General features: G+C 33.3%; 11 protein-coding genes and 1 pseudogene across 17 annotated transcripts; 6 read left to right on the plus strand and 6 right to left on the minus strand.

The window, feature by feature from the left end:
* Positions 1-7422: 7422 nt before the first annotated feature.
* On the minus strand, positions 7423-25080 carry LOC124356855 (uncharacterized protein CG1161-like). The gene is made up of 5 exons (XM_046808121.1): positions 24850-25080; positions 21102-21202; positions 18173-18281; positions 12071-12196; positions 7423-7818 (listed from the first exon to the last, which is right to left on the minus strand). Exons 1-5 carry the CDS (start codon positions 24901-24903, stop codon positions 7663-7665), a joined length of 546 nt encoding a protein of 181 aa, XP_046664077.1. The 5' UTR covers positions 24904-25080; the 3' UTR covers positions 7423-7662.
* Positions 25081-36835: 11755 nt separating this feature from the next.
* On the minus strand, positions 36836-48995 carry LOC124356861 (serine/threonine-protein phosphatase PGAM5, mitochondrial). Of its 2 annotated transcripts, none has more exons than XM_046808139.1 (6): positions 48977-48995; positions 43758-44112; positions 43054-43184; positions 39630-39847; positions 38735-38868; positions 36836-37338 (listed from the first exon to the last, which is right to left on the minus strand). In XM_046808139.1, the coding sequence occupies exons 2-6, from the start codon at positions 43919-43921 to the stop codon at positions 37188-37190; spliced, it is 798 nt and encodes a 265-aa protein (XP_046664095.1). In that variant the 5' UTR covers positions 43922-44112; positions 48977-48995; the 3' UTR covers positions 36836-37187. The 2 variants fall into 2 exon arrangements, with proteins under 2 accessions (XP_046664095.1, XP_046664091.1); XM_046808135.1 differs by lacking the exon at positions 48977-48995 and adding an exon at positions 47297-47656.
* A 6517-nt stretch (positions 48996-55512) lies between these two features.
* LOC124356871 (insulin-like growth factor-binding protein complex acid labile subunit) lies at positions 55513-59397 on the plus strand. The gene is made up of 3 exons (XM_046808148.1): positions 55513-55758; positions 56548-56746; positions 57845-59397. Exons 1-3 carry the CDS (start codon positions 55615-55617, stop codon positions 57994-57996), a joined length of 495 nt encoding a protein of 164 aa, XP_046664104.1. The 5' UTR covers positions 55513-55614; the 3' UTR covers positions 57997-59397.
* A 9326-nt stretch (positions 59398-68723) lies between these two features.
* On the minus strand, positions 68724-112115 carry LOC124356881 (protein zer-1 homolog). Its single transcript, XM_046808157.1, has 10 exons — positions 110816-112115; positions 101416-101549; positions 100018-100160; positions 92224-92426; positions 90344-90515; positions 84051-84212; positions 81843-82004; positions 80231-80380; positions 72515-72767; positions 68724-69257 (listed from the first exon to the last, which is right to left on the minus strand). Exons 1-10 carry the CDS (start codon positions 111577-111579, stop codon positions 69067-69069), a joined length of 2334 nt encoding a protein of 777 aa, XP_046664113.1. The 5' UTR covers positions 111580-112115; the 3' UTR covers positions 68724-69066.
* Positions 112116-130687: 18572 nt separating this feature from the next.
* On the plus strand, positions 130688-163242 carry LOC124356888 (U1 small nuclear ribonucleoprotein 70 kDa-like). The gene is made up of 9 exons (XM_046808169.1): positions 130688-130984; positions 139910-140027; positions 140421-140485; positions 142786-142848; positions 146014-146095; positions 157631-157732; positions 158131-158371; positions 160276-160532; positions 162899-163242. The coding sequence occupies exons 1-9, from the start codon at positions 130841-130843 to the stop codon at positions 163090-163092; spliced, it is 1266 nt and encodes a 421-aa protein (XP_046664125.1). The 5' UTR covers positions 130688-130840; the 3' UTR covers positions 163093-163242.
* A 9812-nt stretch (positions 163243-173054) lies between these two features.
* On the minus strand, positions 173055-190726 carry LOC124356898 (GATA zinc finger domain-containing protein 14-like). The gene is made up of 4 exons (XM_046808182.1): positions 190705-190726; positions 183984-184123; positions 182748-182952; positions 173055-176680 (listed from the first exon to the last, which is right to left on the minus strand). Exon 4 carries the CDS (start codon positions 176531-176533, stop codon positions 174104-174106), a length of 2430 nt encoding a protein of 809 aa, XP_046664138.1. The 5' UTR covers positions 176534-176680; positions 182748-182952; positions 183984-184123; positions 190705-190726; the 3' UTR covers positions 173055-174103.
* Positions 190727-194885: 4159 nt separating this feature from the next.
* On the plus strand, positions 194886-196187 carry LOC124356902 (differentially expressed in FDCP 8 homolog). Its single transcript, XM_046808195.1, has 2 exons — positions 194886-195026; positions 195890-196187. The coding sequence occupies exons 1-2, from the start codon at positions 194943-194945 to the stop codon at positions 196085-196087; spliced, it is 282 nt and encodes a 93-aa protein (XP_046664151.1). The 5' UTR covers positions 194886-194942; the 3' UTR covers positions 196088-196187.
* A 352-nt stretch (positions 196188-196539) lies between these two features.
* On the minus strand, positions 196540-199501 carry LOC124356909 (uncharacterized protein C5orf49-like). Its single transcript, XM_046808208.1, has 3 exons — positions 199355-199501; positions 198247-198411; positions 196540-196776 (listed from the first exon to the last, which is right to left on the minus strand). The coding sequence occupies exons 1-3, from the start codon at positions 199445-199447 to the stop codon at positions 196588-196590; spliced, it is 447 nt and encodes a 148-aa protein (XP_046664164.1). The 5' UTR covers positions 199448-199501; the 3' UTR covers positions 196540-196587.
* Positions 199502-203582: 4081 nt separating this feature from the next.
* Positions 203583-204719, plus strand: LOC124367350 (annotated as a pseudogene).
* A 196-nt stretch (positions 204720-204915) lies between these two features.
* LOC124368052 (zinc finger BED domain-containing protein 5-like) lies at positions 204916-205251 on the plus strand. Its single transcript, XM_046825600.1, has one exon. The coding sequence runs from the start codon at positions 204916-204918 to the stop codon at positions 205249-205251; it is 336 nt and encodes a 111-aa protein (XP_046681556.1).
* A 642-nt stretch (positions 205252-205893) lies between these two features.
* On the minus strand, positions 205894-222183 carry LOC124356917 (ribosome-recycling factor, mitochondrial-like). 6 transcript variants are annotated; one of them, XM_046808245.1, is made up of 6 exons: positions 222029-222183; positions 216510-216815; positions 212928-213068; positions 211902-212112; positions 209765-209927; positions 205894-206046 (listed from the first exon to the last, which is right to left on the minus strand). In XM_046808245.1, the coding sequence occupies exons 2-6, from the start codon at positions 216760-216762 to the stop codon at positions 205963-205965; spliced, it is 852 nt and encodes a 283-aa protein (XP_046664201.1). In that variant the 5' UTR covers positions 216763-216815; positions 222029-222183; the 3' UTR covers positions 205894-205962. The 6 variants fall into 6 exon arrangements, with proteins under 6 accessions (XP_046664201.1, XP_046664193.1, XP_046664176.1 ...); XM_046808237.1 differs by having other exon boundaries at positions 221993-222170; XM_046808220.1 differs by lacking the exon at positions 222029-222183 and adding an exon at positions 221774-221986.
* Positions 222184-227309: 5126 nt separating this feature from the next.
* LOC124356947 (microcephalin-like) lies at positions 227310-254898 on the plus strand (the record flags this gene model as incomplete). Its single annotated transcript, XM_046808277.1, has 9 exons — positions 227310-229086; positions 242229-242338; positions 242616-242826; positions 244717-244827; positions 245893-245975; positions 246210-247079; positions 250402-250564; positions 251974-252051; positions 254680-254898. Coding segments are annotated over exons 3-9 (1704 nt in total), but the record flags the coding sequence as incomplete, so codon positions are not given.
* Positions 254899-287899: the final 33001 nt, after the last annotated feature.

Here is a 287899-nt window from a genome sequence, read left to right on the forward strand (position 1 = left end):
AACTTATTAAAACAACTATAAAAATTCATTGTTGTATGACAAGGTTGATCCAGGGACATTATTTTACTAACAAAAACGTAACTCACTACACTAGCTAATGCTCATTCTTAATATTGATTTTAACACGTTCGCTACCAACCGGCACATATATGTGCCGGTAGGTCCATCAAAATAGACTACCATTGTATGAGTTGGGCACTTCTCACAGACCAGCTAAAAGTAGTGTGGTCATTACCGTAGCCCAAGAGTACAACATTGTTCAAATCAATTTATATATCATTTTATAGCCTTAGGCAAACGTATAACTGGATTCCACATCCTTTTTTTACGTTGTATAAATTTTGGCTATTGGCACATATATGAGCCGGTCGGTCTGTAGCAAATAATTAGGCTTAGGCTTAACATCAAATATAACCATTTTCTAGTTGCAAATCAAGTAAAAATTGCCATAACTGTGTTAGGCTACATTGGAAAAATAATAAAAACGAGTGTTGACATGGTAGTTATGTGTATTGTACAAACTAAAACAAGATCTTTGGATAAACACTTTGGAAATAGCAGAATATGTTATAAAAAAATCACACAAATTTCTCTTATTTATAAACTTCATTTACGTAATGAGCTTCATTTTTATCTTTGACATAAAACGGTTAGGAACTAAAAATGTCTTAGTTAACACACATTTTTTTCTAGTTTTTCACTTGTGTCAACTGCACCAAGGAAGAAATTGTGAACATACCGAGAGACCAAGTGGCACAAATATGTGCCAGACATCCCTGTAGACTGATATGAAAGAATGAAGTCGAAAGAATAGACCGATCGTTACCACAGCCTTTTATTTAATAAGACTACACTGGCACAAATATGTGCCGTCGGTCCACTGGAACTGTACCGAGCTGCACAAATATGTGCCATCGGTCTATGAGAATGAACCAGCCGGTCCATATTAATGAACAAGTTTTTACATTTCGGTAGCGAACGTCTTAAACGTTTCTATCATGTTTTATAATGAAACTTATGAGTGGTGTAGACTACATTTCATAATCATCAAACAACACTAACAGTCTAGAAAACAATAAAGGTTTCAATCCTCTCAAAGGTTTTATTTTGTAACAAGTTGAATAGCATGCACCATTTTTTATTCCAGTTTGGAAGCTTCCAATGATTGCCAACCAGAAGTGCATCGCAGCACTCCTAAGGAAGGTGAACCCTCGTTATGTGTAGAAACTTCCAATGAAGACACAATGGATAACACTACTTGCAGGTTATGGATACTTCACGTCTATTTTTACATGTCATGATCTTTTTTCTGTCCATACCTTAAACTTTATTAATTTCTAATATCTATTAGATAGATTAACAATCTAAGTCCTATCTTGAATTAATACAAAATTGAAGAAAGGTGTTAGAGACGTTTCATTCATTTTGTACCTAATCCAGTACATAAACAAGGAAATGTGTGGGTTAACATTATGTAACAAAGAGTTAATAAAATTATGTTGGTTCGGTTGATAAAATTAGAATTATTTAACTTTTCTATGGTTTTTGTAACAATTCCTACCTTGCCCAGTTTTTTTCACGTATTCCAGATCAATAGACACCCTGACTTGACATGACTGGAATGATCAAGTTTCTGTCGGTTTTCAAATATTTCACTAAACCGCATTTCTAACAGCAATAAAATATACATTTTACTAATACGTTTTATAGCATAATCATATAAGGATGTTGTACCAAAGAGTAAGTACAGTTCAACACTGATTTAGCCCAATTCCACACTACATGTGGCCCGGGTGCGTTGTTACAAGCAGTACGTCACGACTGCATTTCCTTTCAGCAAATGTCTAAGATGCTCAGTAGTCCCGATACTGCAATTTCTGGCCTGTAGTACATTGCAGTCTAAAGAAATCTAAAACATGTACTGTAATAAAACGTGGAAGTGTCATGTAATGCTATTCACATCTAATATTTGAGGGAAATCATTCCCACAGTTTAATTTTCGTTTTAATATTTTATGTATCATGTTTTGCCAAAAATTATACAACAGTATTTTATATATTTTAAATGGTAGTTACCATGTGTATCTTTGTGTCCATTTACTGTAGTGTATAGGGACAGACCAATGTGAATAACAATTTTAATAAGCATAGAATGTAGCTCGGGTAAAGTAGCTGAAGAGTGAAAGACGTACTAGCCTTGGGTGCACCTGGCTCGGGTTCCCCGCTGCGCAAATGTCGGTGGCTCGGGAAGTTCCGATTCCTTCCACACCAACTACTTACTCATTGCCTTACCTACAACTGATTTGCCACCACTCTGTGGATTTTTGAATCATTGTACTGCGATTTCTGGCCTGGGGTAGAGCGCACTCTTAACACTACAATTTGGATATCTGCAGACTAAATTACGCTGCTCATTGTTATTCTTACAAAGCTTAGTTCTTTTAGTTCATAAACATGGTTTGTCTAATATCTATGACAATTTATAGTATAGTATTCCCCACCCCCCCCCCCCCCCACCCCCCCCCCCCCCCACCCCCCCCCCCCCCCACCCCCCCCCCCCCCCACCCCCCCCCCCCCCCACCCCCCCCCCCCCCCACAGAACACAAACATAGTTATTTACAGTAGCAAATCTGTATAACCCATAATGTGTAAATACTAGGGCTTTTCAAAAGTATCAGACCTTCTGTCCTCCTGCTTAAACGAATGAAGCGCTGGTAGCCAAGCTTAGTGGGGATGTGGAGAGGACTGTCATGAGTGCGCATGCACTGTTTCGTATCATTACAAAGCTTCAGTCAGCCTAGTAGACCTCTTTGTTTTGCTCAGCAGTTTTTATCAATTTATAAAATGACAGAAAAACTTGAGCAGTAACACTGCATTAAATTTTTGCCAAAACCTTAGCGATTCGGAAGTGGAACCAATTCACAAGATTCAACAGACTTAGGGAGTCTGCCATGAGCAGTACTTGAATAAAAAAGTGGGACAATCTATTCAAAAATGGTAAAATGTTAGTAGAAAATTAACGGCGTTCAGGCAGGCCATCGACAAGCCGGAATGAGAATGTTATTGAACAAGTATGAATTTAGTCACCAAGGACGTCGTCTTACAGTCCGAGAACTAGCAGAAGAAATTGGAGTCATTGTTGGGTTAGTACATTCGATTTTAACTGAGGATTTCAAAATGAGAAGTGTCCTCAAAATTTGTTCCAAAGTTGCTGACAATTGAGCGATAACCACTTCGCCTTAAAATGGCACAAGACAAGGTGGTCAGTGCAAACAGAAACCCTGACTTGCTGAATGATCAGTGATCACTTGTAACGAATCCTGGATTTATGGATACAACCCGGAAACTAAGATGCAATCATTGTAGTGGATACGCAACATCTCCAAGACCAAAAAAAGCACGGGAAGTTTGCAGCCAAGTCGAAGTCATGTTGACAGTCTTTTTTTGAATCCAGTGGAGTGGTGCATCATGAGTACACACCACACGGCCAAACAATCACAAAAGAATACCATCTTGAGGTTCTTCATCACCTATGTGATGCTGTGCGGCGAAAACTACTGAATCTGCGGGCAACAAAATCTTAGCAGCTCCATCACAACAATGCCCCTACACAACTATTACAAAGTTTTCTCGCCAAAAACAACACACTCTCTGGTACTTTTCCAACATGACTCCCAGCAACTTCTGGCTATTTCCTAAGCTGAGAATGCCCCAGAAAGAAACTGGATTTCAAGAAAGAGAAGACATTAAACAGAATACTACGGTTGAGCTTAACAGTGTTCCAAAAGATGTCTTCCAGAAATGTATTGAACAGTAAGAGAAGTGTGTGCATCACCAAGGAGACTACTTTGAAGTTTGTAGGTCTAGTTCAATAAATGCACTTTTAAGTAACAAAAGTCTGATACTTTTTGAACAGCCCTCATATACATATGCAGTTGGAATTCAGAAATCAAGTATTTCTAAGAGTGTGATATAGTCTCCTGCACTCAAAAGTTTAGGATTGATAACTGCAGTATAACCAATGAACTATTACTGTGTAATCCATTGAGTGTCAATATACCCAGTTGGAATTCAAAAATCAAGTATTTCTAAGAGTGTGATATAGTCTCCTGCACTCAAAAGTTTAGGATTGATAACTGCAGTATAACCAATGAACTATTACTGTGTAATCCATTGAGTGTCAATATACCCAGTTGGAATTCAAAAATCAAGTATTTCTAAGAGTGTGATATAGTCTCCTGCACTCAAAAGTATAGGATTGATAACTGCAGTATAACCAATGAACTATTACTGTGTAATCCATTGAGTGTCAATATACCCAGTTGGAATTCAAAAATCAAGTATTTCTAAGAGTGTGATATAGTTTCCTGCACTCAAAAGTATAGGATTGATAACTGCAGTATAACCAATGAACTATTACTGTGTAATCCATTGAGTGTCAATATACCCAGTTGGAATTCAGAAATCAAGTATTTCTAAGAGTGTGATATTATCTCCTGCACTCAGAATTTTAGGATTGATAACTGCAGTATAACCAATGAACTATTACTGTGTAATCCATTGAGTGTCAATATACCCAGTTGGAATTCAAAAATCAAGTATTTCTAAGAGTGTGATATAGTCTCCTGCACTCAAAAGTTTAGGATTGATAACTGCAGTATAACCAATGAACTATTACTGTGTAATCCATTGAGTGTCAATATACCCAGTTGGAATTCAAAAATCAAGTATTTCTAAGAGTGTGATATAGTTTCCTGCACTCAAAAGTATAGGATTGATAACTGCAGTATAACCAATGAACTATTACTGTGTAATCCATTGAGTGTCAATATACCCAGTTGGAATTCAAAAATCAAGTATTTCTAAGAGTGTGATATAGTTTCCTGCACTCAAAAGTATAGGATTGATAACTGCAGTATAACCAATGAACTATTACTGTGTAATCCATTGAGTGTCCATATACCCAGTTGGAATTCAGAAAATCAAGTATTTCTAAGAGAGTGTGACTATTTTCTCCTACACTCAAAAGTTTAGGATTGATAACTGCAGTAATAACCAATGAACTATTACTGTGTAATCCATTGAGTGTCCATATACCCAGTTGGAATTCAGAAATCAAGTATTTACTAAGAGTGTGATATTGTCTCCTGGACTCAAAAGTTTAGGATTGATAAACTGAGTATAACCAATGAAGTATTACTGTGTAATCCATGATAGTGTCAATATACCCAGTTGGAATTCAAAAAATCAAGTAATTTCTAAGAGTGTGATATTGTCTCCTGCACTCAAAAGTTTAGGATTGATAACTGGCAGTATAACCAATGAAGTATTACTGTGTAATCCATTGAGTGTCAATATACCCAGTTGGAATTCAACAAAAATCAAGTATTTCTAAGAGTGTTTTAGTCTGCACTCAAAAGTTTAGGATTATAACTGCAGTATAACCAATTCTTTTACTGTGTAATCATTGAGTGTCAATATACAGTTGGAAATTTAATCTGGTATGTATAATGGTGACAGTCTCCTCATTAATCTTAAATTTAATAAACTGAAATATTAATAGAAATGTAGTTGTATAACTTTTTGACTGCCAACAACACTTTTTTTAGTGTTTCTAAGCAGCAAAGATACCAGATTACTTACATGTGCAGCAATAACATTATTGGAGCAGCAGAGAACTCCAGAAAATAGCTGACATCTTGTAAAATTTATTGTCAGTTTGGGTTTATGTGGGTATAATATATAGTATAATGCTGAGAGATTCCATGTGGTTCTCGACCCAATGATGCGCAGTAGCCTACTGGTCATGAGGAGTGGAGAGGGAAATCGCGAGCTCGTCTTGAGCCGACTCCCCTTGCCAGTCGTGGTTCACCCTCATGTATCTAGAAACCACAATGTAAATCTCTCGGCTTGTAACCTTTGATAGTATTATTAACCCTCCGACTGATAATAAGACAAACTCAGAATAATACACTGATTTTTGTCTTGCTGCATATACACTTTTCTGATATTTTTTTTAAAATATGGTGCTAAATGCTAAGTGTTATATATCAATTTTTTTGTTTAGAAAGCAGAGGAAAAGTGTAAAATAACAGTACAAATTATGCATTTACTAAAGTATTGCTTTTTTTATTTATAAATACATTTTACAAATGTGTATTATAAGGTGTTTTTTTTGTTTCCCATGTTGCAATCTATGTAACTTTCACATGACTTGGGATAATAAGATACTGTAAATGTACAAAATATACACAGTTTTGTAGTGAACAGAAATATATAATATATATGCACTTATTTACAACACAAAACAGTTTTTTGATAAAAATGTTAGGTATGTACTACTTTTTTTTGGCAGTAGATGATCCATAATTGGTGTTTGAGTGGAATTTCTTTGAACAAGAAGCATATCAGATAGTGATGAATTGTTTTCACCGCCTCAATCAATTTTTCACAACCCAACTCACATTCTAACCGTTTATAACCATTAGACTACCTGACAACAAATCTGACAAAAGAAATATCATCATGGACTTTATTTGCTGATATACCACTTTCAATCATCAGAACTAATATTTTCATCATCCAATAGTTCACGTATATAATTTTGAACAATGAGGATCGCCCATTTCACCACATAACAGTCATTATAAACAACTAACCTACATAATAAACTAGCAACAGTAGCATCAAAGAACATCAAGGTCGTGTAGCATGTCACCAGCTTGTATGCCGTACGGCAATTTGGATCAATATCAGCTGACAACGAGTAATATTACAAATATAAAAACTATATAAAATTAATTAGTAATTTGTGAGTAGATGATTCAACTGGGTGCAAGTGATGTCTTTATAACTTAAACGGTTTTTCAATTAATAATTTCATAAAGTTCACTAGTGGTATTGATGAACAATACATATTGATGGAATCATTCATACAATATGTTGTGCTAAGTGTCCTCGAGGATTATTTAAGTTAGTTTGCAGTTCGGGTTGTGCCATGGAACTTCAATTGTTTACTGTTACAATATTTGTTTACCTTATCTCACTCCACACACGGCTGGCAAGCTGAACTGTCACTTTTGCTGTACCTAAATATGTAGCATTGGATGAGTTATCTCTCTGTAACTAAAACAATCAAAGGTCTATCACATAAATTCAGAGTTCCAAAATTGGGGCAGAACTGAACTTCAGAAAGTATCCGTCTTGTTGTCCTCTAGGTCTTAGGTTTATATGCATCAAAAAAGCCAGTATGCATTACTTATTAATAAACTAAAATAAAATGGTTTAAGAGATTTAAAGTATTAACTCATTTACTTCAGCACTTTTTCGAGTTAAAACTTTTCAAGAGGCAATTGGAGATAGCGGTAATAAATAAAATTGTATTTTCGATGTAGGGCGATACAGGAACCATAAACGATACACGTTTTCCAACTAGAATTATATTTAATAGAAATCGTCAATACTGATTTAACAACAAAAAATCACACATAACCTTTAAACATAGTATCTACAGAAATATAAAACTATAGGTAAAACTATATACTTACATTGAACCACTTTAACAAAAAAGTGTTTAATTAAAAGTGCAAAGGAATAAAATGCTATAATATTTAATATTATTAAAATCTTCTTACTTTAATAAACATGAGACAAATGTATTCAATTAATTAAGCATTGTGTGTCGGTCATAAATATTTTTCCGCTGTTCTCGGACTTGTTTCTTCCACTTGTCTTGTTGGTGCCCGACTCTGTTGAGAACATTGCCTCCTCTAACTCCCATCTGGTGAGAGGATCCAGCTGGGACACCACCGCTTTCATCCTATAAGGTTACCAAGTGATAAATTCATATTGTTTATACTACACAAATCAACTTTCGTCGTTCAAAGATGAGTCCTACTAACAGGTATGATACGGTACCACATGTTTTACATGGTACACATATAATTAATTTAACTAGCACAATACTTGCGTTAAAACCTATAATTCAATGTAACTCATTAATCTTTTCTTTTCCACAGCGAAGAATTATCAGTTCTGTGGATCAATTCCCATAATAGTGAACAATAGACCTGTTCATTAATCTCAAATTGTATTATAATCATACCATTCTTTTAAAACTGTAGAAAAATCATTTACATTTAATTATTTTTTGTAAATTGCACACCACTTTATTAATATTGGACACACTATACCAAAAGAAAACCTAAAACTATTAAAACTCGTTGACACACCTAGATATTTAAATGTATGGGAATCCTATTACATAAATCAAGCAAATACAGAATATTGATTAAATCAAGAAGATGGACCAATACAAAAATTCAATATTAATTTCACGAAGATTACAAAAATAACATTCAAAATTTTATATAATATAATTCCAGTAATGATTTTATTTTACTTTACACACTATGCCACACAGAACAAATTAATATTAAAATCACATATATCTAATTATTATTAAAAACAAATTTACTTTTGTGATGTGTCTGATGACGATAGCCTTGCTATCGAAAGGCCTCATAAATAAAAAGTTTTAAGTATTAGTGTGTATGTTCTAAATGTAGTGATTAAGTTACATGTCACTATATTTAAATATTAGAATAACAACGTAAGAATCTGCATATTGAATATTTAATGTACTTAATAATCAAAATATAATGTCTTAAAGAAAATCATTACATGCAAATCATACATATTCATTTTGACGGATGTGTTGCTACAATGATGGTTAAAGGACATGATTAGGAGAATGGGACAGGAATGAAAAAAATATGGTCAGATCACTCTTTACAATCGTGGAACTGAAGGTCAAACTGAATTGTGTTGCTGGAGGAAGAGGATGTTTTTTATAAACATCATGTGACTCACATTGCTCGGACAAGGTATGAGGTGTGTTCAAAAAGTATCACGAATTTTTAATTTTCACGGGTTACGTATATTCGAATTTCGATTTTTTTGTGGCGTTATGTTGGTACATATGTCTCTCACTTATGTTGACAATTTCAGCCATTTTGAATGTTCAGTTAATTGTTGACAGCTGCTTTGCTTGCATGTGTTTTGGTTCGTCTTTGATTTTTACCTATTCAAAAAAATGGAACAAAGAACCTGTATCAAATTTTGTGTGAAAAATGAAATTAAGTGCGCGGATGCATTGCGAATGTTGACTGTGGCATACGAAGAAGCTACTTTGGACAAAAGCAACGTTTATCGGTGGTACAAAATGTTTTCAGAAGGCCGAGAAGATGTGAACGACGAAGAGCGTGCCGGACGCCTGAGCACTTCAACAACAGATGAAAAAATTGATGAAGTGAAGAAAATGGTATTGGCCAATCGTAGAATCACCGTTAGAGAAATTGCCGAGGATCTGGGCATATCGATTGGCTCGTGCCATTCGATTTTAGTCGATATTTTGGGCATGAGACGAGTCGCCACAAAATTCGTACCAAAATTGCTCAATTTCGATCAAAAACAGCATTGCATGAACATTGCTAATGAGATGTTGGAATCTGTCCGCGACGACCCGTATTTCCTCCAGAGGGTCATAACTGGTGATGAATCGTGGGTTAATGGTTATGACGTGGAAACCAAAGCTCAATCATCTCAATGGAAGCTGCCGCACGAACCAAGACTGAAAAAAACATGCCAAGTTCAGTCGAATGTGAAAGTTTTGCTTACAGTTTTCTTCGATTGCAGGGGCGTGGTGCATCATGAGTTCTTGCCACAAGGTAGAACGGTGAATAAGGAATATTACCTGCAAGTTATGCGCAATTTGCGCGAAGCAATCCGCCAGAAACGCCCAAATTTGTGGAAAAACAAAAATTGGCTTTTGCACCACGATAACGCCCCTGCTCATACATCGCTGATTGTACGCAACTTCTTGGCCAAAAACAACACACTAATGATACCGTAGCCACCGTATTCCCCAGATCTGGCCCCCTGTGACTTTTTCTTGTTCCCGAAACTGAAGAGGAAGGACAACGCTACGCCACAATTGACGAGATAGAGACGGCATCAAAGGAGGAGTTGAACAAGATACAAAAAAAATGATTTTTTGAAGTGCTTCGAAGATTGGAAAAAAACGTTGGCACAAGTGTATAACATCCCAGGGGGATTACTGTGAAGGGGTCAAAATAGATATTTACAAATAAATAAATAATTTTTGAAAATATACAAAATTCATGATACTATTTGAACACATCTCGTACACAGCTTGTGAAGCCTTGTCAACAGCTAGTGAACCGACTTCAGTATACTGCTACTTCTATTTCTATACCACTTCAGTTGCCTCATCTACTTTCAGGAATTGTAGCTCTGAATAAATGTACAATGACGGTACAAAAATTAAATTATTCAAAACAACTTGATTTAATCACATTGTTTAACATTATACAGTACACCATAACAATGTCAGGGGACTAACATTATCCGCTTTCTACGGTAAGTATCACATTATGAGAATGTGGTTTGTACTACTTTCTTTTGTAATTTAATACACTAAAAGTGTTGTAACATTTTAATAAAGAACTTTACAGCCATTTTTGAGTACATTTATGTATGAAACTCTTATTGCGGAGTATAAGGGATGGATAGGAGAACAGAAGATACGTGTCATAACGATGGAGAATGTCTTGATCTCAGCCTTAGAAAGGAGAGGGAATGTATTATATATGCTTCTCCTTCAACACTAGGAGATACATATTTATTGAAACTTAGGAGCCGAGCGCAGACAATACTTCTTCTAGTTCTATATTAGCTCAACTGTACAATTCACGTGCAAACCAATCAAAAACAACCATTCCAGAGCTTCTAAAATATCAATGTATACAGGGTGACGCAAAAGTCACTGGACAGTTGGTTGAAAGAAGAAAAAAACAACAGCATAATCATTTGGCGTACTTGGACCATATTTTTTTGAAGGAACAGTGACAGGAGATAAATATTTGGATATGCTTCAGAATTACGCGGTACCCAGGACTCATGACGTTTGAAAACTTTCAAGAACTTTACTTTCAACACGATGGTGCTCAACCACATTATGCCACTGCCGTCCGCGATTATTAAAACGAACGTTTCCACAGAAAAGTTATTGGTCGAAGGGCAGATATTGACATGCCCCCACGTTCACCAGATATCACACCAATGGATTTTTTCCTATGGGGAGTAGTCAAGGACTCTGTTTATTCTCGAAAGCCTCATACTATTGACGAACTAAAAGACTACATACATGACGCATTTTATGATTTGGACAATGATCCCACACTATGCCGTAGAGTATGTAACAGTATTCCAGAAAGACTTCAAAGATGTATTAATGAAGACGGAAAACAATTTGAATATAAAAAATAATTGTAAGTATTGTTTGTAATAAAAAATAATTTCAAATAAATCTAGTCTTGTTTTAACCAACTGTCCAGTGACTTTTGCGCCACCCTGTGTATTAAGCCAATCTATACAGAATATTCAAGTTAGTTAATAAGTTTGGTAGTAATAAGCTTTAGACAGACAACTCATAAGGTGGGTAGTAACTGATCTATCTGTAGTAAAGTGACAATAATCCAGGTGAATTGGGCCCCAACCCTTTCCAGATTATTGAATTATACTTGTTTTTTAAATAAATCCATAAAAGGCAATTTTAATGTAATAATAATTGCTAATATTGGATGAAATTAGCTTAACAAAAGTGAGACTGATTCTAAATCATTGTTATTTTCAATGTTTTAAAAAGTGTGCTTTTTTCTTTATCTACAAAATGAATTGAAAGAATTTAACATTCCGCTTGACCAATATATTGTAATAATCACTTTGTACGTCCCAAGAAATTTATCAATATATTTTACCACTCACCTAAAATAAAATTTAAAAAAAAAAAAACATTAATTGAGTACCAAATGTTTAAATTCAACAGCTTCAACAAAACTGAACAAAAACAAAATGTTAAGAACTGAAAGCTTGAAATGCATTTACTAAGACTAAAACCGTATGCAAAATGTAACTGTTTAATTTATCTTCCCAAAAAGTGCATTAATAAGGAGTAGAAATCTTAATTTTAAAATAGTTTGTACACTTACATCCTCATTAGTATGCTCCACATAGCTGCTCTTAGCTCTCTTGTTCAGAAGTGGGTCCAGGCAGATCAAGAACAGCATGTAGATCACAAGCAAAGAGATGATCCAGATTACAATTATAACTACAACCTGTAAAACATACATTGTTTCATGTACATGTTAAAAATATAATTTATTGAATTTATTTGAAAGTACAACAACCAGTTTAACAAACACATTGGTTATTTATATAAACTTGGATACGACTCAATGGTCTACTTAAGTATTTATAGACATTAAATAAGAAGCTAAGAGACTATTAGCACTAATTTTATTTTGTAAAGTTAAAGATTTCAGCTATTCTACATGAAGGCACATCATATTGACAAATGATTGCCTCCACATAACTCCTCTAAGCTCTGTTGTCCAGTAGTAAATTCAGACAGATAAAGACCAGCATGTAGATCACAGGCACAGATTGTTCAGTTCAATTATAACTGTAGAAAAAACAGATTACTAATGATACTGAACAGACTAATACTTGAATATACAATAATCAGTTTAACAAAAATGTTTTTTATTTACACAAACTTTCATCCAAGTCAAACTCGGCACTAAATGGACTAGTTCTAGGATTCTGACACCTGCAAGATAAGTAAAACTTAAGACTTCTTTGAGTCATCTTCATACTTCAACGAGTCTACCTATTTTTTATCTCATGCAAAAACAGTTGAAAGTCATTACAAGCAAAATCAGTACTGTACAGAGAATGATCAAACGTCTATTATCCTAGAACTTTATAAACATTTAATATTGTCATTAGTAATAGGCTTTTGAGATCTATGTTTTGTCCCTTATATAACAGATTGGTAATAAAGTGATTACCTCTGTCTTGTATTGTCATTATTTTAGCAACATTTTGAAATTCTTTTGATCAACTGCCTTTATAACAATTAAAATATCTTGAAGAAAATCCTAAGGTCAATCAGGAATTGCCTAGGGGAACTATTTATTTACATAAGATGCAGTTGTTGGTACATATGTTTAGTTGATGTTGTCTTTGTTGATAATTTTCTATTTTGTGTTGTGTTGTTACGTGTATACATATCTTTGTTGAATAGAGATTTATTTATTTCCATTTTGAACCTGCAAAGCAATCTTTGAAGTTATTTTATTTTAACATTATTAAGCAATGAAAAAGTCCAGATCTGTACAACTATTCCAAAATAGGTGGCAACTTACCTGTATCTGAGGGATGCCTTTAACCATTATATGACTAATTAAAAAGTGCTAATTTCTTTATCTGGTTGTATTTAAATATTCAGTTAAAGTACAGTGTTGTAATTTTTAAACTAACACTTTTTAATTTTTTTTAAATAGGGTAATAAATTATTTTTATGATTAGACTTTAAATGTAGAGTAAAACAAGATATAAAACAATGGTTTTTGTTACACCATTATGGTTTTACTTTTTTTTAATGTAAACATTTTTTTAAGTGTTTATAAAACTAATAATATAAATAATTTGTGGTTCATAGACATTGTTCATAAATCGGTTTCAATATGGCAGCCACTTGCTGTTTTAAAAAGTTACATTTATACTTTGGCTAAAAAGCATTGTAGAGCAAAACTCAAGAGTGTTTTAGACTTTACGAGTAATTTGAAAAGCTTAAGTATTTCAATATCTCATAAGTTTCAAGATGGTGCAGCAAATGGTAGTATGCAGTGACTCACTGTAATACAAGTTTAAAAACACAAGAACTGAGAGCTAGTAAACAGAAACTGTACAAACAACAGCCACTGATACAAGTGGTGATAACATTAGTCCTGGTAACCTAACTATTTCTCATTGTTTTGTACCAAAAGATTAATTAAATGTATAATGTACTAAAACATAAATTTTAAAATTCCCTATCCTTGTATTACTATTTAATGTCATATTGAGTGTAAAAAAACTGAATTAAAAACACTGATCGGTACAGAATTCAACAACATTCTCGAAAGCATCCCAAAATAGATGTAAAAAAGTTTCTGAAACAGATAAGAAAAAAAAAATTTTCCAAAACTTGAAAAAAATTAGGCCCAAAAAATGTGATTTGCCTAAAGATGGCAAGGTGAATACGGATGCAAATAATAAAAATGTAATCAACCTCTCTTCAAAAATCCTCAATGAAGCGGAAATATCAGTCTTATCCAAGGGTTTAAACTTTTCTGTCGTACAAAAAATCGGTAAAAGGCACTGGAATTCGTAACTGGAATCGAGTCAGCTGTTTCACAGTTATCTGAGGAACAGGGGTGAACGGTTTCATTGTGAAGGCCAGTCTTCTACTCAGAAAAATTCCTCCCACAAAACCCAATTTGACAATAGAGGAGAAAAAGGCCATGTCGGTCCTTGGGAAAGACGACACGGTCAAAATCTTACCTGCCGACAAAGGCAAACGCTACTGTTGTACTTGACTCAGTAGCGTATAAAGGAAAAGATTGCGGAACACTTTAAAATACTGGCAAATACACAGTTTAAAATAAAGGACCCGACTGATTCATTTGAACGCAAAGTAGCAAACACCTTAAGAAAACATAAAGAATTTTTTTCAGATAAATTTAGATCTAAATTAACTCCTCACCACTCCAAAATCCCCCATATGTATGTCCTTCTCAAAATCCACAAACCATACCATCCCTCTCCGGCCCATCATTAGTTCTTGTGATTTACCTTGCAGGGAATTGTCTAAAGTCCTCTTGGACATCTTAACGCCATTGGTAGGAAAAACTGACTCTTTCATCAAAAAATTCCAGGGATTTTGTAGAGAAGTCAAAATCCCTAAAGTTGACTGAAACTGACAAACTGGTAAGTTTTGATGTCGAAAGTCTATTTACAAATGTACCAGTTCCAGAAAAACTCTCGGAATTATTAAATCAACGTCTCAAAGAAGACCAAACATTAAAGGATAGAACTAAATTTCCCGTGCCAGTAATTATGGAACTGTTAGAACTATGCACTCAATGCAATTATTTTGAGTTAGAGGGTAAAATTTACCGTCAAGATGAGGGGATGGCAATGGGTTCTCCACAGTCTCCTATTTTCGCCAATATCTTTATGGAGGAATTTGAGCAAAAAGCTTTGGCTTCAGCTCAGTTCAAACCGAAGATTTGGTGGAGGTATGTGGATGATACCTTTGTTATTTTTTCTCATGGTGACATTGAATTAAAAATAATTTTTTGAATCACATTAATAGTATTTCTCCTTCCATCCGCCTCACAATGGAAGTGGAAGTCCAAAACAAGCTTTCCCTTTTTGGATGTGTGTGTATTAAGAGATAGGGATGTCCTTGACAACTGTTTTTCGAAAGGTAACACACACAGAAAAATATTTAAATTATCAATCCAACCATCAAAAATCTGTCAAAGAAGGAGTAGCCTACTCGTTGTTTGATAGAGCAAAGAGCTTGTGCCTCAGATAAAGATGGATTAAAAGAAGAATTTAAGAAAGTTGAATCGGATCTCAGAAGCAATGGATTACCCTCAATTTAGTAATAAATAAGTGCAAAAGAACCAGAAGAATCATTCCTGAGTCAGAAAAACAGAATTGTGATAAATTTGCGTTTATGTCAAATCCCTTATGTGCCGGGATTATCGGAGGAAAATTAGAAGAGTAGGTAGAAAGTACAACATTAGAACCACGTTTAAAACACACAACACTCTTAGACAAAGTCTCGTAAAAACCAAACCAAAAAAATGGCACACAGGATTCCAAAAACTGTGTTTTCAGTATAAAAATGTAGTTGCAATAGGGAATACATAGGCGAGACAAAAAGACCACTAAACGTAAGGATAAAAGAGCACAAAGAAAACACAAGAAAGGGTCTTCTAACAGAAAAGTCAAAAATTGCACACCATTGTTGGTTCGAAGACCATCATATGAATTGGGATGAAGCCAACATAATACATCGGGAACCACATTTCTTCAAAAGGAAATTAATTGAGGCAACATACATTAAATTGGCAGACCAACCAATCAGTCAACCATTCAGTCGAGATTAGGCCGCTTTGGTTGCCAATTCTAAAAAATGAACTAAAGAGAAAACCAAAAGTATCAAACGGATCAGATATTTGTAATAAAAACCAATGCGGAGTCACAATATGGTTTTAATAAGTTCATCTCGCATGAACCAATAATAACGAAAGGGCCCATTCTTGTCCCCCTTCCTTTTTATTTCCGCCATCTTGTTTTAGTCTGCCGTCACGATTACCATTGGCTAGTCCCTTTGGTTAGTCGTAGGTGGTTAGTAGACGAATGAAGACGCATTGTGACCTGTATTCCGTAGTTCAGTTTTAATGATTAGTGTTTTGTATAGTTTTTTATTAAGTGCATGTTTATAGAGTTAGTGAAGTTGACAAAACAACATGTAGGTTGTGATTCCTGACTTAGGCGTGCCACAACGCTTTGGTAAGATTTGTTTATTTTAACCTAGTTTGTAATATTATGTATTAGGTTAGTTCTTTACCTGAAGAAGAGATCAGATTGCAGATCTCGAAACGTAGTGTTACTGATTTATTGTTTCACTGAACGATGGCAAATATCCGGAAAAAAATCCTGTTTCCTTCGCTATCCTATAGTCATATAGAAAACATGCACTGCCATTGCATTTTAAGAGCAAAATATGACATGTTTGGAAGACTTAAAACCTCATAACATAGACATTTATTTATTACTTTAAAAATTTTAAATTTTTTTTATTACAATTTATACACTTTTCTAATCAATGTGTTAACTATTTGTGTAGCTAAACAATATTTAGCCCTTTCCACACCATAGATAGATATATCAGAATGGTTGACTTGACCAAAACTCCAAACACGAGTATATTCTATATTACATACTGTGTCTCTTGGAGAGCTTTTTAGTTCACAAAAGACCTTCGAAATGGCAGGTGCATGCTCGACCTTCACTCCCTGGCAGGGGGAGGGGTTGCCCTTCCACCAACAGCACATCCACCTGTTTCTCTCTTCTGTGTGCCCTACAGAGCCATGACCTAATATATTCATTGTCTGCCCAGATGATAAGATAAGATGGTAGACATCTGTGAAACCTTAGATGAGGAAATGCTAAACTAGTAGTTTATATAATTTATTAGTTTGTACCAAGAATTTGAATTTAGATTAAATTCACAGTTGTATAGTAAATTGTTATATTTATATATTTTATATATTTATATATTTTTATCAATAAATATGCAAATTTTAAATAAAATTCCCTGTTCAATATTTGTTGCGTGCGAAGGGTTAACAGTTTATGTACACTAAAATAGTATAAATACAATGCTTGTACAGACTAGTGATGGTTACTAAATCATGAAACTATTACTTGTCACACAGTTAAGGAAAACCACAAGTAAATCTATTCATTCATTCTTTTTAACAGGTTCCGAACCAGAACCTACAGACAGTGTCTGACTTGTCCAAAATACAAAGTAATAGGTTCCAATTCTATATCTGGAAGTGGAGAGATAACCGAACCGTATGTATAACTGGCTAATCAATCAGTTATTTCTCGCGTTGTCTAATGAAAAACCGACTAATTCTTCTAATTCAAGCAAGATTGACTGGTTTAGTTTATGTTTAAATTGTTTGTACAATACAAAAAAAATAAATTAAAACTGGATATTTCGAATTTTGACACTTCAAAAATAGATAAGGAGTAATGAAATATTATAGTAAACAAAATCGGAAGTAATTTATAAATATAAAACCACTAATTGTCAAAAACAACATTAGGTTTTATACCTAAGTAAATTAACTGTCCATTATGTGATGGGCGATAAGACTAGGGTGTCCCAATCACAAGTTTGATGTAAACTACTTGTGTACAGAGGGATGGAGTGGGAAGATAACAATAACTAGCCTAATTCCTAAGCCTGTTGAGGCGGGAACATGCTTAGGCGATAACATAGTGTGTTGAGAGATTCAAATTGTGTTTGAAAACTTAAATTTGTTCCTATAAGGTAAAATTCAAGGAAGTTTTACTACAACCAGCTTTTAAGTATAAAGACCTATGTTATTAATAATGTCAGTCCATTTTGTCAAGTGATACTGAATTATAATTATTCATATCTGATCACTACTTACCTTGATTATGGTTGTATTTCTACTTTCGTACTTGCATTCACATCGAGGGCACAGCTCTTGGGTTTTGTTATCATTATCCACCACTGGAACGCTTACTCCGTCGCAATCGCTACAAAATATAAATATAAATCAAACTTCCTTAGTATTTATTTCATTCCCACCCTAAATCATTTTAAACATCACATGTAAACAGTATTATATTGTAAGGAAATGATAATATAATGTTTATACTTTTAAATGAGAGGACAATTGACTTAACTCTTGTGGGCTTATGTATAGATACGAGAGCTATCCAGAAAGTAATAGACGTTCTGACATAGCGCGACAATGGGCAGGACTAGTGCCACCATCTTGGCGTCAGTGTCCAACACTCATGCAATCTTAGTTTTAGATTTAATACAAAGAATGAGGCATGATTGATAAATTTAACAGGTCTCACATGAAACACATCTGGAAAGAACCAGTCCTCACACAATTGTAAGAATCTACATAAAACCTTATACTGGATACAAGGCTTACACAAATTAAATTTATTTATAATAAAATTAAGGATAGTTGTTCATCTATTAATTTGAGATTTTATCAATATTTATTTATTTTAAATTTATTAGACAACAGTTAATTTTAAAAGAAATCGGAAAATTGAAGAATGCTGTCTAAATAAATGCATTTTTCTTTTGATAATGCTTACTTTAGCCACATTACTTAAAACAATCTAAAACTATTTTTAGCAATAGTATTATTTCATTTTCAGGGGGAATATTTAGGCGGTTGCAAACTATATACTGCACAATAATAATTATTAAAGTGTTTTCATTTTAGTTTACATCTCAATTAGTCCATCAATCTTGAGTTTTTGGGAGATATCGCGGTTACTGGGTGGGGGGTGAAGTCAATATTCACATGTGATTCAGGGAGATTAGGTATACCAACTGCATTTAAATATAATTTAAGAATTTTTCTGTAATCTGCCCTGTTTATTGTCATTTTGACCACAGTTGAAGTTTATTTATCGTTTCTACCTCCATAGTGAAAATTATTTATTGTTTTTCCTTTGTATTTTGGCCCTGTTATTGCTACTGTGCAACTTCTTTGGGCATCTCGACATATTTTTTCTGATTGGTTGGATTTGGTTGTGTAAGATCCTCGAGAGGATTGTTCTATCTAGAATCCTTGAACACCTAAATATCAACAATCTTCTCACTGATAGACAACATGGTTTTGTAAAGGGTAGGTCCACTCTCACAGCCTTGGTGGATTTGTTTGAATTTATTGTAGATGGCATAGAAAATGGAGATAGTGTTGTGGGCATTTTTGTTGACATGAGCAAGGCCTTTGATTGTTTAAGCCATGATATGATTGTGACAAAATTACACCATCTTGGTATCCGAGATACGGCACTGTGTTGGTTTCGATCTTATCTTTCTAACAGAAACCAAGTGGTTGAAATAGCTCAATCCATCAAAGGCATCAGATCCACATCCAGATCAGACTCTCGGCCCATGGTGAGGGGGGTTCCTCAGGGCTCGGTCTTGGGCCCACTCTTGTTTGTGCTGTCCACCAATGACCTGCCTGCAGTGACGGAGCCTTATTGTAGGGCCATCATGTACGCGGACGACACCGTCCTACTCACTTCTCAGAAGTCTGTTGAAAGCCTCGAAATAAACGCGTACATTGGCCTGAATTTGGCGGTGGACTACTGTGCAAGGCATGATCTTGTGTTCAATGCTTCCAAGACCAGGCAGGTTACCTTTGGCACCAAGAGGGATGAAGTCTCAAACCTTCCCGACATCGATGCTGTCACTTCAATTAAACATCTTGGATTACACTTGGATGGAGATCTTAAGTGGAATGAGCACATAGATGTTCTCTGTCAAAGGCTATCCACAGCTGTCTTCGCCATTAAAAGAACATTATCTGTCAGCACAGAGGAGGCAGCTTTAACAGCCTACCATGCCCTTTTTGAGAGCCTCATGTACTATGGAGTTTCGGTATGGGGTGGAACCTCTGCACATAACTTACAACGAGTTCTAATTTTACAGAAGAGAGCCATCCGAACCATAAAAGGAATGAAAATACAAGATAGTTGCCGACCAGTCTTTAAACATCTGAAGTTGTTAACCGTTGTAAATATATATATCTTCCAGTCTACAACACTAGCTTGTCTCCTGGGAATAAATAAGCGACATCAGGATGTTCACACACACTGCACCAGACATGGAACTGACTTCAACCTGCCGGTCCATCGCTTGAAGCTCTTTGAATCAAAACCTTCTTACGCAGGTGCAAAAATTCTACAATGCCTTACCCGCATCCTTGAAGGTCTTGGAGCTGAAAGTTTTTAGGAGGAAATTAAAATCTTGGCTGGCAGATAGACCCTTCTACAGTGTCAATGAATTTTTAACCTGGAGAGAGTGACCATGGCAATTGGCAAGCAAATAGACTCTTTTCTATTTATAATGTAGCCTACATGACGCCTGTTTCTATCTTGATGATAGTAAATAAAGATTTCTGTTTCTGTTTCTGTTTCTGTAACCATAGAATAATATGGTTAGGGTGAGTTTGTAAGATGTTTAGCTCTCAAGCATTAGTGATTAGCCTATTGGAATTTTGTATTTACTGATCGGTACTATCAAGATAGCAAAATACAACAAAAAAAATTGGTATGATAGATAGTAGATGTTTTTTGTTCGGTGCTGCACCACACTCATGGCCGGAGGTATTACTGTCAGCCTGTTCAACTACTACTTTTTTATGAGATAAAAAATGTTGGTCTTTCCTAAATTTTAATTGTTATCTGTTGTTTTATAAATTTATTTTTTAACATTTTCCCTTGAAAAAATGTGAAGTAGGTAAAGTAAACATTTATAATTGTATAAGAAAATAAATATTTCTGATACAATTGGAGAAAATTTTGTATTTAACTTACTTGTTAGGAGGTACATTGGCAATATATAACTTCTTGTAAGTTTGAGTTCCGTTGACAACAGTACAAACACATTTACAGCGAGCATCTTCATAGGACTGAGCCTGAAACAAAATAAGTTGTTAACCCCTTAGATGCCAACATCCAGTAGAGTCATAATATGTATCTAAAAAACCAGAGTGTTAGATGATTACAAAACTTGTAACTTACGCCCATAACCTTTATACTCTGTGTCCTCATCATCAGCTGCTGCCAATAAATGCTGATTATGTTAAACCCACTCCCTGTCATGTTTCAGGTAACATATTTGTCTTGTTACATTACTCATTTGTTTGTTTGGTTATATCGTAATTCTTATATTTATTGTTATACTATAGAATTTTTATTTCGTGATAAGTAAGAAAAATTTTAGTGATCTACATCTAGTCAGCCGATTTGATTTTCTAAATTAGTCTAAATATTCTGTAGCAAACAATTATTCAATCAATCTTTTTTACAAGCATTTTGAAGCATAATGACAAGCAAAAATACAGAAAATATAGGTATTAATTTTTGTAAATTGTTAATTTGCACAATTTATCAAAGCTTTTAATTTTAGTGTGTTGGTAAATTGAGAAATATAAATAAATTCTGTGGAAATACAGTGATATTGGATTGAAATTTGGAAATAATATGCGCAAATAGTAAAAGAACAGATAACAAAACCACAAATGAAGTTAACAATAGATAGTAATAATGTTTTTTTTTTTCTCATAGTAAATCACAATTATTTGTTTTATTTAAATATTATTCCCTACAGTTAAAACACTTTCAACACTAAATATAACATCTCATTCTCATGAACCAGCCTTAAAGGATTGAAAGGACAGCAGGTTTTTGGATGTTATATCATTATATGTTACAAAAAGTATAATAACTATATTTTGAGGATTGAAATCTGCTCTCTTTTATAGTTTAATACATTAAAAAACTAAAAACTGGGCAATGGACTGCCACTCAAATGTAAATTAACGATTTTAGCATTGGCATCACTGTCTTTCTTTCATGATAATGTAAATCCACTTTATAAGCTTGAGTAGTATCTTCAGATACTTAAAATCACTTGGCATGAAGTTAATTTTTCTCTCGAATGGAAACACAAAGTGCAAAATGAGGACTGTATGGTGGGTGGGAAATCAATTGGACTTGAGGCTGCTAAGTGAAATCTACAGTTTGATACACCCTGACGGATGATGTACTGTTATAATAAAGCGGAATTACTCTTAAGAAAGTTCTTCATAGCCGTTCATCAATTTTGTTAAACACCTGATGTGAACAAGTATTGGTGGTGTACCGCTCAACAATAACAGTACGCTACTTTGTTACGAAAACAGTTGCAATCATTCACTTTCTAAAACCTTCAAGGCACTTCACTTTTATCTATAGAAGCCTAAGAAAAAATAAACACTAATAGCCTTAATAATTTGGTGTTTAGTTGTGGACATTCCTCTCTTTATCATTTTCTCAACAGTAATATTTTCTGTCAGAGCAACTGTGGTTTTCCACTGTGCTCTACATCCCAAAGAAAAAAAACATACCAAGTTTAAACTCCCAAAACAAACAAAAATATTTGGTTGTAAAAAAGGAGTAATATCCTCGAATTCTGCTGTACCATTTTATAAAAATAAATATTTTTTTACTTATTGTTAATATATTAATTTTTAAAATTCAAACCAGGAGATTATATTGTTATTTGAAATACCTATTACATAATTTAGTTTGACATTTTGTTTATAGTACTTTTAGATAGTCATGAATATGGATCATTTGATAATAATCATGGATTCAATTGTGGCGGTGGCCACTTATTATACTGCAGCCACATGTTGGCTGTGACAGACGCCGCCCTTGAAAGCTCACTGACTTATGAAAATAGCTATCATCACTTGTTATAAAGCTGCAGTAAAGGTATGGGCTACCATGTAGTAAGCGAACATCACCACAATCGAATCAGGGTACCAAATTATAGATTTGAAATACTTAAACTACGAAATAGGTATATACCAAAAAATATGTAATTACAGTTAATAACAATTAATTATTACCATATTTTAAATGTATTAAAAACAATTATTATTCAAAATTCATTCAAGGAAGTAATATCATTTATATAGCATTTGAGTAATGGCCACAAGCACAATAGCAATTATTTGTCACAAACTGTCAGACAAGTTTATTATTAAAAATAGTAAACAGCAACTAAATGTTACACTGCTTTGTTTGTTACATTTTATAAATTCACATAGCATTTATTCTTTAATTATCATTAAATAACTTTTTTTAGATATAAAAACAGCTGAACTATACTGTAATTGGGTAGGGTACGATAAGCGGACCCAGTTTTTTATATCGAAGAATGTAATCATCGATACCTGATATTCGCATCTCAAATCCTAGACTATCAATCGATATTTTAAAAGTATCTATAGTCCCCAATAACAAACATATGTTTTAAATTAAATTAAAATGTGAATTTAATATTAACAGTGATCAAACAAATTATTAGGCTATAACCAAAATTAGGGAAACCGAAGACGACCATATTTGCTCCTCTCACAGTTACATTTGTTTCTTTACCACAAATTTCACATAATGGGTTTTTTGGTACGAGTCCATGTTGAAGCCACGGAAAACATGTCTTATCATCTTTCAAAGCAATGTTGTGTAGTTTTCTAATATTGACTGTAATTTTTAATAATCAAATGTTAGGCTACTTATGTAAAATTGAAAAATTACCTTACGTGTATTATTTGAAAGTCTTTACAGCTGTTGATATAGATTATTCAAAATGATTAATTACTATCGATTGATTATATTGATGGTTATGATTAAGTAATATCAGTTGCCAATTTCGATATAAAAAACCGGGTCCGCTTATCGTACCCTACCCTTCAACATTTTCCGCTTTGATGGTTTAGATAATCATGAATATCAATTCAAATTCAAATTATGTTTATTGCCGTAGACTTATACAAGCATTGACAATGTCTATTTGCCACCAGATGGCCAAGTCAAATGTACATGTAACAATGTACTATTAACTAAACACTAAATAAAATAAAAATCATACAGAGGTCCAACAGTAGCCTTTACAGCAACATTGTATAAGCTTATTGGTTTGAAGCAGTATTTCTAGTACTTTTTTGTTTCTTTAAGCAGGCTGCATTAAAAATAGTTAGAACAAGCATTAACAATAAAATTGTTAAAAGCAACAAGATTGTAACCAAATGTGAACAATTTAAACAAAAGTCCCCAACAAACATAGAAATCAACATAGGTATAAAATTCTACAACAAATATAAAAATCAACAACAAATATAAAACTTAATAATCAATATATAAAATTTATACAATGTCAATGTCGATTGTAGTGTTGGCCACCTATTATACTGCAGCCAGGGTGTTAATTACACTGATACCAGTTGGGTAACTTGTACTTTTTAAAGGTGGATTTTATTTTTGTCATGAAAAGTGCAATACTACTATGCTACCTAATACTAAAGTGCTACCTATGAAAAAATTCTGGAATTGCAAAGGTTAACCCTCTGCCTTTGACTATTTCTGGGATTTTAAATACATCTATGGCAACTTTGACCTTAGTAGGGTCTATATAAAAATAATTTAGAACAGAGAAGGAAAATAATGACAACAATTTTTTGTAAGTCCATAATTTTTATAAAAAATATACAATACGATGATATTATTGACCTACCTTTACGTAACTCACTGCAAGGAAAAAGACAACATAATACAATAATTCTTTCATAATTACTATTACAAATTACACGATGATAAAGAATACAAGTATTTTTTAATGTAACAATTTAAGTCATCTCCTTAGAAGATACTCCTCTCGGTAAATAGTTTATTTTGACAAATTTCCTCCCCACAAACATACATCAGCAGAGCAGACACTGACTAGTGACTGACTGATGATAGCAGTAAAACTTTTTTTCTACTAAAAAAAATCCAAAGAAACCACAGTACGCTAACGACGACAAGAACTGAAAGCTTAGATTAACGAACAACATAAAACGGACAATAGAATAAGGAAAAACCAACGCAACCGACAACCGAACTATTGTAGAATTAAAAACTTGTAGTTTATGCACAATGAAGATTCAATTAGACTATTTAAAAAAAGAATAATTGTGAATAGTATTTGGTTAATTCCATTCATACTGTTTGTACATGACGTAAACTTGCAAAGAATTAATCATAGTGCTGTTTTGTGCACCAAATAAAAAACTTTAGGTCGCTGACAGTTCGCGGGGTGCTGCTGGGACCCGTCGGATCCACAACAGTTTTTTATAATTTTTGAAAATTTTAATTTAATTTCATTCGTTGAAAATGTTTTTATATGTCATTAATTTGCAACAAATTGAATATAGTGCTGTTTTGTGCGCCGAATAAAAAACTTTAGGTCGCTGACCGTTCGCGGGGTGCTGCTGGGACCCATCGGATCCAACAACTTGGCTGCCATCTTGGCAGTGACCAGATAACATCTGATGACTCCCAGTGTCATTAAATTTCCTGTATAACCAGGTCATATGGTAAGTTAATCCACACAAAAAATTAGCACCTAGGGTATGTTTCAAAATTTTTTCAGCAGTGAATGTGTTAAGATATGTATAAAAGTTCATTAAGACATGTATAAAAGTTCATTATATCAGACGTTTAAAACTGTAATATTACCGTTATGAATAATAAATTAGAGAATGCCAATCTCGTAATCTACGGAACGTAATTCCCGTTGGACCAAAGGCCCAAACTCCAAAATAGAGTAATGTTAAAGTAAAAACTAAAATGAAAAAGTTAAAATTTTACTTGCCTAAACCTACCTTCAAATAATAGAAAAGTTTGTCTTCTTAAAAACATCTCATTTGCCTAGTTTATTAGAACAGTTTGTTATTTTTATAATAGATACGCTTTAATACGAGCTTTTCTCTTTTAAAAAAACTGGCTGAATTTTATAGAAAGCTATCATTTGAGGACATCGAAAATTTTAATTTTTTTGTCTGTCCGGCCACATGATATCTCGTGAAAGGCATTTCATTTATTGTTCTCTACAGTTGTTACTGGCAATGGACATTATAAACTTTCTTTTCTGTTATGAAAGTTTTACTGGCAAGTTTTTTAAAGATGTTCTAAAAATTGAAATATTTATTTTAATCAGTAATTTTGTTGGGTTTTCGGTCTTTCTTCTGCACTTATTTATTTATTTGAGAGTCCTTCTATACCGTAGAATCATATATTCCTACAATGTTGTGTTAGTGTCACAATAGACTATGTTAGTGTGACCTGTAATATAATTTTAACAATAATTTGTACCTTCATATAATTTACTTAATATGATTAATACATCGTATCAATTAGTTTGTAAATAATGTATTGGTAATATGTACATATATTGGCTTCAATCACTTACTTATGTTAGTTCATAGTTAGTGTTCAGTGTGGTTAACTATAGTGTTGTGTGTACGAGTTACGATACTAAAGATGGTAACCACTACGCTCCTTGCGTCTCAACTTTTCACTTCGGATTTGCACAGTTTAGACTCGTAGCGGGCTCGCTATCTCGTCCTCTTGTTACCTTGCCCCAACATCTCAAGATATAGGGGCAACATATAAACTGATATTGTATTTCATTTATAGCACTGTTCTAATCTTAATCTATTTATTGTGTGGCCTGTATCTTGCTTGTATTGTGCCAAGGGAGTTCTATATTATAAAACCATGGCCTTGTAGGGCGGGCAAACTGAATAGCATGCTACCATCTGGCATTACATACTCACTGCTGTTTCAACCTAGAGTCTACGCACTCCAGTTTTTACATGGTTACTGAAATCATGTGGAATTTTCTAACCTCATTTCCTCTGATATTACCTCCTATGTAAGTACATCAACTTCCATGATCTTGGAGACAAAACTCTCTTTCAGATCTTGAGTTTTAATACCATTAAAAGTTTGGATTGCCACTTGAGATTCATAACATATCTCAAATATTAACCTTCTTCACTTAGAAATGACTGATAAGTTACCTTGCCTTTAATATCTCATATTGTTCAGCTGTATAGCTGGAAGTTAGTTTGTGGAATTTGTATCTAAATGAAACCTGAATGTATTGAGATATTACTGCTGCTCCAGCACCTTCATTATTTCTTGTTCCGTCAGTGTATATTACAATGTACTCTTAGAAATGTACGTTAATACGCCATTTATAAGTTCTGTAGGTGGAACTTTCTTATTCCATATAGAGTAGTCACTTATAGGTGAGATGCACATTATTTTAGAGTGTGTCATAGTAAAATGTTTGTCTAATGTAGGCGCTTAACAAGGTATTTTCTTTGATAAATCATTTGTGTAATATACTATCTACTTTATACACAATCTATAATAATTTATTCAATCTATAAAGGAATTTTCCCTTTACTCCAGACTCTGATAATTTGACATACAACTAGGTATCTAGTAGTTTTATTAAATTGAATGGGAAGGTTCACTGCACACTTTAAATATATTGTTCTGGGTCATCATCTGCCTTCGCAGGTGAAGGGATGGAAGTGCAATTTTCTCTCGAAGTACAATATTATAAGTTGGTTTAAATGCGCCTGGAATAATTCGAAGTTTTGGACATAGGCCAAGATTCTTTAAAGACGCTTTGGCAGGTGATTTAGCCGAACAATTTACAATCGATACATTTTACCATACACCTAGTAATTTTACCATTACTTATGATGAATCAAACTTACATCAACGTCGTGGTTTGTACTTCTGTAAAACCAGTCAAGTACAGTAAATTTGCAAATACATATTTCATATAGTATTTCATTGTCATTTGTCACTAATTAAGTTGGTTATTGGATGTTATAGCCAATCAGCTGATCCTAAGATGATTAGTGGATTAAGAATAATTGCCTGCAACACGTGTTTTAATAATTAGTTGCTTTTACTTAAACCAAAATTTCCTCATAGTGTAGTCTTGACATTTTGAAGCTCATGAGGACAAACCCCTATATTCGGTTGTATTTCAAATCTGTAAAACCGACAACTGAGTGTCGCTTTTGATTGATACAAAATATAGACATACAATAATAGTTTTAGATACTTAAAATCACTGTACAAAAAAACAAGATTTTCCCTTAATAACACAAATTCTGTTAGTTTATTAATGTGTTTATTCTACTCATTGCCAACATAGTCCATAAGACAAATCAACTTGACCATAAACTAGGTCACATTAACAGATGTTCCCAATTAACAGATGGTTATCTATGATCTTTTAAAAACCACAGCCAATGTACTGTTCCTCTAAGTCTACAAAATAGCTGAGAGCCGAGATCTCGGCTCCAAACAATTGGTTTCTAAAACAGCATTGGGCAGATATATTGAAACCCCTTATTTGACCACACTATTCCCTTATTTCAGTATTTTTAATTTATAATATAATATCAAACGAAATATGAAAATATACCCTTTCAGATTATTATAGTTACCAAAAACCTAACCTATAAAAATAAACCTTATAATTACCTTTTATACCGAATTTTTATGTTGATTTGCATGTTCAGTTGTGTTGTAGTATTCTTAAAAAATATTTCCTAAATGTTATTTCTGAAGGTAATCTGCTTATACGAGGTCCAATCAAAAAGTATCCGACCTCGTCGTGTATCGCGGCTTCTGCTGCCAATAATGAGATAAGATTTGTTGCGACAATAGTTCCTACTATGATAAGGAAAGGTACAAAGTCTTATCTTGATCCCCCGACTGGTTCGCCGGAGACGGGTCAGTATATACTGATAAGTCAAGTGCGCGTATCGGTTTTCTCTAACTGTGAAGATGACGGAAAAAGTGGAACAACGTTATTGCATTAAATTTTGCGTGAAACTCGGAGAAAAACAAAGTGAGACCATTCGGAAAATTCAGCTAGCATTCGAAAATGAGGCAATGAGTGTTACGCAGATTAAAGAGTGGTATAACCGTTTCAAAAGTGGTCGAACCTCGGCAGAAAGTGACGCGCGTTCGGGCCGACCAAAAACAAGTCGAACTCCGGAAATCATCGAGAAAGCAAAAGTTTTGATCTGTGAAAATTGTCGAATGGCTGTGGAGGAAGTAAGTACTGAGTTAGATGTCAGTTTCGGATCAGCTGAAGCAATTTTAACGGATGACTTGGGATTGCGCCGGGTAGCCGCAAAATTTGTGCCAAAATTGCTGACAGACGAGCAGAAGCAACGGCGATTGGATGTTGCCGAGGACATGCTGCAATGTTGTGAGGATGATGCGGACTTTTTGACATCGATAATAACTGGAGACGAAAGTTGGGTCTATGGATATGACCCTGAGACGAAATTTCAGTCATCACAATGGCAGTCTCCCCAGGATCCTCGGCCAAAAAAAGCAAGGCAAGTTCGAAGCAATGTCAAAGTGATGCTTACTGTTTTTTCGACCACCGTGGAGTTGTGCACCATGAATATGCCCCTGAGGGTCAAACTGTGAGTGCACAGTACTATTTAAGTGTCCAACGTCGTCTCCGAGATGCGATTCGCCGCAAAAGACCTCACTTGTGGGCGTCTCAAAATTGGCGGCTACACCACGACAATGCGCCAGCTCATTCTTCCCAGCTCATTCAAACTTTTTTGGCGAAACACGGCACTCCGTAAGTTCCTCAGCCTCCGTACTCTCCAGATATGGCTCCATGCGATTTTTGGCTCTTCCCCCACCTCAAAAAACCATTGAAAGGCACCAGAATTGAAAGTCGAGAAGCAATTATGAAAAAAACGACGGCTGATCTCATGGCGATGCCGAAAAGTGATTTTCAAGACTGCTTCCAGAAGTGGAAACTTCGCTGGAATCGTTGTGTTGCTTCTCAGGGTGCTTATTTTGAAGAAAATTAACGCCAGCTTTTTTCAGGTAACTTCAGTTTTACGTTGCACCAAAAGGTAGGATACTTTTTGATTGGACCTCGTATGTACATAACAGGGGTGTATCTAGACTTTCAATCTGGGGGGACAACGCTTGAATTTGCCACTTTCTTCCATGTCTCGCATATCAGTATAAATACCAAATATTAAAAAGAACATGATAAAAAATATAAAAAATGTTTATAATAAACATTGAATAGTTTTATAGTACCAACAAATAATATTTGTGAAAGAATTAATCTTTGTACATCCAGTTTACAGGTATATTTTACATTTCTTTGAAGCAGATTCTGATGTTTGTATTACTTCATAATAATTGATCAGAGAAGCACATTATAAAAGATACAGGATATAAAAGAAAGGTTGGGCTGGCTTTATATTTTCAAATTCTGTGTGATTCCAAGCTAAAAATGTAGAATATGAATGAAGGATATTTCTACTTTTCTTAGCCAATAGCCACCATTTTTTTTTTTTTTTTTTTTTTTTTTTTTTTTTTTTTTTTTAACAAACACTATTATCTCTAAAACTAGTAAAGCTAAAGAAATTTGGCACATAGAAAGTATATATATATATATATATATATATATATATATATATATATATATATATATATATATATATATATATATATATATTATAATAATAGGTAAGAGGAAAATAAAAAAATAATTGTGTTATTTTCTTTAATATTAATAAAATGGCATTTGTTGATAATTTTTAAAAAATAACAAAAAACCAGTATAGGTATAAAAAATGTACTAGACCCCCAACGATTTGGACAATTTTATTACACTCTATCAGTACGGTACTAATTTCAACAGAATCTGTCAAGGCATAAGTGATCACTTTAAAGGTACGCTTGCATAAGCTGTGAGCAGCAAACATTGTGTCTCTTGATAGGCATCAGCTGTTTTATAAAGGTTATACAAATTTTAAGAGATACAAACTATTGTGAAATATTATAACAATTCCTATGGTACTTTTTTCATCGAAATCCATCAATGCATAAGCAAGCAGGACTACTATAAAGATACACTTGCACAAGCCGGGAATGCCAAACATTTCATAGTTGAGAGTTATCAGTTGTTTGTTGCTCTTGGCTTCTAGAAGAGTATCTTTAAAATTGTGGAGCTCGTTTGTGCATTGATGAATTTCATTGAAATAAGTACTGTTGGAATTATAATAACATTGTCCAAATAGTTGGTATCTTGTAAATTTTTTATAACCGATGTAATATATTCACTGTATCGATACACTCCGTTTTGTTTTTGATGGATAAATATGGAGGGATGGAACTCGGGACACCTTTCTAGAAAATATAAGTGAACTTTTTAGTCAGTTCCAACTTTGGGTTTTTTTTTAGGGGGGGGGGGGAACGGCTCAAAATTTTTAAATATGAAAACCCATTAAGTGACACCTCATTTGAAAGGTGTCAACACGCTCATACACAGCCTCTTGCTGTGTAATGACATACAGCCAGTAATCAAGCCGATGTCGTTGCTTAGTATGTCTACCTGTCCTGACACTAAAACTCACTCACATGTGTATACATCTGTAAAAATGGTGGCCTGTTAAGTTTTGTTAAAAAGTTAAGTATTTTTTTTGTAAAATACGAGTGAATTAAAAAACAAAAAGAACTGTGTGTTTAGAATTGACTGTACCACGTGCTCTAGCGTGGAGTGGAGAGAGAACAGTAGCTTGTGCGCAGATGCTAGCCACAGTTTACGCAGGCTGGTTCGGTTCATCCAGTACTGGTACATGGTTTGGTGTTGTTTATTACCCTCTGGATTGTTAAAGTAATAATGATAAAAAAGTAACTTACTTACCTTAAAAATCCTTTTTTCCGTGTTTCATCCCTAAGACCAGTTTTGATGTCGAAATATAATCATCAGTCAGGTTTTAAAAAGATATAAATTATATCTCCTCTGCAGCATCATTTATCATGTTAAAATAAGACAAAAAGAAATATAAAATATAACAAAATTTAAAACTTTATACTTAATTGATTGGACAACCATAACTAACCTGCCTGTATACATCACATCAATGAGTTAACAGTCAGACAGAAGATAAATTTTGCTAGAATCCTCGGATAGTTAAACAGAATTTCGTGATAGTTCACATCATCCTTGAGATATATCAACCTAAATTATAGACTTTGCTGACGTTCAGCCAAACCTCATGTATGGGACGTGAACTATCCTTGAAATATATCTTGTCTCTTTAGAAATAATCTGATACAACAGAATATCAAAGGACCACGAAAGTCTTATCAACAAATCCACTAAATATCACTTGTTAAAATATCATATGAGTGCATATAAGTGTCTGTTTACAAATTTGTTTATTTTATGATATTCTCATTGATATCATTGCTATCCATGACTAATGTAAAAATGTTCACTAATGCTCAGCCAAATCCCATGGAGTGACATTCACTATCATCGAACTCACTGTTGCTCATACAGAAATAAAGCTTCATGTAAAATTCCAACTCTATAGGTCAGTTTTCAAAATGTCATGTAGACGATCAGACAGACAGACACAAGAGAAATTTTTCAATTCAAGGCTTTTCTATCACTCAGGTAATAAAATTTAACTTACATAAAATCTTACACCGTTTGTAGAACAAATTATTGACAAAAACCCAGGAAATTACACGTAACCTAAATACGACTTCAATAAATACCAGCACAGCCCTCCTTAGATGCTGGATGAAACAATTCCCACCCCCAATTATGTAATATCCCAGCTTTTTTAGTAGTCCAGTAAACCAACTAGTATGCAATAGTTTTCTTACTCAAACCAGGTTTCAGAAGAAATACGTGTTTAATACAAGGCAAATTGCACAAGTTAACACAAACCGGCCTCATTCCAAATACACTCCTAGTGGAACCATCGGTCTCAATTTCAGTCACAATGCAGAGAATCAGTATGTTTAATATCGATTACACAGAAGTCTTAACTGCAACTGTTAATGCAGATCTGTAGTAAGCAGACCCAACAGAGGAAAAGAGTTCTATTATTGCATTGTATAAATCTAACAACAATATCACCCACCAACTGGTAGTTACTTTATTCACCCCGCTGAGGATTTTCTATAGTACAGGTAGATTATTTAGATGTGAAATAATTCACGCATGGAAGGGTGAGGGATTTGAGGGGATGTGTGGGCTGGGTGGGATACCAGACGTAGCCATTCCATTAGACTACCAGCAACACTATTGCAGATATTGGTCTTAAAATCATATGTTACCGAGTACTCCTAAAATGGTACTGGAACATGTTGCATTTAGTGTTACTGGTAAATGAGTCCGAATACTTTATACCAGGAACAATGCAGTAAATGAGTAAATTATCATAAAAGTACCTATAACGTTAACCTTTATAGGTATAACGGGTACTTTCGGTTCACGGTTACTTATACTCTCGGGTCAGACGAGTACCCATTACAAAGTATCTTTTGCAGAAGTCCCAACGTGACCAGTTGTCACAGTAATGAGTGAGTTGTTGAGCTTTGAGGAGTTCTGTATTGTGTTAGTTTGTTGTCATACTGTGTTGAAACAAGCAGTTTCAGGATATAGTAAATTAACAAAACCTGTTCAATTTAATCTGTTAAAAATTAAACATTTTAAACAGTGTTTTACAAAATTACAGGCTCATGATACTGACTAAAAGTTACATATCGTGACCATACTGAATTTTGTTGACAACCCACTCAAGAATAAAAATTGAAATAGTAATTTAATAATAATTGTATTTTCATACTATTCTGAAATTCAAAAATTACATATTCAAGTACAGTATATAAGTATCTATCATGTATAAATATTTGGTCTAAATTTGGTCACAAGATTTTGAGCCATGAATTCTCAATGTTGCAAAGTGCTAAAAACCGGTATTTTTTGGTTGTTATCAATATAAAAAAATGAAAGCTATTGTTAGTATTCAGTTTTATATGTAGAAACACATAAATAAACAAGCTATATTTTAATATAACTCCCTCTAATGCAGCGCTATTACTTAGTTTATGACCAACTTTTAATTTTGGATGTCTATACTTTCTAATCCGAGTGTAGACATCAAGATTTAGCATGGTCTTGATTTAAACTTAATCATTTTCTTCAATATTTTGTTAAATTAAATACATATAAACTGTATTTATTGCAGATTTTATTTATCCCTGTATAAGCTTCCTGGTGATTGATAGTAGCTATTTTACTTTATAAACCCTGAACTGATCTTTGTACTCCTTTTATTAGTCCAGAAGTACTATAAAAACTATTTAATAACCTAATAAAAAAAAATTTTCCCCGTGGAGGGCCCCCAGACACCCGTACTGATTTGGGGGGGGGGTTCTCAAACCCACTAACTCCACAGTGTTCTGAACACCCCCCAGAGAAGATTTCTGGGTGCACCACTGTTAAAATCCATGTGTTTCACTTCAGAATCTTGGTGATTGTAGTGTCTCAATGGTAACAATGGTATTAGTAATAATTTTTAATACTAATAATTTATATTCAAAATAGTCTTATGGAAAAATCTTTACCAATAACATTTATGGATGACGCTGTGTTGTAAGATTTAACATTACATGTTTGCGTCATTTACTGCAGTTCTGTGGATTAACTCGAGAATGTTAAGCTAGGTAAAACTTTATCGTGTAATTCCAGACTTTTTTTACACTTTAATCTTCAATCAACCACATAATCCACCGTCTTATTGGGAAAGAATGTACACATATTTTATAATCTGTATATTTGTATAGTTTTATAAATGATACAAAACATTAATTAACCTATCACGTTGAAGAATACAATGCAGTACACATTCATGTTGCATGGACCTGCAGGCTTTCCATCACAGGCATTACCATATAATAATGGCTACAGACTTGGCTGTACACAAACTATAGAATAACAGTACTTTGGTATTATACCGAGGCCACTCTGTCCCCATCTACTACCTGTTATTACGTGATATAAGTAGGTAAATACGTACATACTATAAATAGAACAAGTTTAAATTTAACCTTTACCAGCACTCACGTGATCTGAGCTTGAATGTAAGTTATATCTTGAAGGATGTTTTTCTTCTTTCACCAAAATGCAAGGCCAAAGAAGCCCACACTGATGGCCAGGGACATTTCAGATCGGTACTTCAAGAATCAAGAAGTTTTTATTGTCTTTAAACACAAACAGTGTAATTGAAAAAGTCGTAGGGTTATAATTATTTTGTTCATATTTACTAACAATTACATTTATATATTGTTTAACATACAAAATAATCACAAATTAACAATAAAATGAGATTAAAAAACAACGATGGACTATTAAAATATATTATAAACTTTGTTCTACAGTTAACACATTTAGAAAAGACAACAAAGAGATTTTAGATTAAAATACTAATACTAAAATAAAATTTACAATAACAACAAAGACATACAAACAATAGCTATTAAAATGAGACAAACACATAATAAAAATTCAGATGTTAAAAACTTAATGTACTAATATCACAGCCAAAAATTTGTCAATGGAGTAAAAATATTCTCCTTCAACCATTTTCCGAAGTCAGAGTACCGCACTTGTGGCAAAAAAAAAAAAAACATCTATCAAGACAGTACCAAAATTCAAGCTCAGATTGCTCGTAACGGTTAAGTTTAAGTTTGGTACTAGTAGTATACATATTTATAATAATATAATTTAAACTTATTTATATCTGTAGTAACAAGTATTAGATAGAAACAGAGTGGCCTCCTTATAATATCAAAGTACTGGAATACTGAGATATATTAACCCTTTGAGTGCCACAATGTCAAAAATTTCCTTGGTATAAAACAAGCATGAAGTGCATCAACAAGCAACAATCATGTTGTTAAGTATTTTAAATATTTTGTTTTATTTTTCCTGTTTGTCATTTAAAGCGGTTTTGTATTTTCAAAATAGCATAAGACTGGAAAACCAATCACTATTTTATTAACACTTCTTTTTTACCACCTTATTATATTATTGTTCCACATTATTCCATTATTTAACTAAATCGCCATATTGTACAGGGTCCAAGTTTTCAATATATGGGAGTTTTTTTTTTTAGAGTTGCTGTGTTATTAACACGATATTCGCTCTGACAGCTGATATAGTAGTCAAACACAGAAAACAAAAAAAAAGGAATGTTGAAAATATGTTGGATAGTTGTTACGCAAATGCTTGAAAATTTACAGAGCATGGTTAGGCACTTTTGCTTATAACTTAGGATAATGGCTGTAGCATCAAAGGGTTAATTTCATCATCTACAGTTTAGATTAGAGTAAAGCAGTTGAAGGGTTGATTCAATGTGAATGTTAAATTTAGCACCCGTTCACATTCGTCTTAGTGCAGATATTCTGTAATTAAGGATCAGTGGCGTAGCAAAGGGGGGGTGGGCCGCACCGAGTGTCACCTTTTTGGGGTGACACCCACCCGGAATCACAACTTTAAGAACAATTTACAAACAAACAAAATATTTAAAAATCTCTAGCACAAAAATTTCTTTTTCGGGGGTTTCCTCCACTAGCACTAGCTCAGCTCTATGTATAATTCGGGGATTCCCGCAAAAGAGCCTGACGCTGTCGTGGGGGATTCCCCGTCCCATACTCGCGATCTTTGATGTTTCAGTTGCAACATTTCTCATTTGTTTCGTGAAGTGTGTTGTGTTTGGTTGGTGTGAATTGTTAAACGTGTATTATTCTATAGTGATAGATATAAAAAAGGAACAAAATATATTGTATCCATGACCTTTATCATATAAAATTTATTGCTTTTTACTTTCGATGGGGTGACACCACCAACTTCTGCACCGGGTTCCACCCAAGGTAACTACGCCTATAGATAAGGATATAGATAAGAGAATACCTCTTCACTTAGATTACACTATAGTTTTTAGTCTAGGTGCCTCTGATATTGAAACAATGTAAAGAGTTCATTTTAAGCTTCTTCGGCACCAACTGTTTTGGATCTCTTCAGACGAACATGACTTGAAATTCCAGGAGGCATGTGTGTGGCAGCGTCAGTATCCAGACACTGCACTACGAGGAAGATGTACAGGACATAACTGAACATTCACATTACACCAGCTTAACTACACATCAGACTGCAGTAACTAACTTAACAGGCAGATGGCCACTGTCATTGATTGTACTGAGAACTACCCTTCCATTGGGTAAGATAGCGATCCCTGTTATACTTGCATGGTGAATGCCTATCCTCATCCATGCATCGACAGGAACCTGAAGAGCTCTGTAAGAAAATGTTGCTTAATTAGAAATCACAGTAAATCAGCTGTTTTGCCATTGCAAAAGTTACTATAAAGATTATATATTTTATTTATTTATATATGGGAGTGCCGATGGCCGAGCGGTCTAAGTCGTTGGACTTTGGGTCTGAGTTAGAGATAGCGCAGGTTCAAATCCTGTCTGTGACCGTTGCACTTTTTATCAGTACAATCAACCTCATACTGTATCGACTCTCCCCCTAATTCTGTTTGATAAGATCCTCGCACAGGCCAGTGGCTCATGAGGACGGACAAAATAAAGCATAAAAGGGGATCAACCTCTCCTTTAAAAAAAATCAATCTCATTTTCCTGATTACCACTCCCCATTTAGCTAACTTTTTATCATCTTTCTATAATTTTTAAGAGATCACGGACAAACAATATCTACGAAATTGAATTAGTGTTATTAGTTGTAACTGCAATCCATTTTTTTAAATGAGAGCTTAGATCCTTTTAAAACTGCCTGATTCCTGTTGCAAGCATTGTATCCATCAGAATATGGGGATAGTCAGTACAATAAACAATCAACAATACTAATAAAAACTGCTATGGTCATAGACAGAATTTTAACCTGTACATTTCCAAGTCAGATCCAATTTTTCAACACTTTAGACCATGTTGGCCTACTCATCAGCAGCTTTCCCAGATATAAGATAATAGATCTGGAAAGTTTGTTTGACTGAAAAAAGTCCTTTGTTTATTTTGTGATGTATTTTATTTCTATTCTCTGCTTGGCATGTCTTGTGATAAACAAAAAAAATTAAATACATGAAATAAAGTTATTCTGAAAATAGTGTAGAAATAAATAAATAAATAGCACAGGTAGTTTAAACCAAAACTGTTGTAAATATTTACAGTAGATAAATGTCTAAAAGTATGTGAAAGAGCAAAAGTCATAAGAATAAATATAATATAATATTACAAATCTGAATCATGGATTCTTCATCTGCGATTGCATATCAATTACACTGGCAGCTATTGGACATTCCGCTTTTGAGTCATAAAGAACTATTTTTAAGCTATTTACGTGTTACATAATCACATTATTTCTCTGATTATTCACTCTTTACACAAAATTCTTCATCAAAATAACTTAGAATCATTCATGAAACAAACTATCTCAATGTCGACCCATTGTCAGCATTGACAACAACAAACATGTATCATCATTATAGTAGCGGAACATTGTATGATTGGTACAGATATCTCTTGAGTTTAAAGTGAACTATTAGAGACGTAGAAGTGTTTTGTCCAAGTATGGTGGCGCTCATGCAAAGAGCTGTGTAAAAACTGTGTGAAGTAGATGAATGGGTTAAAAGAAATTGACTTCAATGTAGTAAATTATCTTAAAAATAAATTACCTGCAGATAAAATAACGGATGACATTCCCATGGCACACAATTATTTCATATGAATCTCCCTTTTGTTCAGGATCAGCTCTATGTATATATCTCCTAAAAGCAGCCTCAATTCGAGCTCCATCTTCAAAATATTCCTGCCAACATTGATAGATAAAAAATGTTAATATTTGCTGTAATGAAATTTAATCAAAAGATTACAGACACAATATAAACTGGCTATGGTTCTAAATTTTTAAATATCTACAAGTTTTTTGAATGGGAGCTGTAGCTTATAATAGTGGTTTATTTATATTTGAAGATGTTGTATTGCCACATGTTGACTACGCCTTCTGCTTCAAAGTTCTGTTTATAATTAAAGAGATTGTTTAGTATCAAGTTGACTGCCCCATCTGTTACTATAGAACTTTGCACTTATAACATATTAAGACCAAAATGGATACATCATCTCTTGCTGTAAAGGTTGTCACCAATGCAATTATTAAATTCTGAAGCTGTTTTGAAAAACACTAATTCTAAAGTTTTACTTTAATACATTTCAAGATTAATGATGGTTTTAATTTTGAATGTTGTTTACAGTTGAAATGTCACTGTGTACTGATAAATAATGTTATACTGATATCAAAATATTGGACTGTTTTAATTCCTAAGCCTAGTAACAGTTCTAGCAGAGACATCTCTATATGCAATCCTACCATACAATATGAGTTCAATGACGGTTTTGTTTTAAGACGTGGTTGTCTGTTTGAGTTCACCAGTCCTTTGTTGCAAATTTACAGTAGGAAAATAAACTATTTCATTTTATTTCACACTGATCATGCAATATCGTATATTAATACAGTGATTTAGTATATTAAAAAAAATGATAACTCAAGAGATTTACAAAACATATACTTACACAGGGACTTGGGTTATAAAAATCAACTGGAGGTTCAGGGGGTATTGGGGCTCCTTCCTCCAGCAAGGGACAGTGAATGACCTTCAGGTTGTTGGGTAGTGACTCCTGTATAAGAGCTGCGGTCTCCTTGGCTCTGGTCATTGTTGACACGATCAGGTGTTTGTATTTGTGTGCAAACTCTTGCAATCGTTTTCCGGTAAGGAGCGCTTGTTCTCTGCCTGACCAGATATATTTCAAAATTAGCACCCATTCAAGAACCCCAGTAACCATGGCCTTTATGACATATGCATAATCTAATTACAATAAGTTATAAAGGGTGGAAAAAAATTTAATTTCTGTCTGTCTGCGTGGTATTTTAAAAACAAACTGACCTGATAGACTTGAAATTTAGCATGAAGCTTCATTTCTATATAAGCAACACTGAGTTCGATGATGGTGCATGTCACTCCATGGGATTTGGCTGAGAGTTAGCAATTATTTTTGAATTGGTCGTTTGGGTAACCATGATAGTAACAAGAAAATAGCAGAATAAGTACATTTGTAAATAAGCTAAGTACAATTATATGAGATTTTAACGAAGTGACATATTAACACGTGTAGATTATTCATACAGTAAAAAGAAAAATGTAATAGAGCGAAACTCAATAGTAAATGGTAACAACAAGATTTGATTTCAGCGTACTCCTGGAATACCTACAGTACCCTCCTTACCACACCTAAAATTATTATTTAAACACTATCCTGAACCTAACACAATGAACAAAAATGTGAATTATATCATGATTCAGATTCCTTTATTTGTCATTACACATTACGGAATGCAGGACAAGTGTCAATAACAATAAATTAATAAGTTACAACAATTAATAACAGTCAATAATTAAGAAAGTTTATGTCATAATACTCTTGAATGTTCCAATGATACTTTAGTAGAGACCAGCAAAGCCATAAAAATCTCTTCACAAATCTTGAACACTGTACAGACATTCATCCAATAAAATAAGCTTAATACTATTCTTAAATTTATTTACAGGCAGCACCTTAAGATGTTGTGGTAAACTATTGTACATTTTAATCCCTTGGTAGACAAAACTATTTTGAGTGAGAGTATAACAACACCTCTTTGTCACCAAATGTTGCCTGTATCTTGTGTTGTGTTCATGTACTGAGGTGTAATCCTCAAGAGTAGACAAATTGTTTCTTATATACATTAAAACAGACAATACATAAATAGATGGCAGGGAAAGAATTCTTGATTTTATGAAGAGAGGTTTACAATGTGTTCTAGCTGATACCCCACATATTAATCTGATTTTTTTGCAAACACAAAAAGTCTCTGAGCTCCATGATAATTTCCCCAGAGGGAAGTGTCATAGGACATTAGGCTGTGAATGTATGCATAATAAACACATAATAAGGTATCTGTGCCTACACTATCTTTCAGTATCCTAAGTACAAATATACCCTTGCTAACACGAGTAGATAAGATGTTTATGTGATTTTCCCATTTTAATCATGTGGCAAGATATATCGAGAAAGACCATGTGTATAATTTAAATTTTGCACGAAACAAAATTTCGACACAGATAAGAATGAGTTCTATGATGGTAATGTCCAAACATGGAATTTAGCTGATCGTCATTGAAGCGCATAGTAGGTTGACAACATTTTATTTTGTCCTACCAGGGAATGTACAAGTTTCTTTTTTGTATGGCCTGTGTCTGCCTACCACATTACTATAAATGAGAAAATAATTCATTGCTGCAAATGTGCCTTATTTGGTCCATACCAAAAAAACGTTATGTGCTAAACTCAACATTCACATTGAATCAATCCTTCCCACCATAGCTATGGCATGTATAGAAGACTCAGTTGTTCTACCATGCTTAGAGATCGTGTCTAAAACATCAGAGTCCACTCAATTGTGCATCTGATGAGACAGAAGAATATCGTTTCACCTAGATTATACTACATTTTGTAGAATAGGTGTCTGATGTATTGAGTTCATTTTGAGCTTCTTCATTGCCAGCTTATTTTGGATTTCTTCTGGCGAACATGACCCCAGATTCCAGGAGTCAAGTCTGTGACAGCATCAGATTCCAGATGCTGAGGTAAAGTAGTATGTCTGTTGTAAATTTAGAAAATCGGGTGATCCAGATGGCTGGTGTTTGTAAAAGCGAGCCTAAAGCTCGTATCAGTCAGTGATATGTGTTTGTCAGTAATGAAAGGATATCACATAGTAACAAATTTAATGTTGTCTGGCAGTGGTCATAAACATATCTAGTAAAATATTTTGGTGGAGTCCAGACAACTGATTTTTTTGTAATGGACAGAGAGTAAGACCCCATTTTGTTCCTTAAAAGGTTCTTGACCCGTTTCTTTGTTGAGAACGATCTTTCAGCAGTCAGTAATACTGAATTATTTAAGTAATAATATTTGTTTACTTAAAAAAGTAATTGAAAACATTTTTAATTTGGGGGTCCGGATCCCTTGGACCTCCTCATTGGCTACGTCCTTGCTGGTGGTGCTGCATTCTGTATTTAGTATAAAAACTATCACTTACTACTTACACCTATTGCTCCAGTATATTTCTTATTTACACCCTGATTGTTTAGTATCATCATGCATTTCTTCTACTGAATTAACAGCTGATAGCATATGAAATTCAATTCAGAGTATTTAAAATGTTTATCTTATAGACAAAAGAGCAGTTACAGTACTTGTTATAAAGTTACTGTAGTGGTTTTTTTTCATAAAAAGCTACAGGTATCCCACAAGTTTTGTGTTCGGGTCCAATTATATTTATTTAATTCATAGCTGACCTTGAAATGGTATTCCCTTTACTCATGCAGGCGATGCTCAGTTTCTTTGACATCTTCTCCTTTAGGCATAAATACAGCCATGCAATGTATTAATGCAGATAAAAACTGGTTGTATGGACAATGGCTTAGATTAAATGCAGAAAAATGTTCTATTTTGCATTTTTGCTTACCTTTTATTATTGAGGTAATGAATGCAGGTGGTCTCTGAATTGTTTTAAGTAAAAACTGTTTGGAGGTTAGGTAATTTATAAAAAGTCTTAGGAGTCACAATTGACACTGAGCTAAATTCTTTTAATCGAGTTGAAAATATTTATCCGCTTTCAATGAATAAATTAAGCATTTAGAATTAACGTAGAGTGTTTCCATTGTATTCAATGTTTTAGGAATTCTGACACACATGACTTAGGATAAGCCCTATCTAAAACTAATTCAATGTAAAAATTTATAAAAGAATAGAAAAGTTCTGATCACAAAAAGCCCTTATCGTATTACATATGCATACATCATTTTGCTACAAGAGTTCCTTTATGCAATAGACATAATCCAAATTTATTTACTAAAAACACCTTCATAAAATAAAGCAAATTATACAACAAACTCACCAAGTTTTGTTAGATTTCTATCTGTATCTCTTTCTCCATAATAGTTGTACTGTCCATGCCTAATAAGAAATATGTATCGTACAGCTGTCGGTGTTGCCTTTTGTAGCTCACTATTATTTGCTGGATCTCTTCTGCAATCATAGCAATTAGTTAAGGGAATCTATAAAATTAATACTAATAGCTATTAGTTCTTTGTTCAGTCCAAAATAGAGCTAATGTGTGGAGTGAGTCTTTATTTTCAGATGCAACGTTACAACTGTAATTAAAATTATCTAAAACAAGAGAGACTTTGTGGACTCTGTGTGAATTGGTGTTATTATTGCAGTATTCCAGCTAGGGAAAACCTTCTAACCAATAAACCCCATCTGAACAATGAAGCAATGATACCAAGTATAAATAATTTGTTTGAGTACTATATTTAATGCTTTCAATAAATCTATGTAACATTCATAGCTATGGAAATAAAGAACTGAAATAAAATTCAGATCAAGAAATAAAAATCAAGATCAGTCCTTGAAAATTCTGGCATTACCAAAAAAAATCAGTACATTTGTAGAAAGATTTTATCCAGAGCCCTGCTGCAGTCCTCAATTGCTTTTCTGGACTAAAGAAAACAGTGAAACCATGTGAGGGGGTTCTGAGGACATAAAGTATGCTAAATATAAATGGAAATGTCTAATACGGAAATGAAAATGTACACTCACCTGTCCCAATTGGAGTCCCATTTCGATATGTGGACATCATCGTTATTTAATCGAGAAGCATTGACTTTTAAAAGATTTGAATTGTAGCTGTGCACAGAATACACAATTACTCCACCCCCACAAATTGTTGATACTCCTGCTGTAATTAACTTGGCAAAATTCATTTTCTGTTTATTATTGATCTTGTTATTTTATATTGCCAAAGAAATGTTCACATCTGGGCTATTTTCAACAAGGTAATGTCACTCTGGATGAATTGCTATGCTTATTAAGCCAAGCAAATTGTCACTGACTGAACAGTAGGCACTCATCCAACTGATGAATGATGTCTTCAAACTTGGTTCTTTGTTAGTATCTGCAAAATTCATTCTAATTGCATTTTCCACATAAGACAGTTACTGCTTAAACTAACATTATTTAACTACTAAATTAAAAATTAAGCATGTCTATTAACTATTAAATTAAGTACATGACTAGAAACATGTAACCAAAATAATAAAGTTTTAAATAAATGTTTTATACAGCTCATTCTATACAGCAAAACATTTGAAACTGTACATGAATGCAAATCCATGTTTATTCCTTATCAAATTAATGAATCAATTTGAACTCTGTGTACATTCCTACCAGTATGCTATAAGAAGGAAGCAAAAAAAGAACATAACTTATTTCTTCAATCCAAGACATAATTAAAGTTATGGTTTCCTATCTCTATCTACATTATATATTATATTTAAAGCTACCAAAATATTCAATAAAAGTTATACAAAAAGTATTGAATGTAATTTGTATTGCTATAGAAACATTTCATTTGTGTATATTTCTTAACTACAAATTATTTAAATTAGGCTTTATAAATAACAAGGTAGGAGTAAACAACACCATGTCTTACGTAACAGGCTTCATTGAGGTTACATGCAAAATTTAAAGTCTATATATGAGCTCAACCTCAAAATGGCTTGAGGACAGACAGACGATGGTACAGAAAAGAAATTGTTAAAAATGAAGTTCCATGCAAGCTTTAAAATCTAAAGAATGAAATCTTTTCCCAGGAATCATTATGGATTGTTAGGCTACATGTGTTATCATGTCACATGATTGTACTCAGCTTGCTTACAAATTTATTTAGACAATAGATAATAATATGCTTTATTTACCAATACATGGAAAACTGTAACATAGCCATTAAACTAATAATAAAAATTAATATTTACAAAGCTCATATTGGTCTTCCATTTTTATAATAGTATAATTCTTCCAGTTACTCTTCATTAGTGTACAAGGGATTTTGTAACAGCTTCTTCTTTATTCTTATTTGTTCGTTGCCATCGTGGTTATCCACATGGCCTTATAATTAAATTTAAATGTGTTTTATAAGTATCAGTGAAAAAGTGGATGAACTGGTAAAAGAATCTTAGAATCCTACAGATGGCATATTCGATATTCAAAAAAAAAAAAAAAAAAAAAAAAAAAAAAAAAATTAAGAAAAACGTGTTTCACCCCTCGAATATTTGGTAATTATGCATTTTCATTACTAAAAAACAGCTTTTCCTTCTACAATCTGCAGATAGACTAAAGCAGGATTTTATTATATTTACGTTTTTAAAAATATAGCATCCATTTGTGGCCAAAAAAGATAAGATTGTAACTTACGACAAGTTTAACATACAAGGGGTAATGTTTTGAGGCCAATAATGGACACTGTCCATTGACTGGTTGTATTTATATACAACTTTAGGCTTGTTCACTTTTATATTACCTCTCTTTTAACAACACACCTCACAGTTTGTGTGCTACTGTCATACAAACTGCTTAATATTGTTACTTCATGGGAATCCTTTCTCTCAAGATTGTACTTGACGTATTTACAGAAGGCTTTCACCCTTCTTCAACTTTACTTGTGTAACTTTTTTTTTATTACTCCCCAGCCGCCCTTTTTTGGCCTAATTAGCTCAGAAAAGCCTATTCTGTTTCTCATAATTGTTCTAGTTATATGGATTTTTTTAATCCATACAGTGCCTGAGCCAAATCCAAACAGTGTAATACCTATCCGTAAACAAATGTAGGCCTTCAATGTTATTATAAGCTTCTTTAATCTTGTCAACTATATGTAGAACAACTCGACTGGTGACACCAAACTATTCTATCTGTAGTGCATTTTACAAAGTATGGTTCCCGAGCGCAAAATTAACCAGTCTTAGATTCATATAAAACACCTTTAAACCCAATGACTGGGTTTGTCTTTGTTATAAACTTTAAACAAAATTTTCCCCTTAAAGTCCACTGTACTTTCATCAATGCTGATTTTTTAATCTGGCAAGTAGTATTTAACGAATATTTCTAACGACACCATTTGAGTCCAAATGGTTGAAAACAATAATTATGTATTATATGCTTCTGATAATAATTCCCTGGTCAATAAAACAAAATACAAGCCTCATAACTAATTCTGGCCATAGACTTTTAAAACAATTTTTAAGAACTGTAAAGTTTGAAATTTAACTGAAATATACACCTTGTGAAATTTAACTGAAATGATATGTTGGTTCTGTGAAAATATAGAAACTGTGATTACAAAGTATACATTTGAACACACAACACACAACAATAGAAAAAATTTCTATTTTCCACATCATTGCCTTTAATTATTTGAAAGAGGTCCTCAGTAAATGGGAATAAAGAAATTTAACAAACTACCTATTTATTATAAATCCCTAACATTAAATGCATTTAAGATTAAACTGAAAGAAAACCTAATCATGAAGGCTAAATATTCTATTAAGGAACTTGTAGATACCCCTGTACTTTCTAATCTTTTAACACTAAAGGGTTTTATAAGGTGGACTGGGAGGGGGGAAGAGATGATATCTTCATTCTAATTATTTCATTTGGATGATATGATTCATGGGATGAATTCTTTTGACATGCAATTTATAGTTTTAAGTTCTCGAGATATCATGAGGACAGACAGACAGACAGAAATTTAAATTGTCCAGTCCCTGTAGTGATAGCCTCTGCTCAAATAGTTTGGATTGCTGTAATACAATTCTTTGGGGCCCCTGACCTCTACAAGGTAAATATCTAATTTACTAAAAACTAGATTGGTGCCAATTAGTTACATAATTATATTGTTAAAATATCGTTTTAGTAATGTGGCTCAAATAAACATTACCTACATTTTGATTTTTATCTTAAAAATCTGTTTATTTAATTACACTTAATTATAATAATCTTAATTTAATTCTGATTTTACACACACACACACAGAGTATATTTATACATACAAAAATAAATATTGGGTTTATTATATGTATTTCATAAATAATTTAGGGAGTCTGTATCAAAATCAGAATGATTTCAACTTTTACATTGCTAAAAGTACAAAACAGGCTTAACGAAAAGCGCTGGTTTAATGAACTAAACCACATCTTATCATAAAGTTTGTTTTGAAACTGACTATCCACAACTTAAGAATAATAAGAGCTTAGCCTATAATATGATTAAGTACAACTAATGTATAATATAGTAAACAGACTTACCAGTATCATTCAATATCATTAAAACATGCGTTTAACATTAATACTCTCTATAAAACCAAACAGCGAATTGGGACATAAAACAAATCAATAATACTGTTCATGAAATGGAAGCTAAACAAAAGGTTGGTAACCCCGTCATATCAGATTCAGACAGTGAAGTACAATACAATATGTTGCAAACGTAAACGATCACCGTACAGTCAGTCTACGGACAGCACAGATTAAGAGTCTGACCTTGAGACTGCAATAAGCGTCTGAACAACCGATATCACAGCCACAGCCGTCTATATAACACATCATCAATACACCCCCCCCCTGAGTCTTGTTGTGAAGCCATTAACCAAGCTGCCAACTCGCTCGACCGGTAGTGGGGATGCGGAGGGCTGTATCGCGACGAATCGAGGGGGCACTGGCTATCGCCCGACGCTCCCCCCTCCTGTATACACTAGTTACCATGCTATCGCATTATCGCATATCGCCGTTGCTTTTTTTCAACTCTAAAAAGCCAAGCATTTACTGTGAAGCTAGGATATTTCTATAAAATACGTCATGTGATTTATTAAAATATTATATGAACCTTTCGGAGTAGTTGAAAGAGAGGCAGATTTCATGTGCTGTTCTAAGCTATAAATACTTATAGGTTTTTTTCTGTTCTTTTTATATGAAATCCGCTATATTTAAAACAAAAGAAAATAGTTGATATAATCTGACCAGCATGTCTAGTTAGTTTTAAATCCCAACTTTTCTTTTATATATTTAACAGATTAGTTATTTTAAACGGAACCGTAGTATTTTTAGCCTTTTATCCCACAATCTAAATAAAGCCTTGGAAACAAAAATAAATTATATACCCTTTCCACAATATATCTTTATTTAATCAAATATATTATGCCATGCCCCATGTCAATAGATTAAATAGTGTGTTTGAATGTTTACTTTGACGTAAGCCAACACGTGTATATTTAAGCTTCGTGGCAGTAAGGAATCTTTGACTTAAAGCACAGAAATTGTTTCAAACATTTGTTTATAATTTTTCTCCATGTGTAAATATCACCCTAATACAAAGATTTTAAAAATTTAAAAGCCCATTAAATTATTAAATTAAAAATTAGGTAATCCATTTTTACAACTGAAACAATGTATGATTTGTACAAAACTTTAATACCATAAAATCGCCTTCGTATTGAAACGTAATTGAATGGGTGGTGACCTCAGACCTCAGGAGCGTAGCAACAGGGGGGGTGGCGAACGGTACCTGTCCCCCTCCCCAAAAAGTTTCAAAATACTCGTAATCGCCTAATAATCTATTTTCGACTAAAAATAACATTCATGTTGGAGCTTGTAAATCGATCATAATCAAATATATAAATTCAAATTTTAGAACTATTTAATTTGTGAAATACACTGCAATGCACGCAAAATTATTCAAATTGGTTCCAAATGCTAAATATGTTAATATTAACGTTACGCGATAACTACGGAAGTAAGTCACTAACTCTAAACATGCACTTAATAAAAAAGTATACACAACACTAATCATTAAAACTGAAGAAGATAGAGTTAATGAAGTTGACACATAACATTGTGGTTGTGATTACTGACTTAGACGTGCCACAACGCTTTGGTATGATTTGTTTATTTTAACCTAGTTTGTAATTATGTATTAGGTTAGTTATTTACCTGAAGAAGAGATCAGATTGCAGATCTCGAAACGTAGCGTTACTGATTCTTGTTTCACTGAACAATGGCAAATGTCCAGAAAAATCCTGTTTCCTTCACAAGCCTTCCATCGTCAAAAATAAACTTCAAACAAAGAATTGATTCTCGGAATGGTACTGTTCATGTTCCAGCTACTGTTAAGGGCCCCATACACCTGCGAGTCTGGCTCGCGAGCCTGGCTCGACTCGCCTAGAAATGGACCAAATCCGTCAGTGTATGGACAATAAAGAGCCGAGCCGAGTCAAATTCAGGCGAGCCGAGCCGGATCCGCCACTGCTTGCCGTGCGGCTCGGCTCGAGTATCAGTTCGCCAGTGTATGGCGCATTACGGATCGGACTCGTGCCCCCACCACCGAAAAATCTGTTCATTCCGTTTTCACTACTGTAGGCCAAACGTTACGCACCACTCGTTCGGCCAAGGGTAAGGTGTTTTGTTTGTTTTGAGTTAACATGGCTGACTCCAAGTTATTTATGAGCCCTGATTTTTTTAACAACATTTATTGAAGAGTATCGAAATTTGCCGATAGCATTTATTATGTAGACCGTCCGGTAGCCAGAAAACGGAGAGTAGCAGTGAGGCGTTCCTCTGGTGATATAGCGTTTCGCAGTATAGTGTCTTTTTTGTTATAAGCGGTTTAACCTTGTCCAATAACATGTCAAAACCTTTCAGCTGACATCCTTAAATAGTTCTGATAGTCCTTGGCGACTATCATTCCTAACAAAATTCAATAAATTCATGTGGCTAATTCTCTTTCTATTTAGTAACCAATTCTTTAGTGACCACATTACCCTTTTTCTTCCGTTTCTTCTTAAATACACCTAGCTCATCTAACACTATAACCGCAGCTGCAACATTCTTCGAAAAAAAACTCATGTTTGCAACTGGGCGCGAGCAAGATACGTAGGTGTATGGTGAATAATCAGCGGGTCCGGCTCGCGAGCTAGGCTCGGTGAGCCAGGCTCGCGAGCCCAGACTCGCAGGTGTATGGGGCCCTTTACTGCTAAACGAGTCCGATTACTTTGTACTAGGAATGGCAGTAAAGTTAAACGTGTAAAGTATCTGTATCGTAAAAGTACCTTTATCAGTAACCTGTACCGGGTACTTTCGGTTTGCGGCAACTTGTACCTATTCTCGGGGAAAAACGAACAAAGTATCTGTTATGGTAGTCCCTACTTGATCAGTTGTCAAAGTAGTGACTGAGTTTCTGAGCAATTCTGTACTGCGCTAGTTTGTTGTCATTCGTTGTCACCACGAGAAAAACACCGCCCTGGGCGCAATCTGGTGATTTGCTCGTTAAAACGATCAGTTACCGGTAAAATAACAAAACCTGCTCAGTTTACTATATGTTACAAATTAAACCTTTTAAATAGTGGTTTACAACATTACACGCTCAAGATAATTACTCTGAACTCCATAACGTGACCAGTGCAAAATTTTGTGAACCACCAGGTCAAGAATAAAACATAAGATGGCAATTTAGTAACAACTTTATTTTCATACTATTTTAAATTCTAAAATTACATTTTCGATTACAGAAGACGTGTATCTATATTATATAAACATTTAGTCTTAATCGGATCAGAAGCTGCCAAATTATGGATCTTCAAAGATGCAGTTTGGTTGAAAAGCACCAAAACCGGTATATTTTCGTTATTTATAGTGATCAGTTTTATATGTAGAAACGCAGATATAAACTAACCAAATTTCAATATAATTATTCCTGTTGTTGTAGCCTATCAGTAGATTGTAGTCAACTTTCAAACTCGGACATCTATACTTTTTGATCCGAGAGTAGACATAAAGATTTAGCTTGAGTCTTGATTTGTGATTTAAACTTGACTATTTTGTACAGTATTTTGTTAATATTATAATTGAATTTCGTTTTAGTTAAATGTACTTCATATAAACTGTATCTGTTTCAAAATGTATCAATTGTCCCTGTATAAATCTGGTGATTGTTGGTAGAGTAGTTTTGCAGTTCACAGTCGGACCTGATCTTTGTCCTACTTTTATTAGTTCAGAAGTACTATAAAATAACGATTCTAGTACCAAATATTTAAACATTTTCTCGGGGGAGGACCCCCGAACCCTCCGATTGATATTGGGGGTTTTCATGCTCCCGAACCCCCGGTGTTCAGGACACCCCCAGACAAGATTTCTGGGTGCGTTACTGCTACGAGGTAACACAGCGTCTGGCGATTTGCGCGATAAAACGAGGAGTTGGCGGTTACGATAAATTAACGAAACCTGATCAGTTTAATCTGTGTTTAAAATTAAACGTTTTAAATAGTGGTTTACAAAATTACGCGCCCAAGATAATGACTACGATCAACATAACTAATGTAGAACTTGAGTAATGTAGAATTTTGTAGCCTATACCACTCGATAAGGAATAACAGTGAAGATGGTAATTTAATAACAACTATATGTTCACACTATTATACAATTCTAAAATTCCATACTCGATTGTATACTTGTATCTATCTTGTATAAGTCTTTGGTCTAAATCGGATCACAAGTTTCCGAGCTATGGCTTTTCAAAGTTACAGTTTGGTCGAAAAGTAAGTTATTGTTAGTGAACATTTGTATATGTAGAAACGCAGAAATAAACAAGTTAGGTAATATAGCTTTGTTACTCAGTTTGAGGTCAACTTTCAAACTCATATTATCTTCACTTTATCCGACAGTACACATCAAGATTTAGCTTTGGTCTTCATTTGTGATTTAAACTTAACTATTTTGTTCATGTTATGATTAAATTTCATTTTAATTAAATACACTTCGTATAAACTGTATTTGTTGCAGAATATTTTAATTATCCTTGAATAAGCTTCCCGGTGATTGCTGATATAAAGCGATTTTACTGTAAACTTTCTACATTCTGACCTGATCTTTGCCACTTTTTATAGTTAAGAAGTACTATAAATAACTATTTAAAGTCGTAATATTTTAAACTTTTCCCGGCGGAGGGAATCCCCCCCAGACCCCCTGCTAATCAGGGTGGTTTTCCATACACTAGACCCCGTGGTGTTCCGGACACCCCAGAGAAGCTTTGTGGGTGCGCCACTGCTGATCTTCATCAGATATTCTAAACACAACCATCGTGGCATGTTTGGCTGGTATCTACTAAATAAGGTAGGTGTCCGTGCATACTAACTTGTATATTTTCAATGCTTTACAAGGCCTTCTCTCGCATTTAAGACTTACGAGATAAAGAACAATTATATGAACAAAAGCTGTTATGACTTGATAATTCTAAAACCTTCTCGAGTTTTCGTTACTACTATTAACAGCCGAGATATAACTATAACTATATCCTTATAACATCTTTAACAGCCTCTTGTAGTCTACAAAATATGAAAGTTGTTTTAATTAGTTGGAAAACGTTTATGATATGAACAAGTTTTTCTAATTGAAACAACGTTTCATTAAAATTCGTCTATGCATTTTGTTTGATTTCAGTATTCCTGATATAAAAAAGTTATTTGTAATACTTTCCAAAGGATATCAATATAATATAAATAGCCCTAAAAATACGTAGTATTCAATGGTTTTCAAAAAAATCCGGAATACATTTAAAGAATTAATACAGTTAAATCAATAATGTGCTTCATAAGTATAAAAATGCTAAATGCTATACCATAGGATAAGTAGTATTGTTTCATAAAAAGGAGGTTTTATAGTTGATTATCAGGATTTTGGAATTTTCGTCCGGCAGGTTAACTACATGAACGCCGACCGTATTCAGGTCTAAAATCGATTAGATTGCATTTTGATATAATTTCGCGCTCTGCAAAAATATACCGAGTGTTATTCTATGAATTAAATGATTATGATTTAAATTCTATGAAGAATTCCACATTTGTTTCGACAGCAGGTCACCAATAGAATGGGAAGTTATCTTCACTTTCCCTGTCCTCGATAACGTAGATACGCTGCTTCGCTACTCGTGGCAATATCAGCCAATTGGTATCATTTTCGAATTTAAGGACGTCAGATTTTTCTGTTGCCATAATCAGGTTCGTTTACTGATTCAGTTATGTATGATCAGTCTACCTGCCTTGTAGGTATAAGCTATAGAGTGTTTGTTCCAGCTGCAGATATACTGCGCATCGGAATGTGGCGGGTGGGTTGCGATGTTGGCAGGTTATTTAATGCTGGTGTACTTGGGTACAGCATGTTTCAAGAGGTCGTATTCTACATTCCGTCGACCCCACTCTGACGTGGTTCATGCTGCGTTCCAGAAATATATTGTTACTAGATTAACTAGAGCAGTCTGGCATGGAGCCTAAACACGAGATGGTGCATATTATAATTTCAATCTTTGGTAATTAACTTTCACCCCCCCCCCACCCCCCCCCCCCCCCACCCCCCCCCCCCCCCACCCCCCCCCCCCCCCACCCCCCCCCCCCCCCACCCCCCCCCCCCCCCACCCCCCCCCAAAAATTAGGTTTCTTCCTTGAATATTTTAAAATTCTTTATGGTTGCTTAATTTTATATGAGTAAATAGCCCAAAATTTACAGGTATTTACTGCTATTACACCATAGTACTTCTAGAATTTAAAAATTTCTGACTGTCATGTACTCTATAACAGTCAATTACAGAAGTTAATGGTCTTTGTTATTAATCTCAAATCTCAACAGCAGTTTCCATTTTAATTAGCATGCAGCCTGTAAAATGTAATGATATATATAAATACAGGTCTAATAATAAATGCTATACATAAAGATAGATATAAATAGTGCTCTATAAAGATCACTTCTGTGTATGATGACTAACAGAGTAGGATAACAGTTCTGATTGAAATGTACAAGCTACACTCTGCTATTTTATCTCAAATTTTTTTAAGAAAGCAATCCTATAGAATGTTTGTAAGAGAAAACCAACTGCATTTTTGTATAAAGATAAGAGATTTACGTATTATATGTTTTATGGGATACATCTAGATATCCCCCTGATATTTTTGTATATCATAAAGAGTAACGTATTGTATGAAGATTTAATTTCTTTCTCTCAGGTTTTAATGTAAAAAATGAAGTAAAAAGTAATTAATATTAGTATTTTTGTAATCTTGTATGTTGTATAATCCAATTAATACGACAAAATGAGGTGGTGAACAATCATAAACAAAGCTTATCCAGAAAGTAAGTACCACTTTGCTGTAATGGCGCTGCAGGTCTATAGTCGGCACTTTTTGCTTGCGCTCTTGTTTCCTTAGTTGCCAGTTCCACACAGTGCCATTATGGTTGATTATTCTAGCATTTTGTGTTTACTGTTAAAATGTTACATACAACTGATGAGTGTGAGATTCAGTCTGTTATTCAGTTTTCAAATGCAAGGATTGTCAAAGCACCTGAAATCAATCCTCAGAGATGAATGAGTGTTGGAGTGGTGCCAAAGTGGGTTAGGTGGTTCAATGAAGGATGGAAAATGGGCACAATTAAACAAAGTTGGTGGCCATCTGTTTTTAATTATTACTTAGATAGAAACGTTGAAAGAGAACAAACTATTCGGCACAATAACAATGCTTTCACATGATGTACAAGACTTTTGAGAAATGTTTGCATGAAATTATAATTGAATGCTCAGCTAGGTTAACAAGGAATGTATTTCAGCTGATTTGTCCTTATAGAATGTTTGGTTCTTTGTAGATAACTTAGATAAGCTGGTTACATGCTTGCACTGCCAGGACTTGAACCTGGACCCCTCACTTGCCGGGGGAATAAAAAAGACCTACGAAAACAAGTACTTTTTGTGTCTTTCAATCTTTATTCAAATTAAATCAGACACTCCTTCAATAAGATACGAGAACAACAATGAATGTCTGATGAACATAATATCAGACTATTCTACTTTGCCTCAAATGTCATTGATGTGGAACAGAAGAAAAATGAGAATACATATTTTAATTGTCATTAACTTGAATAAGGAACTGAACTATTGTACCATAAATAAGTGTCCATAGGAACTTTTAATACTGAGAAATTCAAACAATGTATTCTGCTATGTAAACATCGATACTCTGAACAGTTAGTGATCTAAAAACAGTTTTATTAAGTAATCAACAGGGGGATAACTTAGAGTGATACTAATTGTTGTCAGCAGTGGTGTAGCTAGAACTTGGTTTGGGGGAAAGGGGATGGAGATGGATTTGACTGAAGAGCACACTATACCAGGGGTTATGTAATAAATCTGAATAAATTTAATTGAAAGTAAAATATTGAACTTCTTTATTTCAAAAAAGTTGGATTCCAACCAACTTGCAATATAAATAAATAAATATTCTTGGTTATATAAATATTTTTTTTTATTTTCAGGAGGTGTTCCACCCCTCTAAACCCTCCCCCTTCCCTTGTAGTTACCTCAATGGTTGTCAGTATTGTGGCACTAGTGCTCTTCCTATAATTCTTTAAATATCTTATCTTTTCCTCATTGAATTCTGTTTACATTATTTGTAATTTGTAAAATCTATAAAACCAAAATTGGATTAAATATCTAATACTCACATGTGGTTTCCCAGAACCTGGTAGAGTTGGAGACCAGAGTGATAGAGCTCAGACTGCACCACAACAAACTAGAGGATCTCTCGGGAGCTCTGATGGGGCTGACAAGTCTGCAGAGGCTAAACTTGAGTCATAACATGTTAACCCACATTTCACCGGACGACTTCATCGGCTTGGACAACTTGAAGATTTTAGACATCTCACATAATATGCTTTCTACATTAGAAGAGACTTCAAAGGTGAGGTTCATTTTGCCTCTGTTAAATTCCAGAAGGTGTGGTCAACAGATATAAATACAAAACTTTTTTTGAAACCCTTGAACCATAAGATAAACAAGATAATTAGATTTACTGTGGTAAATGTTTGAACTTGAAAGTAAAAGTTCTGTTTTAATTTAAACTGCTATTGCGTTGTGTAAGAGCAAATATATATCTAAATACTGCCAAAGAATAAAATATACCGAGCAGACAAAGAACTTAGAAAAATTTAACAATCTGAAACAGAACTTTACATTTTATGAAAAAATATAATACTTCATTAATATTATTACTTTAAAAGTGTTTTTAACTACACTTTTCTGCAAAAACAATGCTTTTATGGTGATTATGACGTTTGTCTGCAGTAAGTTTTGAGACCTCATATTTTTGAAAATTTCCAGGAGAGGCTCCGGAACCCTTCTGAGAGGTGTTCCATACCTCCTAGACTCCTGGGAGATTACATTTTCACCACCTCCAGTTCTATAAATTGAGCATTGTGTATACTTATAAGGCAGTGTATGTGGTTTGATTTCATTAAAGACTATGACCACGTTTATGGTCACTGTATTGTACAATGTGGATTTTCTACCAAATGATGTACTCGTAATACCCTTGTCTTCACAAACACACATAAACAGGGAAGATCAAATATGCTTATGTACTTCATTAAAATTCACTTTGATGTTTAAATACCAGAAATAGAAACTGCAACATTCTTGTTGTATAATTTTTTTACATCACCAGTAATTCTTTTTCTACTGTTGGATTTAGACTTTCCTGCCTTCTCTGGAGGAATTGATGGCAACACACAACCAACTGACTGCTCTAGAACGGGATTTCCACGGTCTACCTGTACTCTGCTGGGCAGATCTATCGCACAACCACATCCGTCATATCAGCAAGGAACTTGTCGAGAAGACACAATGCCAGTTGTATGGTGTCAACAGAACACTGAACATTTACCTCAATGGTCAGTATGAAGATGACATTTTAGACGATGGAAAACTTTATGTAATACTTTAATGTAGGTTTATGGGTATCGTTCCCTAAAAAAGTATTAGGTCACAAGAACCTAACTAGATCGGACACGTACTGAAAATGGTAGCAAAATGTACGACAAGTGGGTTGTCATACATTGGGAGAAAACACATCCAACGGCACTAGTATCTTCCACAGCATCAGACACATAACCGTGAAGTCAATGTGTAAAGTTTATCTTTTGTGAGGCTCTGTAGAAAAATATTAACAGAGGGGTTCTACATTGCTCTGCATTTTGTCCGCTGTTGATCGAGATGACATGACAAACATAACTATTATGAGGAGTTAACCATCACAATTTTCATATTAACAATATACAGACATTATAATTTTACATATGATTGATAAGGAAGAATGTAGAAATATGAATACTGACTTTTCCACCGGACTAACTATAAACCGACTGAAAGACAAGAAAATAAAACTCAGCCATTAAACTAACTCAATACGTCAACTGTGAAGAAACATTTGTACCACAATGGTGTTTAACAGTATACATAATTTACAACTGTAAGTATAAAATAATATTAAATATATTGTTAAAAATTCATAGAAAAAGAAATCTTACCAAATTTTTCATTGATCGTATGAAAAGTTTTTTACGTTTAAATTTTTAAAACGAGACTTAGTGAAAATGAATAAGAAACCAGCACTTAATAAAACTTATTGGCACATAAAACCATGAAGTTATGGATCTAAAAAAGTATACATGGACAAAACCGGCTCGATGTTTTAACTTTTTTTATAGCACTTCTTGTTGTTTAGCTTCAGTATAAGATTTTAATATTATTAGTCGGACAGTAATTGTAGTCTGGGACAGATTTTAAGATATATCTGGATTTGATATATTTGGTCCCAAAATTTAGAACAATAACAAAAATTATTAATTGGGTTTTTTTCAAAGAAATGATGAATTTGTGGCTTTTCCTGTTGAGTTGGACAATCACTGTGATTAAAGTACATAATATCAGTGAGTAAGAACGAAAAACTGATTTTACGGATCCTTAACAGACTATAAATGCTTTTACAGAGAATCCAGTTCTTTGCGATGACGACATGATGGCTATAATAAAACTCATGGAAGAGAGGAACACGACAAAAGTGTACGGAGAAGTGGATTGCGTTGTGGAAGTGAACAATACTGTGCCTATGGCCATGCCCATGATGCCTCTGGCAGCATAAGCTCGTGTGATATTCATACCCGCTTCAATTACTTGTGGTCATACTTATATATATGAGCTTCTTACATTGCCCAGAGTCTGCAAGGGCTCGGATCACTAATTTCTGAGGTTACCATCGTATTTATGTAGTAGCAGCGTTTCAAATAGTATAAGCTTCACAGAAGTAAAATATTTTAGTTCATAATTTTGTATTAAACTCTTAGTTGTTTGTGTTATTATTGTCATGTATTAAAATATTGTAGACATTAAGTTGTATAATTTCTTAGTTGGCACTGTACATGTTTTATATTTGTATTAACCTTGTTATTATTGAATTGAAAATTAAGTAATTACTTAGAATTAGAGTAGATGTATATTCTAGTTATAAATGTATTTTAAATGACCGAAACCTACATTATTTTATTAATTCTTGTGTCTTCCATTTAAAAAACTTCTATTTTTGTTATTATACTCATTTTAAAGTCATTGTAGCGAATGTATTTCTTAATTATAACGTAATTAATGATAATCGTGTATTTTCATGTAATTCACTGTCCAATGTTTATGTACGCACAATTAATACATAATAATATATTACTGTAAATATTATGATGAAAAATTATGCAAATTTTATAATTTATTTCAAGTTATCAAAATTAATTATTGGAAAAGATGTCACTGTGGACAACGGCTGTGAACGATGTAATATTTTACAAACATTTTATATTTAAGTGAACAAGTACATTACATGAAAACTATTTTAACTATAGACTGTTACATGTTACGTGTAAAGGGTGTCTGGTGTTTCTGATGTGGTGAAATTCAATAGAAATAATTGAGAATCAATTTCAAGAGAAATATAGCAAATGTTAACAAGAAAAATATAAGAGAAGATACATTTTTCTTTGCAGCCATTTTTACAGCTAACATTCTAAGGTTAATTCCTCTACATAGTCTTAACGTTATGTATCAATTATTAAATATTGTTCTTTAATATAAACATAACCAAAATTTACTATAAGATCAGACTTTAAAAAAATTCTAGAACACTGAATTACGTTTTACTTTTGTAAAATGCCTGTGATTTTATATCAGAATTTAATTAAAGGGTAATCATTTACCTAGTGAATTATAAATGTAGAATTGATTACAACAAAATCATGTTTTATTTTTAAGTCAGGGTGTAGCTTTTAGACTGTACATAACTTATGCTGTAACATTTTATAAAGTTTTCACTAACAATATATATGTTTCTATATTTACAGTTGTATTGTAAAATAAAGAATAAAGTTTTTAAAATGAATTATATAAGTATATATTTATATATAGTACATTACTTTGACGACTATGCAACCTGACACAATAGAGTTGTTAAGCAAACAAAACCCTATGGAGTTATTAAACAATTTATTTACAAATAAAATTTGGACATTTCTCATACAACAACCTGGACTGTACCATAATTGATTTAAAGAATTATATGATGATAAGTTCAGGCTCAACGTTATGCAGGGTATGTAAAATGTTTAGAAATACCTTGATATATTTTAATCTTACCAGATAAAATCTAAAATTTTTGCACTATTTATGTAACTTTATTAACTACTTTTTTATGCAATAACAATAACACGAATACATTAGGAGGACAGTCCATGGGACTATCATGGTAACTATAAATGGAAGCTTCGGTCAATATGGACATCATTTTAAGAAAATAATGCCGCAAACCACACTTTATAAAATTTATTCATTACAAAGTGCTGACTTGAAATTAAACCTATATTGAACCAATAAAGAGCCACTACTTTCTATACAATTAACGTTTTAGGAACCACTCATAAAATTGGAATTAAAAAATTTAATTTTGTAAAAGTATTGAAACTTTGAATATCTAATTTTGGTCATTAAAATAGTATTTGGATGTTTCTATAACCACTCCAAAATATCCATTATCCAAAAATCTTGTTAAAGTTTCTGATACAACATATAGTTTGTTTCTTCGTTAGTTATACATAAATAAATATCTGTTTTACGATGATAACAAGGTCATCACAAGGATGTCAAGATACTACAATGCCATTCCGGCACTGGTTTTTAGAAAACAATCAATTCAAGTTCTGTCATAAGTGATTTACTTAGTGGAAAATTTGTTTTATTACTATACTGTAAGAATAAACAATACCATTTCAATTACACAAGTACTTTGTATAACAATAGAAAATATCACACAATGAATATCTTGTTTGAGCAACTATCTTTCCAGTTTAGTATGCCAAAACAACATCTTACAGGCTGTTACAAAAATACTTTGAAAATTACAAATACATCCAATATTTCCATAAAAACATTGTATATTCTACAATTCAATGAAATTATTAAACTTGTTTACAATTAATATTTTCTCCACAGACTACTTCACCAAAAAGTGTGCTCAGCATAATTTTATCTTAAATGAATTAAAAAATGCCTTTATTAAAGAGGCACAGTTATGCTGTTTGCCAAGCCCTCTATACCACTCAACCTCATATAAATATTAAAAAATTGATAATAACTGAAAACAGAAAAAGTAAAATTTAAAATACAATACTTTATATAGAGAATTATTTAATTTATTTAAAATTGACTTATGAACTTATTGAAATATAACAAATTCTTGATTTATTAATTAGAATTGATCATAAAGTGGCTCCCCTTCTTGTAAGCCCTGTATCTGCTTCTAATATTGAAGAAAAAATCTTGTGACCATATGTTTCTGACAAAAACACAGATTATAAAATTAGTTGTGAAAATGAATAGATCTTGTTGGTTAAACAAATGGTGAATCCCTACAATACTTACCATTGTATGTATTCTCCTTTGACTCTTATTCAACTCTGTGATTTTTTTGTTTGAATTTTCCACTATCATGAATGTGCTATCATGTTTCTATAACTAACTATTTTTTATTTTAAACTAATTTCCAAACAATTCAACATAGAATAAAGAATATATACCGCAGAGGGCAAACCATGTTAAAATTAATACAGAAATTATATTAGTGCACCTGGCAATCTTGTTATAAATAAATAAGAATTTGTTGTCATTGAGCTTTACATTCACGCAACAAAGTAAATCTGTTATATTAATAACTTTAGGACAAAGTCAGCATACAATAAAATCCAGAAAATCTAAAAACAACTACAGAATAAATAAATAAAGACCAACTATAGAAACAACCTAACAAAAAAAAAAAAAAAAAAAACACATTTTATGTGGTACTTTCCCTAGATCAGAGAAGCGTGGTATCTAGTTTCGGAAACAACACATCAATTTTAAATACATAAAATACTTTGTTGGTTATACCAAAAACTTAATTGTCCTGCTAATTATGAACTACAAACATTTAATCCTAATTATCGAATTATATTCAATTCCACTTCGGTTTATTATCACACAATATAAATTTTAGTTGCCCTACAAGTAAAAGGACTGAAGTACAAAATTGTATGTAATAAATATACATCATTGTGTATGCATAAAATATAAATAAGTAAAAAATGGCCATATGTCTAAACCAATTAATTAATCTTAAACCTATAAAACGACAGATATTTTATAAAAGATCTCAACAAAACTGATGTAAACCATACCATCGATATATACCTCAGTGTGGGGAACAGTACAAGAAAATTAAGCCCAAATTTAAAGGAGGTTATTAAGTTCAAAAGCGTTTTAGACCATGTTTAAGTTTTTGCACTGACCAAGTAATTTATCGTTGTTAAGAAGTGTTGCCACATTCAGGTCTTTTATTGCATTATAATGTGCATTGTTATAAAGACACATAATTATGTGATGCCATCTTAACAAAAGGGTTAAATATAGACACAAAAGTTGAGTAACAAAAATCCAATTGCGCAAGTATAAGTATGTTAGGCAACTCAAAAATCAAAACAGACATTCTACACAAAGCCTGTTCCTTTAGTTTGTAATGTGTTCACTGACATTGTTCATCTTCTGCCAAAAGTGAATGTCTCATTAAACACAAAATTTTAAGAGATGTGAACAAGCAGATGACAGATAAATTAAGATTATAAAAAACTCTAAAGGTTTAGTAGTGAATTTTATTATTTTGAACATGTTGCTAAAGAAGATAAAAGATGCTCAGAATGAAAACCCTCCTCTGAAAAGTACACCAGTCCACTAAAATTTGAGATTGCCGGTTAAAGTACGCTTACAACCGTCAATATTTTGAGGTTATGTTTATACCTTTTCACAACTGACAATTTGATTCATACAAAGGTGAGCATTGAATGCTTGGAATTTATGATGATAAGGGTTCTGGAAATAACAATTATCTATGAGCTGTGCCTAGAAAAAACAGGACTGAGGCTGAAAAAATGTTACTTACAAATATTTAAAAATCTGATACTATCTCCTTAAATGTACTAACCTCCTCGGTGCCTACTGAATTTCCCACTGTGCATGAAAATGCTGCAAATCATTGTGCACAAACCTGTGCATGACTGCCATCATGCTTTATATACTTTTCTCAAACTTATTCCTTTCAAAGCTGATTTGACCTTAAGGTATATAAAAATCACAGAAAGCTAAGTCAGTTGAGGTGGTTGGATTGTCGAAGACAGAGATCTTGTGCTTGGCTAAAAATGTCTTGACTGACAAAGCAATGTAAGCTGGGGTATTGTCCTGGTAGAGCATCCATGACTTGCTTTACCACACATCGTTCTACTTTCTCAGTACATGCTCTTGTCTATTCATTCCCTCTGGTAATCAATATGCATAATCCTTTTGATATAAAAAAAATCATCATTGCCTTGGATTTTTATATTGTCATTCGTGTCCCTTTTACCAAGGAAATTTCCAATGCACCGATTGAGGTTTTGTTTTAGGATCGTAAGAAAATAATTTTGAACCCAAAAGCAAAAACATTTTTTAAGAAGGTTGTATCACTTTTGATGTTTTTTAGGATGTCAGAATAAATCGTTCTTTGGCATTTTTTCTGTTCAGGTGTAAGACATTTTGAAAACATTTTTGAACACACTTTGCTCATGTTGAAAACATGGCGTTATCCATCACTGACATTTGCATTGAATAATGTATTGCAATTTTTTTATTTTATCCATATAATAGATCAAATAAACGTGTCATAATATTGTTTTTACCACGTTTTGCATTGATTCTGAAGCAAGGGAGATAAAAAAGTTATAACAGTCAACTGTGAAAGCTTTATTTTTAAAACTATAATTAAAATCCAAAATTACATCAACATTAAGGTTAGACTACATAAATAAATACTACAAATAAAACATTCATTACCAAACCTTTTTGTTTTTAATTGAACACAAAAAGGCTCATTTCTAAACTAAACAAAGACAAAATAGTATCAGTTTGGTAAAAGCAATGTGTTCATAATTCTTTACACATAAAGATCAAACTATAACAATAAATAACAAAAATCACTGTGGTATCGAAATAAAAATTTGTTTACATGGTGATAAATTGATAAGCTAAATCACTGACATTTATTAAAACCAACTTCATAAATTGACCAAACAAATAGATCCAACTAACTTTTACTCATGTTTATTTGAACTGCCAAAGTCGAATTGTAATCTCAAACTACTTCTTTAACTTTCACCACCTTTATTAATAGACCTTTGTTGGATGATTTTAGGATTTTAAAATTAATTTTGGTTATGTTATTATACTTTTTAATTTTAGAGACATAATCTTTTATGAATACTTCCTTAAGGATAGAACAAATTGGAAAATGGAATTATAGATGTTAAAGTAGGAATTTTGGACAATCTTTTTAAGCAAGCCCAAATAAAAATGGCTGAAGACAAATATGTGAACTTTTTACATTATGTATAAGAAATATAACATTGAAGAATTACATGTTTTTAATAACAGATTATTCAGGAAATTCACTTTTTACAAATAAAATTACCATTCCACCTAGACATCTTTCATTTTCATACAGTGCAAAAATCCATACCTTTATCTTTCACCATTTTTATCTGGGCCTGATTATAAAATGCTCTTAAATATTCTCTTGAACGGCTTAGTTGTGGAGATATTTTGAATATTTTAATTCCTTTTTCTTTAATGTTCAGAAGAAATCTAGAAGATTTTATGTGGCACTCATTCTGCTTAGAGTATTTCTCAACTCAGATAAAAAGTTCTCAAAAGAATTGTGATGATCACTTATAAACTTTATAGCCAGTTAACATCTAGGCACTTTACACTTGCATATCTTAATTCTTTGTTAGGAAGCTTACCAATACAACCAGTGAGATCTCCACTACATCGCAAATTCTTCTCAAATTTGGCACATACGTGTTTTAAAGTTGTGAGTCGAACATCACACTTGAAAACTCATTTGATTGTTCAATCCAGAACATTATTTAACAATGAGTTAAAAGTTACATAATTACGTAAACTGAAGAGGTTACCAGTATATTCATCCTATATTGTTTAAGTCACAAACTGTTGAAGTAGCAATGCAAAAAGGCTTTCTTTACATAGTCACCACAAGTTTTCATTATTTACCTACAACCTTAAATAATAATTTATTTTGAGTATAAAATTGGGTATAAATTTAAGACGAAAGATTTTGTTAGACTTAACCCTTTGAGTACCATAGTGGCAAATTTTACATACCAACTGTAAAAATAAAAAATCCATGTTAATGTATTTTTAGTTATGATACGTCATATTTATCAGTCTTAAGCATAACAAGTATTCCAAAATCAATACTCTTCATTTAATATTGTCGGATGTTAAGAGAAATTTTCTATACAAAATTAGAAAAAGACATATTTTTACAGTTTTGTTATAGTTTGGAAATAAAAAGTGTATATTTTTTTACTGAAATCGATCGCATATTACAGTTATGCATTATTAAATTTTATGCTGAAAAACATTTATTAACTAAATATAAAATACACAAGAGCTATTCAGAAAGTAGATTATGTTTTGATATAAACAAAGTATAAGAAAACAATTGTATTATATAAATTATACTATTTTTCAACAAAGTTACCATACAAATTTAGGCACTTATTATAGTGGTGAACAAGTTTTGTAATTCCAGCATTGTAAAATTCTGCCACCTGATACTACAAGCAGATAGTCACACCCTCCCACAGTTGCATCAAAGCGCTGCGTTGCAAGCCAGGTCTTCATTGCTGAAAACAGGTGGTAGTCGCTGGGTGCAAGGTCTGGACTGTAAGGTGGATGTGGAAACCTCTCCACTTAAAATCTAGGACTTCTCGAGTTTGATTTGTCGTGTGTGGTCAGTACGCATCTTGCACAAAACTTATGGCACTAACTTCGGCATAACAAACTCCTTGAAATTTGAGAAAACTAAGAGAGAGTTCTGTTATTGTGAATCAGCGATCTTCTTTAATCTTCTCATCAACTTTAGGGACGATTTCAGCGGTCACAATGCTTGGCTCTCCACTTTGTTCGCTATCATATGTACATTAGTTCGGCCATTTCAAAACCTAATGCACCACTGATCACCTTCAGTAATCACATTGTTCGCATGAACTTCACAGAGTTGGCAATCTCAATTGGTTTATTGTGCTTAGTATTACCAACAAAACCCGTATTACCGACCACACTTCATAACTCATGGTATTTTCAATTGAATTTTATTATCACATTTTCATATGTAATTTAAACTGCTATTGTAAAACAACAAGGAGCGACAGTAACGTCTCACTAGCAAGGCTGGATAGCCACTGAACGGAGAAATACCCTGACATCAAAATGGCCGCAATAGCAGCTACAGATTAAAAAGTAAACTACTTTTTGATTAGCCCTTGTATGTATGTATATATATATATATATATATATATATATATTTATTTATTTATAGTGTAAATGCAGTTATTTATGAATGCAAATAAACAATAATGAAAAATTGTGACAGCTGTGAATATGATAAAACTATTATAATTATATGATATTTAAAACAGTAAAGTAATGATGATTACATATGAATAAATTTAATTTGTAGACTTAATAATACGAAAAGAATTGCAATAACAAAATAAAAATATAATTAGTTAATTAAAATGTTACGTAAGATAAATTTATTAATCATTTAAAGAAATAAATAATGTTAAAACAAAAAAAAATAAACCATCAACTTATTTATTTAACAAGTAACCAACTCCAGGTATTTAAAGTACGGAAAATGTTCAACAAACATATAATTAATTCCTTTTACTTTTGGCTTGCACAATCTTGAGTCAAACACTTAACGCTTTGTAAGATTTAAGACAAAACTTCTAAGATTGTCATCTAAAATTAACTTATAGTAACACAACTGTGGAATAAACTGATCAAAATAGGCCAATAAACTTTCAAAGACGTTTTTAGGGGTGAAATCTAAACACTAGAGAAATAACAAAAGCAACAAAATAGTTATATACAACATATATGGTTACCAAAGGTGAATATAACGATCCTGGCGCCATAGCCAATCTTGCAGCTAACCGTCTGAGCAAGTTCGGTTAAGATACACTAAGCGCAACTGGCTTGGCCGGCTGCACAATCTACAGTGGTCAAAGGGTTAATGGTCTAAGTGAATAGGTCAATTTATTTTTTCAAAAATGATTCATATGTAATTTATAAAGTAAAACTATTAAAAATAATTGCATATTGTTCAAATATTATTCGCCAAACCTTGAATATGGTGTAGGACATTAAAAGAAATAATAGTCTATTACGATATGTTATGTTACTATACGTTGATTAACTCATTACAAATCAAGTTCCCTGAGCGCGCTTGCCAGTGACTAATTAATTTATCATCGTTACTCTTTACATAAGTTACTCTTTTGTAATGTATAACGATGGCAAATGTCCGAAACCCTACTATCCTTTCAAATCATCTATCATCAATAACATATTTGAAACAAAGAATTGTTTGTGATGCAGCATGGCGGCTGAACTACAATGGCACATAACATCGCATCACTTCCAATTTTGGTTTTAAATATATTACTTGCACCTTCATACTGAAGCAGATCTGAACTCAGTCATGTGTTGATTTATGACGGTTGGGATTGAATCTGGAATGTGTGATACACTAAAAATAAATAAATAACTAATGTTATTCTTTTTATTGTTGTTTTGTTTGACGATGTGTGGTAAGCGTATGTGTACCGCAGCCACCAGTACCGGCAGAACATTCATCAAATTTAAAAAAATAATTTCTTCTTCCAAAAACAGAAAACTAATTAAAATTTGGCAAAAACAAATTTTTAAAACTCTAAATGCATGATAGTTGTATCCAGGCTACATTTTCATCAGAGCTTTAAGAGTTAACTTAAATATAGATACATTTATCCAGAATGTTAGGATGATATTTGGTACTTAGAAATATTTATTATTTTTAAAGCACTGACTTAAACATTTTAAATATTAAATAGATTAACAAATCCTCAAACAACTAGAGGGCTGCTAGAATAAACACAGTGGTATAAAAAGTGGAGGACTTTTTAGATTTATTTTATTTTCAACACATTTTCAAGGTTTGGCAAATCCAGTGTAGAAAGAAAAACATTCAATCAGCCCAACCTATCAATTTGACATCCAAATGCCATTTACTTTTCACAGCCGTACAATAAATCTTATGCTATAACACTATAGGCTGATAGAATGGAGTAACGAAAGGTAACTTGGTATTGCTTCATCCTGCTCTAATATCTGATGGCAGTTTACATAAACACACAAAAAATACATCTGAGTTTTTCAAACCCTAGCATAAAAAAATCACTTACTATTGCTAGAAAACATTTAGCTTAACACAGCAATCCCCAACTTAGAAATTCAAATTGAAAATATCAGTAAACTTTAGCAATTTTACGCTTAAGTAACAGATATTAGTTCTTAAGAGGCCTTAGAGGTTAGTTCCTGTGTAACCGATGTCTTCTGTAAAATGATTTAAACGACATCAAAACATTACCAGCTTGATCAAAGTATGGAGATTATTTCAATTGAAAGGCTTAAAACTGAAACTTTTCCACATGTTTTAGTTTTAAAAATGTGTACTAAAGATCGCATAATTATATAAAAGAGCAATTTTATGTCTAATGAATATGAAAATTGTAATAGTATGTCATCCTTGATTTATATTTCTCACCAAAACATTAAATGTTGCAAGTTCCAAATAAAATCAATAACTACATAACAGTTATTGTAATGTACATGAAAAACTCCAATATAGTCACATAATCTCTGCTTGATCGCATGTTTTCTGCAAAACAGATAAATAAAATTAAATGTACATGTACTTTTTTACAATAACAGCTAATGGTGTTTGTTTATTACAACAGATTAACAGTTGGGACAGATCAGTAAGAGGATCGTCCTCTCTTTTTTTTACAAATGCACTGACTATTTTTGTGCGGGCTGCTCTAGTTGAAATAATTGTGATAGTAAATAACTACATCACTGATCATCAAACGATATATAAACACTTTCACATATTACATATTTTCTATAGTACTTCCGGGATTGCTTTATGTGCCAAACCTAGGTGTCAATAGAGATAATAATAAAATTTAAAGTGTTATGAAAAAGTAAAGCCCTAATTCTGGCTAGGTAAAATCCCAATTTTTAATGGAATTTATTTTGAAAAACTCAGGTGTTTCAGTATTTTGCAAAGATTTAGTCAGCCAAAGAACAAACTAAATTACTGTTAGTCAGAATGTGTTAATCAAACACCACTATAAATGAGTATGATAATTAAAGGTAATATTTATGCATTTATCACAACAATTTTTACAAAATAATATTTTAACTACTGTGCATTAATCGGAACAAACAATTTTAAAGAATATGTGTAAAGCTATATGTACAGTGTTGTCCTTCATATTATATTGAAGTCTGTACAAATTTACAAACACCTTGCAAAAATCGTCTTAAATTATTAAAACCTACAATGAAAAATCAACAATGAAGACTATATAAAATAAAACTATCTGTATAACAAACTTTTTTCTTGGCAACAAATAAAATATTGTTTTTTTTTTTAATGAAATTCCTTAAAAGTAACATTATCACAAATGGAAACTGATTAACCATCGAGTTGATATGAGGGCTGCGGTGTCTCCATCTCCACAATCCCCTTCTCTTTGTACTGCTGGCAATGGTTTAGAACCTGCCTGGCTAGTTCTTTGATGCGTTTGTAAGGCCGATCATCTCCTACCACCTCCTCCAGGATCTCAATCCCACCTTCAGTTTCAACAAGAGAGCAGTATTTATCAGCTGAAACAAAACAAACAATTGCTGAAAGGTTTATATGATTTCACTGTTAAATTGGAATATTTGTGCTGTGTATTTACTGTATAACCAAGTTTTAATTATAAGTTTGGGTAAATATTTACTTAGCCAATTCAGAATATTTGTTGTTTTTCAAAACGAAAATGATTAATAAATTAATTAAAAATAATTAATTGAAAGCTAAAAATATTATAATCTCACCTAACCGTATTATTAAGTATTGTATATATTAAGTAGCAGAGCAACAACCAACAAGGCAAGTGTACAGAGAATTTAAATCCTCATTATGAAGTAAAAGAAAACAACACATCTTTTCTGCCCATTTTGATACAATAATAGTAGAATAATGTGAAATGCACTCACAACACAAATTTTTATAATGCATCAAATATGCAAAAATACCACCATCACAGGAGAAAAAACAATGAGTGTTTCTGTAGATGACTGCAACCAAACCTAACCAACCAGGAAAAGCAACACTGAGATGCCCAAAACAGTTGCGCAATAGCAAACAGGATCAAAATAAAAAAGAAAAAACAATGTAGCATTTTTACCATGGAGGTAGAAATGATGAATAAACTTCACCATGGAGGAAAAAATTGTGGGAAAAAATAACAACAACAAAAGACAGAACAATGTACAAAAAAACTCCTAAAATTACCTTCAAATACAGTTGGTAGACCTACTGTTTCTGCTCAAACTTTCACATGGATGTTGACAACCCTCTTATGCCTACAAATGTTTAGTTTTTTATCCACCCCTAACCAGAAACCCTGATTCCTTGGATCGATGAAATCATTAATATATAAGCTAAAAATAAAAAAGTGTAATAATATTTTTGCAATATTAGGTTTGCAATCACCTACAAATTCTTTCTGAACATGAAAGTATACTATTTGCCAATGGTGCAGAGTAGCGGGCACAACGGTTATCACAAGATAACTGGATCAAGCAACGTCGAGCGTGGCTGCTGCTTGGATGGGTGACCGTTGAGCGATCCTGCCCTTGCAAGCAGCCCACCTGCCCGGCCAATGGTGGGTGGCCCTTTAAGGTGTTGGTCCCCAGGTTGTGTTAGAGAGGGCTTCTTAACCCTAACTTCGCCTGGTAAAATAAGACTTTTATTTTAAGAACTTGTTACAATGGTTTTAATTTGTTTTAGGTGATGTGGCTAAAGTAAAGAAAGGATGTAACCATTCAAACTCATTAAGCAAGTCCACCACCACAAGTTTGTGTGACAAGCTACAGTACAAAGAGAACAATGCCAATAAAACATGCTCCGGACTGTGCTACCTCTACACCTTATGGAGATACCTGATGCCTACGTACTCACAGGGATACTGGATTCTAGATGAAGACATCCCATTGTTGATGTGATGGTTGATCTCAATGTCTAGCATCATATTATTGTAATATAAGTTCCCAGCACCTCTGTCCCTCCCAACACAGTCTAGTCCTCTCCCACACCTCCGCTCATATCCAGTCTATTTAACTTTTGTCTTGTGTGTATTCCAGAGAGTCTACCCGATCAATCTGAAGAGAATAGAGACTTTCTGGTGACCTTTAGTAATTAAAATCCATAACAACGAGTGCTTTACCAAAAAATCCTAAGAAAATATTTCGTCCCAAGTCTAAGCGCAATAAAAGTGAGAATAAGTACCTCTGAATGTGAGATATAAAAGAATTTTTTATAAAAATCTTGTACTTGTCTTTACCATTTCTGAACCACAGGTGGATGATATTGTGTTTAGCTAGTGATAAGACAGCATACTACAACATTAGCCTGGATCTGCTGCTAATTGCTAAATGTACAAGAAGTTGCATACCTGTTCCTAGTACATGTCATGTTATTATATGATTCCCTAGTTGTGCCAATATTCTATGTGGGATAAAACTATGAAGTGATCAATTTATTTTTAGTTAGTTCTAGTTGAGTCAGTTTCTGATAATGTCTCCCGCCTCGTGGTCACGCTTAACCTGTTTACGAGTGCACACGGCATTTGCCGTGCCGCTATGACGTTCCATACTGAGTGCTTCATTGACCAGTGACAGACTTTTAGGGAGTAAAATAAAAAAACTTTTAAATGTTAATAAACTTGTTTATTGTAGTTTAAATGTATATAAAAATACATTGTAGATTGTTAAAAGCAATAATCTCGTTTTAAAACTTTGCTAGTGTGTGATACTGCTTAAAACAAGGATATATACAAAGGGCGACCTCACATGTTGAAAATTCATGGTTTCTTTTCTTCTTTGTCCAGTTCCAGTGGTGTGTTTGCACACATAGCACTGCCTGAGTAGTTTATGCTTCTTTGTGTCATTCTGGGGGAGTGGCTTTATAAAATGGTGACCTTGGAGGCGTAGTGGGTCTTGTGTCCCGCCTCCGTAAAATAGTTTTAAAAGTCATCACCAGGTGCCACCACGATACAGGACTAGCAACACTGTACAGCGACACTATTAGGAACAACTGAAAAGTTCCAAAAATCTCCGCTAGACGTCACAGTAAGTCAGTGAGAACGAACTGACAGTCATTAGTCTGCAACGGAAAATGCTGTGCTCCCTCATATGGGACCAAACGGCAAATGCCGTGCGCACTCATTTGTGTATGTTTTGCGGCACTCGTCAACAGGTTAAACCCTCAAATTTACTTTAAACATTAATTTTGGGTACTTTCTGATTAAACGGAGGCCACCCGTTTAATGATTGAAAAAGTAGGTGTATAAGTAAAGTTTGATTATGAACACAAAAACTATACCTTTATTAAGTATTTTATTACAACATTATAAATACACATTTATATTTGAGTGTTCCAAAACTCGTCAAAGTCGGTGATAAGTGTGACGAAAGCGTTGTTACCAGCCAACGAGCACCACATGTATTAGCAAGATAGGAATCTAAATGATGGCAAGTCGTGCCCGATGTTTTTTATTTCCACAAAATTGTAGTTATAGTTAAATTTTAAATATTCATAGCCTTCGTTTCTATATCCATAGTTTTTCTGTAAAATAACAGTTAGGAATTATTAATTATGAATATCTATAGGTCAAATGTTTTTATATATTCAATAGTTTAGGTATTTATAATCGATAGTTGGTTTGATTGTTGTGGTGGATGCTTATTATACTGCAGCCAAATTGTTTTGGTTTAAAAATTAATTGTTTTATATCACATCTTTAAAAATTAAATAAGTCGTGTACAAAAATAATAATTTAATGTAATAAATGTAACCACCACAATTTACTCACGATAGACTCGGGTCAGGTTGGCTAGTGCCCAGACTGCCCAGTGCTGACACTCGGGAGTGTGGCGCACTCTGGCCAACTGCAAGATCGGCTCAAAGCTTCGGTAGTTGATGTTGCGCTCGGTGTTCAAGTTCCAGTTGTCGATGGCCCTCACCATAGCATCCAGCACGTCCTGACGATCTCCACATTCGATTCTCCAGGCCTGTGGCCCGTCTGACGCCAAGTGGGACAGAACTCCGGCTGCATTGTAGCTAACCTGAACACATTCATTGAGGAGTGTTTCTATTGTCAACATTTAAATAAATTGTTAATAGTAAGAAAGGGAAAATAAAGTAAAGTGGGAAATGGAAAAGGAAGAAAGGATAGACAAAGGAGATTTGTATTCCAATTTTCACTTTTTGCAACTCTGGTGATATTGCACTGCTACAGTAGCGTTCTGCTCCAAGAAGATCAAGAAGCAGGTGAACTGCCTTGAAACACACCCCACTTAATTGTGTCAGTAGAGAATAGCTATTTAAGAGTAATTGGATAGAAGATTTTGAACTGGAGAGTCTAAATATCATTGTCAATAGTATAGATGTACCAACTACTTCACTGAAATCCCACATCAAGATTTATATAGTATGACACAAAACAGAGTAATATTAAAATATTACTAACTAAATACTAATAATAAATGCTTTATCAATTAAAATGGCTTATTAATTATGTCATTCATGAGCTTGCTTTTTTTACCTGAATCTAAAAATATGTCAATTCAATTTTTATTCTATGCCTATTTTTACATCCTCTTAATAGTATGTTTATAATCCACATTTAATTCCTTTATTGATCTATGCAAAACAACTGTTAAAGAGTTATATGCATTATTTGTTTTTAAATGATTTCATAAATTATTTAATTTTTCTAAAATGCTGGAAATAAATTTCATGACTTGTGTTATTTTTTTAAATATGTCACATTGTAATAATTATACTGAATTTTTCAAAATGTAGACATTTATAGTTGTTGGAAATGAACTCTTTAAGATTAATTATATCAACAACTTCTGAATATTTAGTTCATTTAGATTTAGAAAACTGATGAAATTGATATAAATAGCCAGCCAATTTACATCACCAACATCAAAAACCAGAGGAGGGTCAGATTGAAATTGTAGACTGTTGAAAATATCTGCTTCAAGTAGGTTAACCAATTATTATTTAATACTCTTTCCAAATCAAATTCAAATTTTTTATTACTGCTTTTTTTATCAAACATACAATTTTTCATTCTTACAACCTGTTCACATTCACCAATTTTTCCACTACCAACACCAGTGCCTGTTTTCAAAAAGGGCGGTCTTCTAATTATCAGCCAAATATGTGTAGACATTATAAAATGCCTTTGACGTAAAGAAACGTTTCAGACAAATTTTTACACCTTGGTATTTTTTTATAGAATCTAGCAAATTTGTTTATAAAGTGGACATCAGTCTGCAAGGGCAGGTGTCCCCCAGTTCATTAGTTATCTCTGCCTCTTGTTTAATACCAGCGAATGTCTCGGCCCCTTGTCAGGGCACAGAAGAAGAACAAGGAAACAAAGAATAATATTGTTTCCAAAATGTAGCGACTTGGCAGAGTGAACAGTTGCATTTTTTGAAAGCTGGCCGGCAAGACTCTCTAAAATTCATGTTTGCTATTATTCAAACTGTTTTTTTAAACCTTGAAAGCTCTCCATAATACCATTGTATAGGAGAGGTATAGGTAAATTAGTCTATAGTATGCCATCATCAGTACCTGGCAGGCAATATTTTGCTAGAGACCTCAAAACATAAATGCCCAACGCTAATTTTGTGCAAACTGACTAAACATGATCACTCCATCTCAACTTTCGACCTAGGTGTATACCAAGGAATTAGGATGACTATATTCCCTCAAATACGGAGTCTGTCAATATGACAGCAGACTCACTATCTACGTAAATTTCAATAAAGATTGATTAAAAACTCTAGATTCAGAAGGATATGTTATGAGATTGAGTTTGTGTAAGTTTTGGATACAATTATTGAGGTCAACAAAAACCTTTTGTTCCAACTCCTCCTTTCCCAGTCATGAACCTCTTTGGGTCTCAACAGGGTGCCTGGTGATAAATTCCACTGCCACAATTTTCTTTATCAATGCTGTCTGTTTTATACTGCCAATAATTGTGAGTTATAAAACTTCTGACTATTTGACCTATTGATAGAAATAATACAAAATGTAAATAAAACAATACTTTTCCAAATTATTTATTTTTTGGGCGAGGCCTTTCGAAACCAAAGGTTTCATCATCAAGCGACTCCACAAATAAATATTTACATTATTTTTATTACAATACCATATGGTGTAAATATGCAAATACAAAAATTTTGGAAATATTTCAGCCAGTATGAAAATTAGATATGACTACAGTATAATTTTTTAATAAATTGAGAAGAAAGAAGACTGGAATTTTCAATATGGCCTTCTGCATTGTTTATGAGTTTTTATTTATTTATGTTTATGTGTGGTATTTTCCAAGCATTAAGTTCATTGGTTTTGTTACTTCTTTTATTAATTTTAGATTTTTTATTGATGGTCTGTGTCCTGATTCGATGCAGTGCTTGGCTACAGCAGATTTTTCAACTCTTCCATATTTTGTGTGTGATAAATGCTCTTTAAATCGTGTTTTTATTGTTCTTTTTGTTTGTCCAATATAAATTTTGTCACAGTCATCACGTCCAATTTCATAAATTCCTGATTTATTATCATTTGAGATGTTGTCTTTGGGTTTCCTAAAATTTGGGATAGTTTGTTGCTTGTTCTGTGAGTGACAGTTTTATTTGTAAGTTTTTCAAAAGTTTTGCACATTTGGTTTGAAAAAGTGCTGAATGTTGTACAAAGAAATTCTTGTTTTGTGTCTTAAGGTGGCTTTAAAGTTGTCTTTACTAGTTCTTTTTTTCAATGCTTTTTAATATATTATCAAGTTGCGTAGTGTAGCCTAACCACTGAACATAGCAATATTTTTTATGTAATTTAGTTCTGTATTGTAGTTTTCTGTTGAAAGTAGTGTATTTAAAAGTCTGTAAATCATTGAATTAAATGTTGCTCTTTTTTGTTTCCTTTTTTGTGAGGTGGATGATTAGATTCATTGATGATAAATCTATCTGTATGAGTTGGCTTTCTGTAGATATTGAATTCAAATTTTATTTCATTTCTAATCACCGATACGTCTAAAAATGGGATACTATTGATTTGTTCAATTTCATATGTAAATTTAATAGTAGGGTAAAACAAATTTAGAGTTGTGATAAAATCTTGTATGTCTTCATTTTTATCAAATATTGTAAAGACATTGTCAACGTATCGTATCCATTTTCTGGGGGAAATATGTCATTTAAGATTTGGCTGTAGTTTCAAAATGGCTCATAAAAATATTGGCAATAAAACATGAAGGAGGAGGATTTCCCATAACCGTTCCATCAATTTGGGCGTAGTAAGATTCTGCAAATTGGAATGTGCTCTGATTCATACATAAATTTAGCATTAGGGAGTATTCATCAAACAAACCTTTAGAAGTTAACCAATCTGTAATGATTTTCATTGTATCCTTAATTGGAACATTAGGATAAAGTGATGTTACGTCAAACGAAACAAGATATTTATCTTGATCTAGAACAACGTCTTTAATTGATTTTATAAAATCGTATCTGTTCTTGATGGAAAATGAAGGAAAACCTTTTAAAGTTTGAGATTTATCGACCACCACAGAGACAGAAAATATGTTGGGGAGTTTATACATCTTGACTATTGGCTATTATTGTTTAGACTATTGGTCACATCATTCCATTCCCAGGTTTGTGTATTTTTGGGAGACAGTAATATTTTGGAATGGTAGGATTAGGAACTATAAGTTTTTATATAATTGGTTTTTAATTAAATTTTTACAGTTTTTTAAAGTTTCTGATACTAATTTAGTATACTTTTAGATATTGACAGAAATGTTTTCCTTGTTTTCTTTGTTTCTTGACCTTCTATCTAGTGGAAGTATATACAATTTTTGTATCTTATTGCGATTATTGTACTATTGTAATAATGCTGATTTTGTACAAAATCTACCTTAATAATTCACAATTCCGTTACTTATGGACACAAAGAAAAAGTAAAACACGTTTTGGAATGTATACATTCCTGAACTTTTTGTTACAAACAACTTTTTATATATCTTTTTAATCAAATTATAACAAAAATATAAATTATTTATAAAAGTAGAAATTTTTGTTTATTTTGGTGGAATTCTGTATTTCTAAAATAATCTACATTAATATTCCAATTGTTACCAAATCCTACTTCTTTTAACCCATTCACTTACTAATATTTTAGCACACAGTTGGGCCAAGGAATTCCATTATTTTTGCCTATTATTTAGGTGTGCAGATATTTAGCTGTAACTTTCTAGTAAATCATTGTTTTGCAAAAAAATATTTTGTAGCAGTGTTTTTCTTGAGCTTACCTACCATTTAAAACTCACTAAAAAAAAAAAAAAAAACGAGATATAACCTATAACATACCGGTAATAACATAAATTTATTTATAAATTAAATTTTATGTTGCCCACCACCAATATTTTGTTCCCAAAATGAAAACCTGAAATGGAATTATTATTGTGTAGCCTACCTTATTTGTCCTTAGAAGTCACACACCAAAAGAGTTTTGTATAGTATATTTCATATATCATTTCATAGTATATTTACACACAATTATATCGTTTTTATACTATATACCCTACCATATTTATATTTATAAGAATTGATCTGCATTGACAAGGCCTACGAAGTCAGTTGCCGGTCCGATGTCAGGAGTTGGTAATTCCTCTTCTGAATAGAAAATATCGGAGTTTTCAAACTGTTCCCCTGTCACACGATCCCATTCCACATCTGATTGATCACTACCGGAACTGAATTCTTCACTACAATTATTAGAATCGTTCATAAAACGATCTATTTCACTGTCGCGTAACCTATTACCAGCCATGTTTACGGACACGAACAACAACAGGTATCATATGGAGTAAATCCATCTGTTATTCTTTGCTTACGTCAGTTTAGCCAACTAATGAAAAAAATATTGTTCTAAACAAACAAGTAACCATGGAAACGAAACATAGTTTGATTAGTGCAGCTATCTGTCGAGTTTAAAGTGAACTATTACTGCCGCGGAAGCGCTCCGTCGAAGTATGGCAAGGCCCGCGGCAGAAGCGGCGGAATGGCTCCGTCGAAGTAGGTGAATGGGTTTTTTTTTTTTTTTTTTCTTCTCTGGGGCGGCCTACTGCCATGCACTTAAGCCTCAAGGGCCTTTTGCGCACCCCGGAAACACCATGAGGACTACCAGTCTACAACTTCAGCAGTTCAACAAACCGCCGAAAACAACCTATCAAGTCCTCCTGGGAAAACTCGCCACCCCTGTTCAAGCTAACCAAAGATGGCATACCGCTCTCTTGCTATTGCTGGGCAATCAAAGAGCAGGTGCTCAGCAGTCTCCTCCTGCTCATTACACCTTTCCACAGAGTGGATCCTCACTGAAGGATACCAACTCTGTGTAGATGCTTCTTCAGGTGACCATGCCCCGTAATGAGACCAATGACCTTGGAAGACATTGATCTGTTTAATGAGAGAAGGGTCCGAGGCCACCTTGGAGGAAGGTGACTGTAATACCATTCTACTCACTCTCAAAACCCGGATGCAACCTCCACCTTCTCCTATGCTCCGCGCGAATCCATTTCGAGACAACCCTAGAGGATTCACACCTTGGAACACCGCAGAATGGTTGCTGAGCCCTGGTTGGCCAGGGGCATCAGCTCTTTCGTTCCCAGGAATCCCCTCATGACCAGGAACCCAACAAACGGTTTTACATTGTTGATTCTGGCAAGGGAGGAAACGGTCCTGATAGCAAATCCCAAACCAGTTTTGGATTTGATTGCGCAAGAATCCAGCGCCATCAGCGCTGCCTGACTGTCCGTGAAAACGTTAATCGTCTTGCCCCTATATCGCAGACGAAGATTCTCACGAGCACATTCCATAATGGCTGCGACCCTCCGCTTGAAAGACTGTCGGATACGGACCCATAGGAAACCACCAGCTCCCTACATGGTCTCACTCCCAGAATTCCAGCGCCTGTGCCGCTTTTTGTTTTAGAGCCGTCTGTGTACCATTCGAGCTCCGCTGGTGGAAGAGGTTGCTTCCCCTCTGACCAATCATCCCTTGAGGGCAAAATAATCCTAAAGGGTTTCTCAAAGGAAAACTTTTGTGGCATCTGATCAGAGATCATATGCAAAACATCCTCCTGTAATCAGAGTGCCAATTCTGCAGTGCCCACGGCTGCAGCCCGACCAGAATCCCGTCTGCTGAAGACAGTAGGCACTCTTCCTGGCCATAGCTCGAATGACAATGTCCAGGGGGGCGAGATTAAGACAACAGTCCAGAGCCGCGCCTGGCGCACTAGGAAAGGCCCCCTGTGATAGCGAGGCAGGCCATCCTTTGGATACCTGCCAGACGTGCTAACCACCGTCTTGGCTTCCGTTTTGGCCACCATACGACAGCTCCGTACATTAGTGCAGGTCTGACCACGGAAACATAAAGCCAGTACAAGAGCCTCGGCTTTCAGTCCCCAGGGCTCACCTATCACACGTCTGCATTGCATTAGAGACCACTTACCCCTGGCAATGACCCTTTCTAGATGAGGTCCCCAGTTTAGAACCCTATCTAGGATCACGCCCAGGTACTTGACCTCAGGCTTCAGCTCAATGGGTGAGCCCTTTAAATAGAAAAGGACCAATGCCCTCCATCTGTCGCCTCCTGGTAAAGGCAACCACGGCAGCCTTGGTGGGGTTGACGGTGAGGCCAACCTTATCACACCAGTTTCCCACCATGTTCAGAGCAGCATTGGTCAGTTTCCGTGATTGTTGTGTTGAACTTGCCACTCACAAGAATCACAATATCATCTGCGTACCCTTGTGCAAAGACAAGACACCGCTGCTATTCAAAGAATTTAGCAGGTCATCCACAACCAGGTTCCACAGAAGAGGAGAGAGGACGCCGCCCTGCGGACAGCCCCTCGTAGCCTTCGCACTAACACTTGCTCCCATGAGGTTTGAAACAACAACCCTGTCCGTGAGCAAGGCCCCTATCCAGTCACACACCTGACCATCAACGCCACGTCCCGAGACCGCATTGATAATCGCCTGAGGCTGTATTATCAAAGGCACCTTCAATGTCTAAAAAGACTCCTATAGCTACCTCTTTTGCCGCCAGCGTCTTCTCAATCCTGCATACCAATTGATGCAGGGCCGAGTCGCATGACTTTCCTGGAGTGTAGGTGAATGGGTTAAAATGACCAAGGACTATTTTACTCTGTTCCCTTTTATATTGTTGACAATGGATATACAAAATATGGTTACCAACAATCTCCAATATAAGATGTAATCATCCAACTACGGCCCAAAGACAGCCCATGATAGTGATAAGGAGGCTTGGGTATTATTACAAGGGCAACCACAATAGTTCAATTTCCTGTGGGAATTTACTAATAAGTCTGCTGCATACTATACCTTTGAGTCTAACATTCCTATAGTATTTAAATGCAAGATCGATGATTTTCAGACCCAATAAGGATCCAGAAAAGCAATTGAAATCAATCTATTGAAACAGAACTGTGTACTAACCTCAATACCATCACTGCAAGAGTCAACCAGTTTCCTGAACATCTCAATGTACTTCGGGTCCATGAGGCGGTGCCTCAGATATTTCACTTCTGCCACATTTCCCAGAAGACCCATCATGTTTCGCATCAATTCCTCTTTGTCTGGAAATAACTGTAAACATACTTAATTTTACATTCAGACATCAAAAATATCCTTTAATTCAAGACAGAAAGATGTAGTAGAATACATGTCTTCAGTTGAGATAAGTTACAAATAAGAATTTGTGGGAGAGTAAAACTATTAGATTACTTATAACTATCTCAGTAATACATGTCAATGCTTTAAATTTTGAAAAGTAATTTATAGACTGCAAGCAATGTTGCCTGGTATAGTTGATATACAACTTGCATTAATTTTATTTAAAGTTTAAGATGCTTTATAAGTAGAAGGGAAATCAGATGGATAAATGAACTAAAATTTTAAGTTCAACCCTCTGTTCAAAATTATAAACAGTGCTCTTTATATAGCAACATTAGGCAAGTTATCTATCTGCAAACATCACAAAAAGGTGATGTTAATAGAAACATATGTTATGTTTAATATCAGTATCATTTTTATAAGAACAGCTTTAGATAGACCTTTCTTCGAAATACTGAATAAAAAATATTCATATGGTTTTACTCACCATAGATATGTTGCATTATGATGAGAATTACTTGTCATATCTAAAATTAAATACTATTCACTTCAAGAATTATTTTAAAAACAGATATGATCCCATACTTTGAAAAGAGGAAGAAATAAAAATAATATTTAAACTAAGTATTATTTAGGTAACAACCAGAAAATAATTTGTTTGATTGAAAGATCGTATGTACATATTTGTAAAGTGAGTACTGAAAAAAAACATTAAAAATGACCAAGTACATTGATGTATAGACCTAGGAGACTTCTGATTTCAAAGACATTAATTTTGTATAAATGAGAGGGTAGTCAGCTCAGGAAATCCTCAGGAATCCTAAAAAATTTTTAAACAACAGCATGTCAATATCTAAAAAAATAACACACCATAACCATTCAAGAATCTTTCTCAGTTGATGGGCATTTCATCGATGACATTCCACATTGTTGTCTAGCACTCTGTGATTGATACGATCCTTTACCAACTTGAAAATTTTACTAAATACATGGACCCAATCTAAAGGTTGCTGTGTATACTTACTTTAAGGCAATCTAAAAAGAGTGTCATGCCAGAACCGTCCAAGAACCTTTCACAGTTGATGGGCGTTTCATCGGTGACGTTCCACATTGTTGACCAAGCTACCTCTAGCACATCATCACACACTCTGTGATTGATACGATCCTTTACCAACTTGAACATTTACTAAATACATGGACCCAATCTAAAAGGCTGCTGTGTTTACTTACTTTAAGGCAATCTAAAAAGAGTGTCATGCCAGAACCGTCCAAGAACCTTTCACAGTTGATGGGCGTTTCATCGGTGACATTCCACATTGTTGACCAAGCTACCTCTAGCACATCATCACACACTCTGCGATTGATACGATCCTTTACCAACTTGAACATTTACTAAATACATGGACCCAATCTAAAGGCTGCTGTGTTTACTTACTTTAAGGCAATCTAAAAAGAGTGTCATGCCAGAACCGTCCAAGAACCTTTCACAGTTGATGGGCGTTTCATCGGTGACGTTCCACATTGTTGACCAAGCTACCTCTAGCACATCATCACACACTCTGCGATTAATACGATCTGCTATAAGCTTCAACATTTTCTGTAACAGCACAAAATCCACAGTTTTATTATTTTCATTTTCATACCTTAACAAATTAATCACCTGCACTGCTCGTTTATATACCTTTATTTTTAAATACATTTTTTTTTTAAATAGCAGTGGTCTGAATAAGTTAATTTTACTTGCTGGTAACACGAATTATACTATTAGTGTTCACAAAATGCATTATGCAATACAAAATATAAATATGGCAGCTGTGTGACATATTGTTGTATATTGAATAAATTCTATCAATTACATATATGTAACGACCCGAACATAATATGAACTATAATTCAAGAAATTATGCTTTATTTGGTTATATAAAAATTTCATCCAATTGGTAAAACGTCTTAATATTTAACTGGAGACATAATAATTGTTAAGTGTACAGCAGTGTTGAAAGTAAGTGAGTAGGACAGCAATAAGACTGCTCACAACGCAGACTCAGCACCTGCGTGTGCTGGAAGGCAGTCTAGATCAGGCCTCAGACTCGTTAACATGTGATTCTCTGCAGCTCTATTATAAAATTTTCTAAATTCTTTCAATAATGTAATTCAATATCTTATTTCATTCAGAAGTGCTCTCCCCCTTTTTAACCAGTCAAAATTGTATATTTTTATAAATTAATCATTAATAAACATTGTTTTAAAATTCAAACGTTGTTGTACAAAATTTATTTCTTTTTCCGGAATCATCCGGTGGTGGCAGCGGATACCAACAAGATCCCCAAATCGGTCGCGTTACATATAAATATTTGTTAATATTTATATATTATTAAAAAAAACCACCCATCTTACAAAATATGGTATTAATACCATGTTACCATTCACAAAGAACCATATAAAAATAAATATCATGTTTATGAACATTGTGGAAAACCTCGTTGCAAAAATTCCTTGTAACACATACACTAGTAGCATTTATAAAAACAAATCCAATTTACAAACAAAATTAATTGACAGTCTGAAATAGTTAAATACAAATTTAAATCATGCTCAGAGATTAGACATGCCTCAGCAGTAACCCTAAAAAATAAATAACCTTCAAACAAAGAACCCTATTACATTGAGATCAAAAATCACCAAGCTGCAACAGGAAAAGAAATAAACATTGCCCTAACCAGTTTCTTTGCATTTTAATTAATATAATAAATCTGATGAATGGTTTTCCTTGAAATAAATTATCAGTCTGCCTATCATTGAGATAAAAACTTTAATCAACATCACTCTGCCAATGTGAGGTGGCTCATCAATACGTGTTGAAGAGTCAAATGTCATTTGGTCTCAACATACCATCAATTTTGAGTAGATGAAAATGAAGTTTTAATATTTTACCATATACCGTGTTTATGAAAATTGTCAGCATTTTTGTTTGGCAGGATAAGGATATTTAGAAATACTAAAAATTAACTCCTACATAAGGTACTTTTTTATAATTTGTACGATATATAATAACGATATATATACGTATAGTACAGATATAAATATATCAGTAGATATGAATTGCAGGTTCATTAAGAGACAACAGAAAATCTATGTAAATTTATGACAAAAGTACAATATATAAATCTACAACTTAAAAAAGAAAATCTCATGTCCAAAGCTGTTTGCTTCTAAGCAGTTTTATTGAAAAATCTAAATAAAATTATTGTATGGTGAGATTTATTTTTAACTTTAAAAAACTCACTTTGGTGACTGGAAAATAGTGAAATTGTTAATTTAGTTTAATTTTTTCTTATAATAAATAAGAATTTTAATTTATAAAATACTTTAATACTTAATTTGGGAAGCCTGGCTGATATCTTTTATTGGAAGATAAACTGCTTCTGAATTAAGTACTTTAAAATTTTATTTTGTATGCTAACATCACACTACAGAAAAATAAAATAAGTTATTCACGTTTATTGTTATTTTATATTCTGCTTACCTTTTCTACTAAAAGAACTAATATTTAAATGAAAAAGTTTGAACTAACTCTGAAAAAGATTACAGTAGACTTAACATGATTGTATAATTAATTGAAAATGTGAAATTGAAAACTCACCTCTATAGCACAAAGGTCTCCCAACAGCTGTTTCTGGTAGTTGTCTACTTGGCAGGCCAATGAGTTCAGCAAGTATATGCCTATCCTCTGCACAAACCCTTCTTGTTCCATATTGGACACAATATGCAGTAACATCAATACCAGACGTTCATACTCAAACAACTGTAACGTCATGAATAAAAGTCAAAGCTAGAGCAAATTATTTATTACACAGTAAAGTCATCTTTAACAGATTGGCTGTTACAGAATTTTTGTAAAACTCTTTAAGGAGCTGAATTTTTTTTTGATCTCAAGTGTTGACCTTAAAAATGGAAAATACAATGATACAACAATTTTTCAACAATTAAATCATATATTTTATGATGTCATAATTTCTAGCAGGAATTCCTGCGCTCAGCGCCTGTAGAAGGAATTCATAAAAATAGTGTAACTTTTGTGTCAAAATGTTTACCTTTAATTGTTGTTGGTTGAAATATGATGTCACAGTATTGTTGTAAAGGTTCAAGGTCGTAATAATTGACTTCATTATGATGTGCAGGAATTCCTGCATCCAGCACCTGAGCGAGCCCAAAATGCTCTTCCGTCAATCATATTGGGGATATTGTTGAGCATTAGTCAAATTTAGTTTATGTTCAATGTACACACACTGTAATACCACTGTACACACCAGTAGTATGAAGAAAAATAAAAAAATTTGTACTATTTATATATTTACAAATGTTGCTGACCTCCCTTTTCATTGCACTTATTCTTGAAGTTCTGCATGGTCCTTGTCGAAACAACCCAAAGCACACAATGGTGGTTCCCCATCACATTGTGCACACATGTATACAGTCATCTTCCTCTTTCCTTCTTTCAAGCACTGACAACATCTTTTGCTCAGAAGTCGGCCTTGTTTTCAAGAGCAAGTGTCTTTGAAAGCACATGTAGAAGGTTGCGTGGAGGCCGCATTAGAGGAAGTCCCTGTTTGAGTGGTAACAGTGCTTCGATGATCTGTGGCCAGAAATCATATGGTTTCATGGTGTGGTCATTATTTGCAATGTTGTGTAGTTTTAGGGAATTCACCATTATCATCTGGAGTAGGTGAATAAAAATTTGTTGTACCAACGTATAGATTTGTGATCACTGGGGTAGTAGGAGAGCATCTGATCACTCATATCTACTCCTTTCATGTTGGCATTATACTGTACAATAGCCAAGGGCTACTCTCTCTGTACATTAAGACGATTCGTTGTGAGGACCATGTTGTTGTCATGTTCTGTAGAGATATATGATACGACTCGGTTGTCCTTCCATTTGGCCACCATGACGCCTTCAGCGTATCGGGTGATTGTTTCTCCATTTTCAATTTTGCCTGTTTGACATCATCTGGAATGTGCTTCCTATTTAGTCTGAGAGTGCCAGTATAGTATATTTTGTTGGACAGCAGTTTGGAAGCAAGAGAAAAACTTTTATAAAAATTGTCTATGTATAAGGCGTGGCCTACATTTAGTTTTCCTCTCATAAGATGCATAACAACTTTGGTAGCATGACCTTTGCCTCCTAGATCCCCTTGGCTGCCAGAGTATACGGCGAAATGAACAACTAATCCCTGAGAGGGAGTACAATTTGATGCCGTATTTCCCTTTATGTACTGCCTAAACACCAAACGTCCTCTTCACAGTACCAATCCCTCATCAAGAGAAAGTTCCTTACATGGATAATATATGTCATCCATTTTCTGGTTGAAATACGTAACTAGCATTTCCACTTTTTTAAGCCTATCTTCTGATTCAGGACCGTCACCTTCTACGTTCTTGGAAAAGTGTAGACATCTCAGAATAAGGAGAAATCTGTCTCTGCTCATTGTTCTCTGAAAAGTTTCAGATCAAATAATCTGGAAGTTTTCCAATAGTCCTGGTAACAATTGATTCTTATAGTTCCCATGTGAAGCATAATACCTATGAACACTTTCAGTTCTGGTACTGTCAAATCTTGCCACTTATTTTATTCTTGAATTTTCAGTCAATGTTGGCTTTTCAAAAAATTGAAAAGCATATATGTTTGTTTCTCGAACAATGTTTTCAAGAAAAATGTCATCAAGAAGTAGGTTAAACCAATCGATTGGCTTGTTGTCACCTGGTACCGGTACTTTAAACCTATTTTCTCCTGTGAATTCTACACGACGAAAGCCCTGTGTAGAAGAATTGAGTTTGGTGATGGTGCATGTCATTCCATGGGTTTGGCTGAACGTTAAAGAAAATTTGTACATTGGTCTTATATAAAAATTTTAGAGTAAAAACTGTTTTTAGCATATGGCACAAATAATAGTTGTTTTCGATACTCAAGTTGATTTATATATTTACTTTGCTTGAAAATGTTTGCTGTTTCTCAGTTAAAATACAATCTAACATTTTTCAATAGAAAACAAGCTAAGAAGATATAAACCATAATGTTATAATGTCAGAAGTTGTAATCCTCTGTATTTTACAACGTTCATAAAAAAATGTATTATATTTTCAAAAAATATCTTAACCAACTGAAATAAAAAAAAATTGTATTATGTTGGCTTCATTTCACTTTATGTGACGATTTTTAGACCAGCAATGTTGAGTGACTTTATCCCAAGGTCTGGCAACTAAATTACCTCTATTGGCAGCCACTTTTCCAGGTTTTGCAAGCGTATATTATAAAAAAAACCTAAGAGATACTAAAAGTTATTTGATTATGCATTGTCATATATAATTTTGTTCATAAAAGTCAGTATTTTTTACTATACATACTTTTATGAGTAATTTTTAGAGTTATTTGTTTATTTTTTAATTTGAACCTTTTTGTTTTAAGGGGTGGGACCATAACTACAGAAAAGCGCTTAATCGAAATTCCAAATTATAAAATTATTTTTACATTTCTCTAGTTTCAGAAAATATATAGTTTGATGGACTTATTACATACAATTTTATTTTTATATTGATAAAACCTGCAACAGAGCATTTTTTATAAAAATTGACTTTACCCTGGTAACATACTATATTACAGCAATAATAATTTTTCCTTATATGAAAGAGAATTATATCACATCAAGAGTTAGCAAAGCCTAACCAGATTTACCACCGCTGTCATGGTCTACTGGTTCACTTTCTAACAACTAACTTATATTACTAAATCAATCTAAATAGTTCCTATCCGTTTCAAATGCATATAATGTTGGTAAAATTCAACATATAAAATAAATAAAACTTGCTAAAATACAAACTTGACACTCCTAGGCCTACATAGATTACGAAACTTCGTTACTTGAAACAAAAAACTATATCACTCCCGTGAAACAGAAATACTTTTTAAAACATGTTTATACCACTTGACTAAATAATAACTTCATATAATATTACATACCATAACAACAAACGTAAACAAACAAACAAACCAATACGTAAACAACAGCAAAGAAATTACAAGAATGAAAATAAAATACAATATTCTTCTTGTATCAAAGATCGAAAAGTACCGAACTCCATACTAATGGATACATTGATTTATTTGCCATTGAATTACTTTCGTCAAAAAGCATTATAATTACTTTAAAAAGTGGCTTTTTCGTGGCAATGTTTGACCGTCGCTACTGCTATCCCTGTCCCCCAACACATTAAGAAAAAAAAGAACCTATTAAGTTGCCTGTTATCTATTATGAACCTATAAAGTTGTGAATTATTTGGAGGAACACTACACAAATATCGAAGGATTGCTTGGCACCAAGAGATATAACCTGTCATAAATGCTTGGCATTGACCGCACCGGCCTCTTAATAAGTACTTGGCACTGAGGGGATATAACCTGTCATAAATGCTTGGCATTGACCGCACCGGCCTCTTAATAAGTATTTGGCACTGAGGGGATATAACCTGTCATAAATGCTTGGCATTGACCGCACCGGCCTCTTAATAAGTACTTGGCACTGAGGGGATATAACCTGTCATAAATGCTTGGCATTGACCGCACCGGCCTCTTAATAAGTACTTGGCACTGAGGGGATATAACCTGTCATAAATGCTTGGCATTGACCGCACCGGCCTCTTAATAAGTACTTGGCACTGAGGGGATATAACCTGTCATAAATGTTTGACACTGACCCAGGGTTTAAGCTGAAGTAAATGTTTTGTAGCGAACATGCTACAAGCTCTTCATACTTTTTAAAACAAATATTTGTCTTGTAGCACTTATTAACAGCATTAGTGTTCAGCGGAGATTCCAATAATATTTATTGAAAACCAAGAAAACCAAAAAAGTTCTATAATACTTTACCCTTTGAATAATTAATATTTACATTAATGAATATAATGTAGCTAAAATATTTAGAACCTCAATAATGAAAAGATTTTCGTGAAGATGTTTAGTTAACCCGGGAGCACTTGCGCTATTAGATTGAATCTAACATATTTTTTGTGTTATATAACATTTTTTTTATTTGTTATCTTACAACACTGAACCCTTAATTTATGCTTCTATGGGTATGTCTGCTGCGTATTGCATCATGTTTAGGTAGTAGAAGTCGCTGGGGTGGGGCGTCATGGTGGGGGGGTGGACGCTCCTCGTGGGTTATTAGTTTCATTATAACAATGCGAGTGATCGCGTAACTGCCAGTTTAAATCCATCAGTTTAGTGATTTTTCAGTTTGCTTTTGAATTATATTTCGTAGATTGCTCTTTTATGACATTACAATTATTGCAATGAATGAAGACCATGAAAAAGCCGTTCTTAGTTGGTTGGAGGGTGTTAGATTCGATCTAACAACGCGAGTTCTTGCGTAATTTCTTGTAGCGCGGGTTCTCACGGGTTAAAAACAGTTTGGTTAGAAAATACAATTTTTAATTTATTATAAAAAAATATGTCTTCTCTCAATATAAAATACAAAATTTAAAAAATGTATAGTATGGTGATGATATAATCTTTTTATAAAACAAGTTTCTTTTGACCCTCCAAGCCCAAGCATCCATCATCAATATTTTTGACGACTCACTAAACGTCATCATTAAAAATTTGATGATAAATATGTGTCTTTAAACTCATTTTGCCGACGCTAATACCGATCAAATCACATTTTAACCTATACCGTTCGAAAGCCTATGCATTTTTCTTTGTGTTTAGTGGTCTTTTAATAGTACTCTGTACCAAACATTAGTCTACATCATTTTCATCAGCTTTTGTTTCCAGAGAAGTGTGTTTGAATTGTTTATTGTTGCTTAGTTACAAACATGTGAATTTCGCTGTTTAGCTGTTCGCACGTTTCTATTGGTTTTTACGTAGTTAGTAATTGTTAGAAATTATATTATTCCATGTAAATAGTGTTTGTTTTTCATAAGAGATAATTACTATTTTGACTTTCCTCTAAATACATAAATATATATTATAAATTGCTAAATAAACACAACAATATATCTTTCTGCGTCCATGGCAAAATTTGATACAAGTAGGCTAGTAAGTTTTGTATTGCTACTATATTTAGTATAATATAAAAAGTAACATTGATACAATAAGAACATTATTATACAATTCTGTCTTCAGGACGAAATTTCCTAAAATTTGGCTATTCTGAATTTTGAATCTGTGTAATATTTTAAATACATATGCATACTTTATTGCAAATGTTGTTTTAATTTTTGTTTGACTTTTTTAATTTCTAAACTAAGAAATACTGTTTTTTCTAATTTAGTAGTTACACAGTTCTTTGCAAACCAAGAAAGTGGTGTGCAACACTTTATACTTACGTTACTATTCAGATTTATTATTAATTTTATAAGGATAGTCTGCAAAATGTCACAAAACGGGTATGTATTTTACAACACATGATAAAATACATATCATATGTTAACTCTTGAAGGGTTAACATAAGTTTATCTTGGCACTGAGGATATGACCTGTCATAAATGCTTGGCACTGACCGCACCAGCCTCTCAATAAGTATTTGGCACTGTGGGATATGACCTGTCATAAATGCTTGGCACTGACCGCACCAGCCTCTCAATAAGTATTTGGCACTGTGGGATATGATCTGTCATAAATGCTTGGCACTGACCACACCAGACTCATAATCGCTTGGCACTGACCACACCAGCCTCACAATAAACGCTTGACACTGTGGGATATGACCTGTCATAAATGCTTGGCACTGACTACACTAGCCTCTCAAAAAGCACTTGACACTGAGGGGTTAACTTAACACATAATCACTAAAACTCACACCTTGACAAATATCTCCCAAAAATTGTACTAAATAATATGAACTGAAAGTCAAACATACATATACTAATACCTACCACATCATGGGGTATCTTGAACTGGCAGAGCGTCAGACAACCGTTCCGCATCATTGTGTCATCATCTCTATGAGCATTCATACCATTCAAGAGAGTAGTGATTGTGGTCCTTTTGATCTTGGCAGGGAAAGGCGGTATGTCTTTGTTTTTCACAATGTAAAAGAGAGTTGCACTGCAAACAAAAGTAGCATTGTTAATTTTCATGACAGTACTTACCCCTTACACTGACCAATGACACTCCACTAGTAGAATTCTCAGAAAATCATGTTCAAAACAACCACAAGGTCTAAGCAAGCAAGAAGGAACAATGAAGAAATAAGGAGTTAAATAAAGGTCATACCATTATAATGCACCTTTTGTTATACAAACAATTTTATTCACTCTAAGCTACACAGTGCAGTTTTTAATTCTTAAAACTAAATATAATACAACATGAATATTTCACTAAAACAAGTACAACACTGATAATGAAATCAAACTGCATTTTACAAATTTATAATTTTGAAATAAAGTTTAAGTGCATTATGAAACAACGATTTAGTACTAATTTATCACCCACAATCATGGTTACAGTTACGTAAAATAACTATATTTTTAAAAAATATAAAATTTGTTATGTTATGTCAAACAAATAATAATTGACATTATGGTCTGTTGTTTACACCAGCGCAGGTATTTAAATCTTATCATACAACAATATTATAGTCATTTGAAGGCAAGTGAAGCCGATTTGGAGCTATCTGGAAAAGTAAATCTGATCAACCAGTGATCTGCGGAGAATTCCGACTGGGTGACAGAATGTATAGTAGCCTATAGTGTGGCTGTCCGATTATGGAGGACAGCGCATCACATTGAATATCTGAGTGCAGTAAAAGACTGTGGTCTTGAGCGTGGCCTTCCGAGCACTACGGATTAATAAGCAAATCTGTTAAGGATTAATAACAAATATCTTCAGTACTTGAACAACAATAGAAATTAAGTTCTGGCCATTCTGGTAGTTATGGCAAGTTGCTAATAATTCCAATCATTATCTGAGCTAGCAACACAAGCCCAAACAACTATCACACTGTCAATGTAATGAAGTATTAAATATTTATACAGAGGGCGATTCACGAAGATATGCAGAAACTGTGGAAGCTCATTCTACATGTAAAAATAATGAAAAAGTTGTGTCCAGAAATGCTATGTTAGCGATTAACGGTTAGTGAAAGATTTTGCATGGATTTCAGCTCACCGTGTAAAACGAGGTCTTCTTAAAATTCTGGTAAGGTAGGTTAAGGGGCGAATTCCATCATTTTTAATGGTTTTTATCCTGATAAATTGAATAAAACAAGTCCCAGAACTGTAAGCTAAGTAGATTTTGAAAAACCAGTAACGAATTCTAAAAATGGAGTAAAAATCTCATTTTTTCATTTTTCGTAAATATAGTACACGGAAATCGAATAGATCTTTGATTAAATGAATTTTTATCCAACTATTATCCATCATTATTTTTACATGTAGAATGGGCTCCCACAGTTTCTGCATATCTTTGTGAATCACCCTGTATAATAATCCTAGGCAGCAGGACAAGGCCTACCTAGTACATTGAGTAAACAAGGACAATGTTACTGTCATTAAATTATTTTATTAGAAGTTTAAAATACTGAGATTCAGGCTGTTTGGACATTAATGTCTAGCTTCCCAGATTCCTGGCGATGTAGAGTCTTGGCGTTTAGTGCCTAGCTTCATATGCTAATTCATGTTAAATGAGTTCTCTTCCAACCAGAGAAATAATTACACAGCCAAGACTTTTCCCCTTTCTGTCAAATACAATAGTATATTCTTGTTTCAGATTTTTAAGTGACTTAGTTATATACAATATTAGTTGGTTACATTACCTCCCAGATATTTGGATGTGTTTCTCTGAGATATGTCTGTCCATTGCATTTAGTACCACATTCAAAGCTTTGGAAATCTGTGCACAATGGTCGTATCTGAACAAGTGATACAGATCATTCAAAACTCGCTGTAAAACTTCTGATCGATCTATATAAGCTGTTGCTGCATTGAGGATCTGTTTTTCATTAGCATCTCCAGAAATCTGAAAACACGTAAGCATGCATTATCAACCATGATAGATAGATAATGATCTGAAAAATGCTAAATTTCAATTTTTCATATAAATATCTTCATAAAATTAAAAAATAACAATTATGTTACTGCTGTAACCCATTTTCTCTGTATAAATTTTTTTTAATTACAGGCTTTGTAACGACAAGATATTGTGTTGGTAAAAAAAAAAAATGCTTTCCCCACTTGGAAAGGAACACTTCACGATTAATCCTAATCATATTTTAAATAAATAAAAATACAGAACATTTCTGTGTGAGAAATTGTACCCTAGATCACAGGTGTCCAAACTATAGTGTGTAGGTCAAATAGGGCCCGTGGTCTCTCTGCAGAAATGAATTTTCATCAATAGTGAAGCGAAGTGCTGAGAATGGGAGTCTGCACCAGCTAGGTTGACAACTATTAATAAGAGTTTATATTTTTAATTAAAATGTATTTTACTTAACCCTTTGCAATCAGGAGGCCACTAATGTGGCCAAAACTTATATCACGCTCAATTCAAATTTAGTCTCAGATGATCGTTCCCTCCGCTGACATGCCACACATAGCGGCTGGTTGTGTTCTGTCACCACTCAGTGCACGTGTCACCATGTATGTCACTGTTACTCAGATTTAAATTAAATTCTCAAATAATTTACAACGTTTATTACTTTTAAGGTTGAAACTTTATCAATTGGTTAAGGAATTAAGTTGTATTCCCAATAAAAGAACTAAAAACAGGGGTAACTGGTTTAATGATGATGTAAAAAAATCTTAGATCTCTGTTTATTTATTTATTCATCAACGGTATCCACCATTTTTACAATAATAATTAATAATATTTGAATAACACAATACAATATAGGCCTACTAATACTATATGAATACACAATAATAGCATTAATATGTGGACAACAACTAAGACAAAAAGAGGCAGGAGCTGGTGAGCAAAACAGCAAGTGTAACAAGACTAGTGCCCAGACAAGAAAAGAGAACAACAATCAAAAATAAAACTTGAACGATTATAACAGTAAAATTTTTAAAGCAATAACAAGAGATAAACTTGAAACAAACTATAACAATATAATAAAAATTTTAAAAATAACAAAATTAAATTTCCTAAAGAAATAACAAAAGATAAACCTAGAACAAACTCCAACAACCAAGACAATAACAAACAAACAATGAGTTAGGCATACAGAAAGTAACAAAAGTGTGTAAAAATTTTACCCTAAACAGAAATTGCCATACCTATGATACCGCCACAAAAAAGCCCAACTAGGGTTTCTTATAAATAATTTGAAACAGTTCATTTCTAAATCCAGTTGGCCTCATGAAGAAGTCAATCAGTGGAGCCACGTCACTGCCACAGCGGAGAAGTCTTGGGACCGATGAGTTATATGCATAGTATGAGGGCATGGATCTTCTCTGGAAGATTGTCCTCGACCTAGTACCTCTTGGGATGGAGATGTCGATGTAGCTTAAGATGACCGGGCAATCCAGCACACCACTCACGATCTTGTTCAAAAACACAAGGTCGAGGAACTTCCTTCGGAGAGAGAGGGACTGCAAGCCAAACATGTCCTCCACTTCAGCCACTGGAGTGCCCAGAAAGGTATATCCAAGTCGTATTCCGAGGAGACGCACAAAACGTACCTGAACCCTGTTCAGCATCTCATTGTGGCCAATTTGATAGGGTGACCAAATTACAGAACCGTATTCCAAAACAGGGCGTACTAGGGTCTTGTATAGATTGACCATGGTGATTGGGGATCTAAAGTCTCTAGTAGATCTTACAATGAAACCGATGAGAGCATTGGCTCTAGAAGTGACATTCAAAATATGGTCATTGTAACTTGGTTGCTTATGGTCTGTTAATGGTTGCTTATGACAAGTACAAAGTTTCTATGTTTATATGTGTTAAAGATTGTTATGCCCAGACTTAAAAGTAAAGTAAATATGTCTTATTTTACCAGGCAAAGTTAGGGCTAAGAAGCCCTCTCTAACACTTAACCTGGGGACCAACGGCTTAAAGGTGACTTCCGAACCACCACCAATGGCCGGGCAGGCGGGCTGCTTGCAAGGACAGGATAGCTCTGCGGTCACCCATCCAAGCAGCAGCCACGCTCGACGTTGCTTGATCTGGTCATCTTGCGATAACCAATGTACCCGCTACACAACACCATTGGCAATACTTAAATGATCTTATCGAGCAGCCATTGATGAAGCTAAAATAAATTACAATGCTAATCTTATAGAAAGCTCAAATAACAAGTGTAAAGCAGCCTGGGCCATTATTAATGACATTAATAATACAGTTTAATATAAGTCGAGCTGGGACATAAACCCTGATAATTTTAACAATTATTTTATTGATTCCATAACTGAAATAAGGTCAAATATAAAAAAGCCTAGCTCAGTATCGGTTACTGATATGTGCCTAATGTTTACGAACCCAGATAGTTTTAAGTAGGATCAAGTGTTAGTCTCTAAAATAAGGTCTTTTATAAGTCAAATGGAAAAAAAAAAACAGACTAAGGATTTCTATGGCCTATCTAGCAATATGTTGAAGAAAATAGTGGATCATGTTGCAGAACAACTTACAATTAGTATAAATTTATGCCTGGAGCAGGGTGTATTTCCTGATAGTCTCAAAATCTTCAAAGTGATTCCAGTATTTACAAAAGGGCCAAAAATAAGTCAGGCAAGTTTCCGTCCCATCTCGCTTATTCTAGTCTTTGGTAGTAATTGAACACATTGTTCATAAGCAGGTTAGCATGTACTTGCAATTACATAGTTTTTTATCTGACCAACAGTTTAGCTTTAGGCAGGGTAGATCAAAAATATCTGCTACTGATGGTATAGTAAAGGAGATTCTCAATGCTTTTGAGTTCAAAGAATATACCTAGACCACTTTTATTAACTTAAGCCATGCTTTTGACTGTGTTGATCATGCTTGTTGCTTGAAAAGAAGGAACAGTATGGCATCAGTGAATATGGAAAACAATTTTTAGATTTCATCTGACTAAGAGGAGTCAAACTGTTTATCTTGATGGTCGGTGGTCTTCAGTTAGTGAGCTTAGATGTGGTGTTCCACAGGAGTCTAACCTATTAATATTCAACAGTCTAAACTTGTATGTATGTGGATCACACCAATTTTTTCTATTGATAAAAACATCATTCATTTACAATTACAAGTTATAATACTTTAAAACTAGCTTCAAATTGGTTTTCAGCTCATAATTTACTTTTAAATAATGACAAAACTAAATCAGTTCTGTTTAATCTTAGGCCTGTTACAGCTGATATTGAATTTGACAATTGTGTTGTTTTCAGGTGTGTATATTGATTGTAAGCTATCATGGGCAAAACAGGTTGAACAACTATACACTAGGCTATCTTGTGTGATTTATCTCTTAATAGGTGTTGTGAGTTGTGTTTCTAAACATTACATTGTTACTATTTACTATGAAGATCTATTTCAGTTGATAATTTGCTATCGGTTGATTTTCTGGGGCAATTCCAGCAACCTTAAAGATAGCCTTTTCAAACAGAAGAAGGCTGTTCGAATAATTACCGTCTCACTACCTGACTAATATTGTAAACAACTTTTTATTAATTGAGGTATTTGGTATATTTTATCTATTGCAATATATTCATAAAGATGTTTTATCATATAATGTAAGGAATGAAATCCATTAAACATCTACAAGTCATGGTAATTGTCTTGATGTACCTTTTACAAGATTGGAAAAATATAGTCTTGCCATGCTACAATGTGTGTGTAATGTGTATAATACATTAGCACTCTCAACCAAAGATTTATACTTTAGTCTCTTTAACCCTTTGAGTGCCGCAGCGTTTTGCTATATGGTATGCATAAAATGCCGAGCGAAAATGCCTGATTCTGCAAGGGTCTGGTTAAAAATTCATAACAAATTTATTTATCGGTAAAATGTCTTGGGTTTTTGTTTATTTTTTTAGATAAATATATTTTCTTTATACATATAATACATTGATCACTTATTTAACGTTTTTATACAAATAAAAAAAATCATTAACAAAAACTTTATGAGCAAAAACAGTTAGTTTTTTATTTTGACACAACTTAGTGTTAATTAAATATTTTATTTTTTTCACTTTTAGTTATTCTATCTTATACACTCCATTTAATTATTTACAAAAAGACATATAAACATTTCTTTTATACTTATAAATAAAGTTTGGAAAATAAATATGAAAATGTGAACCACTACAAAACTAGAAATTTTCTAACCTAACCTAACACTCTGTGTATTGTCTACACTGATAATGCTTAAATCTAATGCCTGCAATAGTAGGTCTTCATTGTCAGCAATGTTTTTACGACTCATTGTTTATAAATATCACTGAACAAACACAAAAACTATACAAACGTATTTAGTAAAGTACTAGATGCTTACGATCGCCATAACTCGCGGCCATCATTGTTCTACTTACACACAGACTAGAACAACACACACAAACGAAATAATTTGTAGATACTAACACTACAAACCCATTTACACATAAAAGCTTTCAATATAATTTGTGAAATAAACAGCAGCGCAAACAAAACACGTGACGGCTCGTCCGCGTAGCGGCCGATTCTAAACGCGACTGACGCACTCACTTTACAACCACCGTAAAAATCAGAATCTAACCAAAATGCAACAAAACCTACATCAAAAGTTACGTTGAAGCCTTTGGAATGCGTATGTATAGTAATTGAGCCAATTTAGATAAATACTATATAAAATATAAGCGTTACTGCAGAAGTCGCTATCAGCGATTCTGGCATTTTTTGCATATAATGCGGGATCGCTGACAGCGATGCTCCGGCACCCAAAGGGTTGAACGTAAGTTACATAGATGGCTGGCTGCTCATCCATTCTATGGTAACGATGAATTTTTAAACATGCCAAATTCAGAAATAAATATTTTGTAAGTCTGTTAAATATGTTATGCATTTATAACAGTAATTTTTATATCATTTTCATTTAATTTAAATATGTTGGGGCGAAATACTTTAATCAACTGCCTTCTGAAGTAAAAGACTGTAGCACAGTAAAATTGTTAGTATTAAGTTGAAAAAATGGTTGTTTAAAATAGTGATATCAGTTTCTTAAACAATACACTTATATAGTTACTTATTTTTTGTCAGTTTATTTATTGTTTTCTATTTATTTAGTTAAAATGTAGATAGTGTGTGTATTTATTTATTACCTCATTGTTATATTATTTATTTGTAAATGTGTGATATAATTATGTATTTTTATTTTTGTTACCGTTAAATGTTAAATATTTGTTTCCTTAATACTGTATAGTGACAAGAGAAAGATTTAATATCTAAAAGCATGAACGAATTAGTCAAATAAGGCAATTGTATAATTGAAAAGATGAAATAAAGTGATTAGCAGGTTGCACGGAGTGAGCGGTCAGTTATAAAGAAGAGTTTGAACTCTAGCTAATAAACATTTTTTCTATTATTGCGCTGCCTCACTACTGCATGAGGTGGCAGTGTATATTCCTAGAATGTAGATTGTTGTAAAACCGTATTTTTGTGGAGGAATAAACTCATTATTTCATTTCATTTAATTTCAATTCTCAATTTCATTCCTCTAAAGTTATTTGTAAGCAATCTATTCTTGACAGAAGGTGTTGTATATTAATATGAAACATGGATATGTTATTTTTTATTTAAATTACAAGTTACCTAATTGTTAGTTATTTTTGTGTCTGAATCTTCCTCCTAAAAAAGAATTTTCTGTTGACATGTTTTTTTTAGTACCTATACTATCAATTTTAAAATTATTATTTATAAAATGTGATGTACATTTAACTACATGTTCACCATGATAGATTACTTCAGATCACTGGACCCATCACTATACTGTGGCAATTTAGTTGTCAGGGCTGCATTCAAGGTGTGGTCCTAAGAAGCAGGAGTTGGCAGCTCTGTCGATGTAATTGCTAAATTCCTCAGCACATCTTCCTCTGGTGGAAGGTGGTTTTCCACAGCTATTACAGTCAAAGTAGGAGGAAAGTTTTCTACTGAACCACTTTTATTAGAACATGTTACCAAGTCAAGGTTCTTGACGTCAATAAGAGAGAACATTACCTGTAAAAACCTTCATGTGTTAGTCCTCCTCGAGTAGTTTGTTAGATTTTTTGTTATATGATACAATAATAATCTTGGCTCCAGTTAGTCAAAGTCATAGTCATAGTCATATTTCTTTATTAACATATTCTTCAAGACAACTCTTTATTTGACATATTTGACAGCCATGCGTCAATATTAGATAAGGTTCAGTATAAATTTATACGTTGAATGAGGAATTCAGGAATTCCCCCTCCGAGTAGAACAGTCGATCCAGAAGCCATGCTGTCAGCTGTTTCTTGAGGCGCTTTGGATGTTCCATCCAAGAACAGTAATAGTGTCACAATGTTAACAAATTACAGAATGATGTCAATAATAAATAAGAGATGTCAGGAGTCATGTCAGAGCTTCCAATCTTCTTTATTTATTTCTGTGAATTCTTCGATGGTATATAGTGGGTGGTCCACCAGGAAGTTGTGAAGGCATATTTTCAAGGCTGCTCCCTTCAGGGTTTTCAGTTAGTTAATTAATTTTATCAAATTGGTGACAAATCGAGCTGTCAATTTTATCCTGAACACAACCAATAGGAAAGCATATTATATGCTTCAACCCTCTTCTTTTGAAATCTTCGACTAGTTGATTAAATGCAGTGTCAGATTCACTCATGGTGGGCTCTCCATAGTACATATCCTTGGTAATAAAGATGTACACAAGAGGCCCCATATTGACCATACAGGTTGTTGGTGAGGCATTTAACAAGTGTTGGTTTACCGGTATATGTTTTAAATACTGTGGCTACTCCAGCTGACATATGACGAGGGGCATGAAAGTCAGAAGAAATGTGATGTGCAAACCCTACTGTTTTATCATTGTGAAACTCTTTTATGATACTTGACATATGTACACTAATTACTCTTGTGTTATATTCTCAAAAAGTACATCTGTTTCAGTATGTTGTTCACCATTTGCTCCATTTTTGTTTATTAAAGGAATACCATCAACTAAGCTAAAAATAAGATAAGCCCATTGATTTCTCCCACTGTTGTTAATGTGTAATCCATGCTAAATCGTGTCTATTAAGAGTATCCAAATCAAGTATGTGCAACTGATTCCATATGTTCAGCTAATTATTTAATATAACTGTTAACAAGAATTATCTCCTTGTGAATTGAATCCAACTCATCAGCATCAAATCTTGAAGGTATTTTTGTTATGATCACTGGTCTATCCTTACTTAGTTCCCTTAAACTATTCTATCCCAGGCATACTATATTAGTATTTCTAACTGTACTACAAAATCAATACTTAAACCAAATTTGTAAAGGATATTTAAAGATTAGATCTAAAGAAAATGTTAAGTATAAATTGTTTTAAAGTATCTAGAAAGAATCTACAAATGTCAACCCAGATTTAAATGAACAGTAACAGTAGTTAAAAACTATAATACTCTTTCTTAACAACTTGCCTCTTTTGCAGGGATGTCATGACGCCTACACGCACCGTGTTGGGTTCCATAGAGACCGAGGAACTGCAGAGGGTTCAGAACACGAGAATTCAAACCTGGTATATCACTCACCATTCCACTTTCGTTCTTTGTCTCAGCAACTCCTGTTTAAAATAAGTTACAGTATTAAATATATCATTCTTAGAATAAATTTTAATAAGTAAATTCTAACTCAATTGATCTTTTAAGTAATAATGGTAACTTACAACCATCTTGGCAACAAATTATTAATGAGTTATCTCAACAGCTCCCATTAATAATCTCTTGAACATTACCGGAATTGTGTGCTAAAGAAAAAATAACAGTTGCTCAATTTATAGTTTTTAAAACTTTTGTAGGTCTATACATAATTTAAATCAATCTTTTACTGTCACTGTATCAATGAATGTGGGCTGGAAGTAGGCTATTAGATTTATTTAAATATTTGTCTTCAAGCCACTGAGATCCGAGATGTCAATGGGAGTTCATACATGCACATGTTACACACATCAGACAACAGTTTTAAAACAGGTATTCTGATTTGAAGACATTCCTAAGTATATTTGATGTTAACAATGTTTGTGGGTAGAAATTGCAAAGTCTAAACCAACTCTGCGATAACGAACCACATATATAAATCAGTGGTAGCCAGCATTTTTAAGAGATGAGTTTACCAGTAATTTTTATTTATGTACAATGGAACAATTACAATTAAAATGCATAAATGTGACCTATTATTTCAAGTATAAATTAGTTGGTTGGAAAATATTTCATTGCTACACATGATACAATTTTCCAATATTTTTTCTCTATAATTATATACTGAGGATTTTCAAATGAGACCTCATGGAACAGTATTTGTGAACCCTCCTCCCATTGCCCAAGCTAATGTTCGAAACAACTGTCTTCAATCCCTTTAAGATACTCAGTCAGTTAATTGACTTTCATTTCTAACCGAGTAATCTGCCTAGCCTACAGCATGTAGTTGGACAACATAGTTTTAACCCACGAGTTTTCTGGGAAGTGCTCATGTGCCTTAAAATGTGTTTCGGCATTAAAAGTAAAGCTGCAAGTTCTGCATAAAACATTTTCTGGATATTTTTAAAAAGACTTCTTTTCCAAGGACCAAAATAGTAAAATAGTTGTTCACAGATGTTCCTAGTGAAGAATTAAAATGAGTCTAGACATTTTAAAATTGAACATAGTTTTATTTAGAGTTATTTTCTTTACAAATTTAACTTTTACTCAAATGTTTACATAAAGCTCTGCTAGAATGATCCTTCCTTTAATTATTGTAGAGGGTGTTCATGTTATCCCATGGCCGTTATAAAACGTAAAAACTATACTGCAACACATTACTTTAATGTGTTAAAAGCTTACCTGTTCCTGCTAAGTTTGTTCCTGAAATATCCAGGGACACCAAATTTGGTAGACATCTAACAATTTCAGCCAGTGTGTAGTTTTCATTCCGGAAAGTGCGTAACTTATCACTTGACTGGGATATATCAAGATGTCTGAAAAAAAAGAAATGTCATTTAAAAACATATTGAGAGCAGAAACTAAAATCTGGGGTTTCTACATGTTTACTTTATTTCTCCCCAAACCTAACACTGCCATGAGCTATTTATCTCTTGAGTAGACTGAATGATACAAAACCAGTAAATTAAATTAGAGCTGCATATTTTGCCTCCTTCCAATCTGTTTTTAGATATGGACTAGTACTGTATGGTAACTGCTCTAGGATTGAAGACATATTATTACTGCAGAAGAAGGCTATTAGAGCTCTTAAAAATGTGAGCCTAGAGAGCATCATTGTAAACCACACTTCAAGGACTTCCGATTCCAAACTGTTATAAATTTATATATATATATATATATATATATATATATATATATATTAGATTTTTATGTATATAAATAACTAAATCATATATATATATATGATTTAGTTATTTATATACATAAAAATCCAAATTTACTTAAATTTAAACATGAAATTCATAGCCATAACGCGTATAGTAAAAATGATGTTGGAATTGGACAATGTCGGTTAAGTAAAACCCTTAACAGCCATGTTGTGATATCTTTGAAGGTTTATCATTTTGTTAAATGACAAATTAGATCATATACCTTTGACAGATTTAAAAATAATTTTTATTCCTGGCTGTTGAAGAATCCATTTTATACTTTAGATGAATTTTTCATAATTCAAAATATGGATTTTTGAATTATGAAAAATTAATGATTATTGTGTTTTTGTATTCTGTTACAACCATTGCTGCGCTGTATAAGCTTAAATATTGTTAGTTTTAAGATTTCGGCGTGACTGTAATAATTAACTGTATTTATGACTGTCAATAATGTACACTTTTGTAGCAAATAAAAATGATGAAATGAAATGAAACTGCGAGTAAAAAGTAAAGTTAATTTATTGTTGAAGACAAAAATTCAAGCTACTCTTTTGAAAATATACATCGAGTCAATTATTGCAGATATTTAATCCATGTTCAATTCACCCAGAACATATCACGTCTAACCCTAGTAATGTTGACCATCTTTTTCAATCAATCAATCAATCAATCAAAGAGAACTTTATTCATATACATCGAGTACAGAATATGTGTCAATATGTATGTAAAAATTTTATCTAGTTTAAAACATAGATCAAGATAAAAATGTCATGTCCAGTTTAAAAATTCCTCGATGGAGTAAAACGTCCTGTCAGCAAGCCATGCACTGAGATTCCTCTTCAACGCTGACTCTCTTGTTATACTCTTGAGGTGTCTTGGTAGGAGATTGTAAAATTTTGCACCTGCATAAGATGGCTTCTTGGTAGTCATGGTGAGTCGATGAGATTGTAAGACGAAGTCTGTCACATTGCGGGTTCCATATGAATGAATTTCGCCCAGTCTATTGCAATCAGTGTTAAATACATGTAGAATGGTTTGTTGTATGTAAAGAGCCACCACTGTCTGAATTCCAAGGTCTTTGAAAGCACTTCTGCACGAGTCAAGATGATTTAGACCTGCCAATATTCTTACCGCTTTCTTTTGAAGTTTTAGAACTTTAGTCATATTTCCTATACTTGACCCTCCCCATATTATCAAACCATACCTCACAACAGACTCAAATAGGGCAAAATAAGCAACCCTGGCCGTTGACAGATCTGCAACAGACCTTATTCTTTTTACAACATACAGGGCAGTACTCAGTTTCCTGCACACCATGTCCACATGAGGGGTCCAGGACAGATGTTGGTCAATGATCACTCCTAGGTATTTGGTCTCGTCCTCTACTTCCACCATTGGCAACCCCTCGGTTAAGTTTGCAGCTCTTGTAAACAGGATTTGTTTAGTTTTGCTGTCATTTAGTGCAAGATCGTTCTCTTGACAATATTGTTTTGCCATATTGAAAGCAATCTAACTGACAATCTAACTCATTAGGGCCTTTTTCAGCAAGTATAAGAGCTGTGTCATCAGCGTACATTGTGGTGTGGGCTTGCTCCTTTAGGTAATCTGGGAGGTCATTTGTTACCAATACATACAATACTGGACCCAGTACTGAGCCTTGAGGGACCCCTCTTGTTATATTGAGGGGTTTTGACCTAGCATGGTAAACTGTGTTATTAGCTGTATATTTCAGCTCTACTAGTTGAGTCCTGTTCTTAAAATAACTATTAAACCAGTTTATTGCATTGCCTTGGATTCCTAAAGTCATCAGCTTAGTAAGAAGTAAATTATGTCCCAGTGTGTCGAAAGCTTTACTTAGATCCAAGAAAATAGCAGATACTATTTTTCCAGTTTCAATTTGGTCAATTACATTCTCAAAGAAGTCAGTGATAGCTGTGGTTGTAGATTTAGAGGATAAAAATCCGTGCTGATGTTTACTGAGCAAATTATTGTCCATGAGGTGGGTTATTAATCTTGTTAAAACGATTTTTTCAAATATCTTGGAGATGGTTGATACAAGAGATATTGGTCTAAAGTGGCCAGCTTCTGTGCTTTGTGGTTGTTTCTTAATAGGGATTATTTTGGCAATCTTGAGGTCAGCTGGAAAAATACCCTGAGCTAAGGACTTGTTCATAATATCAGTCAGAGGCAGTGTAATTTCATCAACACAGTGCTTAAGTAAGATAGATGAGACATCATCTATGCCTGCTGATGGCTTTGATTTCATTGCCATGATGGTTTTCTTAACTTCTGCCTGTGTAGTGCTATGAATAACAAATTCAGGTGCATTGGTGGTGCATTGAGGCTTCCTTGAGATATCTGAAGTTTGACCTGCTTCTTTTAGTGTTATCTCAGCTATAGTTGTAAAATAAGTATTTAGGTGCTCAGCTATTTCGAATGGATTGTTTAATTTGTTGCCATTGACTGTCAATTCAAGTGGAGTGTCCTGTTTCTTCTTATGGCGTTCATTATTAATTTTTTTGGTTCATTCAATTATTTCTAAAGTGCAGTCAACTGTAAAAAATTCATTCAATATTGATAAATAAGAAACAACACATCATCATCATCATCACCTGTATAAAGTATTGGGGATAACTGATAAAATACCTCATCACGCAGAAGCTCAGTCTTGGTGACAAGCTCAGGTCACAGAAATCTACTTTTAACTTTCCCTTCATAGTTCTGTCACGTAGACTGCATGAGCATAATTACTAGTCCATTTAATATTTTTAACAATAACTTTCTTTAATTTTCTCAAACAAGATATTTTACAGATTGCAGTTGTGTTAGAAGTTGAAGAATTGGCTAAATATACTTTACGCTATGTAGCACTACTATCTTTTGTTTTCTTCACCTGTTTTAACAACAGCAACTAGTTTCACATTTTAAGGTCATTAGTTGTGTGTATTATTGTGCTGTTAAAATTGGAAAATGTAATAATCCCATTGGATTTGTATTTATAACATATTGCTAACAAATTATAATATGTACAGCCACTTTTATCCATTTCTTAAAATATTATGTTTCATTTCCAGAGAGAATTTTTAGATGATCAAGAAAATCAATAATTGTTTGGAATTTAGGTTATTTCCCAAACAGTCCATCAATTTAGGGTACTGAAGGGAAATCAGGGTTTCTTGGTTGGGGGGGGGGGGGCATAACAAGCTAAGGAGGGATATACATTGGTGGATGGGATAATCAAGATATCAATCAATATTCACGTGAGAAAAGTACACGGAATTTTAGAGATCAGAGTAGGGCTATCAACTGTATATGAGGATAAATTAGGAATTTTCCAATATTTTTCCTCTTTTTGTCATTTTCCCAAAAGTTTCTATGTCTATAATGGTTTGATTGTTGTTTTTGCCCTGTGCTCTCAGTCTTATTTGCCAATATATATCATATTTGCAAATCTTGGTATTAAATAATTTTTTTCCCATTTTGTGAATTGTCAGAGTTTGTTGCGTTGTACATTTCACAATAAATATATGTTCTTTGTGTTTTGTCATCGCCATTACCCATTTTTTTGTTTTATTCAAGTTTTGTTTGTGCTTTAAAATTTAACCCTTTTAGGACCAGACCAAAATTTGACATGTGCAAAGAAAGTTTTTTCGTTTTTCTGGCCATGCTCCAAGAACTGTGCATATTAAAAATGTGCGATTTTTCAAGCGTTTGAGAGAAAAATCATATCTTCAGAACTAATTACTGTACAGATTTGTTTTTAGGCTTAAAATGTTTATAATTAAATTGTTCATTGTGAAAAAATAAATTTAAGTCATTATATAGCAAAAAACAATTTGATTTATCTGTTTATCAAATAAAAAAAAGAAAAAAAAATAAAAAAATTGAGTTTGATCTTCAATAACTACCAAAAATAAGAATAAATTATCTGTGGGAAATGGTATTTATTAGTTCTACATATAATTCTCTATAACTGTAGAAGATTTGAAAGCCCTGGAATAAAAAATAAAAAGTTTGTAAATGAATTAAATTTTTCTGTAACACTGGTTAAAACACACTTTTCAGCATTAGCCTAACATACAAAACCTTACAGGCTACTAAGGATATTATTCGGTACTTTAGGATTATACCGACCACACTATTATGAAGAACACAAAAATATACATTTATAGAAACAAACATGATAGAACGAAAAAACAACTCTTTAATTACAAAATTACAAACTTACATCGATTATCAATTGTTAATGGGGTCAGATTCCGTTATATGCCCCCAACGCTTAAACTTTTTTTAATGAACTTAGAACGTTATAAAACGATGTAGTTGAGTAACATAACTAACATTCCATCAATCAACAAGCATTTCCAGGTATTTTGATGGGTATTGTTGTCGCTGTTATCTTATCTTTCTCGAGAATCCTGATTACGGCAGGCCGCGCGGCATCACATGATTATTTAAGTTTTTTGCACGGTACATAAAAACAAGTTTTGTGTGTTTTTTTTCAATAAAGAGTTTAGTTTTTGTTTGGTAATGTTTGTTTTTGTTGAATTTTTGTGTTTGTAGAAATGTAGGGGTAAAACACGGAAGTACAACAAAGCGACGCACCAGCTGAACGGGCGGCGAGACTCTGCAATCACGTTATCTACTAGACCGCTCGACTTTGACCTCTGTCTGAGGATTGGGAGGGGTTTGCAATAAGACAATTCCTGTTTTATATTGACGAAATATTGTTCTACGCTAATCTGGTAATCAGCAAATGTCAAATAACGATTCATGTCCGGGTGTGGTCGGTATAATCCCAAAGTACCCTGACAACATTAAGATGCAACATGGCCGTAAAATACTTTTTTTTACCAAGGTGATGATTCCAAAGACGTTTAAAATTTGATATCATAGTAAGAAACATACTGGGAATAGAAAAATAGTATATTTATTCCATATAGAAGATTAAAATATCTCTTAAAAAATATGAAAAGTCCGCCGGCGATACTTTTTAATGTACTTCTGTTCAACATTTTGGGTTTTTGTTTGCTCAGTAGTTGAAACAATCCAAAATATCAATGATTCAATTGTTGTAGTGGCCACTTATTATACTGCAGTTTCTTCCTTAACGCGTGAAATTCCGGTGGTGTCATGGACATGTCACACCACACCCACTCATACTGACGACACTACAGTGGCTTTTTTACTATTTAAAAATAAATTATAATTATGGCTATATTAAATGACTATGACTATTTAGTTGTCTAAAAATACCATATCGACCTTGGTTTCTCGAAATCAGTCTTTAAATTATTTATTTCAACGGTTTCCCTTTACATAGACTTATACAATATTGTGCTGTATATAAACTTAAGAAAAAAAATAGGTTCAAACTTAACAACAATATATTAAATTAATGTGGAACAAAGTAATGTACAACAACCAAAAGAGAAGCTAAAGTGTATACAGTATAACAACAATAAAAATGTTAAGACAAACACGTACGTGTGAAAGCCGCTATAATTTGTTGAAAACTACTTCATGCAAATTCAGGTTAAAATTAGTGCAATAAATTAATTAATGAACAGTAAAAGTATTCAAAGAGCAAAAATAACAAAAATGGGAATTAATAAATATAAGTTGGGTAACAACAACAATGCACTGTACAAAGAAACAGGTAAAAATACAGTATTAATTAAATACGTCCTTCACTCTAACAAAAGAGAGAACAATTTAACAACAAGGCAACGAGGGACAGTGAAAAATCAAAGTTAAGGCTCCATTCAAGTGGCTTTTGAGACACTCCTTATAGCCTCTCATCGACTGGCCGAAGATGTTAGCACTGTTCTCCAGCTAGTTGGCTTCATTGAGAAGACAAGGAATACATCCATGTTGATCATAAGTAATGGACTGGAATCATTAAGCGAAGAAACTCACTGGATGGAGCTCCTCTTGGCATTTTAAAGTGAATGGAGTCCAGAATTTCCGAGCTTTAAGTTCGTTTCGCAATTTGTAAAGGAACAATTGGTCAAGAATTAATCTCCACTGACCAAGAGTCTCAAGTCCAAAGAAGAGTTGAAATTCATTAAATGGTACTTCACAGTAACGGAAGCCCACAGGTGTCCCAACCAGTCGCACCAACTTCAACTGAATTTATCTAAAGGATCAGTGTGTATCCTCATGTAGAAGGAGCACCAGGCAACAGATGCGTACTTCTACAATGAGTGCACAAGTATCTTATGGTGATCAGAGTAGAAGGTAAAGTAAAATAACATATTGATTATATTTTAAGTTTACAACTTGAGTCTCAGCTAATGAAATGAAAAATGCCTTATTAGAAAGGCACAGTTAGAGCTGTCAAGCCCTCTACAAATCAACCTCATATCATATACAGTACATTAACAATACTTGAACAAAGACACATGTAAACTTTTAACACACCTAACTTTATAATAAAATATAAACAAAATTGCTTAATTCACATAAAATAGCTCATTAATTTAATAATAAATAATATGGCTAACTTGTAGTCAGCTGTTCTAATTAGTTGACTCAATTCTCGCCAGCCTCGAGATATTAATAGCAATAGACAATGTTGCTATTAATATTAGTTGACTCGGATTTCCTCTATTTTCGCATAAGTTTTATTACTATTATTTGGGAGATGAATGAATTTGAGGTTACATGTCAACACCATTAATAACGATGCACCATGATGGCTGCATAATACTTTTTATCTAAAAAGTAAAATTTCGTCTTAAAAAATTATATTATTTAGCAACATTTCTATTATAATATACACCTGTATGTATTATACACAGAGTTTAAACGCAAATATTTGGTCAGTGTGACACGTGTCCGTACCTTTAATATTGATGACACCACAAAATACAATTGCGTCAGAGTACTTTTTATATAAAAAAATTTTTTTAAAGTATTTATATTTCACTATAATAATGGTTAAATACTATAATAATAGCCTAAAAAACTAAGTTTGGGACATACCGTGCTATACATATCCCGTAATATGACTGGACTTGAACGTGTTAAAAAAAACCTAGCGTTTGCTATCAATCTGACAAAATATTAACAGATCCAAGGAAAATAATCCATGATAGAATATAGCCTGGGTTCTATAATTCTAAAGAGTATTGTTGAAAACAAGAAAAAATAAGCTGCTCCTTAAGTTACAAGCTCAATTAGCTACGTCTTAATTATTTACAAGATATATTATTTGGGTAGAGTACGATAAGCGGACCCAATTTATATATATGGTGTAATGGTAGCACATTCACCCGGCAAGTGAGAGATCCGGGTTCGACTCCCGGCGGAGCAAGTACTTTTGCGATTCAATGTTTATTGAAATTAAATAAGGCAATTGCAATTTAATGTAAATAAAAGTCGTTTGACAGGTATTTGTTCTTCCGATCATATGTTAGTTTGCTTATTTAAACGCATATGTAACAGATACGGCCAAATACAAAATAATTGAATCGGAAAAAGTGAGCGCTCTGTGGTGTAATGGTAGCACATTCACCCGGCAAGTGAGAGATCCGGATTCGACTCCCGGCGGAGCAAGTACTTTTTGCGATTCAATGTTTATTGAAATTAAATAAGGCAATTTCCATTTATACAATTTAATATATAGGTACTTTGGGATTATACCGACCACACTAGTATGAAGAACACAAAAATAGAAATTTATAGAAACAAACATGATAGAACGAAAAAACAACTCTTCAATTACAAAATTACAAACTTACAAGCATTTCCAGGTATTGTGATCGTTATTGTTGTCGCTGTTATCTTATCTTTCTCGAGAATCCTGATTACGGCAGACCGCGCGGCATCACGTGATTTGCACGGTACATAATTGCCTTTCCATTACAATTCAATTTATATTTCTGATTAGCCCCTCTAGAATTTGATATTTTACTGATAGGTACTATCTCGAGGGATGTTTTTCTTTCGTCGACATCAGCGCGGGGCAGCACCGAAGGTGCTGCCAAAGCCCGCGCTGATGGCCGGAGGCACTCGCATTTTGGGTGGCGGAATGTGATCAAGAATAAAAACAAGTTTTTAGTGTTTTTTTAATAAAGAGTTTAGTTTGGTAAATGTTTGTTTTTGTTGAATTTTTGTGTTTGGAGAAATGTAGAGGTAAAACACGGAAGTACAACAAAGCGATGCACCAGCTGAACGGGCGGCGAGACTCTGCAATCACGTTATCTACTAGACGCTCGACTTTGACCTCTGTCTGAGGATGGGGAGGGGTTTGCGATAAGACAATTCCTGTTTTATATTGACGAAATATTGTTCTTCGCTAATCTAGTAATCAGTAGAAACGAAATGTGAAATAACGATTCATGTCTGGGTGTGGTCGGTATAATCCCAAAGTACCAATATATATATATGTGTGTATATTTTTTTAAGGATATTTAATTATTATACCCATCAACCAATAGTAATTGATTTGATCCATGACTAAATCATCTGCACCAATTGTACACACATTTTCATATTCTCAACAATATTTGTTCTATACATGAGTTCTTTTAAATTAAAAAAAAGATAGTTAACCATACAAAATAAAAGTAAAATATGAATTATTGTGTCTTTTTCAGTTTCAAGATCTTTTTTGTAGTTACTTTTTTATTATTATTTTAATGTCGTTTTTCATATCACCTGTATTAATTTTATTGTTTGATTAATATTATGGTTCCTATTAACTATTAATTTGAAACATGTGACTTTAATTTTGCATTTTAGATACATTGATATCGATTGATAGTTCTGTTATCAATACATTAAAAGTAACGATTATTATGACAAGCCATAAAAAACCGGGTCTATTTATCGTACTCTGCCCCATTATTTTAGTATTACCTTACCTTAAATGTACCAGTTGCAATATAGAAGGCAACCCCTCTTGTACTTTTGCAACATTATGAAGCACAAGATAAGTGAGGTTTGTCAAAAGAGTTAAAAACGTAAAATTTTCAATTTCAATACAGCCAGAGAGGTCAAGGTGTGTGAGAGATGATAAAGACTGAAAAGACACATTGAAATACATGGGATCTTTTTGTATGCCTGTGGGCATGAAATTTCTTATACAGAGCCTCTTCAACTTCGGAGTCTTTAGGATTGGTCCACAAATGAGGTCATCAGAAGCAGAATTTACACTTTCATCCGGTAATAATTTAGCACCAACTCCAATTGTTAGATACATCAAATTTTGGCCATATTGATTCAAAACTGATAATGATTTATCTGTGATGTATCTACATTTCTCCAAGTCTAATTCAATTAATTTGTGTTTTAGTAACATTTCTAAACCTTCATCGCTAATTTTTGAATTCCTTAAGCGCACGCATTTGAGATTTGTTGCATTTGGATTGCTGAATATGTTGACAAATTTGTCATCTACTACACCAACATTTTGAAAGTAAAACTGAAAAAATTTCTCACACAGTTCTCTAGGCAAGGTAAGACCAGAATGGAGTTCATAACGGTTTGTTTGTCGGTTTAAATAGCATACTGTAGATAGATTACGAACAATGTAAAGAAAACACTGATTGAGTAGACTTTCAGGAGCAGTATCACTATCCCAAGTTCCTGAAGAACTGTATTCATGTATACTCTCTGGAGGAGACATTTCTTTAAATTAAAATATGCATGAACAAAAAAATCCTAAAACACTTTTTTATAAGATTATTAACAAATTTTCATCTCTGATTGATATCTATTCAAGAACCCAATCTCTACAAGGTCACTCAATCTTTTGACATTTTAGAAAACACATTTAATAATCAGATAAAAATATTGAAGTTTTCCACCTTTTAAACTTTTTCTGGTCGTCATAACAAAATTTTCCACAAAGTTTTATTGTTAATTATTGATACTCAAAAATCAGTTATTATGACAGCAACATTAGATGTGCACTAAAAATGTAAATGTAAGTGATTGCACAAGAATAGTAAGTTCTATATGGAAAACCTAGTAGCTTTTTGATAAGAGAAGTGAGTTATTTAACGGAATCACATCACACTTTCAAATAAATTAAAGTTCACATATTACATCCTTTAGTTCCATAAAAATTTTAGAGCAACTCAAAATTTTTATTGTAAATAAACTTCTCACATAAATACAAAGATCTGACTGATTGATGACTGACTGAAACGATTCAGAATTAAGAACAAAAACAAACCATAGATTATACCACACCATAGAAAAATGCATTGGTAAGTATCAGACTGAATACCAAATTTATATTAGAAATTGTATACATTTATTAGTTGCATTAAATTTAACATAAAACACATTTTTTTGTAAGTTGTTCATTGCACAAAGGTATATTTTTCTGATAATAGTTTTATCCTAATAACATAGTTTCATTGTACATCAATTGTAGGAATTACGTTATTTAACAGAACAGGATGAATAAAGGTTGCCGCGCAGCAACAGTTATGCCCGAAACGGTTACGAGAAACTCCCTAATATTTTGACAACGAGCAATGAATTCATTCGTTTCGTAGCCAACAACAGTAAGCTTGAACTGGAAACAGTCTAAAGCGGCGGACTAGAAACTCTTCAGCTGTTTTATTTATTTATTTATTTATTTATTTATACACGGCATACACCATTTTATAAGAAATGTTAAATCCGATACAACAAGAGATAAATTATCCTATAATACAGTACAACAAGCAACAATACATCCAAAGATAACCAGCAACAAATAAATAACACCAACTATATGAACCAATAAAAAAGTAATAATGTATCTTATAATATATAATAACAAACAATAAATACATTTATAACATTTAACAAGCAATAAAAAACAAGACAACAAGCAGTAATTATAAAACTTCTCATTACAACACTGATATGTGACCCTCCAAAGGCGCCACCAATCACTCATCACCAACTCCATCGTTCGCAGTAAGAAGGCGCACAGCTTGGCTACGAAATCGAGCCACACCAGGAGAGAAAAAGTCCACAGATCCACCTATCTCATTCCCGAGTTGTAAAAGGCGTGGGAGCGTACTGCGTTGCTGGTATAACGTAGAGTACTGAAGCCTCTCAAACAAATCCTGGGATCTTGTACGACCAGGAGTGTGAAAAGGAAGCTCCTGTAACAGCTCAGGGCAGCCCACAACACCATTGATCAACTTCATGAGGAGAACTGAGTCATGAATCCTTCTACGAATGTCTAAGTCATGAAGGCGGAAGTGAGACTTCAGTAGTGGTACAGGGACTTCAAGGTAGTTGTATCCCATAGCTGTTATTTGAGCATTAGGGTTATAATGAACAACAGAGTTGTAGTGAGACCATTATTACTTAATTCCCGTAAATGTATCTACAGATCGATAATATCAGTTTGTACATCAATTTTATTAAGTCCTGTGTAATTTATATTTAGTAAAAAAATTAATTGTTTAATTATGTTTAATACACAAAGTAAATTGTTCAGTTTGAATATGTTCATTTGTGTTCTATAGGTGTGTAAAATTACTAAAGCAGGCCTGAGCCTTTCTTGTTAACACGTCGTCTATAAAGCTCCTTAGTTTAAATTAATTCTAAGTTATTTTTAAAAATTATGGCCAGCTACAAGGTTTGAAATATATATTTAAATAGAGAACATATTGATTCAACGCATTAATATTGTACTGAAGTAATACTTTTTCGAGAATACTAAATGATTAGCTAACCCCCAGCTAACAAGATTAGAATTATAAATCATCTGACATAGTTTTTGACTTAACTAAGGACGCCGCGCTTTATAGACTTGTTGTTATAGACTACGTTGTGTAACTAAAGTAGTGGTAGAAACTATAGCGCTTGGAACTCACATGTCAAGGTTTGTACCCACATAGGAGTGTTTCCAACTCAGCTAAAAACAGCCAAAGTGATTCCAATGTTGAAGAAGGACGATCCTCGCCTCACAAGCAACTATCGTTCCATTTCGATTCTGCCAGTTTTAAGCAAAGTATTGAACACATTTTAAACATGTCAACAATTAATGCCATCGCAAGCCTTGTGGATGCGGTCGTGGAGCGTTTTGAGGGTCGGAAGCACAAAATTGGTGTATTTCTAGATCTTTCGAAGGCCTTTTATTGTGTTCACCATGCAACAAAAAATCCACTTTTGCGAAAACTGGAATGATATGGGGTACGTGGTCTGCCACTGAAATGGTTGAAATCGTACCTCAGTGACAGATATCAGTTTGTAGAAATTTCCAATGTTCAGTCACAGAGAGTTCCTTTGAATGAGGGGGCCCCCCAATGATCTATCCTTGGACCTGTACTGTTCTTAGTTTATGTGAACGATCTTGGACTATCAATTCAGAATGGAAAGATAGTCCAATACGCGGATGACACGACTCTCTGCATCAGAGCAAAATCTAATACCAATCTGGAAATAGAAACGTTTGTTGAACTGAATTCTTGTATTCAGTATTTCTCTGACATATCTTAAAACAAATAATGCAAAAACGAATTATATAAGTTTTTGTCTCCGTCAACAAATTAACAAATTCGACCTATAGCCATGGTAGATGACACCCTTTTAGAGGAAGTGGAATCCGCTGGACTTTTAGGAATATATCTCGATAGAGGACTAACTTGGACAGATCATGTGGAGCATGTATGTGCAAGGGTTGCTTCAGGCGTTTTTGCCCTGAGGGATTTGGCACAGGTTTGCTCTTCTGACATTCTAAGGATGGCCTATTTTGGCCTTGTATATCCCCATTTGACCTACGGCATACGCCTTTGGGGTGGATGTGCCAGGATCTGATTCAACAGAGTTTTCAGGCTTCAGAAAAAGTTATAGAATCATATGCAAATTGAATCCAAGGAGTCGTGCCGCAATGCTTTCAGGGAGCATGGTTTTCTGACTTTACCCTGCCTCTATGTTTTGGGTGTAGCTTTGTATTGCCGATTCTGATGTGAGTTAATGCGGGGCAGAGATGTCCACAAGTATGATGGTAGACGTGGGGATAACTACAGGATGCAACATCATAGAACGCTGGAATCTGAACAATATCCATGAGAACAAAAAGGGTTTCAACAACCCAACCCTATTAAAGGACCTTTTAGTGTCTGAAGTGTTTTACTCTGTAGATGAGTTCGTGATACGCCGCTAGGACCATAATTTTTCGTAACTTAGTGCCGATACTGAAGCCATGTAAGAATGAGAGGGAGAATGTAATTTAATGTATGTATGCGTGCAATAAATGAATCTTAGAATAGCAAACTGCAGGACCTTTAGCTTTATGTACTGACGTTTGCAAATCCAATGTAAATTTGATTGAAAACAATAAAAATATGTTTTATTGATTGATTGTAGCTTAGGTTACTACCATCTAGTGCATTTTTTTGCATTGGAGAATTTCTATTTTTGTGTGAAAAATTCCTTTATTTAAACTTGTAAATAGTTTTAAACTATTTAATTTTGTTCTTTGTCGTTTGTTACTTGTTATTAAGTTATTTTATCTTTTACTGTTCTGTTGTATTGAAAGTTTGTCTTATCTATGTATTAATTATTATAATCAAAACAACTATTTATTATATTTATGTAACTTTTATCATTTCTTATTCTGAAAGTCATATATATATATATTTATATATATATTTATATATATATATATATAACTATAACTAACTAACTTATATAGTAACTTAGTATAGTATGTAGTAGTCATAGTAACTTATATGACTATAATATAATAAACAGTTTATTTGCCACAGTTTTGTAATGGATATTGTTAGAAAATAACTTTAGAAATGAAAGTTATTAACTTTAACGGCCTTTATCTTGATGCGGTGGAGGCTTCCATTTACTATTAATTGAACACTCAATAGGTTCAAAGAATTGAAATTATTTTAAACAAATTCTTTAAGGTCAATTTAGTGGGAAATCTACTAAATCTTTTCAGTTAGATGTTTGACCACTAAACACTGATACGGGTGGTCATTGATATCTGAAACATCCTGTATGTTGAAAGATCCTTTACAAAACTTGACTAAAAGCAATTCTATGGATGGATTCCAAGGTTTAGGCCCGATTTCAATTAACAAAGACTGGTAGGGACGAAATCCTGTGTTGAGAAACAATTAGCCCATACAACAGAAACATCCGAGAAAAAGCTTAAAAGTTAGACTTTTCAACTTGATAGTATTACAGCGTAGTTGTCTAAATGCAATACAGCATAACATTTGACGTGCAATGAAACATTTTAAAAGTAAGTCTTTCCTAAACACATCAACAGTAGTATTTTATGTCCAATGTTCCTTAAGTTCGTTATTCAATCCTATTCTATTAAGAAAGCAAAGTCCCACTATATGATTCGCATTCGACGATCATATGTTTTGACATTTAAGCGTTCTTAATGAATTTGGACATAATAACTTCATCATTTTATCCAAAAATATAGACATAATTTTAATCAAATAGAGCGTAGAAGGCCTAGAATGTAGACTGTAAATAAGTGACTGTTATGCATATATTATTACAAAAACGGTTACGTACTGTTGTAAATATAATGTAAATAAATTTTTTGAAAGTTTTACTATTGATTCATATTGGCAGTTGACAGTCTTAGCAATAATTTTTACATTTGGTTTATTACATTCCATCTAATTGTTAAAGAAAAACCACATGATCAAAGGTTTGAATGGTCTGTTAGAAAATTTAAACACATGGTTGACATGTATTTTGTTCTTGTCTTGTTTTATCAAATGATTGATGTGAAATAGTATTTTATTATGTTTAGATTTAAAAAAAGTTCAATTATTGTTAACTGAGTCGTTCGAATTGCCTTTTCTTTTTAAGTTGAAATCTGCTAGGTCCATTGACAGTTGAATGTCCTCTCACATTCCTTGTGGGGAACAACGATAGAAAAACAGAATCTATATCGACTAATGAAAGAAATAATCCGATTTTATTGAGAAGAAGGTTCAAACGCCGTTAAAATTATTGGATAAAGCAGATAGGTTATTTGTTATTGACACTCAGACAAGAAAGGTAACGTTTTCTAGATAAAATGATTCAACAAGTTCTTGAAACCAAGTATGATGAGGTAAAGAGTTACAGAGAAAGATGAATAACAAGAAAATGTAAATATGGCACCCTTAAATCGGAAGTAAGGTCTGGCCAAGGTTTAAACTATGGATCAATTGTTAATTCAAACCTTTCTTGTTCTAAGTAAGTGTAACATTTGCCTAACTTAAATTTTAATGGTAGATGGAAGAACGAAGTCGGCTTTTGGGCTCAATTCAAACAGGTACACGAGAACGAGTCTATTGATAATGAGATATAATTTCAATATTTAATATAGTTTACAGCTGAAAATTCAGAAAAAAACTAGTAGATAGCTTTGCTCCGCCCGATCTAATTCGATTGAGTAATTTACACGTATGTTTGGTAGGAAAGAACTATTGATTGAATTGTAAGAGAATTGCTAAGCTTGGTTTTACCTCAATTAACTCGTAAAACGTTCACTCTAAAATACTTATATGATCAATTGGAATCTCAGTTATGTTGTTTAAAAACTATAGGAGTCAAAAGTGACACATACATACCTGTATGCTGTTTCCTATGGCAAAATCAACTTTGCCAGACCTGATAAGAGAATGGCATCGACAACAATTTTCTTGCCTAAGCTTAGTTGTATATAATTAAAAGACATTTCATAACCCCAAAAACACAAATTAGAAGAGCTTTAAGCATTTATGAGGCTTATAGTAGAAGAAAGGTTATCACTAGCACATAGTACATTATCTCATAATGATAAGAAGGTTAATCTTCCAGGGTAATAATAAGAAAGATACGAGTAAATTAGGCCTATAAAATTGTGCGGGTCGAAATGAAAAGTTTGTACAAAGCTTTGAAAGCCTATAACTACTGTTGCAAGTTTAGTTGGCTTTAGAGTTGATTCCAGGCTTAAACATACTTGTATATTTTGTAAGGGCTCTCATTCTAGTTAAAAGTGCTTGAAAGCCAGAAATATGAGTTTGTGTGATAGAATTTTAAGTGAAAAATAGGATTGTTTTGCTTGTTCTAAAATAGGACCCTCTCGCAGTCAACGTAAAGCTTTTCTGAAGTGCATAGTTTGTAATTGACATCATGTACCTCTTTTATATCTTAAGTTGGATGACACCAACAAACCACAAGAACCTACAAAGGTTGGACACAATTCAGTTTAGGACTGCAACAAGGAAGTGAGTCTTCATGACAATCTTGACAACAAGGCACACCTTCAAACCCTTAGAGTCTCTCTCCTCAGCGAGGAAGAAAATAACGTGAGGGCGTTAATTGGCATTGGATATCAACGAACCTATATAAGAAAATCTGTTGCCAAGAAAAAAATATTCCTTTAGAACAATGACTATGTCTCATTAGCTTTTTGGAGGAGGGATGATTTCGACAGAAGATTATGATTGTTATTTGGTAAAATTAAGAAATATAATGGTGAGTTTTCATGTAACTTCAAGGCCTTGTACCATGAGCATCTGCAATTCCCTTCCTGCTGTGAAACAAGGGCCATGGACCCAACATGTAAAAACAGAAATAAAATTAAATTATTTTAAAGTATGTTCTATCGACATTTTAATAGTTTCTGATATAGATGGCAAATTGTTTACCGGACAGGAGAGGGATCTGAAATGTGGCTTAGTTGCTGTCGAAACATCTCTCGGGTGGATACTAATGGGTAAAACTATGACTATGGCTAACCTGATTATGAGTCCGAAAATTGTACTATGATTGCATCAAGTATCCTCTCAGTTGATAAGTTAACTTCCCTAATTAAGCTTAGGGAACTTACACACACTAGGTAAAGATCCCATTGAAGTTGGAAGTAATAAAGATGTATCTGTAGCTGTACGAAACAGATTTTTGAGGGCTTTAAAATATGATAAAGACGGACGTTATGGAGTATAAAAAGATTCAACCTATTTTTGACGGATCGGCTTGTGAGAAAGGATATCCTTCCCTCACATAATGTGTGAAAAAGTGGTTAAATTTATAGAAGAAATTTCTCCTTGCTTCTTCGCTTCAGACTGAATGAAATAGGACTAGTTTCGGACATTGAAAAAGCCTGCTTTAGGCACAAGTGAAAAGGACCGTGACTATTTGAAATTCCTGTTGGTTGAAGAGCTTTAATTTGGAAACTTATCGTCATGCTAGAATCGTTTTTAGGATCTCGAGTAGCCCATTCCTTTTGAATGCAGTTATTGATTACCACCTTAGACAAATATATAAAGAGCCTTGCATAGAAGAATCTGATCAATGTTCTGAGTCGGTTATTAATAAAGTAGTTTTTAATAGCGTAAGAAAAACGTATCCAAACCTTATCTGAGACATGTTTATTTTGCTCTTTTCAATAGTATTTTACTCTATGGCTTTGGGGAAATGGTTGAAATATAAACAGATAACCAATCAAAAGAAAGATGTAAGAATCCTTACTGATTCAGATCAGAGACCCAGCTGGTGTATGTCTCTGTTTTACTAAGAGTATATATCCTCTGCTTTTATCATATACATTTATTTATGTAATACTAAATTTATGCTTTTCTGGTAGCTATGCTTTAAGAGATCAACTTCAATCTAATAACATAAGAAATAGCCATTTAATAAATAAAGATCTCCAGATTTAATAAAACGCAGTCTAACTCATACGTTGCGTCCGTCACACTTTTTAATTACTTACTGTATATAGTTCTCATTTTATTGAAGAAAAGAAATTGAAATATATTTTTTATCAGTTATTAAAAATCCTTTTTCTACTGTAAATGAATGAATGTTTTTTGTGCAAAGGCACTGAAAGTATATGTTAACTTACTCAATATTCGTTTGTTTTGTTACATATTGTCAATTTTAAAATGTTATTCATTGCCTTTTTATTGTCATTAATAGGTTTTAACTTAAATTTTTAAGAAGTTGTTCGTTGATGTATTTAAAAATAGTCCTATCTTTTATTATTCTGTTGTTTTTGTGTGTTATCATTGTTGCTTTAGCTAAGTTTTGATATAATTGCATTGGCTACTAAACGAAGAATTAATTGATTTTTCCATTTGCTTATTAATCATATTTTACTATCATGTATGTACTGTAGGTTGTCATGTATTGACGACGGTGATTGCCAACCATATGAGCTCAAAACTAAGATTTTAATTCTGATGGCGAAAAAATTTGAACGTGTTTGCCGTCTACTTACTTTTGGATATCTTCAGAGGGAATGACTCGAAATTCCAGGAGTTAAGTCTGTGTGATACAGTCTGATTACTGATACTGTATTAAGCGGATGGTAAAATGGGGCGAAACTCAATATTCGCACTGAATCGACCTTGACATGTAGAGATATACCCATGTAAAACATGATTTTGGACCATTGTCAATAATACATTTTAGGCTTTTTTTTTTTTTTTCAAAAGCTTTATTTCTGGTTCAATTACTACAAGTAAATAATTATACACAGAAGTTTGAATCATAGAGAACAGAAGAACATAGAAATATTAACATTAGTGGGTTTTGCTCCAATGGAGACACCCTATAACATAATACAGTTAACAGAAAATAAAACAGTAAAATTAGTACTTGACAAACAATGTAAGTTTCAAATTATAATAAAATGTCTTGAGCAAGACGTGCTTTCAGTCTTCTGTTGACAGTTCTTTGGCCAATGTTAAAATGGACAGCACCTGTTGATTGGTCCAGAGTTTCTAGAAATGTAGCACTTAGTTTTCGGATGTAGTCACAGATGGTCGGAATTTCTAATTCATTATGAATCTGTCGGTTTCTAACAAACCATGGAGAATTTGTTGCTATTCTCAAAAACTTGTTTTGGAATACTTGAAGTTTGTTCATTTTTGATTTATGGAGGCAAGGACCCCAAACTGGACAAGCATAAGTTAAGAGGGGTCTGAATATTCCTTGGTAGATTAAAAGAGCGCATTTAAGTTTAAGAGATGATCTTCTATTGATAATTGGGTACATTTGTGCCAATCTTGTGTTTGCTTGATTTAATTTTGAATTTATGTGCTGTTTATAAGTAAGTTTAGAGTCTAATAAGACACCCAAATATTTAACAGTTCTGTCATTTTCATTCCATGGTATGATGTTATCTTGAATTTCTATATTCCTTAAGGGATTGAATTTTCTTAGCGAAAATATTTTCGCTTCACATTTTAGAGGGTTAAGTGCGATTTTCCAATTAACGAACCAATCCAACAGTAGGTCTGTATCAGTCTGAAGCATGTCAACTGCTGTGTCAATGTCTTGATGTTGGGAAATCAAGGCAGTGTCATCAGCGAAAAGAGCAAGCGTAGAATGAGCTGGAATGGGTAGGTCATGCATGAACATATTAAACAGGATAGGTCCTAAAATTGAGCCTTGTGGCACACCAGCCCGGATCTGTCGAACAGTGGAATGAGTAGAATTTATTTTTACTGAAAAAGTCCGGTTTTCTAAAAAATGATTCGATGATGTTTTGCAAGTAATTTGGAAGTCCAGTTTGAAATAGCTTATACAGAAGGCCTTTGTGCCATACTTTGTCAAAGGCCTGAGCAACATCCAGAAACAAAGCAGCAGAGTGTCTTTTATTTTCAAACCCTTGCACTATTGTTTGTGTTAACCTCGCAAGTTGCTGCGTAGTAGAATGTTTTGCCCTAAAAACCGAATTGGTGGGGAGGAATACATTGAGCATCTTCAATGATATCTGCATAGTCTCTTCTGTATTAGCTTTTCAAATACTTTTGCCAGAGTGGGTAGTAGGCTGATGGGTCTGTAACTAGAGGGATTTCTAACAGGCTTACCGGCTTGTGGATAACAATAACTTCAGCATGTTTCCAGGATTTAGGAAAGTAACCAACGTGTAGGCATGCATTAAATAAAGTTTTTAATAGCTGATGGGCTGTTGGCGGGAGTTCCTTTAATATTAAGTTTTGTTATCAAGTCATACCCAGGAGCTTTCCTCAACGGTAGGTATTGGATAACATTTCTAATTTCAGATGTTGAGATATACTGAGTGGGAAGCTCAGCAGATAAGATTGTGCTATTTAAAAAACCTGTTGACTTCATCTTCAGTTTGCAAATTAACAGTAGGGTTAGGGAAAAAGCATTTTCAAAATAATTCGCAAAAACCTCACATTTTTCAGAGTCCACTCTGGTACGTCTCCTGGCCTTGTTGAAGGGGAGGGATCGTAGAAGGCGTTCTGAGAATTCTTTTGGTTGCCAGCCACATTGAACTATCGCCTGGGTTTATTTCACTCAAATATTTCTGATAGTCATTAATTTTGAAAATATCTAATTCTGATTTTATTTTCCTGATGAGCCTGTTAAGCTGCATGCGATCTTCTTGGATGCCTGTGTCTCTGCCACCGTCTCCTAAAACATGTTTTTCTTTAATTAAATTAAGAATTCTTTTGCGGAGGGCGATTAGGACAAAAACATGGTTTGTGATTGTTTTGCGACTGCTTTTTTAACCGAATTTTTAATCAGCTCAGTGAATTGTAGTACACAGTTGTCAATATCTTCGAAAGACTGTAAACAATTCGGCAAGATAATATTAGTTTCTAATTCGTTATGAAATACAGCCAGTCAACTTTACCATTTATTAGTTTCAATGGAGGATTGGTAAAATCGGGTTTAATTGAAAAAGTTACAATTACTGGTAAGTGGTCAGACGTTAACTCGCATAAGGTTTTGCTGTACTATCGGTTCATTTGAAATTATTAAACAAAACAATATCTAATATGTCAGGTTGCTGGTTTCTCTGCCACGGATAAAATGTTTGGTTCTACAGGAGCAGATATATTAATAGTTGTACGCATCAAGTAGTCATTCAATTTATTACCCTTTGGGTTATTAGTGCGACATCCCCATAAAAGTGTTTTTACTGTTTAGATCTCCCATTAAAATAGTAGGACTATTATTATAGAGAATTCTATTAAAATCTTCATCAACCAAAACGTTTGTTAGGAGGGTAAGTATGCTGATACTAATGAAAAGTTGAGTCCATTTTGTAAAATTATTTTTATGGAAACAGCTTCTAAACTTTGTAACTGGGAGCAAGAAATTCGTGGTGTTTTATGTTTCTTTTGATCAAAATTTGCGACACCCCCAGAGGCATGAGGAGCCACTCGGTCCTGTCTGTAAATAGAATAGCCACTTATTTTAAAATTTATCATTGGGCAGGAAGTGAGTTTCAGTGACACATGCAACATCTATATTATGTCGTTACTAGGAAATCTGTAAAGAGATGTTTTTTGTCTTTCAAGCCATTGGCATTCCAATTGAGAACAATTAAGTTTTTTAAAGAGAGTTGGGGCCTGATTGTTAGTCACGGGCATTTTTAAAGAAAGAAGCAATAAACCTGCTGAATAACCTTTTTCAACTGGGGTATGAGTATTTTTACTACATTGCTTATTATTTCGTCAAGACTGAGATGTTACCTGCTTCCAGAGATTGTGGATCCTCTACGGAGTTTGCAGTTGAAGGAATGTACGACGGATGAGCCACCTCAGCATAGCTGGGGGAGTTCATATTCAACGGAGATCGAGGTGGAGATGATTTTGGTTGAGTTTTCCCTAGGTTCGTTGAGTTTTCGGTCGGGCGTGTCGTTGTAACTTGTGGACGAGATTCTTGGTCGTTCCTATGGAGGATTTCTTGCGACCGGTCAATTTCTGCTTGATGCCCTGGTAGTATTTACACCTCTGTAATTTGAAGTATGTTCCTCGCCCGCAGTTAACACACACTGGTTTGGTTTCTTTACTGACCGGGCAGTCTGAATAGAGATGGGATCCCGAGCACCGCACACAGCGAGGGTCCAGTTTGCAGAAGTTTTTTGTGTGACCAAAGTCTTGGCATCTCAGACACTGTGGGGATGTTTTTTGACTTCCTTTTAATTTCCACTTTAACTATGGCGTGAAACAATTGTTCAAGGTTCATAATATCACGACCACTTTCCGAATTCTCCAGCTCTACAAAACAGAGTGGCAATTGGACTTTTGTTTTTGTTGAACAATCTTGATACTTTAATGGTCGGGTAACCCATGTCACATAACTCTTGATTGATTTCTTCGTCAGTTAGAGAGTAGGGAACATTACGAATGATCACTTCAAGGTTTTTGTCCTGGGAAGGTTTAAACGTGAAAAACTTTACTTGATTTGTTTCATAAAAGTTAGTTTAGTTTCCTGTAGTCATTTATTTCTGTTAGGTTTATCTTGATCGATTTAGCTTTGATTTCAGTTGTGAAACTTGATATTACATTATACTTAATATCTTTTATTATTTCTTGGTGGTTATTTACGTCACGCAAAAAATATTGGTGGGATCTTAGATCGTGATTTATTTTTCTTTATATCATCAGGAGATCCTTGTTCCATTTCATGTCCTTGTTGTGAGGAAGGAAGACAGTAGCTATGATCTGCAACATTGGTATGGGTTGGTTCAAGTATCTTGAATCGGTTTTTTTGAATGAATCTCACTCACATCGAGGTAGTACTTTCTTAGGAGGTGGAGAAGCATTTGCAGTTTTAGTAATATGTCGCTTTTTTGGATTCACGAAGTCGTTGTTGTTATCGGGAAGAGGAACAGTTAGCATTTCATTCATGTCTAACGTCGAACTTTGTCCGAGCTGGAACAATTCATTAGCCTGGCTGGCTGTCATAGCGGTAAGGAGTAGGTTTTAAAACATTTTAGGTTAAGCCTTTGTTTACAATATTTGAATTGAACATCAAATTTCTTGTGTGAACGAATCTTGTGAATTAATCAAACAAATACAATCTAAACACGGTAAAAAGTTAAAAACAATAATTAAAAAACACTTAAATAAAACTTTTGAACAAACAATTCGAAGAAAATAGCGGACTAGAAAACACTAGGTAAAAACTGTTTTGTCAGTCAGCTGAAGATCAAGAAAGATGTAAGAATCCTTACTGATTCAGATCAGAGACCCAGCTGGTGTATGTCTCTGTTTTACTAAGAGTATATATCCTCTGCTTTTATCATATACATTTATTTATGTAATACTAAATTTATGCTTTTCTGGTAGCTATGCTTTAAGAGATCAACTTCAATCTAAATAACATAAGAAATAGCCATTTAATAAATAAAGATCTCCAGATTTAATAAAACGCAGTCTAACTCATACGTTGCGTCCGTCACACTTTTTAATTACTTACTGTATATAGTTTCTCATTTTATTGAAGAAAAGAAATTGAAATATATTTTTTATCAGTTATTAAAAATCCTTTTTCTACTGTAAATGAATGAATGTTTTTTGTGCAAAGGCACTGAAAGTATATGTTTAACTTACTCAATATTCGTTTGTTTTGTTACATATTGTCAATTTTAAAATGTTATTCATTGCCTTTTTATTGTCATTAATAGGTTTTAACTTAATTTTTAAGAAGTTGTTCGTTGATGTATTTAAAAATAGTCCTATCTTTTATTATTCTGTTGTTTTTGTGTGTTATCATTGTTGCTTTAGCTAAGTTTTGATATAATTGCATTGGCTACTAAACGAAGAATTAATTGATTTTTCCATTTGCTTATTAATCATATTTTACTATCATGTATGTACTGTAGGTTGTCATGTATTGACGACGGTGATTGCCAACCATATGAGCTCAAAACTAAGATTTTAATTCTGATGGCGAAAAAAATTTGAACGTGTTTGCCGTCTACTTACTTTTGGATATCTTCAGAGGGAATGACTCGAAATTCCAGGAGTTAAGTCTGTGTGATACAGTCTGATTACTGATACTGTATTAAGCGGATGGTTTAAAATGGGGCGAAACTCAATATTCGCACTGAATCGACCTTGACATGTAGAGATATACCCATGTAAAACATGATTTTGGACCATTGTCAATAATACATTTTAGGCAAAGTCCATCCTATTTGAACAGTATATTCCCCATCTTCAGACCATGCAAACACAATGAACAACATATTTTCCCGAAATTAAAAGAATACAAGTCTCGTACAAAATAAAATACAAGAATACATTTTCCATATAATCAACACTCTTTTTGAAACCCTTGAGGCAGTCAATTAAATATCAACCATTTTTAGTTTTTCCGCACCATATTCAATTATTTTTCTTTAAATTGGAAGCAGATTGTAAATTTAGCTTCTTATCCAATTGTAGGGCCACTGTCGTTTCAATGCGATGATTACATGTAAATGAGGATTTGAAACAGGAGTTGCATAACATAAAAAACAGTAAATCATCTCGTGAACTAGAGCTTGAGGATAAGATTATGCAAAAAGAAGAGGAAATAGAAGAATTAAATAAAAAAATACAATCTAATAGAAAAACAACTATACGAGGAAAATACTCGCTTAAAGGCTAGGTTGAAGACTGAGCAAACTCAAAAAAGCCGAGCCTAATCATACTATGTGATCAAGAAAAGGAGGAATACAGAAGGGACATTCAGAACTCTCAAAATCAATGCAAACCATGTAAAAATATACCAGGAGGAAGTGTCCAAAATGTTGTCCTCAATTAAGAGCCTAGAGGAAGTCATTGAGGTTGCTGCAGAAAGACAGTGTTGATCTACAAACTAAACTAAAAGCCGACGAAGAAATATGTGTCAAAGTGTCTCAAATGCTTCCCTCCTCTTTTCCAACAAGGTTCAGGCCCATACTCAAGGATCAGACCAAGGTTTTAATAAGGTAGTTTACAAAAGAGGTCGTTCAGTGGCACAGGAGAAACCTCCAACATTGGATAACATAACGAAGAGTTCTTTACGACCCAAAATCCCTTTGCAGCTCTTTCTCACATAGATGACGATCTAGAAACTAGCATCACAAACACTGATGACAAAGCAAGAGCTGGGGAAGTCACTCTGCCAAGAATGTTGCTTTGCACTGATAGCCATGGTAAAGACCTAGCATGGTATATCAATAAACACAAACATCCATACGATGCAATTGGTTTTGTAAGACCTGGCGGCAGAGCTAGTCAGGTTTTGGATCATAAAAACATTGATGGGGAGGCGTTGAAGAACAAGGATATTTTGGTGATTTCCTGTGGCACTAACGATGTATCTCATAATGAAGCGCACCTAGCCATTGACGCCATTACTAGCACCTTAAAAAGATATAGTACAAAAAGAATCATTCTGGTTGACCTTCCTAACCGGTATGATTTGTTGGACTGGTCTTGCGTAAAACAAGGAAACTAAGAAAAACTAATGTAGCCCTAAAGAACATTTGCGATGGTTTCAGTAATGTCACTCTTGTGGAAGCCAGCAAAGCCACTAGGGACCTCCACCACAAGGCATGGTATGCACCTAAATCGTACGGGAAAGCTGTGGTTGGTGAGCAAGATATGTGAGGCGGCGAGAGAGAAAGCTGATTCACCGTCACCCCCATCTGAGGAACCGAGCAACAGCGAGCAGCCTGCAACAGTAGACAACACACCAGGAAGCCCTCAGCAGTCAGCAGTACCTGGGTCTACAGCGGGAAACTTACCAATGGCAGTCCAACACCTGATGACCTAGTGTGCAACAAGAGTGATGATGTAAATTCTGTATATAATTTTAAGTCTAGTTTAAGTCACAATTTGAAATCAAAATAACACCAAACTGTACGCATCATGCATTTAAATATCCAGTCAATAAGGAACAAGTTAAATGAGTTAGCTGTTATTTTAGATGAAGCCAATTGCGACATTGTCCTTATTAATGAGCACTCTGGCTGCACAAAATGGAAGTCTCCTTGTAATGTTCCTGTAGTAGGTTTTAATTTAGCTGCTGCCTTTTGCAGAGAAAAATGCTTATGGAGGTGCTTCTATTCTTGTTAATGACAATATTGCTTTTGAGGTGATTGATATCGCCCATTTAACCCAAATTGGTTTACTTGAAGCTGTTTGTATACATGTAAATATTTGGAATGTAATTTTTTATATCTGTATATAGGACTCCTAGCTCTATGTGTCAAATGTTTTTGGCTAATCTTGATAATCTCTTATGCTTTATTCAAAGAAAAAAGCCTAAATGTTAAAAATTGTATTAGGGGGGGATTTTTAATATTGACATTCTAAAGAGTGGAGAAGCAAGACACTGTAATGTTTGTAAACCTTCTAAAATCATTCAATCTCTTTACTGCGTAAATAAACTCCCAACAAGAAATAACAGTTGTATTGACAATATAGCTACAGATTTAGATAATAATTTGTATAAAAACCGCTTATGGAAGGAGAGAATCTCAGACCATTCTATTGTTTATTTTGAATTCACTGCTCCACTTACTGTTCCCCAAACTGTTAAAATCTCTTATAGGAAGATAAGTGATGAAACATTGCAAGAGTTCACAGAAATAAGTTCTTTATTAAATTGGAACTTGTTGTATAACATAGAAGATGTAGATATTGCATATGATTATTTTTTAAGTAAATTATCAATAGTGTACAATAACAGTTGTCCAAAAAAAAACGAAAAATGTTAAACAGAGAAATCAAAGTAAGAATAATACTTCTTGGTTTGACAGTGGCTTAAGAAAAATGAGAAGCACGGTAATTATGTTACAGGATTTGCTAAAAATTTCCTCATTACAAAAACAATATATTACTTAAGAAGTGTTACATTGCCAAAAAGAAGTTTTACAGGAGTAAAATTAAAGAAGCAAAAATCTTGCATAATGAGAACATATTAAAAAATTCAAAGAATAAATGTTCAGCCGCATGGAAAATAATAAAGTCTGAGGCTGGTAATTACTATAAACGGGAAAATCCAATACCACCTATTACAGCTGAAGAATTTAATAACTATTATATTGGCATTGGGAAAAATGTAGTTGATAGTGCTAAGGCAATTAATAAGAATAATATTAGTCATTTTTCCTTTCTAAGTAATGTTGAACAGCCTCCAGGAAACTTTTACTTGACATATGTCAGCGAGCTTGATGTACTTAAGGTAATAAGATCATTAAAACCCTCTAACAGTGAAGATGTGTATGGTTTTAGTAACAAAGTTATCAAACTTATTGCTGATGCTATTGTTAAGCCATTAACATTTTTGATCAATCTTTCATTTCACTGTTCTAAATTTCCAGATTGCTTAAAAAAGTCTAGGAGTATACCTCTTTTTAAGAAAGGTAATAAATCATGTATTGACAACTATAGAACAATATGTATTGTATCTGTGTTTTCAAAAATAATGGAGTCATGCGTTAAGAACCAACTGTTAGAATTCTTTGATCTATATAACATTTTAAGTAATAGCCAATTTGGCTTTCGTCCTGGTCGATCTACAACTAAAGCTCTAAATGAAGTTGTAACTAATGTCATAAATAGCTTTGAGAACTGTGAATATGTTAATATGACTCTTGTGGATCTCAGTAAGGCCTTTGATGGTATATCACATGAAACTCTACTGAGTAAACTGAAATACTATGGTATTGATGATAAACCGTTGCACTTCCTTAAAACTTATCTTTGTGGCAGATTACACAAAGTCTCAGTGGCCGGTTCAGAATCCTCATTTCAGGAGGTCCTTGCTGGGGTTCCACAGGGGTCAGTTTTGGGCCCACTCTTGTTTATTATGTATATAAATGATCTGCCAACCAATATTCCATGTAAGACTATTCTATATGCAGATGACACTTCTTTTTTAGTTACTGGCAAAGTTTTCCAAGAAGTGGAAGCACAAAGTGACCGAGTGATGGAAATTGCAAACTCGTGGTTTGATGTCAACCATCTTAAAGTCAATGGGGATAAAACTGAAACAATTTGTTTCACATTAAAAAAGTTGCACATAGCAGAGAGCTGTATTAAGCCAGTGAAATTACTTGGAGTAACATTAGATCAAAAACTATCATGGGAAGCTCAAACTAACTCAGTAATTTCTAAACTATCTAAGGCTTGTTTTCTGTTACGTAAATTACAAAACTGTGTTGGTAGAAATATGTTGCTCTCTTCTTATTTCAGTGACTTTCACTCACACTTACTTTATGCCTCAATGCTCTGGGGTAACAGTAGGGGTGCCAGTCAAGTTTTTGCGTGGCAAAGAAAGGCAGTAAGAATTTTAGCCAATTTGGGTTATCAAGATGATTGTAAACAATGCTTTATTGACTACAATATAATGACTGTTCCTGGCATTTTCATATTTCAAAATGTAATATATGTAAAGGAGAATTTTGAAGACTTTATCTGCTTTGATGAAATTCATGATTATGACACTAGGGGAGCTCGGGATATTGTTGCACCTTCCTCTAGACTTAGGAAAACATTAGTTAGCCATAAATATTTACAAATTAAATGTTTTAACAAATTACCTCAAACGTTTAGAAGCTTAGAACTACAACCATTTGCAGCTAAACTGTCGAACTGGCTTATAAGTAAGGCATTCTATTCCCTTGAAGAATTTTTTGCTATGAATTGTTACCTTCCTTAGGCCTGGAATGGAGTTGTTGATTAGTTGTAATTTAATTCATTGTTTCAACTATTTATTTTGTTATGTATTTACTAATACTACTGTTACATTTTTTAAATTGACAAATACACTGTACAAATTAGTTCAATATATTATATCAGTTAATGACATTCAAATAAACTGAGTAGCCTTATAACATTTTTATTTATTATATTAGTTATATTGACGTTGTCTATAGCAATTGTAATATTGACAAATGACAATAAAGATATTCTGATTCTGATTCTATTCTGATGTATCCTGTTTCTAGCTCAATTCAATTGCTAGTTTTAATGCTTTGTATTTTTCATTCTTATTTTTTTACTCTATGATTCTTTTCATTCTCTGATTCCCAATATTAATGCTGATGGCGTATGAAGCTTACGTGAAATTCTTGAGTTTGTGTTAGAGTGTGCTTATTGTTATTTTATAAATGCATTTTCCGCATCGTAAAGTAATTCTAGTTGTTTGTTAGTAAGGTTGGAGGAAATATGACTCAATTTTTACCACCTAATCTTCTAGCTCTCTTTGCTCCCAGAGACCCTATACCCTATCTTCCACCAGTAGCCAAATTACCTCATGAAAAGAAAACAAAGGGCTACATTGGAATAGGAAATTTCTTGCAATTATTTGAGGTAAGCTTATTTTAGTGTAGACCTATAGCATTTGATTTACCACGATGTAGTAAAGACCTTATAGCCTAAATTAAATAGCTCTGCCTATACTACTCAACTCTCAACTCATTGGTCCAATTTAGTTCTATCTTTTTAGTAATAGGTTAGTGGTATTTCTTCTAATACAATAATTAAAAGTTCAATAATCTGATTTGTGGCTTTAAAAAGTCAACATTTATTAGTAATATAGATTTTTTTATTAAGAGACCTACACTTTTTCAATAAGTGGCCTACACTCGTTATTCGATTTTATTGAACTACTCTATTATTCAGATTTGGGTATTTATTTACGGTAATTCTAAGCAATATATGGGTCAACCTCAATTTTTCTCATATTACAATATAATGTTCCAATAGTCAATTAGAAAAGGAAATGACTAGAATTTCTTGCTGGAAAGCAGTTATAGGGAGCAGGCAACCGCGAGAATTACCTATTAGTGATCAGGGGCACTGACGTGATCTGGGCTTCAAATTTGGAACTACTCGAGTTAATTTTTTTTCTAAAAGAGCAAGCAGCGCAAAGCGCTGCGCAGCGGGCAAGCATCGTGCGTGATCTGGGTATATACTGAATTAATTCAGGCCAAAGGAATGACACAGATTCCTTTACCAGATTTTTACGGAGATTTTGTATTGGGCGGATTATATTGGTTTACTTTGCTTTCCAGCATGTAATTATGTGTTTAAAATTGTTTTATATACATTACCTACATTATATTGTAATATGTAATAACAACTTATCAGTAATTTTTAATAAAAAAAAGGATCACACACGATGCCTGCCCGCTGCGCAGCGCTTCGCGCTGCTTGCTCTTTTAGAAAAAAAATTAACTTGAGTAGTTCCAAATTTGAAGCCCAGATCACGTCAGTGCCCCTGATCACTAATAGGTAACTCTAAGCAATATATGACCGTCTGGCGGTTGCCTGCTCCCTATAACTGCTTTCCAGCAAGAAATTCTAGTCATTTCCTTTTCTAATTGACTATTGGAACATTAGCCTATATTGTAATATGAGAAAAATCGAGGTTGACCCATATATTGCTTAGAATTACCTTATTTACAATACCGTGACCATGAAAAATTGACTTTTTTCATGGGTTGGGCATTTATAGCCAAGTATTATTATCACAGGTGCATATAAACTGGGGGGAAAGTATATTATTGTATTATATTGATGCCTTTCGGGCATTATTGCGTTAAAAATGGAAAATAACCGACAAAATTTTGTCGAACAACACTTGGAGGGTTAAGGATCAGGGGCATCACGTGATCTGGGATTCGACTTTTGCAAGCTCGAGTTAATTTTTTTTTTCTAAAAGAGCAAGCAGTGCGCAGCACTGCGCAGCGGGCAGGCATCGTTGACAGAATTAACGTACTTGTCAGCATCATTTCAGTAAAATTGCCAGAGATACTGTCAAAAACAGAGTTTTCAAAAACTCGTAACTCCTTTGATTTTCGTTGCCGACGAATTTTTTCTTCACTATTGTTTTCAGGAAAAATTGTAGTTTTCAGGGGAAAAAAATGAACATACCTTTCCATGGTCACGTTATTGTAAATTGATACCCAGATTTGGTATTATACATTAATCGTATGAAACAGGAATTTTAATACATTAACAACAAGAGTAATACATTACAATTTCTAATTACAAATTTAACAATAACATTACGAAATCTAACTATGGCCTAGACTTACAAATTAAAAATAAGTTACAATATTTATAGATTGCGCTGATTGTAATGAGCTCATGCTTTTGTGAAGGCAGTAGCCAAACCCACTGTAACTAATAAGTAGGAATCAAATATTTTGTTACATAAATTGTGATATTGAACTATTCACTCGCATCAAAAGAATCGAACAATTCAATAAAAACAACTGAATAAAGAGTGTAGGCCGCTATTAAGGGTCTACCCTTTTTATTGACTTCAGATCATCCACGTCAAAATTGTAGACTTAGTCTTTACAGTTAGTTGGCTTAACTCTTATCTACTAGTGTAGCTATTTGTGATTCCTTTACAGGTGCAGGAATGTCTATGTTTTATAAAAGTTCTAAAATACTTTGTTACAAATTAATGTGATCATATTGTAGGTTGTGTTAATCACCACTGTTTGAAGTATGTTTTCCATAATTTTTAAATATTTTACTTGCAATCTTTCTAATCACATGTAGTTTAAATTCTTTCCACATTTAATCAACACAGGGACTTGACCATCTCAGAATTTAATGAAATGTGGCATGAAGGTAGTCCTTACGTAGATTAGGAAAATTGGCAATTTTTCGTTCATATCTGAAACAGTTTCAAAGTTTTGGCTAGTATATTATGTAGTTTCTCAAAATCTTCAAAACATAAACAAAATTAACACAATATATAAGTGAGGTTAATTGCAGGAGTAGTCAATCAAATTTTTAACGTATTTTGTTTGTCCTCCAGAAGGCTAGCCTTTATGGTTTTAGGGAGTGCAAATCACAAATAGTCTAAGCTAACTATGGTTTTTTAATAATTAAAATGTAAATGTCAATTTTTGGTTGTATTTGTGCACTGTGCTACTGTTATAGCCTGTATGATTTTCAGTGTTAGCTGCTCCTGATAGTTTATCTGACCGTTTTGTGGTCAGAACAGCTTAGTACAGTACCATCAACTATGCCGTACAGTAGTCATGATGTCCATTACTCGACCGTGGCGCGTTAACTCTAATAGGCCTACCATCAATTAATTTTGAAGATTACTTACATGTTAGCAGTTACAATATTTGAAAATTAATTAATTTGCTTTTTTATTGGTCATCGTGATCTTTCAGTGTGAGAGTATAAGTTTGTTGTGTAATCGTGTCTTATTTTTAAATTGAGAAAAGCTATTTTTACACTATTTGTTTGTAGAAAGTTTGTTTTAGTTTGTTTGAATTATTTTCAAATTTATTTTTAGGTTTTTGGAGATAAAAATTACAGATGACTTAATGTAGTTTAGAATATTAAAAGTAGGGTACTACTTTTTTAAAAGATAGTAGGAGTTATGGTTAGGTGAATTTACAATATTTGTTTGTTTTGTCAAGTTGTGTTTCCTAGCTAGCAGATCTAGCCCGAGGCAATCATGATCAGGCCATTTAGAATTTGATCTTTTAGTGATACTACTTCGAGGGATGCTTTTCATGTTGCTATCAATGCTACTGGCCAAGACTTAGACTGGTATGAAATTTATCCTTAGAATGTCTAAGTTAACAAAAACAAATCATTTGGGTAAATTCCCCTGATCTCAAAATTATTGTTAATTTTCATAAATCTGAAGATGGCGTGATGGCTCTTGTCAGCAGTAACCAATACAAGTTTGACTCGCGATCAATACAAGATCACATGACAGCTGTAGAAAAATGAAATATTTCTGTGTGCGAGAAAAGTAGTTCTACTTTTAATGTTATATAACTTCGTTATTTGTCAGTCATCCCTTGAAACGTTATATTGTATTGTTCAGGATGATGATAAACACAAAACTTGTCTTTTGTCACTCCGGTTGTTAAATTCACAATTACCGGAACGCCATATTGCTCTAAACTGGTCTAATTGAGGTAAAGATGGGAGTGGTATCATTTTACTCAGTTTTAAATGCTGTTTCTTATGATATACCACACAACATACTTTGTAATAAAAAGCCATTAGGAAGCTGATGTTCTTAGTTTAATAATGATATAAGAAAGGGTGTTTTGTAAAAATGTTCGGCAGCCTACTTTGGTATTATCTGGAAGTCACTATTTTCAAAAGAGGGTTTCTTTCTGATGAAACCACATTATTAGGATTAAACCCACTTTATTTGACTTGCGATGAAAACTACATGACGTTCTGATGATCAGTCTTGTTTTCTGAGGTTTGCGAGAATGAGACCACTCTCTCCCTATCTACTATTTGTTAATTAATAGGCTAAATAAGTAAGTTTAGATTTAGTTTGTTAAGATTTTAAGTAAGTTAAGATTAAATATGTTACTAGTAGGACCAAGGTTCAACATTAGTTTATATATAGATACTTAGGATATATAGCAAAAAAAAGAAAAGAAAAAATTACTGTTAAAAATCACTTATAGACTCTATTCCTTCTATATCGGAGAAATACAAGGCAAACTTATAAATTTAACTACATTTTAGACATGCTGAATGTAAATTATGACCTTATATATTTTTGTTTAGGGAAATATCTTGTTCAAATCAAGAAACCACAATTGAATCAGGATACCAAATTATTGATTAAAATATCTAAACTATCAAACACAAAAACATTCTAATTATAGTTATTTACAAAACAAAGTGAAATCACTTGTATGGTATTTGAGTAATGGCTGCAAATACAGTGGTGATGAACATTTGTGTCACAAGCTGTCAAACACAATTGTCCTCAAATAAATAAAATTATCCTTCAAAATAATAAAAAGTATGAGTGGAGTGTAGTAAATCTGCAGTATGTTTTTCCTTATGGTAAGGGTATTCAGGTTTTTTATAAATTCAAAAAGTATTTTGATAAGAAAATCCCAGAATAATTTTGTCCAATTACTTAATTAATATATGAGAGTTTTTTAAAATTAAAAAACAAGATATAAATAAAGGCCCGGATTGAAAAAATATTTTTTCGAGATTCAAATTGGTTTTGTTCTGAGGAAATTTATGTTTGAGTGTAAACTAAAGGATTTTAGGGAGCTAATGTGATTATGCATGCTCATTACTAAAAACGACAAATCAAAATTGAAAATGTTCACATTCTGTTCGTAAGTATTGAATCATCTGGGATGAGAAAAATACTTTTATCTCAGTAATAAAGAAACAATTGATCACGTACAAAACTCTATTAATGAATTTTATGAACTTCTTCTCTCATTTAAGGTAAGTTTGTTCAAAGATCAACTGATTCTTGTAATGGAAAGACCTTCAATGCCATATATTGTGTGGAATCGGACACTTGCGATCCTTGTAAGAATACGTGGATTTATGTAGAAGAAATTTCTAGGGAACAAGTTTGCAGAAAACAAAGCAAAAGTAGTTACTGTTCAAAACATAGTAAGTGTATGTTTAAGGAGGAAATGGAAATAGAAGAACAGTAAACTTTAATGGGTGTTTCTCATTAAAATACAGGTGTATTACGATAGCGGTCAGAAATGGAATGAATAAGTATATGCATTTTTATTTGTAATAGTATCGGTATTAGATTAGAAGAGAGATTTGAATTGGCAGCAAGCCAGAGCTGCGTTAGCGGTGGCACAATACTGTTAATCCACAGTATTTTTGCCTGTTTATATCATCAAAGTTTTTGCTTACACAGATTATTCTATAAGAATTCATGTGGATGAAGAGAAAAAAACTACTCCCCGAGGAATTCTCGGGAATAGCATTACAGAGTTTCACTTTGCACTATATGTATTTGACCGCATAATGATCACAAAAATATTTGACTGTTATCTTCAAGTCGGTCACTGAATGATCAGTAAAGGGAAGTTGGATACATTTTCTTTAGATCTTGTATATTAGTTTTTCTGTATTAATTCTAGATAAGATTTATAATGGTGTGCTTTTAATTAACTTAATAGACAATAGACAAATTCTTTGAGAATTGTAACTCGTCAAAATTTGTTACAGATCATATAAATACAATTGCGTATTTTACAAACAATGAATTTACAGGTAAATGTCCAGTTTGGTTGTTAGTTTTGCTCTCTGTTCGTTCAGGTATTCTTCTAACGAGTAGAATGGATTTTGCAGCAGCCACAGCTTCACCTCCTTCTTGAATTTTGCCGCACCATGTCCCTTCAGGTCTTCTGGCAGGTGGTTCCACAGTTTTAAACCCATGTAAGAGGGCTTATCCTCAAATAGAGAAAGTCGATGCCCAGGAAGATGAAAATCTGTCGCTCATCTTGTGTTGTAATGATGTGTGTTACATCCTCTGGGAAAACCTCTCTCATGCACACAGGTTACTGCCTCCAGCACGTACAAGGATACAACCGTCAGAATTGAGAGGTTGATAAAAGCTGGTCGACAACTCTCTCTTGGCTGTAAGTCAGCAAGTGTTCTCACTGCTTTTTTCTGTGTTACCAGCACACGTTGGAGATTTCCTGCAGATGAATTACCCCAGACCAGGAGACCATAGCGAAGGTTTGATTCAAATAAAGCAAAGTAGGCTGTTTTTGCAGAGGGTACATCACTTATTGATTTTATTCTTTTAACGACATACAGTCCAGTATCTAATTTCCTGCACAGGTTGTCAATGTGCGTTGTCCATTTGAGATCTTCATCTATTGTCACTCCCAAGTACTTTGCCTCTGATGCTGCTTGGATGTTAGGCAGGTGCACAGTTTGTTCCTTTTTTGGGCCCAATATGAGTTGCTGGGTTTTAGCTTCATTAACTACCAGGTTATTAATATGGCAGTACTGTACTGCCATGTTCATTGCAGTGAATGACTCTATCTCCAGGTTTTCTGGGGTTCTATCGGCTAAAAGTAGAACGGTATCATCTGCATACATCAGAGTTGTAGCAAATTCATCTAAATACTTAGGTAAATCGTTCGTAAATAGAGTAAAGAGTACAAGACCCAGAACTGATCCTTGGGGGACGCCCCTTAGAACTGGAAGTGGACTGGATCTGATGTGTGCAATTTTATTGTTTTGAGTATGCCGGATTTCAACTACCTGTTCTCTATTGGTTAGGTAACTCCTGAACCACTCAACTTCAGTGCCCCGTACTCCCATGGTATTTAGTTTGGTCAGCAGTTGTTCATGGTCAAGGGTGTCAAAGGCTTTGCTTAAATCTAAGAATATTGCTGTTGTTGTATTTTTAGCTTCTATTTGATCTATTACGTATTCAATAAAACTAATTAAAGCTGTCGATGTAGATTTATTTTTGGTGAAACCGTGCTGTTGATCAGTAAGCAGATTATTGTATGTCATGTAGTTTAGGAGACGATTAAGCACAATCTTTTCAATAACTTTAGAGAATGTTGAAATTTGCGAGATTGGGCGATAGTTTGATGCTTCAGACTGATCACCTTGTTTAAAAATGGGGATTACTTTAGATAGTTTTAGTTGATGTGGAAATCTACCAGATTGGACGGACATGTTTATTAGAGTGGTTAAAGGGTAGGCTATTTCATGTTTACAAGCCTTCAACAACTTTGGTGAGATTTCGTCAATTCCTGCAGAGACTTTAGCTGGCAGTGAGTTGATCGTTTTGATGACTTCTTCAATTGTTGTGTCATAGAGATAAAAAGAGCGAGTGTCAAGCTGCTGAATAGGACTAGGAGTTCTGTTCTTTAGAGGGTTGTTGTTTAAAATAGCAGAGTCAGCCATGGTCGTAAAAACAGTGTTGAAATGTTCCACAATTTGCTGAGGATCGTTGATAGTTTTATTGTCAATTTTAAGTTCTTTCAGTCCTACAGACGATTTCTTGGTTCTTCTTTCATTATTTATAATATTCCAAAGAGCTTTAGTTTTATTTTCTGAACGTGCTATTCGGTCGACCGTTGACTGACGTCTGAGTTCTTTTATCTTCAAGTCATAATTCTTTTTCTTAGTAGCAACTTCCTGCTTGTGTTCTAATGAGCCCATAAGAAGATAACGCTCATTGGCGCCTAAGAATTCTTGCCTCAAAGTGTGCAGTTCAGGGTCCCATAGTTTTTCTTTGCCTTTGCATTGCTTATATTTTTTATAAGGACATGTTTGGTTCAGTGCTGATGTAATGATGTTAGAGAAATTTTTATAAGCGATTTCAGTGTCATTACAGTTGATGACTCTTTCCCAGGTTTCATTAGACAATGCCAGTTTTAAATTGTGGATATTGTCATCATTAAAATTTCTCTTTTGTCCTTTAACATTACCAGTATCTTCTGTAAAAACATTGAGCGTGCAAATTTGGGCTGTGTGGTCAGAAATCCCTGAATTTAAGATCTCAATTGACACGTAATCCCGTTTTTGATTAGTACATACACAGTCAATTGATGTTTGTGACTGTGGTGTTATTCTAGTTGGAGGAAGAGGGATTCTTGTCATGTTCGAGTTTAAGGCAGTCGATGTTAATGTCACCTATTAAAACAATTGGGCTCTTCCAGGTTGGCACCGTGTCTAACACTGAAGCAATCACACCCATGCTCTCAGTTAGTGAGCTCTGAGGAGGACGGTAGATGCCCATTATATAGACATATTGGTTTAAAGTTTTCACTCGCACCATGGCTATCTCGCACACAAGTTCAATACTGAAATTCTGCACTTGTACCATTTCCACCTGATCGCTTAGAGATGCTTTACAATAAATTGCAACACCTCCCTTCAAATGATTTTGTCGACTATATTCTGCTATCAAACAGAAATCTTCAAGTCGAGTGTTACTGATGTGATCTTGAGTCAGTCCATGTTCTGTTAGTACAATTAAGTGTGGCTTCACTATTTGGAGAAAATGGTTTAAACGGTCAATTTTATTACTAATTCTATCTACATTCTGATTGGGGACTGTTAAATGATGTATACAGTCTTTTTGAGAAGGGATTTCAATCAAAGGACTGGTTATGATTTTAATTTGCTGTTTGTCATATTGTTGTGGCATAAAAAATTGTGTGGTTGGTGGACTTCAGCCTGCACAGGAGATCAAGGATGAAAGATAGGCAGTGAGTTATTTTTCTCTGTCAAGCGGTTGTAATGCTTGATCATGTGGTCCTTGAAAAACACGATGTTTTTGGCAAAAAACTCCTCACATGTCTCATCCTTGGCTCGTGGCTTTGAATTAAGAGGCGGGGTTTTAGTCAGTTTGAAGACAGTATCCGAGCAAACCACTGACTTATTTTCTATTTGCTCTGTTAGCTTGGAATTAGATATCTGTGTTGCAGGAGCTACAACTTGATTTTGATTACTTGACCTATTAATGACTTGTAGGATCCAAAAGATACTCCCCCTCCAACACGGGTGGAAACTCGAGATGAGCGCTTGGAGAGACGGCGGCGGGAGAGAGCTGAGCAGGTGGCATACAAGCTTGAACAGGAGATAGCATTGTGTAAGTTGATGAACTTAATAAACTAATTGCCACTAATATTATAATTTATATATGAAAGTTACCTTTAACCTAATATAGTAGTTGTCACACAAAATAAATTACTATAGATTAATATACTATACCAATAATAATAGCTCGCTCATGAGCTATTGTTGGTATTTTCAGTCATTATAAAAAGATTGAAATTGATAATCAGTATATTTTAAAGTTTCAAATTATATAACAAACAGTATTTAGCACTTTATAAAAATATCAGTTTTAAAAACTGAGAAATGCACAGTTGTGTTCATACACACTCCTAGATATCAGAGTTTTAAAATTAAATAACTGTAACCAATATGATGGAAAGTTTTGGTCGTTAAGGTAACATTGAAAATCTTTTATTTGTTTCAGGGGATCCTCATAATATACCGACATCTACTCTTGACCCGTTCAAAACTCTGTTTGTAGCGAGAATTGTAAGTATCATTTTATTAAATGCATAAATTACCTCTATTAAATACTGATTGTAATATTTCATTAATTAAAAATAGAGTATGCTAATTTAGACTTGTAATGCAAAAGATGTAGAGGGGCATTGTAACAGAAAGTTGTAAGACAAGTTGGTAGGAAAATCAACTTACATAAATTGTTCACTGGCAGGGTAGCGACCCGACCGGGAATAATTCAGGAATTGAATGCATCAGGAATAAGCTGGGAATCTCACTGTACAAGTGGAAAAATCACAAAAACAATTTTTCCGTCTCTATAAACTTATGAAATCAAGAAATAATTTGATAGTTCTGTGAAATTGTATCCGTCCGTGCGTGCGTGTGTGTGTGTGTGTGTGTGTGTGTCTGTCTGTCTGTCCTCTACTAGTCTGTTGGGTATTTATTTACAATACCGTGACCATGGAAAATGGACTTTTTTTTCTTGGGTTGGGCATTTATAGCCTAGTATTATTATCACAGGTGCATATAAACAGGGGGGAAAGAATATTATTGTATTATATTGATGCCTTTCGGGCATTATTGCGTTAAGGAGCAGGGGCATCACGTGATCTGGGATTCGACTTTTGCAAGCTCGAGTTAATTTTTTTTCTAAAAAAGCAAGCAGTGCGCAGCACTGCGCAGCGGGCAGGCATCGTTGACAGGATTAACGCACTAGTCACTATCATTTCAGTAACTTATCATTTACCTTAATGTTCATTGTAGTACTTTCCACACCGAAAACTGAAGTCCCCAAATTCGTTTACAACGAGTTTGTTGCCACACTTCCTATAACCACAACGCCTAGTCCGGTTACAAGCCCCGTGCTTTACATAAAATTGCAAAACTCCATACTCGTCTTTACGAATTGCTTCCACGTAAGATAACGAACATCCAACACAAAGGTATGCCATTACCACTACTGAACTACGACTTTAAGAATAGACACCGAGGAACAAAATAGTTCAAAATGGCGTCCCTTCTTTATTTGAGAGAGCCATGGAGTTATACGAAACTGTCCAATAAGGAGGTTAAGAATAGACACGGAGGAACAAAATAGTTCAAAATGGCGTCCCTTCTTTATTTGAGAGAGCCGCGGAGTTATACGAAAATGTCCAATAAGGAGGTTAAGAATAGACACGGAGGAACAAAATAGTTCAAAATGGCGTCCCTTCTTTAATTTAGAGAGCCGCGGAGTAACACCAAACTGTCAAATATGGATAGTGTTGCCAGAGGTACTATCAAAAACAGAGTTTTCAGAGAATTTAAAAAAATCGTAACTCCTTTGATTTTCATTGCCGACGAACTTTTTCTTCACTATTGTTTTCAGGAAAAATTGTAGTTTTCAGGGAAAAAAATGAACATACCTTTCCATGGTCACGGTATTGTAAATTGATACCTGTTGGGTATTTATTTACCCTATCACGTCAAGCCCTCTACACATATAACGATTTATCAGACGATCAGTTGGCCGACCGATCGTCTCAGTTTAGTCTGTGAACAACTGCTCCTCACACACATTCTAATTGGTCTTTAGTTCACATGGTTAAAGCAAAGAGTGTGACGTTATGTTTTGACATCACGGTTGCATCCAAACCTCAACTGTACTAATACTGTCGGCAGTCTGCAGATAGCCAGTTGGCTGAATTTTCCACACACATCAGTTTTTAGTTAGACAGACAACTCATCCGTTCTCTAAGTAATCATATGACTGAATTCCCAGTACATGTGGCTATCGGTTGTACAAGTCGAACTTTCTAAACCAAATCTTGCAACAAATGATTACATATTTGAGGAGCTTTACGTCGTGTACTTTCGTATTCCGTAACTACTACATAACAAATATGTTCAAGTTTAAGTCATTTTTATTCAGAACATTTGGAACAATTAAAATTCTTTACATAACCCATGCTACTCGCAGGTTGTGCGTGAGAATAGTTTTGCAGTTCACACTTATCGTCCTTGTATATCATACTTTTAAAAGTTCAGGCAAAAAATCTAATTTCTGTTAAGTAACAAGTAAGTTAATTAAAAAAATGCAACATTAAATAAAATATTTTTAATGAAATTTGGAGTTAATATAACTAGATAACAATAAATAAGGTTAGCAAACAATATTACAATAAAAATACAACAAACATAACAAATAAATAATAACAATATCACATTACCCAAAATTAACAATCATCATGAATAATTTAATTGAATATTCATTATGAGAAACCCATTTTCACAACAATACTACTATTGTTCTGTTCATTCTAAGGTTAAATAAATGTACTCTTTTTCAGAACTATGACACTTCAGAATCGAAACTACGCAGAGAATTTGAAATGTACGGTCCTATCAAGAAGGTAAGCCAATTATCTTGTACAGTTTAGTGATTAATCCCTGTAAGGTCTTTGTTTATTAAAGAATGTATTATCTTTTGCCACACTTCAAATTTGGAGATAACGTTATAGCATGTTTAGCTTACCAGATCTGTTATACTCAATTTATTGGTTATACCAGTGCCAGTGGGTAAAGTTGAACATAATGTTTAGAACTGTAGAACGTAGTAGTGTTGTACTTCAAATCAGTTTGGTGTGTCTGGATTGTACTTTAAGCCGTATGTAAGGAGCTAATTGGCTTATTCCTCTTCCCTGTTTCCGCACAAAAATTCAGCCACTGCCTTCTGGTTGCAACAGTCATCATAACCTTAAGTCATCACTTCCTGCAAAATATCGCATCAAGCTTCAATTTGTGCATGCGTCGGAATGTCAATTGTCAGTGCAGTAAAAACATTCTATGGCCTGTCAATGTTCTAGGGGTTTGTTAACTCATGCAGTATTTTAGAATCAAGTGCACACATTTTACTAACATTTTTGTACGTGTACGCATCTTTACAATGCATAAAATAACTAAATATTTTAAGAAACCTGAACTAGACAAAGAAGCTGAAAAATGCACAACACTTGCAATGGAAACATCATTTGGAGTCAACACAGTCTTACTTCCATCTTGTATTACTACATCTTCGAATGGCATAAAAAGAAATGATAAAAAATGGCCAAACTGTTTTACTCTATAACAAAAGAACAAGTTTTGTAAAAATTCCAGTTGGCCTATAGTACACAACAAAAAAACTGGGTGTGAAGTATGCCTAAATGTTGGATATTTAGGTATAGAACAAATCTGGTATGAAAATGTTAAAACAATGGACTGGATGTGATATTACTAGTTTTAGGGGGACTCGAGTCCAGCAGCAAACAGCATTGAGAATGAAAATCACAGGGCTGCACATTTAGCAGCTTTAATAATGGTTGCAGAGTCCTAACAGATTGCCTATAAGGTTGCAAAACAGAAACAGTCTTTCAACGATTTTGAGTCGGAAATTGATGTGCAAGAACTCAATAGTTAAAATATGGGTTGCATCCTACCTTCAAATAAGGTCTGTGTGAATATCATAAACTACATAAGTTCTGAAATTGAAAAGCACACTGTACAGGAAATAATCAAATCAACTGATAAATCTGTAATCGTTGATGAATCAACAACTATGATGAGTCGAAAATCAACTCGATTTTTGTACATTAGAGTTTTCTTTCAAGATTTAGGTATGAAGTGCCTTTTGAATATATTTTTGAACCTCATTGAACATGAAAGTGTGTCTTGAAATTTTTGATGCTATAATTAGCCTTGAAGGTTACAAATTAGCTGACAGTGTTTTACAAAATAAATTAATTGATGTGGCATGGGACGGAGCAGGAGTAATGTCTGGCCATACCTTTGGATTGTGTGCCTTGTTAAAAGACAAGTTTCCCTCTAAGATTTTTTTCATTGCTTTATTCACAGGCTTGGACTTGTTTAACTGATGTTGTGAAGAAAATGGCAAGTACCAATGGCTTTTCAGTGTTTATTGATAAAATGTATGTTCTGTACAATGCCTCTAAGAATAGCCAACAGTTGGCATCCTTAGAATTAAGCAGTGGTTCACTAAAAGGAAAATTGCTTTTCCTTTACCTTGCAGTAAGCATTGTTTCTTTTAAAGGTCTGTGTTTATTTATTCGATTAAAAAGTAGTACAGCAGCACTTCAACATGATGTAGTTTTTGCTTTAGAAACGGTAATCTGATATCCTTGAGATGTCTAAAAGATCTTATGGAGAGAATGCAGTGATAAAATGGCAATGAAGAGGAGTATTTTTTGTGAAAGTGATAAAACATGAAGATGACCTTGTAAGTGATTTTCCTTAATTTTCACCACAGTTGCCAATCTTTACAGTGTTAAAGAAATCATGCACATGGAAGGTAGAAGAACTGTCAGGAATGAATATTCTCTCCAAACTCTTAATTCCATAGAATATAAATATAGATGTCACATGATATTGTTCAGAGTGTTCTTCAAGATGATTTCAACACACATAGTTATTTTGAAATGAAACTCACTCATAATCATTGAAACTTGTTACTCTAAACATGATATTTCCAAATCTAATGAATAGATATAGCCCTTTTGTCAGTAATTACCTAAAGTTTTTGTTAGGAATAATGGAAAGAAGAGCTAAAGGCTTGGTGCGTTCACCAACAGTGTTGCGAACTGCATATAGAGAAATTTTCCTTTTAGCAAACCATTGCTTAGAACTGCATAACAATTCGAGGACTTTTGGATATTCCTTCGCCATTTATTTTCAAATGAAATATCAACTTTGCAAATTCGAACATTTTTATCATAATTTAAAGAGTAACTGGGAACAAAATGATTATATTTTTTCCACATAATGAGCTTAAGAGGTTTTCTTTTAGACCAAAGTAAGAAATACAACGAAGTGAAGCCAGGTTAGAACTGTATTTTATTTAAACAATCCATTACTGCTATAGTTGTCAAGGAGAATTTACAGATTTAATTTAACCTTCAATTTAATTGACAAATGTAAATAAGAAAATAATTTACTTTACATAATTTAATGGGCTTAAATTAAATTTAAAGATGTAAAATATTGAATCGCATTGCAGCATGGCCTGGGCGGCTGACTCGTGTGTGATGACGGCCCACTTCTGATCTCATTTGTAACTTAACCACATAGTTAATGAAAAAATGTGTAGAATAAAAGTGTTTTATTCAGATTTTTTCAAACAACATGTCTGCTAATTAAATCATTGACCAATGAAACAAAACTTTTCTCGCAGAAGGACTTTTTGACATTTGTTAGTCAAGAAAAGTATTATTACTAATCTTAATAATTTGTAACTTACTTTAATAAAAATTATAAGCATAATAGATTTTCTAAAATACGTATCATCATACCAATATACTTCTGCAGGCAAGTACAAAATTTCATAATTTTATTATAATAATAACAACTATGATTTATAGTAGTGTCAATGAAACAGCGAGAATTAATCTGAGTGCCAGCTTTTGGTGCAGTGAAATCACCAATATTTGTTCTGCACCTGTAACGGCTCTTAATGATAATGCCTGTTATGCTTCATTCTTTGATGTGCAATTTTTGTTGCTCAATAATTTTGCATTTTTTTTCAGATAGTGATGATCCACAATACAGTGAATGGGAAGCCCAGAGGCTATGCCTTTGTTGAGTATGAACACGAACGTGACATGCACTGTGAGTACACAGGGAGTACATAAGAAACGTTTGCAGTCAGGGGGGCATTATCAACCTCATTTGCTAAGCTAATATTTTGGTTTTCTTGTTCTTGGTCCAGTTTGGGGGAGGAGGAGACAACTTAAACTCTGTCAATTGTCTGTGAAATACCATACCATTGCTGGCTAAATAGGTTTGTATGTCTGGTAAGACCCAACATACAAATTCTTTATCAAAAAATATTTTTGAGGTGTCAATCCCCCAATCTTTTTTGGATATGTAGTTACAGATTTTAATTGAAAGCATTTAATACATGAATTAACAATGGGAATAATTTTTTTTATTACAAAAAAATATTGAAAAATAAGATTTTTTACTATTATTTTAAAACATAATCACAGGTAAGACATTTAAAGGTGCAGAGTATTTGATAGCAAAAATTTTAAGAAAACAAATTGTATTTCGACTAAGTATTCGTCTTTACTCTATATACTATAAGGAATTCTAGTATTAAATTAATAACTGCTATATAACATGTAGAAAATTGTGCTTTCTACAGTAATTAAAAATATGATAATGTGCTATTTGTATACTATGGAAATTGTCTTCAGACACAGATATTTTAGGCATGTGTCTAGTCTGTCTCATACTAAATCATTTTGTAATGTGTAGAAGGGCCATTCTAAGAATGGATAATATTTACTTAAAAAATTGTCACGTCAACAGTTATTTACTTGTAAACCGAACACCGTAATATAATTTAAGCATGAAATGAAAAATCCGCCATTGATTTACACTGTTGAGTCTAAAAATGTAAATTTAGAATTTTCTCAAGTTAAAAAAATATGATTGTTAATAGTGGTATAAAACCTACAGGAATGTTATGGACAATTAATGCAGCAATAATATGATCTCTGAAATTAAAACTCTAAAATTGTCCACGTTTAAAGCCAGAAATATATGAAAAAGACAAGAAACACAGTATTAAGCATGCTGTAGGCAAGCATTACACAAAAAAGTTACATGCCATCACACTAATGATACTAAAACAAACAGTAGAAATCAAAATCTACAACTGTTTCAAGACAGGATACGATCTTCTTGCACCATGAAGTACTCATATAAATGGCAGGAGACACAATAACAAAAGAATTGCAGCTGAACATTTCTTAATTATTTCTGCCTATGACATGTTGATAACAGTTTCTGTGAAATTTTTAACAGTACTCAAAAGACCAAGATAAATAAAGAGGAAAGAGAAATAATGAGGATAATTGTTACATTTATGTGATTGGGTTATTTTACAAGTGGAGGAAACAACAAGGAACTGTGAGGTAGAAGAGAGAAGTAACAGCTGAACAAAAATTTAGTGGACTGTGAAAAACAAAGCTAAAGCAGATTTAGTAATAAAAGAAAATGTTACTGGTTATAATAAGAAGTGGTTGAAAATAAAATATTGAGACATGCACTCAGAAGAGATTTGCTGAAGTTTGTGAGAGAAACTCGTTTAATTTTTTTGTAATGCAATAGCAACAGTAAATGTTCATAATACGAGGGTTGTTCAATAAAGACTGAGACTGTGTCTATAAAACATTTATTATTTAATTCTGATCTACATCAAATTTTTCACCTTCAAAGTATTCCCCATTAAGTGAAATGCACTTGTCCCAGCGCCTTTGCCATGCCTGGAAAACGTTAGAGAAGCCATCCTTTGACATGTTCTTCAGGATCACCTCCAAAGCCTTTACTGCATCCTGTTCCGAATCAAAACGACGTCCCTTTAATTCCTTTTTTGCAGTATGAAACAAAAAAAAGTCACAGGGCGCAAGGTCAGGACTATAAGGTGGGTGGAGCACGACCTTAATGTTTCGTTTAGCCAAATATTCTGTCACAACGTGTGCAATGTGAGGCCGCGCATTGTCGTGATGAAGTTTCCAGTTTCCTCGAAGTTCTGGACGCTTTCGAGAAATGTAATCATTCATTAATGTAGCCAAAACTTGTTTGTAATAGTCTCCATTGATTGTCTGTCCACGTGGAACTGAATGAGTGTACACCATTCCTTTATAGTCAAAAAAAGTAATGACCATTGCTTTGTTTGCAGATTTGGTTGCCCTAGCTTTCTTCGGGCGACCTTCATTTTTTTCTACCCACTCAGTGCTTTGGATTTTCATTGCAGGGTCATACTGATAAACCCAGGACTCATCAGCAGTGATTACACTCTTCCACCAATCCCTATCTTCTTCAACGAACCGCTTCCACTCAAGGCAAACATCGACACGGTTTTGTTTTTGTTCAGGTGTGAGTAAACGAGGAATCCAACGAGCACACACTCTAGACATGTTAAGATTGTCTTTTAAAATTGTGTGAGCACTACCTACCGATATGTCAAGGAGTTCAGCAATCTGTCTGACGGTCAGACGTCGGTCGGTTTTGATCATTGCCGCTGCTGTATTGATGATGATTTCCTCAGTGAGAGCAGTAACTGGGGCACCATCTCCTCCCTGAAACTGTGGGTCCTCTCTTCCCTCCTTAAAATCTTTGAACCAGCGAAAACAGGAAGCACGAGATATTGCGTCATCCCCAAAAGCTTGCTTTATATCTTCATAAGTGTTAGTCGCAGTTTTGTTGAGTCTAACACAAAACTTAATCGCATATCGTTGTTCACGCGCTGGACATGATAAAACGTTGGAGGCGGCACTTACCAAGCTGATGTTCAAATGAGCACTTTGTGATAGAGATAAAGCAATTCAATGTCTGTTGGTAAACAATAGGGTCCAAAGGTATTGGAAAAACCTGGCATCATGTCTTATCAGAGCAGTATGGGGAAATCCCGGGCCCAGTCTCAGTCTTTATTGAACAACCCTCGTAGTCCAGCTAATTTTATAAGTTCATGACAATAATACATTTTACATAAAGAAAGTTAGTTTGTTAAAAAAAAAATATGGTTTATTCTCTCAAAAATATTGTTTTGATATCTCTACCATATCATTTACGGAGATAATTCATAAGCCAGATCGTATTGTAAGCTGGGCAGCTGAATTTGATAAAATGAAGAAATAATATCCAAAAATATAATTATATGAATACCATATTTCAGTCCCAACATACTCTTATACAAAAAAATTTATTATGATAAGCTATGAGTCTTTTCTATTTACAATTATAAATGCAAACTACGTTAGGTAGATAGTTCATAACATAAAAGGTTGTAAGCAAATTTTTATTTGGTGTTTTACTTGTGCAGAGCTCTGTTGTTTCCATCTTTGTTAGTTTCTATGACATTAATAACTGTTGTAACTTTTTTTAGAAGTTTAAATTTTTCAGTGTAGTGATATGTTATAGCATAAAAGTTTGAAAATTATTTAGGTTTACCTGGTTTTGTTTGATAGTAATGTAAAAATCCGTCCTATAAATTTCTTACTAATGTAAAAGGTTTATTTTTGGGGGTCATTCCCTAATTTTTGTAAACAAAATTTGAGGAATATTTTTCTGAATTAATGTTGTTTGCTAGGTAAATTATCTTTTTATTAGTTTCATTTCTTCATAAAAATAGAAACAGTCATCAGACAGAAAATAATCATACAGTTGTTATTTTACCAAATTTAAGTCATGTAAATCATAGCTCATATGATGTAAACAAATGAAAAAATGTTGTGTTTTGTTAAATAAATCCAAAGTTATGCAATTTGGCCCAAACAACTGGAAAACAACAATTCTGGTCTTAAATTGGTGAAAAAATCAATGAAAAAATACAATCTATTAGTATTGTCACTCATTTATTCATCCCATTATAAGTGCGTTTACCAGCAAATAAGTGTGCATTCTTTTAAAGCGTCTAACTTTTTAAGTTGTATTTTAAAAGTACCTAGTTTGTCTTGTATCACACTCAAAAGGATTTAAAAGATGGCTTGAACTTTTCTCCATAAGAAACATGTTAAACCTCTTGAACCATTCTACTCCTTCATTTTTATTTTACGCCTTTTGCATGACATCTCATTGGAAAGGTATAGTTATCTACATGTGGGATTTTTGTGGTTTATAGCTCTTTTCCATGAGTTGCTTGGATACCATAAGTGAGTGTGGGTTATTAAACAATCACGTAACTGTACACCACTGGATTTTCTAAGGAACCCTGCGTAAAAAAGGAATCTTCTATAAATTATAGTTAGGTATTATTGCTTAACATGTTGGTGAGTGTGCATTTCGTATGCCGTTATAAGGAGTGAGTCAATTACCAAAAATAACCTCAAAGGAGTAAAGGAAATAAAATTGAAATTTTTTATAAAACATTGTTTAATTGCATATAAAAACCATGAGTAGAGTTACATACCAAGTTTAAAAGTCTTACATTGGTCTTAAGATTTTTGTAATGTATGACATTTTTTGAAAGAAGGAAAAATGCACAATGACTCACGTGAAGAACACTCTTAAGAGGGTATTTCAGTGTGATAGGCCCTTGGTTGTGTCAGTTATCTCTTGTAAATTTAACTAGTGGGTATGGAAATTGATCAGAGTGACAAGGAGAATCCTTGGTTCCACTGACGGGACAGTGACAATTGCACAATTTTGAGGGGCTATATGGGCTTCAGTAATACTACCATTGTTATTTAATTTGGGATCTTTAGGATCACCCTTCAACAAGGTTAGAATTAGTAAGGATGAAAACATAGAATTATTACTAATGGGTAGGAAAATTATCACGCCTACGTTGAAAACTTCTTTCTACGCTTCACTGATTTGAAATAAACAAGGACACATTAAAATATACAGGTTTTGAAATTTTCTATTGGACTGCAATCTTTGTCAACCAGTAGATAGCATTCTAGTTTTCTGTCTACTTTGGGTTGTAGAGTCGATATAGGAAACAGGGTTGCCAATTCTCTTTCTAGACATTGTTATCACTGTGCAACTGTTCATGCTGTTTTAATATTATACTGTAAATAAATAATACGTTGTTAGACTGTTAAGGGGATTGAAGGGAGGGACTTGTCTGAGGTTTTGGTTTGGAGAATTTCTGCATTTTTTACCCATTAGTAAGCTAGTTCCCATGTAACAGTGGCTAGGTAAAGTGAACTGGCAACCCTGCTTCGCACAATGACTGCAACCCAAAGTTGGCAGACTGGTTGAGAAAGATTGTCAAAAACCAAAAGATTTTTTTTTGTTGGTCGCAATGGAAAATTTCTAAACGTATACTTTTGTTTCTCTCAAATCAGTGGGCCCTGGAAAGACATTTTAAAAGTAATACTGCTAATTTTCTTGTCCATTAGTAATAATTTTTAATATTAAATTTTAAAACAAAGTAAACAATTATTCTAAATGTCTAATTCCTAATGTTTAATCTGTAGAGAATGGTGGTTGAATAAGCAAAAGATCTACTGCTTTTGTCTGTTAAATGTTCCAAAATTACTAAAATACTAACATATTTGTGACGGTGTAAAACAATAATGAGATTGCATAATTGCATTATGGGTGATCTCAATATTTTATATGCCAATACTTAATGCTGAAGTAATTACACCTTCTAAACAATTTTAAAATTCCAAAAATCATTTGTTACCACAAAAACTTACTTGATATGAAATTGTTATAAATGAAGTTTACGATTTGTTATCAACTGAGCTGTCATGAAATGTAAATGAGAAATATAAAAAACTATGTAAAGAATGGGAGGTAAGATGAAATGGAATATAGAATATTTAAGACAGTGAGGTAAGGATACATGGTAGGGAGGTAAGTTAAAGCAAGAAAATGTTACAAAGAGTGGGACGGTAAGTTGAGATGAAAAAGAACATTTGTAAAGTAAACTGAGTACAAGGGAGAGAGGTAAGTTGGGCAGGAAGAAACACAATTACAGTGAACTGACAAAGGATGGGGAAATACATTGTGATGTAAATGGACAGTTACATAAAATTATGTAAATTGAGCAAGGACGGGAGCAAATTGTGCCAAAAATAAATATGGATATAATAAACTTAGCAATGTTAGGGCGGTAAGTTTTGGTGAAACTGGAAAGTCACAGAAAAACATGTAAATTGAGAAAGGATCAGAAGGTAAATTGCGCCAAAAATAAATATGGATATAATAAACTTTAGCAATGTTGGGAAGGTAAGTTTTGGTGAAACTGGAAATTTGCAGAAAAGCATGTGAACTAAAAATAGGATCAGAAGGTAAACTGTGCCAAAAATAAATATGAATATAATAAACATAGCAATGTTGGGGAGGTAAGTTGTGGTGAAACTGGAAAGTTACAGAAAAGCATATGAACTGAGAAAGGATCGGAAGGTAAATTGTGAAAAAAAAAAATTAATATGAACACAATCAACTTATGTTTGGCAGGAAAAATGGGAAAGTATAAGTATGTAATGTGTAAATAGTAAAATAAAAACTTTAACTGAGTAAATGTGGGGAGGTAAGTTCAGCAAAGAGATGTTAACTTAATTAACAGCGTAAAGGTTGGAAGGTAAGGTGGAAAGATAACCAACAAGCATTAAGGTAACAGAGTTGAAAACTGATTGTGAGTAGTCACATACAAGCAAGGGTGGAAATTGCTGAAGATGTCAGTGCTGATAGTAGTGGTGTTATTGTTAAAGTAATTATTAGCCCAATATTTGAAGAACATTGTAGTGCTACTAGAATTGTTGAGAATCAGGTGAATTTAATTAATTATTTAAAAAAGCATAACATTAAAATAATGATAGTATAAGTGAACAATTTTTGTAATGATGTGCAAGCACACAAGGTTGATCCTAGTAGTGATGAACCTATCGGAATATATTAACTATTTTCAATAGTATCACATCTTTTATGTTTTGTTTGATGCTAACAGTGTTCATGTTGTTGTGACAGATAAAGTTTTACAGGTCCAACTTGAGTGCTTGCTCATTGCTTAAGTTAAGTAGTTTTAAAATTTGTTAAATGTTGTAAAATTAGGTGTGCTTTGATCTATTTCATGGTAACTTGACGTTACAATAAAAGATTTAAAGATGATCGGCTTCATTAAAAAAATTGTAAATCTTCAACTGTAGAGCTACTGCAGTAAATAATCTGAACTCGTAATATTAGTTCTGCAATACCATTATGTAACAACTGTAACTTGTTGATGAAAACGGAACTGCATATTTTTACGAAATTGTGTTTCATTTACTTGAAACTTTCAAGTGATTTCACTCCTTACCTGACACTATGGTATTGCAAAAATTATTATACATAAAATAATCAACTTAATTTTTCATCAAAATATTTTTAATAATATGGCAATTTGTTCGATAACGTAACAAAACCTTTAAGTTGGCGATTTTTATTCATCATTATGTAATAAGCCACATATAAATCATCTATCCACCTTTTTATTTTGTTACATGTTAATAGTCCTTGCACAAATTCTTTGTGTTCACACACCAAATTCATGACAATTCTGAAAAAAATGGTTCATGTATTTCCCACATCTTAAACAGATAGTTTTACTGACAACAATTTATGGATTTTCATGCAAGAAAGTCTTGTAGCTATTGTAATTGAGTCAACAAAGTACGCATAGCATTGGTTCCTCTTGTTTCTATTATCAAATACAATGTAAAGTTTTCTTTATTTTTATACAAATCTCAGTTATACTATATACTTTGTTTGTTAGATAACCAGGGGGATATTGCATATGAAACGAGATTCTTACACCTTTTTGTGTCTTTGGGAAAGTTTGTTGACTTTTAATCATTATTTCAGATTTATGCTTTTTTAAATATCAATGTAGTACATATAATGGTAATGGTATAATGGTTTAATGGTAAATAGTATAATACCAGTATTATACACAGACCAAAGAAAGTAATGGACTGGGCAGCCAGTGGAACCAAGTCGGAGCTGAGTGGGGAGGCACCAAGCATTGTGCCTCTCTATTTCTCTAATCTCACTTCTTTAAATTATTAATATTAACATGAACATTTCAACAATGGTAGTTCATTTGAAAAATTATAACAATACATTTACTGTATTTTTAATATTTTATTCAAACAATAACTAACAGATATTTTAATTTTGTATGTAGTTCTGTATGTAGTAATTTATAAGATGTATACAATTCTTTGTTTTCATCAACTACCCTACACATCATATATTTTAAAACAATTTTCTTGTTAACCAAAATCATCTGACCTAATAAACATAAACTTTTTCACAGATGAACATTTTTATTTAATTTAGCCAAGAAAAGTTTTATATGAATTGTTCTAATTTGTTCCAATAAAAATGAAAAGCAAACAAGTTTAAAAAATTCTTATCATCATGCCAATATTCTGTAAACGAGTTCAACATTTCAGAACTGTAACTATGTTTATTAATGCAGTATTAATGATATGGTGAATTCATCTGAGCACCAGTTTTGTATATTGGTTCAGTGCCATCACCAATACGGGGGCGTGGTTTGGCTTAGACTTTTGTAATGGCTCTTGTATGAGAATGCCTTGTCTATATTTCTTTGGTCTGTGCACTTCATTGAGGGGATTCTGCGAATCATAATTTTTTATGTTTTTATGTTAATTTCTACATAGTACAGCTGTATTTTGTATTAACAAAACTTATCATAGTATGAGACATATCATTGCAAGCCTGACAGTTTGGCTTTGTTATCTTTGAAAAGAGATCTCAGTTAATAATTTTAATATTAGTGTTATCGCAAAAAGCTAGTCATCTCTATTCATGTGAACATTTTGGACTTATATACATTAAACAGTTTTTTGCCACAACCCAAGCTTACAATTACATGTCTCATACTGTAGTAGCTAAGAGTTTTATGGTCTCGCCATTAGTTTGTTTACTCCAAGATGTTATACACCCAAATTTGATAGTTTCCAATGTAAAAATTAAGAGTCTGCCTCCCTCAAAATAGTTTACTTTTGGTGATGCTGGTAATGAGGGTTGATGTGGTTATCATCTTATAGGTATTGTTTATTAGAAAATACTTTCTAAACACTTCATACACAGCTAGGTTCATTTTGGTAATCTTAAAACTGACAAATATTTTACTCTTTAACTGTTAAAATTAATTTATGTGTCAAAACACAGACAAAGTTAAAGCAATTTAGATTCTTTTTGTTGTAATGATGTTTATAATCTGCTGTAAATTGAAACAGTACACGTAGAAACGCACACGTACACGTAGAAACGTACAGTGCTTCAATTTACTAATTGTAACTACACATAAGTAAGTATCAGGTATGCATAATGTTTTCTTAGTTAATAAAATGACCTTTGTGATATAATTGTTCAATTTTCAAAATAAGTTGAAAGTGAGGACACATTTCCAAAAAAGTTTTTTAAAATAAGAAAGTTAGTTAATTTAAATATTGAGATAATTTTTCACATTCTGGATAACTTTACATTATTGAATATGTTTATAACATTTTCTTAATTTTGCTTAAAAACGTTCCTTCAAAAGGATATAATGTTGCAAACTGAATGGTAGTTACTGTTATTTCTTTGATAGATGTAAAATATTTTAAAATTAGGCCGATTTCATTATGTACTTTTTGTTCTTTGTTAAAAGTTCTATATGCAACAAAACCCCTTTTATTTAAGTAAAACGAACAAATCTACATCTTACAATTAATTTAGTTGTATTGATGGTTTAATCATTTTGTATGACGGCAAATCTTTGTTTCCAAAAAAAGTGTTTATATCATTTAGGCTACTTTAAGAATGATAATTGTTTAACCAGCTGTATAGTTATGTTGTGTTAGCTCCACTAGATCAAATATTTAGTATAGTTTTTGGGTTTCAGAATTGTGTGTGTGTTAATACAGTGAAATATATTTTACATTAGCTTACCTATAGATTCTTTCAAGTTTGCCTATTTTGAAGGCATGGCTTGTAACAGGCCTGAGTTAAGTGTAAACATTATGATACAAAATTATCAATATCTCTCAGAATTGTTTCAATATTACCAAAGCAGTTGGCTATTGTATTGATTAATGGGATTTTACCTTCTACACTCTTCCTCTTCTAGAATTAATAATCTAGTTGAATTATTGCTATTGCTATCTATACCACAGAAGAACTTTGCCACCTAATCATTCTTTATCTTTTTGCCTCCTCCATTCAAGTAATGCCTGACCTCGCTTATCCTTCCCTCTGCATTTAGGCTTCCTTAGACACATTTATCTTGAGTTTAGTTCTCTTTGTAGAACTTGACACCATATACCTCATTCTTCACAAAGTCATTATATCAACCAACTAATTATAATTAATTCTAAAATAAAATAATAACACACATGAAATTTAGTTTATTTAAATGAAATTAGCCTGTTACAAGCCCTGGAGTAAGTAAATTTATTCAGTTTAAAATATTTTGCAGTATTTATTTTAATTTAAATTAGTATTGTTTAGAAAACATATAAAATATTGATTAACATTTTCCTTAGATTTTTTCCTGTTAAATTAGACTGTTCTATATTTTGTAAATGGTTTGCGCGTGACGTAAGTAAATTGCGCACCAGGTAAAAAATATAATATCTGAAGTGGACCCAAGTGGAACACCTTGCTAGCACATTGCATTTGTTGTTCTTATCAGTTAATGTAAGTACACTGTTTGCGGTAGGTACACCTTTCATTTCATATTCATAGTTAATGTTACAAAACTGAGTTTACAAGGTTTGCCATGCAGATCGGTCTGTACTCAATGTTGCATGAACTTCAATAAGATATTGAAAGGTTCACATGAATACGTAATTGTGTAATAACAAAATTTCTTTGTAATCTGTTTGAGCTAAATATAATAAATAACTTACAACATTCTTTAAAATCTACTTATTTAAAATTAAAAGATCGGGGATTTCATTAAAATTTAAGTTTTAAACACTTTTTTTCAAAAACCACCAATAAAGAAAAATATTTATAAAATATTGAACGGTTGTTGTCAATTTTATAAGTTCTTGTGACGTTACAAATAAACCATCAGTTAATTCAAATGCACAATTGAGCGGACAAAATATTTTCTTAATAAAAATTGTTGCAACATTTATTTTAGCACATTAATATTTATTTCAAAAACATTGTTTTGTATGTAAAACTTAAGCTTTGTATATAGGAATAATTACTCTGTATTACAAATATATTTCAAACTATAAACCATTATAAAATACAAGAAATTAAAATTAAATCACTAATAAGATTAAATTTAAATTGGATTTGTAAACTAAATAAATACAATACTGTTGTGGTATGATAGTTGTGTTTTAAAGCCATTTTAAAACATTATTTATATAAAAGGATCATATGATGATTTATACGTTTAACACAATAGTTAGTTGTTATCTTAGTAAAAAATGAAGGAAAGCTTTTTGTTGTTTGCGTATTACATACATAAAATTCAGTTTTAATAATAACAAATTCAATGTAAAAGTATAGATAAGTTTAGTTTCAGGACTGATTTTTCTAGTAGAAGGTTAAATGTATAATTGGTAAGCATTGTGAACAGGTGAAATGGATGGAGACAGCCAAGGTTTGTATATTTTGGAGGTAATAATTTTCCATTATTGACACATGCCCCTTGTGCTTACTTTACAGCTGCTTACAAACATGCCGATGGGAAAAAGATTGACGGGCGGAGAGTCCTGGTTGACGTGGAGAGAGGTCGCACTGTGAAGGGGTGGATGCCACGGCGATTAGGTAAAGTAACACAATACCCTCTTAAAATAGTTGTAACATTCTCTCATTAGGCCTGACCAACTGAATACAAGCTGTAATGTTTTTGGTGCTTAAACATTCTTTGTCTATGGTACCATGCTTTTAAAAAGGCATTCATATTAAATTTTGTAAGCTACTAACAATATTTTACATAGTTGATTTTCATAATGACATCCTCATGGGTGGAATACTCTGCACTAAACATTTAACTATTTTACAGTAAGACAAAAAAAGTTCTGCACATTTAATACAAGTCAAAGGTTAATCTGGTTCAATATAAAAAATATTGAATGGCAATTTTACATGTTATTTTAATTTATATGCAGAACGTAATTCAATATGTATGTGGAGGTTTCATGTGTTAATATGGGTGTCGATAGGTGGAGGACTGGGAGGTACCAGACGAGGAGGTCCTGATGTGAACTTGAAGCACTCGGGTCGAGAGGATAACGAACGTGAGAGAGAACGTTATCGCCTGGAGAGGGAGAGAGAGGCAGCTGGCGACCGAGGAGGCCGTGACAGAGATCGTGATAGGGACCGGGAAAGAGAGAGAGAAAGGGAGCCACGAAGACGGTCAAGAAGTAGAGACAGGGAACGAGAAAAGAAAAGGAGATCACGCAGGTAATTATGCAAACAATAAATGTTAGGATTCTTGACAAGGCTTAAAGCAATTTCAGTTCCTAAATATTTTTATCTAACATAAATGTTAAAAAAAAGTGGTGAGATGAATTTGTTGTAAGATTATTATCATTAAATGATTAAATTCCAACAGAGTAAATAATTCTGTGTTCACCATACAGATATGGGATAATGATTTATGATACCTCAATATAATTAGCCAATAAAAGCAAAATAATGAAATCTCAAATATAATCAATATTAATAAAAAATGAAACAATATTTAAAAAATTAATAAAATATTAGATGAATACTCTTAGGCAATGTACAACTAATATGAATGAAAATATAACTAATTAAATAATGTATAAAATATACTAATTATTCTAAATTTGTAGTAGCAAAAATCTTTAAAAGTGCTGTTAGGAATGTTTTATAATAAAAGATTGTACAAGAATAAAAAAATACATTGTATTAAAAATTTGAATAGCAAATGAACTATAATATTATTTATAAACCAATTTCTACTAATAATGGTCTACATATTACCCAAATATGTGCTGTCATACTACTAAACTACCCTGATAGATTACTTGATTTTGGATTACTCTAAATTGTATTTCATAAGGCACATTTTTAAAATCTTTTCAGATAATGTTTTTTTATTAATATAAAAATTTGTACAAATAAATGTTTACCAGCTAGTACATTTTTATAAACTAACTAGCGGGCCCGGCGCGCTTTGCTGCGCATTTCAATAATTTTTTGCAAAAGTTGCCCGCGGCTTCGCACGCAATTTCCCGTTGAAAACAGTACACTATATTCACTTATTCTTTTTCTATCACATTCTAAACATTGCTGAGATAATTGATAGTCGTTCCATCGTGAGCCTCTTGGGCGTATTATGAAGGTATGTACCATATTCCTGCCTCTATCTAGCTGTTACCCACGGCTTCGCACGCAAATCTTAAGAACCGAAGTCCTTATATTACTTAGTAAATTTTTTTTTTTACTATAATAAATTTTAGATTAAATTAGTTATATCTCCGATGCCACGATTGAGCTTGCTTTGTTGTCTCGATCGAGAGAATATGTACACACGGAGTTTTGAGAACCATACTTCTGTCAAAAAAAACAACTAAGGTTGATTTTATAACATTCTTTATATTTGTAGCCAACGTAAGATAGTAATTATGATATCTGCATTACTCTTCTGATCAAGCATGAGCATGGTTTATATTAAATAAATATTGCAGTTAAAGGTGAATTTTTACGTCAAATTTGAATTGTATTATCTGGATAGTAAAGTCTATGTTTAACAGTGATTGCAAAAACAGTTTAAACAAAATTTGTCGTTTCTCTTAAGCTTACTCTATGCTTTAAAACTATAAGTGTAATATATGTTTACAAAGAACAGCTGATTAAAAATTTGAAAAGACGTTAACATATGTTTGCTGCAATGCATTTCTTATGGGTATTTCTGTAACCAGTGGGGCGGAATCCTGAATCGGGAAAGGGATGGGCATAGCTTATAAACCTTCTCCGTGGAAAAATACATATACGTACAAATTTTCATCATGATCGGTCCAATAGTTCACGATTCCATAAAGGACAAACATACAAACATTCATTTTTATATATATAGATAATACAAATATAACCATGAATCTTATCTTTCTTATTGGTATACAGCTTGTTAAAATGGTTCTTTCTGGCTTAACCAATAAAACAAAGTACACAATAATTAAAGTTGTATGTCTAAAAAATAAATTTGCTATTTAAAAGTATACAAAAACAATTTTTTAGTCTTGTTAGTGTCTTTTATTACGTTATTTTCGTGAATGTCTCATAATTAATATAAGTATAAAAAGTAATAAAAAATATGTACAATATTTGTTTGTTTACAGTCGCTCCCGGGAAAGAAAACGTAGACGCAGCAGGGAACGTATTAAAGATCCTGAGATTGAAGAAATTGATGAGATTGTTGAGAAAAGACCAAGAGATCGTGATCGAGACAGAGATAGGGATAGAGAACGTAAAAGAAGGCGAAGTCACTCCAGAGATAGGGATCGTAAAAGAGAACGTAGAGAAAGAGAAAGGGAGAAACGAGAAAGGGATCCTGACTATGAAGAAAAAGTCCGAATCAAACAAGAACCTATGGATGGTAGGTTTTATAGGCTCATAATTCACCTCTTTCTTCTTGTTCTAAGTTGTTTGAACTTTGAATAATTTTGAAACAATCCTCATCTTAGTAGTAATTTGAATTTAGTCACTCGTGATAATTAAGTAATGATATGCATGCAAAATATGATCCCGGGGACTTAATAGATATTCTATATTTTAATAATTGTAAACATTTTTTCAAAGATACGAGAAATACCTCACATTAGGATTTTATTTCATTGTTCCATTACTTCTTGAAATATTTATGATCCACCACAATTTGATGGAAATTGTAACAAAATCAAAGTACCATAAGGTTATCTAGACCCAATTTTATTTATACTTTATACCAATAATACTGTACATATCTCAAATTTAGTTATATTAGGAGTTGGTGTATTAATGTACATTTGTGATATATAATATTTTAATAAAAATAGAACCAAGAAAATAAATCCCATAATTCAAATCTGTATGAAAAAGGAACCAATAAATTAAATGGTATTCATGGGACTATGTATGAATTCTACTGCACAATGTGTATTAATATGTTTTTATACATTGTACTTTAAAATACATTAAAGTTGGTTTGTCCACAAATATTAAAACATTAGTATGTGTCTTTAGAACATTATATGCTTCATGAGAAACTGATACTTCTTTACCATTGAGTAAGTTGCTAACTGTTCCTCGTGTAAATTAAGCTACATATGAGATTTTTATAGTCCACTTAGTAAAAATGTAAGCATTTAACAAAAAGTAACAATTTAACATTATACGAAAAACAAGGTGTAAAACAATATGCCAAAATCTAACAAAAAGATATTAATTTGTACGTGTACAACCACCAATATTTTTTCTATATATTATAAATTATCCTGTATTAGAAATACTAGCTTATGTACCTAAAATTAAGAATGAAAACCTGCCTCTTGTCATTATCATCAGTTAAATTTAGACTTTAGTCAAGTCATAATAGAAATGATCAGTTCACCAACATTTATATGGCCCGTGGTTTGGCAAGTAATGTTCAGAATCAAAGTCCGTCATTTCAAAAATGAAAGCACTTATGATAGAGCACTACATTTTTCAAACGGAAGTAGGCATATTTCAGGTACTGGTACGCAGGCATTTCAATATTCATGGTTAAGAGGATCAGAGGTTAAGTTGAATTATGACTGGCTTTTATATCAGGTTTTTTGCATGTAGGAGCAGTTCTGGTTAAAATGAATTTCAGCCACAGTTGAATTTGCCTTTTTGCCTCAGTCAACAAAATCCTCAATCAAAAGCTGTTTTCTTCCGGCCTGATATTTCTGGTACTACAGTTAATTTTGCTTGGTTGCCCAATTCAAGAAAGTATCTAAATACTTAGGCTTGAGAAGACCACTTTGGTCAAGAATCATCTATTTCCGGCACTTGTCATCTACTTCCGTATAAGAGAAAGTGTATAAAATCCTCACCAAGTTCATGCAACATTTAAAATTATCGTTTATAAAAGGTTTAGCATGGTGGAAACTTTGTGGAAAAGAATGACTCATTGAGGAATATAAATGTCCATTCATCTGTTTTTTCCTTAAGCCACTGTAAAAATCCCATATCACAATTTCAAAGAAGGCAGTCAGTTTCAAGTACCTTATATGCAAACATGCGAGCTTTGTTTATCAAGGTGGGTTTTATAACAGTATTTTCAATGCATTAAATGGTTTCAATTTTACATGGTTACAAAATGTATTAAAAGTGAGATAGTAAAGTACTTTCTTTACACTACTGATCAAGCACTGTGCATACTAAATATTTTATAAACTTTTAGTTTTAACAAAATGTTCCTCCTTGGTGATCTTTAGCTGAAAGTCTTAACGGCTGTTTGTGTTCGTTTCATGAGTATTGTTATTACTTTTCTGAGTTCAAAAATATTCAAGAAATTTTTCCATTTTATTTTTTAAATCTTCCTTGGACTTCACAATATTCTGTTAAAAAAAATTAGCTGTGTTGGGCCAGCCATTCTTGAAGTTAGCGGTTAGCAAGCCATTTAGAAATTTGTTTTTATTACATAGAGTCATGCTTAATATCCAACATTCCGAATGAATCTTGATATATATATATATTTTTTTTTTTAAGAAGAGGGACACTTTAATTGTATTGCCAATTCTTATATAGGAAAAACTGCTGCAAGCAATAATTAATGTTTTTAAATTACAATTTCTTCTACTCTTGATTAAAGATTTTTTTTCTTCTTTCAAGTTGATCAGTGAACACTCCCAACACTGTAATTCTATAAGGTGGGTTGCTTAAAATGAAAGAACAATGTACAGCAAACAGTTTCATGATTTAAAATTGTCTTAACACAATGCATTGTTGTGATTTCAGATTACCCTGACTTTGGTAACAATTACGATGAGCATGATTTTGAGGAAGGGACTGTCAAATTCGAGAAGAGTGAAGAAGATCGTGAACGCCAACACATGGAGAGATTGCAGCAGAATGACATTCCACCTAGCAATGAGATGGAACGAGAATCTAATGGAAGAAATAATTACGAATATGAAGTTCAAGATTATTGAAAGAATTCCATTTTATGAAGGCAACAATATTTGTATTTGGTTGTTTTTACCTACTAATTGTACGCTATTTGGAATGATTTATCTCAAGACTATTCATAGGAGTAAGGTAGATGTAAAACTTTCTTTTACATAATAAACGTTTACTTGTGATATGACATTTTTTCTGGTTTCCTTTTTATTATGAGACTTTAAACAATGTGGGGGGATTGAGGAAAACTATCTACTCATTCTCAAAACATGAATTTAAAAGTAGAAATGCAGATTCAGGTTGACTACAAAGATGAAACTGGTGCTTCTGGTGACATAATTCATTAAAATCCAGAACTAACGGATAGTTATAGTTTTTCCCAATACTATAACGTTTACAGCAAAATGAAAAATTGTTGTTAGTGTAATTTTCATTCCTATATACCAAAATATTGAGGATGAATAAGTCAGTTGTTTGTAATGAAAATCACTGTAATAAAATTATATAGTAATAATGGATAAATCAAGAATTTTTAAGTCTCAAATCTGATTGTGAAAATTAAAAAATTGATTCTCGAATATCAAATCCTAATACTCTTTATCCTATCTTATCATTTATATCATCACCAATCCATTTACTTGCAGTCAGTACGGTAACACAAAAAATAATCCAAGAACATCTCTCTATTTTAAAGGGGTTTCCAGAGGTTTATAGAAATAGCTGTATATTAAGAACTAACTCATATATGAATGTAGAGTTAGCTCCAGTTCACCTTCTGCTTAGTGCAGCGTCTCCTGGAATCGTAAGTCTGAGATATCCAAAAAGGATTGTGCATCTGATGATACAATGAGGATTCCTCATCACCTAGATTACACTTGATTTTGAATCTAGGTGTCAGATGTCGAAATGATGCAAAGAGTTCGATTTCAATTTCTTCTCCTCAGACTTTTTTTGGATAGACGCAGTAAACTTGTGCTGAGCACAAACATAAATATAGAGAATACTGCAAGCAGAATATTATTTACAAGAGTATAATAATTTGTTTATGAGTGGTGTATTTATGGTTTTTTTTAAGTACGAAAAAACAGGTTATTTGCGGACCGCAAATCAACTGTCATCTGCTAATTAAGACTCAGTGATGCATTTATGTATAAGTACAGAACAGCAAGCAACACTTTATAGAGAAAACTACAACAGTTTGTTAATTTGGTTACCTATCTATAGGTTTCCAATAACAAGAGGGGTACCCCAAGGTTCTGTTCTGGGCCCTGCTCTCTTTATCCTTACCACAAATGACCTACCAGCATATCTAAGAGACAGCTGTACCCCAATAATGTACGCTGATGATACCACCCTTGTGCTGGGCAAAGAAAGTATTGAATCACTTCAGATAAGCGCATTTATTGCTACAAACCTAGCCACTCAATACTGCCACGAAAATGACCTAGTTATAAACACACAAAAAACAAAGCAAATCATGTTTGGTAGAGGAGGAAAGGAGGAACCAGCATTACCTGAGGTGGAAGTGGAAGAGACCGCATGCTTCCTGGGCATTAACATCGACGGTTCCTTTACCTGGACAGCCCACATTGACAGTGTATGCAGGAAGTTGAACACTGGCATATTTTAATTCGAAGAATGACGCAAATTGGCAATCCAGAAATAGCAAAAATCATTTACCATGCTTTCTATGAAACTCACATAATGTATGGCATAGCCGCATGGGGTGGTACTACCAAGACCAATATGAACAGGATACTAATATTACAAAAGAGAGCATTAAGAACTATACTAGGCCTACAACCTATGGAGAGCTGCCGAGAACATTTTAAAAGTCTTAAAATCGACTGTGTATGCAATGTACATTTGTGAGGTGGCACACTATGCATCAATCAAACAACCAGCTCAAGGATCAGCCCTTCACAACTATAATACAAGACATGCAACCCGTTTCAACCTCCCAGCTCATCGAACTTCTCTATATGCAAGAAAACCAATATATGCCGGTATGAAAAACCTCAACCACCTACCACAAGACTTCAGACAGGAAACTGGTGCAACACTAAAGAACAGACTGAAGAACCTCTTGTTGGACAATCCAATCTATTCCATGGATGAATTTTATCAAACGACCTGGACTTGATGTTATGTATTGTATTACAATTTTATGTATTTACTCATATATTGTATACAGTATTGTTTTGACACCATTGCATTTCTTAAAGAAATTGTAATAAAGAATATTCTGACTTCTGTTTCAATAGTAAAATTAAAAAATTAAAGATAAAGGTCGAGTTGTTTCATAAGCAGCAAATTTCTCACTAAGCACTAGAAGCGATAATAAATTAGAACAGAAAGGAAGAACTAAGTTTAAATTACACCTGGAAAATTGTAAAACAAAACATTTGAATGGGATATTTTGGTGTAATAGGTATGAAGATATTCTGCACTTAGTGAAAAGTATAAATTAATGTCACAAGTAACCTTCATTCAAACAGAAATCTTTTATGTTTAAAAAAAGAATGTTGTAAAATAGAATTCTTGTAAAACTGATTTTTTTACTAAGATTTATTTTCAATAACAAATTTTGTAATGTGAAAACCTACAAGTTACAATTAATTGCACAATTTTAGTACAAAAAGTCCATGTAATGTCCTTAATTGCTTTTCAGTTAAGAATTAATTTAAACAGTAAAATCACTTTCAGCAAACAGCTCTTCAGTTTTTTCATAAAAACCTCCCAACAATTCTCTAATTTGATATCATTGGGCACATTATTGTACAGGCGAATTCCTCCATACTCAGGCAATGTCTCAAAAGCTTGTGTTTTGTATAAAGGATAAATAAGAATACTATTGTATCTGGTGGAATAATTATTATGTATATTGGAGAGTTAATTGAAATATCAATATCTGTTATTATATAAATAATTGATGGCAGGGTAAGGGTAAGCAGTTTTATGTCTCTGAAACTGGACTCGCAAGATGCATCGTATTTAATACGGTTTATTTTATTGATTATCTTTTTTAAATTAAGAAAAGCTTGTTTACTTCAACTGAATCACCCTAGAATTCAATGTCATGTAAGGTAGGAATATACATATGCATAGTGAACTGTTAGCAGTGTTTCATATTTACTTGTAACCCTACAACTGGCGGTCATTTCATCTTGTAGTGTCGGGGTATTTTAGAGTCTCATGCAAGGTTTTTTTTTAAATGTATAAAAATATAAATTAGTAGCACTATACATGTAAATAGTTTTTTCTCTTTTCAAAATTAAACAAAGAATAGTATTGCATTTAAATTAGGCAAAAAATGTTATCTAAACAATTTTTTAAATGAAATTGCAAAAAGAATTTCCCAAGAGAGAAAAATGTAAATGTGAGATAGCCATTGTGTGTCAAATTTCATCTAGTTTCAGAAAATATAGACTTTGTACACATATACAAAACCATTACAAAGCTATAAAACAAAAACCGGTCATGCACATAAATTACTCGTGTGAAAATCGGGTGTATACGCAAGAGTTTGGTAATACAAGTTTTGCTAAAACAATTCTACAAGCAGATATGAATATGGCGGTTCTACCACACTTTTGGAGCCAACAGAAATTCAATATGAAATCCTGTTCAATGTACCATAAATGAATCTGAGATATCAAGCAGCAAATCTAAATGAAAAATATAACCGAATCTATAACTGTTTGCTTTCGATATTAAGCTGTTTAATGAAAAACTTGTATCCTACAATATTAACCATATTACATTCTTTTTCTTTAATTTTATTCGCTCCAACAAATATTAAATGTAAGTTATCTTTTTTGTTGATTTCTTTGATCTTTTTTTCATCCAGTATATTCAAAAATCTATTTGGAAAATTTTCCAGTTCTGCAATTATTGTTAATCCAAATTGCACTCGAGTATTTCAAGGCCACGATTTTTTTTACATTTTCAAAAGTTGGCTGCCAGTTTTTGTCGCATTCAAATCGTCAGTCTTTTTAGCATGACATCGTTTTGGGTCCATTTAACATCCCCTTTTAATATCTGACAAGCTCGAATAATTTTTTTTCAACCCTCTTTGCGGCTTACCCTATCGAGCAAACCATCAGATTAACATCCCTCCGTCACCAGAGACACATTGCGCGTGTACATTGTAAATTTCTTCACACAAGCTTTTTTTTCTTTTTATCATAAAATCAACCAAATTTTGAGAGTCCCAATGACGCTCGAGTAACTCCCCATTTAGCTTACAGGGCTCCCCTATTATAATATTTTTCAACGAGTTATTCATTTGAACCTTGTATAAATGTTAGATATTGTATTGACTGTGTCCATGATATTGGATAAGAGATATTGACATGTGGTCGATTTGTTGATTATTGTTAACAAGAAACGCTTAGCTGCTGGAAAACTTAGATTGGAAGCTTCACAACAATTTGATGTTTTTATTCATCAACTCTAATACTTAAGAAGCTGTTTTTAACAGTTAGTACAAATTTATATGATAAAACTACATTTTATTGTTGACAAATTACTACACTGTCATAATCAGAAACCATACTAACGATGATGTGACCTCGATACTACACAGATACAAAGCAGTCTTTCTTGTTGGACTATTTTGAAGACCAAGCGCCAGGGTAATACACTGCTGGTATTGAACTTCCCAACCTCCTACATGATATGTGTTGACCCACATTCTTCCTGATTGAGAAGTCGCGGCATCAGCTCTTTTCTACTTCTTTATCGGTTACCAATAACAACAGAATACATGGTGTCATAGTATGTAAATAAATTAAAATATATGCGATTAAATGGATTTTATATTTTGCTATTTCGGCTTGAAGGTTTAATTTTTTTATTGGAGGTGGTTTTGTTTGAAATAAGTCAATATAAGTGAACACTTGATTTTACTTCTCGCTAAGAAAATCGCATCCTCCTAACTTCACATATAAATAAACGCAGTTTTAGTTGTATATCATCTTTTTATTGGATGTTCATTGCGGGTAACTTCTAATATCCCAAGAATTAAGTAGTTTATTTAAATTAAAGTTCTAAATTACGTGCTCTGTGTTAGGAATATTCCACCAGCAATTTCGTCTGTCAGATATACAGGTTTTTCTGTGTAATTTTTAAATGCCGCACAATTGAAGACTCTGTTACCTGAATTTAGCGTATTATACATACTCTAGGAAGTAATAAAGGGTTTTGGATGTATATGTGTTATATTAACACGACTTATGTATCCATGTTATGTATACATTGGCAATAATCAGACAGCCAGAATGTAAAGAAAATATTAGTTTTACATACCTTGGAATAAATTAACTATAGTAATATTGTAATTTTTTATTCATTAAATTTACTTATTTTATTTTAGTTTCCTATTAATTAGTGTTGTAAATAGTAACAAAAAATATTATCAACAATTTTATTTGAGATCTACCCTCCACCACCCCCCAAGTACAGGTAATACTTGAGTGAACTAATCTATTACAGAATTTTAAATAATCAGTTATAAACAGTAATTACTAAAATGTTAGGGGGTTAGTCAAAAATTAACAATGGGGTCATTGTTTGTCATGTAAGTAATTTGTTATTTATGAGTTCTGGTGCTTTCATTGAAGTCCGGGCCCGATGACTGAGATTTAGAGGGTAAGAGTTCTTTAACAATGGAGAATTGGTCCATGGAATGACGTCCTGGCCGCTCACTGAAGTTTTGGTGTCAGTAAAATTATTTATCAACTGGGAATTGGTCCATGGAATGACGTCCTGGCCCCTCACTGAAGTTTGGTGTCAGTAAAATTATTTATCAACTGGGAATTGGTCCATGGAATGACGTCCTGGCCGCTCACTGAAGTTTGGTGTCAGTAAAATTATTTATCAACTGGGAATTGGTCCATTGAATGACGTCCTGGCCGCTCACTGAAGTTTGGTGTCAGTAAAATTATTTATCAACTGGGAATTGGTCCATGGAATGACGTCCTGGCCGCTCACTGAAGTTTGGTGTCAGTAAAATTATTTATCAACTGGGAATTGGTCCATGGAATGATGTCCTGGCTGCTCACTGACATTTGGAGTGTTGGTGTCAGTTCAAATTCTTCACTATCGACTGGGAATTTCAGGACCATGTGTAGAGTTCCTGGCCGCTCACTGACATTTAGAATGTTGGTGCGAGTTAAAATTCTTTATCAAATGGGAATTGGTCCATGGAATGACGTTCTAGCCGCCCACTGACATTTGGAGTGTTGGTGTCAGTTCAAATTCTTCATTATTAACTGGGAATTTTAGGACCATGGGTAGAGTTCCCGGCCGCTCACTGAAATTTGGAGCGTTGGTGTGAGTTAAAATTCTTTATCAAATGGGAATTGGTCCATGGAATGACGTTCTGGCCGCCTATTGAAATTTGGAGGTTGGTGTCGGTTAAAATTCTTCTTTATCAATGGAGGATTTCATGCCAATGTAATGATGTCTCGGCAGATGGCTGAGATTTACAGTGCAAGTTTCAGCGTTGCCGATTTCAGAACATATAAAATATTGAAAAAATATCTTTGGTCCGGAAATAACATTTATAGGTGTAGTATATTTCTTGTGAACTGGCATGTTTTCCTTCAGTGAATGTTATACTAATACTTTAGTTATACACAGGTCACGCTAACTCTTGGAATGGTATTTTGCTAAATGTGTAATAACCATAGTTACTAATTTCAACAATCACATATTAAATATGAATGATCTCTGTGGCTGAATTTGGAAGCCCTTTATTCCAGTAATTTGGTGGACAAAGGCTGTGAAGAAGACAGTGTTTTATTTTGTTTTGTAGAATAAGTTTCTGAAATATTTCAATTGACTAAGATAAATGCCATATATAAGGCTGTAAACTCTCATAATTAATTATTGATTTTGAAATTTAAGTCATTTGTAGGGAGGTCAGTGAGAAGTAAATCGCATTTAATGTACTGTAATACGTAAATGAATGTAAATAATGTTAAATCGATGTAACTCTAACTCCAAAACTTCCGTAGTTATTTAACTCTATCACAATATACATACAAGGTGGCCACGCTTCTGGAATACCTGGAAAGTCATCGAAATATAAAAGGTCATGGAAAGTCATTGAAATTCAAAAGTCGGTCATAAAAAATTTCAGTGGATATTATCCTATGCAAATTTTATTGAAATATGTTGCTGAATTGCAAAATTTAAGGAAGAGAATCCTGAATATGATGAAGTAGATAATTAATTATCAATAGTAACGATTCGTTACCCTAAAATAATGTGAGCTATTTTATTAAAAAATACTATAATTTCTTTAAAAACTAAATTAAATTTAATCAAACAAATTTGAAATTTTTTCTTAATAAATGGCGGACTACAGAAAGTATGCAAATGATATTGAAAGGGCAGAGTTTAAAAATGATTATACAATTAGTAAACATTTGAATGAACCAAATAAAAGAACTGTGTTTAATATTGATTTGGGAGCTAATTTTTTTCGTCTAACTTCCAGTTTTATATTTGTGGAACTTTAACAAAACAAGATGGTCAAGCATATCTTGGAACAAATGATGTTAGATTAATTGATAATTTCATACCATTTTTATTCTCTAAAATTGAAGTAAGAAAACAAAATAAATTTATAGAAGAAATTGAAAATTTGGTCAATTAAGTACAATTAAAGGAACCATTTCGTATTCTAAAAGAGATGTATTTTCAAATAGTTTTGAATCAACTTTTAAATTTGGACAATTTGAAGCGGTTGGCGATTTAGCACATTTCGGCTTTTTTTTAGGGAGATATATTAATGAACTCCCTAAACGCCTTGAACAAGTTCAATGAAATATTTTGTGTGTCTTCGAGAATGGTGTAGATTTACAAATTTAAGCACTTACAAATTAAATTTAGAAGATATAAGTTTTTAAACACCTGCACATTATTGACTGCAACAACTTACGAGACAGTTACTTATACTAAATAGCCACTATTTGAAGGCGCTAAGTTATGATGTATATTTGTTTTTAAAATAAATTTCTGGTTGAACTTAAAGCTTGAGTGTTAGACAACTTTATAATAAAGTATGTGTATTTTTACAATTTTGTTGTGGTTTGCAAGACACCTCAGCCTACTAAAAATTTAAAATCGTCCATAATTCAATCTATAAATATGAGCAGTAATGACCATCATGAAATAATTTTCATTATTTATTAAACATTACTTTAATTATTGTTTGTAAAATTAACTTGATTTTTTGGTCATACTTATGTATTGGAACTGTCACAACAAATTTTTGTTACATTTACTCAAAACTGTATCTACAAATCCTAATCCTAATATTATAAACGTGAGTGCCTATGTTTGTAGTTTTTGCTTTCACGCATGAACTATTCAACCAATTGCGCTGAAATTTGACATGAACATTCTTAGGGTAAAAGAAATAAAGAATATATTCTTATATAAGATATTAAATAAAGTATTCTTATTTCGAAAGAATGCAACACAATAAAATACTTATTATTTAATAACACACATTTATTAAATATATTTACAACTGGTTGCATATTACAAATACAAATTCACAAAGCAGCCCTATACTTATTGAATTATAAAAAATAACTTTGTACAAACGTATACAATCTAGTATAAACAACAATGTAGAAAATGTTTAACTATCAATAACTATGTTAAAAAAATTGTTTAAAATATTAAAAAGTCAAGACAGTAGACTTAACCCTTTTAACCCCAGCCATTTTTCCATGGACTTGCCAGAAAGCCCATGGCGATAAGGGACCGTAGTGCAGAATTGAGGGAAAATTCATCTAGTTTTCTTATTTTTGAAGATAATTTTTAGGTTTTTGTTTTAAATTGTTCACAAATAAGTGTACTCTTAGATGTAATAGTTAAAAAGTACTTTTACAGAGTGATTTGTTTTTTTTAGCGTATTTATACATACAATTTTTTTTATTTTTTATAGTTTGGACATACATAAACGGTAGAAAAAAAAATTGTAGCCCCTGAAAAATGAAGCAATTTTGTTGTACACATATTTCTTACTGCACACACAAAATTTTAAGAACTTTCGTTGATAAATGCAGGAGATATATCCAATTAATTGTATTGCTGCATAAGCACTTCTTCATATATTTCCACATACACGTCAGTAGAAGTATACAGATATGTTTACTTGTTTTTGCACTTTTGAAATAATAACAATTGTAAAATAACACAAACTAATTGTAATGGTTTGTAAGACTAAAACTTGTTTAATTTTTCAAAAAAGTAAAAAAAATAATATTTACAATATATACATTTTATGGTACTTTGGGAATGGGGTCAGATTCCGTTATATGCCCCCAACGCTTAAACCTTTTTCAATGAACTTAGAACGTTATAAAACGATGTAGTTGAGTAACAGAACTAACATTCCATTAATCAACAAGCATTTCCAGGTATTGTGATCGGTATTTTTGTCGCTGTTATCTTATCTTTCTCGAGAATCCCGATTACGGCAGGCCGCGCGGCGGGACTGCAATCACTTATCTACTAGACCGCTCGACTTTGACCTCTGTCTGAGGATGGGGAGGGGTTTGCGATAAGACAATTCCTGTTTTATATTGACGAAATATTGTTCTACGCTAATCTAGTAATCAGTAGAAGCAAAATGTCAAATAACGATTCATGTATGGGTGTGTTTGGTATAATCCCAAAGTACCAGTGTTTATCAAAGTGTTTTCACTCACTGGTAACTTTTCTTTACGACGTTTACTCATGTTTTTTTACTAATAATACAATAAATCACACGAAAAACAACCGCTTTCAATCACGCAAACTAATTGAGGTTATAAGTCAGCATACAACAACAATGCAACTGAAGTCGTCTGACAACTGACATCGACAAATAAACTACGCTCAATGACGACGAAATACGATGCCAATTGGAAGGTCTATTGTTTTTGTATGTAGCCCGTTTCTTCACCGACTACTATACCGAAACTGATGGCATTTGGACATATTATTAGCCAGCTACATTAAATTCTCGAGACGTCCGGTATATCAGACGTTGGGCATTTTAGCTAGACCACCTCTGTCCGATATATCGGACGCCGGGGCTAAAAGGGTTTAAAAAGAGGAATTATAAAGATATTCCATAGTAGGAGACAAATGAATTGGTATTAAATACAAATAAAATCTGTACAATTTATAAAAAGTTTATATAAGAAACAAACAAAATAAATAATCTTTGCTCAAATCAAATCAATTGTTTAAGCATAATTGGTTCCACTAAAAATTCAATTGAACTTAACACTAATGCATAAAATATTATAAATGAACAATACTATAACAAATTGGTATAACAATAAAAACATGACGCTATAAAATGAGACATCAAGTTATTAGCTCAAGAATTTTATCTGTTATATAATTACAGGATGCAATTAAGCTGTATAGTCAAAAAAGATATAAAATAATTTTAAATTCAGATAACAATAAAACAGCCAAAATGTTACTCATTATAAATCATTTTTAAGGTTCTTTAATTTTGATCTGGTATAAAAATTTTTAACAAGCATTCTTTGAACTTACAAGATTTGAAAATTACATTTATGAGGAACATTTGTATAAATTAATGGTTTTGCTATTATGACTGGTCAGGTAGAATAATATATTTTTAAGGTACACTTTCTCAAAGTGAAAATTAATATCACCTAAATTAATGTCAATTAAAAAAAAAATGTAATATATTAAAATTACCAACAAAAAAGTAACATAAACACATGTACAGTGCATGTACATGATTACTGAACTTTTCCTATGTACTTGTTATGAACATTTTTTACCAAAACTTAAAAATAATATTAAGTAGCTAGAAGTTAAATTTTGTTTGACAAAAGCAACTAAGTATTGTTTAATTGGCATGAATCATTCACTCATAGAAAATTATATACATATAGATAACTATCACTACCTGATAACTGATCTTTTTTCAGATGAAGACTACAACAACATTTTTTAAGGCACTAAATATCGTCTGGAACAATTTATTTACTTTTATTTATTTGAAAGAGCTGCAGATAACAATTTTGAGGTCATTTCTTCTAATTCATCTTTTGTTCCAGCTTTCTTCTTTTTCTTCATGCTACCTGTCTTGCCTTTAAGATCGTTCACTACAGTTGGTTTATCTTTACTTTTTATTTTAGATGGTTTAAATTTGAAAGAACCTTTAATATTTGCAGGTTTTGAATTAAGTGTTTTCAATGCTTTGTTCAATAGTGATTGCTGAATATGTTGCATGTCCATTTTATTACCCTTTATTTTTCTGCATTTATTTTTATCCTCTTTGTGTTCTGTTTTTTTAATATTACCCAAAAACTTTATTTTTTCAATCTCTGAGGAAAATTTCTTATGTTTATCTTCTTTCATAGTAGTGCATTCCACTGAAGCTTCTAGATTTGTCTTTGCGAGGTTTGTATTTTCCATAGCTTTTCTCAGTAACATATCTCTCATAATTTCTATCTCGTTCGAAGATGTATCTTCTTTGACAATTCCTTTTTTGTTATTTCTTGAAGTTACAGAGTTGGTATTGTGTTTTTTGTTTTGCATTTTCTTTTTCTTGCTTTTCTCAGGAATATATTCTGAATTTTCCTTTTGTTGTAATTCCTTTGTTGATTTATTATTGACATTACTACACATTTCACTGCTCTTTTGTTGTTTTGTTTGTTTTTTCTTTTTAGAAATACTGTGTCTCTTTCTATACAAAGCCTTTCTTTCACTTTCCAATAAATTTTTTAATATTATTGAAGATGAGATAGCTGAATTACTTGAGCATTGTATTTCATTATTATTTTCTAATAGCTTATGTTTACTTTTATTTTTCTTTGGAGCCATAGGAGAACAATTTATGTTATTCAAATCATGTACCTTATTTTTCTTACTTTTATGTTTGACTATTAGAGAATCATCTTTAGTCTTAGTATTAGCATCATTTTCATCTATTTCTTTAAAATTTTCCTCAACATTAATATGACCATCTCTTGAGTCTCCTGAATATTTTCTTTTCAAATTGGATTTTGTTTGATGTTTGACAGATGGAGAATCACTCTTACTTTCAGAATAAGACTCACTTTCATGTTTATCTTCAAAAATGTCTCCACTTTGAAAATATTCATTAGGTTTTTGTTTTAATTTGTGTTTATTTTTATGTTGGGATGTAGGAGAGTCAATCTCAATCTCAGAATTATTCTCGTTTTTATCTTTTTCTTGAACATTGTTGTCAAAGCTAAGATTTGTATCTTTAAAGTAATCAGAATATTTACTTTTCACTTTAGGCTTCTTGTAATGTTTGATGGTTGGTGAATAAATTTCATTTTCAGCATTAGATTTACTTTCATGTTTATCTTCAAATAATAGGTTTCCACTTTGAAAATCTTGAGACTTTTTTTGTTTTAATTTGTGTTTGTTTTTATGTTCGTTAGTTGGAGATTCAATCTCAGAATTATTCTCGTTTTTATCTTTTTCTTGAACATTGTTGTCAAAGCTAAGATTTGTATCTTTAAAGTAATCAGAATATTTACTTTTCACTTTAGGCTTCTTGTGATGTTTGATGGTTGGAGAATAAATTTCATTTTCAGCATTAGCTTTACTTTCATGTTTATCTTCAAATAATAGGTTTCCACTTTGAAAATCTTGAGACTTTTTTTGTTTTAATTTGTGTTTGTTTTTATGTTTGTCAGTTGGAGAGCCAATCTCAGAATTATTATCATTGTCATGTTTTTCTTCTAAGTACTCAGAATATTTGCTTTTTAATTTAGATTTCTTGTGATGTGTGATGGTTGGAGACTCACTTTTACTTTCAGCATTAGAATCAATTGCATGTTTACCTTTTAAAATAAGGTTTTCACTTTGCGAATCTTCAGAATGTTTTTGTTTCAGTTTGTGTTTATTTTTTTGTTGCACAGTTGGAGAGACAGTTTCAGAATTAGCTTTGCTTTCAACTTTTTCTTCAAAATTAAGATGTTCGTCTTGTAAGTATCCTGAATGATTGTGTTCCCTTTCATGTTTACCAGATGGAAAGTCACATTTATTAAAATCATCTTCAATCTTATCATTTTCCTCAAAAAAATATTTTGAATGGGGTTCATTTTCATACCCACCGTAAGTTTTACGTTTTGATTTATGTTTCTTTGCAAGTTTAATGTTATAAAAAGGATCCATTTCTTTTTTACTTTGGCTTATAGTGCAGATTGCAATTGAATTTCTTCTTTTTCGTTTTTTATTTAATCTGTCAGTATTTGACGGTTTAGCTGTAGATTTATTGAACACTTCCATTTCTTCTTCATTTTGTACTTGTGAATTCTCTTCTATATGGTGAAGAACTTCTTTAGTTCTAACTGGTTTTGTCCTAACTGTTATTTTACTTAATAAACTATCACTTACAACACTAGACAACTCATGTAAACTGTCACAGTTTCCTTCATCCATAATCAGTGTTATTTATAAACAAGCACCAAGAAATAATTAGCAACTCTTATTGGGCTAAGAGAAGCTTAGTTTTTCTTATAAATATCAATTAGAGTGGATTCAATTCACTGTCCTTTCTTCAGCAAACTAAATGACGTTCAGCATTATCTGAAACAAAGAAACGACGTAGATGATGTCCATGTTTTGTCTCTGCTTGTGAGCAATTGACTAATTTCTAAAGGGCATTGATTCATTTCTTTAGTAACACTTGCGGTACATCTATTTTTAATGTAAGGGCACATAAACCCTCATTTATGACTACACAAAACCATTAACATATTTATGTGATATATGATTTAACTCTTGATTTTAATATTATGAAATTGTACACTGAGCTTATGCTTCAACAATTTAAGTTATGTGATATAATTTTATTTTAGGCATTTCCTTGTAATATGTGGAACTTAGCATTAAATGTGACTTTTCTAAACCAAGAACTATTTGTGGTGCAACAGTTATTGATCCAAATATGGTATCTATTTGCTGCTATTAAGGAGCATGCGTGTCATTTACATATATATTTATTTCAAATATATTAGACTGTAGAAAATTAAACTAATTTTTCAATAGACAGTTAATTCATTTTATAAATGCACAAAATATAAAATCAATGAGTAACATTTGGTTGGATCATTAAAATATCACAGTAAGAAAATAGAATATTTCACAATAACATGTGAGCATTGTTGCACAAAACTACTTGATAGCCAACTCAATACAATAAACATGATCCATCCCATTACAGTATACAGCTGCGTAGGATAAGACAGTCAAACTTTTTTAACTTTTCAATCTAAAATCAATAGTGCTCTTCCTTGAACCAAGAGGAACCGAACCTATGATCCAAATTTTAAGTCTCTAGTACCTTACTATTGAGTTTTCACACAGATGGTCAGACAGCCTTTTTTAACCCTCAAAGTGCTACTATCGCACTGTGCGATATGTTCGTACCACTTCAAAGGGCTACTATCGCACTGTGCGATATGTTCGTTTTTTTCATATCACAGACGAACGGTTCGCTCAATAACGACGTGGTTTATAAGGCTACATGTAGGAATAAATTCCCTATCAAGTAACGTAATTAGAACTATGTAATTCAGAAGTTTACGAGGAAGAGTAAGAAGAATAGTCAGCTGATTTCGATGCGTGTTTGTCTGTTACGGTCGTCTCGCGGCCGACGCCCTGTGACGTTATTGTTTTGCTTCGTTCTTTTGATTTGTAAGTGACTTATATTATTGTTTATTGAGTAATTATTTGTGCTATGAGTGAACTTAGTAATTCAAGTGCCATTAGGCGCTGTTTTGATGACGATTTGAGTGGAAATGATAGCGATGCAAGCAGCACCCCCACCAGAGAGTGACTCAGACTAATTTTTTTTAGTCTAATGTAAATATGTATGTAAGCCATTTTTTTTGTATTTTTAATACTTTATCTGTCATTTTTCTTACTTTTACTCATATCAGTAACTAAATATATGTTTATTTTGAGGCAATAATCACTATTCAACTACTTACTGCCACTTGTTGATGTGGTAAATATTTTAGTAAAATTTTTGCGAAAAAACATTGTTTTGTTTTTTTACCAATTAGTATTGTGATATGTTGTGCAAAAGGTTAAGAAGTGATATTTTTCTTATTCAGCATTATATTTGGAACATTTTGCATATTTTTAGAACTAGGACTACTACATTTTATAAAAACTATACGTCAAGGATTTTGAAAAATAAAAATATAAAAAACTACACAACCGGTTAGCAGTACCAGATTTTTTTATGATAAAAGATAAGCATTTTTATTTTTACTTGATCTTATAGAACATATGTTTGTGTAAAAAACCATATGTAATACATGCAATTTGAACATATGTACGTATATAAAAAGTTGTTTAAAAAAGAAATGTCATATGCTCGAAAATGGCCTAGCACTTTGAAGTGGTTTAGTCATCACTTGGAGGGTTAACTTTTCAATCTAAAATCAATAGTGCTCTTCCTTGAACCAAGAGGAACCGAACCTATGATCCAAATTTTAAGTCTCTAGTACCTTACTATTGAGTTTTCACACAGATGGACAGACAGCCTTTTTAACTTTTCAATCTAAAATCAATAGTGCTCTTCCTTGAACCAAGAGGAACCGAACATATGATCCAAATTTTAAGTCTCTAGTACCTTACTATTGAGTTTTCACACAGATGGACAGACAGCCTTTTTAACTTTTCAATCTAAAATCAATAGTGCTCTTCCTTGAACCAAGAGGAACCGAACCTATGATCCAAATTTTAAGTCTCTAGTACCTTACTATTGAGTTTTCACACAGATGGACAGACAGCCTTTTTAACTTTTCAATCTAAAATCAATAGTGCTCTTCCTTGAACCAAGAGGAACCGAACCTATAATCCAAATTTTAAGTCTCTAGTACCTTACTATTGAGTTTTCACACAGATGGACAGACAGCCTTTTTAACTTTTCAATCTAAAATCAATAGTGCTCTTCCTTGAACCAAGAGGAACCGAACCTATGATCCAAATTTTAAGTCTCTAGTACCTTACTATTGAGTTTTCACACAGATGGACAGACAGCCTTTTTAACTTTTCAATCTAAAATCAATAGTGCTCTTCCTTGAACCAAGAGGAACCGAACCTATGATCCAAATTTCAAGTCTCTAGTAACTGTCTATTGAGTTTTCACACAGATGGACAGACAGACATATGAACAGACTGTCCTTTGACCACAAAATTTATAGGTTACTTTCGAAGAAACCTATATCCCAAGTTTCAAGTTTCTAGGACCTTTGTATCAAGAATTATTGCACATGAGACAGATGAACAGATAGACTGACTACTCTTTGGGCTTTTGACTCCAAAATCAATAGTGTTCAATAGAGTCAAGAGAAACCCCCCAGGTACCAAGTTTCAAGTCTCTTGTGATGAAGATTTATTGTACAGACAAACGATAAGGCACTGTAGAGTCCTTCATAAAGAACTGTTATATTAAATATAATACATTAAGAAAAGAATTACAAGGGGTGAAAGTAAGGTCCGATTTCTTACTCTGGCCACATCGCTTACTCTGTATTGTATGTCAAAGTTTTGTCAGAGTATCACATAATAAGTGCTGCATTTATTGTTCCTCATTCCATTAAGTCGACTAACAATATCCCATGTCTATTCCAAAACACGGTTACCATAGCCTTGCGTGTTTAAGGTTGTTTGTTAGGCTTTGAATTTAACTGGTGACATTGTAATAACCCCATTCCATTGACTGGTGTTTCGTTTCTGGGCTTATGTGAGAAACCCATGTCTCATCACCTGTGAAAATGTTTTCTAAAAGTGTATCTCCTCATAATATTGGATTAAAAACTCAAGAGCACAACCCATTCTTCTCATTTTGTGTTCCTCAGTAAGCAGCCTGGGAACCCAACGTGAGCACAATTTCCGAAATTTCAAAAGTTCAGAGACAATTTTATGCAATGCCATTTACTAATGGTCAGAAATTCCAAAGCTAATGATGTAATGGTAAATCGCAGATCTTCACGAATCTTTTTATCAACATTTGACCAAACTTTCCTTGATTACTGATAACTGGCCAGATCGCGGATCATCATGGAAATTTTCCCGTCCATCTTTAAAAAGTTCTCTCACTTCCGCAGTTTGCTGTTACTCATTGTATTAGGGACTTATCTGTCTATAAATGTTCACTGCTGAAAAGTTTCTTGCTGTAAAAAACTGGATAACACCGTATTTCGCAGTCAGCAGGTTGATCAATTGTTTTGAACATCTTAAATTCGCACAGTAAATAGAGGTCTACAATGATTTTACGGCAAATTACATCATTTAGTACATAAAACACGCTGGGAGTCGACACACATCTGTTGTAGACAATAGGCTTTATTTGTACATTCTTAGAGAATAACAACTGTGTCAAAACAAAAGTATAATTCACTGCTGAAAAGTTTCTTGCTGTAAAAACTGGACAACACCGTATTTCGCAGTCAGCAGGTTGATTAATTGTTTTGAACATCCTAAATTCGCACAGTAAATAGCGCTCTACAATGATTTTACGGCAAATTACGTCATTTAGTACATAAAACACGCTGGGAGTCGACACACATCTGTTGTAGACAATAGGCTTTATTTGTACATTCTTAGAGAATTACAACTGTGTCAAAACAAAAGTATAATTCAGGGATGATACAGGTATAGTTTTAAGTGTCAAGATTACATTGAGTTTTCCAATTTAAGAACTCTTCAATTGTGTAAAATGGATAATGCAGCAACCATCTTCTTAGCTCTCTCTTCATGGCATCGCTACTGCTCTGTGATTTGATGTCTTCAGGTAGGACATTAAAAAGCTTGGATCCCATATACGATGGCTTCTCTGAAAACAGTGCCATTCTGTGTACTGGTAAGGTAAAATCTGCAGTCTGGCGGGTGTTGTGTGTGTGCAGGTCCCTACCCCATGTCAAGTTTTTATTGTATACGTACATATTCACTTGAAGTATGTATAGAGACACCACAGTGATTATGCGGAGCTCAATAAAGGCATATCTACACAAGTTTCTCTAGAATGTAGACCAGCTAAAATGCGGACACACTTTTTTTGAAGAATAAAGGTTCTTTGTAGATTTGCTTTACTAGAGTTGCCCCACGCTGAAAGACAGTAGCTGAGGTGAGACTCAAAAACAGTATAGTAAGCGGTAGTTGCTGTTTTTAGATCATTTATACAGGGTGTCCAGCAACCATTCGAACAAACTTTGCCACATTGTTCAGCAGGCCAAAACTAACAAATAATGCAATATAACAGGTGCCCTATTTCGCTTCGTTTAGCGTCTGTCTGTCTGTATGTGTTTTTTGGGAAAAAAATTACTACTCAAAAACCACTTAAGATACAGAATTCAAACTTAACAGTTATGTTAACCTAGTGTTGGTCCTTCTCAGTGAAAAAAATAAAACAAATATCTCATTGCATTTCAAAATGGCGGCCGTTCAAAATTTTCAAATTGTATTAGCTTTGAAATGGCTACTTTGACAACAAATTCACCAGGATAACTTTTTTTAGCATATTTTATAACCAATTCAACAATTTTGGTTTCAAAAAGATTGAATAACAAATAACTGAGTTACAGCACCCAAACGTAAAAACAGGTTAAATCCATGCATTGCAAGTACATACAACAATGTAGTGGATTTTTACGAATAAACTTTTTAAGGTTATCAAAAAAAACAAGGCTAAAAAAAGTTATCCTGGTGAATTTGTTGTCAAAGTAGCCGTTTCAAAGCTAAAGCAATTTGAAAATTTTGAAATGCAATGAGATATTTGTTTTGTTTTTTTCACTGAAAAGGACCAACACTAGGTTAACATAAATGTTAAGTTTGAATTCTGTATCTTAAGTGGTTTTTGAGTAGTAATTTTTTCCCAAAAAACACATACAGACAGACAGACGCTAAACGAAGTGAAATTGGGCACCTGTTATATTGCATTATTTGTTAGTTTTGGCCTGCTGAACAATGTGGCAAAGTTTGTTCGAATGGTTGCTGGACACCCTGTAGACTTAAGTCTCTTTACAACATAAAGTCCTATGGTCAGCTTTTTGCAGAGATTGTCAACATGTGTAGTCCATTTTAGGCTGTTGTCAATTGTAATACCCAAGTATTTGGCTTCATTACGCCTGTTCGCTTGCAGATTGAATAGTTACTGCAAAATGGACTTTATTTTCCGGATAAGCCTCGTATCTGTTGTCTATTATGGTAAAATAAGTGTTACTACTTAAACCTTGGAAATATAGTTTATGCAAAAGTAAAAATTTGTATAATTGATTTATAATAATTATAAATATTTGTTTAAACTTGTTCAATGTAGTAAAAATAAAAAGTTTAATACATGTTTTTGTGTTTTCTCAATTAACTTAGAACAACACAAATAGCTTCAGGCTGTAACAAGGAAAGTACTCTGGGAGAGAGATTGAAGTGCCCCAAAAATCATATAACAATAATAACATAATGATTCGTATGCCATCTAGGATAGAAGGTTGTGGAAGAATGGTGTAATAATTAGAAAACTTGACAAAAGGTCCTGGAGGAACCAAGAATTTATTATGTACTAGTTTAGAATAACTTTACACTGCAACATAATAGTATATTGGTGTTTTTGCAAACTAAAAATATTATATATTGAAATTACCTTATTGTTTATAAAGAGCCTTTAATGTATGGTAACTCGCCACTCAAATCCACATACTTAATTTTAAAAGTAACTTCATCACCAATATTTAAAGTACTCCCATTCCAATCTTCAACTGTGATTCTCATGGGGCGTGGAATGGTTATATTGAATGTTTTATGCACCAAGCAGGCTATATGATTATTATTCTTCTTGCTTACTATTCCTGGAACATTTAAAACAATTATTATTAAAAAAAAAAAAAAAAACATGTAATACATCAATTCTTCAGAGTTGTAGAAATTTATTAAGTAGGAGAATATTTTGTACAGGGATACATTACAGAAACTTTTTTCCACTATCGAGAAACTAATAATCATGTATTCGTGTACAAACAATAAAAATTATGTTGATGTTTCTTACTACTGTATTTAGTTCCCAATGAAACCTGGATCAAGTTAGCTATTGATCATTTCAATTGATAGCTAAAATTAAAAAAATACTTATTGGTTAGTAAAGCCTATCACTTGTGAGGGTGGGAAAAAATTTTATTTCTGTCTATCTGTCTACATATCACAAACAAAATGGCCTGCACGAAATTTTCCATGAAGCTTCATTTTTATATAAGCAACCCTAAGTTAGATATGGTTCATGTTACTCAATGGGATTCAAATGAGCATTAGCAAATATATAGCATATATAATATGTATACTTGGGTCTTATGGGTAACTATGGTGACAATGAGAAAACAGCAGAATAAATAAATGTGTCAACAGACTGTGTACAACCATGTGATTTGAACATGTGACATATTCATAGAGTAAAATGAATAAATACTAGAGTGGAAAGTCAATTTCAATGATAAAAATCAGTGACAAGATTTAATTTTCAACACGCTCTGTGTAATAGTATCCTCCCAAGCTCACCGGGACTTTTACTATTTTAACATTTCTATGAAACTTAACTTAACGAACAAAATATGAACGTGACATGTGGCAAGATATCCCGACTTTAATTTTGTAAGAAACTTCATTTCCACAAAGACAAGAATGTGTTCTACGAAGATGCATGTCTAACTATTGAATTTGGATTTTTTTTATTATTTCTTTTCTGTATGATCGTTGATCTGTCTATCTGCCAACAGGGCATCTTGAGAATTAATTGAGTTAGACATATATGCACTCAGTGGCACACTCGTTGTATAGACACTAAGTATATAGACACTGATAGACATTTCACTCGTATAAGTTTATTTACCTGTTAAAACACTTCCTACTTTCGGTTTGAAGACATAAACATCAGCAACGTAGTCGACTGGAATCTGAACGTTTCCTGGATTGTCTTCCGATATTGTGGTTACTTGCACATTTTTAAAACTTAAAATAATACCATCCAACCTATAAAGAAAAACATGAAAAATCATTTATATGATCCCAAACATTGTTATTGTTTCAACACAATTTGAATACATTTTAAAATGTCTAAATATTAAAATGGAAGATCATGGTAAACACTTTTAAACGTGTGATCTTCCAAAACCAATGTGTCTAGTAATAAGTTTAGGTACAAGTTTCACAATGCAGTAATAACTCTAACCTTGTTAGCAAAAGGTTTACATGTGTAGTCAGTGTAACCAATATTTCTTTTGATTATTTGTTATGTCTAAAACCTGTGCTTGATGAGCTGCAGACATTTTTTCGAAATATACGGATTCCAACTTTCATGTTTTGGTATGACTAAACAAAGCAGGCATATCAAAAGTACTGTTTTTCTTAGATTAAGAAAACTATAGAGCAACAAAGATGGTGAGATCAATACTCAACTGATGCAACCTTGAATTGGGACTAGTATGTTTTCATACTAGTACTCTTACTTAGTACTAAATATGAGCCAAATTTCAAATTTTCATTTTCATGCCCAACAGACATATTGAGCTTCAACTTTTGAAAATTTTACGTTTAAAAAATTTTTTTATTTAAAATCCTATGCAAGTCCACAGCTTAAAACTTCAGAATTTGGCGTACCCACCTATACCTATATATCTATAAGATTAAAAAATAACAAACACATAGTCATTTGCCATCTTCTATAAAAATATGTTTGAAAATCCATTTTTGCAATCTTATTGCTTTTAGAACGGTGTTCGATATTTATTGAGGAGAGAATGTTTACTAAACAAGGATATTGTGCCTTGCTCTCCACCTCCCTAGGTAACTGTAATCTGTTACCTTGTGTAGCAGAGTTGCTGGAATCTGCAACTCCTCAGCTACTTATCAGAAAATCAAGTTTAAATTTATATACATTTGAGGTTTAAGTTCAGTCTCATTAAATTTTGAAAAGGGCACTCCAGAAAGAAGGAGTATGTAAAAGCGAGTCGAACGCTCGTACCCGCCCAGTGAATTGTGATTATCATCAATGACATGACATCACTTCTTTTCACTATAATGTTGTCTTGTAGTGGTCTTCGGACCTATCTACGACTGAAGAGACTAAACAAAGTCGAAACAACAGAAGCACACCTCCATCCTGAAAGACGGAATGGTTTGTAATTTATTGACGCAGGCTCAATCAATTTAGAACATACAAGCCACGCCGGAACGGATTCGGACACACACGAAACGTAACGTGCGCCGACATCAATACTCGGAGAGGTTGATGTTTTGGTTTTGAATTCTAAATGTAATTAAAACAATTGGCAAAGGGTTTATCCCTTTCAACCTTATAAAATGATAACCTGTAATGGCGTCAATAATTCCCTATCACTATTACGCGCAACCGGGTTAAAGTGATACACAAGGTAACAGATTACAGTTACCTAGGGAGGTGGAGAGCAAGGCACAATATCCTTGTTTAGTAATCTTATTGCGTTAAACTTTGAACAGGTATTTAGATCTACACAGTACATTTAGTTTTTATACAAGGGAACCACCCAGAGAGTGCAGTTGGCGGCGACCAATAGAATGACTGGCCTGCGCGACGGTTGCCACACACTGCGTGCCGCCCGGGCACGGCTGGGCATTGTGGCTGATAAAAACCGCTGCTGCTGTCACACTAAACAATTGATACTGAACATTTAAAACTTGATCAGTATAATTGAAAAACAATATTTAAAATGCTGTTGACAGTTTGCTATATTAATTTAAATTACTTGTATAGGTTTATTAGTGTTATTTACAAACTAACCATCGGTGAAACAAACAAATCGTCCCGTCAGTTAGTCAGAGTAAAGTACTTGCTTTTTTCCATTACGATAACAACATTCCGTTTCAGTTCATGATTTAAACCACACACAAAATTAATATACATGTTGCTTATATTGGACACTGCATGACGTGTTGCTTGATTGGAAATAATTAAAAAAAAATATAACAATACAATCAATTTTTAAAATTATCGAACAATTGATATTTTTTTAAATTATGAAATAACAAATTTTTCCATAAATAACTTTTAGGGCCTACTATTTTAAAGTGAAATTCGTTAAAAAGCATGATTGACTTAATAATATTCTTACCTTTGCACTCTGTATATTATTTATTTCGCTTCAGGCGGCTATATTAGATAGCCAAAACTCGGAGGGGGGTCCTTTCTTCATTTTCACTTTCTGGCCTCCACTGCTAATGTGTTAGAATTGGTCTGCTAAGTTTATAATTATTTGCTCCTACAAACCACTTGTGCGGATACATTCCTTTTCAAAATCAGTTGCTGCAAGGCTTCTGCGTGCTGAATCTTGATTGCAGCCTTCTTTAGTCACTTTGTCCAGAGCACCATGGAACAAGTTCTCAACGTCGGTTATTTTAATGTCTCATTATTACTTGCTACCTCTCCCTTCACTTGAGCCCAGACATTTCAATGGGATTGTACTGGCAGTGATAAGGAGGAGCCTGAATCTGTATGTCACATTTTCATTGGCATAATACGTCGAGTTTCAAATGTTTTTTGTTGGGGTTTTAGTATGGGGAGGAACCCTCATTATAAGTTCTGGTTTCGTTTCTTTCATACAGTATTGTATGTTTTTTCGAGACAGCCAAATTTTGAATCTCTTCCTTTCTCCACGGGCTGAATTTTGATTTTTCTCGGAGAGTACTGAGTGGTTTGGAGCATTGTCCATAACGATGATCGAGCCTTCTTCCATAAATGCATAGCAATTTTTTAAAACCAATTTTACTACGATTCAGCGTTCATCTCATCGTGAAAGTTCCGAAATGGATGATGTCTTAGACCGAAAAGCCCCACTTACATTCTTTCAAAACCCATCTGCCGAACCGACATGACAAATTAATTATCTTCTACCTTTGCCGGAGAGGAACCTTTAGTCCACCCGACTCAGTCGTTTCCTCGCCTTATGTATTTTTCGAGTATGGGTTTTCATTAACCCATGTTTCATCGAAGGTAATATATGGGCTACAATACCAGATTCTCTAAGCTCTTGCATAAATCTCAAAAATTTGATAAACGAGCCGCTACAATATCATTTTCGTTCCAATAAAAACTTTCTCCATCAATTGGTTTTCTTTATACAATAGCACTGTCTGACGGTCAGAGACGGAAGGAGGGAGGGCTGTTTCTTGGAAAAAACAGTATGACTCATCCGTCTGGTATTGCACCATGCTGGCTGGTGCGGCTTTTGTTTACAGGTATTTCACCCGTTTCCTCCACATTTTCACGTTCTAACATCATCTATTAATGTACAGTGTTCAAAATTTCATTGGATGTTATAAAAAACCTGTTACTTTTAGAATTTATATAAGAAAGTACATTCATATTATATAAATACTTGTGGCTGTATGATTTTTTAACTATGGCCAGTTTAAATATTTAAAATATCCACGTGTGAAAACAATTTTACATACACACAGATTCAAGACTATTAATAGCCAGGTAGGAAAAAATGCTTTCAAATGGTTATACATTTTTGAGACGAAGTGCGTAACAAAAACGTTTGCGTCGGCAACAATTCCCACCGTCTATATACTGAAATAAGTATTTTATGGAAAAGAACATATATTTCAGGATGTATTTGATAACTTTCTTACCAAATTGAAAATCCATCTAGCATTAAATGATAATACTATGCAACGTAAATGCCTTATCTATAATATCAGTGATTATTGGTATTATCTACTGTTAAAATACGGGAAATCAACGTTTTAGCCGGGTATTTTTATGTTTTTTTAATTATATTATTAATTATATTAACAATATTATCGGCTAAGATTTTATCCTACGATCTTCGTATATGAGTAATATAATTTCAATTAATTATTCCAATCCAATTTAACTAAATGGAAATAAGCTACAGAGATGTACTTTTTTTTAAAATGACCTGTTAAAATTACATTTTGTAATAAGTAGTTAATTAATTCAAGAAAAGCTCTAACATTTTCTTTCGAGGCGTTACGATTTTGTATTTTAAGAACGCTGGACTCTGCGCGGCTTGTGGTTACAGCGGGGAACAAAGGTTTGGCAACGTCGCTCGTTCTTGTTGGCCGTCAAGGTCCACGGGGAACCCAACAAACCACACAACCAACAAACACAAACACGCCCCCCAACACCCCAAACAACAGAAACCCCAAACAACAAAAACCAACACCAACACCACCCCCACCCACAACCACCAACCACACCAAACACCACAACACACCCACCAACAACCCCAACCACCAAACAAACCCACAACCCACACAAACCACACAACACCCCCACACACCCCCAACCAACCCCACCCAAACCCCCCCACACCACAAATCTCACCACCCACAACCACAAACCAAACACACCCACCACACAAAACACCCCCAACAAAAACAACCCAACCTACCACCAAACCACAAACACCACAAACCAAACAACAACACAACACACAACAAACCCTCAAATAGGTCCTCCTCAACTGCACCTTTGTGGTTTTTTGTATAGGTGCATACCCATAGGTCCATATTAATATTCGGATCTTTCTGAAGAGATTGGTATTTATTTTAATGTTCTAGGATGCATTGTTTTTAAAGCTGAGATATTTAATTAGCGCAAAAATCCCTAGAAATAAGCCATCGTTTGAGATGGAAAAATGGCCACCATCGGCTGTAAAATTTAAAAACAAATTGTATTTTTGTGCTTCTAATGCAATTTACTTTCAAGAAAAAAAAATCTTGAAGCAACCAAATAATTTATTTCTGGACCACTTAATATGGATTGATCCATTCACTATAACAATATTACTTTTTATGGTGAAATTTGGAATACCTATAACATAATTTGGTTAAAATATTTGTATTGAAGATTCTTTACTCATGAATAACGATGATTTAATAATAATATTAAATCATCGTTAATAATAATAATTCAATTGTTGGTTGCTTATTACACTGCAGCCATAAGAATAAGTTTGGAAATAATGCAAACAAATTTAACTAAACTATCTACAAACGAATAAATAGTGTAAAAAACGGATGCATAAGCAAAATCAACGTAACTTTTAATTTGGTATGTACACACAAATGTATTTACAAACTACCTGGTAAATTTTGATCACATAAATATATATTTCCTCTGGTTAATAACAAATATTTGAATTTCATAATATTTTAAATGCACATGTAACTTGCAAAACTATTTTATGGTATTAGAGTTAAAGCGCGGCGATACAGTGATGAACACCATGGTTATCCATGATTCAGTGAAGGCTACTGCACATATGGTTGTTAATGCTGTACTAAGCTATTTTGACCACAGAATATTCAGATAAGCTATCGGGCACAGATAATGCTAAAAGTATAACCACAAAATGACACTTTTAACTATTAAAAACATAGTTATCTTGATTTGGATCCTCTAAAACCAAAAAGGCCTATAGTTTTGTTCAGGAGCACGAGCAAAATACAATAATGTTAAAATTTGGATTGGCCATTCTGCTTCACTGATACCAATAATATTCATGTTAAACGCATTAAACTTTGATTAACACACAAACAATTGATTAACATTTTGAAATTTATTAACATGTGAATCATTAATGATTTTACATTTTTCTATATTCTAAGTGTAAAAACTTCTAAGCTTTTTCAATAAACAAGAAAGTTAATCCATTTTCAGCAATTTTATATGGAAATAGGCTAGATTTTTTAAATTAATTTTTCACAAGTACCAACTGATCCATACATATCTACCCAATTTAGAAAATTGGGTAGGGTACAATAAGCGGACCCGGTTTTTTTATATTGAAGAATATAATCATCGATACCTAATATTCGCATCTCAAATCCTAGACTATCAATTGATATAAAAGTATCTATAGTCCTAAATAACAATCATATGTTTTAAATTAAAATATGAGTATACTGTATAGGCAAAATTATAAATAATTAAGAAATTACATAAATAATAAATGAACCAGAACGAAGATCGATCAAACAGGAAACTCATAAATAATTATGAGCTACAATTCATTATGGTTTATGTCATAATTATTGAATTGTTTATAATTATATAACGTAATTATATATATATATATATATATATATATATATATATAACGTGTATGTATAGTAATAATTATTATTGTTATATATATATATATATATATACACGTAATCGTACATATTATAATAATATGAATACGTGTATGTAGATGGTATATATAATAATAATACGATTACGTATATTATTGGAGTGTTTACTGCTGTTGAGGCTTCAGTATAATAAGAGAGGCCACCACCACAATAAAATCATATTTATGATTATCTAAACTATATAAACAGAAATATAAGTTTATATGACTTTAAAAATCCATATTTACACTTTTTATGTTTTTTTACGGAAATGTACCAACGCACTTATGTTTGATGCATAGGGGCAAGACATAAAACCAATATATATATGTTGACACATAATGTATTCAATACCCTAAAACCATTTTTATGAATCATTTTGGTTATAAATCAACTAAAAAATAAATATAAAACCCATTGATGTTACATACCTATATTTACAATATTATACAAGTGTAGAATTCAGCTCTACTCTGTGTCGCTGTTGGATCACCTCCGCCTCTTTCTACCTGTTGTTGGTCTGTAGAAGTGCTCTAGGAGGTGATAGCAGTTCTGGTGTATTCCACCATTGCATCCTGGACACCAGTAGCTAGTTTTTTTCTTTATGTTATGTTTTTCTGAACACACCATACACAATCGATTGTTTTTTCCGGGAAGCAAAACTAGTTGGTGCACTGGACCAAGAACATCAACTCCTGCTCCTGGAATTGACAGTTGCCTTGGAGTGTGATTTGGGTCAACATTTAGTTCATCAACTAAACTAACCATAAAGTCTCTTCGACTGAGAGGCGTATCTGTATTTCTTTTGTAAAGGATATAAGCATTATGTAAGGTTCAAAAGTTCAAAAAGATATTCTTCCAGTATCTTCTTGTTGGTCTGCTGCAGGTTGCATGGTATATACATTTGTCCTTTACATCCACCCCTCTCATGAATGAATTGTAGTTGGCTATCAGAACAGGTTTTTCTACTTCAGTACCTCTTTTACTCTTTACAATTTTATTTTCAGCATGTACAGCAGTAGACAAACAATATACTGGTTTCCTTGACTTCTTCTCTCTGAAGCCTACAAGTAACAAAATGCCTTTTCTAAAATATACAATTTCTTTTGGTTTTAAATCTTTATTTATTAAAGATTTTGACAATCCCTTTGAATTTTTTTTTATAGTTCCAGGGAGATAGGTTTTCCTTTTGAATAGTGTTTTCGGCCAAGGGAATCTTTGTATACCAATTATCAGTGAAGAGGTGATAACCTCTGTCCAGAAGATTGGATTTTTCTAAAAGCTGAAAAGAAACTACTTTCTTCGCCAAAGGGTCAGTGCCAGTTGCTTTTTTTTTTTTTTGCTTCAAGATGGCCGATTTGCTTGTCTGCTCTGACTAGTGCTCCAACTATTATTTGCTACTATTATTAGGCTTGATATTGTGTAAGTTATATGTGCCTAATTGTTTAAATTGTCATGCAATAAGGTTATAAAATGAACAGTCTTTTCTTTTGATTTTCTACTAATAAACAAGTTTTAGCAAATTCGATCAGTCTTGTATTGTCAATAACACCAGTGTCTGTCTGCCTGCATATGTGTTGGATTGGACTGCGTCACACTTGAAACGAACCTGCGCTGGTTTTTTTTTTTGCCACTGCCATCTGTATCGTACATCGTTTTTATGAAGTTAAGCACTATATGAAATTCTCAAGAATTCTGGTAGATATATCTTTTGCACAGGGATCACTATTGTGGTGGATCGAGTAGCTGCAACTGGTCTCTGTTATTATACTATATTAAAAGTTAGTTATTCTTGCGAATTACGGAAAATTTCTATGGATTATAGATTAGCTTGGTGATCATTATTGTGGAGATTTGAATAGCGACAAGTGGTCTTTATCATTATATATCTGATACAATAAAAATAATAAAATGCCAAAGTCCTTATTATCTCTGGTGCAATGGCTACGACTTGTGAGGAAACCTGCCCTGTTTGTTTAATAAAGGTACTTGATTCTGACGATGGAATTGCTTGTGACAACGAGTGTGAGCGTTGGTTTCATATTGAGTGCGTGCGGATGTCTAAATCTGAGTATTCTAAATACGCCAGTGACAATAATGAAAAATGGGGTTTGCAATCGTGTGGACTCCCCCCCACCCCCCCCCCCCCCCACCCCCCCCCCCCCCCACCCCCCCCCCCCCCCACCCCCCCCCCCCCCCACCCCCCCCCCCCCCCACCCCCCCCCCCATTTAAATACAATTTAGATTGTTATGTTGTCTTGATAGAATTTTAGGCAAAACAAGAATTGAAATTGTGAAAAAAAGTGTTATGGAAAGTATCATATTTTCATATTTTACTTCAACTGTTGACCAAATAAAGATCAAGCCATGATTCATATTGCAAAGTTTTAATAATCTGTTCAAAATTAGAGTCAGTAAATTTTCTTTTAAACTGCAATAGTGTATTAGAAGAATTATTTACTGCAGTTTTAATGGATAGTATTTCAAGCAAACTGACCAATGTTATCGGATAGTTGAGTGTCAAAACCTGTTATTTTATACATATTTTTATCCAAATTAGTAAAAATATTATCTGTAGCAAATTCTGAAAAGATTCTGTGATATGAGTTGGAAAGTGAACACACCAGTGAACACAATCCATGGTGGTTATAATATGTAATAAGCTATTTATATTTTTGTTATCAACGGCCAGAATATATCTTTAAACTGTTTTTTACAATTCATAGAAAAATAATTTAGTATCTGTGTTAATTATTTTTAGTACCTGCTAATTTTTCTTGAGCATTTTTTTGTATTATAGTTATTTTGATTTATTTATTAAATTATTCTACCGTTTATACAACTTATACTGATTATATATTTAAGATTTTTCATTAACCTCCTCATGCAATAAAGTCAATAATAAAATCAAAAGTACTTTTATGCTCTGTGTTAATGTACAGGGTGCAGATAGTTGCATTAAACATTACTGTATTATTAATTAAATCCATATTGAGCACTAGACACAAACAGGTTGATTCTTTTGTATATTTTAGTGTAAATATTTGATTTTTGTTGATAATAAGTAATATTTGTCTATAAATCTACAGCAAGGAATGTTAAAAACTTTTCTACCTTTGCATATATAGTAGTATTCATATTAAATTTAAACTTTTAGATGTAATGATTTACTTTTTCCAGAAAACTCATGGTCAGCACCCCCTCGGCTGTGTGATTACACTGGTTTGTACTACTGTACTTCATGTCACTGGAACAACACGGCAGTGATACCAGCACGTGTATCCAGAAACTGGGACTTCAAGTCTTATCTGGTGTGTCGGGCCTCGTATCAACTCTTGAGATACACTCGTAACTGGCCAATCGTAACGGTAGAACCAAGACTGTACGGGTTTGTCAAAGAACTTGCTGAAATTAAGGTAATATTAACCAGAATGCTTTTTGGGACATCCTGGATATTTGATTATTGAGTTTAGCTCCAGTTCACCTTCCTTTTATTGCAGCGTCTGGTATCTATCTGACACTGTCCCAGACTTTGTCGACGACTTTCTTTGGATCTCTTCAGACGGACATGACTACAGATTAGAGGAGTCAAGTCTGAGACAATGTCATATGCCAGACACTCCAATAAACGGAAGGTGAATTGGAGCTAAACTCAACATTCAAATTGAATCAGCCTTTCTTACCTTAGCTACGTTATGTGTAGGATCCTGGGTATGTTGTTAAATAATTGCTCTGAGCTATAGGCAGAATGCCTGGTTATAAAAACATTCTCTGTAAGGTATCTCTATTAGTAAATGTTTGTTTTTTTTTATGTGTAATCAAATAAACAGACAGTGTTGTAAACTTTGTCCAGGCTATTGAAAGGAAGTTTTGTAAAAGCAAGTGATTTCTAATGTATGAATGTGTATCACACATGTGGTTAAAATTCTCCATATGACGAGGGCTGTTTGATTTTCCATACAATATAAGGTAACATCATGAGTACGTAAGGTAGATGTATACCAGACCACATGTTTTGTGGCAGGTTGAAATTGTATACAAATTTAAGCCTAAAGTTGATTTCCAATACCAAACAATATGGATTTTTATCATTTATCATAAGGCAGTATGGCAATAGTGTATGTGGCATAAACATAAGGCTCTGAAAAATGATGAAGTACATATCATCAGTTAATGAATGAAATTGGGAACGGGAAGAATAAATATAGACTAATTTCAGAGACATATCTCTAGGGCTTTATACAAGGCATCTTTTCGTTTTTAAGGTGGAATATTCAACCCTTGGGGTGAGAGTGGTGAAGGGAGAGTTGTAGCCACAAGTACTTTAATCCTCTATGCCAGGTCTTCGGTCCTGGACAACTCTCTCTCCTTCATTTGGTTGACACTTCATCATCACGGAGTGATTCAGCCATTTCAGAGTTTGGTAATGTTGCTCTCCTTTTAAATTCTCATCTGGAAGAAGGTAAACAATTCAGGAATATTAAAACTCGTATATTTTAAGATTATCATTGTTTTGTTTTTCAGCGTCTTCGAGAACAGCTCTCTTTAATGAAACATTATATTATCCCTTGCCGTATGGCAGAAGGAGAGAGAAAACTCATGGAGAAAACAGTTTAAAGGCTGGTCTTACTTTTTGGAACATGATAAAGCATTTAGCCTTCATGACCTAATGGAAATACATTCTGGAAAACTGCTGGATGAATTGAAAAATATAGCAAGTAAATTCGAAGACCACATCATTAAAAACTGTCAAGTAAGTACAATTTTAACACTTTTCTTGGTATGTTGAACCTATATAAGTTTTCTGTAATTGAGATTTACCTCTTTGACTAACAGTGCCACTCTATGCAGCAGTACGTCCCAAACTATTATCGTTTATGGCATTTTGGCTCAATAAATTTTTGTACGAAATTTGTTTGCTTTTTAAGTGCTGACTATATTGTTCTGTAGTGCTACTTGTTTTGTACGAGTTTAACAAGCATATGTTGAAAGTGAATAAGTACAAACATAAAAAATAACAAAGTACAATATATCATATATCTTTTTTCATGAAAGCTACAGAATAAGAAAATAAAGGTAGTTAACTGATTTTTTCTATTTTTTTAGAAAACAATTGATTTTTTTACATTTAGTACAGCATAATAGCACTTAAAAACAACTCACTTGATAAAAAATCCAAAATATACCAACACAAAAGTCCTTATTTGTATTTTAAATATTTCTGATCTGTATAATGATTAAAAAAGCTAAAAATCTTTAATTAATTAGCAACAAAAAAAATACCTTGCTTAAAGAGTGACTCCCATAACAAAACAATGATTCCAGCTGATGATATGTAAATCTAAAATCATCTGTATTTTAGGGAAAAAAAAGACTGCGTTTATATAAAGTAATAGTGCCGATTTTATAGTTTAGGACTATATAAAATACATTGAGAAATATAATCATGGATGTTATGTCATTTACAGTAAACATCGACCTAATATCCGTGACACAATGTCAGCACTTTTAGTGTTAATGTAAAGCTACTGTCTTTTTTGTCATACAATTACCCATATCCAAATATAATTCAGTTGGAATTGAATTTTCATAATGTAAATGTAATGTTTGTCGTAGCTGTGCAGTGGGAAAGGATATCGCTGTGAGCTGTGTGATGACAAGGACGATGTGATATTCCCGTTCTTCAGCACAGTGAACGTCTGCTCCGAGTGTTCATGGGTCTACCACAAGACTTGCTGGCTCAGATATCTTGTATGTAGGAAGTGCCAACGGAATAAGAAAAAGCAGCTTGAGACAGTACCTCCAGAGTCTTGAACAGTATTTATATCAAAGACAAGAAGAATATAATACACGCAATTTCATATCAAATATATTGTATTTTTATTTTAAATATATTTTATTATTGAACGTTAAAGGTATTTCTGTTTCTTCCTATTGTGAATTTTCGTTTGGAATTTGAACGTTGTCGTAACACATGGCAAGTAATAAAAGTACTCCATTTTCCAATGTAAATTTGTATTTTGTGGAGTCACCTAAAGATAAAATCTTTTATTTTGAAATACACATTTAAATTAGAATATTTTGTACCTTTATTAGTTGCATTAAATTTAAATATTTTTCCAATTGCTCCAAGAATCTTCTTGCTCTAAACACGTTGTACTAACAACACTGCAGCCCTCATCCGTCACGTGCTGCAATCTTGCTGCAGATCTTTGAAACTGTATAATTTAAGTGGTGGTGGTTTGAAGTCAAGGTAGTAGGAGAAGCAAAATTAGATACAAACAAAAATTTTATTTAATTGTATTTTAACAAAATTACATTTCACAGTTGGTGCTTTGGTCCTTCGGTAAACCATGGGAAGGTTTCATGTTGACACTATTAACTCTGTAGAACTCTCTTGTAGACTGGAATCGCTTGTTCACAAACAATGACTTTCCCTCCAGGTTAGTCCTTCTGTGTCCATATATTGAAGATGTAAGCACTGGTACTATTCGTTCTTCTTCCTGGAAACTTACTTTAGTTTTTTAGATATCCCATCATGGGTGTATATAAGGAGGGGGATGAAGCCCCTCTCAGAATTTTGAAAGAAAAACATTAAAATTACACCAAGTAGTTTGTCTAAATTTAGAACTCACTTGTGAGGTCTTAAAGCTAAAAAAATTTCCCAAGGGAAGATTCCTGAGTCCCTATTTTTGGAGGATCTTTTTATTCATCCTGAACCACCCACTGTGTTAGCCCCCCCCCTCTCAAATTATTCTCACTATTGCACAATGAGATCATTGTACATAAATTAGAACAAATATTTAGTGTTCTATAATTTTGGTTTATAGTTACTTTTCCAGCCTTATTGTCATAATTATTCTAGAGGACAATTTTAAATTTTCAAAATTTTTTAAAATATCTACATAAGGCCTTCAGCAGGATTTTTTTGTACTACAACTTTCATATACTTCTCTAGTACATCTGCAAAGAGAATACAATTTTAAATACAGACTGTGATGGTTGAATGTAATAGATTTTGATGTAACTAAATGACAATTCCTTTAGTGATGTAGGACTGTCTGTTTTTCCAAATTTTGTTGTGCCTTTTTGACGTGACAACGTCTTAAATTAGGTTGCGGCTCGGAGTCACTCATTGAAAAAGTGTAACGCCCCGGTAACGTTACGATGCCCGTCCAGTGGGTCCGCCGCACGGGATAAAGCAGATAACTGTGGGTCCGCCGCACGGGAATAAAGCAGATAACTGTGGGTCCGCCGCACGGGATAAAGCAGATAACTATGTTTATTCGTGAAAATTGTGGAGTGCTTAGATTCGTCATTTACAACAACTACAACAATAAAGGTAAATAATTGTACACTGATATTTCATTATCGTAAACTATGATTGATTGATTAATTGTTAGATTGACACAAAAGTTGAGAAACTGAGTTTATAGGTTATGTCATACTATTGACAAATGTTGATAGTGTTAAGTAAATTATTAGTTTAAATTACTCTGCAATCAATCGTAATTCAGTCGATTGAGAAGAAACAGCGCGTATTGCTAGTCAAACATTTAAAATAACAAATTATAACCTCTAACCTGTCATAACAGTGCGACCAAACAAACGAACTAAACCGACCAATCACCACGCGCGGAGTTAGAATTTAACTGTGTTTAGCAAGAATTTCAAATTCCAATTTTAGTAAATGTTTTATTCAACTTTACCATTTACAATAACAAATTTTTAATTAATTTCAAATTATGTACAATGTTTTAGTAAACAAAATATATTTCTATAGTTAAAATTTGTGCAATTCTTATTTTCATTCAATTCCTTGTTTCCTATTGTGCAATTTAATAATATTCATATCAATAAATATTCTACCGAGAAAAAGACGTTGTCACGTAAAATCTTCGCCCGTAAAACCGACTTTACAGGCAACCATAATTTTTTTTTAATTAAGGGTTTAACCAAGCTAAATATATAACCTCATTGTGTATGCCATCTTGAAAAATCTTTGGATTACTGCGGTCAGAGCGCCACATCTTCTGATCCCATCCATGTTCAAAGTGAAAGAGAATGTCATACTGGCTTTTCTTAATTTCCTTCTTGGGCCTATTGAAGTATGTTATCTTTTCATTCTCTGGTATGTCCTAAAAATAAGATACACAAAACAAATATATTGTAACAATTTGAAGAAAATAAGTTAAAAGATATAACTTATATTTTAATGCAAGATGTGCTGTTTTCAAAATCACACAAAAATGGTAGAGCTAATCATAACAGATGGCTTCACAATATTTATTTCTCTTTCTCTCGTTATTATGGTCTGTGTGCTTAACAATTTAATTATAACCGTTAACAATTATGCTTTTACATAAATGGAAGAATTGAAGTAGAGAAACTTCTTCTACAACCTTAGTGTAATGTCTAAATGTTAAGCCTGAATTTCCATGTCCTAATTATCTTGATGAACCTGTATCCTTGCCCCACCTTGTTTTAAGAGCTTTACTGAGCAACTCCAAAATGATCCCTTTAAAATATCCCTTGTCTGATGTGTTGACAGTGGCAGACATCATAGTACGTTTAGTGTAGTATTACACTACTAAGATCACTCAATATGTAGCCGCACTGAATGTGTTATCTACATTTATTATAGAAAGAAGTTAAAGTAGTATAGTAGTTTTAACAAGTTGACCATAGCAGACATCGTAGTATGGTGTTAAGACTACTTAAGACTGTTATGACTCTATTATGAGTGCCAATGTCCGGTCAGGTGATAAAATTACCCAATGTTACAGCAATAATATTTTGTTTAGGAAACAGGATTTTTCCGGACATTTGCCATCGTTCAGTAACACTACTGATTTTTTGTTTCACTGAACGATGGCAAAATGTCCGGAAAAATCCTGTTTCCTTCACAATCCTTCCATTGTCAAAAATAAACTTCAAAGAATATTTTAATAATCAGATCAGAAGCAGTCTCTGTTATGCACTGGAAGATTGGAAGTCTATTACGGATTCAGCCAATAGTCCTCAAGAAAGGTTTGTGGTCAATAAAAATAAAAGTAGTATGCTCAAAATAATACATATTACCACTAAAACTAAATTTTTATCCTTCTCCAGTTTTTGCCATGTATACTGCCTTGCTTGTATGTACTGTTGGGGAGTGAACCATGCTTTAGGCATTTTCAACAAGAATTTCTCTAAATATTTCAGTGGATAGAATGCAATGTTGCTGAATACAATAAATAATTTAGTATAATCTGTTTTGCATCCATGGTAATGAGTTTCTAAGAAAATAATATTAGAAGACAACTTCACTACTGTGGGTTTATATTTGCTCATCTAAATTTGTTTTACTGAGCCTGAAGCAGTAGTGTGTATAAATCACAGTTAACTTTAACAGAATACTAAAAGGTTTGTCCGAAAAGAATCTGACCTCCCTTTATTGGCCGAATATTACGTGACCGACCCATCTCAGATAAGTTACAGGGATGGAGGGGGAGAATCCTTTTGAGACTACTTCCAGGAATTCACTGTCCTCTACCCAGTCAGTAAGTAAGATCGCTTTACTTTGTATTTTCTACATTGTAAATGTGTTGCATTTCATTATGACTGAACCTCTTGAGCATAAACTTTTGCCAGAAACTTGACCATTCTTCTTAAGAGGTAACCTCTATGATACAAAACCTTTTTGTGATGAGTTTATACTTAGATAAAGGAATGATTTACGCGATTCAAAGACGACTGTATTTGAGTGGAAGATCTGGCAGGTCTATAACTGCAGACACTGAAATTGTTTCATAAAATACATTCGTCGATTGACTGTACGCACAGTAGTTAGAAGATCATAACATGTCAAAAACCAGTAGTTCCTAAAATTTCAAACGAAGATTTGAAAATGAACCAAGTATCTGACAATTGCAGGCCTGCCAGATCGCTGATCACTCCACTGAAATGAGGCCACCTCGAATTGCCTAAACGATTAATGTATCACAATATTATCCATAGCTCATCAAAAACTTTCTTGTTTCACAAATATTATCTCTAATGCAGAATGTTACAAATACTGCTCGAGGCTTCGGTCATGAAATGAAATGTCTTTATTAGAGGTGAAGTTAGGACTATAAAGTCCTCTCTACCACTTAACATCATAATGTAATGACATGAGACAGAGCAATGTGATTTATTGATTGGATGGTCTCCCTCTTCCACCACCATGGCCAGTCTGAGAGCCAATTATGTAACAATCAATCAATAAAAGGAGGTCAAAATATTTGTGGACAAACTCGTATTCTGACAAAATCTGGAGGACACACTTTTTTCTTCTGACTTTACAATTTTAGTTTGTAGAGTGCCCTAAACCTTTTGGAAAACTGCCATACGAATAGGAGGAAACATTCAAACCCGTTACAGGATTTTCTGTTTCATCTATAAATATTGATGCTGGGGTAGTCATTGAAGCCACAGTTCTGAACCACAAGTTTGAAGAGTACTGTTTTTCCACATATAAATGTTTTAAATAAGGCTAATTGTGCAAAGAGTCTAAGGTAGTGGATGTAGGAGTTTGTTGGTGACACAACTCATGTATTGCTTAAAGTGGTTTAGTCTGCCATCAAGAACCTAAAACCTTGCAGTTTGTAGGGCTGATGCTATGTCTATGTTAATTAATTATCAAATGTATTTTCGAAATCATTGCTCCTATATTATGAGAATTGTTCAGACAGTTCACTGATATGACATTTTCCATCCATCTATAATGGAATAACAGTAATCTTGCAGATTCCATAACATAATTCCCAAACTAATTTTATAACAACTTGTAAGTGTAATAAAGATACTCTAAATTGTTTGCATGGTCTTTATAAGCAAAAATTGCTATCTTATCTCTACACCAACATGACTTTATGAGTGTTTTTCTATTGCTAAAAAACTGACTGTTTTTAGCTGTTGGTAAGCCTGTAGTAATATGCCACGGTCAGTTTGATATTATCTACATTAGCTTCCAAATTTTATGTACACATTTTGACAAGCTTTAACACAATCTCTTTTTAAGAAAGCTTTAGGATTTTGTCATATCATTATTTGCTGATTAACCCTTCAGAAGAAACATTTAGATATGTATTGAAGTATATTCTGAGTTTCTTTGTTGATTCAAGATTAACTTAAAACTCCATTTAGGGACCTCTGTTTTCTTGTTATTTAACAGTGATGTAATCATTCTGAACTGCAACATATAGCTTTGTGTTCATGGTATCAAACTTCTGCAGCCAATGTAACTTGGTATTTTTTTTTATATAGTGTGAGTCTGTATTGGAAAGTCACAAAACGAGATGCGTGGTTGGTGTGGAAGTCTGCGAGGATGGTCTTGCTTACCAGCATTCAGAATAGTGAGAATTCGTAGGTGAATATGAACAGGACAGGACCAAGAAGTTATCCCTATGGAACTCCTCCATTAATTCCTTTTGAACTAGATTACACATTCTGCCATGTTTTGTTTGCCGAGTATCTTAAGTCTACTTACTACTTGGCTACGTTCGTTTAGGTAAAACCTGTAGCTGTTCCCATTATGCCCAGTGCTTCAAATTTTGAAAGATTAAGATTATGTTCAAGAGAATCAAAAGCTTTACTAAAATCTAATAATACTGGGTGTTTATAAAAGAATATCGGGTAATTCATACATCAAATCAAAGAGCAACCGAAACAGTTGTGTTTGTTGTCACCTGTGTGGATGTGGACGCAATGTTTCCTTTGCCATCCCTTAGAAAGCACTAATAACAAATAGCAACTTGTGAACAGAAGGCTTTTTGTGTTCTGAATTTTGCAAAGGCAGACTCAAACACAGACTCCGACTGTTAATTTTTTAAATCCATGCTAACAACAAATGCATATATATACATATATATATATATATATATATATATATATATATATATATATATATATATATATATATATAGGTATAGGTCTTCTAATCTTTTCAACATAAAAATAAATATACAAGATTTAGTTGTGATATCAAATGTTACCAACACTAGTAGTAGCTTTTTGGGAATTTTGTATTTACCTTGTGAACTTGAGGGTTCACTCAATAAGACTTGTCCTCTAGAGTTCTGCATTACAGTAAAACCCTTATTATTGGAAACGACTTGAGAAATAGTGAAATATAGCCTTGAATCAAGAAGGTTCAGAATGAACAAGTAATTTGGGCAAGTGGCAACCCCAATATTATATTGACTTCACTCAAATAATTTATTGCGGAGATGTCAAAGGAGACCAACACCTCAACTGTCAGACCAATTTTCACAAAAAGCAATAAAACTCCTCCTAAATACCATCCCAGCTTTCACTATCTATACATCCAGTCACAATTTTACTGTTCATAGAGGAGTAGCAATCCTTCCATCCCTACATTCCCCCACACTGAAGTCATCAACCCCTCCACATCTTATCTTGGAGTGTCAGTGGCACAATCATCAACCCTGATAGCAGTAATTTATATTCCCATTATCACTCAGTGCTTTCCTTGCAGTGGCAAGTTCAGTGTCATTACTGTTGCCTCTGATTATTTCAAGAACTAATAAGTTAATTAGTTAATGTTCTGTAAAATATTGTTCTTGTTCTGTACATATAATAAAATAATACAGTGATGTTATAATTTGAGTACATTTCCCAGAAGTCCATATTTAGATAATCTCGTATTATTGGAAAATTTGGTTATTCAAAACATGTTCAGCTCCTATTATTTCCAATAATCGAGCTTTTACTGTGTCATGATCTAACTCAGCGGTTCCCAAACTGGGGGGGCGCGCCCCCCTGGGGGGGGCGTGACACCCAAATGAAATAAATAAAAAAAATTACAAAAATAATTTCCTCATAATAATACTCCCCTCCCGCCATCCATGACCCCCACCACCCGTTACCCTCCATTTGGCCTTGGCGTGAGTGCGAGTGTCCCTCCACCCCTACCACGCCCGCCTACCACTACCCCCACCGCATCTTCAATCCAATGTCAATAACCTTGCACTTTGTTCAGTGCTTGCGTTGTAACTAGTCCGTTGTGCCAACAGTGCTTTCCGTGAATTATCGTCAGCGTGTTTGCTGTATTGTGGGTGTTCTGTAATTGCTGCGACGTTTGAATTGGAGTAATTGTTTTTGTGTTGTGTGAGTTCTGTGTGAAGCTGAATCAGAGAAGATGAACACGGCAAAGAAACACAAGTATATTGACGATTATATTCAATATGGGTTTGTTTCCTTGCTTAAAGATAATGTTGATCACCCTCAGTGCGTTATTTACTATGAGGTATTAAGCAATGACGCGATGAGGCCTAATTGTCTTCTGAGACATTTGTCAACCAAACATGCCTCTTTAAAGGACAAACCTAAAGAGTTTTTCGCTGCAAAATCTAAGAATTTAAAGCGCATGAAGTTAGATAGCACTGGATCTGCTGCTCAGTCATCTCTAAAAGTGCTTGAAGCTTCATATGAATTATCTCTTATTAATGCTAAGGAAAAGAAAAGTCACACTACTGGTGAAACGCTTGTTAAACCGTGCATTTTAAAAGCAGCCGATGTTGTCCTTGGAACTGATAGTAGGCAAAAGCTATCACAAATACCACTTTCAGACAACACCGTAAAACGCCGCATTGATGATATGGCCAAGGACATTAAAAACTAGGTGGTTGATGCAATAAAAAAATCACCGTTTTTTGCTATCCAGCTTGACGAGAGTACAGACATAGCACAATCCTCTCATTTGCTTGTATATGTTCGTTACATTGAAAATGAAAGAATGAAGGATGAACTGATGTTTTCTACTGAGCTGTTGACCACTACTAAAGCTGTAGATGTGATGGAAGCAGTATCAGACTTTTTTAAGAAACACGAACTTTCTTGGCAAAAACTTATTGGTGTATGCACAGATGGTGCTCCTTCAATGCTGGGTTCTCGTTCAGGCTTTGTGCAGTTGGTCAAAGAGAAGAATGCTGATGTGGTTGGGATTCATTGTTTTATTCACCGCCAAGCCTTGGCAGCAGAAACTCTTCCTAACGAACTCAATGCTGTTTTAAAGCTTTGTATTAAAGTAGTCAACTACGTTAAGAACAGTGCATTAAATACTCGACTGTTTAAAATTCTGTGTGAAGATTTAGGAAGTGATCACAAAACGCTGCTATTTCATACAGAAGTACGATGGCTATCAAAAGGCAATATGTTGGGAAGAATATTGAACTCTGTGATGAAGTGATAACGTTTTTGGCACAGCAGAAACAAAACGAGCTTAGTGCAGAGTTCAAAAAACCCTGGAACCAAGTGATTTTGGCCTATTTATCAGACTTTTTTGACACGTTAAATAACCTAAACTTGAGACTGCAAGGTGCAGACTCAAATATAGTAACACATCGGGATGCCATCAAGATGTACGTTGAGAAACTACAACTTTGGATACGTAAAGTGTCAATGAACCCCAGCAAACTATTCAAGTTTCAGCAAAGTAGTGTCAGTCTCAGAAGAAGTATGTTTTGAGGACGTTTTTGAAGGATCGCTTTTGAAAAAACTTGATAATTGACCATTTGAAGAACCTCAAGGAGGAGTTCAGCAAGTACTTTCCTAACTTGTCAGAGGAGTTGTACAAACTATCAACTGACCCGTTCAACATGGACATACAGTTGCTGCCAGAAGAGTTGCAAGAGGAGGGAATAGAAATAAAAAATGACTCTGCTGCAAGATACGATTTTGACAAAATGGACAAGCCCTCATTTTGGTTAAAGTACTTAAAAGTTTACCCCAGTGTTTCAGGGAAAGCTGTTCGGATGTACTTGCCTTTTTCAACAACATACATGTGCGAAAAAGCGTTTTCAACTCTTGTGGCGATCAAAACCAAGTACCGCAACAAACTTGATGTCGAAAGTGACCTACGCTGTGCTTTGTCTGAAACTCAACCCAGGATCTGTCAGCTTATCCAGAACATGCAAGCGCACCCATCTCACTAAATTACATTTTATGTTTTGTTTTTGTAAGTAGGTAGGCCTATTGTTTCACCTTCCTTAAATTGAAAATGTATCTGTGTTACAATGTTAAATTTTGTATCAATTATTATATTCGTTTTTTCATGTAATACTTGTTTAAATTTTCACCATACGTACAATTATTGATATGTGTAGGGGGGCGTGGGGGGTCTCCAAATAACCAGAGGGGGCGTGGTACAAAAAAGTTTGGGAACCCCTGATCTAACTGGTGAAGAAATACTTGTGAGAGTTCTGTGGCACCCCTTTCATATAAGAGATGTGCTCATTTGTTTCATTTTCAAGAATGTGACCTAGCAAGAATGTGTGGCAAACACTGTAATTTTGATTTATAACAACATTGGCAAGTTTTTGTAGGAAATACAAATGGCATGTAAGCTCTAACTATGTGACTTAACAGGAGTTGAAGCTTAGACATAAAGGTATTTAGGGCCTTTGATTTTTCAATTGTGAGTGTGTTGGTCAGTTGGCACATTCATGATTGTAGGCGGGTAAATAGGAGCCTCAATTTAAACTTAAAGTTGTACACTTCAATAATGTAGTGTAAGAGAAACAGTACCGAGTAGGATATGTTACCTTTACATGAAAAGTAATAGGGATAAACATAACTCAATTATAAATAAAGTTTATTGACATGTACACCTAAAGTTTCTTGATGACAACAGTCTTTTGTTAAGGCTATGCCTCATTTAACAACTCTTGTTGCTTTGCTTCTAACATTTTCTCTGCTGTGGAGATATGGTCTGTCGCCACTTGTGTAATCTGAAAAAAATAACAAAATCATACATTTTTTCATTGATTGTAACATACACAAATGAATTATTGTTATCAAAAACTAATACCAGTATGAATAACAATTACTGCAATCAGTAATATTAGAATTATATTACGAGTTCATTAAGATCCTGGTTCATTCCAAAATATGTATACTATTCACACTGCTGTGAGTACTTATGCACTACATTTAACAGGTAAAATATTCTAAAACATTCACATTAAGCACAGCAAAGATGCCATACACAATGAAAAGCAACACAGTTGCAAATCGTTGAAACTACATTAGATCAAACACAATACCTTTAAATTCTAAAAATGCAATATAATTATTTAACAATTCATCAATAAAAAATAAAAAAATACCATTATAATTACATAATATTTTGTAAGTTACAGTTACTTATCTATTATGAATTGAATAGAACTCAAAGTAAGAATAAAAAAGTAAGTCTGCTAGACCAGCGGTTCCCAAAATTCTAACGAGTTGAGGACCCCCTGAAAATAACTCAAACCATTGGGGACCCCTAAAAATAATTTTGAATGTATGGTAAGTGGGTATTTATTAATAACTTAAACAAACGGATATATATGTATATATATATATATATATATATATATATATATATATATATATATATAAATATATAATCATAATGTACTTGTAATATATTTATATTATTTATACTTACTGGATATATACCAACGATGGATACAGCATAAACTGAAAAGTAATTATTGCACTCTTGTGTTTACATTATTTTCCAATATTTTTTTTAAAGTATTAAAACAAATGCCAAAAACGTTCGTTTGCCTAGCTAGGAAACAAATAAGTGGGCACACATTAAATTTAAAAAAGATGAAATTTTATTTTACATTACATAATTTTATTTTACATAATTTAAATTGTTATCAATTTAATTTTATAATATTATGAATTGTTTAAAAGATTTTTTTCACTTTTTTATATGATTTTGATTAGTCCTAGTGTGAAAGATGAAATCTATCTTTTTTGTCCAGAATTTCTTTCATATCAGGTCGCAAGTTTGAGACCTTTAAACGAAAATCGTCATGCACATTGAGACGATTCCGATATTTGTTTTTCATATAGCATAATGTGGAGAACGCCTGTTCACATTTGTATGTTGTGCAAAATTGTATATAATGTTTTAAGGCTTTAAAAGCTAACTCCTTGTGGTCTCGCTGCACTATCAACCAAAACTCCATGAGTGTTTCGTCCTTGTAGGTACTTTTAAGGGTGCCATTGCTTGATAAATCAATGAGTTGGTCTTGTTCTTTTTCAATTAAATTTAGTTCTTCAATGTCCATAGTAGTAAAGGGATCTCTTATCCAACTGTTCTTAGAATCTGGTTCTGGAAAATACTCTTTCAATGATGTTGCTAAAGTCTTAAGGTGGGCCGATATTTCTTCTCTGACATTTTCTGATAACTGCTCCTGGTTAGATTCTAAAAACATTTGTAGTAATCGGAAGTTTGTAAATGATTTTTTTTCAACTCTTCTGGACCAAAGTTCAAATTTTTGTTTCATTGCTGCAATCTTGTCCTCCACTCTGAATATATCCACATAAAATCCTTGCAAACTTAAATTTAATTCATTTAAGTGTCCAAAAATATCTGATAGGTAAGCAACCTTACATAGCCAATTAAAATCGTTCAGTTGATAAGAAAATTGTGTTTCCAGGAGAAAAACACAAACCTCATCTCTGAGTTCAAAAAACCGCTCAAGTACCTTTCCCCGAGAGAGCCACCTAATCTCGGTGTGTAACAAGAGCTGAATATGCTCACTCTGCATGTCTCTGCATAACGCTTCAAACAGCCTGGATTGTAGGGGGCGTGATTTAATGAAATTAATTATCTTAACAACTTCATCACAGGTAGTCTTAAGTGTTACTGGCATATTTTTCGCTGCCAGTGCTTCCCTGTGGATGCAACAATGAGTCCATTGGACATGTGGTGCGACTTTTTGTAATATGCCCAATAATCCTGTTTTGTAGCCAGACATAGCTCCAGCACCATCACTTGTAATAGAAACACATTTATCCCACTTAATATTGTGTTGGGAAAAAAACTTATCAATAGCATTAAAAATATCTTCACCTTTTGTATGCATAAGTTCACAAGAGAACAAAAAATCTTCATAACATTGATGTTCGAAAATAAATCTGACAAAAACTAGCATAGTAGCTTTCTTGGATATATCCGTGCTTTCATCTATTTGCAAGGCAAAAATGTCGCTATTAGATATTTTCATAAATAAATTGTATTGGATATTTTCAGACATATCTGTTATTCGCCTTTGAACTGTATTGTTCGATAATGGAATTGAGCTGATCATTTTAGCTGCTTGATCTCCAAGCACAATTCTGCACATTTTTACAGCAGCAGGGATAATAAGTTCTTCTGCTATTGTGTGTGCCTTGCCAGAAGTTGCAATAAGCTCAGCAACCTGGTAAGAAGCTAATGTTGCATTTTCATTGACATTTAGACCTACAATACCTTTTTTAATTATATTTTTAGATTTTTTTAACTCGTTTAGCTTTAGGTTGAAAAACTCTACTGACTTAGTTTTAGATTCAGGATGTTTTGTTTCAAGGTGACGTCGCAATTTAGTAGGTTTCATGCCTTCATTTGACAAAACTTCTAAACAAATAACGCACTGTGGCTTTGGATTATCTTCAGTACCAATATATGTAAAACCTAATTCCAAATATTCATTATTGTATTTTCTTATTTTTTTACTGGTACCTAATTTTTTACTCACGCTTCTTAAGCTAGTACAGGGCTGTTCACAGCTGGGCACTTCATCGACCATAGCAGTACTACATGAAGGATGCTCTTCCTTTTCCACGTCAGATATTGGCCTTTTTAACTTGGCACTAATTAACCAACGATCCATTGTTACTTTTGGCTACTAAACACTAAACTAAACCGACCAACTATTATTAAATAAACTGTTGTTACATAAATGCAATTATCAACAGACAACAACACTGATTACCACTGAACGTACAACACAGTACAACTGAATCTATTCTGAGAGATCACGTGAGCGACTGCGAGTGTCGGCGACGGCGCGTAGTGGGGAGCAGGGTCAATGCCATGGCTGACAAACCGGTGGGGAAATGTATATCAGCGTCATTCGCCGCTCACTCTCGTACTATCGCTCCGTCACTCGCCCAGTAATGATGTCTCTATAAGCTTGTCACAGTTCACATTATGGACTTACAAACTACGCTGATCGTATTTACTCGCATACCTAAAATATCTGTTTAGTGTTATATTTAACACTTTAAAAAAATCAAAATTATAGAATAACTTTTAATAGAAAGTTTTTTTTTATTTTATACCACCTCGCTGCGGACCCCCTTAACGAGCTTTACGGACCCCTAGGGGTCCGCGGACCACCTTTTGGGAACCGCTGTGCTAGACAATGCATTAGTTTAGTTTTAAAGAACTTGTTTTCAAATTACTTACGGGAATGTACAAGAATATTATTCTTGATTCTCTTATTATATTTGTGGTTATAATGCAGACAACAAGCTATTTGCTTTAATTCACATAAATACAGTGAAAAAATTTGAGAAATGCAACTATGATTGTTCCCAAAATTTAAGATTAAAAATTGCATAACACAATATTTTTTTGCTTAAATAATTTAGTTTGGTTAGATATTGTTACCAACTTACGTAATTCGTGATCTCATTCGCTGTATCCTGGGAAAGACCATCTTTCTCTTTGATTTTTACAGCTTTTATGAATTTGTTCTGTGAATCTTTTATACCATCCCGGCATTTTATGAATAATGCTTTGGCATTTTTGGATAAAGATTCTCTGTGTTCTTTGGTAACTCTAAATAAACAACATAGCACATTTAAAAAATACATAGTCTACAATCAAATCAAAACAAATACCTAAGCTTTTATTAACACATTTAACAGAACAGTTATGGTATAAGAAATAAAGCAGTTCTAGAGATCAAACTCAGCTAGATGTTAAGTATAGAGTTTTCATAAAAGAATAGTGTTGGGTTTTGAATATGATTTAAATGAACAGAATTACTTATAGTGAATGTTGTTTATTCATAAAATAGAGATAAGCTACGACAATTAGGATTGTGAAATAAAGATATTCTCTCTCTCTCTCTCTCAATTCTATTAATTGTATTTTCTGCAAAGAAGAAACAACCTAATCATGATTATTTATAAGACAACATTAAATAATCACTTTAACTGAGTCATTTGGTCTTTCAAAGATTTCATGTAGATTTTGAGTACCCTATATGTGTGAATTGTGTTTGTTAACACACCCATTATTAATATGAAATGTAGATTCATCTGTAAAAATTATATCATTTAAAAAAAATTAGTTTTCATCACTTAAACAACAAAATTGACACGTTTTACACAATCATCAGGTTTAAATACCTGTAATAGCTTGATTCTATATGTGTGCAAGTTTAGTCTTTAACATAACACTTTGTGAATTGTTATTTTTGGAATGCCAAACTGTAAGCTTTGTCTAATTAGTTGAAACCGATTCATCTGATATTCTTGGTCTACCAGTTGATCTCTGCTTTACAAGTGATCCAGTTTTTTGAATTGTGTGAATCAACGTCGTATTGAAGTTGAACTGAAGTTACGAACTTCAATTCAACCAGCAACAACACACACTTTGCTTTTCCTTTCTTAGAAAACATAATACGCATTAAACACACTCCAACAACAATGAAACAAATATTGTAGTTACAACAGTTGCCAAACAAAATGTTGGGTTGGATGCAAACAGGAATACACACAACAATACAACATCTCGAAATTTCCTTATTATTTTTATATGAACTATTTAAACCCCACCATTCTGTGTTAGAGATAAACTGCCCTGGTACTAATTTTGTGCCTACAAATAACAACTTTTATCTGATAATGATAAGGTTCTGTACTATTAGTGAAACAGATTGTTAATCATTATAAGAATAAATACACAATGAAAATAGTGTAACACCAGGATCAGGATTAACAAATGCACTTAAGTACCAGTGTTCTGGTGAAAATAGTGTAACACCAGGATCAGGATCAACAAATACACTTAAGTACCAGTGTTCTGGTGAAAATAGTGTAACACTAGGATCAGGATCAACAGAGTGAACGTCTTCGTGTGCAGACTGAAGAGTAGCTTGAGTATTTGGGGACAAACTCAAACTAGATGTTATCTTCTCAAAGATAATTATCGCTATTGCTATACATACATCAATTTCACTCTACAATAATAGTCTCTCAAGTTCTGATTTATAATTGAAACACACAAAAAATCACCATTTAAAAACAAAAGATAGATAACAGACCAAATATACACACCTTAGCTCAATCCACTCGATGTTATTTGAATTACTATGAAAACGACAAAATACCAAACCTATCTGAGAGCATTCAAATGCAATAGAGATGACAAAAATACAACATAACAGAACTAAGGACATACTCTAAGCGCGATTTTAAGCCTCTGGTTCACTGACAGAGCACATGCTGCGCCTTTCAATGGGTTAATATTTTTATGAACAAAACCCAAAAATCCAAGATATATATATATATATTATGCTTTTTATTAATAAGATCATTTTAAAACATTGACTAAAATTGATACATTGTCTAGCCGTTGTACTTCTTAAAATTCATAACCCAAATCCAAAAGACTATGGTGACCTAATTGGTTGGATGTGAACAAAAATTAGAAGCAGAACATATTCTCCATGCACTACTATGTGGAAATGTATACATACATTGTTAGTGAAAACATTCTTAATTTTAAAACTAAAACCAATCTTACTTTGGAATTGGAATAAAAAGTGAAGTACCATCTTGTTGTGGGTTTAAATTCATCCCGGACTTGCTGATGGCCTGAACCACAGTGGGGATGGCTTGGGGAAAAGCGGCCATGTTGATAACCACAGTTTTTGGGTTCTTGCGCACAACTTGGGCGAGATCCTGCAGAATATATTCTTTGCCCTCAAACGTTATTGGAAGTGTTTCAATAGAACCTAATAACGGGCATCAAATATCATAACCAATCAAAATTAATAAAGCATGATTTATAAAAGGTCTAATAATAATCTAAGCTTATCTAACTGTATCAGCTCAAACCTGAAAACACCACATAATTGAGAATAAGGAAGAGTTTGGAGATGAAGGAAGGTAAAGAGTTAATCTTCTTCGTAATATCTCCTTACAAATAGGTTGAATAAGGTTTGGATGTAAATAACTGAAGTATAACAAATAGAATGGTTCAGTAATTATTTAAAATTTAAAGTCATAAAAATAAAATTTCAATGATGAACCCAGTACAAAAAACAACTGTGATATACAGAATAATCAAGTCTGAGAAGAGTGTTAAAAAAAGGAATGGATCACTGCAGATTCTAGAAATGTTACAAGAAACTTCGGGAAGTTTAAACCTCTAATGTCAACTAGTCTTGGTAAGATTTCCTTCATTTCTGCTGTCATAATTAATGACGGCCTTCTGTCTAACAGTGTTTTAACGGACTTCACTTCTGTATCAATCTTTTGATGAGTTGTTGATTGATGATTAGTTATATTTTGAAAATATGTACAAAGTTTAATTACAGTATATGCAACTTTTAGTTGGTCAGCAAAAATATATTGTAATAAGTAATAAAATGTTGTACGTCGGTATACAATTGTAATCTATTATACTCTTTATATTTTTATTGTTTTAAATGATTTTCACACAGGCCAGTAGCTCATGAAGCGGACAGATTAACTTAGAGTCTCTCCTGTACAAGGTAAAAAGAAAAGAGATTTCTTAAGTATCTTTATGATATAGGAGAAACCTTACCTGATGTTGACCGCAATGACAAGTTTTTGACAAAATCATTTTTTAGCTTCTCAATTGCACCTAGCATTTGTTCTTGCATGGCCGAAACATTGATTACCTCGGCAAGTAATTCTTCATTAATTTGAACTTTCTTCTTGTGACCTATAAAACAACAGCAATTTAATAAATTATTCTCATTTTGGTTACACAATACAATTATTTACGTGCTTTGAAACTGCCAAAATCTTAAGATGCTGTATTTGTATATTTACAAAAGTTCGGTAAATATTTAATATAACATTTTAGCTTACATTAACTATGTAATAGTTGTAATGATGTAATCCAACAGCTCAAAAGTCAAGTACTGTGGACATTCGATAGATTATGTTTGATAAGTACTTTATTTTTACACATTAATCTTGTAAACATGTGACAAGACGCGCAGAGAGATCTGTGTAACATCAAAGATCTGTGAACATTTGCACAAACAGACCAAGGATTACCTAACATTTATCAGCTAATATTTAAATTTTAATTATTTAACTATTATAATTTAACTCATTATAAAGATATTGATCAAACAATAAATTAATAAAAAAAATTCACCAGAGTGAGCATGACAAATTTATAACCATAATAAATTACAATTAATGGTCAAAATTATTTTAAATTATTTATATTTGAAAGTGCTTCATAAAATGAAAAACAAAATCGCAATGCAAATGTAAATCAAACAATTAAGGGCTGAACACAGTAGAAATATGTTTTACTTTTGTTAATTCATTGTTTCAGAAGTGGTATTTCATATTATAATATAGTTTGTTTTATGCTTCAATTTTATTATGATTTAACTTTATTTAGTCTTATCCATTACATTTTTGCTATGTTCACACTTTACTTGTATAGTCTCTCTAAAAAGTAAATAGATTTGAAAGTTTTAAAATTCTTTAAGGGGATTCTGGACACACATTTGGCCAAAAATGTCAAATTATTACATTTTTTTATTATTATTTATTTTTGCTCCCTGGACATTTCTCTACAAGAAAAAATTAGGTTTTAGTGTTTTTGGACCTTATTTCCTAAAGAAAAATTAAATTTTCATTAGGTACTACACGGGCGTCAGCGGCAACAAAGTTAGCTATTTCTTGCCCACTGAAAAATCCTCTAATATTATTATCTATGCACATATTATAGTATGGCTACTAATATACATTGTTTATTTTACATGCCTTTGAAGTTTGTATTTATTCTCTGTCAGCTGTCATAGATCAGAAAGAAAAAAAAACTGTGTACTATAATGTTATTGTTTTGACAGTTGTTCCTAGTTACACTCAAGATTATTATTGCAGTATATTCTTCTTTATTTTTATTTGGAAGAAGAGGAGGGGATTAAAGAAAAAGAAGGACAGATGTATGGAGCTGGAGAGTTTTGAGGCATATAATCTATGTGTTTGTTTATCTTGTTCTAAAATAATGTTACTTTCCACTCTAAGCAAATAAACATGGTTTCTTATGTAGAATCTTGGAGCATTGGAAAAACTAGTTATTGTAGTATCACTAGATAAAGAAATACGACGTTTTCCAATATATAATTTTTTATTTCGTGCAAGGCCTTTCTGAATCAAAGATTCCATCATCTGAAGTGCCTGATGATGGAATCTTTGATTCAGAAAGGCCTTGCACGAAATAAAAAATTATATATTGGAAAACGTCGTATTTCTTTATCTAGTGATACTACAAATGGTTTCTTATGTAAATGAAAAATTATTTTCAGTATACAGTAGGCCTATGGTAAGAAAGTATTGTTGTTAGTGATAATGGTAGAAAATTATTGTTTATTGAATTAAATTTATATAGGTTAGTTTATGTTTATTTTCTTCAGTTTGTTTCTTTAAAAAAACTAACAAAACCTTAAATGTCATTTTCCGAAAATCACATTTTACAGCGTTTTGTGAAGAATAGATTTGAATAACTCAGGTAATAAACAAGATATCAAGCTGAAATTTTTAATTCATGTTCTTGATTATATAAAGCAACTTTTTGGGTATAATTAAGTGTCTAGCATTAGTAGATTTTAAAATAAAAATTGGTTTATAATGTGTGCTAATAAAAAATTTTTTAAAACTATTTTCAACCTGGTTAAAAAATAATATATGCATGGTATGGTCAAACAAATACCCAAAAATTTAGATAGTATCCATGGTTACAAAATGACACAAATTTGAAGGTGTTAGGTGAAATATTAGTCGAGTTATATCAATATTAAAAAAGTGTTACATTTTGCTGAATAAAAAATTATAAAATGGTACGTATGGTATTTATACGTCCTTCCACCACTTAATGTGGGGTTTCTGAACCCAATCAATGTTTAAAAAATACTAAAAGTCTTCTTTCATCAAAAACTAAAAAAAAGATATGTCTGAGTCCAGAATCCCCTTAAGAACTACATTATTGACTTTGCTGTAATTTACGTTCCAGGTTTTTTTTATGATCATCAAAACGTGACGTTAATTTTGTTAACAAAACATTAAATTGCACTGTACACGAAATAAAGAAATGCATATGTTTACATTTAATGTTAGAACTAGAGTAATTATTTGCGTATGCACACTAATAGTTATGTAAATAAAAATAATTCCTCAGATAATTCACACTGCTCTAAACAATATTCATCATTATTTCTACCAGTTCCTGTCATATCAGTCGAAACGCGAAACAAAACCCAACCAAACACCAACATACGAATTTACAAAACTCTAATAGAATAATATTCAGCTTTGATTGGATAAAATGAATACAAACACATGTGTCAGTAACAATTTCACAGTTAAATCAATAGTGCAGTACACAATGAAACAATGTTACTGTCAAATTATTTTAGTTCAAGCAAACACTGCTAGGGTCTCCAGTGTTTTATCAGTTTACAAATGAGGCACCGAGTGATCAAGCAACTACTGGAAAATATAAACACGGACTTGGTAGTTATATGCAAAGCGGATTTGACCATCTTAGTACAGGCATACAGAAATCATAGGGTTAATTGTGTAGACAAACGAGTGTCTCCCTTCAGCTTTACCACAAACTAAAAACCCTCATAAAGTAGCTGTGGTGGGAAGTGTTGATCCACTGTGAATGTTGAGTGTAGCTCCAGTTCACCTTCCTCTTAGTGCACCGTCTGGAATCTTACGCTGTCACAGACTTGACTCCTGGAATAGTCATCTTCGACTTAAGAGACCCAAAAAAGGTTGTTGGCAAAGAAGCTGAAAATGGACTTTACATTGTTTCAACATTGGAGACACAGACTACAAAATATAGTGTAATCTAGATGAAGAGGTATATTCTTATTGTACGAGAGATGCACAATTGAGTGTAATTTTTTGAATCTCTTTAGACGAAAATAACTCCAAATCCCAGGAGTCTTCTGTGATAGCATCAGATTCCAGACTAAACTAAGAGGAAGGTGAACTGGAGCTACCTCAACATTCAAATTGAATATCCATATATTAATATAACACAAGTCTTATCGTTGTCCTCCAAAGTAGCACAGCAAAACTACCAATATTGGGCATGGAAATTTTAGGACCTAACATAAAATATACTGACCTTTATCACTTTTTTTCTTGTCCCTTGATTTGGCATAGTGACGGACAGATTGGTTGCCAGTCAAAGTGTTGGAATTTACGAGTTTGTAACTTCCATCCCAGTAATGTTGAAAGGTAGAATAACTCATCCACACATCTGACTGATACAATGAGGTGTTGCATTTAACCAAACTTCTCATGTGTAGAAAAGGCTGGTACATTCTTTTCGAGGTAAAACTCTGAAGTCTATTACTTAAAATTAACCTCAATGCCATAGCTCTTTTTCCTCAGGGTTTACATAAGTCAATTGCAGTTCATTAAGTAACAGCTAAAAATAAATGTGCACACAATATATATTTTTGTTGGCAAAATAAAAATATAACAATACAGAAAAATTTTCATTACCTACAATATGATGTTTAATTAACATAAATCAAACCAAACCAATATTAATTTATTGAAACAAAATCCAGTACACACTGGGATAATCACCTCTGTAATAGAATACAGTATTTTATTCTTTAATGGTTGTGAGTAAAAAAGTATTTAATCTATAGTTCCTGACTCAAAATTACAAATTATTATACACAGTCTCTCAAAAATATATAAATCATTGAGTATGAAAGCACATCAAAACGAATCATATTTAGCATTTAAATCTTCAGTACAACTGTTTGGTTTAAAATCAGTAAAAAAACTCGTAATATGGTTCAAGTTCTGATGAGTTTAATTCATGACATCATTTAATCCAGATGAAAAATGTTGAGCCTATGTACAGTATTTGAATATAGCATAAACACTAACAGATTTAAAAGAGCCAGCAACCCCTTACAACTATATTCATCTACTAAATCTGATTATATAGGATTTTCTTTGTATTCTAGTCCATTTGTATTAAGACTTAAAATAAATCTGATTTGCCTTGATATGATACTGATATTTCAGAATTGGATTTGAATCAATATATACGAGGGGTATCCAGAAATTAGATTACGTTTTTATATAAATAAAAACAAAGCAAAAGAAAAAATTTTATTATAAAAATTTGAAAGTGGCACTAAATACTATTTTTTAAACATAGTCACCACCATACAAATTTAGGCACTTATAATATCGGTGAACTAGTTATAAAATTCTATCGCCTGACACTTCAACCAGGTAGTCACACCGTCCCGCAGTCCCATGTCATCGTCATAGCGCTGCTGTGGAAGCCATTTGTTCGCAATTTACATGTTTTACCTAAGTCTCGTCTCCTGTAATGATTCGATCATGCAGCGAGTCACCATCTTTTTCCAAAAATGTCAATGAAAACAGCCATACACTGATTTTATGGGTTTCTGTTAAGACTTACGTGTAACAAACTCCTTGAAATTTGAGGAAAACTAAGTGAGAGTTCCGTTATTGTGAATCGGCAGTCTTCTTTAATCTTCTCATCGACTTTAGAGATAATTTCACTGGTTACAATGCTTGACCATCCACTTTTTGTTGGTCATCATGCACATTACCTCGGCCATTTTAAAACCTAATGCACCACTGACGCACTCCACCTTCAGTAATCACAATGTTCTAATAAACTTCACAGAGTTGGCAATAAATCTCAATTGGTTAATTGTGCTTAGCCAACAAAACCGTATTACCGACCGCACTTCACAACTCGTGGTATTCTCAATTGCATCACGCATTTTAAACTGCTATTGTCAAAAAACAGGAAGCGACATTAACCTCTCACTAGCACGGCTGGATAGCCACTGACCGGAGAAATGCCCAGGCATCAAAATAATTCAATACAGAGTGAAATGTAATCTTCTTTCTGGATACCCCTCTTAATTTAATTTTCCTCTATAAATAAAAAACATGATTATTTAAGTGAAACAAATAAATTTCATAGCACTATATTATTGTAGTTAGACCAACAACACACATTCAGGACAGCACTGATATATTGAGGTTTTCAAACCAGAATAGTTTGTATTAAAATTTTAATATTAGAATCCTGAAATATCAGTGATTCTTTAACATAGAAAAATAAGAAGTTATAAACATAGTTTTCTTTTTTAGTAAAACAATTAACAAACTGTCAAAACCTGTCAACTGAAAATTGCTTGTTAATATATTTGTCATTTGTAGTACGGTACCTTGTTTACAATTTTAAGAATATCAGTTTCTTAGATTAAAGAAGAGCCCTAGAACATGGCTGAAACCTAATTGGAGGTGCTCAACATACTCAAACTCCATTTCACAGTAGGACTGCTACTTGTTAAACTGGAACTTTGCTACTTGTGTTTCTGATATAGGCTACTAATAAACAGTTACAACAAAATATAAATTAACAGAACTTTAAATATTTGTCATTAATATATTATCAGCTCTTATTTGCTTATATCAACAAATAACGCATCAAGCAAATTATCGATTGAAAACAATTTCATCGTAAGGTAATAGTCAGATATGCATAAATCACCCGCCAAACTATAAATGTAACAAATTTTTATATGTACAGCCTGTTAAGCCAGGACTCTTCTTTGCTCCCATAGTCAGTAATTAAATAATCTATGGAAATTTTTCCTGAAAACCTATGTAACTTTATACCTGAATTGACTGTATATATCACAACAGCTAGTAGGTGATAATGAAAATGCCTAACAATCTTTTCTATATCCTCTGAGCCTCTCCTCCAGTCGCCGTATTAGATGGACACTATCAAGTAAATGATCAAACTCAAGAATATTAATCAGAATGAGACGTCTAGTTAGTTTTAAATTAATCTCAGAACAGATTTTATGTATCTATTCAATTCATTACATACAAAGAATTAATTTTTCAAACTGCATGCCCCTACTGTCAGTCAGTTGAGTATAACATTAAAAAAAATAATTCTATGATTATTGCATAACTAAAAGACTGTAAGTATCCTGCTAACTCAGCATCACACCACTCCGTTCATGTACACTTGTTTCTTTAGTTTATCACCTCCATACAGATACCAATATGGCTGATCAGTTTTGTGTTTTGTGCCCACTACGCACGTTTTCAAACAATGTAATCCTGCATATTGCAATATTTTATTAAATGCCAGTCTGTTATTTTGATTCAAATGCAAGAATGTCTAAGGAGCTGAAATTCTTCTGGGGACATTTAAATCTTATAAGACTAGCAGCAGTGTTTTATCACTAGCACTGGTATAAATTGCTCCTGATACTGCTGCTGATCTCCAGATTAATGAATCACTAAAATTGATAGAGACCACCCTGAAGTAGCAGTTACAGTTTATGATTTTAATACTTTTCATATAAATGTAGGCCTACCAGATTCAAAATAAAATTGTATATTTCTCTTGCTATGTTCCATTTGTATATATAAAATTGGTTACAGTTCTAATATCTAATTTATAAACAATTAGATATTACAACTGTAACCTACAGAGCGTGTGGGGGAGATCTGATTCCCTTCGTTGGAAGTTCCAGAATGATGTTCCACCTAAAATCAAGCCCTGTATATACAATTTATTAAATTTATATTTTAATGATCATCAATTGAAAATTGGATGAAAAGTTTACTTAAATTAACCATACAAAACTGTTTCAAATTAGAACCTGGCATCCAATAGATGATTTTTCAATGTCTTATGAATGCGTCAAAACATTTTCACACAAGTTGGTATTGTTTTGCCATTTGGTTTCATATCGGAAAGTAAGCTACAAGATTTGTTCATAAGCCAACATTTAGAACTACTGACCTTACTGATGAATTTATATGACACCTAATGAACTTACTAAGTTAATGATAATCTCATTACAAATTCTAGCTCTGTTTTGTTGAAGTACCTAGTGGTAATAATGTATAGATCTATTCTGCATTTAAGAGATTGGCGTGACTTTATTCGACCCAGTTGTCTGTTAAGAGTCAAATACGCGCTCAGCTGTGGCCGTCATGATGGTGTCCACACTCGTCAACAGGTTGAAATACCCAAGTTGATCAATTAAAATTAAAGATAAAAAATTAAAACGTTTTACCTGAAAAGTGTAACATTAAATTATAAAATCATATACAAAGAATTCCTTACCAAAGGATATGTGATAAATTTATAAAAATCATAAATTTATAAAATCAGAAAAACAGAAAAAATTACCTAAAGTCAGCAATAACTGTTACGACTTCTTTTAATCAGAGTGAAGAAAACGTCTACAAGCAAAAGAGGCAGAATTATCCATACAGGAGCCATTACATAGAACATTGATATATTCATGGTTGCATTTTCCAACTTCAAACAACAAGTCATTTGAGAAGCCATTTTAAGAACTATAACAGTTAAACATAGGATTTTTCTTTGAACAAGATTTGAGAATCTATCAATGCCATTTTTACAATGTGACATGAGATTAAAGAAAACACATATTAACAGGATACATTCATAAAACCAAAGGGGGATAAACACAATAAACCAGTTCCATTGTATTCTATTATCAAGTCGAAGTACTAAGAGAATGAGAAAAACCAATAATAAGAACCATGTGAATAAAGCTCGATGAAGAAATGCCATTATTGATAATAGATGGAAAATGTTCAAAATCCCCAACTTAAAATGTGTTAGTTACGAAATATTCGTCTATAGTTAACTAACTTAAGCTTGTTACATTTAAATTAAAACTAGTTTCCTAATATAATAAAGTAAGCATGTACTGTTTATTTTTTAACGATATAGCCTATCAATTAGATTTTTGAAAAGAGTGAAAATTATGTTAGCCTATGTAAGTTAGTACCTAAATTATATTGAAAAGAAATAAATAACAACTGTGGTTCATTTACATGAGAGTAATCCCTATAGGCTACAGTTTAGACTTAGTAACAATATAAATCTCGCTTTTAAACTGAAGGCTAGATTAGAAGTAATTTTTAACTCAATATATTGGCATATAAAATTTCATTAAGTTTCAAACCGTTTCAGATCCTTGATATTTTATACCACTGTTGCCAACTTTCAGCTTAGAATCAATCTTGTTTATAATAAAATAATTTGGTTTCTTTCAATACACTAATAGGCTATCACAATCTATTGTATGGCATTGTTCAAACTTAGCTAATCAACACAAAATGTTCATTTCCATTCACTTTAATATAACCACACTGTTAATGCACATGTATATCATACAAATCTTAATGTTAAAAACATCCAAAAGGATGATTACTTTTAGGTTAACTTATATTATGGTTTTAATAATTTTTCCTAAAGGAACTAGAATATACTTGTTCTTGTTATTTAATATTTACTTGATATATATTTATAACCTTGTTTTGCAGTCGACAATTTTATTTATCATTGACTAGTGCTCTAAAGCAATAAAAAGATCAATCAAGAGTTTGTTTACTTATCACCAACTTATTAAAAAACAGTAAACTATACTGCGACTATAAGGCCGGCGCAGTCACAATAGCAATAATTATTACTATCTTGATTTATTTCCAGTAAACTTTTTGTTATAACAATAACAAACAAATATTTACAACCATGGATTTAGAATTTACTCATAAAGCGCAGGCCACCTTTCAGAATGCAATAACTGTCTGTTGCCTTCTGCTGAGTGAGTATTTTGTCTTCTATGTGATCTTCCAACAATAACTGGAAAAACCCCCATCTAAATACAGTAAAAGAATTCGTCATAAAATCTTTCTATTAGAAGCATTGAAGTCATAAACATTCAATTGTGTTTTCCTTATAATGTATCTGTCCAGTGTCCAGTAGTTCTGAAGGGTGAAGATGAACATAAAACTCATTGGATATAGTATCATATGTTAATTCAAAATTCGAGGAATCTCTTATCGAGAGATTAGGGCATGAGAATCATGGAGTAAAAAACGTGTGAATCAAGAGCAAAAATATAAGTAGTAAGAATACGTTTTCGTTTATAGTCTAAGATGAGAACTGCAATTTTTCAAAGCAAAACATTGAAAAGGCATTCTCCTTAAAATGTTAAATTTTGCTCATATTTAGACAATGAAATACAGCAAAACACACATTAAGTCAAAATTAATGAAAAAAGTGTATTCTAATATTAGTCATAAGATCCATAAATGAATATCAAAGAAATTCTTTTGAAATAGGATTGGCTGTCTTAAATAATTGTATTAATGTAATTTACCTATGTTAAATTTACTTCGTTTCTATCGTTTAAATTAAAATTATTATTTATTTTACCGATTTTAAGATTATTCTTTATAGATTCTCTGGGCAATTAGTATGGTACACTTTTTCAGCAGACACGTTTTTCAGTGTCTTTTCGTAATTCAAATAATGAGAAAATTCTTTGTTTGGAGGTTATTTTTGACGACGGAAGGATTGTGAAGGAAATAGGATTTTTCCTGACATTTGCCATCGTTTAGTGAAACGAGAAATCAGTAACACAAATGAAAAAAAAAAAATAAAATCTCACTATTTGTGTTACTGATTTCTTGTTTCACTGAACGATGGCAAATGTCCGGAAAAATAATGAGAAAATGTTCGTCCAATATAGGAAGGATGACCGTGCAAATACGGAAAGAATATATTTTTTCTCATTAAAATTTTAAAAACTAATTATATTTCTTAACCATTAGCTATGTTTGCCTATATTACGTAATTCTTGCTATATTCGTCTGCCACAATTAAAGGAGAATTTGTAAATACTAATATAATGGAATGCAGTAGACCTCCCCCGCGTTGAGCGCTAACATGGGCTCTTATGGGAGGGAGAAATTCCCTCATGTGCGCGAGAAATCCCCTCATATGAGGGAGAAATTCCCTCCTCACACTCTTATTCCTATCAAAATGTTCCAAATTCTGGGTGTTTTTGGGTGATTTGGGGTGTCAAAATCGGTGATTTGTTGGGTCCTCACACTCTTGTGCACACTACGTGAGGGAGAAACAAGGGACGGAGGGAGTTCCAATATGGCGGCGCCCATGAATTGGCGGGAAAAATTGGCGGGAACAGGGGAACATAACCTCAATTGTGAAAAGGGCGGGAAGGTGACCAGAACCTAACCTCACTTTACTCTCTCTCTCTGTCGAGTTCTACCTCTATCTTAATTATTAAACTTCTTCAATTGGCTTCACATTCAAAATTTATATTCCAAATTTAATTTCCAAGGGACGGGACATTATCCAGTCGTAGGATGTCTACCAGCTCTCTGGACCGATTCTTATACTGGATAATGTTTAACCTGGGTACTATACGTAGTGCTTATGTTCCGAAACCACATCCAGGCCCACATCGACTCAATCATCCATCACCACATCACACAGTAAGGTACGATTCGTCTTTATTTTTAATATGTAATGTTAACGCCATCTTGATTACGCGGGAAACCGTAAAGTGAGGTTAGGTTCTGGTCACCTTCCCGCCCTTTTCACAATTGAGGTTATGTTCCCCTGTTCCCGCCAACTGGGCGCAGCCATCTTGAATACGCGGGAAACCAAGAAAGTGAGGTTATGTTCCCCTGTTCCCGCCAATTTTTCCCGCCAATTCATGGGCGCCGCCATATTGGAATTCCCTCCGTCCCTTGTTTCTCCCTCACGTAGTGTGCACAAGAGTGTGAGGACCCAACAAATCACCGATTTTGACACCCCAAATCACCCCAAAACACCCAGAATTTGGAACATTTTGATAGGATAAGAGTGTGAGGAGGGAATTTTCTCCCTCATATGAGGGGATTTCTCGCGCACATGAGGGAATTTCTCCCTCCCATAAGAGCCCATGTTAGCGCTCAACGCGGGGGAGGTCTACTGAATGCAATGAAAATTGTAATTTAAAATGTACAAATATTGAAACATCCGTTTATGTTTTTGGATTACCATTGCTTCAATTTAAAATAAAAAATTAAAGTATATATCCGTCGAAACCACCACATGTCTCTTAAAATTGTATAGAGAATCCCTTAAAAAGAATTTTTGGAATCTGAGCAGTAGTCGATAAATTCAATATTTACCAAAAGTTCATATTAAAAACTGATAATTTTGTTTTGATGTTACGTATAAGTTCAAAATACTTTACTTGCATAGCATATTCCTTCGAAGCCAGATCAACTTTGGTGTTTTATTAATTGGGGCAAGATCAAGGACGAATGTTGAGTTCACTCCATGTACTCTTTCGCTTAGTGCAGCGTTTGAAATATGGCATTGTCACAGACTTGGCTCTTGGAATCTGGTGTTCACGTACGTGTTAAGAGGTCTTATAAAATGTCTACGAACTCTGTCAATCGTTTAGACGTCAGAGACTCATAGACCACAAAATAGGTATGTCGTATTACTTAGCAGCCATCCAGTGTAATATAGATGATGAGATCTTCTCATTGTTCTATCAGGTACACAATTAAGTGCAATACGATATTTTACACACGATCCCAAAGCACGATGGAGCAACCGAGTTATATCGTAGCTCTGGTGAGAAGGGCTGATTCACCTACACAGAAGGTAAAGTGAACACCACAGGTAAACTCAACATTCGCATTCAATCAACCTTTCTCACCATGGCTACGTTTATGTAGATCAACGGATTATTCACGAGGCTACCTTGTACAGAGGTTAAGGAAAGAGGTTACTAACAGTCCCGAAACTTAAACTTGGTACAATTAATGTCGACCAGTTTAGAAGAAATCGCTTAACGTTTATAGTGTAAAGACGAGAAAACAATTTTTTCTAATTTTGTTTATTTAAAGAATTTAATTACTTATTTTCACCATTGTTATCGTTTTATTAATTTTTTTTCATTCTACATTTTTTTAATTTGTCGCATTTCAAAATTTATATCGTAAAAGCGTTTGTAATGATGTTCACAGTTGGGTTAAAAATAAACAAAAAGTCCAGGACGTATTTTTGAACTAACAGGCTTATAAGGCCTATCTTGAAATGGGCGAGGGAAATGACTAAAGATATGAATATCGCAATATGATAAAAAATACCTTTTGTGTTAATTTTATTTCATCAAATTTGTTCATGGATTGTTATTAAATGTATTTATATTTTTTTGGATATCTATATAAATTTATCACAGCATTTCTTCTACGGTTTTAGAATATTGTATATTCGTAATATTAGTAAAAGATATAATTCTGTTCTAGCTGTGACTTAACAGTTTTTTTTGAAATTAGTTCATAATACTTATTTGTTTTGTAGCTACTGTCTACATAGCCTACAATAAAATATTAATTCTGAGTTAGACCAAACTTCTCTAACTTTAAATCGATATGAAAAGTTCTGAAATTGTGTTTTGATTTTATGTGTTTGTGCTAATTTAAAACTTGTTCCTGTTACCTTTTTTGGTAACACCACTTTGGACAGTATTTCTCCATCAATTTTTGATTTTGCGTACTCATCCTTGAATTCCGCTTCCAAATCTTAAACCACATTAACGGATTTGTTACTCGAATCCTCGGTCCTATAAGTTGGCGTTATACTGCAGCGTCTCTACACCTTCATTGACTTCAACCTTGATTATGACTCCATTTCATGTACTATTTATTCCCCTTATCTTTAAGCCCAACTTCGCTGGATTTTCGATTATTTTCCGGAGTTTTCTTATTTTTATTAAGTTATATTTTCTTCTTGTCTGATTACGATCAGTATCGGTGCTTGTTATAATGGCCTTTTAACAAATGACACCTTTGATACTCTTAGTACTTCCTTTCTAACTCTGGTGGTAGTTAATCATTTAACACTCAGGTTATCTCACTACAACTACAAATCCCTTTGTGCCTATATCCCGATTTATTGCAGGACTATTTCCTCTCTTGCCTTATCCACTTCCTTCTGATTAGGTCTTACTCAGGAACTTCTGTATCGTTACTGAATTCGGTAATCACTGGTCCATCGGGAATCCCGATCCAGGAATTGATGCTGGTTATATTGGTATGTGTAATTATATAATAACGAGAAACTATATAACTATTTAATAACGAGAAAATTACAGAATAAACCAAATAGTAAACAAATAAAATTCATAATGAATTTTAATTATATAACCTCTTTAGTAACTTATTAACACATGTAACTGGACTTATCTAACTTTGTGGTTGGTTTCATGCAATCCTTGAACATTTCGGTTTTACCTGCAAAGTCCAATGTCATCTTCATAGCATACTGATGTATGGTAGTTCGACCGTTGCTGACAATTCACTTTCTCATCTGTCAGTTAATTATAATCAGGAGTTGTATTTTTTTAAAGCTTACTTATACAAAAAACATGATGGTCTGTACTGACCTTATAAAAATGTACATAGGGTATCTCAGCTTTTTGTTGGTACTTTGCTTAAAATCTCGTTGTGGATCCTATAAGATCATGTCAATGAGCAAAAATTTCAAACGTAATATAAGCAATTAAGTACATCGTATAACAGGAAATATCAACTGTGATATTAAAACCCTAATTTAATATAATTCCCGAAAAACTGTATTTCGGCCAACGTCGAATACCTTACGCATAACTGGCTACCGATTTGATATTGTCCATGTCAACGTAATAAAAGTCTTGAGTCAGTCCGCTATAAATGTACACAATCAAAATTATCTTGAAAAGTAATTGTTACACTATCAATGGGATCGATTAGAGCAACTAAAATATGAATGGACAAATTTAACATATTTAAAATGAGAAAAAGTTAAAGTGCACGCTAACTAGTCCTTTATATGTGTGTTTACTTACTGCTCTTGGTAGTTTGTATTATGACGTGCATTTTGTAATGTTTATCTGTTAAACTGTCAATTCTCAATGGTTTCCTTGGCAATAAATTGGTTGTAAGTGTAATTCTGCATTCATTTAGGTACGCTAAAGTGTTACTGCTTGTTTTATTATATATTCTGACTTTTACTGTGTATGACTATCCGAGCCGACATAATTATGTTTGCAGTTTGCATCGCATATTAGCGCCAATGACGCCGCTAGCTGGCTAGCGTCGAGCGGTGGCCAAGGCAACGTAAGGGATGAAGGTTAGAAGTTTCAATTCAAATTTTAAAAGCAAACACAAAAATCATATTGTACAATAAACAGTGCGGGATGGTGCGGATGTTTGTTGGACGCAATCCGGATTCGATTGGCTGATTGGTGGTGGATAAAGAAAGGACAACGGAATTATTATGACGGAATTAGTGGACAAATTTTAATTATATAAATGAAAAAGTTCGTGTTCGTGTACAAATATATCTTCTTAGCTTTTTAGAAAATTGTGAATTAAGACTAGTTTGGAAATTACTTTATAATTATGTTGTGAATGAACTATCTTATTTCTATACTCGAGAGGAATTTACAAGTTTGAGGTTAAGTTAACCTTACTTTAATTCGCTTATTGGCTGATATAGTCCGTTTTTTCCCATGTTGTAGTGACTTTATATTGCTGTTGGTGAAATACATGTTATATAAGTCTAATAATGCCATAATATTTTAATATGAGTAAAAAGAATAATGTAGAAATGACTGTGAGACAAGAGGGCATGAAAAAGTGTAAAAGTGTTTCCAATTTGAAAACAAGTGTAAGTAGGTTGAGAACTTATTCTGACAGCAACAGTGACTCTGATAATCCTTTTGAAGACATAAGAACATGCAGAAACATAACTTTTAGTCGATCAAGATCGTACTTGGATGAAGAATTTCAGTTGATGCCAGTAACTCCTCGGCTAACTGACAAAGAAAATGTACAATTACAAGTAGATTTACCTAATTCCAAATCTATCCGATCAAAAGATAAAAAAATAACAAGTAGAGTAGGGTTGTCTTTTAAAAATAAATCTTCAGAGAATGTGTTGAATAAATCAAGATCATGCGTTTTTAATATCTCATCCGAGACACCACACAATCAGGGATACTCACCCTATGCTACTGAAAACTCAGATATATTTCATTTCTCTAAGAATGGAGCCAGTAAAAGTCTAAACACAATATCTAAGACACCTTCTAAAAATTCCTTATTGGGAGATTTTAATTCAATTAATTTGAATTCCTCAGTTAGTTGTAACACCCCGTTTGATTCGAAAAGATGTCAAAACACATCAACTCCTCTCACAATTAGAAATAGTACACCTCAGACTTCATCTTTCAAAAGATATTCATTAATGAAGGCAGCTGTAGAAGCTAAGAAAGATTATGAAGATATGTTAAAAGCTGCCTCTTTAAAGAAAAGTGTTAAGAAAAACAAACACAAAGATTTAATGCTCAACGATTCTCCAATTATGAGTGTGGAGGACACTACTGGAAAGACGGATGAGTCAGTCCATAATGATGATAATTGTACTAAATCCACTAATCAGCTTTCGGAATATAATAAATCACCAGTTATTAAAAATTGTACTTTTGATACAACTCCAATAACTAAATTTTCAAAAAGCAACAGGTGTTGCCAGTCTATATTGAAAACACCAAGTTTCATCAAATGTGTAATCAAATCAAATGATGATGTAGATAAGACTCCTGTGTGCAACAGAGAAAACTGCACACCATTCACAGGTGTTAAACAGTTACATAAAAGTGCATTTAAAGCAATTTCAAATAATAACAGTGTAGTAAATAATACAAAAGGTGTGGAAGAAGATGATGATGACTTGCCATGTACGCAACCAGTATCTTCCATTATTCTAAAAGGTGAGAAATATACATTTACAGATTACATTCTAAGTGGGTTTAAAAACTACCGTGTGCAAAGTATTATTTTATTTTGCTCTAGTGTATGATGTATAAAGGAAGGAATCCATTGTAGAAATTATATTAAAATATTTATTCGTATTTGAAATAAGTAGTTTTGGTGTCGTGTAAGATGTCAAGTTATGAAGGTAACACATTTGGTAAACTTTCATAATTTATCTCAGAACTCCATTTGTAGATTGATTGATTAGTTTAGTTGATTATAAAGGCCTAATTAATTTCTAAAGGTCAAGACGAATGTTAACATATTGAAATAGTATAGATGGTTTTAGAAAAAGATTGCAACTTTTTAATTGTAGGCTGGCTACTTCCAATTTAAAAGTGGAATTAGCAAAATTAGTACATTTAAAAAAATAAACAAGGCCTATTTTGTAGTTGATTTTTATGGGTGATGTATATTAAAAATGACTAGGGAAGATTAAGCCTAATTTATCTTGTTTATTTATTTCCCAACGGATTACATAATTAACTTACAGAATAAATTTTATCATTAAGATAGCATTATGCTTGCATGTAGAAATGGTGTCAGTTTGATATCACTAAATACTTTGTAATTGTAAGTGACATGTCAATTTAATAATTTTTTAATATCAATTTTTAATAATCACTTAAGGTTGACATCTAAGACCTGTAAGGATACAGTACATAGAACAGCAAGAATTAATTAAGTCAAATCAGTCACCTTTACCTTCAAGTAAAAAAACTCCATTAAATAGGCTGAAAACAAGATCAATGACCAGTGGGACAAAAGGCTGTGTAAATCCAATTTCCCAACAATCCCCAATAAAAACTCCTGTAAACCTAGTGTTAGAAAATTCTCCAGTTAGTTGTAATACTCAAACTAATACTGATGGAAAAATAACTATGAGCTTATCGATTTTGGAAAATGACTGGGATAAAACAGATGAAACTATTCAATTGTATTATGACTCGCTTGCTGTATCTGTGTTGCGATCAAACAACAAAATATTTTTAATGAATACTGTGGTTACTCAAGCAATCAAATGCCTTGAAGACTGACCATCTTCTTAAACCACTACATTTATCTGAGAAAAACACTTATATTTTTTCCTATATATGACCTTCAGCAAAAAGTAGATAAACTTGATCCAGAAGATACAAAGAATCTGTACAAACAAAATGGATCTCACTGGAGCTTATTGGTCTTTGTGAGAAGCATAGAAAAGTTCATTTATTTTGACTCAAGTGGCACATACAATATAAAAACATGCTCAAGAAATTGCCAATAAAGTTCAAAACTATGTTGGAACAGTGAGAACAATTCCCTTTCATATTGTTTCGGTTCCACAGCAACCAAACTCTGTTGATTGTGGTGTGTACCTCACTCTCTTCACAGACATAATTTTACAATTGGAAAGTAGGGGAGTCTTGGATACCTTGGGGATCAGCAAGTAGCAGGTTGCCTTGTGCTATTGATAGGTCGGGACGTTTTCACTAAACGAGCCCAATTGGCCTTTTTGTGGCACAATTCCAACACCTTCAGTATGATTCTCAGACAATCTCGGATATGATGTTCAAATCCATTCAGCTACAACATAAAGTAGATTCTACAATGGATATTCACAATAATGTTACTGCCTATCATCCAGAACATAAAAATCATCCTACAAGATGTGAAAAAGTGGAAAACCATAGAAAACACAAGAGACACTAATTCCTGTTTTACAAATGAATATTTCAATATTATTACATCCAATAGTTTTCAGCGTACTACAAGAAGAAGAAGGACAACGTGCAAATGATTCTTTAAAGGAAAATCACACAATAAAAAACCACACAATTAATAAGCAATTGGTCAAAAATCGTTTTACTTTAAACCATTGTGTTAAGGAACAAGTAAAGGCAGAACTCTATGCTGATAGTCAAGGAAGAGATCTTCCGGAGATTGTGGGTCGGTGCAGCAGGGGGAAATATATATGGATGGTTTAGTTAAACCAGGTGCTGATATCCAGTTGTGTATGATCAAGCATCAAAATCACTGAATAGACCACTTGTCTTAATAGCTGGGACCAATGACATATCAAGCAAATCATCGAATGTCATATACAAAAATATAGAAAGCAGACTAGTGGAGCTTAGTAAATCAAGACCTGTGTGTATCACTACCATCCCTCCTCGTTTCGATAAAGAGCAGAATGATACCAATACATTACAATTTAGCCTTGGCAAACAGGCACATTAAAGACCTTGTATCAAAACTGGAAAACGTTGAGCTCATTGATCTTGATACATTTAAAAGAAACCACTTCTCACGCCAAGGTATGCACCTTAATTACAGTGGTAAAAGGAAACTGGCTTTATGATTAGTGATTTTTTACTAAACATCACTTCAGAAAATCAGAAGACGATCCAAGAAGCTAAACAATGATGGTCTTAAGAAAAAAAAACTGTTTGGAAAACAGGACTTATAACAATAACTGATATGAACATGGCAGATGTTATTAGGCATTTCAGATACAAGAAAAATGTAGGTTTTGCCCACAGCATCTCGGGCGACTTTTATCACCCACGTCATATGTCAGCGGGAGTGGCTGCTGTCTTCGGGAGGCTGTTTGGAAGACCTGAAACCTCTCAGTGCCTTACCGACCATTTAGCAGTACAGGATTAAAACAAATTGTGCCTCTGTCTTCAGTTTGATTACTAAAAGTAGATATTTTGGTAAACCGGCAAAGCCACGACTATGATATTGCTTTTGGTGACCTAGCTCACAACTTTAAGAAAAGGCGGACTAAATCATTTAATATGTTCACCAATAGGCTGTGTGCGGGACAAAATAGAGCTGACCCATTTCATTGACAATCTTCTCAAGTTCCAACAGAAAACTAAGCAAAAAATCACAATAGTGTCATATTTTCAAAAATCACACCACCGTGTTCTTAGAAAATGGACTCTCTCATGATGAATTCTTAAAACAAATAGAAAACATAATCAATATAAAATGTAGTTTTTTTAAAACCATCACAAAAGTTTAACAACACTTCCTTGGAGGCAGTCAACCCCACTACAGCTCAAGCAGAGATGATGACAAGCAGAACCTCCACTCCTACAGCAGCAGCAAACGAAATATCACATGCTACAACACAGTGCGAACAAGTGAAAGTGGTTCCAGGTGTCTTCACATTCAGTGAGATGCTCAAGCAGAGTAATACGATCAGTGCTGAGAGTGCAAACACAAGTCCTGTATGTGCCATCAGTGAGAATAGTTTGCTTAAAAAAGTAAATAAAATTGTAAATAGTAGTTTTAAGTCTGATCATTTTAATTCAGATTGTTGTATAGTTGATAGTCCAGTAGACCTGAACAGTTCGGATCAGTTTAATCTGAAATTTAAATAATAGTGTATATAAATTATCGCTTCCTCTTTAAACTCCCTGACAAAACAACTTCCAGAAAAAAACCCTGACACATTCAAATCAAAATTCTAAAGTAAAAGTTTTGCATCAAAATATTCAACATTTGAAGTCTAGAATCGAACCTTTAGAAATTATTATAGAAGAATTAGAAAACCCCATATTATAGTTTTATCTGAACACGATATGAAAGAAGATCAATTAGGCCGATTGAATATAAACAACTTTATTATAAATTCCTATTTCTGTAGACAAATTTGTAGTAAGGGTGGAATAATGATTTTAAAGTAGACGAGATTTGAGGTGGAAGCGGGTGGTTTTACCTAATAAATTAAACACATATTTAATAGAAGAAAAGCAATTTGAATTTTGTATTTCTAAATATAATATAAGGAATTATAACTTTATTATGGTAGGTTTATATAGATCTCCAGCATCTTGTGTAAAAAATATTTTTTGGATAAATTAAGTCAACTTCTAAATTATTAATCAAATTATATAAAGATTGCTCTGTTTTTTGTGCTGGAGATACAAATATAAATGTTTTAGTTAATTCTAAAGAGCAGACAATGCTGAAAAACATGTTGGCTAGTCATAATATGGAATATTTAGTCAAGTTTTCAACTAGAGTAACAAACATTTCAGAAAACCGCTATTGATAATTTCTTTGCCAAAAAGCGTTTACGAAATCTAATTTCTGTAGAAGGATGTGTAACATGTCTCTCAGATCATGATGGACAAAATTCTGGAATTCGGATGCCCAGAACATACCGTAAATAATAATACTTTTACAATTGTTCAGAAACGTTGTTACTCGCAAGAAAATCTACAGACTTTTTCTTATTTTGTTATCAAAAGAATCGTGGTATTGATATATATTTTTGTTCAGTTGAGGAAAAATATGATAAATTTGATTACTTACTCAAATTATATTTCAATCAAGCATTCCCCATGAAAACAATTAAACAGAGAAATTCAAATAATAAATGGATAACATATGCGTTAAGAAGAAAAAAAAACCAACCTGGTTCAGTTAAGTAAACAATTTAGACAATCTAAAGATAAAGACACAAACACAAAATTGAAAAGAAAACTGATGGATTATAGGAAAAACATTAATGAAACAAAAAAAGCATATTATAATGATAAGATTCTCAAGTCGGAAAATATTGTAAAAACAGTATGGGGCATAATTAACTCTAAAGTAGGAAGCAAAAACTGTCAAAAAAACATTATGATAACTTTAAAATTAAAGTAGGATAAAAAACATTAACAGACCCTACAGATATTGGAAACAGTTTTTAATGATTATTTTGTAAATATGGTTGATTTATCTGGCCAACATGGTCTCCAGCATGTCTGCCTTGATGAGACATCTAACGAATTTTCAAATGATAATTTAAGAAAACCAACTTTTAGATTTAAACCTGTGACTGCTAGGGATGTCAATAATGTATTAAGCTTAATGAAAAATAATTATTCCAGTGGAATTGATGAAATACCAGTTATACTTTTAAAATCTGCTAGAGAACATCTGTGTGAAATACTAGCACATTTAATAAATTCATCATTTATATCTGGCATCTTCCCTGATAAATTAAAAATAGCCAAAATTTTTTCCGATACATAACAAAGATGACAAAAAAGAAATGTCAAATTACCGTCCAGTATCTCTACTTCCCTCAACATCAAAAATTTATGAAAGAATCGTTCACTCTCAGCTAATGGCGTTTTTAGAGGAACATAATCTATTAGACGATAACCAGCATGGATTCCGTACTGGTAGATCTACAATAAGTGCTGCCAGTAACAATATTTAGAGTCGATAATAGATTCTGTTGATAAAGGGGAACATGCACTAGGTATTTTTATGGACCTTTCAAAGGCTTTCGATAGCGTAGACCACTCAATTTTAATTATGAAATTAAATTGTTTAGGAATAAATTCAACAAATTTAAAAATGGTTTCAATCTTACCTTAATAATAGATTTCAATATGTAGAAATTCCTTCGATATCCTTACCAAATAAAATCACAAGAGTATCCTCCAAATTTAAAAAAATAGTTTTTTGGAGTTCCGCAAGGTTCAATTTTAGGACCATTGCTATATTCTTGTGTTACTTGAAAGATATGCACCTTAGCTTAAAAACACATTCCCCAAGAAAACCTGTGTTTATATGCAGATGATGCAAACCTCAAATTATCATCTAATTCAGTAGATGAGATAGAGAGGCTTTCATATTTGGAATTGATATAACATTAATTCCTTTTTAAATGAAAACAATTTTAAAATTAAATATAAATAAAACAAATTATATATCTTTTAAAACCCAACAAAAAAAGGAAATAATTGAGCCAATGATCATAGTAAATAACCAACTAGTAACAAAGAATCAGAGTACCAAATTCTTAGGTCTGACTATTGATGAAAATCTTAATTGGGATCAACACGTACAATTGTTGATTACAAAATTAAACTCGGGAATTTATGCTTTGACGAAGATGTCTTTTATCTGTAGCACTGATACATTGAGGACAATCTATTTCTACTTATATACTCTCTTATATTGCATATGGCCTCTGTTTGTATGGTGCTACAAAAAAATCAAATCTTGATGAAATTCTCCGGATACAGAAAAAATCTCTGAGAATTATGTTAGGACTAAAAAATAAATGATTCTGTGAAAGAATATTTTTAAGGAATTCAAAATTTTAACTGTCTACGGTCAATATATAATGGATACAATTATGTGCTCTAAAATTAAAAACTTAAATACTGGTATGACCAACGTAATTCATTTGTACAATACACGTAATAAAAAATGATATTTTAATACCTCACCATAGGCTAAATTTTTACACAAAAAAACCAACATACATTGGATCCAAATTTCTTAAATCCATTCCACTTGCTATCAAACAAGAAACAGAACTTAAAATATTTAAAAGAAAGCTTAAGGCATACTTGATAGACAAGGCTTTATATTCATTAGATGAATATTTTGATTTGCAAATCAGGTAGTTTTATTATAGGCTTATTTTATATTAGTTTTTAGCTAGTTTAAACTGACACTATTCCAAATGTTACATCATTGTAACTAAAACGAATAAAGATTTTTTTTGACTTTTGACTTTGACTTTTTGACTAGAGAGGCATGTACTCCACATGTAAATTAATTTGGCAACAGCAAATCTCAATATTCTCGTGAGGTTGACACTGGTGCTGTAAGGGTTAGAAACATTTATCATAGCTTGTGAGATATTAAAAGTCAATACCTATATATCCAATATGCAATACATTACTTTGCATTACATGCATTACTTATGAGAGCATTGTTAGTAGCTATTTTTGCTTTACCAGCATTGATAGTAGCTATTTTTGCTTTACCTGCATTGATAGTAGCTATTTTTGCTTTACCAGCATTGATAGTAGCTATTTTTGCTTTACCAGAATTGATAGTAGCTATTTTTGCTTTACCAGAATTGATAGTAGCTATTTTTGCTTTACCAGAATTGATAGTAGCTATTTTTGCTTTACCAGCATTGATAGTAGCTATTTTTGCTTTACCAGCATTGATAGTAGCTATTTTTGCTTTGCTAATGGGTCATTCCATACCAAATCAACCAATGGTCTGAACCTTGACCTCTCAGATTTGTATGATTTTTTTTGTTTATGTGTTCTAACCCACAAGAAATAGTTTAAAATCCAAAATCAAATTTCAAATTTTTTGGGCTTTTTCGTTTTTAAGTTACAGGCATTTAAAAAGCCAAAAAAATACAGTTTTCAGTTAATTTACGATTATTTAAAAATGACCTAGTTCCAAAACTATAGCACCTAGAGAGCTAAAATTTGTAGCATTCTCTTCCTCTTGAAATTCCCTTCAATTAGATGTATCACATGACTATGTTACATACATTTACAAATTTTCAAAAATATTCAAAAATTTTTTTTTGAAATTCCTAAAATACGTTCCCTTGGATTTGATCAGGAAAAAATATATGTATTGCTCATTATCATTGACTACATACATGCAAAGTTTCAGGATGGGGTGTAAATGGGTTCATATTTAAAACAATTTTTTACTACTGGAATACCTGCCGGGGTTATGTGTGCGTGAGCTGCTTCTGGGCTACACATACTATTCTCGCGGACATATGAAACTGATATGAACCTAAATTATTTAAATAGCATTCCTTTTTAAGACTCTGTTTAGTTAAACTTGGTTCTGAAAATAATTCCTTTAACAAACTTTTTAACAACATTGTAAAAATATAATAAATAGGAGGTACAAAAATGAAAAATATATAGGCTTGTACATGTAATTTTATATTATATATATATATATATATATATATATATATATAGTTTTATAATAATATATTATTATGAATTTGTGTATAAAACCAGCCACATGCCAAGAATGCATTCATAGAGAAACATGTGGCAACCTGAAATGACAACTTGCTTTGTAGTGCCCAGTCAGTGGTTTTTTCATGTCACAACTTGATTTGCTGTGCCCAGTCAGTCAGTAGTTTTCCATGTTACAACTTGCTTTTCAGTGCACCAGACAAGCCAGTTGCCTGAATGTCTTGGTTGTGTAAACATCTCAGCACATTTTTAATCTTATATTATTATTTGTTCAGTTCTTAGTTATAAAAGTGTACATTAATACTGTTTTAAAACTTATCTTAGTGTATATAGTTACAAGTGATTTGGGTGTGTGTTTTTTTATTGGTGCCAATAAAATTGCAAATTATAATGTGAAGCAGGTACTTACCTCTACAAATATTTATAAAATAATTATACATACACAGCAAAATAAAACACATTTAGCAAAAATATTTTTTAAACTAAAAAATTCTCTAGTTAAAAAAATATATTAATATTAACTTGCATTAAAAAAAAGACCTTTTTATAACTAAAATGGCATCTCAAAAGAATGGGGCAGTTATTTCCACAAAATGTTGTATAACCCTTTTAAAACTGATAAATATAAGAAAATGTGTGCAAAAATCGCTACGAATATGTAACAGACTGGATGTGTTCTTTAGATTTAGGAATTATTAGTGGCATGAAAATTTGTGATACATGTCGGAAAAAAAGATTTTATGAATCTTACAAGACAGATGAAGAGGTTTTGCAAACTACTGGAACTTCAAAAATTTGGATGAATCTTTTACTGATCCACAATCCTCTTTAGATTATTTAAATAAATCACTGGAACTAATCAGCGAGTCACCCCTTAAGAAGAAAAAAAGTTTAATGTACCTAGCTACACAAAAAAGAAATTGGATAAAATTAAAGTTAGCTTAGAAAAGAACTTATTGCCAGAGTCAAGCCCAACAGGAAGTTGTTGAGCTTATAGAAGAGTCAGAAATAGAGATGTTGCAACAGCTTAAAGAAAAATTTGCCAGTACAAATAAAAGAAGTGAAAAAATAACAATTTTGTCTATTTTTACCTAAAAGCTGGAGTTGTCAAAAAATTGAAAAAGAATTTGAAGTTTCAAACTACATGGCTAGAACAGCTAAAAAGTTTGGTACAAGAAAAGGGGATTCTTTCAACCCCTAACCCAAAACCTGGAAGAACTCTTAGTGAAGTTACTACTGCTGAATCTGTAAAAGATTTTTATAATTCTGATGAAGTTAGCAGATTGATGCCAGGGAAAAAAGATTATGTAACAATCAGAAATAAAGAAGGAAAACTCCAGATACAAAAAAAAAAGATTGGTTTTGGCCAATTTGCATGAAATATACCAGTTGTTCAAGGAAAAATTCCCAGGAAAACAAAATTGGTTTCTCAAAATTTTGTGACTTAAAGCCCAAAAACTGCATTTTGGCTGGGAAAAGTGGGACACACACTGTATGTGTATGTACCTTGCACCAAAAACATTAAGCTGATGATGAATGGAGCAAAAATGCAAGATTTGAAATTTGATGATGAAAAACTACTCTAAAATCGTATCATTCCTGCCTGGCCAAGATTATGTGCAAATCCACCTTCTCAGCATTGTTACATGGATGTGTGTAAAGAATGCCCTGGTATTACTAAATTAAAAGAACTATTGACTACCACATTTAATGATGAAATGATTGATGAAGTCACCTTTAAAAGGTGGGTAACTGTGGATAGGTGTTTGATGGAAACTGTAGTCAAAAGTAAACGGATGATTTTATTGATGATTTTTTGGAAAAACTTATGAAACTCAAAACTCATTCATTTATAGCCAACCAACAGAAAGAATACTACAGTGAAATAAAGTAAATTTGACTGAAGGTCCACGTGGTAGTAAAATTGTGATATTTGCTGAAATTATTCGTTTTGTTGTACAAGATGAAATACAATCCTTCCATTGGACCACATCCCAAGCAACCTTGCACCCTTTTATCATTTATTACAAATGGGAGGGAAAATTGAAACACTTACAGTATGTTTTTATCTCAGAATGCTTAGAACATAAAACAGTAGCCTTCTACGTCTTTCAGAAAAAACTCTTAGAAATCTTAAAAGAAAGATTGCCTTTTACGCTCAAGAAGATCACATACTTTTCTGACCGGCAGCGCTGCACAGTACAAGAACAAGAAAAAACTTCTACAACTTGTGTTTACATAATGCAGATTTCAATGTGGAGGACCAGAGTGGCAATTCTTCGCAACATCCCATGGCAAGAGTGCATGCGATGGCCTTGGCGGAACTGTTAAGCGGCTAGCTGCTAAAGCCAGCTTACAAAGGACCGTATGACCAACAAATCCTCACACCTAAACAACTATATAATTTTGCTGTGACAAATATAAGAAGCATTGATTTTCAGTACTCCACGATAGAGGACTACCAAGAGACCGAAGAATTGTTGCTGCCTCGATATAGTGAAGTAAAAGCAATCACAGGCACACAAAAGTTTCATTCGTTTCAACCCCATACAGAAAATCAAATTAATGTCAAGCCTTACTATTTTAGCTTTGATGGATCCCTTGAATGTGTGACAACCGTTAAAGTTAATAACCCCAACTGATTTGGAAAAAATTCATGGCGGATTTGTGACTGTGGCATATGATGACTCTTGGTGGCTTGGGTGCATTGAAAAGAAAACTAATGACATTTACAAAATTAATTTTTTGCACCCAAAAGGTCCAGCACATTCTTTTTTTTATCCACAGCCAAGAGATATACTTGATGTGCCAGGAATAAATACGCTCTTGCAAACATGGACCCAACGAACAGCATCCGGAAGAACATATTCTTTGACACTTGAAGAATGAAGAGCTCTTCTAAAGCTATGGAAATTTATCTCACAAGATTAAGAAGAATTAATGTAAAGTAGTGTTCCATATCAGTAATAAAGAGTGTAACCGTGTTAATATGTAAATACTTTCATTACATAAATATTTAAAATTCTAAAAAATACAGGGAATTAGTAATAACATGAATGTGTGGCCTACATAACTATTATATTGTTATTTTTTTAAATAAAGAAAAAAACTGCAAAAAGATATAACCTAGGGTATTTCAGTCACAAGAATAAATTGGTTCATGTTTGAGCAAAAGAAGACAAACAAACAATAGGTAAGTGGTGTTAGACATATACACATTTTCATTATATATATTTTTTTATTATTTTTGTTTTAAACCCTTTAAAAATATTTTTTTAAAGGATTGATTTTAGCAGTTATCAAAAATAACTTTAAAAAAGTTCAACTAAACAGAGTCTTAAAAAGGTATGCTATTTAAATAATTTAGGTTCATATATAAGTTTCATATGTCCCGAGAAATAGTATGTGTAGCCAGAAGCAGCTCACGCACACATAACCGGCAGGTATTCCAGTAGTAAAAAAAATTGTTTTAAATATGAACCATTTACACCCCATCCTGAAACTTTGCATGTATGTAGTCAATGATAATGAGCAATACATATATTTTTCCTGATCAAATCCAAGGGAACGTATTTTTAGGAATTTCAAAAAAATTTTTTTTTGAATATTTTTGAAAATTTGTAAATGTATGTAACATAGTCATGTGATACATCTAATTGAAGGGAATAAATTTCAAGAGGAAGAGAATGCTACAAATTGTAGCTCTCTAGGTGCTATTAGTTTTGGAACTAGGTCATTTTTAAATAATCGTAAATTGACTGAAAACTGTATTTTTTTTGGCTTTTTAAATGCCTGTAACTCAAAAACGAAAAGCCCAAAAAATTTGAAATTTTGGATTTTTAAACTATTTCTTGTGTGGTAGAACACATAAACAAAAAATCATACAAATCTGAGAGGTCAAGGTTCAAATCATAGTGTAGAATTGGTTGATTTCGCATGGAATGACCCTAATGGCTTTCCTGTAACATTTTTTAAATTCCATAAATTTATGTTTAAAGGCACACAAATTAGTTGCCGGCCTCACATCTGAGACTCCTCTTTAACGTGGGCTAAAGTTTAAAACTGTGTTATCAATAGCAACTTGTCTCAAATCCATAAATGTTTCACTCTAGAAACTTAGATTTGTGTCTAAATACTAATGAATTGTTGGAAATACGATTATTTGTTGATAACAGTAGTTTACAGCATAGATTATCAATAGCAACTTGTCTCAAATCCATAAATGTTTCACTCTAGAAACTTAGATTTGTGTCTAAATACTAATGAATTGTTAGAAATACGATTATTTGTTAATAACAGTAGTTTACAGCATAGATTATCAATAGCAACTTGTCTCAAATCCATAAATGTTTCACTCTAGAAACTTAGATTTGTGTCTAAATACTAATGAATTGTTGGAAATACGATTATTTGTTGATAACAGTAGTTTACAGCATAGATTATCAATAGCAACTTGACTCAAATCCATAAATGTTTCACTCTAGAAACTTAGATTTGTGTCTAAATACTAATGAATTGTTGGAAATACGATTATTTGTTGATAACAGTAGTTTACAGCATAGATTATCAATAGCAACTTGTCTCAAATCCATAAATGTTTCACTCTAGAAACTTAGATTTGTGTCTAAATACTAATGAATTGTTGGAAATACGATTATTTGTTGATAACAGTAGTTTACAGCATAGATTATCAATAGCAACTTGTCTCAAATCCATAAATGTTTCACTCTAGAAACTTAGATTTGTGTCTAAATACTAAAGAATTGTTGGAAATACGATTATTTGTTGATAACAGTAGTTTACAGCATAGATTATCGATAGCAACTTGTCTCAAATCCATAAATGTTTCACTCTAGAAACTTAGATTTGTGTCTAAATACTAATGAATTGTTGGAAATACGATTATTTGTTGATAACAGTAGTTTACAGCATAGATTATCTATAGCAACTTGTCTCAAATCCATAAATGTTTCACTCTAGAAACTTAGATTTGTGTCTAAATACTAATGAATTGTTGGAAATATGATTATTTGTTGATAACAGTAGTTTACAGCATAGATTATCGATAAGAAACTCAATATTGAATATAAACTATCAAGCACTATTAATTACGTACGTAGTTAATTAACTTGGTCAATTTTAGTCATGTAACATTGACAAACACTTTTTTGTATGTGAACTAATTCCCTTGGAGACAGTATTTTTAGGATCACAATTCCAAAATATTTTATGCTTAGATTATTAATTGAAAATATTAAACACAAGTTTTACCTGTTATTCAACATTTTGGAAGTACAAATAATGTTGTCTATTTATCCTTAATGTCTTGGTTTGAACTTTTACAGGAATAGTTGCGTATGTAGAAGTACGATCTGGTAAGGAATGCCGTTCTTCAGGGACCAAAGCTGAACTACAATCGCTTGGAGCTAAAATTGAAAATAATTTTACGAGAAAGGTGAGATCTGTCTACTCTAACTTACTTGTTTTGATTAATTTTTATTATAATTATCCCATTTGTCTAAAATTTAGTGGTCTTCTTATTAAAATTTGTGTATTTGAGTGATAAACCTAAATATAAAATAAATTAAACTATGAATTGATTAAAAGCATTATTAACTACTTAGTTCCAATGAGTAAAGTTATGTTAAGTTTTTTTGCTTGTTCTTATGTACTAATAACCTGCAAAAAATTGATCAACTATCAAGTTTTCTTAAAAATGTAAATTTTTTCAGGTTACTCATTGTTTTTTTCCATGGAGGAAAAATGTCTACTTATAGAAGAGCTGTTGAATGGAAGATTCCACTTGTATCAACATTGTGGATTGAGGCGTGTAAACAAGAACTACGGATGGTACCACTTGAGGGTTACGAACCCTATGGTTTAGACAAGTACAAGGAGGCCCTGCCCTTGTATAAGCTGAAGACTAAAGTGACAAAGCCAACGGTAATATTTGTATTATGTAGTTTATGTTCATTAGAGGAAATAGCAAACATCTTGTATGTGGTTTTATTAAAAAGCATCTTTGTAATTCGATGATTGTTTTAATTACTCCATGTTTCATGATAGTCGAGTTAACTTAATATCATCAAGTGTATGAATGCATTCATTGGCTACCTTCTTGAACTAGTAACTAAAAAATATTTTTTCTGTTATAAAAATCTTAGTAGTAATTACAATTTTTATTGTTTAGCTGATAAAATACTTGGTGGGAAGAGGGTTTATCTATATGAAACTCAATTCCAGAGCTGTGATGTTCGTCTTATCCCAAACTTATTTAACAGGAGAGCAACTTTATTGTGGGTACTGAATGCAAGGGATTGTTTAACAGAGAGCATTATTGCGCTTGATTTTATTGTGTTGCTTCTATTAAACGCAGTGCACCCAGTTTGATCACATAATGTAGTGGTGGTTCTGCCCTTTTAAACACACCTGATCTCAGATCGCACCAAGAATTAGAAGTAAGATGGATAGTGACTGATGCTTGCAAATGAGAAAGGTCTTAGTGTAGATTGTGCTGAAGGTGTTGACGGAGGCACAGAAAGAATTTCGAGTTTCGCGCTGTGCAAAATTGTTGGAATTGATTGGAAATGATCCAGGTTTTTTAAATTCTACTCTAACCGGGGATGAATAGAATCCCCAGTTAGAGTTAGAGTAAATTCTTGTATTTTCGAGTAAGATCCAGAATCTAAAAGGCAAAGTTCCAAGTGGCACACACAGTCTTCTCCTAAACCCAAAAAAGTGCACATGAGCTAATATTGCATCAAAACAATGCTTCTGATGTCCGAGGTATCATCCATTTTGAGTTTGAACCGCCAGGACAAACTTTCAACGCAGCCTTTAACTTGGAGGTGCTCAAAAGACTGAAACGCTGGCTCACGTGGTTCAGGCCTGAAATCATAAATGTTTTCATGCTCTACCACGATAATGCCCCCAGCCACAAGGTCTTCATCGTTACCAACTACGTGACCCCTGTGGTGCCCCAGTTTTCTTACAGGCCTGATTTGGCTCCGTGTGACTCTTTGTTCCCCTGTCTGTAAAGAGAGAGAGAGAGAGAGAGAGAGAGCTGAATGGAAAGCACTGGGAGTTGGTGGTGAACACCCAAGCTCACTTTACAAGGTTCCTGAGAGGCATTCCAGTCGAGTAGTTCCAGGATGCTTTCCAGGCATGGCAGAATGTATTGATGCAGGAGGAGATTTATTTTGAAGAATTTTAACCATCTATACCAATCAGATGAATAAATCTATTTAAAATCTATGTTTCTTAGAATATATTAAATTACTTTCATGACGCACCCTCTAGTTATGAGATTGATTTTTATAGAGCATTAAGAGCTATGTAGGTTCTCAGTAAAATGAAAACTATCCAGCCAAAACAGTTCAGTTTATTCTACTACAACCAGAGATATTACTCTGTTGAAAATATGTTGAATCAAAAAGGCCAGCTTTAACATTTTTGTTGTCTTCTGATTTTTATATTGTTCAGATTAGTTACTTTGTTAACCTTTAAATAATAAATCATCTTTCTTAGTTTACATTAATAGTATAGTATTTTAGAGTTTGGTATTTTTCAGCTTTAATTTTATATGTATATATACATATAAAATGTATATAATATATATAGTAAGTTTTTTTTTAATTGATTCAGTATCATCATCTGAAAGGTCATGTGACACATAGAAATAAATAAAATAATAACATTTTTGCCAACAAGAATGAAATAATTGCCACTACTAGAGTTAGTATTGTTATGTAGAATATAATTTTTGTGGTATGGTACAATGCTTTTTTGTGTCCATATTCATATTTCTGACAGTTAAATATTTTTAATTTGTAGATTAAGCGGGCTGTAACTGACAGCAAAATACTTTCCAAGCCATGGAAACAAAACAACAGTGAAACAGACAAGGCTGAAACAAACAACCAGCAACTACGTGCTTCTAATGAGGTGAGAAATGTTTGTCACCACTTATACATTTGTCTAGCGACTACTACACTGCTTATATAGAAGACAATTACCCCCTTAAATAGTTGTTGAAACCGTTATCATACTTTTTAATTTTTCTTGGAAATTATAGAGTATATACAAATTATTTAAATAAAATAAGAAACGCCTATGTGGATGGTGTAGTTAAGGAGCTGGTTCAATAAGTCAAATGTTTTAAGTAGTAATACTCTAGGAGAAGAGAGTCAATATATATTTTATAGGCCACCATGCAACTTGGACTTCCTTGAAGTTGAAGAATTTTTCTAAGAAATAAATTGATTGTCAGTCACACTAGTTTTGGTGGAGATTGAAATGGGAAAGTACCAAAAGGGTTAAAAATATAAAATTATATTTTTGCTCCGATCATATCTTTCTCAGTTTGATACACTTAAAGCCAACTGTCTACATGTAAATAATTTTTAAAAAGCATCAGATAACCAGACACAGACCCTGGAAATGGCGACTTCCAGTATCTTTTTCTAGTTGTCTGGAGGTCATATAACTAATATTTGTGTATAAATGTTGTTGATTTTAAGTGTAGAAATCTAATAAAAAAATATGATCGGAGAAAAACTTTTAGTTTGATATTTTTTAACCCTTTTGATATCCTTCCATTTCAACCTCCACTAAAGTAGCATGGCTTATGATTGATTTCTTTTTTAGGAGAAATTCCCCTATCAATTTAAAGGAAACACGTTGTATGCTTATATAATCCAAATTGGCTCTCAGCTCGTAGATTATTCTACAAAATTGAATAGTGATAAATTGTCCTGTTAAAAAGTAAGTGAAACATGTCTAAAATTGAATTGTTCTAACAAATATTCAATGTAAATAATGTTTAATATGCAATATTGATTCATTTAGTTATTTTTATTCTCCATTCAAAATTTCAAAGCTGTTAACAGTGTGTCCGCACTATACAGACATCAGTTGTTTTTAAAAGCAAATTTTTGACATTTTTTTATAAAATATGTTATCTGTAAAAGAATTTAAGAAACTTATGTAGTAAAATTTTCTTTTATTTAGGCTGATGGTCTCATAGATGCTCTTCACTCAGTTGCGGGAGATTTCAGGAAAGCGGCAGACCAATTCGAGAAAATTTTGACTAGGTAAGATTTGTTTATTTTTATTTTCTAAAATAAAGAAAACTTAATAAGTTTTTCTTTTTGTTACAAAATAAAAAACACTTTTTGTATATATTTTAACTTGTAGTTTATACAAATAGTCTGGTAATTAAGTATTCATTATTTTCTCAATGGTAGTATATATTGTAATGTGCAACATTTACCTTTTTAGAATTTTTAATTAATCATCTGAAGTAGCTTAACATTTTCTGTTTACAGCCCGATCCTCCAGAAGGGAAATACAAAATTAACTACCAGTAATCAAAAATCTTCAGAAAAGGAAAATGATAGTGAAAATATAGCAGGTAGAAAGAAACGTAATAAAAAGTTGGTCTTTCCTGAACCTACTAAAGAAAAATGTAATAATGAATCTCAGCAGTCTAAGAATGGATCTTGTGATTTCAGTTTAGTACTTAATTGTACAGATGATACAGAACAAGAAATCAGAGTCAGCTATGACTCAGATGACTTGTTGACTTACGCAAAAAAGGAAGCTGGTAACCCTAGATGCAGTGCGCCCGCTCGGCTGCTTACAAGTAGGAAGTGTAAGAAATTGCTATCGTCGTGTCATAAATTAATGAAACCGCCAGAACAGAAAGATGGGGAGTCGTCCAACAACAATTTACCAAAACCTGTTCAAAATGTTTTGGTACCTGTTAGATCTCCTAACACTAAGAAAAACATTCGCCGATCAACAAGAAATAAAAATACAGATTCTTCCAATACGATTGAAATACATAATAATAATTTGGAAACTCAACCGAAACCAAAGAAGAGGAAACTTCTAGTGCCGTCGCAGGTTATAACCACGTTTGAACAAGATTCTGGAGAGTCCACCCCAGATTTTACTCCTCTATGTCCCTATAAAGAGTCTCCGTGTAAAAAACAAAGAACAGCTACAATCACAAAAAGTAAAACTGTGAAAGCAATTCCAGTACGGCCTGTTGTATCGTCGAGTGATGCTGAAAGTGAGGACAGTCTGACACGAGCTGCACGAAGGGAATCTTCTGCTCTGTTCGTCAAAAAAGAGAAGAAAGTTATTTCACAGCGCAACATTCCCACTATTGTATGCACCAGTTTACATCGAAGGTAAGTGTCGTCACCAATCGTACTTAACTGGAATTATGTAGTTACAGTTTGTGCAGTAACGTAAATTTAAACCCAGCAGGGATCACTTCTGGCTGGTTTATACCTTCCACTTGAACCTACCACTGGGCACAGCAAAAACAGATGTGTCTCTTAAATCTGGACAACTCTATGGGTGTCCAGGAGCGGCATATCACTAACCGCTAATGTTGAGATTCTGGGGTGCAAGGGTAATTCGATAGGTCTAGTCTACTACGGAAGATGACTGTTGGAGTTAGTGGGATTTGTCCCTAACCTCAGAGGTTCTTGCTAGCCTGAACAAGGGTACACCACCCCCTGCCTGCTTTGACTGGAGAGGCTGGTTCAGAGTTGGCCTCCCCTTCTTCCGGGAGAACATGACTTTGAGATTAGTGCCCTAAATAATTCTTCCTCATAGATCTCGATAGGAGGCAGCCCCTATCCCCAACCTTAATTATCCAGAATATCCAGTCACTCCTAAAGCAGTGCAAAGGTCTATATAGGACTAGGTACAATTTATAAGCTTCTTGTCCTGGAGAACAAAAAAAATATGTAAATTTAATACAGAAGGTATGATTCATTTGAAACATATAAGTTCAGCAGTGCATGGTCAGGTAGACAAATATTTGGGAGCTGTCCACCCGAAGGTTTTACAATGTTGAATACTTTTGTAAAATTCAGATGATTTTCTAAAACTGATTTTATTTTTAAAAAGAGTTTTTTCAATACTTGAAACTTGCTAAAATCATAGTGCCTGTAATTGAAACTTGTAACCCTTTAAGCAGCAACAACGCAACAGTCACATTGCCATTCTAAAGCCACCTACAGTAACAGTGTTACTATTACGTTTTTGTAGTAATAATCTTAATTCTTTATTAGCATATTCATTGAGAAAAGTGATGAGTCATCTTAGCCTACAAAATATGTACATTTTAGTGTTTTCATAAAATTTATAATAAGTTAATTTAGTATTTTGATGGTTGGTCAAGGCTTGTATTGAACGGACTAAAATTCTTCACAGTTCTCAGCTGATGTTAATTCCAAAGGTTGGATTTGGTTAGGTAGGTAACAAATCACCATCAAATCAATATTTCTTATGCTAATTTGTTGCAGCTTACTTAACAGCAATTTCTGGCTTAAGCTGTCGAAAGCCTTCCTATAATCTAATAGGATAGCAGTTGCTGTTTTCTCCTTGTTTAAGGGAATTTTTTAGGTGTTCGGTTATATTTATTATAGCCGTGGATGTAGAGCGGCCAGCTATAAATCCATGCTGTTCTTGTGGCAGGAGACTATTGGTTATCAAATGATACAGTAACTTTGATAAGACAATTTTTCAACAATATTAGAGATGGTGGGTAGAACTGACATGGGCCTATAGTTTTCTTGTTTCATTTTATCTTCTCCTTTGAGTTTTGGATGTATCTTAGTCCGTTTTAGCTTGCTTGAGAAAATTTCTTATGCAAATGACTTGTTGATTATATTAACTAGAGGATGTGCTCTTCCCCTAAGCTTTTACAAGATTTGAGGATATTTCATCAAAACCAACAGATTTTGACTTTAAGTATTTGATGACATTTATCACTTCTTCCATGTTGGTGGACTAGAAGACGAGGTTTTGAATGTGTTCATTGTAAGGAGCCTCACATGGAGTTGTGCTCTTGAGTTTAGTGCTAGCCAGATCCTGTTCAGCAGAGTATGACATTTATATTAAGTTAATCTGCAATTTCAAAGGGGTCAGTGGTCCGTGTCTATGCCACCAATTGTAAGCTTATGCTGACCGCTATTATGTTCTTTGGGCCATTTTTTACTTTTCATGACACCCTAAATTGCTTTACTCTTATTGCTTGCCTCAGTTATATAGGTTTCTTATGGCTTTAATATGGAGTTAGTATTCTTTTTTCTTTATGGCAGCATATATTTTACTCTCAAGACTCCCTGATATTTGGTGAGAGTTGTAGGCCAGTCAAAATATTTCCTTTTTCCTAATTATTCGATTCATGGTGTATGAGGTTGTGTTTTTTCTTTTTTATGTTTGTCCTTTTCTTAGGAGATACTACTTCCAAGTGGTAATATTAAAGAACCAAATGCACTATATGCCTTATCACCACTTGTCTTTCAATATTGTAGATTTCATTCCAGAGCTCCCCCTTACACTGGTGTTGTTGTAATTATCTTAAAGCAGTGTGAATGTATATGTTACGATCTACTTATTTTTGTTAGTAAACTACCATGCCTTATCCATCCCTTGGTGATTTCTAGATACAAATTGTTAGGTATCAGAAAGAAGCATGTTTCTTGTGTAATGAGTAGTGCTACTGGCGTGGGCTGGATAATTCCCACCAAATGCTAAGATTAGTGATCTACGTCACTGCTAGTTCGACTGTTTCACGGCTACTAGCAATATATTTCTTGATTGTTGTTATGTTTTTTTGGAATAAAAGCTTTATATTTTGGGATCCAAAATGAAACGAAGAAAGCATTTAGGAAGTGTCCTATTGGATTTTGCTAAACAGTAATCTTATTGACTTATTGAATATGGAAGATTTAAAAAAAAGTTTATTTCATATAAACAAGTGTTTAAACATTTTTCTCACTAAATGTCATAACTTTCAAATAAACTTAATAAAAAGTGCCACTATATTTATATTTAATAAATAAAATAACTCATTTTTTGGGGCCTGTCGGATGTTTGGAAAGTTACTGCTCAAAGAGTTAAAGCATTAACATTCTTGGACAGATGGAAATTACACAGCACCACACTTGTTAAAAAATACTTGGGCGTGTCAACTCATCAGCAGATATCACTTGTGGTTTTTAGTTTCTCTGCTGTTTCAACACTAGTCAGGCAGGTTTAAAATATATTCTTTTTCTCTTTGAGTAGAAATACATTTCCGTGGGATGGTGGGTATTTTTTACTGTTTTTCAAATAATTTACCAAAAATTCAGCTAGTTTTGAGTAGGCTTGGGACTAATTACGAAAATAATCAGTAAAGCCATTATTAGTTAGGTTTAAATATAGATGCATTTTTTACATAGTTTGCAACAGTTATTGAAGAAAAATACTAGTTATACGCTCTGTGGATTACGTAATAGGAATGAAGAATAAAGACTGTCTCTTTTAACAATGGTAGTGTAAAATGAATCATATTATAATAACCTATGAATTCACCATGTTAGACAGGCCAATAAAATCAACTCTGAGTTGAGACATAAGAATACAAGACACGTAGTGTTGTGTAATAGGCTTCACTGAGATTGCATGTAAAATTTCAAGTTTCATTCTTGATAAAATATGATGTTTGTGTAGTGATGTGGAAGTGGTAACGTCGATAGTGTCAAGGCTCGGAAAGTTCTCTGTGGAAGGGAATGTGTCAGAGCATACAACACATGTTGTGACCAGCGGGCCACGCCGTACCATCAACCTGCTCAAAGGCATCGCTCGTGGCTGCTGGGTGCTTGATGTCCAGTGGGTATGTTGATTTGATTATACTGTTTGTACTTTTAACCTGTTGACGAGTGCAGCAAAACATACACAAATGAGTGCGCACGGCATTTGCTGTTTGGTCCCGTATGAGGGAGCACGGCATTTTCCGTTGCAGACTAATGACTGTCAGTTCGTTCTCACTGACTTATTGCGACGTCTAGCGGAGATTTTTGGAACTTTTCAGTTGTTCCTAATAGTGTCGCTGTACAGTGTTGCTAGTCCTGTATCGTGGTGGCACCTGGTGATAACTTTAAAAACTATTTTACGGAGGCGGCACACAAGACCCGCTACGCCTCCAAGGTCGCCATTTTATAAGGCCACTCCCCCACAATGACACAAAGAAGTGTCAACTACTCAGGCAGTGCTATGTGTGCATGCAAACACACCACTCGAACTCGTCAAAGAAGAAAAGAAACCAACTATGAATGTTTAACATGTAAGGTCGCCCTTTGTATATATCCTTGTTTTGAGCAGTATCACACACTAGCAATGTTTTAAAACGAGGTTATTGCTTTTAACAATCTACAATGTGTTTTTATATACATTTAAACTATAATAAACAAGTTTGTTAACATTTAAAAGTTTTTTTTGTTTTACTCCCTAAAAGTCTGTCACTGGTCAATGAGGCACTCAGTATGGACCGTCATAGCGGCACGGCAAATGCCGTGCGCACTCGTCAACAGGTTAATAGGTGGCTCAGTGTTAGTAGTAAAGCCTATCACTCGTGGGGCTTAAGAAATTTATTTTCTATCTGTCTGTCCGTACGATATCTTAAAAAACGAACTGACCTTTAGGCTTGAAATTGTGCATAATGCTTCATTTCTATTTGAGAAACACTAAGTTTGAGTATGATGCATGTCACTCCATACGATTTGGCTGAGCGATAGTAAATAATTTTACATTGGTGTTAATGGTAACCAAGATGGCAATAAGGAAATCGCAGAATAAATTTGTAAACATACTCAATATACTCAGGTTTTAACATGTGATACATTAACACATGTAGACTGTAAAAGAATGACATGATTCCAGATTCCAGGAATCAAGTCTATGACAGTATCAGATTCCTGTACTAAGAGGAAGGTGAACTGGAGCGAAACTTAATATTCACACGGTTTCCCTTTATATGCAGTACAGATTTTTTTTCCAAACCAAAGTAGATGTTTCATAGAATCTGGCATAGACTCAGTAGATCGAAAGCTTTAAATATATTATGATGCTCAATCACTACATACTGTAACATTTCAGTATAGAAAGTCAGTGACGAAAATCCTTCATCATGACATTCAGTGGGTTGACTAAAAGTCCTTTATTTTTTCCTGTGAATAATTCATTTTAAATTATCATTAATTTGAAAAGTGTGATTTTCATTTTAATAATTAAAGGTATTTACAGGTTTATGAATCATTAGAAGCAGGCAAGTGGCTGCATGAAGAAAGATTTGAACTCATTCAATTTGGACCGTCGGTTAAAGTAAGTTTTTGTTTGATTAGGTTTAAGTTTATATTTATCCAATTAAAAGATTATCGATTAAAGAGGGTAAAAAACCAGATTTTAGCACGAGTTTTGATAGAATAAGAAGTGCAGAATTACCTTTACCAGATTAGAAAGTTCCTCCTTTTCATATAGAAATATTGAAATAAAAACTTGTCCATTTATTTTAATCTCTATGTTAAGAAGAAGATTGGCAATCTTTCAATCTGGTAAAGATAATAATGCTCCTCCTATTCTACTAAAACTCTTATAATGAAAAGTGTGTTTAGTATTGTTGAGGTTTAATTTAGTGTTTTATGACATCTGTAAATTTAAATTACATTAAAAACATAAAACCAATATTTAATACATTTTTTATTGTTTTGTGAGGCTTTTCAATATCCAAGATATCTTCTTCAGACACCAGTGACCTTTATCTTTAACAGTGACCAATATAAGCTCCATCTACAGCATCTGTAACTATCCCAGAATATTCAGTTGAAGATTTTATTTAGTATAAATTACATGTTTATGAGTCAAAAAACAGAATTAGTGTAGTGTGTTTATCTTTTACTTGGGGAAAAAATATTGCTATTTGTGCTATTCTATTTTGGTTTAATTCAATGAGTTGTGTTGAATTAATGGTACAGAATATGTTTGGTACTAAACCATGGCTCAGTTATGTTCCTAAGATCTTAAAGTTCTGATATGGTGTTTTTTTTTTTTTTTTTTTTTAAATTAAGAAATAAAAAACTTAACTAATGCTGATTAAAAAAATTGCTTTAATTCTGTTATTGCAATCCAGCAAACTGGTGGCTTTAAACCAACAAGGCTTTACAAAACTGTTAAAATACAGTGCCCTACGTTTGTGCAGTATAACTGTTAGTGCAGAAGAATTACACACCAGTTACGAGGGTAAAATTGGCAAACAAACAAGTTTATACACCTAAGTTTAAAAAGCTAAACTTAAAGGAAGGGAAATGTCAAAATCAGAATTAATTAAATGTATAACACATCAGCTTAGATTATTAAAATCGGTCTGACTCAATCTTAGATGATGAATTGATGCTTTGACTAAGCAAATATGTGGCAGACTGGACTTAATGAAAATTATTTCTGAAATTATGAAATTTTAATAATACTAGCGGGGCCCGGCGCGCTTTGCTGCGCATTTCAATAATTTTTGCAAAAGTTGCCCGCGGCTTCGCACGCAATTTCCCGTTGAAAACAGTACACTATATTCACTTATTCTTTTTCTATCACATTCTAAACATTGCTGAGATAATTGATAGTCGTTCCATCGTGAGCCTCTTGGGCGTATTATGAAGGTATGTACCATATTCCTGCCTCTATCTAGCTGTTACCCACGGCTTCGCACGCAAATCTTAAGAACCGAAGTCCTTATATTACTTAGTAAATTTTTTTTTTTACTATAATAAATTTTAGATTAAATTAGTTATATCTCCGATGCCACGATTGAGCTTGCTTTGTTGTCTCGATCGAGAGAATATGTACACACGGAGTTTTGAGAACCATACTTCTGTCAAAAAAAACAACTAAGGTTGATTTTATAACATTCTTTATATTTGTAGCCAACGTAAGATAGTAATTATGATATCTGCATTACTCTTCTGATCAAGCATGAGCATGGTTTATATTAAATAAATATTGCAGTTAAAGGTGAATTTTTACGTCAAATTTGAATTGTATTATCTGGATAGTAAAGTCTATGTTTAACAGTGATTGCAAAAACAGTTTAAACAAAATTTGTCGTTTCTCTTAAGCTTACTCTATGCTTTAAAACTATAAGTGTAATATATGTTTACAAAGAACAGCTGATTAAAAATTTGAAAAGACGTTAACATATGTTTGCTGCAATGCATTTCTTATGGGTATTTCTGTAACCAGTGGGGCGGAATCCTGAATCGGGAAAGGGATGGGCATAGCTTATAAACCTTCTCCGTGGAAAAAATACATATACGTACAAATTTTCATCATGATCGGTCCAATAGTTCACGATTCCATAAAGGACAAACATACAAACATTCATTTTTATATATATAGATGTCTACTAAAAACAATAATTTGTATGAAAAGAATATCTTTTATTACATAGTACAAGTAAATCAGAGAACTAATGACTACAAGAAAAATATTTTAGGACAGAATGGATATGTTATTTTATAAAATTGTCAATTTTGGTATATAAGGAGAAAACTTCAAGAAATTTAAAGCAAACTTATGATCATTGATGTTAAAAACGTATTTTTACTGAGGTGGTGAGTAAAAAAATAAAAAAAAAAAAATAAAAGACGAGAATGGCCTTTAAAACTGGTTAAATGATATAATAAGTGCCTAACAACAATGTAAGTGCTATATCTTTGCTTTTTTTTATAATATAGCTCCAAAACAATATTTAAAAACTTGCATTGTACAAGGAGTTGCTGATTTCTACTTGAAACAAATATGAGTCAGAAATGTATTACCATGATATTTAAAAATCAAAAAGATACAAGGAGTTTTGAATGGTATTTCTGTTCAAACTTTCATAATTCTGGCTTCTGTAGTAATACAGTACTTAATAATTTATATTATTATGTAAAATTAAGCTATTATAATGTGGAACAGCAAGCCAGAGTGGAGCGTCAGGCGTTTGGGCCGGAGTTCAACCTGGAGCTGTTCCGGGGTGTGGGTCCACTGTACGTGTGCCGAGCCACCATTCCCCCTGCTGCCGATCTCATGGAGTTGCTCCGTCTGTGTGGGGGTACCGTTGTCAGCTCTGCCCGCACCGCACGTATCGTCATCGGCTCATCCTCGCCTCTGTCCCCTAACGGCCGCCGGCCACCACTTGTTTGTCAGTGAGAAATGGATCCTTGACTCTATCACCAAGCTCACACAGCTGAATCCATATGACTACATCATCGGTGACTCAGAACCTTGAGTAAGTACGTGGAGTTGTGATTCATTGATTAAGCTTTCGTTTATTGATTAGTTTGTAGTCTGTTCTGCTAAAATCTCTCCGTTTCGCATACTAGTATTTTCTGTGATGACATTCTGCTTTATTGGTGTTTAACTGCACAATCCTTAGGTTAAGTTGATGCTTTATCGCCTAATTTATTCCAAGAAATAATATATTAATGTACATTTACTTTCAGGTACATTTGGATCACATCGGGGACAAGATTTACAGGTAGAGTGATGTTGGAGTGAATGGTACTGGTTAGAAATTAGCTGTAGTGGTGTGATGAAGTTTCTGTTAAACTTAAGGTTATATTGATCTTGTTAAATTATTTTTAAGTTTTATTGAACTTTTTCTCGTTAATCGTACAAAAACTGGGTAGTAAATGAAATCTTTAGTGATAATTACTTGATATTTTTAATTTGTTGAAATTAATCAAAATTACATTAATTTTAATGCAATACGTAATAAAAAATGCATTCACATTAAACATTTGGTGGAATAAAATATTTTATAAAAGATTTTTTACTTCAAACAGGTTCAGTTAGTTGTGACTTCTCGTAAATTGTTCAAATTTAATTTTAATTTGATATAATAAAACATGACAGAAAATAATCAAATTATAAATGTACTATTTAATCCATGAATTTAAAACAGTTTAATCTTAATATTTTTAATTGTTCTGAAGAAAGACTCGAATACATTTCAAAACTACAATAGACTCAAAGACCAATTAAGAATATTTAAAAATTACTATACAACAGTGTTAAATAGAATTGTTTTGTGAAGAATATGCATATGTTAATAGATCATTTTATTGCTTTATTAAGCAATAATATATTTTTGTCTTAGTTTGTATTGTGATTGAAACAAGACAGATCTCTTATCTAGAATATTTACAGATAATGTATTGTAAATGTGCTGTACCACAGTGCCCACACCATTTTTCTCATGGGCTCTCCCATCATTTCTGCCAGCCCATGGATTAAATTTTAATTCTTGTATTATTAAAGATAATAACTTAATTCTATGAATATAATATTTGAATCAAGACCAGGGGCAAAATTTAAATTACTCTAAAACTGTATTTTAAAATTTGTAATCAAACAAAAGGACATCTTATTTAGTATTAATCATGTATAAACAATGGGCTAATAATAATATTAGTTTTGTGGCCAACATAATGACTAATGTTTAAATTTTCTGGTTCTTCGATTTGGTGTGAACTGAAAAACTCACATAATAATCCGAGGGTTACTAGTACTTGATTTACTGAAATAAACTGCAATTATTTAATATTATTTTTATTTTTTAATTATTTCAGCAATCAATATCTTTACAACTATTTTAGATATTAAATTATATTAGAAATTTTAAGTGGACACAATAATTATGTTGTTAGGTGAATTATAATAAATATTGTAAAAAGAACTTAGTTTTTGGAGGAATATAAATGAAAAAAAATAAAACGTCTGTGATATTTTATTTTTTGTAATATGGTAATAAAAATAATTTCTGCACAGGATCTTAGATTGCAAGGTTAATTACATATATTTTTGTGATCATAGAAACGAAAGTTTAAACTCTCAGGCTGGACCTTAGATACAATTGGAATTTTTATATATGTCGATGTAATACTTAGTTTTGTAACTTCTATTAGATATTTAGGTTGTGTGTTGATAGAGTAGTTTTTATAACTTATTGTTGAAGTACATATGTAGGGTTTCATTATGTTATTTTGTTTTTATTCAAACACTTTTGTTTAGTTATTCTTTAGCTTAAAAATTATTATTAAGAAAATAATAATTCAAAAAAGTACCTGCTTTCATTTATATTCAAATTCAATAATATAATATCAACATAAACTAAATATAGGTATTAGGGAAATACGTACAAACCAATTATTTAAATTGCAAATACTTGTTTAATTAAATGGTATTACTGAACAATATAGTTTGTCAATTAAATTACGACATTATGTCCTATTTTAAACAATGGCTTGTACAAAGTGTCTTTTGCCAAATGATTGTTGAATATTGTTTTCATAACTTTATCAAACTGTCAATCAAGTTGTTGTCGAGGAGAATATATTTAATTTGCATATTATTTTAAATTACAAGACAAGTCTGAAAAAAATCTTGAGTTGCTTAGTACAAGCCAGTATTTATTAAAACATATATGTATTTAAACTATTGCATTTTTAAAGAAACATGACTAGATAAGTTTGTTATTCACAAGCTGTCAATTACTATATTTATGTGATAATACAATGCTTAAAGCATTTATGTATAGTTTTACTGTTGTTGGTATAGAAATTTGGCATAAAACATTAATTTGTTGTACAGATTTGATTATATATTTGGAGATTAATAACTTATTTGGCATATAATGTTATATCTTGTGAATGTATAAAAAATCTACAAATATTAGGAGAGTGTATTGACGCTTTTAACTGGTTTAATCAATGTACAAGATCCTCTTGACTGAAAGAGATGCATGTTTATATAATTCTGAAAATATTGATATTTTAAACTTATTTATTTTTGTATACAGTTAGGTAGATTTTAAATCACAATAGTGGAAAACTGGTTCTAAACCAATAATGACTGAATTACTGAGTACACAAATAGTAATCTTAAGGTTATTTTTTTTATAAATTATTCACTTTATGAACAATGTAAATTATATTTAAGAATATATACCTATAAAAATTGTACTGCTTATTTTTTCATTCCCATCCTAGTTTTGTATAGTTTTGCATGTTTTGCACACTTTTATACTGTTTATAGGAAAATATTTGGTATAGTTCAACTTCTATCTATACTGAAAAATGATTACAATTGTGATTCAGGCATTTTTAAACTGGCTATGTATGCAAGATGTAGAGTATGTCAGGATGGCCAAAATATTGAAGGCGCTACTCTTTATGTGTGAAGATTTCGTGTCCGAGAGGTTATTGTAGTGAATATGGTCATCGTAGCCATTTACTCTAGGCCTACATACAATACATTTTTTTAAACAAAAATTTATCTCTGACACTTGAATAACTTGGTCCATTTGAAATCTTAAATATCTTCTTTTTTCACATTTTGCTCAGCCATTGATCCATGTTTCATTCACCTAATGTATTTCCAGTAATAAACTGGTTGTGAATTTCACATGGATATTTATGCAAGATGCAATTTAAGTTGTTTTCCAACGAGAGTTGTAGTAATTATTATTCTCATTGTATATTAGAGTTGAGGAAAAGTAACAATTTTACCATCTATATGGTACCTGTTCTGTGTTGGTTTGATTCAAAACAGGACCTTAGGTTAGTGGCACTACTCCCCATTTGGCATACTAGGTATGGGACTAGGGGCACATCCTTTAATATGGAAGTGAAGTTCCTCATCCTTTGAACTGGCGGCAGCCAGCTGGAGGAATATCTTTGCTGGTAAACTTTACGATTAGTAGTAGGCTACTTCATTGAATCAGTTTTTGTTAAACGGGTGGAAGTCACTTTTTTCTAAAATCAAAGTTTCTTTCCAATTTAATGTTGTCAATGGTGATGAAAGTTTTAGAATCACATTCCATCGATATCAATGATTTTGGAGGACAATCCGATGACAACGCAAATAACGACCTACAATCTCGTATTAAAGAAAGTAACCCCAAAGCAATCCCTTTTTTCCCACCAAAAAAAAGGGAGCAGAGTCCATAATGGTAGGGCCTGAGCCAGGTTGCGGGATAGTTTTCTCCAACAGCAAAGCTCTTGAAAAAGATTGAGAAAAGAGAATAAGAAACATTAATTGGAGTAGAGTTTCTTCACTGGTTCTTCAAAATATTGAGAGAAATTAATACAACGCTAGGTACATAAAAGTAAAATTGTAAAGGGTTCAGCTGTATAAGGTGGTATGCTGTGAAGATGTTGCGAGAAGTTTAATATGAAAACTGAGAAACTAATCGCAGTCCTGCATACTTATCAGAATGACCTATGTGAAAAACCTCTTGTAAGAAGCTTCTGGTATTGTCAATGGCATCTATAGAAAACTGCATTTATGTTGAGGATTTGGACAGATATCTTAAAAATGTTTGAAAACAAAAGTGGAACTCTTCAAAGTTTTGATACATCTATTGAGAGAGTAAACCAATTCTATAATTCTTTTGTAGAATATATGGACTTGTCTGTGATATGTTTGACGTATATGAAAGGATGGCAATGGATGAATGTGAACGGTGTGAGAGAGATTATGTATGACATAACCTTTGCTTAAAAGTTTGCTTGAGAGGAAATATCCAGATGAAGGGAAAGCAGATGAATAGACAATAGACAATAGACAAGTTTCTTTATTGACATATTCTTAAAGAATAGTAATAGAGTCACATATTACAAAAAGTTAGCTTATGATGAAACAAAGTCAAGGTTTTTGTAGTCTCCATTCTCCATTGCAGGCGTTCAGGAACTCATCCAGTGTATAAAAAGGTTGATGTACTAGGAGGTTATGCATTCTTCCTTGTAGGGCATTCCTCTTCAATCCTTTCATTGTATCTGGTAGAGCATTCCACAATTTCCGGCCGATGTAGGATGGCTTTTCCTCAAAGATTGCTGTGCGATGTGGGGGCAGAACATAGTTAGTTGCATGACGAGTATTGTACGAGTGGAAGTCTTTCCCTGTTTTGAAGACTCAGACTATGAGCATGTAGAATAACTTCTTGAATGTACAGAGCAGTGATAGTCTTTATGCCAAGGGCTTGGAAGGCTTGCCTGCAGCTTTGTTGAGGTTCAAGGTCAGCAAGGATTCTGATGGCTTTTTTCTGTAGGATGAGCACCCTGTTGAGGTTCCCAGCAGAGGACCCACCCCATACAGCAAGCCCATACCTCATGTGCGTTTCTACTAGTGAATAGTAAGCTGTTTTAGCTGTTTCTAAATTTCCAGTCCATTTTATGCGCCGCACATCATATATACCTGTGCTGATTTTTTTTACACATGCCATCTACATGCTCTGTCCAGTTTAGACTTTCATCCAGGATGACTCCTAGAAATTTAAACGTGGTTTTCAATTTCTACGTCAGGTATTTTTGGAATGTAGTCTTTTCTTTTACTAAAATTAATCTGTATTGTTTTTGATGGATTTACAGCCAAGTCATTTTTTCTGCAGTATGTCAGTGCTTTGCGCAGGGAGTTGCAGGCAGTTGTATGCACTCCTTCTGCTGTAGCATCACTGATTAGGAGTGTTGTGTCGTCAGCATACATAACACAGGTGGTGTTGTGGTCTTGGATGTATGCTGGGAAGTCATTGACAAATAAAACAAAGATGACTGGGGCCTAGAACTGATCCTTGTGGCACTCCGCGTTTGACTGGTTGTGGGTTTGATTGAAAGGTGTTTTTAAGGCCATGTGTAGTGCTCTGTACTTCAACTACCTGTGTTCGCCCTGAGAGATAACTCATAAACCAACTGTTAGCTATACCAGTAATGCCTAGAGATTTAAGTTTTTTTGATATGAGATCATGTCCTAGACAGTCAAATGCTTTGCTGTAGTCAAGAAGCAGAGCAGTGATGTATTGTTCTTTATCTATTTGGTCAATGATGTATTCAATTAGGTTGATGATAGCTGATGTGGTTGATTTACCTTTCAGAAATCCATGTTGACAACTAGTGACTATGTTAAACTGCTCCAGGTGGGTCATAAGTCTATTGAGAACTACTTTTTCAATTATTTTAGAAAAGGTTGAAACAAGTGAAATAGGACGGTAATTTTTTATTTCAGTCGTTGATCCTTTTTTATGTTTTGGATACACTTTTTTATGTTTTGGATGAAGTTGTCTATACAAGGAAAGAGAAGTTAAAAGTAAAAATATGTTATGTTATTATTGACAGACTTAAAATCTGAAAGGCTATTACAACAACCGTTGCTAACAAGTCGCAATTTAAGAATGAATGAATGGAGTATCTCTTAAATGATTTCTTACATTCTGTTAGGTCTTTACTATCCACTGCTACAAATGTGACACTGCATGAACGAATGTTTATTCATTCCTGAAAATTTTCAAACAGCCAATCTTTACCAACCTGGGTACTTAAATCTGAAAAAGTGTTTCTTGAAGAGAAATGTAAGACAGGGCAAGTACGATCCGCTGGTAGATGAGGTCAAGCTAATAGAAACTATGCAACTATATGTCTAACACAGATCAATCTGTTATGAAAGTAGACCAACCGGACTCTAATATCTGAAGAATCACAAATATCAAATCAGGAAATATCTATGTTGGATGAGACAAGTAGCTCTCCGCTGGATGGTGATCGTCTTGCACCACTTACTCATTCATCTAAACAAAGTAATTCATACGCTCTGTCACAATATATTGATTCAAGGTCAAAATATCAATGTTGTAATGATTTTTGATAAAAAGTGAGATACAATAAGAAATTTTGAGTTGGTAAATTCCCTGAAACTTAAGAATAATTACCAAAATAAATGTTGCTTTTATCTGTAATGCCCCGGCCCAAATTTACGCTAGTCGACATTGACTCTACCGTTTTAGACACGCTGCTAAACCAGTCCCAGCGTGTACCCAGAGGCGGATCTTGGTGAGAGAACAGCCAGCCTTTTTTGACACACTACATTAATTAAAGACACTTAACCCTACATCAAAAAATTACCAAAATTATTCCCCCTAAACCCTAGCATTGGCATACGTTACATATTTTTAGCAAATGACCCCCCCCCCAGCGCAGCTCGTCAAACATCCTCTCCTGACCCATCCTAACAACCTAACCACTCATCATCATTATCCTATTGGTATCCAGAAAATAATTACAACAAACCAATAAACCAACAACATATAACTATAATATACTCATTCTCTTCGAAAAACTATGCAGATAGCCAACAGGTCACCCTGCTCTGGTCTCCACCTGACGTGACTGCGACAACTGACCCTGCACGACTATGACCCCGGACACCGACCTTATCTTTCTGCTGCCCTTTGCCCGACTCCCCCCCCTCTCTCTCTGTCTCATACAACAACTCATCAGCTGCTCCCTGTTCACTGGGTTACCCCGCCAACATAAAATAACCTGTGGTGAAAATCACCACATATCTTTGAAAATGTACAAGGCATCCCTAAAAATTAAATAAACTATAATTAATAAAAAAAAAAAAACTTTAAGGCCAATATTGGCCTGAAGGCCATATCTAATGAAAAGGATATTATAAAAGGCCAAATCCCTTTGGTATAAATGGACTCTTGAGTAAAATTAACTATTCATATTCTTACATAAAAGAATAAACCTTGAACTATTTTGTACACAGTTTCCATCAATGTTGTCCTTTATTGTAACATGTGTCCAATTTATCCCAACATACTTCAAAGAGAATACCACCACTGATAGTAACTGTGACTCCATAAAGTTTTCAATACAGTTATCACTTTCAAAGAAGATATTGTCCATTTAAGTTGCAAACACAACTTGTAGTTAGATGGTGCTAGTTCTAATCTGAAAAGCAGCTTTAAATGTTGTTGTGGTGCAACACAATTCCATTCACACACACATTCTCTCTTTTCCACACACAACACAATTCCTTATACACAATATTTCCTATCTTTTTTTTTAAGTATTCAGCAGTTTTGTGTGTCCGTTTTCATCACTCAGTATCTTGTATCGGATTGACCGGACAGCTCAGTGTGCTACTGCTCAGGGTGAATGACTGAGAAGGTTGTCTAACTGTCAGATTTTCACCCTCAGTTTTCAGGATATTGAATGAAGATATTAAAACTCAATCTTATGATGCAATGAATGATTCAGGCAGAGGCTATGTGATAGAATAAGTAATAACACAGTTAATCTATAGATATTCTATATTTAGGATTGAAAAATCTGGTGTTCAGAGAGTAAAAAGATAAGTCTTGTGGAGCTCCATTTATTTAACCCTTTACTGTGTGCTTGTCGGTCATTTGGACCACACAACTACTATTTTAGTTTTATAGATTTTGGTCTTTTACTTCATCCTTCTGAATACTTTTTCAGGTGAGTCCTATGAAACAGTGATGTAGGATGAGGGGATGTTCCAGGTACAGTTTGGCTTTTTGTCTTTTCACAGAAGAAAAAGTGCAGTCTTTTCCATCGCATGGATCTTTAACAAAGCTCGATTCCCATGAAGACAATTTACTTCGAAATTTGATAGTGTGATAAAGAACAATGAGATAACACGGAAACCAAATTCTCAATGCTGTATCTGTGGGCCTCACATTTCCTGAGAGCACTCAAAAACTCGATAATCCTGATGTGAGGATGAAGATTTACAAAGCAACAAATAAAGGATAAACATTAAGTTTGATAAATGTTCAGTGATATTATTTGAAACTAGGTTCAGGGAGTATAAAAATATAAATCCTTGATTTATATCTCTCTAACTTATATTTATTATTTCAAAATCTCCCTCAGTACCATATTTTTATAGATATTTATTATAAATACAGTGATGTACTAAATTGATTTGCCTAGCATATTACAATACTCTACAGTTCCTACGTTTTTGTCATCTTTTATTTTTAGGTTATTTGCAATATATAATTTTATAAAGATTTAATCAAATGAAGAAAATGTTGTCTTGATAGCATAAAATAAGAGTTGTTCGTTGTTATGTATTTCCATAAGTGTGATAAAAACATCTGCAAGCTTCCACTGACATTACAAACTCCATACACCAACTGGTGGGTTAAACTGGTTATAAATAATGCTGCTTGTGTAACAATGATTCTGCATAATCTTTTGGAATAATACAGGGAGTGTTTCTCATCACTGGAAAATACTACAAACACATGTAAAAACTTTACTATGAGACGGGAAAGTCGCATAATACAAATATCAGAAAGTCACTGTCATTTATCTTATAATATGAACATAAAATTAAAATATTTTGGTTACATGTAAGTTCTCTTCATACAATTAAAAATTACTAAGACATATAGAAAGTTATGATTAGCAGTATGTCAGGTATGTTTGATTAATTTAAGATAACTAGAATTAAATATTTCTAAAACAAAAATGTTAATAGTCCAAACTTTTACTCTACTGTACTTGTGTAATGTGATATTCCTAACCCATGAACAGTTTCAAGTTGTGCAACTTTTTTGGGAGTAAAAGTTCGCTGTGCTGTGAATTTTAGATCATGTATAAACAAAGATTGGAGTATGCCACACCATGTGTTTGTTGAGTGACAGCTTCACTGTGATTGGATAAACAATGCTGTGTATACCTCATTTAATTTTTGAGATGTTCTGTGGACACACAGACAGACAATAACACAGAAAAGACATTTTTACATTCCCGGAATACAAAAGAGAAATCGGCACAATTTCCAGCAAACTGATGTGATAGGCTTCAATGATGCAGTGGCGTATATAGAAAAATATTTTGGGGGGGCTGAAATACCGGGGGGTCCGGGGGTCCTCCCCCGGGAAAATTTTTGCCAATTTAAGTCTTAAAAAACACAGGTTTAAGGTTTTTGGCATGTATAAACGCTAAAATGGAAAGAATGAAAATCACTCTTTTCGGAGAGATTTTTAAGTTTTTTCATGGTGAGTTTCCTTCTTTTCGAGCAGGTTTCACTTTTCCATTTTTAGCGTTATTATTGTTTAATATAGAAGGACCTGTATCCTTTGTATATTATTTTTGTATAAAATTAAAATTCAAAACTTAAGTGTCTGCTAGTTTGGTAGTTTTCAGTTGTTAAAATAGAAAATAATAGAGGCTATAAAGTCCTATTTTTAAAATCTTTGGTTTAAAATAGTTGTTATACAAAGAAATATATTGTCCTACGTATCTAAAACACAACAACACCACAATATTATAAGTTTGAAACTAATAAAATGTTGACTATATAACTATATTTATTTTAGCAATTGAATTGTTATTTTAGTTTTTTTTTAATTTTACCTTAATGAAATCAGAAATAGTAATTTCAGTATGCACACAATTCAAATATTTATATCGTTAAAAAACTAAAATCTCAAACAGCCTTCCAAGCTACAATAACCAGTTATTGTAGGCCTACTTTATGAACTGTTACAAGGGAAGAAAATGAAATATAGCTAAAAGTATTCATGAAACACTGTTTATTGTCATTTTTACAAAACAAAATCCAAATTTCTAGACTTCAGTGAAAATTGTTTTAAAACTTCCTCATCAGTTTATGGTAATGACTCTATGAATAGATAAAAGTGCAAGACCATTCAACCTGTTGTTTTCCGAAGTTGTGTTTCTCAGATACGTTTTAATGTCTTCGGAGAGATGAAAAGCTCCTTTCTGCAGAAGCCACTGAAAACGGGTAAAACCGCTAACAATTTCAAAATATTAAACATGTTTGGGAAATAGTCTTTATCACATTTTTCAAGAGCAGAAATTGCAGTTTTTTTGGCAAACTTTCTTTTTCTTCACGATTCCACTTTTGTTTTCCACAGTAGAAATTCACACTTCGAACCTCATCTCTGAAAGATAGATCTTTTTCATATAAAAACGTCAGGGCAGGTTCCAGGGGATGAAAATTCCGTTTTAATGCAGTGCTCAGGAAGAACATTCTGTAGTGAGTCGATTACTTCCCTGTGGTTTTTAAAACGCTCCTGAAGTGAACAGCAGAAATCGTCAAGGTATGGTATATACACTACACGCCGGTAGTATTCTTCCACGTTTTGTATAAGGAGTATTGCAGCGATTAGTTTGCTTGCGACATGTACGGGGGGTTTCCTCTTTGATACCTAATTTGTCAGTGCTTACTTTTAGCTCACTGAACAAAGCCTGGAATGTCTCTTCTGCTTTGCTTCGCCTATCCTTTACTAGTTCCAATACATTGGAAATCTGTTTGTTGGCTTGAGCAAGATCTATATCTTTCTTTTGGAACATCTCTGAAAGGCGGATAGTCAAAGAAAGCAAGTTGTTCAAAATAAAAAGACATGCAACAAACTGAAAAACTGGTCACGGAGGCAATTAGTGTGTGTGCTTTTTACAGAAGCTTCTGCAGTCGATTCTTCTTCAATAGTTGATAGAGCGGTAAATTATAGGCTCCAAAGCTTCTTTAAACATTATAACTGAAATCGTGGCGTTGCACCCCAGCGAGTCTCACACAGACATATAAGTTTTTTTCTTTTCATCTCAGGGCAGCATTCAGAAATACTTGACTTAAGTATCGGCAGTTCTCTTAGCTGAACTTGTGAAAGAAACTACACACCTCACTGATGACACCCATACAATTCCTTATCATAGGGATTTTTGATGCATCAGATAGACATAAGTTAAGAGAGTGAGAGGAACAAATGTGTGTATATGGCTGAGGGTACTTTTTCACTTATGTATGCTTTGTACCCCTCTGAACTGGCCACTCATGACAGAAGCCCCATCATATCCTTGACCACGTAAATTGTTTAAATCAAGTCCAAGACTGGTTAGACTTGACATTAATGTATTGGCTAAACCTTGACCTGTTTACATCATACACGGGTACAAAAGCCAGAAAATCTTCCCTAATTTTAAACAATTCCTCGTCAAACATATCGGACACAGAGGGAAAATTGTTCAATTTGGCTAATGTCTGTTGTCTCATCTGCTAATACTGAATAAAATACAGATTTTCTCACGTTGGATACAATTTTTGACTGTATTTGGGAACCAAAAATACCTATAATTTCATTTTGGATAACCAGAACTAGTATACATAGTTTTGCCACCCACCAGTTTTTCTAGCTGTGTTTTTAAGATTATTGTCCCCCGTAATTAGCCCTGTACCTTAATAAAGAGCGAAAATTACCATCATTTTGTATAGGCTCGTCAAGATCCACTCTTCCACATCACGATGCCCTCTAAGAGCAATTTGTTGCCTTCCACAAAATCTAATTGTCTGGATTATCTGGTATAAATTCTAGTTTGGTTTTCCTGAACATTCATTTTTCTCTGCATGTTGATACTGTTTATCACACATTTCTGTTTTTTCATGTACTAAGGATTTTACGTCTTCAGCCATTAACATTGCAGTTTTATGATATTGTTTATTTTCATGTTGCATGATAACCTCCCTAGCTTTCTTAAGCTTTGTAGTAAGTGGTTTTTGATACTAATACTCCTAAACTCTGATGGTTTCCTTTCCCACCTGTGTTGTGTGTAGAAAAAAAAACACAATATTTACACAGGGCCCCTTCCTTTGCTTCCGAATAAGCTAACCATTTGAAGTCTTCCAATCCACTTATATTGAAAACTTCTGTTATTTTCAACTTTTAGGAAAATTATCAGTAACTACGTTGAGGCTTCCAAACAGTTCTCAAATACTTCGTCTAAAATTTTCCTCATTCATTTTGAGTGAAAAAGGAGAGTTGAAGGAGCAGTAATGACCAATATCCAACCTTGATATTGTTGAACTAAACAAAGTCGATGAATTACTCTCGTTAAGGTTAATGTTCAAAATTTCACCTGTGGTGATCCTTGATCTCAACAAACGCTGCCAGTTTGAATGTAGCACAAGTGGAGCGGACTCGGTGTTATTTCAAACAGATGTCCTGCCTCGTCGATCTCAGACGAAACCACGACACCACGTTTTTATCCCTTCACGAAAAAAAGCTTGGAATCGAACTCTGTTCTCTTCACTTTTAAATGTTTTAATTGGTAGCCTAATGTATGGTACTATCACACGTAAACTGTCAAACTATAAAGTAAATCAGATCAGTGTTTTAAAATAACGGCGGAACAACAAAACATATCACTTGAATAACAGTCAACTACACATCCACAGATAACATAATGCATAACAGCCACTTAAAATGTCCACCACGGGTGATACGCACTAGACAAACAGCAGACAATGCGCGCGTGGTAGTGCGGAATGAGGTCAGGTTTGTGGTGGGGAGTGGGTGGTGGGGTATGTAGGAGGAGGAAGTGGGTGATGTGCTAGGCAGCGGCAATGGTGCCGCGGCGACACCGGTCCATCTCGTCAATATACGCATGGCGCCTGGCGCTGGCAACTCACACGAGCGGCCCGAACGCGACACAGTCCAGGAAGCGGTCACCGGCTTACCTCGCCACTTTCTTTTAACAGTGTAGCAACGGCTTATTTGCATGCTTCTACACAAATATTAGTAATATTTTCAACCTCTGAAAAAAAATAACATATATTGGAATATTTGTTAGGTATCATAATGTATTCTTAATAATTCCACTATAGAACTTCATAATACTCAATGTAGTCCGTAAAAAGTATAAGAAGGCACAAGCTTTAATTGAAAATAAAACATAAATTTATCGAATGATAAGTTATAATATTTTTTTGTCCCCCCCCCCCCCCACCCCCCCCCCCCCCCACCCCCCCCCCCCCCCACCCCCCCCCCCCCCCACCCCCCCCCCCCCCCACCCCCCCCCCCCCCCACCCCATCAAACATTCCCTTGTATAATCACTTATTACAAATATATTCCGGCAACATTAGTCGATTCCGGTATCATGCACCCATTGGATTCGGGAAGAAAAAAGCCTAAAGGAATACTTATAGTTTTTATTCCTCTTTGTATTGTAGTTGCAATGTATCCAAGTTCGTTAGTAGTCTTGGAACATAAACAGGAAAAACGATGCAGTATATTGTGACACGCGCCTATGTTAGTTTGCTCGCCAGTTCGCTGAAGTTTAGTTGATTTTTTTTGTGTTTTATTTGGTCCCGTGTTCTTAGTGTGTAGTGAGTTGTTAAGGATAATTTTGGCAGTAGTGCAAATAAATATATTTTCTAGACATAAATAAATTTCTTGGTATTACTGAAATATTGTTTGATCGAATTATCGATTGAATCTGTGTTAGGCTATGGCAAAAATTGACTTGGTTATAAATTCCATCTTCACGTATATTAATTTATTTATATACTGTTTTTCTTATGGCCAATTCAACCTATTTACATCAATTTTCAGTGATGTAAATTAAAATATTAAACATATTTTGTAAAAACTGTATATTGTTATTGTAAATTTGAGATTTTCTTACACAAAAAACTTCTTTCTATTGTCAAATTTGGAAATTTTTTCTGGATTGGTAACGCCAATTAATTAATATTTTATATTTATAAATTATGGTATTATTCCATATATTAGGACCACAGGTTTTATTGGTTTTCTCTAAACAATATACTACATACAATTTTTCCCCATCAGATGTAAACCATAGATTTATAAATTTAGATATTTAAATACAAAGCTTTGAAAAACATTTATATAAACTTTGCTAGGTTTGAAATTTTTTTAGCAGTGTGAAAACTGGCCATAGATTCCATCCAATATAAAAGAACATTAATTCCGCCTGACTTTGGAGAATCCTAAACCCTGAGTTCATGAACTACTCCTGGAACCTAGTGGTTCCCTGAACTAACAACTAACCTATGTTCCCTGAACCCAGTTCAATCACTTCAGGATATTATAATTATTATTATTAAAATTAAAGTTTTATAATTTGAAAAAAAGAAACAAATATACAATAAATTATTCTATAGATTATACTCTAATACATTACTTTGAATACAATGGTCCTATTCTGTATTATAAATTACTTACCCTCATTTCTAGACCTCTATCTATTTCTTGGACAAATTACCAAATCTATTGGACGCAGCCATTATCTCAAAAAACGTACGACCAACTTTTGATAATAACTTTCTGTACACAATTCACTACATGGTCTAGTATACTAAAATATAAAGCCTCATTCTTAGGCCACGCCTATTTCCGGAGCCACAATATAACTTTATAGGCCAAGTGCTGACAAAAAAACCAATATCTTATGGACGGCCATATCTCAAAAATGTAACGAGCCAATTTTGATAAAACTTTCTGTACACATTCACTACATGGTCTAGTAATACTAAAATACAAGCCTCATTCTTAGGCCACGCCTATTTCCGGAGCCACATCGATTTTACAGACCAAGTGCTGACAAAAAACCAATCTATGGAACAGCCATATCTCAAAAACGTACGAGCCAATTTTTGATAAAAACTTTCTGTACACATTCACTACATGGTCTAGTATACTAAAATACAAGCCTCATTCTTAGGCCACGCCTATTTCCGGAGCTACATCGATTTTACGGGCCAAGTGCTGACAAAAACCAATCTATGGACGGCCATATCTCAAAAACGTACGAGCCAATTTTGATAAAGCTTTCTGTACACATTCACTACATGGTCTAGTATACTAAAATACAAGTCTCATTCTTAGGCCACGCCTATTTCCGGAGCCACAATAACTTTATAGGCCAAGTGCTGACAAAAACCAATCTATGGACAGGCCATATCTCAAAAATGTACGAGCCAATTTGATAAAAACTTTCTGTACACATTCACTACATGGTCTAGTATACTAAAAATACAAAGCCTCATTCTTAGGCAAACGCCTATTTCCGGAGCCACATCGATTTTACAGGCCAAGTGCTGACAAAAACCAATCTATGGACAGCCATATCTCAAAAGCGTACGAGCCAATTTTTGATAAAAACTTTCTGTACACATTCACTACATGGTCTAGTATACTAAAATATAAGTTTCATTCTTAGGCCACGCCTATTTCCGGAAGCCCACATCGATTTTACAGGCCAAGTGCTGACAAAAACCAATCTATGGACGGCCATATCTCAAAAACGTACGAGCCAATTTTGATAAAAGCTTTCTGTACACATTCACTACATGGTCTAGTATACTAAAATACAAGTCTCATTCTTAGGCCACGCCTATTTCCGGAGCCACAATAACTTTTATAGGCCAAGTTGCTGACAAAAACCAATTCTATGGACGGCCATATCTCAAAAATGTACGAGCCAATTTGATGATTAAAACTTTCTGTACACATTTCACTACATGGTTCTAGTATACTAAAATACAAGCCTCATTCTTAGGCCACGCCTATTTCCGGAGCCACAATAACTTTATAGGCCAAGTGCTGACCAAAAACCAATCTATGGGACGGCCATATCTCAAAAATGTACGAGCCAATTTTGATAAAACTTTCTGTAACACATTCACTACATGGTCTAGTTATACTAAAAATATAAGTTTCATTCTTAGGCCAACGCCTATTTCCGGAGCCACATCGATTTTACAGGCCAAGTGCTGACAAAAACCAATCTATGGACGGCCATATCTCAAAAATGTACGAGCCAATTTTGATCAAACTTTCTGTACACATTCACTACATGGTCTAGGTATTACTAAAATATAAGCCTCATTCTTAGGCCACGCCTATTTCCGGAGCCACAATAACTTTATAGGCCAAGTGCTGACAAAAACCAATCTATGGACAGCCATATCTCAAAAAATGTACGAGCCAATTTTGATAAAACTTTTCTGTACACATTCACTACATGGTCACTAGTATACTAAAATACAAGCCTCATTCTTAGGCCACGCCTATTTCCGGAGCCACATCGATTTTACAGGCCAAGTGCTGACAAAAACCAATCTATGGACGGCCATATCTCAAAAGCGTACGAGCCAATTTTGATAAAACTTTCTGTACACATTCACTACATGGTCTAGTATACTAAAATATAAGTTTCATTCTTAGGCCACGCCTATTTCCGGAGCCACATCGATTTTACAGGCCAAGTGCTGACAAAAACCAATCTATGGACGGCCATATCTCAAAAATGTACGAGCCAATTTTGATAAAGCTTTCTGTACACATTCACTACATGGTCTAGTATACTAAAATACAAGCCTCATTCTTAGGCCACGCCTATTTCCGGAGCCACAATAACTTTATAGGCCAAGTGCTGACAAAAACCAATCTATGGACGGCCATATCTCAAAAATGTACGAGCCAATTTTGATAAAACTTTCTGTACACATTCACTACATGGTCTAGTATACTAAAATACAAGCCTCATTCTTAGGCCACGCCTATTTCCGGAGCCACAATCGATTTTACAGGCCAAGTGCTGACAAAAACCAATCTATGGACAGCCATATCTTCAAAAACGTACGAGCCAATTTTGATAAAAACTTTCTGTACACATTCACTACATGGTCTAGTATACTAAAATATAAGCTTCATTCTTAGGCCACGCCTATTTCCGGAGCTACATCGATTTTACAGGCCAAGTGCTGACAAAAACCAATCTATGGACGGCCATATCTCAAAAATGTACGAGCCAATTTTGATAAAAACTTTCTGTACACATTCACTACATGGTCTAGTATACTAAAATATAAGTCTCATTCTTAGGCCACGCCTATTTCCGGAGCCACAATAACTTTATAGGCCAAGTGCTGACAAAAACCAATCTATGGACGGCCATATCTCAAAAATGTACGAGCCAATTTTGATAAAACTTTCTGTACACATTCACTACATGGTCTAGTATACTAAAATATAAGTTTCATTCTTAGGCCACGCCTATTTCCGGAGCTACATCGATTTTACAGGCCAAGTGCTGACAAAAACCAATGTATGGACGGCCATATCTCAAAAATGTACGAGCCAAATTTTGATAAAACTTTCTGTACACATTCACTACATGGTCTAGTATACTAAAATACAAGCCTCATTCTTAGGCCACGCCTATTTCCGGAGCCACAATAACTTTATAGGCCAAGTGCTGACAAAAACCAATCTATGGACGGCCATATCTCAAAAATGTACGAGCCAATTTTGATAAAACTTTCTGTACACATTCACTACATGGTCTAGTATACTAAAATATAAGCTTCATTCTTAGGCCACGCCTATTTCCGGAGCTACATCGATTTTACAGGCCAAGTGCTGACAAAAAACCAATCTATGGACGGCCATATCTCAAAAATGTACGAGCCAATTTTGATCAAACTTTCTGTACACATTCACTACATGGTCTAGTATACTAAAATATAAGCCTCATTCTTAGGCCACGCCTATTTCCGGAGCCACAATAACTTTATAGGCCAAGTGCTGACAAAAACCAATCTATGGACGGCCATATCTCAAAAATGTACGAGCCAATTTTGATAAAACTTTCTGTACACATTCACTACATGGTCTAGTATTACTAAAATACAAGCCTCATTCTTAGGCCACGCCTATTTCCGGAGCCACATCGATTTTACAGGCCAAGTGCTGACAAAAACCAATCTATGGACAGCCATATCTCAAAAATGTACGAGCCAATTTTGATAAAACTTTCTGTACACATTCACTACATGGTCTAGTATACTAAAATATAAGTTTCATTCTTAGGCCACGCCTATTTCCGGAGCCACATCGATTTTACAGGCCAAGTGCTGACAAAAAACCAATCTATGGACGGCCATATCTCAAAAAATGTACGAGCCAATTTTGATAAAACTTTCTGTACACATTCACTACATGGTCTAGTATACTAAAATACAAGTCTCATTCTTAGGCCACGCCTATTTCCGGAGCCACAATAACTTTATAGGCCAAGTGCTGACAAAAACCAATCTATGGACGGCCATATCTCAAAAATGTACGAGCCAATTTTGATAAAACTTTCTGTACACATTCACTACATGGTCTAGTATACTAAAATATAAGTTTCATTCTTAGGCCACGCCTATTTCCGGAGCCACATCGATTTTACAGGCCAAGTGCTGACAAAAACCAATCTATGGACGGCCATATCTCAAAAATGTACGAGCCAATTTTGATAAAACTTTCTGTACACATTCACTACATGGTCTAGTATACTAAAATACAAGCCTCATTCTTAGGCCACACCTATTTCCGGAGCCACATCGATTTTACAGGCCAAGTGCTGACAAAAACCAATCTATGGACGGCCATATCTCAAAAATGTACGAGCCAATTTTGATAAAACTTTCTGTACACATTCACTACATGGTCTAGTATACTAAAATACAAGCCTCATTCTTAGGCCACGCCTATTTCCGGAGCCACAATAACTTTATAGGCCAAGTGCTGACAAAAACCAATCTATGGACGGCCATATCTCAAAAATGTACGAGCCAATTTTGATAAAACTTTCTGTACACATTCAATACATGGTCTAGTATACTAAAATATAAGCTTCATTCTTAGGCCACGCCTATTTCCGGAGCTACATCGATTTTACAGGCCAAGTGCTGACAAAAACCAATCTATGGACGGCCATATCTCAAAAATGTACGAGCCAATTTTGATTAAAACTTTCTGTACACATTCACTACATGGTCTAGTATACTAAAACATATGCCTCATTCTTAGGCCACGCCTATTTCCGGAGCCACAATAACTTTATAGGCCAAGTGCTGACAAAAACCAATCTATGGACAGCCATATCTCAAAAATGTACGAGCCAATTTTGATAAAACTTTCTGTACACATTCACTACATGGTCTAGTATACTAAAATATAAGCCTCATTCTTAGGCCACGCCTATTTCCGGAGCCACAATAACTTTATAGGCCAAGTGCTGACAAAAACCAATCTATGGACGGCCATATCTCAAAAATGTACGAGCCAATTTTGATAAAACTTTCTGTACACATTCACTACATGGTCTAGTATACTAAAATATAAGCCTCATTCTTAGGCCACGCCTGGTTTTTGTCAGCACTTGGCCTATAAAGTAATTGAGGCTCCGGAAATAGGCGTGGCCTAAGAATGAGGCTTGTATTTTAGTATACTAGACCATGTAGTGAATGTGTACTGAAAGTTTTATCAAAATTGGCTCGTACATTTTTGAGATATGGCCGTCCATAGATTGGTTTTTGTCAGCACTTAGCCTATTAAAGTTATTGAGGCTCCGGAAATAGGCGTGGCCCTAAGAATGAGGCTTGTATTTTAGTATACTAGACCATGTAGTGAATGTGTACTGAAAGTTTTATCAAAATTGGCTCGTACATTTTTGAGATATGGCCGTCCATAGATTGGTTTTTGTCAGCACTTGGCCTGTAAAATCGATGTAGCTCCGGAAATAGGCTTGGCCTAAGAATGAAGCTTATATTTTAGTATACTAGACCATGTAGTGAATGTGTACAAAAAAGTTTTATCAAAATTGGCTCGTACATTTTTGAGATATGGCCGTCCATAGATTGGTTTTTGTCAGCACTTGGCCTATAAAGTTATTGAGGCTCCGGAAATAGGCGTGGCCTAAGAATGAGGCTTGTATTTTAGTATACTAGACCATGTAGTGAATGTGTACTGAAAGTTTTATCAAAATTGGCTCGTACATTTTTTGAGATATGGCCGTCTATAGATTGGTTTTTGTCAGCACTTGGCCTATAAAGTTATTGAGGCTCCGGAAATAGGCGTGGCCTAAGAATGAGGCTTGTATTTTAGTATACTAGACCATGTAGTGAATGTGTACTGAAAGTTTTATCAAAATTGGCTCGTACATTTTTGAGATATGGCCGTCCATAGATTGGTTTTTGTCAGCACTTGGCCTATAAAGTTATTGAGGCTCCGGAAATAGGCGTGGCCTAAGAATGAGGCTTGTATTTTTAGTATACTAGACCATGTAGTGAATGTGTACTGAAAGTTTTATCAAAATTGGCTCGTACATTTTTGAGATATGGCCGTCCATAGATTGGTTTTTGTCAGCACTTGGCCTGTAAAAAATCGATGTAGCTCCGGAAATAGGCGTGGCCTAAGAATGAGGCTTATATTTTAGTATACTAGACCATGTAGTGAATGTGTGTACAGAAAGTTTGATCAAAATTGGCTCGTACATTTTTGAGATATGGCCGTCCATAGATTGGTTTTTGTCAGCACTTGGCCTGTAAAATCGATGTAGCTCCGGAAATAGGCGTGGCCTAAGAATGAGGCTTATATTTTAGTATACTAGACCATGTAGTGAATGTGTACAGAAAGTTTTGATCAAAATTGGCTCGTACATTTTTGAGATATGGCCGTCCATAGATTGGTTTTTGTCAGCACTTGGCCTATAAAGTTATTGAGGCTCCAGAAATAGGCGTGGCCTAAGAATGAGGCTTGTATTTTAGTATACTAGACCATGTAGTGAATGTGTACTGAAAGTTTTGATCAAAATTGGCTCGTACATTTTTGAGATATGGCCGTCCATAGATTGGTTTTTGTCAGCACTTGGCCTGTAAAATCGATGTAGCTCCGGAAATAGGCGTGGCCTAAGAATGAGGCTTATATTTTAGTATACTAGACCATGTAGTGAATGTGTACAGAAAGTTTGATCAAAATTGGCTCGTACATTTTTGAGATATGGCCGTCCATAGATTGGTTTTTGTCAGCACTTGGCCTGTAAAATCGATGTAGCTCCGGAAATAGGCGTGGCCTAAGAATGAGGCTTATATTTTAGTATACTAGACCATGTAGTGAATGTGTACAGAAAGTTTGATCAAAATTGGCTCGTACGTTTTTAAGGTATGGGCCCTTTTATAGGGTTTCTCAAAACTTGCCTTTTAATTGAGTATAGTCTTGAAAATTGCGGCTATAAAAGGGGATTATTATCATAAAAGGACTGTTTGTTCATTTAAAATCTTTATTTGTAGTACTTATCATCACGTTATTAATTAAATATATATTTTGTATGGTTTGAGTTGATGAACTAGGTTAGGATTCATTTAGGAACTAGTTCCCGGTACTCGTTCTTTTTATGGATGGAATCTATGGCCAGTTTCACGTCGGTAATTTTTTTGCAAAAGTTTTGAGTAATGACAAAATGAAACTTGTTTTGACTCTTCAAAAAAAGTTATGGAATTTATTTTACTGCTGCTGTACAGTTTACTTCATTCTGAGTAATAAAATATGCAATATAACATGTATTCAAGTAAAACTGTATTAGTAAAACTTTTATTAGCAAACTCTTACATATACACCCTATTTTCACAATTTATGCGCATCGCTGCTTTTTTTTATATAGCGTTATTATAGTTTCATAAATTTGTATAATGCTTATGTTTTTCTGAAACTAGAATAAATTTGACACAAAATGGCTATCTCACTTTTATAGTTTTTTTACTATAACGTGGTTTGCTAGGTATGGTCCCCCCAAATTAAAAAAAAATGTAAATTTTGAATTTCATGGAATCAAAATTTTAGTAACAATATTTTTAAGGCCAACTTTAAATGCTAATATTATTATATGTTTAATTCTGATCACAAAAATATATACTTTTAATTTATATTTTTAATAATTTTTTTAAAACCCTTGCACGAGGCTCTAAAACATACCGCCACTACAGGAAAAAATGACCACCACTAGGAGGGTTATTATGAGAAATTCCTCAATTGATTTCAAGGAAAATCAGGCTGTGAAAATTGGCTACTTAAACAGCTGATTTATTTTAAATATTAAATAAGTTTTTATGGTATCACTTGCAGTGACATCAGTGTATATCCTTCCATATTGAATCCATCAACGTTTTTGTGGTATCAGTTATTTTATACCTTAACTGTACTGGGATTAAAATATTTTGGTAAACAGTAGAAAATAATAAATCAATAGCCAACTCCATTATACTTTGTGTTACAATGAAGTGTCTGTGACAACAAGGTGTAAAAGTACGAGTACATTACTGATAAATAGAATCTGCCAGTGGTTAGGTATTTTTTTTTTATAGATGAAGGAATGTTGGTTTGGAAAATAGTAAATACTGATGTTTCTGTAATTAATTTATGAATCCTTGTTCGATAATTGGAAAACATGCATAGTAGATGGAAGCTACATAAATACATTTTGCTGTCCTGTGTAAATAATATCTATAATAAACTACCAGCAATAAATTTCTAGACTATTTCAATCCCGAAATTTATTTTTACCCTAAAAATAACATAACTTCTAATAAATTTATCACACAATAATATATTTTTCCAAGTCGACAGCATCATTTGCTTGTGTAGATAATATGATTTTTATATCAAAGGTTATAGTTGCTATTTACCCATGGAATGTGGCTATTTTATCAATCTGCCCTCTGCTCCACGTTGATGAAAAAAGTTTTGAAAACGTTGAATATATGGAGTTTTCTGTGCTTACACTTATCAATAGAACACGTTTTTAGTAATAATAATAATAGTTGAAAATTAATACTAGTTTTGGTGTTAAATTAGTTGTTTTAAGAAAAAAAAAAAAAAAAAAAAAAAAAAAAAAAAAAAAAAAAAAAAAAAAAAAAACGTTAATGAGAACCTTGAGTGAAACAGTATAATCGAGAGATGTACACGGAAGTAGAAGCCGTGGGCAGTCTGACTTTCTCTCGGCACAGCGCCGTGTGCAGTGTCTGGCACTCGGCTGTGTCTGTGTGTGTGTGTGTACACAGTGTGTAGTTCGCGCTTTCCAGGAATATTGGGACAGTACTAGAGCCTTCACTATGTGGGCACTTGCGATGAAAAAAGAACCACGTTGGTTCAGTTTCACAAAGTATTTTGTAATCTGCCCGGTTTTGAACTCTCATTTAATAATCCGCACTCGATACTTAATTGAGAAAATGATTAACCGTTTCGTATCTAGGCAGCTTGCTAAGTGGAAATTCAGGAAGAAGTGAAATTAATTTTGAAAGTACTTGAGTCTTCCGTTGCTATTCCCGTAAATGCAATGTTTTCCTACTTTAGAAGTAATCCCAATTTCGAAATAAAACGTTACCTTGTGGTAAATAATGTAATGACCCGTTAATAAATAGTAGCAGTAGTAGAAGAGTTGCTTGCAGTCGTAAAAGCAGTTATCGCCGCGGCTCTTATCAGTGGTCGATATCAGTGTTTGCTTCTGCAATAGGATCCGAAATAGCGACCGCATTTCTATTTCCAGCCAGTCAACAGAACCGGACGTAATGTAGGTGGGACGGTACCGTTTCCGATCGCCACCTTTTCACCTGTCAATTGCACATGCTTGTTAGGCAACAATGATTTGTTCGTCTTTCCCTACAATTGTTCGATGAATCGTTCCTATCCGATATACTCTTCTGGATGATTTCCCATGGCAATGGAACGCTGTTGTATACCGTAACTTAAAAATGTTAAAAATATATATTTTTAACTAAAGTTTTTTTTTATAAAACAGAGCATTTAGATAGACGTACCTAATATTTGTGTTGTTTTAAAGTTTAGAAGCGCATTAATACAAATTATGGCCTTACCGATTATTCTCACTATTTATTAATATTAATGACATAAATACCCTATATCAGTTTAAAGTACTCTTTTGTCTTGAATATATATCGTATCATATGGTTAAGCTTTGTACATTTTAAAATGAAGTGGTGTCCATTTATGTACGGAATATATGTACCTAGTTTGCCTAGTTTTATGCATTGATTTGGAATTTCACTGAATTTGGCTTTAGATAAAAACATACTCCTGTTTTTATCTATAATTTGACCATAGATATAAATTCCTAAAAATACAATGTTTTTTGTTCCGAAAACACGCACAAAACACCTGTATAGCCTAGTTTATTTTAATGTAATCATGCATGTAGAAGAAATGACATAAAATCCTTGTCTATATAATATATATATATATATATATATATATATATATATATATATATATATATATATGTTTCAATATCTTGTGCAATGCACAATGTGTACATAGTCAACGGCTTTTTCAGGGTTTTAGGCTCATGAGAGTCCTTATTCACATTTTTTCTTCACTGTTTCAACAATTTGCTAAAATGGTTCCAAAGTAATGCAGTCAACCATCTAGTATGTGGTAGCTTAATTATAAATTCCATTAACAGATGTTTTTGGACCTCTCGAGCGTTCGCGTCCTATCAGTAGCACTTATTTATGTTATTTTTATCGAAAGATCACTCAATTTTAACCAAATTGATCACACATTAAATGAGAAAATCCGTAAGAGTAGATTGTGTTATAAAAAAATAGTTGCTTTAAATTAAATGCACCTACAGCCCAATCACGTTTTGTTTAACTTTGGAAGGTTAAGCCACCAAACACGTTGAATAAAACCGATCCCAAAATTTAGGTTAAGTAGTCTTTGAGAAAACTAAATTGTCAAATACCAAAAACATGAGTGAAAACACATTTTTTATCATCTTTGGGCAACAATAACTTTGTTATTTCACTAATAAACAGTTCATAATTTTTAATAAAAATTGTATATAGTTTTATCCCAAACAAAACCTAAATAATGCACACATAAAAAGAATAGATGTTTGATTAAATACATTTTTTCATAACAGTACAACTCGCTTTTTACATTTTACTGACAATAACTTTGTTAATTACCGATTAAACAAATTAAATTTCTGCTTAGTAATTGTAAATTTAAATTCTTAAAAAAAATATTTCATGGAGTAGATTGATTTTAACAGTGCATCCAGGTTCTGCTGAACATACTTTACGGCTTAATTTAATTTAGTTTAAAAACAGAATAATTCTTTGCGGGAAATGTTTATTTCATAAGTTGGCAATGAAATAAGCAACTGTTCAACAATAATATGATTTAAATTGTAGAATTAAAATAATTTTGAAAGCTAAAAAATGAGTTTCAGTCCATGTGCGTATTGTTCTGTTCGTGGTAATTAAGTTTCAGGCCGTGAAATTATTGGTTTTTCTGTAGTAATGATTAAAATATTGGAGTAACAATAACACACTCATTTACAAGTGAAGAATACGCCGATATGGTGTTTATTTATGGTGTATGTGAAGACAGTCCTACGGCCGCTGTTGAAGAACAGAGACGACGTTACCCTTACCACAAAATTCCAAATGCTATACAATTATTGCTACATTTCTGATGTTACGGGAAACAAGTTAACTTCCTCGTGCAAAATTCCAGTATGACCGCTCTTACAAACACGGTGTTATTGTAGAGCAAAACATTGCTGCTGTTATAATTCAGGTATTAGTATAATACGTATTTCTAAACGGTTTAGAGTTACTCAAATTAAAGTACGGGGAACACACAACAATTACAAGCTATATCCCTACCATAAACAAAACAATACAGAATTTACATCCAGGAGACAATGCCTATCGCGTAGAGTATTGCATTTGGTTAAACACTCATCGTTGAATCTTTAAGTATATTTTATTTTACCGATGAGTAACAGTTCACTCGTGATGGTATCAACAATTTACGAACCCAACATTCATGGGCAGATGTGATCTCTAAAGCAACAATTGGATGTAACTTTCAACAGCTTTTTAGCATTAACGTGTGGTGAGGTATTCTCTCTCTATGTACTTTATGTACACACTTTTATTAAAAATAAAATGATTGATAAGAATGCAAGTGTTATTAAAAATTTTGACGTGTTTCTTGCTGAAATAACAAAGTTATTGTTGCCCAAAGATGTAAAAAATGTGTTCACTCAATTCTTTTACAGATGACACGGGTTTTCTCAAAAACTACTTAACTTACAGTTTTGGAACAATTGTATTCAATTTATTAGGTCAAAAACCATTAGAAAGGATTGAATTTGCCTTTAATCTACCTTACCAGAATTTCAGGAAAATATCGTTTCTCATGGTGAGCTGAAACCCGGGAGAAATATTTCGCTAGCCATAACTCGCCAACGAAGCATTTCCGGACCCATGTTTATATACACTTTCTTCATTACTTTTACATGTAGAATGGGCTCCCATATCTTCGTGGATCACTTTGTATAAATAAATGTTTAATCTGCTTCAGTTAACCATTACCTTCCCGACTTCCAGTATCTTCATTTAGTTGTTTGAGAGTGATATAACTAATATTCAAGTTGCTGACGGTCAGTGTTTATTGTACTACCTAGGAAAAGTATAATCGGAGTAAAAAGTATTCGTTAAACATGTTTAACCCTTTTGATGCCCATCCATTTCGACCTCTAAGGTTATTATTCCCACACACTTGACATTCCCATCATTAAACGCTGCTGGCGATAAATTTCTTAGTACAAATCCCTCTAAAGATTTCAAGAAAAAGCAGATTCTGTGAACATTGGCTCGCGGCTGCTAGTCTATTATTAACGGAGTAGGCTTTCAGACAGGCAGTCGTTGAAAAGTTTCCAATTTGCAGGACAATAATTATTACATGAGTACAAATTTTACAATATTGTGTACATCTATCTATTGTTAAATTATAGTCATTGTCGTTACAGTGATTTTATCTTGGAAGCGCAATGAAAGAAGTACAATTTGAGAATAAATGTAGAGAATTCTAAACGAAAACAGTCCAATTGGGGAGCTAGCTTTGTTTTCGCCAACACTAGACACAAACAGTGGTTCACGCTCTAGAACAACAGTGAAAGTTTCTTAGAATAATAATTATAATCCCATCGGATATTCGAGTATTATTGGGTCAGTTCTACATAACTTTCACATTCCGACAAGCAGCGCCTTCGCCCACCGCGCTGCCGCCGACGCCAAGGCCAATTCAATGTAAACACGGACCGTCAAATCAAATTGCCTCTGCTAAATGGCGTTCCATCTCAAGGTCTTTGATCTGAACAAGTGCCTCGCCTCGCTCTGCAAGTCTTCCTCCTTCAACTGACGTCATCGCGGTACAAATTAAACTAGTACAAGGAAGTTAAAGTACAACGCGCATGCGCGGCTAGAACCATTTCTTACGTCACGTGAACGCGATATGACCAAGAACAGTATTGTTTTGTGTTATGAATGAAGTACAACTGATAATAACCACTAAACATGTTTAAATGCGTATGAAGATAAATTTAAAATGAGTCACCTCCCATAATATTACGACAAAAAATGAGGGAATACAAGTGTTGCAGAAAAATAAATATAAATAATTATTCCTAATAATTGTAATGTAATCTAAGGACGATAACAAAAAGATCACTCAAACTTACGGAAATGCGTTGCGTATAGTAAACATGTTTATGTAGAAATGGTGACTGCGTTTTAGTGATAACAACTTACGCTTTTTTGTTGCCACAGTTCGGAAGTAATATTTATAAAGTCCATATTTATTGCGGCAACCAATTAGTTCCGGATAAATTTATGTTAATTTTGAAAACATTTTTATTTGATCACGTTATTATCTGAATTGTTTAGTAAAACTGCTCTAATTGATTTTTTATCAATTTCGTGAGAACGTAGAGACAGAATAAGATTTCCAAAAGAAGTAAAAGATTAAAATAAAATAACATGAACTGAAGATAAGAGTCAGTAACCCATAACAAACTCAGGTTGGACAAAGAGATAACGATAGAAAAACGCGCGCAGGTAGTCCAGAATTGCTCTACTTCACCTGAGTGTCTACAGAACTGTCCCATCAGTTTACTTAATGACTTGTCTCTTACAATGTTTTGGTTACTTTGTAAACTTATAAACGGACTAACTGAGTAACGTTTCTCCTACATTCGAGGAGATTCGTACTCCCAGTTGTTTAGATAGATAAGAAAATAATTGTAAAATCCAAAACAACAAAACTTTGGTGCACGTGGTAGTTAATTATTCATGCCTCAATCCATTTATTACGCCCCATGTTTTTGGTTTTGCATTTTAAAGATATTCTCAATTATATTACAATCACTATTACACAATTTTATTTTAACCTGTCGGGGTATGGATCTCTTTGAATGTGGGGAGTATGATATTACTCAGTCATTCCGTTTACAAAATGTTTATTATAATTATTACCATCAAGTTTAATTTGTCCATTATTGATTTGAATAGATCCTTCTTGCAGTAATAATATTTATTTATTGTAGCTAAATCGCTGGATTTGGCAGTATTGGGTGGGATATATGGACAACTAGCGGACCCGGCGCGCTTCGCTGCGCATTTCAATAAGTTTCCCGCGGCTTCGCACGCAATTTCCCGTTGAAAACAGTACACTATATTCACTTATTCATTTTCTATCACATTCTAAACATTGCTGAGATAATTGATAGTCGTTCCTTCGTGAGCTTCTTGGGCGCATTATGAAGGTATGTACCACATTCCTGATACTTCTGTCAAAAAAAAAACAACTAAGGTTGATTTTATAACATTCTTTATATTTGTAGCCAACGTAAGATAGTAATTATGATATCTGCATTGCTCTTCTGATCAAGCATGAGCATGGTTTATATTAAATAAATATTGCAGTTAAAGGTGAATTTTTACGTCAAATTTGAATTGTATTATCTGGATAGTAAAGTCTATGTTTAACAGTGATTGCAGAAACAGTTTAAACAAAATTTGTCGTTTCTCTTAAGCTTACTCTATGCTTTAAAACTATAAGTGTAGTAATTAAATTATATATAAATATATTTTTTGTCGCATTATACATGTTTACAAAGAACAGCTGATTAAAAATTTGAAAAGACTCTTTCACTTAATAACATATGTTTGCTGCAATGCATTTATTACGGGTATTTCTGTAACCAGTGGGGCGGAATCCTGAATCGGGAAAGGGATAAAAAGTATCCTATAACCTTCTACAGATCAAGACGAACAAATTAAAAAAAAAATTAGGCGAATCCGTCCAGCCGTTTGTGAGTGATGGTGTTACACACGAACAGTTTCATTTTTATATAATAGACTAGCTGTTTCCCGCGGCTTCGCACGCGTCTCTTAAGCTTTGCCCGTATATTTCTTTGCCTTCAAATAGTGTTTGGATATTTTAATATACGTAACTACTGTGTTGTAATTGCAGTTTATAATGTGCAGGCGCTTTGATAACTTTTATATCTTGCAGTACAGCCTGGTGGTTAGTTACATCAATGGGCATTGCGTATAAACCTTCTACATAGAAAAATACAAATTTTCATAGTGATCGGTCCAATAGTTTCTGAGTCTATAAAGGACAAACACACAAACATTCATTTTTATATATTATGATTGCAGAAACAGTTTAAACAAAATTTGTCGTTTCTCTTAAGCTTACTCTATGCTTTAAAACTATAAGTGTAAAGAAATTTATATATAAATATATTTTTTGTCGCATTATATATGTTTACAAAGAACAGCTGATTAAAAATTTGAAAAGACTCTTTCACTTAATAACATATGTTTGCTGCAATGCATTTCTTACGGGTATTTCTGTAACCAGTGGGGCGGAATCCTGAATCGGGAAAGGGATAAAAAGTATCCTATAACCTTCTACAGATCAAGACGAACAAATTTAAAAAAAAATTAGGCGAATCCGTCCAGCCGTTTGTGAGTGATGCTGTTACACACGAACAGTTTCATTTTTATATATATAGATAACGATTTAACATATGTTACATTCAGTAGTAGCATTTTAAGATGGAAATTTTAGTTGTCATACATCAAAACTAGAATTAATATCACTATAGTACAATTTTCATATTAGTGTTTCAATTGAAATATTGTCGAATTGGTTTCATAACTGTTTGATTGTTGTTGGTTAAGGATTATTAATTGGTTAGGAACATAGTTCGTCATTTTATGATTCAGTTTTAATGATATTTTTGTGAACTTTTGTAGTTTTATATTGTTTTTTTCTGAAACTTTTAAAATGCATAAATGATGTAAAGCGTAAAAAATAACATTTTCTCTTAGTTTAAATGTGATTTCTAATTCACGGACTACACTCGGGGTTGTTTTGCGGTAGGAAGTTATGGTTTGTAAGCTATGAAATAGTTACGTACTGTTGCTTTCAGTTTCCAGGTGAACGATTAAAGTTAGTTTATGTAAAGTAAGAACGCAAGTGAGCTAGTGCCAGTTCGGTATATTTATCTGTTGTGTCACGATTTGTGAAGTATCTGTTTGATTTGCGGTAGGAAGTTATCAGCAATCGACTTCCTTATCAGCTCTGTGTACATTCTGGTTATTCAACATCCAAACAAACTCCGCCAAGTAAAACTGTACCTGTAGGTCCAATTATTTATACAGCCAACCACGACTACCGGAAATGGATTTTATTTTCCATCTTATTCACAACATCCAAACAAACTCCGCCAAGTAAAACTGTACCTGTAGGTCCAATTATTCATACAGCCAACTACGACTACCGGAAATGGATTTTATTTTCCTTCTTATTCACAACATCCAAACAAACTCCGCCAAGTAAAACTGTCCTGTAGGTCCAATTATTCATACAGCCAAACACGACTACCGGGAATGGATTTTATTTTCCATCTTATTCACAACATCCAAACAAACTCCGGCAAGTAAAACTGTACCTGTAGGTCCAATTATTTATACAGCCAACCACGACTACCGGAAATGGATTTTATTTTCCTTCTTATTCACAACATCCAAAGAAGTGAACAGTTATTTCGTATATGGCTATATATGAGTGACATGTTTAGAATATTAGGGGGAAATATAACTATAAAGTGTCGCAATATTTTATTGTTTGTTTACTTTCTATGTAATCACATTGTTTTTATTTATTAGTATTCGACTTGTCCCTTGCATTTTAGTTCGTTTAATTAAAACAAATGCGCTACTGTACTGTGTGTACTTTGCTACCTGCACTAAATTTCCATATTTCGGCCTGCTTACAACAAACACTACAATGGTCATGTTTGTTTCTTATTATCTAGGTTATTCACTATTGTATTATTATCATGAGGGTAAAACGTAGATTGGTTTGAAATGAGATTAATTAATGAAATTAATTTTAAAATCATTACAAATTATTTAAGTATGACACAAATTGACATCATATACATAAAAAAATTAACACAGCAGTCCTTAACTACTTAATAAGAGATTATAAAGGTCAAAGTGAAGTTATGTGTCAGCTAATTATATAATTTCTGTACTGTATTCATAAATTTATGAAACCAGCGGAATTTATTTATTTATATAATCAATTATCAAGTATTTAATTTTCATTTACAGCTCAAATTCTTTTTGTTTTCAGATATAATTTTATCTAGTCTTATGTTTATATGATTTTGTTAAGTATTGTATTTTATTGTATACTGTTATATTCACAGTAATTGATATATTATTAACGCAAAATATTGCCCTTGTTATAGGAGTTTGGAAACTAATTACTGTAATGGATTAATATAAATGTAATTCATTGCATGAAAAAAATAGTAAATAATTTAATACTTGTGAGATGGTTATCTTTTAGAATTTAGTTTTAACCTCTACATGAAAATTATTCAAGTAAAACATATGTTTTATACGATGTAGTAGGAGAACTCGACACCACGATATTCCCGTCCACTGTTGAGAGAAAAGATTTAACCAAAATACAAAATCACTGCCGTTAGTAAGGTTGGCTCATGTCACAATATTCCCGTCCACTGGTGAGAGAGAAGGTTTAACCAAAATACAAAATCACTGCCGCTAGTAAGGTTGGCTCGTGTCACAATATTCCCGTCCACTGGTGATAGAGAAGGTTTAACCAAAATACAAAATCACTGCCGTTAGTAAGGTTGGCTCATGTCACAATATTCCCGTCCACTGGTGAGAGAGAAGGTTTAACCAAAATACAAAATCACTGCCGTTAGTAAGGTTGGCTCATGTCACAATATTCCCGTCCACTGGTGAGAGAGAAGGTTTAACCAAAATACAAAATCACTGCCGTTAGTAAGGTTGGCTCATGTCACAATATTCCCGTCCACTGGTGAGAGAGAAGGTTTAACCAAAATACAAAATCACTGCCGCTAGTAAGGTTGGCTCGTGTCACAATATTCCCGTCCACTGGTGATAGAGAAGGTTTAACCAAAATACAAAATCACTGCCGTTAGTAAGGTTGGCTCGTGTCACGATATTCCTGTCCACTGGTGAGAGAGAAGGTTTAACCAAAATACAAAATCATTTCCGTTAGTAAGGTTGTCCCGTGTCACGATATTCCGTGGATAATTAGTCATTATTTGCCCTAGGGCTTCATGACTCTTGCTGCAGAGTACGCTGTTAGGGTCTGAAAAAGAAAGTGTCCGAGCTGGTAACATATTAATTAGAAAGTTCCTAATGTAACTGTCCGAAAACCAATGGAGCGTCAATACATAACTGCATATGTCTAAGAATGTGGGTCCCCTGTAGTTTTTAGGGTATTTAATTATTTATTATTAAATATATTATAATTATTTTTAAGTATTTAATTAA

Source organism: Homalodisca vitripennis, chromosome 1 (genome assembly GCF_021130785.1).
Source record: "Homalodisca vitripennis isolate AUS2020 chromosome 1, UT_GWSS_2.1, whole genome shotgun sequence".
NCBI lineage: Eukaryota > Metazoa > Arthropoda > Insecta > Hemiptera > Cicadellidae > Homalodisca > Homalodisca vitripennis.

Coding starts and splice junctions, on each gene's coding strand:
- LOC124356855 (XM_046808121.1), bottom strand. CDS start 24,903: ATGAAAGAATTATTGTATTATGTTGTCTTTTTCCTTGCAGTGAGTTAC. Junction 18,282..21,101: donor GCCAATGTACCTCCTAACAA/GTAAGTTAAATA, acceptor TATATTTTGTAG/CGATTGCGACGGAGTAAGCG. Junction 7,819..12,070: donor TGGAGCATACTAATGAGGAT/GTAAGTGTACAA, acceptor GTAACCTTATAG/GATGAAAGCGGTGGTGTCCC.
- LOC124356861 (XM_046808139.1), bottom strand. CDS start 43,921: ATGAATTTTGCCAAGTTAATTACAGCAGGAGTATCAACAATTTGTGGG. Junction 43,185..43,757: donor TGGGACTCCAATTGGGACAG/GTGAGTGTACAT, acceptor CTATGATTGCAG/AAGAGATCCAGCAAATAATA. Junction 38,869..39,629: donor TTTATAACCCAAGTCCCTGT/GTAAGTATATGT, acceptor CAATGTTGGCAG/GAATATTTTGAAGATGGAGC.
- LOC124356871 (XM_046808148.1), top strand. CDS start 55,615: ATGGGGCTGACAAGTCTGCAGAGGCTAAACTTGAGTCATAACATGTTA. Junction 55,759..56,547: donor CATTAGAAGAGACTTCAAAG/GTGAGGTTCATT, acceptor TGTTGGATTTAG/ACTTTCCTGCCTTCTCTGGA. Junction 56,747..57,844: donor ACTGAACATTTACCTCAATG/GTCAGTATGAAG, acceptor ATGCTTTTACAG/AGAATCCAGTTCTTTGCGAT.
- LOC124356881 (XM_046808157.1), bottom strand. CDS start 111,579: ATGTCTCCTCCAGAGAGTATACATGAATACAGTTCTTCAGGAACTTGG. Junction 101,550..110,815: donor TTGCAACTGGTACATTTAAG/GTAAGGTAATAC, acceptor CTTTTTTTTCAG/ACATCTTGATATATCCCAGT. Junction 80,381..81,842: donor TCTTTTTAGATTGCCTTAAA/GTAAGTAAACAC, acceptor GTATGTTTACAG/TTATTTCCAGACAAAGAGGA.
- LOC124356888 (XM_046808169.1), top strand. CDS start 130,841: ATGACTCAATTTTTACCACCTAATCTTCTAGCTCTCTTTGCTCCCAGA. Junction 142,849..146,013: donor TGTACGGTCCTATCAAGAAG/GTAAGCCAATTA, acceptor ATTTTTTTTCAG/ATAGTGATGATCCACAATAC. Junction 146,096..157,630: donor ACACGAACGTGACATGCACT/GTGAGTACACAG, acceptor CTTACTTTACAG/CTGCTTACAAACATGCCGAT.
- LOC124356898 (XM_046808182.1), bottom strand. CDS start 176,533: ATGGATGAAGGAAACTGTGACAGTTTACATGAGTTGTCTAGTGTTGTA.
- LOC124356902 (XM_046808195.1), top strand. CDS start 194,943: ATGGAAATACATTCTGGAAAACTGCTGGATGAATTGAAAAATATAGCA. Junction 195,027..195,889: donor ACATCATTAAAAACTGTCAA/GTAAGTACAATT, acceptor TGTTTGTCGTAG/CTGTGCAGTGGGAAAGGATA.
- LOC124356909 (XM_046808208.1), bottom strand. CDS start 199,447: ATGCCTAAAGCATGGTTCACTCCCCAACAGTACATACAAGCAAGGCAG. Junction 198,412..199,354: donor ATAAAAATTTAGTTTTAGTG/GTAATATGTATT, acceptor TCTTATTTTTAG/GACATACCAGAGAATGAAAA. Junction 196,777..198,246: donor AAGATGGCATACACAATGAG/GTTATATATTTA, acceptor GTAAGTTTCCAG/GAAGAAGAACGAATAGTACC.
- LOC124368052 (XM_046825600.1), top strand. CDS start 204,916: ATGGACATACAGTTGCTGCCAGAAGAGTTGCAAGAGGAGGGAATAGAA.
- LOC124356917 (XM_046808245.1), bottom strand. CDS start 216,762: ATGGCATTGAGGTTAATTTTAAGTAATAGACTTCAGAGTTTTACCTCG. Junction 209,928..211,901: donor CTTTTTATTCCAATTCCAAA/GTAAGATTGGTT, acceptor TTGTTTATTTAG/AGTTACCAAAGAACACAGAG. Junction 206,047..209,764: donor CGAATGAGATCACGAATTAC/GTAAGTTGGTAA, acceptor TATTTTTTTCAG/ATTACACAAGTGGCGACAGA.